General features: G+C 36.8%; 1 protein-coding gene and 2 pseudogenes across 1 annotated transcript; all 3 read left to right on the forward strand.

Annotated features, from left to right (window-relative positions):
• Positions 1-31,503: 31,503 nt before the first annotated feature.
• Positions 31,504-178,387, forward strand: LOC132356725 (cytochrome b-like; annotated as a pseudogene).
• An 8,112-nt stretch (positions 178,388-186,499) lies between these two features.
• Positions 186,500-188,898, forward strand: LOC132356663 (cytochrome c oxidase subunit 2-like; annotated as a pseudogene).
• Positions 187,434-188,898, forward strand: LOC132356662 (ATP synthase subunit a-like). The gene is given in 1 exon segment (XM_059909635.1): positions 187,434-188,898. A coding segment is annotated over 1 exon segment (681 nt). The 3' UTR covers positions 188,115-188,898.
• Positions 188,899-288,358: the final 99,460 nt, after the last annotated feature.

Below are 288,358 nucleotides of genomic sequence, written 5' to 3' on the forward strand. Positions count from 1 at the left end.
TTCCCCCTTTTCTTCCCTGCTGCACATGCCCAGTCTTCCAGAGCTCAAGTCCCACTGAATTATGTTCGGTTCCCCAGAGGAGGCGTGCTGTTTCTCTGCAGGTGCCTGTGCACTCACTCCTCCTTGCATGTCAGTGCCAAACCTCCCCCGCCTCAGGACCACTGCCAGTGGTCTCTTCTCTTCTGGCCCTGATGCTCCCAGTGTCCACATACACAGCACATACCCTGGGGTGTTTTCTGTTCATCTTACAAAATTCATCTCAAGTATTATTGAATATCCCAAATTTTCATAGAAACTCTTTGGCTTAAATAACAAACATGGAAGGTACAAGAAGGAAACTGACTTCAGGGAAATCTTAAGCCAGGAATCATCAAAGCCTTCTCTCTTCCTCGTTATTCTCTGCCATTGCAGATGGGCTTTTCACTGAGGACAGCTTAGAACTGATGATATCCTTCAGGTTTAGGAGCCCTAGGAGAACAGAGAACGTCAAAAACAAAAATGACAGTGGCATTATTGCAGGAATCCACTGCTATTGCCATCTTGGATCTAGCTTTAAGCAGAGAGGAAAACAGTCTGTATGTAATGAAACAGAGTTCATTTAAACTTATCAACACTTAGATTGAAGCATTATCTTTTTTGCAGGTCAGTAGTCTAGGAATCAAAGGATGGAGAAATGGTTAACTTTTTTTCAAAAAAACATTTAAAAAATTTTACTTATTTATTTATTTATGGCTGCGTTGGGTCTTCGTTGCTGCACGCGGGCTTTCTCTAGTTGCGGTGAGCGAGGGCTACTCTTTGTTGCGGTGTGCGGGCTTCTCATTGCAGTGGCTTCTCTTGTTGCGGAGCACGGGCTCTAGGTGCACGGGCTTCAGTAGTTGTGGCTTGCGGGCTCTAGAGCGCAGGCTCAGTAGTGGTGGCCCACGGGCTTAGTTGCTCCGCAGCATGTGGGACCTTCCTAGAACAGAGCACGAACCTGTGTCCCCTGCGTTGGCGGGCGGATTCTTAACCACTACGCCACCAGGGAAGCCCGAAATGGTAAACTCTTGTCCTAGAAAGGGAGCACATTCACAAAACACTTATACACAAGATATAAAGTGGGGTTGATTGGGAAAAACTTTACAAGCAGAGATGTAGCAAAGTGCACACACTTCCTTGAGATCCCTTTATTTCACAAAGATGTGTGCTCAGGCCAGGCTTGACCCTGCAGACCAGTGGCCAGTGGCCAGTGGCAAGAGGTTTTACTCCAAAGTTTTCTGTGCATAGAGCAAAGACTTTATGACCAGGTAGCAATGAAAGCTCCTTGTTCCAGGAGGTTAGACCTTGTTCAGTGAAGCAACCATGGCTCAGGGTCTGTGCTTCTGGAAGCTATCTTTGACCAGCTGTCTCTGCTAAGCTGCTGAAATGGGGCAGAAATGAGCCTTCAGAGTTATCCTGATCTCTCTGTCTCTCTTCAGTTTTCCACAGAGCTCAAGGTGAGTTTGAGTTCTTTCCACCCAAACTATTCTTAAAACAATAGACTTGAACATACTCAAAGCGGTATAAGCTTACCTAAAGTTGATCTAAAAGTTAAAAATTGTTGTTGCTTAAACTCTTACTTAAGATTGCAATAGAACTATTTCGTTTGATTATCTTCACAATTAATCAATCATTAATTCAAGCTGGACTCTTGGAAGTTTGCTTCCATTCGTGTATTTTCTGTCATTTTTGTATTTATTCTTTTATTGCATTTATATGTTTCAATACCTGAAATCCTATCATCACTTAACTTTATTTAGCAATGGCAGTTTCACACTTATTTCAACAATTGCAATCATGACACTCAAATGACCTTTCCTTGAGAGATTGTATATCAAATTCAGTATGCTCAACTGACAATATAGTTTCCATATTGTACACTACAGTATATCAGATTTAAGCTCTTGTTCTCAAAAAACGAAAAGGTTCTGTTTCCCTTGCAGCCATTTGCATCTAATTAACACAGTCTTTGTAAAAATCCATTGCTATGGTGATAGAAGTTCCATACTAAAAAAGAAACTTTTAAAATGCCAGCTCAGTATGTCACATATTTACAACTCTTTGATAATGTCGCCATCTTATCATTCTAATCTTGTTACCATCCCTAGATAGAAACAAGTATATCTTTTACTTTGAACTTTGCTGTAGTTGCCCTAAACAACAGATTTCATAATGAACTGCATTGATTACTTTTGATGTGACTTGTACCTGTGCACTTCAGTTTTAGCAAGGGCTCTGTCATGTCATGTTTGTACCTTTGACAAGCTGACCCAGTTCTCAAAATGCTTTCAGATCTATGGTTGAGTTATTAACCTAAATCCCTGTCTGGATGGGTTTGTGCATTAGACATCTTTCTCATAGGAGCAGGGAGCTGTGAAGGCTGGACATGATTCGTAACTCCCTACCCTTACTAGGAACTTAACTGAAGCATGGTTTGCATATGAGAACAAGACATCAATTGAACAATTCAGTTTTCTCTTAAGCTGTATTCAGGGAAGTTTAACTGTAAAGTTTACTCCAAACTATAACTTAGCACACATCAGTTTATCTTAGAAGCAAATTATTTACAAATTAAAATGCATCCAAGTTCTTTAACTATGTTTAAGTTGTAGAGGATCTGGGCATGTGTGCATTGCTACCAATTTTATCACTATGCTGTCATAAGGATCTTTAGCATACAGAACTACAATGAATGTGGTGGTTCAGGGATTAAAATCTCCTTAAATACTCATTCGCATGACAGACTGGAGCAATTAGTGTAGAGTAACAATGGTGCCTGGATAACAAGAGCGTCTCATATATTTCCACTCAGAGTCATCTTCCATTATAATCATCCTAATGAAAAAATCACAGTGGTTGAATGGAACTGCCATTGGTAAAGCATTAAAAAAATAAAAAGAGATGAACACTCAAAAACATCATTAAAGTCACATTAAGGAACTGATTGAAATTGACCAGAAAGGGAATAATCGTGGAACTGTCATTACTGCCCCTTTCTTAGAGCTTTCAGTCCAGGTGTTATGGAAATCTCATGTCAGTGGGTGCCTGTACTGTAATATCTTCACAGAGTATTGTGTGTGGAGAATGAAACGACAGACCTAATGATTCTAGAAGCTTTTATTCGTCAGCTAAGGTTCAGTCTTTACCATGGAATCTATTCTCCATGTAGCTTCCATCCATGTCTGGAAAGTTACATAAAGGAATTGAATAAAAAGCAAAGTATGCCATATTGGCTGTATCAACTTTTTTTTGCTTTTAATTTCACTTAGAACCTGGCTGTGTTTAGCATATTCACATTCCTGTTTTCAGTTGATTTCTCTTCCTGCTCCTTTTCATTTTCTCTTTTTGTCAAAAGAAGAAGTAAAAAAAAAATCCATGCCCAAAGTGAAGATAACAAGTCAGAAGGAGAGATTTTACAGAGATTGATCTCTAAAGAAACAGAGTATAAAATAGATGGAGTGGAATTGGTTTGTTGTGACGTCAGTGTGCCGTGCTAGCAGTTGGGGGAAGAATGTGTGTGTGGACTTGGGATGCCAGGGTTCAAGCCAGGACGGCTGATGATGCTGCAGTGAGAGAACGTGTTGATAGGTAGGCTCACTGGGCACCGCTTCCCCCTGGTCCTTGAATAACAGGCCCAGTATTGAGCTGCCACACTTGGCAGGTAACAAATCGAAATTAGCTCATTTGCAAGTGAAATAGTCTCACTGAATTAGCCGGCCTGAGATGTTCTTTCCAAGCGTATTACTATAGTATGTTGAAAACCTGCTATTGATTGTTAGAATGTGAAGAGGATATTTCTATTGGGATTCTAAGTTTGGGCAGAGGGAAAAGGGGGGATAAGTTATGCCATGTTAATAAGCCACAGCATATTTAACATAAATACAGTGGCTGCTCGTTTCATGTATTGTGATTGCTGAATGGAATATTTGAAATACTCAGCAATTCTGCCAAAAATGCTTTGAGTACATGCACAGGGGCCTTGGTGTATCATTTTTGATATTCACTTTCTCTTCTTTCATCAGGTTTTGGACAACCCTCAGGACATTTCTGTGTTCCTCAAACCCTTTATAAAACAGAGCAAAGTAAAGATTTTGATGGAAAGTTTCTTTTCTTACAAGCTCTGACTTCTTTGTACATTGGTACATGATTTCCTTTTGCACAGAACTCCAGTTCCACCTTCATTTGACACAATTGAGTGGTGTATAACCTTGGAATGAGCAAACAATGTCAGCATATATCAGACAAACAAGAGAATTCATGTTATAGAAAATTGGAAAATGCTTGCATATAAAATCAAGGATCTTAATGTGAATCCAGTGAGAGGTCTAGAAATCAAAATACTTTCCTGCCCTTCAAAGGGATATATGATTCCTATTTGATGCCCTGCTGTTTGGCTGCCTATTTATAACAATGTAGCTGAAATTACCAGATTATTACTATGTTGATGATCACTAATATGAAGCAGCCAGAGATTTTACAAGGTTTCTTTAAAATGTTTGGTATCAATCTTGTTATTTGTCAGCATGTCAGTTTCCTAGGGCTGTCATAACAAAGCATCACAAACTGAGAGGCTTAAAACGACAGAAATGTATCGTCTTACAGTTCTTGAGGCTAGATATCCACAGTCAAGGTGCTGGCAGGGCCCTGCTCCGTCTGAAGCCTCTAGGGGAGGATCTCTTCTTGCCTCTCCCAGTTTCTGGTGGCCCCAGGTGTCCCTTGGTTTGTAAGGTAACTTCAGTCTTTGCCTCTGTCTTCACATGATCATCTTCCTTCTGTGTTTCTGTCTCCTTCTTGTGTGTCTGTGTCCAAATTGCTCTCTTCTTATACCGACATTGTCATATTGACCTCATCCTAACATGATGGCATCTGTAACAACTCTATTTCCAAATAAGGTCCCTTTCACAGTTTCCAGGGTTAGAACTTCCACATATCTTTTTGGGGGACACACTTAAGAATAGTATTGATTTTAGGTAGGGACAGGCTCTAATTTTTGCATAGACAAGGCCATCTGTTAGCTTAGGTAATAAACAGGTAAACTGTGGGAAAAGTCTTCGTAAACATATTAAGGAGATAGTTCCATCCAGAAACTGAGAGCACCTACCATTCTGTATTGAAAATTTAATGGTGAGATCATATGGATTGGGCACAAGAAATATCCATAGACTGGAATCATTTGTCATTATATTAGAATTGCCTGCTTTATTTAAAACCAGATTCTTCAGTTTTCAACTACTTATTAACCTTTTATGTCTAATAAAATAATTTTGATAATCTTATTGATTTTAATTTTTCATAAGTTTTAAGCACTTTAAGTTTGTTAGCCTGAGCTCCAAAATATTGTCCCAACTGCATTTTTTCAAGTAAATTAAAAAGAAATGTGGGATGATCTTTCAATATTAAATATAAAAATTATTTTTCTAGTTGTAACAAATCTTTTGATTTTATGTTATATGGACTTTTGCATGGATATAACTAAAAGAATGTAGTAACAATATGGTATATTTTTATTCAGAGAACTAGAAAAATTTTAATTCTGAATTTCGTTTAGAAGAATTTTTCTCAATATTGCTAAAGAAAGAAAAGTTACAGCTTTACTATTTGCATGCAGCCATGTCTAAGAAATGTAATAGAGCTTCCTTAAGGATACACATAGGTAAGGGAATGGATTTAGCATCTATTATCAAATCTTGAGTATATTCTGTTTCCTATATTCTCCCTAATGGTGAGAATTATGAGTGTCTCTCATAAATGGTACTCACTTAAGAAGACTTTAATTTGTTAATAGGATATCTGTTTTATTAAAGTAACATTGAATAGGGTTTAAGAGCATGGGTTCTAAAGTCAGTCTACCTGTTTCTGCATATCACCTCCATCACTGACTAACTCTGTGAACTTGGCCTTATCAATTATCTTTTCTGGGCTTTAGTTCTATAAACTGGTAATAACAGTACTAATTTGTTACTAAGAGTTGATAAGAAAATTAAGTGATTTAATAGAGTCAAACACTTAGAATAATTCTTGGTATGTAGAAAGCAGTATGGTAATCTTAGCTATTATTCCTATTCCTGTTTATATTGTTGCTAATATTATTACGATGATATAATTACTAGAGGATAAAGCTACAGTGACGACAGCAGTCAGCCAAAAAGTCCAAGTCACTGCTTCAACCACTCTCTTCTCTTTACCGTCCCCATTTCCTCCACAATCCCCAGCACATAATTAAGTAAAGGATACAGTAAGAATATTCTGGAATGATGTCCTCTGACTGCATTGCTGACATACCTCACCCCACACAGAAATAAGGGTCCTCTTTTGGTTTCCCTCCAGTATTTTTCTGTAATCTATGCATTATTTTCTAAGCTACACTTTTCCACATTAAAAAATCAAAAATGTCTGCACAGAGACCTTACATGAATGTTCCTAACAGCCTTATTCCTAATACCCTCAAACTTGGAAAAACCCCAAATGCTTGTCAGCTGGTGAATGGATAAATAAATTGTGGCATACTATATAATGGAATACTACTCAGCGGTGAAAAAGGACCAGACTACTGATAAATGCTATACGATGGATGAATCTCAAGAGCATTATACTAAAATAAAGGAAACCAGACACAGAAGAGTGCATACTGTGTGATTCTATTTATTTGACGCCCTCTAGGTGGGAAAGCTGTAGGGACAGAAACAGGGTAGCGTCTGTGTGGGGCTGGGGAAGAGTGTGGTGGGGGAGATAGACCTTGAAAGGTCACGGGGAGATGTTGGTGGCGATGGAATTGATCTGGATTTTGATTATGATGATGGTTTTGAGATGGTATACATTTGACAAAACTCATCAAACTGTCCACTTTAAAAGAATGACTTTTACTCTGTGAAAATTATACCTGAAACTACATGCAGCCCAATGATCATAGCAACATTATTGACAATTGCCAAGATATGGAAGCAACCTAAGTGTCCATCAACAGATGAATGGATAAAGAAGATGTGGTGTAGAGAGAGAGTGGAATATTACGCAGCCATTAAAAAATATGAAATTTTGCCATTTGCAGCAACATGGATGAACTTGGAGGGCATTATGCTAAGTGAAATAAGTCAGAGAAAGGCAAATACTATATAATATCACTTATATGTGGAAGCTAAAAAATACAATGAACTAGTGAATATAACCAAAAAGAAGCAAACTCACAAACACAGAGAACAAATTAGTGGATCCCAGTGGGGTGGGGGAATATAAAGGTAAGGGCGTGGGAGGTCCAAACTATTGGGTGTAGTATAGGCTACAAGAGTGTATTGTACAGCATGGGAAATATAGCCAATATTTTGTAATAATGGTAAATGGAATGTAACCTTTAAAAATTGTATAAATTAATAAAAATAAAGACTCCCCCCCCCCCAGACAAAAAGGGAAAAGAAGTTCACATTTACTGAACACTTAGGATGAATTAGATACTTAGTTGGCCAGTCAGGTGGGGACTCGATTTATCCCTGAGTTGATGGAGAACACATGAAAGTAAGTTCATGGATAAAAATATAATATTGAAGGCTTTCATAGCTCCATATAACTTTGGGTTTTACTGGTTTTATAGTTCAAAACCTAAATACTTTACAAAATATATATAATAAGTTTAAAGCAACACTCTCAAGAGTTTGTGAGAATCACTAATGTCTCTGCAAATCTATTTAACTTACCATTGCAGTTTTGAATTTTCAGTTACCCGTTTTTCTTATTCTGCTACTACTAAATATTTCACTTTAAAATATAATAGTTTTTGTTAATTTAAAAGTCATTGTGTAGTACTTTGGGTGGGCAGAGTGTAGGTGTGTGTTTGTTTTTATAAAATAAATGTGTATTGTTCACTTTATATTGCTACAGATGTTTATTTCAAAACTCCCGAATTCCTCTTTAGCTTAACTTTCTAGAACATAAATCGCAATGAAACAGTATGTATTAAGAACCACGGACGATGGGCATTGTGCCTGAAGTCAGACATCACCTCAGACCCCTTCCTTGGCCCCGTCGAGGTTGTTTTGTGACGATGTGAAGGATATATGTCTGGTGGTTATGACTGCCACAATTTAAACACTTGCAAGTGATGGTTTTATACTGCATGTTTTCCAGACAAGAAAGCAAAATGAAATTTGACAGAATCTAAGAAAGCAGAAATCTTCACACAGTCTTGCAATTTTTCCCCATTTCCTTCTATGATAAATACATAAAAGATCTTTTTTTAAAAAAATATTTTTTGGGATGTTACTTTTAGAATACTTTGGTTTTTAGTCTCTCTTACTGTAAGTGTCTAAGTCAGGTACTTAATATTCTGTAAAACAATTATGTGCATTGAGGAAGTTGCTTACAAGGAAAACAAATGCGTTGAAACTGAACTAACAGAGAAATAGCAGGTTCAGCCAGGGGTTGGAAGTCCTTTATTCTTGTCGTATTTCTTTCACTGCTAATGTTTGGGTTTTTGGGTAAACTCTTCAAGTTATGTGTGTCCCTGTTTGTTCATTTGAAAAATTAAAGGATTGAGTTATATGACCTCTACTGGCCTTTCAAGCTCTAAAATGACTATATATTTGGTTTGGGATAAATATATATTTTGTACTTGAACCTGTCAGATAAATAGTAGATTATAGAGATTTTTTTTAATGATGGTTAAATATCATTATTTTTAAAATAATTTACAAAGGAAATGGCAATTTTGAAAGATAGTGATAGTCTGTAAGAATATATCATCTGTCCATACCTCCTCTATAATTTTTGGATATTGAGACAAGCATATTAAAGTGTTTGTTTATTTTCTTGTTTTAGGCTATCACCACTTTTGTCATTTAAATATTTAGCATTTTCCCTTTTGATTAAACTTGCCATGGTTTTCTTTACTTCTGCTTCTTTGTTCTTTATTTTTATTTCTTTCTTTTTGCCCATTCTTTCATCTTTTCTCTCTATATTTTATCCATTCCCTAAAGTCTTTTGCTATCTATGATTTGTGTTTCTAAACACTGAGATACCCTTAGGACATAAATTCTTTCATTTCTGTATTTTACATATTTTTAGACTATAGAAAGAATTTTGGGGCTTTAGCACTGGAGGGGACCCTGAGAAGTTAACTCATCTATTCTGATGTGCACCATTTGACCACGGTGTCATTGTCTTCTACATTTTGTAAAACTATTTCTGTGTGGCACAGCCTTGAGCCTGGCGCAATGTCTTCCTGAGGGAAATCGTGCTTTGGCATCAACTTGCCAATCCCTTCCCACATTAAATGAAATCTAATATTCTGTTATGCACACAGTGAGCTGTTAAAGTATATGAAGAGTCCGTGATATTACTTGCAAGTGAATCATGGTTTGATTTTTATAAGGACTTCTGTTGTTCTGCTACTAATATTCCCATACAGTTATTTCCCCACTATTTAACAAGGCAATAGAGATTTCTTGCGTAAGAAATGAACCAGAACATTAAGGCTGAGCCTTAAGGCCAGGTGTGGAATCTGCAGAATGATGGCCTCTCAATTCCATTAGCTCTCTTTTTGGTTACACAGCAACCTAGAGAAAAAAGAGGTTGGCAATCAGAGGAAACTCTCACTGTCCTAACCCTGGGCTGTAAAAGGATGTAAATGTTTCATATAATCATATTATCTTAGAAATGCAGCACATTTCATGTATTTACAGAGCATTTTCATACATCCATAAATAATAAAACAATGTAAAAGAAAAATACTAAAACCTAAATATTATCTTCAAAACAGAGATGTGCCATTTCTGATTACTAATAAAACCAGAATAAAACTGGAACTTAGATTCACATATTAATGCTTTAGCTACAATGTTATTATGTCTTTCATGCAATCGGAGATTGGCTTACTGCAAAGGATGGAAAGGAAGGGAGGCGTATGGGAATCGAAACACTTGTAAAAATCATGAGAACTGGACTCCAACTTTGATTTTTCCATCAAACTGCCATGTGAGAAACTGGGGACAAAATATTTGGTCCTTTTTTCTTTTCTGGGCTTCTGAGTACTCTTTTAGAGTAAGCATGTTAGGAGTCTTCTTTTTCTCAAATTTGATTATTCTGTCGATTCACAGAATAATCAAATTTGGGCAATTTTAATTTTTAGAGAATCTCACTATGAAATTTTTTGATCTAGTGACTTTGCCACATTAAAATTTGCCTAACATATTTTAACCAAGACGTAAACCTGGTTCTGAGCATTACTGTTTGGTCCATTGTTCTTTTCCAAATGATATTGATTCAGATATTAGAGTCTCAATGAAGCTCTCTTTTCAAAATTATGTTCAAAGGAGAATTTCTGCTATACTTTGTTTAGATTTGTAGGACATAGAACATGACCAAGAAGCCTTCACTTTCTATTTGTTTTTGTTTGTTTTTTGTGTTTTGTTTTTGCCCCCAAAGCATTCACTATTGAAATGAGACTTTCACAGATTTATTGAAAAGACAATCATGGCAATGAGATATTTTGAGACTTGAAAAAAATTAGAATAATAATAATAGTAATGTCCAGAGAAACAATAGTGAAGAAGATACAGAAATGTTTGGCACAAAGAAAACATTTCAGTGTTTCTCACCTAGTATGCCTGGCTTCCCAGCCTGTAATTGTCAGAGCTCAGTTAGAGATGAAGCTGCCGGCTCTGGGACTGCAGCCTGCCTCGCCGAATAATGTCCTTGATGGGTAGTGAGCGTCTAGGCTGAGAGCTACGAATGCGGAGGCCAGAGGCAGTGCCTCTGCCTTGTTACCACTTCAGTAGCCTGCTCGGCAGGAGTTAACATGTAGTTTGAACTGAGTCTTTCCCCCCTTGGCCACGACACCCAGTCTTCTCGTTCTGAATCCTTGCCTTTTTCGCTGTAAATTTCACTACATGAAAGGGGCGTGTCAAGTGATGCCCTTGACGGTCCGACCGCTCTGTTATATGATAAACCAATAGTGTGTGCTGCTTCGGGGCGACCTGTAATCACATATATGAAAATGTGCGTTTACCTAATGCCGCTGAGCACGATAGCTCTGAATAAGTCTTCTCTGGACTTAAATCAAATCCCATATTTCTCCCAGAAACACAAAAGGCCTTAAAACATACACACACATGCACATACAACATAACTGACTTTCTTAAAAAAGCCTAGCTTGGTAAGTGGTGCAAGAAAACATCCATTTCTGTTTTTGTTGTTTGCCTTTTCCTTTTTGTGATTTATCAACAAGATACGCCCACAATAATTCATAGCAAGATTTTCCCAATCATTAAAATATTTTTTATAACCATATTTGAAAGCATTTTTCAAATGTTCATTGTGGAAAGACTGCTGGTTTGTTACCTACGCTGGAATCTTTAAGTAAATTAATGGTATGTTTTATAATAGTATTAGTGATGGTAAAACTTGAAATCGCCTACCTAGCTAGCGTAGTGGTTTAAGCAATCAGGCTCTGAATTCATACTGCTTAATTTAAACTCTTTGTTTAGCAATATGCTCGTTACGCAATCCTGGGCATGTTATTAAACCCTGCTGTATTCATTTTCTCTATGTGTAAGTGGGAATAAGAAATGACCTAACTTCCGCGTCATATTGTTGCTGACCCTCCCTAGTCAGTCCCCGGTAAGGGTCCTTCTGCCCGGTGTCCTCTGAGCCAAGAGAAGGAGACGGAGTTTGGGAGTTTGGTTCGGAAGCAGAGGGAAGCTTAGTCCTGTGATCAGCGAACGGAGCCGGGCCGGCTCAGCTCTGGGGGGCGGGGCTGCTCCTCGGGTCCCGGCGGCCGCGAGGGGGCGGTGTTCGCGCAGGGCCGGCGCGGCTGCGCCGCTCGGGCTGCAGACCTCGGTGCCGGGCGCAGCGTTTGTGCGCACGGCCCGCCCTGCCGAGGCGGCTGCGTAGCGGCTTCGCGCCGGGAGCCCTGGCCTGAGGGGCCGGGTGCGAGGGCTCTGCCCGCGGCCCCCGTGAGCACGTGACGCTAGACGAAGCGCAGAAGCGAAAGGTTAGACGTTACCTCACCGCCCAGAGTCCATGTTTTCATTTCTCCGCAATTGTTAATAGGCTTTGCCGCTGACGGTGTAGCGCCGTGTAAGATGTTAGACAAATTGTGAGGGCTCAGGAGCTACTCACTGATGCTTTACCACGACAGTTTTGTGATTACGTAAGAGAGAGTCTCATAGAATGGCGTGCTCAGAGCTACTTGTTTTCGAACTCTCTCACTTCAGTGCTTTTGCTTTATGTTCCGTTCTTAGCAGAACTACCTTTCCTCATTCTCTGGGTGGCCTGGACGACGCTCATTTAACGACTCGAACCCCACATGCCGTGTTCTGAGCTTCCTTTGGGGCTGCCCGGCCAGGTGAACGTGACCTCGCTCTTCGCTGCCCGTCCTTCTTGGCGGGGATCGCGGCCGTGGCGCGCAGCGCCGTGTCTCGCTGGCGGACGCCCGCCCCTTGCGTTCCTCACTGGTTCACGGTAGAGCTCCTGGACCACCTCCTTCTCCGCCCAGAGAGCGCAGTGAGTGAGGACGCCATGGGGTGCCGCAGGGAGGATGGACGTTCGTGCCGTCTTTAGTAGCTCTGTAACTTCAGGCAGATCGCTTAATTTCTTTTAACTCCCGTATAAAAACGGGGTCTGCGTTGCGATGTTGTCCCACATCCAGAAACAGGATATTCACCAATTGCTTACTCATCTCTCGTACCCAGAATTACTCAGCAAAGTGGATTCTACTTGTGTTTTCTTTTAGTAACTAAATATTTAAAGAATCTCCATTAGATACTCAACAAACTAAATTCAGGCTGCAGATAATACAAACATGAATCTGATTGTTAGCCAGATTAAACAAATAGGCACTAACAGCTACTAGTAAAACAGCTAAGTAAACCAATATTGAGAGCATAAAAACAATCGGTTTTGGGGGGTACTATAACTGATGGACATTGTTATGTTTGTGGATGTATATGTGTCACACACACACACACACACACACACACATTCCCATTAGGTCAAAGCGGTGAATCCTCAGCCGTGCAGAGTTTAAGGGTTCCTTCCTCCCTTCTCCCCGAATCCCTTGTGGAGCCAGCGGAGCAGCTGCAGGGCACTTCGCAGTAAGAGAGCGCCGGCAAGGAGCGCCCAGGGGTCACAAGTCCCGCAGCAAAGTGCGTCCTGATGGACCCTCTCTGTGTACCGTGCCTCTGCTCCCCAGGGGTTTCCCCACAGATACTGTGCTGACTCGGTTTCGTCCTTTGAGCCTTTTCACATGGAGTGCAAAATGTCTGTGAAAAGCAGCCGGATGTTTAAAAGAAAAGAAAAACAATGGAGCAGAGTAAACATAAGCATTAACAGAAATTGAAAGCTGTGTAGAATTAGTAAGCAGTAGCCACTCCAAAAGCAGAAAGGAAAACCAGCTATTAGGAGAAAAAACAGAGAGATCCGGCAGGCAAAATACCTAAAATAGTCTTCATGTCATGGGACCTGAGTAAATCCTGCTTCCGTAAAATAAATCAATTGGTAGACAAATAGCTGATAAAGCGATAGGTAGACAGGCGCAGATACCGCGTACTACAGATTAACAATCAGTATTGAAGAATCCTGTATGACTTAGAAAATATCTCCACACATATTATCTCATTTTATATTAATGACAACGTGGTAAGCATGTCAATTTAGGCTTAATAAACCTATTTTATGGATGGAGAACTAACGTTCAGTTACGTGAAATGGCTTGCTTAGGAAGTGTCAGGCAAAGATTCTGTTTACATCTTTTTTTTTTTCTTTTTCCTGTTGGAGTAGAGTTGTTTTACAGTGTTCTGTCAGTTTCTGTTGTACAATGAAGTGAATCAGCTATATGTTGTTTACATCTTTTTTTTTTTTAAATATGCTCTCTTTACAACTTTTTTATTTTTTTTTTATCTTTGGCTGTGTTGGGTCTTCGTTTCTGTGCGAGGGCTTTCTCCAGTTGCAGCAAGCGGGGGCCACTCTTCATCGCGGTGCGCGGGCCTCTCACTATCGCGGCCTCTCTTGTTGCGGAGCACAGGCTCCAGACGCGCAGGCTCAGCAGTTGTGGCTCACGGGCCTAGTTGCTCCGCGGCATGTGGGATCTTCCCAGACCAGGGCTCGAACCCGTGTCCCCTGCATCAGCAGGCAGATTCTCAACCATGCGCCACCAGGGGAGCCCCTGTTTACATCTTCTTATTCCACAAAATATTCTTTCCAGAGAAACCTTTGAAAAACTTTACTTAACACTTAGAAACAGTATTAGCAGCCCTCAAAATTTATGGAATTACAGTAATTAACAAATTCTAATAGTTCAGCCAGAGACAGTTCCTAATCTGTGCTGTGAAAACCTAGTGAACAATTACGATACAATTGGGTAGTTGTGAACAATATACTGGGTCTTCATATACACCCATCTTTTCAGGGTTGCGCACAATGTATTTGGTTCACATGTGGTTGACCTTGCCAAGTAGAGCAAGCACCTCGATGAGCCGGTGAGTGCTGGCTGATACATTTTCGGATCAAAAGGATGTTGATCCTTTTTGTGGTCACTGCCAACTTCTACCACTGCTGATATGCAAAAATCATGAGTGGAAAATATTTCCTTCCACTTACCGTCATTGTCAGAATTTAAAGAAAAGAAACTTGTTTTGATACAAGCACTGATTGTATGTTAAATGTGTATTGCTTCACGAAATTTGGCAAAATCCTGTTTATTCCCTGCCTGGTTTGCAGTAAGAAGAGAAATTTAGGTGGATGTGTAGAAGGAATTGAGTGAAAATAAATATCTGTGTGCTTGGAGATTCAGGGGAAAACTGCTGAAAATGTGAAATTATGTTATTCCAAGTTCAGGAACAAGTCAGGTCATTAATAACAAACCCTATGTAAATACTGTTTGTTTTTTCTACTGTATTCAGTAGTAGGTGGAAGGTAGTTTGGAAATTAATTCCTAGACCTTAAATATATGTTTAAAAGGTTTTGAAGTATTTTCTTTCATTCCTATTTTATTTTAATACCTGAGAGTTTAATAAATGTTAAGCCCTGGTGCTTATGGTACAGAGTCCTAAGGCACCAGACTCAAATTTTCCTTTTTACCCCAAGGATGTGTGGTTTTCTCCCTCCCTTCTTTACTTCCTTCTTTCCCTCCTTCCTTCCTTCCTTCCTTCAGTTCTTCCATCCATCCTTCCTTCCATCCCTCCTCCTCCTCCTCTTCCTCCTTTTCTTCTCCTTTTTCTTCTTCTTTAATAATTTAAGATTCTTTCAGTTTCAGGAATAGGCAGCTTAAGGCTTGGGTATCATTATTGCCTTTTCCTAGATAACCTGTAAACCTTAAGCAAGTTATTTGTTCCATCTGGATCTCAATTACTTCAACTGTAAAATGGAGCTAATACCGATCTCTTTCTTAGGGTTATTTTGAGAGTCAGATGAGATCATAAGTGTATAAACATCCTGCACATTCCAAAGCAACGATTACTTTTTAAATAATATTAGAACAAAATATCTTATTTCAAAATAATGAACAAAATAGCATGCGCTAGGCTTGAGCCAACAAGATGCAGGTTACCAGTGGTTCTGACTTCTAGGTACAGATGTGCCCGTAATCTGGCACTGACTATTTTGAATTAACAGCTGGAGCTCTGGTATGTAAGGAAGCCCTGGATCAGACTCTAGTATTTTACAGCACCTCTCACAGTGTATGACAATTTGAATATAAGAAATGGAGATTTTAAAGTATTGTACTTCTGTTCAGGAGCAAGAGAGTTCTTAAAATTTAAGTTAACTTCATACATTTAAAATGAATGTCTTCTATAACCTTTATTTGTACTTTTGTCTTCCTAAAAATTTATTTTTTTAAATTTCTTGTAGGATTGTCTTTATTTTTGATCACTCTATCACCTTCTTTTACTTTCTTTTCCTCATACCTTATATCCAGGGATTCCTTAGAACATATCCAAATGTTTCTAAATCGATGTCTCATAGTGTAATCGTAAAAGGCTTCATTGCCAGTAAATCAGTAAAATCCGTAAATGTAGAGATTATACTGGTGGGAGCACGTGCCTTGAGTTGTTTTGCAGGTAATAATGGTGGATTAAGCTTGGCACACCTGGTTAGCCTTTGTGATGCTCCGCTGACACTTCTCCCTGGTTTCCGTCTTGGTTCAAGAACATACATGTCTACAAATGTGGAACATGCTATTTATATACCCCAAATAACTGGCCCATATTATGATAGAATTTGTGTCACCATCGTTAGTATGATCGTAAAATACATCACATACTATCTTCTTTAAACGTCTTTCCACTCTCACCCCCAAATACCTTAAAGCTACTCTTTGGGCTTCAAGCACCCTGATGAATTTTTCTTTTATCCCTCTAAATACCAGTTTAGTTTACTAGGAAATCTCCATTTTTATATTCGGTATCTTTGGGGACGGACAACGTTAGCCAGTTGGTAGAGAATGCTGTTTGGTATGCACTTGACATCCACAGTTTTTCGTGGATCCAGCGAACTGTTACTGCATCATGGGTTCTGTCGCCCGCCAGCTGCTCCTCCTGCTTGAAATACTCAGCAGTTGAGGAGGGAACGTGCACATGTAACCTCTGGTGGATTGCAGCTGTGATCTGGGAGCTCATTGTTCTCCGTTGTGAAGTTGCTTATGGCCCTCACACTATGCCTATTAATTAGAACATATGAGCACTTACTGGCGTTTTATGAGGAGTTTAACAATAGATATTGAATATTAAATGTGGGACTGCGAGGAAATGCTATAGTGCTAAAGTACTAAAAGGACAGACATGTGAAGCACATTTGTAGCTCTGATTTAAAAGAAACGGAAAAAAAAGACTTCTTAAAGCATTAGTAGGCAACATACATACAGAAAGTGGTGCAATTTTAAGAGGAGAAAGGAATAAAATTAATATCTATAATGGAATCAAAAATTGAGAACAGTAAACATTATTATTAGAAATATGTGACTCAGGTTTGTAATCCTAATGGATCAAGAATATAATATGAATTTATAATGTGATTGGCAATCTTGGCAAGGGCTTGACAAGAAGTCTCTCTGTACATTTTGTTACAATAAAATATAGCTCAAACTTTGAAGTTCATATGACTGTAGTGAGCAGTAGCTAAAAAAATAATGTACAATTAATACAGTGACTGCAGTAGGACTGGATCATGAATACATAGCTTATATATGGCAATTTATCCAAACCTTACAGAATTCTGTTGGGTAGAAGAAATTGGGTTTTGATAAACACCGAGTTCTTTAAACCCAGAGGTTTAATCTGAGTCTTAACAGTGGCTCAGCAGTCCATGAAATATTTACACTGTTTTTCTAAGTATATACATTATTTACTGAATAGTCTATAAAGTATTTACGTTGTTTTTCTAAATACAGTATACATTATTTACATTTCACTGTACTTTTTCCTGATTCAGGTAGAATAGAATGTTTGGAAATCACCGTAACTGAAGAGGCTCAACCGGAAATTAGAATATGGGTGTTTCAAAACACTCATTATCATTCTTTGCCTCTATTTCTTGTTACCAACCAAGCATTGGGTTTTCCACTTGCTTGTAGGTCCTGGACAAAATAATATTTGAATTAGACCATGTAAGAATAATGCCGTAAGCCAACCTAAATAAATAGACCGTATAGTTAATACAACTTTATAGAACATGTGGCGTGACTTCTCAGTTTTAATAAAATGTCTGTTCTCCCTTATCCAAACCAGGAATTACAGGCATAGCTTCACTTAAAAACCCTTTCAAATATTGAATACTAAACATTGATATTTTTAATTAAATAAAATTATCTCTACATAGTTTTTTGTTATTTAGTATTCCCAAGAATTACTAGGTACCCACAATAATTATATGGTGAAAGTTGTAATATAATAACATGCTTACATATAGACACATGTTCATAAACATACAAGTATGCAGCGCAATCAAAATATATACATGTATTTATATACAATTACTAATTTTAAGTATTCTACGAAATGGTATAATTTGAAAGCCCTCAGGATTACAGAGACTTTTCTGAATTCCTGCAACTAAGTCAGTATTTTTAAGGCTAAAATAATAGTTTGAAAGTGAAGTGAGAAAATGTGAGCTCAGCCGTTTTAGAATGTAACTCCACAGCCAGACTGCTCTAGGCCACACTGATGTTCTCCTTTAGAAATATAGGTTTAGGAATTTTTTTTTCTGTTTGAACGTATTTAAAAGAGTGAGATCGAATAGAATATGGATTGTTGAAATACACAGAATACATGTGGAATAATTTCACAATTAAAATGATTACATTTTAGTTTGCTTTAGGAGCTCAGGTACTTAAACATGTAGATTCTCAGGACTCACTGGAGAGAAAACACTGTGTAGACAATTCTGGTAGAGTTAATTTGGGGTGCAGCTCAGAATGTACGTGTTTTACTAACACCCCTTATAATTCTCATTCAAGTAGAGTTGGGGCCAGAAATGCCGGAAAACACATTTTTGACATTATGGATATTAAACCATAAGTTATTACTCATAACAATAATCTGTGATTCTGAAATCTATTGCCAACTGATATCAGCCAAACAAATTTTGAGCTCTAAAAGACCAGTAAGTACCAGGCATCTCAGGAATGGATCTGTTCCTCTGACAGTTGAATGGTGACTTCCAGGAACTAGAGGGAGGGAGGGAAGAATGAGCCAGGGAAGTTGTTAGTTAATGGATGTAGAGTTTTGTTTTGCAGGATGGAGAGGGTTCTAGAGATGGGTTGCACAGCAATGTGAATGTTCTTAACGTGTCTGAACTGTACAGTTACAAATGGTTAAGGTGGTAAAGTTACGTTACATGTATTTCACCATAATTAAAAAATTTTTTAAACTGTAGGGCATACACATCAGTACTGTGCAGTGTAGGTCAGTGTTTCTCAAAAATACTATAACAGATCTAGAAAATAAAATCAGACAAAGGAAAGGAAAGTATCAAAAAGAATGTAGAATTAAAATAACCTAAAATAAGGCAACACAAGATAAAATAAACAGTGGGACTACATCAGACTAAAATGCTTCTGCACAGGAAACCATCAACAGAATGGAAAGGCAATCTACTGAACAGGAGAAAATATTTTCAAGTCATATATCTGATAAGGCGTTAATATCAGAAACACATAAAAAACTCATATTATTCAATAGCAAAAAAAACAATACAATTAAAAAACGTGCAGAAAGATCTGAACAGACATTTTTTCAAAAAAGAAATGCAGATGGACAACAGGTACATGAAAAGATGTTCAGCATCACTCATTGTCAGGGAAATGCAAATCTAAACCATGAGAGAGATCAGCTCACGCCAGTTAGAATGGCTACCAACAAAAAGACAAGAGATAAGAAGGTTATTGAGGATGTGGCAAAAAGGGAAATTTTGTGCACTGTTGGTGGGGCCATAAGTTGTTGCAGCCACTATGTGGAAAAACTGTACAGAAGTTCTTCAAAAAATTAAAAATAGAACTACCATATGATCCAGGAATCCCACTTATAGATATTTATCTGAAGAAAACGAAAACACTTAACTGGAAAAGATACATGCACCCCCATGTTTATTGAAGAATTGTTTATAGTAGCCAAATATGGAAACAACCTTGTCCACTGATGGGTGAATGGATAAAGAAAATGTATATAAATAAAATGTGTATATATTACTCAGCCACAAAGAGAAGAAAATCTTGCCATTTGTGACAACATGGATGGACCTCGAGGGCATTATGCTAGGAGAATGATAAAGTCAGATAAAGAAAGACAAGTACCATATGATCTCACTTATGTATGAATCCTAAAACAAACCAAAACCAAAACCCAAGCTCCTAGATACAGAGGAAAGGTAGGTGGTTGCCAGAAGCAGAGAGTAGGGGTTGGGCAAAATGGGTGAAGAGAGTCAAAAGTACAAACTTAGATTATAAATAAACAAGTCATGGGGATGTAATGTTCAGCATGGTGGGAAAAAACCTAAAGTTTAAAAAAAAAAAAAGTGTTCCGATGGTAGGTTTGATCAACATTTTTAAAATCTTGAAGGTTGGAGTAAAATGATCATAAGCTTACCAACTATGTTAGAATTTATAATTTAGATAGTAAACAGTAAATCAGTGTAATTTTTGTGGAATGATTGGATCTGATAGAGTATTCAGACTTTATGTCCTGGGACTGACAGTGGGACCGGCCACACTGAAGTATATGGACAGAATGAGAAGGGATAACTGAAAAGCAGTTTATCATTATCATTATTATCATCATTATTGTTATCAAGAAAGAGGATAAAGGCAGTGAATATTAGGTTGATAACCAAAGATCTGTGCTGTTATCTTTCATGCGTAATCTGAGCAGACTACGAAAAGCTGAAGGGCACAGTGCCTGCCCTAAGCGTGAGGATTAATCAGAGAGAGAGAGGTGCCTGTCGAGCTGGATTTTCCAAACTGTTGTTCACCCACTGAACCAAACTTATTAGCTATTATTAGCCACCCATTATCAATTATTCATTTATGAAATTGGGCCTTCACGCCGCTTAGGTACTAGTATAAAAGTCTAAGACCACATATTTTCATGGACTGATCGCAGTTTTCTTTTGTAGGTAAAATAATCAGTCAAAGCTGAGGATGCAGTGCTTTTCATGATGTCTATTTGATGCCTTTGAACCAACCTTTGAACTTTTTTTTTTTTTTGCCTTAAGAACCTTTGACACAGCTTTCCGTCACCCTCAGTGCTGGCAAAAGTCATTTGCCTTGTGTCCTTTCTTTTTCTCATACCTGTATCTTCCCAGGTTTATTGCTGGTCTCTTTCATTTATAGAAACCCATTTTTTCCCATAAATGTATAGAAATTTAGAATGTATAATAATAGAATCCATTTCCCTTTCCTTTTCTATCTTGCCATCAGCTGCTGAAAGCTGGCATTAGGTGGATTTCAGGCTATTGATATTGCTAGTAAAATAGTATTAATACTTACTTAACATTTCCTATATCCTTAACAAGGACTTCACAAAGATCATCTCATTTAATCTTAACAACCTTACTAGGTAAGAAGTAATGTCTCTGTTTTAAGGAGGAAACTAAAATTTAGAAAGTAAAACACACTTGGTTAAGGTCACCCAGATGGTGTGTACTGGCGGCTGAGGTTTGAAATCAAGATGTCAATTCCAGTTCACATGCTCTTTAACATAATACTGCAGCTGGTGGCCAGATCTTTGAGGAATTCCTGTTCCCCCTGCCAACCTCCCTGCCTATCAGGCTGGATATGTGTTATGCTTTGATCACCACGGGGTACTCAGGCAAGTCTAAATTATAGCCATAGTACTGTTCTTCAGCTTCAGGAAGCCCAGTCACAAGGACTAGAACTCTGGAGTAATTTCGTCTCCTTAGTCCTAACAGATTCCCAAACTACAGTTCCAGTTTCTCTGCCTTTGATCCCTAAGCTGTATAATGAGATATGGTATCACCACCAGCACTTCTTATCCAGACCTAGCCTTCTGAAATGTCGTTTCAGATTGTTGCTACAATTTGAAGACATTTTTCCCTTGGTTTTCTAAGGTAACCTATGGAACCAAGACAGTTTTTGCCGTCTTCATTCTAAGTTATTTAATGAATTTCTGCTCGTCTTAATTTACTCATCCCAATAGAGATTTTAAAAAATCAAAATCGAGGATTTGAATCATTCATACCAGTGAACTTGCGAAGTTGAATGGAAATGGACAATATTAAAAGAAAATTATAAACTAGCAAATTTTACTCAAGAGAAATTTAAAAACTGGAATAAACTAATAATAAAAAACAAAACAATTAACCAAAATATCCACTCCTATGCGTATCCAGTTTTCATAACACAGTGAGCTATTTTTCCTTTGCATTTCCTTCAAGGGCTGGATGTTCATATCTGCATGTCAGGATTTCTCTCTCTTTTCTTAGTTATTTTATGTGTTGAACAACATCTTTAGTCCATGTTATTTGGTATTTATCTGTCTGTGGGTCAGGAAGCTGTAAAATTTTTATATTAGTCCAGTCCACTCACTATAGGGACATCAAATCGTTGGACATATTTTTTTAGTCTGAGGTTTCTGAATGTTTATGATATGCTAAATCTTGATTAGGGCTCTCCAATATTGTTTGCATTAAGTAAATTCATTTCATCGCAGATCTTCATGGTTTTGGAGTATTTATTGACAGCTGCCAAAGTAATATTTATATATTTATTTAAGAAATGCTGATGCAGACCTTTTCTATACATAAGAATTTCCCAAAATTTTGCACAGCAGCATTCCAGTAGAACTTACCACAGAAGAGTTCATTGTCAAGTGTGTGTATATAACATATCTTCCTATAGAGATTCACGATGTACACCAGTATACTGAAGGCTAGAGGATGTCTTCCAGTAAAGAGACCTGTTTAATTTTGCTTAATCATTTACTGCTTCTCTGGCCAAGGATTTCTCCATTTATTTTGAGTAACTCTTTTAAAATATTATGTGGGAAATACTGTTATCTTTAAAATGTACTCAACGCACATGAGACTGGCTTACTTTAACGTAGCTTCATCTATGGACGGATTTCCTTCTGCTCTTTTCCCAGTTTCATTAAAATATTATTTATTCAGAAATCTCAGATCATGTAACCATCCATGAGGAAATTACATGTAGTGAAAGTATGCATCACTTCTGTACTGCTAAGGGCCTATTTTAAGAGAGATTATTAACACACCATGCAACCAAGACATGGAATATTAAAAATGCTGGTTTCCAGGTACGTACATACATAGTACAAGATGGTTGTTGATATTTTTGATGCATTTTATTATGCCTTACCTTTTCAACAGGAATAATGAGTCTTGTTGGAAGATACTTCCTTTTTACAGATTTTAGTTACTTTCTTTTGAGAAGATATTCTAAAACTTAGGGTAATATTATATAAAGACTATGAGAAGCCTTAAAAGATTTTGTTCTCAGTCTGGCATAAGTTAACTCTTAAATTCTTCAGTATGAAATAATCTCTAAATCTGGCACAGTAATTGCTTTTAGTGCTTAGATAAAATGGTGACTGATGAAAGTGTTCCCCACAGATAAATAATGCTGGAGGTACTGGTTCTGTATGCCACCTGAGGGGCTTGGTCTGAACAGCTGTGTGGAGACAGAACTTCCAGTTAGGGAAAAGCTACGTATGAGTAACTACACATCACACGTGCCGTTTCACCAGCATGAGTGCAGAACACGGCGAGCTTTCCCAGGTTGCTTCCTTATGCAGCTTTCCTTTCAAATGCTATTTTCCTTGACCTTGATCATCATTGCGGATGTCTACCACAATGTCGACAATCTTCATATTTTATTAGTAGCAAAATGTTGCTTATTAAAGTAGCTAAATAAACTCTTATTATATTTAAACCAATTTGTATCAGTGCCAGATCCACCCCCTGGTCATAGAGTGAGAATACTTGGAGAGCTGCCCGGCTGTAAAGCAAACTTACGTGTATCATTGGTTCTCAGATGGACTGAAAATGTGCAGAATTTGCTTAGAACCAAGGGTTTGTCAAGAGAAATGGTGTCTTTGAGGAAAAGACTGCACAAATAGCCTCTTAGCAGCCAGAAGTATTACATACCCAGAGGAAACTGTAAGCTTTTTGTGCAGATGCTACATAAGCTTGCCAAGGAAACATATGCTGCCGCTGGAAGAATGTTTTCGCAGTTTGGCATCTGGATTGTGGAATTACCATTCAATAGGGAAAATGAGAAGCATATGAAGAGGAGGAATAAGATAGTGTCCGCACTGCAGGAAAGTCCAGGTTGTGCAAAGGTGAATCTCAAATGTCATTTTAATGGAGATGAAATTTAATTAATTTCTATGACTATGGCTTACAAGTTTTAAGTGGTTACAGATATTCTGCCCTGTGGAAAAGAAGGAAGTACATTAGAGGTATTCATGTTATTAATAAACTTTTTTTTACTTAGGGGATTTTTGAATCTGAGAGAGCAAAGACTGCAAGACAGAGGAATTTAGTACAGTAGAGGATTTTTTTCCCTATTGACCTTACTGCTTTCCTTTAATTATTTCTGTACTCCATCCTATTATTTTAATACAAAATAAACCTAATGAAAAAACTAATTTTTCACTTGTTTTTTGTATCCAGGTTAACTGATATGAAATGTGGCCTATCAGGTCACTGTACTGACAAACTCTGATACCCATTTTAAAATGGCATTCAAGTAAATGTGAATCAAAAGGAATTGATTTGGACTGATAACGCTGGGCAGCAAAATGACATGTAAAGACTCCATCAGGATTTGAATGTGAGATCAATAGACACATTCAAACTGGCAGCAAAGAAACAACACATAAAAAATTGCACTGTGGATTTAATTTAGTCACATTATATTGGTATAAGTGGGTCCATTTGAAAGAGAATGCTTAAGTTTATGCGCTTTCGTAAGAGGAATCTGCAGATACTCTAGAATTTATTCCTATTTTCACCTTTTGACTATTGTACTCTGGTGGGTAATTAATAGCACTTAGAATTTTCTGTCATAGTTGTATTAGCTAGTCAGTCATAGTTCAGTGTATCTGCTGGAAACAGCTGAAAAATTTTCACGTTGAGAAATCTTGGGATAATGCATGGAGAGGGTCAGACATTTATTTGCCCTTTGCCTGACCTCTACTTTAGAAATAGATCCCATGTTTTTTAATTATGACAGAGGTTGTCACTACAATAATGAGTTCTCCATCTGCATTTGGTTTCAAATTCAGGTAGATAATGGAGGTTAGAGAAGGTTAAATTTTTCTCTGGCTGTGTTTACATGTTGCCAAAACACTCATCTTTTCAGTGAATTTATGGGTAAAAAATCAGCTAGGTAATTTATTTGTTGTTGGGTAGCAGCCAGTTGACAAATTTTCCACCTCTCATCAGTTTAATACTGTGAAAAACAAAATTACATTAGGTGGATTATTTCAGTTTACTCTCTCCCTTTCTTTCCATTACTATTCTTCATCTGTCTTGTTCATATCTGCTTCTAAAAGCAGCTAATTAATTACAAAACACTCTGTAATTTTCATTTTGCCTTCACATATATCTTATCACGATGACTTTGTGTGGCAAGTCAGATCTTGGTGTCCCCATTTTTCAGATTAAAAATATTGACCCAGAGGGAAGGTAAATGACTTACACAAAATCATTTAACTAGAAGCAGAACATGGGTCATCTGATTTTTAGTCCAACACACACACACACACACACACTCTGCCTTACACACACTTTATCCTTTAAGTAATTTTATACAACTCTTTCCATAGTGGAAAATTCAATCAGATTATCAATTCACGTAAATGGTACTGAACACACATCTTGTTGATGCAGTCTTTTAAATTTAATTGACCAGTTTTTTAATTATATTAACCTAATATGCCTACTTGAAAAAGCCGTTGCTGTGTTAAGTGTGTGAAAATGCAGAATTTTTCCTGATAAAATATTTTTATAGAGTAGGTATTTTACAGTTCTGTGATGTTATTAGTTATGGGTGTTAGATGCTACAATTAAAGAGGCTCTAAATAGCTCTACATCTAGTCATTATTAAGGTTAAATGATTATTAATAGTTAATAATATTAAAACTTTGTTTAGTACTTACGTGAAGAGTAGGAATATAAGGATAGAAGGTTTAAAGAAAATGAGTTAAAAAAAAAAGGATAAACAAAATCTACAGAAAATAAACACATCTGATTTCACCAAGCTGACGATCTATTCTTCCCACAAAGTCTTTAACTACAAGAACGAGGCAGTTAAATAATTTTTCTGCTATAAGTCTCCCATCTGATTCACATTCTGGTTTACAGAAGTCACGTAGGTAACAGCACAAATTGGTGACTATTGCTCAGCTTTGACGTCTGCATCAGAAAGTAGATACCTGAGGGTTTTTTGTTATTATTATTGTTATCAGTTTTGTTATTTGAGACTCTCTTCATTCCCCAAACCAACCCCTAAGTAGTCAGTGTTTAGGTATTTTTCTAGGGGCAGGGTAGAAAACGCTTGTGTCTAAGGTCAGGGATCAGCCCACTAGTGAAACAAAGTCTCCAAGTTTCACTTTGTTTCTCTCTCAGTATTTCCACTTTGCAGCATACAGCAACCATGCAGTGTATCTCTGTTCTGTGCAGCGATGTTTGTGTCTTGCGCTCGAGGTTTCTTGACTTGTGTCGCCAGGAGCAAGTGTAAAGTTGTGCTCAGGGGTCTTTTACTCTGTTTTCCCTTTGTAGGCCTTCGCTGCACAAACACGTATTATTATATGTAAAGGATATATGTTGTGAGCAATACATGTTTCACGTATGTTGCCAAAGACTATTGCCGAAGAAGAATGTTTACTTAAAGCTCTGTAAAAATGTGAATGTGTGGTATATTACTGTTATCTGCCTAATAACTTTCTTAATCTCCTAGCTTCAAGGAAGAAGTTTGGTCATTTACAATAATACAACACATCTTTATTGTCAAAATTCAATTTTGGAAATCCATATACATAAAAAGCAACAAAATAGAAACTCCAATTTATCCCCAATACTCTTATTATTTTCTTATTACATTACAATTAAATTCCCTGAAGAAAGGACATGACTCTTCACCTTGTGACAGTGTACTTGCATCTTCTCATCTGAACTGTGTCACCTTCCTTTGTTGTAGGCATTTGAGATGTGAAGTTTGCTGGGAGATTTGCCTGGCAAAGGCAGGCAACTCATGGTCCCTCCCTATAGCTATCCTTGAAAACCATTTTTTAGAAAAACGTTAAATGCACTAACCTTGTTCTGATCTTGGACACATCGCTGAAAAGCCATTCTCAGGCAGGGATAATTGAAAGGTGTGAATTTTTATATAGATTTAGCTGTTAAAGTATTTTTCCAGAGGCGAAGCCAGAGGCTAAATCTGGGCTCCATGATCAGCTACCGGAACTGTGGGCTAGCTCCCCTGCCTCAGTACAGCAACCCAGTGATGAACGAAGGGCTCCTGACCTAGTTCTTGGTATAATTTATATGTCTTTTTCTCCCCTTCATTTTTGCCTATTTTGCACATGTTCCTGGTTATGAAAGTTGGGACTGCCTCTAAACTTCAGTTTTAAGCCAGGAATAAATAGAAAATGTTGTGGACTTGATCTTTTTCAGAATATTTCCTTTTATATATCAACCCTGCAGTTTTGGGTTACTGGTAATACACAACATGGCAAAATACTGTTCGTATAGAATTAAATTATACTCCTAACAGGTACTGTCAAGGGAACAAACATAGAATGGGACAACTGCATGTGCTTTTCTACTTTAAATGAAAATGTGTACTCAGCAGAAGGATCGCAAATATTCCAAGGCAATTTGTTTGTGGTTTGATTGACTGGAAATGCCAGTGGACTTTACCTAAGAAGGCTATTACAGCCAATGCCTATTGTGTTTCATGCACACGTGCAGGGGATGGAATGCCAAGGCAGGCTCCGGAGAGAGGAAGCCGCCGGTGCCTCGTGACTCTCAAAAGGGCAATGCCGTCGACGGAACCCACAAGAGGTGTTCCAGTCTTTGATGACGTTTTGGTTCAGGAACCATTAATAAAGTTTTACTGATCATAACAACATCCTCATCTGAAATTTGGCTCCTTGAAAGCTCAGTCTCATCATATAAGAGGTATTTTTTTCTGGGGTAGATAAAGCCACTGCATTTCCTCTTTAAAAAAATCAAAAACAAAAAACAAAACAAAACGCCATCTTCTTGCCCATATTCTTTCTTAATATCCTGTGTGCTTTGTCAAAGGGTACATTTTCAAGAATGAAAAACTGGCTTGTGTGTGCAGCAACTCTAATAGTTACACTATACTTTAAAAAATAAGGACATGTGTTTTAAATATTGTTTTGAATAATCGTTAGCTACATGGCATAGACAGATATATAATCATCACTTTAAAATTAAAGTCACAAGCTGCTAAATAACTTTTTTTAAAAAATTAATTAATTTATTTATTTATTTTTGGCTGTGTTGGGTCTTCGTTTCTGCGCGAGGGCTTTCTCTAGTTGCGGCGAGCAGGGGCCACTCTTCATCGCGGTGCGCGGGCCTCTCACTATCGCGGCCTCTCTTGTTGCGGAGCACAGGCTCCAGACGCGCAGGCTCAGTAGTTGTGGCTCACGGGCTTAGTTGCTCCGTGGCATGTGGGATCTTCCCAGACCAGGGCTCGAACCTGTGTCCCCTGCATTGGCAGGCAGATTCTCAACCACTGCGCCACCAGGGAAGCCCTAAATAACTTTTAAGTTGAAAAAATGTTCTCTAAGATTTTAGTAGTGCTACTGAAAACAAATCCATTGAAAAGGCGCTGAATTGCGAATTAGTAATAACCACATTTTCGTAATGAAACCTGTGTTTCTGTTGCTTGTACTGAAGGATAAATTTAGGGTTCAGGTTTGGCATAATTTGTGTTGAGTATTTCTTGATGGAAAATGGGCTCTTGGGTTGGCTAATGCTTTCACATTTTCAAAACATTTTAGGAGTTATGTAAAAAGAGTTCTCACAGAATAAACTCTAAACGTATTTTGAGAAGAAAGCAGAAGTTGTTGCTGCAAGTCCACATTTTACATTTGACTAATAAGATGCAAATACCTTTAAAACTGAGAAGGCATTGTATTTTAGTGCCATTTGTATTTTGATTTATTGAAAGAAATCAAGTTGTAAGAAGAATAAAAATGTTATTTTAGTAAAAATTCCCATGTTCCTCAATTGAGTAATATAATGGAAAACTGTATTAATTATACCTATTTCATACCATCCTCTTCCATCTCTATGCAAAGAACATAATACCTGATTTCTTTTCTTATTCTAAACCTTTGGGATTGGTTTTAATCCTAAATCTGTGAATAAGCAAAATAAGACTCCCAAAAGTAACCAGGGCAAGATTTAGTGGCTCCAGTCGAGAACCAGGGATCAGAACAGACTAGGTGATATAGCACAGCTGAGTAGAGGCTTTGCACAGTTGAAGGTGTAGTAAGAATCTCCTCCTTAACCAGGCACTGCTTTTTCTAAAAACTGGGGGCTGATACTTCATTGACCAGGTTTTTCTCATCGTCCTACAATTATTGATGTTCTAAAGTTGTTGGAAATTCTATGAAAACCCAAAGGTGTTTCACTATATTTCAGTCCAACATTGATTGGTGCTATCTTCAAGGAATATCTCCTCTGATGAGATTACTTATGGTTCTGTTAGCTCCCTAGGGCTTCTGTAAGAAAGTTTCACAAACGAGATGGCTTAAAACTGTAGAAATGTATTCTCTCCCATTTCCATGTGTCTCCCCTAGCTTCTAGTGGTTATCTTTGGAGTTCCTTGGCTTGTACCTGCCTTTCTACACCTGGACTTCTCCTCTCTATGTGTGTCTGAGACTTGACTTGGCCTTCTTATAAGGACACCTTCTTGTAAGGACACCGGGTGTTGAATTTAGGGCCCACCCTATCGTGTAACATCACCTTAACTAATTACGTATGCAAAGACAATTTCCACAATATGGAGAATCCAGGTAGACATGAATTTTGGGGGGACAATATTCAACCCAATACAATGGTCTGTATCCAATTACAAAACCATGTTGTCTTAAAGAGAAAAAGGTTCGTAAAAGAAAGAGATCACTGGTTATATATTTTTCCTTCCTTGGCTGGAACTTCCATCGTAAAGAGAGAAACCAACCAATCTAGGGATTTAGATTGGAGGTTTCTGCAGGGCTGATCACAGATTCTTCTGAACTCAATCTATGTCCGTGAGTTAACAGGTGCAGTGATTTTCAGTGGTCCACAAGAACTCTGAGGAATAATCCCTGACAGCACCACGATGGGCAGAATTACACCCTAGATTTTCTGTTTCAGAAGGATTTAGGCCAACAAGGTGATTGAAAGGAGCTTGAGTTGGATAAGAAGTGTTGGTGCTTCACTGGGACATGCGTAGTTTTCTCTTCTAACATATTATCTGTGGTCAGTAGAGGGAAGTATCATCACTGGGCAATATATGCTCGTTAACTGGTGATAAGTATCCAGTGGATATTTAGGATCCATCCTGATGGCCTCCTTACTGTGACAGCTAGATCACTTTTGCTCTGTGTTCAGAATATAAGGGTAATGAACTTTAAAAACAATAACAACAAAACTTACAAGCCGATCTATAACTGAAGAGTAACCAGGCATTGAGAATTGAGTCCAACAATGGAGGAGAAATGTTTTCTAAGTTGGAGGACCACCTGAATTTACTTGAAGTTCTGATGAGTATACTTTGTCCAGGTACATCTGCATTTCCAGAGATATAGGTTTGCGGGGGGCCGGGGGGCGGGGGGAGGTAGGAGAATCACTTGGATTCTCTTATATCAGCAAAGTAGCTGTTGATCAGGCATGTACTGACTGGTTTTTTGAAATACAGACTTGGACTAAAAAACAGACCAACAAATCATTAAATATTCACCTTATAAAATTATAAAATAAGGCACTCAATATAGAATACTACCTTTACTCATTAATTAGTTCTACCCAATTCTAATGTTTTGTCTCAGGAATAGAGTGTGTTCCAGGTTGATTCTTGGTTATTTATTTTAATTTGCCACCAGTCATTTTGTATCAAATCCTGACCCGAACTGATGGGACATTCGTTGTATTTTATGTTTCCACTTTAGTGGGAATATTCACACATTTCTCTGCAGAATCCTCATGAGGTTGATCACATGCTATTATCCCGGTCCACCGCTGGTGACTGACATAATAAATGGCACACGTTCTAAATTATTTTTAAATCTTTTAAATGCCCAATTCCAAGGATTTTGAAAATAAAAAGGATTGTGGACCAGTACCTCCGTTTCAGAGGCAAACATTGGAAGTGTATTAGTTTGCTAGGGCTTCTGTACCAAAATACCACATACTGGGTAATTTAAACAACAGAATTCAATTTTCTTACCATTCTGGAATCTAGAACTCTGAGATCAAGATATCGGCAGGCTTGGTTTCTTCTGAGTCCTCCTTCCTTTGCTTGCAGGTGGCTGCCTTCTGTTATCTCCCCTTTGTGTGTGTGTGTGTGTGTGTGTGTGTGTCCTAATCTCCTCTTCTTATAAGGGTACCAATCATACTGGAGTAGGGCCCACTTCAGGGATCCCATTTTAACGTAATCGTCTCTTTAAAGGCTGTGTCTCCAAATATGGTTCCACTTTAAGGTCCTGGGAGTTAGGACTTCAACGCACGGGCTTTGTGGGGCATGTGCCTTCATTTCCACTCGAATGTCTTTTGATTTGTCTATTAGGAGTATTTTCCATGTGCTCACCACGATGTAGGAAACTATAATGATATGTTTCAGAAATTGTTTTTTTTAAGGTACTTAAATAGCTCAGGCCAATATGAGAAAAAGAAAGAATACTCATTTTTATTCTGCTTTTATTTTGCCAATGCAGATATTGTACAGCAGGAGGAGATGGGAAAAAGTCAAGTATGGATTTTTCCAGACAGTTGCAGAAATAAGTTCTGATGTCACATCAGAGCTTTCCCCAGGTAGCTGAAGTCGTGCCCACAGACCTTGCCTGCCGTGGTCACCGTGACGGAGAGCCAGTCAACGCAATGGTGAGTAGTGCTTGGGGGGCCCGGTTGTTAAGAAACGACTGAAATGCACTGTACCATTTCTAACCGAACTTCTGCCTGTGTTGCCATTGGTGTTAGATCCACTGGTGAAATCTTGGCATTACCCCCATCTACCCTACGTCTGTCCTACCTCTTCCCTCAGTCAGCTTAGAGCATGAGTGGAGTCTGCCCGGGTTTCTTCTATTTACCACCCAGGCAGGATCTTGCTTCATGAAAGGAAAGCGTCATTCAAGTCTGCTCTTTATTCATTTCAGTTGGTTCTGGGTTAAACAGCAAGAAGACATTCCTCTAAGTTTTAAAAATGCAGGTGCCATGCTTTTTGACTTTTCTGGTGTTGATGCAGATTTTACTAAACAGCCATACTTTCATTTATTAACCTAAACAGCAAACGTATAACGAGTCTATTATGTGTGGGGCACTATTAAGCATTGGGGAGCTTGCTGTGAAGCACAGGACCTTTATATTGACAATATACCCCCTCTTACTGAGCCATATAATTGGGATCACTTTAGGAGAAATAGAGCTTTGCTGTCATAATTTGTCTTGGGAAAAATTAGGGGGGAGAAGCGGGTATTTAAGGCCCTTTCTCAATCATGATCGTTCTCTGTGACTTTTTTTGCTGTATATTTGGAGCCTAAGGGTTGAGGAGAGGAGTTTAGCTATTGTTGTTACTATTATTATTTACGAATTGCAGGCATTTTGTTGAATAATGATCCAAGCTGAATAGTGGGTAGAGTCAATAAAAAGAATCAAAATAATAATAACAAATGGCTTAAAATGGAATTACTTAGAGATTTAGTGAATGTTTGAGGAGTTGGGTGCTATGTTTGTGATGAGGGATGGCTTGATGATGGTCTTACACCATACACACAAACCATCACCAGAAGTGTATATTAGTTCTATTTATTTGCCAAAAGATATCAAACTTGTTGGGGAGTGGGATAGCCCTCCCGTAGCAGGTCCTGACAAAGCACAATTTCATCCAGCTTCTTGCAACTGAAGTATGCACTGTGTTGGGGGGATGGCATCTTACTCAGGCTGGTACCCTGGAGTCATCTGGGTTGTTTGGTGAAACCCAGACACTAACTCGGCTCTTAACCATCTACCCTCAAGGGAAGATTGTGGCTTTGCTGTGTTTCAGGATGTGATAGAGCAACACTTGTAAATTTATCTGAAAATAAATTATGTAAGTTTTATCTTTAATATAAAAAAATATGTACTTGGAACGGCATCCTGAGGAACTCTGCAAGATCACTCCTCAGTGAAACAGCCATAACTGGTGGAAATTATAAAAACAAAAACCATCTGAAGTGTCTGGAGATTGTCCTGAGGGCATCCAGCGAGTGCAGAAGCATTTTTTCAAGAAAATCTAATAAATCTCAATAAAAACAGTGCGATTCTGGCACTTGAGACACAACTTGTTGCCTTGCCCACCAACCCCCAGCTCAGACTGGTGGAAACTCCACTCTGGACACATGTGGCCAAGAAGATGGGACTCCCTCTCTCCCCAGTTCATAGTCAGCAGCTATAGTATACTCCCTCTAGGGGCACGTACCCAGTAGTATTTGCAAAGACCGCCAGATTTAATCAGACTGTGGAGTAATTTATACCACAAGGCATTGTTGAAAACAATAGAGTCAGTATTATTTATGGGCACCCCAGTTGAAGTAGGAGCTTGGCGTCAGGCTTAATATCTTGATACGAATAAAAGCTGAATCAGTGCTACTGTAGTACAGTTGGCTCTCCATATCCACGGTTTCCAAGTTTGCGGATACGCAGGGCCCTCTGTAAGGGACTTGAGCATCCAGGAATTTTGGTATCCACGGGGGTCCTGAAACCAATCTCCTGCAGATACAGAGGGAGGACTGTAATCTGTTCAATATTAAACAGGCTGAGGTACCTCTGTGACAGTTTTTAGAAATAAACAGTTGACTCAACACGAAAGACATAGGTTCTCTTACAACTTCATTTACAATTTAAAAAGAATTAGAAAACATAAAATGATGAGTGTTTCTTTTAGCATTTTGTGAATCTTTTTTGTTAACTTTCAGTTCATCATTGACATCTTTTGTTATCACTGAAATCTAACTGAAAATGTTCACTGTTGAGGGAATTTTGAAAATGAGAGCACATTAAGAAGACCATAGTGGGGAAAAAAAATTATTCTGTAAAAATAATTGAAATGACAGTAGTATTAGCATACTTTGTGGGATATAAATAAGAAGAGTGTAGCTACACCCATGAAAAAAGTGGCATTAAAGAGAACAGGGGAGTGATTATATTTCCTTAATCTCTAAATTAAGAAAAGCAAAAAAGATAGATCAACTGACTATATTTGGGAAAATAAATAGTATTACTTTAATCATAACAGTCTGTGGATTCCAGAGTCACTTATCATGTGTATATATTTCATGTTTTATACCTTGACCTTGGATAAATTGCCTAAGCTTTTTTATCATAATGTCATCTTTAATAAAATTGTAATAACTTTTACCTCACAGAATTGCACTGAAAATTTTCCTTTGAATGTAAGTCTTTCCAGTCTGTTTACAACTAATACCAAAATAACAGATTGATTGATTTAGTCATTGTAATAAAACACCTGTCAATTCAATAAAATGATAAAAATTGCTATGTTAGCTTGTCACTGTTGAAAGCTCATTGCTTTTACTTTCACCCTAACAAACTGTAATGCTAGATAGCACTTGGAGTGTGTATTTAGTGCATCCATACTCGACACTATATATGTGTATTAAGTTTCTGTGTCTTTAAATTCTTTGAGATTGAAACTAACTGGTGATTTTTGGTTTTATTCACATTTCAGTTTCTGTCTCAATTAATTCCTTACTAAAGACATTGAATATGTTTTCTTGCTTCGGAGACAGAAGTGTCACAGTAGAGGTGCCAGAGTCACCAAATCATGCAGGAATATCATTTTGGACTAGACATGAAAGAGAAGGAAATCTTAATCCTATTAAGATGAAGAATTTGGCGTTTAACTTAACCAGTATGCACAGCAAAAAATTAGTAGATTTATGAGAGTTAAATGTGTAAAACAAGAAGGCTGGACTCACAAAGAACAATTAAAATTTCAATATTGCTTATAATATAATACGCTTGGTAAAAATTATTATAGATCTCCTAAATCAGAATAAAATTGTGTAATTAATTTAATCCATAAGAAATGAACTTTAACTTTTCAATTATACCTATACAGACATGATCAGGTTTTACTGAGACTTTGTAAATACCGGTGATTTTAAATTACCTTGAAAAAAAATGATCACTAAATTCATGTATATTTGAAATAACTTTTGTAGGCCCTAATATTTGACATACATGTTTTCCCACCTATTTACATTACTAATGTCACTTGTCCCTACAAATGTATACTGCTTTTCAAAAAAATCTATTGTATGTGACTTGAATGAATCTATCTTACTGAAATATTTTATTCATTTAAATTTAAATAATACAAAACCAAGCTCATAGACACAGAGGACAGTTTGGTAGTTGCAAGAGGCAGGGGATGAAGAGATGGGAGAAATGGGTGAACTGTCTTTTTGTTTATTTTAAAAAAATGAACAAAAAGTTAAAAAAAAAAAACCCATAATACAGCACTAGCTTAAAAAATCAGAGTATAGAATGCCCCATTTGGATAATCTAGGATTATCTTGCTCTCTCAAGATATTTATTTAATTACATCACAAAGTCCTCTTTGCCACGTACATATTCCAGGAATTAGGACACGGCCGTCTTGGGGGGGCGGGCACCGTTCTGCCATCCATAAATTCCTGGCAGGTTTTCTCCTGTGTATTGGGTTTGATTCCCAAATGTTGCAAGCCTTTTGGCTTCTTTTTTCTCATGTCCTATTCATACTTTTACAAACTCCATTTTGGTTTTGTGCCCCCCTTTCCACGGACCTGTTCATCCTAAAATCCCTCATGACTTTCTTTTACTAGCTATAATTTACTAAACGTGTCAGTGGCCATCCTACTTGACCTCTTATTAATTTTTAGCACAGTCAGCTACTCCCATCTTTTAAAAAATTTCTTCCACTATTTCCATAACACTAAAGCTTTGACTAGGTAGACAGCTTTTCAGTTTCCATTGCTAGGTCTTCCTCCTCTCCCAATACCAAAATATCTGTTCTCCTCAGAACTTGTTCTTGGGCCCTTTTCAGTTGTTATCACATACATACTCCCTGAGGAAATATTCTCTGACCCCTATATTTAAATGTCATTCTAGAAGTTAGGTTGGTGGCATACCTCACTGTCATTTTCCTTTCTCTCACTGTAAGAACCCTTTTTAAAAATTTAAATGTTAACATCTTTCATGAATGGATGGCCTCTTTCCCAGCCACAAGGTGCGTGGATTCCTATTAGCATGAAACAAACATGACAATTCTGGTCCCCTTGGCACCGGTTGGCTTAGTTATGAACACATAACAATTCTGGGCAATGCAAGATGAAGGGAAGTTGGATTGAAAATGTCATGGTAAGATTTCTGCTTTAAGACAGGGCATATGGAAGGAGGCACCCCTTTTTCTATGTGAGGAAGAGATGGGTAGAGTAACAACAAACATCTCAAGAACTGCTTCCTTGTGGATGGCATGGTAGACAGATAAAAGAACTTTGATTGAGCCTCTGATTTACATGCTCATGCTGCCCTACTTCCAGATGTCACATATGTGAGATTATTTCCTTTCTTGTTTAAATTTGGTATGTGTACCCAGAAGGATTGTACCAGGACAAAAAATGGTCTTAGAATCCATGATTTTGTGTTAATATCATCAGATGCATAATATCTTCATAATAGAAGTTATGACTATATTGGCATGGTCATTTAGTGTATGTGTGTGTTTCTCAAACAAGAGGAGGATTTTTTTTAATCCATAGAGAAAATATTTCTTGGGAAGAAATAACCTTGAGCAGTGTATCTCAAAATATCTGTGATGGAGTACCAGTTGCTTTTTTTTTTTTTTCCAATTCTTTACATCCTATAATTTTGGTGATATAAGAAACCACATGCTTGGGTGTCACTGCAAGGTCAGATTGCTTTAAAAGTTTTTAAATGATTACTCTCCATTTCCGTCCATATTTTGTAGTAGACCAGTGATAATTTCTGGACTACACTCTAAGAAGAGCTGTTCTAGTGGGAGTTCCATGTTCAAAGCAATTATTGTATGCTCGGGATTTAAACTCTTTTAAAATTTCTTCTGTAGTTTTGGGGTTTTGTTTTGTTTTTGATTTGCCCAATAAATAAATCATTTTCTCTAGAAACATGAATTTTTGATGTGAACAAATTTACATGAGAAATACGAATATTTTATTTTTTAATCTCCTCGAAAGCTGATGCTGATATAAAGAAGTATTATTTTTTATGGTTCATATATACAGTTGTGTTTTATGATTATTTATTTTTTCAGAAACATTTTACTGGGAGAGAGGTGTACCTCATTTACTCTGATTCCCAGCGTGAAACGATGTCACAGTTCTTGGGAATAGCCCTGATTTATAGTTTATATCTCTAAAGAAGCCAGTTTAAAAATGTTTATGCTGTAAGTGCACTAAACGGTCCCCCGTGTATCTTTTACCTTGCTTTGATAGTGCAGGTTAAGTTTTGCAGTTGGTCTAAGGGTCAGTTCACCCTTAGACAACTTGAGACGTCTCAGTAAATGACCTTTGTTTTAGCTCAGCAGCTCCAGGTTGAGGAAAGCACTTGAACCTTGACTGTGTTAATGCGGGGCAGTTGATAAGGGAGTATTTGTGTATTGGTGTCTGAATGTTCTGTGTTGTCTGTCCCTCTATAGTCACATTCTAAATTTGTAAAATTAAGTTCATAAAATTCTTCCTGGTTCAGATGAGAACTAGCAACCCATATCCAAATTAGACTAAGTGCATAACTTTTCCAGCCAGATACGTAACAGGATGGATTTTAGGGGGCCAGTGGAGCTTTCTGAAGATCTGATATGACTCTTACCCATTCAGACTTTATCATCTGAATCTGTTCATTCCTGTGTGCCATCCTGTCTCCCAGAAGATATAGTGGTCTCCCTGCTGAAGCACTGACATTCCTCTGTATCTTTATTTGATTTACATAGATGATATTTCTTTCTGGTCCTTTTGAGGGGCTTTGCAATGCATACTTACTTATATTTATTCACATTTGAAAAATCATGTATTGTGCTAATGAGAAAGTCAGGAAGATAAGTTAACTATATTTCCCATGTGATTTCCATACAACTGAAGGCACAGAAAATATCAAGGAAGGATTCACTTGAAGAGCAGTTTCACGCAAGGTAGACTTCTGTCGGTAAAATAAAATATGACATTAACTATCTTGCTCATTCGGTCAGCTATTTACCAGCTTTATGTTGGGCAATGACTGCTGTGCAGTGTGGAGTAGAGAGGTCTGTAGGACACCCTAGAATTTGTTCACAGGTCTGGAGGATGAGGCATGATCTCAGATCCTTAGGATGCATGATATAGAAAGCATTTTTTAATTAAAAAATGAATTAAGATGATTTAACATTTTTTTTCTCAATACTGTAAATGTTTGTTTTAAGGTAAACTAAGCCAATTACTTTAAATTCTCAGAGTATATATAAAAAAATAGTTGACTGGGAATATGATTGCTCTTTTCATTGTTTCGTTTATGCCTGTTTTTGAATTTTTTTGGTAGGGCAAGTATAATTAAATACTGGAATGAGTTAATGAGTGGGAATTTATAATCCTGTCTTCGATCCCACCTGCCTTAAATGATAACACCACCACTCAACAATTACTGTTGAGTAATTTTCAGTAAAATTTTTCCTACTAATCCTCCAGGCCTGCCTTAAATCTTGCTTATTTCAATAAATTATTATGACCATGGATAATGTTTTTTCCTCACATAATCTTAATTTCCATGACATTTCTTTTTGTGACACACTTTATCAACTAACTTAAGCTGCTATTTAATACCATGGCTTTTTTTTTCTCTAATGAGTTTATGGATTCCTTGTATCAAGAGCCTATAGATTTTATATTTTCCTACATCCCGTGCTTGCCAGAAGATGGAACACATCGTAAATGCTCAAAGTGTAGTTTCTGAATGCACAGAAGTAAGATCCTCTTGGCCAACTTTGAGGAATATCATCAATATTTGAAAGCTACATGCTCTCTTGAGTGGCAGTGGTAGGAAATGAGAGCAACTGGAGGTTGATGAATCCACGTATGTCTATTTAGTTACATTCATGTATGATCAATTATTATGCATGCGTAGGCATTTGTTATTTTTAAGATCTCAGAATTCAAATCTTTCATTATTGGTAATATTCAAGAAGATATATGTATTTTTGATATATAAATAAGCACAATACTTTGAATTATTGTGGGCTCTCCTGCAAAAGCCTGGATATATCTTTAATCCAATAGGTCAAAAAACCAAAGCAACATGAAAACGGAAGAGTCCCTATTAAATGCAGTATGTTGGTACATTTCTATTGGCTAACATTCTTATCCCATATTATACAGACCCAAGTCAGTTTTAAGCAAAATATTGAAAGCGATTTGACTTGGAGGGTTTTTCCTCCGAGGTTAACTGTGCGGTACGGCATGGGGGTGAACTGTGTGCTGGGCTTTTATTCTGATTCTGTTGCAAAATATCCGTGGAAATTTGCCACAGTGCTGTTACTGGGTAGGAGCGAGTGATTTCACTGAAAACTGTATGCCCATTTCAATGCATGACGGGTTTAAGCTATAAAAATTGTAATCCGTGCTCTATCAATTAGTAGGCTTTTAGGAAATGAGATAACACAAATATGTACATTTTATGAATCCAATGCTTAAAAAATAAGTTCACCCCTGACCTGAATTTTACCAGAAACAATTTGGTTAACATGTTTTGCTTACACACTCTTTTGGTCATTAGAGCTTATCCTTTGCAGTTGTCTCGTGGTTTCAAGCACTGTGCTTCCCAGATGGGTTATGACCTTGCCCCTCAGAATGGGGGCCCTGTTATGATGGGAGCAGTGGGTGGTGTTTGCTCTGCCTCCCTCTTCAACTGCCGCTGGGAGCCTTCCATTTACTTCTAAAATGGCAAGCAGCGAATGCAGAGACTCTTGTGAAGATGGGGCTACAGCATCTAACATTGCCATGGCTTCTTTCTAACCCACTTAATTGGTGGTTTTACCACCCTTCCGCTTCATTTTACTTATCTCTTTGTCCTACTTAGAGAAATAAAGATAATTCCCTTGTTCCTGCACCCACTCTTTCACGTAGGATAGTTACTTCTTCTGGATGCACTGGAGAATGTATCAGCCACAGCAGAGTTTGAAGGAGTCTTACTTTTTAGTTAGAAGCATTTACATCACTCTTCTAAAAAAAAAATCCCTATGAAAATCTATCCTGTAGGAGATTCAAAGGTCCCTCCAAGTTTTCTTTCAGACTGATTGGTAAAACATACGTAGGCCAAATATTATCTCCTCCTTCTTCCACAGTTTTTGAAACGAGATCACCTACTGCTTTTTTATTGTAATTGAAGTATTTTTCGGATGTTTTATATGAAAGCAATGATTTTTTTTGTCACTCTACTCAAATGGAGCAATCTCTGGTAGAAAGTAAACTATATAAATAAATTCCAAAATCTATGCATTAAGATCATCATTATAATTCTGTGCTTAGGCAGCAGGAACACCCATAGTAATCATGTACATGTTAATTTGTTTTGGGACATATAGTACATATCACACTCCGCTCGATATATGGTAATATCTTTAATCAATTAATTCCTTTTTGTGTTTATGCTACATTCGAACATTCTGCCAAAATTGAAAACATAAGACTTTGTTTCTCCTTCCACCCCTTAACAGCTCAATCATATTGACAATTGATCCCAAATATTTATTGAATGGCTATCCTGTGTTAAGAGCTGTTTTAGGTGCAATAGGGGTTCGCCTAGATCCCCTTTCTCCAGGTACCGTGAGCATTGGCTGGCTGAGGCTCACTGCCCACCTTTTCTGGAGTATGTGCTTATTTAGCCTGGGAGGGTACGGACCTTGCTCTCTCCACCCCTCCTCAGCTGGGGGGGTCAGCCTATGAGGTACTGATAGGAGGAGGTTAAAAAAAAACCAGCCTGCACCCCCCCCTTGCCCTAGGTGTGTGGATGCGCTAGGGGTGAGCACGTCACACCTCAGGGGATGGTTTCTGCTCCTGCTCTGCCTGTAGTTCAGGCTAAAGCTGCGTGTCACCTGGGACCACACCTTGGCTCTGTGTCCTCACCCAGCCCCCCTTCCTCCCTGGCTCACAGGTTTTTCCTGGAGTGTCCCGTCAGTAACCCATGTGCCCCTGACTCTGCTCCTAGGTGCCCCACCTGAGGAAGACACTGGCACGCAGGAGCCGGACTGTGTCCCTAACAGTTAGGCGGAGTAGCTGTAATCTCGTTTTATAGATGAAGGTGACTGTATGTATAGTGAAGCCAAATCAGTGGGCAGAGACTGTGCTTGATTCTGGACTCTGCCACGTACTAGGTGTATGACCTCCACATGTAACTTAACTCCACATGCCTCAGTTTCCTCAGTTGTAGAACGGAGGTAAAAATCTTTACATATGTTAATTTATGTTAGTATTTTCTTGGAGTAGTACCTGGAACATAGGAAATGCTGTTTATTGCTTAACATTAGGATTATAATAATGAAGGTTCAGAGGAGTAAAACAAATTGCCTCCAATTATACAGATAGTAGCACGATTTTCTCCCAAATGATGGTATGCTTCCTTCCAGACTGTTCCCTTTTCATTCTCCACTATGTTTGTGAATTGAAGCTTCTGCAGATTTGCTCCTTTCTGTCTGTCTTGCTTATTCAAGTCTGCCTTCAGATCTCTTGAGTTAGTATCACACATGCCCCTGGAAGGAAACCCTTGCTAGTAAAGCTGTAGCTGAACTCCTGCTCGCTCCAGGCCTGACCTGATGGCAGCTGTAACAGATTTCATGAACTTACAAAGCTCAAGTTTCAAAGTGTCTTGCAAGAGCCCTTCCTGGGATGGCCATGGACTTTCCTCTATTCATAATTTTTTACTATGATTCTTAAAGAATCTACTCCCCAATTTTATAAGCTTCAGGAGTCACAAGACCTAGATGCACACCTGAGTACTACTAAAGAACATTTTAGAGGCCGGTTATTGTGATGTCTTCATTGACTCACTACTACTGACTACCTTCAACTTCTTGCAGGAAGGCCACCCAGTGTTTTGCCAGGTCTCCTCTGGTGGAGCTCTGCTGTCTTTGTTTGTCCTTCACTGATTTTTGAAAGCTCAAACCATTTAGTGGTGCCTTACTATGTAAGTGTCAGAGTGTGCTGGACATGAGGCGACACAAAAATGACAGTAAGTCATATGGGAGTGTATTGGAACACAAAGGACAGATGACAACGGTAAGATGTGTTCAATAATGAGGTTACTTTCAGGGAACAGTGAAAATGGGGGGAAGTGTGCTTAAAGGATCTTGGTGGGTACAGGAAAGGGTGTGCTGAAGTAGGGGGAGCGCTAGAAGGAAGCTTGAGTTAGTGGAAAAATGGAATATTTTGTTTAAAGGAGAGAGCAGGTATAAATCATGAAGAGAGAGGGGGAAAATAAGGTGCAGCATTCCCGGCCTCTTTCATTTCGGTGTTCCTGGGACACGGAGCTGGGGTCCCTGTGTCCTATTGCCCAGGTAACTCTGCAGCGGCTGGAGAAAATGAGCATGTGTTTGGTGTAAACACTGCCTGGTTCTGTCTGGGTGGGTGTGAAGGCCTGTAGAGGACGGGGGCCATGGGCTCCTGGCTGGAGAAAGGAGAGTAGGGCAGATGGGTCCCACCAACTGGAGTTCATAACACTCTTTTGTTCTGACATATAAACTTCCATCTCCTGTTCAGAGGTGCCTTTATTGTGAAAATAACTGAAGTGAGGACCAGAAATGCCTTGTCAAATTTTTAAGCTTTTTTTTCTTAACTTATTTATAGACTATATTAAATTCTATTTTGAATTACTTTGATATATTATAATATGAATTCCTTCAGTAAAGAACTATCTACCATTCTAATATTCTGTTAGAGGAGGTGAGTGCCTTCTTTTATTTTATCAGCGGCATAGGTAATGATAATCTGCCCAGCCTGGAACCTTTCACAAAGATAAAACCCACAATTAATTTTCCTTCTCAGCATTACTTTATAACACACTTAGCAAATAAGCGCTAAGTTGCTCTAATAATTTAACAAGCATCTGAGCTTACTCTAAAAGTAAAATATGATCATGTATGTGTACGTGTGTGTGTGTCTGTGTGGAGGGTGTGTGTGTACATGTGTATTATGTATACACAGTTCTCTGCAGTAAAGGTAACTTCTGAGACTTGCTTGCTGAACATCTTCACAAGAAGATGTGCATCATCGTCGTGGGTGGTACGGGAGACGTCATGTATGGACCTGAGGTGTGTGTTTCTCTTATTTGGAGAATAGAAACCTGTCTGACTCCCGGGGAAATGAGCAGCCCACACAGCCTTTTATCAGAGATTTGAACAGAATTAGTAGATTATGAAATGATCCCAAAAAACTGTTTAAAAAAAGTTTGAGTGCGTGTATATGTGAATATGATATGTGTGTATATACCTCTATCATTTACCTATCCACATCTACCTGTGTAAACACGTTACATAATAACTAGGAGTCAGTAATTTTTCTCTCTTCCAAACTGCATATATTCGTTTTATCTTTTCATGAAATGCACAAAATGAGAGGATACTGTCACTTTCTATTTAAAAAGATCATAATTTTTCTTTGTATTTTACTCTGTTCTCTGTTATTTTTGATATTTTACACCATATGCTGTTAGTAACGTCTGTCTTTCTCCGTGGCTTCACCAGTTGTAAAATTCTTACATTATAGGTTACAAGACACACGCAATAGGAGGATAAATTAATGGAATTAAATGCCGAACAGTAGGAAATGTGTAGTCACATATATATTTTCTTCTACCACTACACGTTACCCGTATTTATGCTTACCATTGTGCTTCATCTGAGAATGCACTGAAGACTTTTTTTCCTTCCACTGAGGAATTAGAGTGAATTACATGAAAGCAAAGAACTGCATTTTGACCTATGAGAAGACTTCAAGGAATGTGGAGAATTATGTCTTGGAGTTAGTTTAACAATACCCTTTTTTGGTACCTAATCATACTTCATTCTTTCATATGTACATCACTTCACTGTGTAGAAGTAAAAATAAATATATAAATAGAATACTCAGATTAAGGGTCATTGACCTTGAAAGGAGAAAGCTGAAGGAACGAAGCTGGGGAATTTATCATAAATTAAGCTTTGTTCCTCACATGGCTCCAGAAGGAAAGATACTGTGCTCATTTGAAGTAAAAAAGAAGTATCAGGCTGATTGTTTCCATTGTTATAGTATTTATGTCCTGGGTAATCTCAGGCAATGGAAGAGTTTACAAAACATAAGTGCAAGACAGAGTGATTAAATTCCCTCTTTATCCTTCTTTTGTTGTTCATGGGATAACAACTGTAACTTCCTCAATGTGACATAAGCTGAGTAGGGAACTTCTCCTATATATCTGTGCTACGACACTTCACTAATTTTGACAAGTCAGTTTTTTAAAGGACTTAAAAATATGTTTATAATAGACATCATATCTACTGAGTGAAACATCACCAAAACGAATGCTCTTTTAATATTATGCTTGGGATTACATTGTTTCCTTTGTATAAATCTGACATCCGAAAGAGGGAGTTGTATATCTGTTTTATTCCCCATAATAAAGGTGATTTCTGGAAATTGTTTGCTGAATATCTCTATAAGAAGATGTATATCACTTTTATGGATAATATGGGAGATGTCATGTATGGAGCTTAGGTACATCATTTTCTTATTTGGAAAATGTAAACCTGTTAGACTCCAGGAAAAAGAAAACAGACTTTCATCAGAGACTTAAATAGAATAGGTAGAAGATTATGAAATGATTCAAAAAACTATTTTTTAACAAAGGGTTGATTGTATCTGTACAAAGATAAACATTTAGGTCTTCTCAGCACAGAGAGTAACTCCATTCGCTCTAATTAAGACACCAGAGCCCAAGTACTGTTTGGTTAATGAACTCTTAAGACAAAAAAAAAAAAAAAAAAAAAAGATTTGTCTACAAGTACCTCACTTGTTTTGTGGCCCATGCATTTTTTTTTTAACCTCCGGGACAAATTAGTAATCGAATGTATAATATAATCATATTGTACAGCTGTAGAACCTAAGAGTTAATGTTTAAAAATATTACATTTCATCAGGTTTCTACATGTCAAATTATGCAATTAGTTTAATTCATATTAACAAACTTGTTTTGAGTTCATATCTAAGTATAAGCATCATTTCCACAGTGTCCCATAAATTTAACTTTCACACAACAGATACTGAGTTCCTAGTTTTGAAGAACTTACATTAATATAAATTAACATGTGCTTGTATGCATTTGTTAACACTGTAAATTATACCATTAAGATATAAAGCACCCATCAATTAAAATCTGTTCCTACCTCCATGAACTTATTTAATGGTAGCAAATCCATATATATGAACCAAGAGAATGTCACATGGTTTTTAAAAATTTACAATTTCTGACACCTATGTGGTACCAGGAATACTGGCTATAAATAATTAGTTTAAAACACTATGCTTTAGGGCTAAATTACTATAGATGTTTAAAATGTCAGTTATTAGAGGCGATAATAACTGCCACATAAATGTAACATTGTCAAGTGGGCCAATTGAGAAAAAACTGTTAATTTGCTTCTGGCAAATGTATCAATAACCTTCATTTTAAAAATGCCAGGAGACTTTTAGTGTGTTCTCCCTCCCTGCTCCCTTCTCTCTCGTCCCTCTTTCACGAACATTCACAGGCACACACGTGTGTGAGAACACTTGCTTGTGCACGTAGATGTATGCACACAACTGTACCCAGAACAAAGCTCGAGGAATGGCTTTCAACAAATACTGCTGGAGCAATATGAAGACATTTGTCCAGAGAAATGTTCCCTCAATGCAGCTGATAGGTCCAGATGTTGTTTTTTATTTACAGTTGCTCAGAGTTCACTGTTTTAAAGGACATGGAGATTAAATTATATATAAATTATAAATTATATATAAATTATATATTAAATTATATAAGAGGTACCTGATTCACAGAGTCAATAAATTTTGGCTTTTCCCTGTACGTCAAGCCTTATGTTCACCAATTTAAAATTCTAGTGCTTTAGATTGTATTTGTGATAACAAAATGTAATTTCTTCATTTAATAAAATATTAAATTTAGAGATATAGTATTAAAAAGTTCAGTACAGCTAGATATCATAGCAATAGAAAACTTCCCATCATTTTCCAAATATTCCTAATAATATGGCCTATTTGTTCTTACATAATAATTGTCGTTTGAGAAGAAAATTATCATATAATTTAATACATTATTTGATGAAACCAGATCCAGAAAAAACAAGTTAATGCATAACCTAATATTACAATAAAAGTGCCATGGCTAATGTTCTGTATTTTAAGAGAGTTTAACACTGTTATAAAATTTGGATGGAAGTGCCCATTTTAAATTAAGTTTTGTAACCAAGATTCACAAAGGACCTCATAAATAATTCTTAGTAGCAAAGGTGCTATTGACACATTTGGGAACAGGTGTTTTATTTGATTACACACATTAGTTAGGTCAAAAATATTTCAAGTTTCTTTAGTAGTTTTGAGAGTTCACAATGTGCTAGATGCTAAAAAACTAAATCTGACTTTGAAGGCTCTGATCTGGGATAACTCTATATCCCAGGTCGAAGGCTCTCCTGCTCCCTCAGGTTCTGTTTAGAGTCTGTCTGTTTCTCCTGACCTCATCCAATATCTGTCTGGGACATTCCTTGTCTTCTACAAGCTATAGCGGATGGTACTTTTTCCAACCTGTATGTTCTGTGTTATTAACCTAACATTGAAAAATTCAAGTGAATTTGATTGTCATAGTTAAACATTTTAGCAATGTGTAAAACATATGAAGTATTTGTGATATGGAATGGATGTTATTAAATAATTGTGTTAAAAAGTTATTTACTACTTTTAATGATGACACTGTATCATTAAGTATGACAGAATCTGGGCTTATTTTAAATCATGGTTTCTGACCGTAATAAAAATTTGATGTGTTCTTTTTCACTAGAGAATTTTAATTCAGCTTTCTATTTGTAGCTGGTTTTACTTTTAATGTGTCTTTCATCTACTTTCTACAATAATTTAAAATGCAGTTTTACTGGGCTCATGTCTCTGGAGGATGGTTGTCATCCGGCAGAAGAGCAGGGAACTAACATTTGTTGAAAGCCTATTATGTGCTAGGCATTTTGGTACACGATTTCATCATTAATGTCACTTTCAAAGACAAGTATCCCTATTACTCTTTACACATGAAAAAAATTGCGGCTCAACAATGTTGAGTAAATTAATCCATGTCATCAGTCATTCAAGAGATGAGGGTCATGGTTAGGGAAGGTAGGTGAATGATTTAAGAAAGTTACCAGTAAAAAATGCATACCTAATTCATGGAAAGTCACAATTTATTTATTTGGATGGCTTTGCTATTGTGATTCTAGAGCTAGAAAAAATGTAATTAAAAGCTTAGTTTCCTGAAAAATGCAGGATATGGTTTTTTTTAATAAATTGATTTATTTTTGGCTGCGTTGGGTCTCCGTTGATGCGCGTGGGCTTTCTCTAGTTGCAGCGAGCGGGGGCTACTCCTCGTTGTGGTGCGCGGGCTTCTCATTGCGGTGGCCTCTCTTGTTGCAGAGCACGGGCTCTAGGCACGCGGCCTTCAGTAGTTGTGGTGCGTGGGCTCAGTAGTTGTGGCTCGTGGGCTCTAGAGCGCAGGCTCAGTAGTTGTGGTGCATGGGCTTAGTTGTTCCACGGCATGTGGGATCTTCCCGGACCAGGGCTCGAACCCGTGTCCCCTGCATTGGCAGGAGGATTCTTAACCACTGCGCCACCAGGGAAGTCCCCAGGATATGTTTTTTTATAAAAACTTGAGAAAATGAAAAATATTTTACAGAAAAAAGACTTTATGCCATAGACCTTTATAGTGAGCAAATAGAAAAATCTACCTCTCTAAGTCTCAAATCCCTCATGTATAAAATAAGCAGTCAAGTAAGCTATCAGTTTAAAAATAATGTCTGCATAGTACTTACTATGTGCCTATCAGTGTTCTAAATCCAGTACAAACGATAACTCATGTAATCCTCAATAACTCCATTTTATGGATGACAAAACTGAAGTTAGGTCAGTAAGTTCACTAAAATCCCAGTATTCTGAACAACTGTTGAGATTTGGCTATGAAACTCTCACCACACAAACTCACCTCCATCTGGTTAGCACCAGAGCTAGGATTTGAACCCAAAAACTCAAGCCCAGGAGTCCAAGGCTTTAACAGGCACGTGGAGCTGCCACTCCTGGATCTGTGTGAACACCTGAGAGCATATGTCAGAGTTCCACACACTTAATTTCTTCTCTGATCCTCCTGCAAAGAGTATTCAGGCTATGAATTTTGTTCACAGTATTACTTTATTTCTCTACTGATAGGCTGTAACTCATCTAAATGCAGTCTTCCTGTTTAATTGCTCATATGTAAATATAATTAATAGTGTTCATATTTAAATTCAAAAATAAGTTTGTGGCTTTTATTCAAATACTCTCTGTGGTACACATTATTCAATAAGTACATAAAGTTTGAAGAAGATTCATAGAGCATTGATCCTAAATATATAAAGCAGAGTGTGATTTAAATTTTTCTATTGTAATAATACTGTATGATAAATTTTCTGAAAGCACTTATACCACAATATTGATTGTAGATACATCTGCCTTATGAGGTTTTGAGCAATTTTTATTGCTTTTCACATGTTCCTTTCTATCATACCGATTTTCAAAAATAAACATGCTATTTTTATAATGATATAAAAAGGTATAAAAATGCATTGTATTTGCAATTTTTCTTCATTGTTTTTACACTAGAATATTCCAGGAAAAGAATGAATGTTGAAGAATTCACACAAAGACATTGCTCAAAATACGGGTACACTGCTGCAAATCTTGTTATAAATAATTTCAGACGTAGTATTCATCCAAAGAACACTGTCTTTCATTACCGATTAAATATTTAGAGGGGAACATAATAATGTAACCGAAAAATACCTTGATCTGATACACTGAATTATTTTATATTTTGTATTTACTATTATCTACTGATTATTTTGCTTTCACTTATTTAAAGAAATATTAACTACTTCTTATAAATATTGAACTTTGTTTTCCTCCTAATGAACATATTTTGTCATATACTGTTCTTTTCTTACCTTCTCAAATCACAGTCTACACATATTTTAAACTTTTTGGAACCTTTTTGCAGTCTTTTTTTTAAAAGGCAAATACTTATTAACTATCATAACTCCTACCCCCCCACTCCTCCCCTAAACACTCCCCCAGAAGTTTTAACAGGTGGTTAAGAGCACAGAGTACATTGGAGTAAGAATTACAACTTAAAAAATGACTCTATTCTTAAATCATGTTATTTTGCACAGAATATGCAGTTGCATTAATTTTTTTCAATCAATTATGGACTTTATAAAGATAAAGAAAAAGAATAATTCAGCTTTGACTGGTCCATAAAGCTCAGTAGTTTATGACCTTACATCTCTGCATCATTTTCCAGAAAGTGCTCCTAGAACACTTCAGTGGTGTTTCACTATCCAACTTCCCATTCTCAAATGAGCCAAACATTTTCAGGTAATGGAGGCATCATCTCCTGGAAGGATAAAAACTAGTGTCTTAACATCATTTTTAAATGCAACTGTATCCTTTACTCTCAACTGCCATGAGTCTGATATGAAGGATCTTGCAGACCATTAAGTTCCATGCATTTTCTCTGAATCAGCACAAACCCTTAAAGCACAGGTGTTTCTGTAATTAGGATACATTGGGAAAATTCTCTGTGCTCAATGGCCCTCGGACTCACACTTCCACCTCATCAGTCACATGTCAGTCTAACTCCACCCTGTGCCCTGAATCTCTGGTGTCATTAAGAAGCTGAAAACTTCAGAGGGCAGATTTGCAGCTGTGATGTATAATATAGAACATTTCTTGAAAAATGTATGAGTATGAGATTTTTTTCTAATATTTCCTCTGTAGCGATCTGCCAGAACCATGACCATCTAGACATGTTTATTATACAGATTGTTTTTTAAAGAGGCTTTCATTGCTCTTTGTGATGTGATGTTCCCTTGTTATTTCATAAACACTCTATTGATATTCTTTCTGCAACAAAGTGCTCTAACCTCAGAAACACAGCTGCTGCTGCTTTCCAATGAAATCTGTGTTTTCAATCATAGAGAAGTCTTCACCTTGACATAACTGTAGTCTTTAGTACAGTATCTGACGTGCTAACCAAATTCCAGAAGCTTATATATATTTTAAGAGGACATTGATATCCTTTAGCAAATACTTGATGCTTGGACAATCAGACATTTTTGGAAAGTTATATTAGTGAAGAATGCGATAGTATTTTGAGTCACAGGACTCCATAATAAAATAAGAAATATATATGAAATATTCAGCATTCTTGGCTATTTTCTCTGAACTCCAATAGTATTTATAGCCTTTTTAGCTTTTGATGCTTGACTTATCTTGTTTAATATTTATTATTTCACACATACTTACAAACTTACTACTTGTATTCTCATCTCTTTGGGGGCACCAAATATGTCATTTACACTTCTTTTGTTTTGCAAATATTATAGTATATACTCAAATCTTCCTTCCTTCCTCCCTCCCTCCCTCCCTCCCTCCCTTCCTTCCTTCCTTCCTTCCCTCCCTCCCTCCCTCCCTCCCTTTCTCTTCTTTCTTTTTTTCCTTCTTTTCTTTCTCTCCTCTTTCATACATTTATTCATTAACTACTTCTTGACAACTCTAATGACCTGGGCACTTTGCACAGTTATTATACTAATAATATAGTTGTTGACAGAATTTTGGTACTTTTGTATTCATCATTGGCATTTGAGATTACAAGAGAGATCCAAACGCTTTGACAACCCCTGACAAGAGAAAAAAAGTGTACCTTGCAGAAAACTGGAATATAATAGTAGCTCACCACTGATAACTGCTATCAAAGACTTATCCATTCAAGTGAAAAATTCGTATTCAATGAGAATTAAAAATTTCAAGATTTATGCAATTAGCAATTATTTCCATGATAAATAGTAATACGCAAGGTTTATTTTTTGTTTGTTTCTTTATATTTGGCTTTTCATTTTTTTGCAAAGGAAACACAAAATCTAAGAGTAGCTTTGATAGTGAGAATCAGCAGTAAACAACACACAGAAAAATACAGATGCTACCTTTTAAGGCATATCCCAACCTGTTCTAATTCCCTTCCTGCAGCACACAGCGACATAATGTTCACCACAATTTTAAGAACTATCTCACTAGTTCTAAAGGGCAATCCTTAAGTGGTAAATGGAGCCATATTGCCATTGAATAGGAGCAAAATAAACAATTATTTCCAAGGAAAAGTAATATCTAGTGCTTTTTTTTGAAATACTGATTTTTTAGGTAAAAATATTGATGGAATTAGCAAAGAAATGTGACATTTCAGCATATGTAATGGAAATGCTAAAAGAAGTTTTTGGCACTGATTATGGCACATTGATTCATCAAGAAAGGGTCTTAAGGAGGACTACCTTTATAGGTACATTGCTTTATTACATTCAACCTTTGGATTGGAAAGTGCTAACACAGTGGTCTCTAGGTACTTAAATTCAATCAATATTGATTCATAGAAGAAAATCTTTTGCTGAATTTTACCATCAGTTTAAATAACAATATAATATAAAAACAGTTGAGAATGCTGGAGTGTTTATTTTGATTTATGATCTTGTAACTACTTTTTCTTGGGCTCTTACTATGAACCAAGTCTTATGCTAAGTACTTTACGTGCCTCACTGTGTTGAATCCTCTAAAGAAACCTGTGAGATGGAGTTTTTAATCCCAATTTTAAATATAACCAAACTGAAATTTAGAGCTGCTTATTGTACAATGCAATTTTTTATTGGCACACTTGTGAGAAATTATTGAATGGCCATAATATCAAGAATAGGTATATTTCTCCTAGGAATTCAGTATATTTTTTAGGAATTCAATAATGTATTTTATTTATTAGATTATTTGCATAGGAGGTTCAGTTTTCTTTTATATAGAGTTGCTAAAATAAATGAAGCCAGTGTTGTGGCTTATCTGGAAAACATATACATATTATTTCAGAATATATATTTAGTTTCATCTCAGTGTCCATTTCAGCAGTTTCCCAAACTTAGTTGTCTCCATTATTTTTAATTTAAGCTACCTTAAAGTATAGCACTTAATGTAAACAAATAAATATTATTAAATTTCATAAGTAATTGTATGAATAGATTGACCTCAGTGGGCTTTTCTGCTGTCTGAGATTATCTTTCATTTTAAATCATCAACTAAGTATTGCAGTTTAAATTAGCAACCTAAATGTCCATCAACAGAAGGATTGATAAAGAAGATGTGGTGCATATATACAATGGAATATTACTCAGCCATAAAAAGGAACAAAATAGTGCCATTTGCAGAGACATGGATAGACCTAGAGACCGTCATACAGAGTGAAGTAAGTCAGAAAGAGAAAAATAAATATCATATAATATTGCTTATATGTGGAAATCTAGAAAAATGGTACTGATGAACTTATTTGCAAAGCAGAAATAGAGACATAGATGTAGAGACCAAACTTATGGATACCAAAGGGGGACTGGGGTGGGATGAATTGGGTGATTGGGATTGATATGTATACACTACTATGTATGAAACAGATAACTAATGAGAACCTACTGTATAGCACAGGGAACTCTACTCAGTGCCCTGTGGTGACCTAAATGGGAAGGAAATCCAAAAAAGAGGGAATATATGTATACGTATAACTGATTCACTGTTCTGGACAACAGAAACTGACACAGTCGTGTAAAGCCACTGTACTCCAATGAAAATTTAAAATAAACAAACAAATAAATTAGCTTCATTTGATCTGGAGTGGGCTGAGCCAGTTTCTTCACTTCTTCAGAGGAGTTTGATCCCTCCCTGGATGGAGTGAGAGAAGCAAGTGTCTGGAAGACCTAGGAGTGTGGCAAACTATGACGTTTTGTGAACTAGCTACTTTTTATCTTGAATAGCTCCGAAGGTATTCACCAAAGACTTTACTTCTTATGCTGATAGAGTGCTTGCCATCAAAGATAAGACATGGTCTTTTTGCCCTCATGGCCCACATGAGATGAAAACCAGGCTTATGAAAAGTATGAGGTGGTGTACGTTTATCTTCGTCAACACCTTATTGCTACTCAACTTGAGGCGTTTTTAATTTTGACTCTGCTGCTTCTTAGTGTGACCGTGGCCAAGTTACGTAGCCCTCCTGTGCCTCAGACTTCTCATTGACCAGTGAGGATAATAGTAGCTAATCACAGAGTTACTGTGAGGATTAACGTGAGGTATCCCATAGAAAATACCTGGCAAGTAGAAAAGACTCACTACGTAGAAGTTGTTGTGCTTGTCATTAGTATTACTATGCTATAATTATTGAGTTTAGAGTCGTATTGTATTCTCAAAGGCATAGTGGTAAGTTTGCTCTCTTCTGGAGGGACATTAATTCTTCAGGAAGTGTGGGAGAGACACCAAGTATTCCTAATCAAGGTTCTCTGAGGGTACTATTTTGTTTTTAAATATGAGTTATCATAAAATGCGATTTATAAGAGTGTTTGTGAAAGTTATGGAATCCGATGTTCAGTAGGTACTGTTTGGCTGACTGCCTTGAATCTATTAGAATTCCACTAATTAATCCTTTCAACATGAAAATAAAATTGATGTAAAATGAGTATACATTTATTCAACAAATTATTTTTGAATTATTTGAATTCAAAATAATATATTATTAATAACACAAATCTGGGTTGATTGTTGATTTCCAGCTAAAGTTTTGCTGTCTCAATATATGGAGTTATTGGTTTGTTTTAGTGACATTTTTCTTTGAGTGTAGATTTGGGGTAAGATTCTAATATGGCTCACTTGGCCTGCAGCACCTTGTGTATTTGTCATTACTTTTTTTCCTTTTAGCTATAATCAACTATGTATACATCTGAGTTCATTTTTATTTCTTTATTTTTGCTTTTAAATACACAAAACTACACAAATTGTTGCAGTACTGAACGCTTCGTATAAATTGTGTTTTTATTTACAAAAGTAATTTGATATTTTAAATTCAGTTTTGAAAGAAATGAACTTCTTACTTAAAAGAATAATTTTACAAAATAATTTTACAATACAGATATTCTACCACTAATTTATTACTTCATAAGTTTGAATTTTCACACATCCAGTTTTTTAATGTTAAATATTTCTGAACTGTAAGGTCTGTTATTTGAAAGAGAACTAAGAAAAAGAGGGCTCCAAGAAACAATACTAACACTGCAGAAATTTCATATTTAACATAATTGTTTTAAAGGCAATATATAGCAAATGAATAATTTTCTTCATTCATGAAGAATTGATTTTTTTAAAAGAAAGTTGATCTAGAGAATTTTACCAGGAAGAAATAACATAACTTGCTTTTCTTGTTACTGGAAGTGTTACTTACGGAGTGAAATTAGTCATTTGCTATATAAAAGGTAAGCAGATCACACAACTTCTGTCATCTATATGTTCTGGTTGGGAAGTAAAGTTAGGCGTATTTAAAGGAACAAATTCAATAATACTTTATAAGAGAAACTTGCTAACTTTCCTAGAATACCAGAACTGATACAAGAGCTTTGATGTTCAAAAGACTATTAATAAGATCATGAGTTTAAAAAAACGTTATTATTATTATTATTTTTTTTTAAATGTTATTATTTATATGATACTATATATGCTTATTTTTTAAACTTAGCAGAGCAATTTTATTTATTGGTAAATGTCTAGTGAATATGTCCCACCATAACTTATTCATTATTGAACTGTTAGCAAGATGTTACAGGAGAAAATAAGGAAATAATTGTCAAGCTACAATGTATTGCTTAATCTCAAGTATAAACTATTATTTGTGTTTTTGCTTACTACTTCAGTGGGAAGTGGAAACTACTTGAAATTATGTGACATAGAAATCCTAAGAAGTCAATCCTCGTAGGAACATTACATTTGTAGTATCAGTAGGATTATTACTGTATTCAGCAATGACGTAAACAAAGTTGAGTAGATATCACTTATTATTACTGACTTTTAAAGTAAATTATTAAATTTACCTCAAGTCCATTGGCAGAGATATTATTTTACCAATATCATGGGTAGAAAGATTAAGTTTCAGGAAGATTGAGTAATTTGCCAAAGTAATAGAAATAAACACCTTTCAAAGCTGAGATTTGAACTCAGTTCATTCTGGCTTTGAAGTCTAGATATGTAATCAGTACAAACATTTCCTTTCATCGCTCTGCAAATCAGGTGTTTTAAAGGAAGCATTGCTATAGTATTAGTACACTGTAGAAGAAATGGAGAATATGGGAGTAGATTCATTAAATATAGCAAAGTCTCATAATATATTGGCTTGGTAATAAAATAAACCTTATTAAGGTGAATGAAATAATGGTTCATATAATATATTTTTGTTGTTTCTAAAGGGCAAATGGAAATTTCCTTAAATATTACAGAACCAAATTAGTATTGAGTGCCATTTTAAAAGTCAGTATTTTGTTTGTAAATTTAATGTTATACTAATCATGTCCTGCAGTTCAGTACATGTGGCTGATCACTGCCAGGTTCTTTTTAACGTATCTGTGAGTTTTTATAGCTTAAATTACCTGTTTTGAGTGAGCTCCAGGTGGGTCAAAATTAAAATTTTAATAAAAGTTATGTTCTTTATTTCAACTTTTATTTTGAATATGTTTTTAATCCATTCAGTATTCTTGAGGATAATAATAATTAGTACTACAATTAGGAAAAAATTGATTCACCACATAACTATGAAATTGTATTTCTAGGCATGTAGGTTTAGTGACATACCTTTGCACCTAAGATGCAATGACGATCTTCCAGGTTGAAGATTCGTATTTATAAACTAATATTTGACTGGCCTGGGGCAGCCATCTAACCTGACACCTGAAAACATGATAAGGCGATTGCTCCTTACTCTTCTCTCACTCCAGTAGGTACGAGGTCACCTGCGGGGACTTAGTTTGACGTTATTTTTAAAATTTCTAGAACAGTACCTGGCAATTGTTCGTTATACCATAAATACTTATTAATTAAAATGGATGTCTCCTATAAACACTAGCAATATGTAACAAATCCTGTAACAAACAAATGCTATAAACTTTAGAAAAACATAATATAGATAATTATATAAAAACAAACTACTAATAAATAAATTTAAAAAATATATTAAAAAAACAGAAAAAAACACAAACTACTTTAATTTTTTTTTTTTTTTAAACTTTGGGTTTATTTATTTATTTATGGCTGTGTTGGGTCTTTGTTTCTGTGTGAGGGCTTTCTCTAGTTGCGGCAAGTGGGGGCCACTCGTCATCGCGGTGCGCAGGCCTCTCATTATCGCGGCCTCTCTTGTTGCGGAGCACAGGCTCCAGACGCGCAGGCTCAGTAGTTGTGGCTCACGGGCCCAGTTGCTCCGTGGCATGTGGGATCTTCCCAGACCAGGGCTCGAACCCGTGTCCCCTGCACTGGCAGGCAGATTCTCAACCACTGCGCCACCAGGGAAGCCCCAAACTACTTTAAAGAAAAAAATATTTGAATTCACGGTCTATTGCTGTTTGGAACAATGCTGAGCTAAAGTACTGTGCTAGGAAGGCATAGGAGAACTTTCTTTTGTCACTCCTGGAAGGGCTCGTTATGTAACGGGCTCAGTCATTTGCTACCTACAGTCTTTCTATATGAGATACAGAGAGGTGCTGAACATGTGAACATTTCATAGTGCAAAAGCCCATTTGTCAGTTAGTTAATAATTCAGAATTTTTTTTTCCATTGAATTGAATTCTGTTTCGGCTCCTAGGACATTCCACAAAAGCCTATTGTGACAATGTAGCTGAAATGTTGTATTATGTACTGTGTTTTACATAGGCCAATGTTTGAGGTCAAGAAATGCTTGGTTCTAGTCTGGTACCAATCAAGCCAACAAGAGAAGAATCCCCTTAGTAGTTAATTATCATGAACAAAACAGGCATTTATCATTCACATGCGCGGGCAGAAGCGCAGCAGCTCTAACAAATACAGGCAGTTCACGCTCTACATGGATACTGCAAGAGCTCTAAAAACAACTGTGCAAAATAGAAACCACAGAAAGTGATCGTAGTCATGGGAAAATTTACATTCATTATTGACCTTTAAATGTTTTTGTCAAGGCTTTAAAAACTCCCTTTTTCTAGATTATAAATGCATTGGAAAATGAAAAAAAAATGTAAAATAAATATATAACTCACTAATTTATAGCATTAGAAGCATTGAGAACTAAAGTTTTTTTCTTTGTAGAAATCTTATCAAGAGTAATTTGAATAATACTTGCCTCTTTCTTCTTGTTACAGAACTCAAAATGTGAGTGTGAATCATTTCTACACTTGACAAATTGTCATACCCCTTTCTAAGTATGGATCAGCTCAGAACATTTTATCCTTTGCAGTTTTCAATGTTATGAAATATTTCTGAGAATTCCTTTAATGTGTAGGCTTTTGCCAGCGTCACTTCCTCTGGGACATCTTCATCCTTTCTGTTATACCACTTTTCTCATTTATGTTGATCTTTGCCTTGCTGTGTTCCTCTGGCTGCAAATCCAGTGTCCCTTGAATGGCAGTGGCGCCAATATTCCAGGGTCAGCAATTTCTTTTATAACTCCATTTAAGTCCAATTAGAATTTTACTTCCAGCATTATTACTTGTCATTTCTTTGCTGCACTCTCAGCTTTGTGGGTCAAATTCCCTCTTTCGATTATCCGTTTCTGGAAAATATATGTGGGAGACAAGGAGACAATACAGTTACAATCTTTGCTGTTTGTGCAATTGAATGACAAATGCAGGGTGACTAATTACAGACGTATTTGGAAAGATGTGATGTCACTCTTCATTTATCGTGGTGCATATCTGTTGTGTATATAGTGATCTGAGGACTGAAGAGCTAGCAGTGATGTTTGCACTTTATGCAATTCTAATAGTTCATATATCATGGTAACTGGAATTTGAACCATGTTGCTGGGGGCACTAGTTTTACCTAACTAGACCGTGACAACTGAAATCCATGCATATTGAAACTATTCAAAGCAAGGACTGTCTGTAATTATTGTGTGAATATATGGAAGCTACTGATTTTGTATGTCAGTTCTATATCCTGTTCCTTTATTGTTTGTTTAGTATAAGATTTCCTCCTAGGTAGCCTTGGGTTTCCCAGATAACTATTATATTATCTGCATATAGAGATGTTACTGATGTTAAGCATTTCAAAATGTTCTATTGTTCAACTATGCTGATTAAGTCCTTCAATAGATTATTAAACAGTGACAAAGAGTGGACATCTTGTGCTCATTTTTTCACCCTAGCAAGGATGCAAAGTTTTTTCCTCATTAAAAAAAGATGTTGGCATAGCATCTGCTAAGGAAGAATCCATCAGTTTAAGTATTATTATTGTTTTATTGGGAATGAGTGATGAATTTGTTAAGTACCATACCTTCAGTAACTAAGATGATCATATGGCTTCTGTCCTTAGATATTTTCACAATGTAAGTTATGATAAAGCCTATTATCATATCAAACTATCCTTGTATTCCAGGAAAAAAAGAGCATTTGGTTGTGATACATTATTTTTTTCACATGCTAATAAATTCTTTTTGCTAATATTTATTTCAAATTTTTATCTCAGTGTTTCTAAGAGGAAATATTCTATAGCTTACTTTCTGTGTATGTGTAGTATTATCAGATTTAGATGTCAATGTCATACTCATATCGTAAAATTTTTGGAAGATGTTTTTCTCTATGCTGTGCAAAGTTTAGTTAGCATTGGAATTATCTGTGCCTTAAAAAGTAGAATAATTCCCATTTGAAGGGAATTTCTGGGTCTAGGATAACTTTGCAAAGATTCTTTGACATTTTGGTCTATATTTTTTCGTCATTGGTTTGTTTAGACTTCCCATTACTCATAGGGTCATGTTTGGGGCATTATAATTTTTGAGACGGTTACACATGGCAATTATGGTTTCAGATTTATTTGCTTTGTAAAAAATAGGGTCATAAGCTTTGTCATATTTCATTTTCATTTTCTATACTTCAGTAGTTTTCTCCCTTACTGTTTTTCATATCTTATTGGGTTTATCTGTCTTTTTGGTGCTTCACTTTTACTCTTTTTTTTTTTTTTTCACCTTTTGGTACTATTCTAATATGAAAGCCTATCCAAGTTACCTTTTTTCCCCATTTTTTTTAATTGTGGTAAAATACAGATAACATAAAATTTTCTATCCTTACCATTTTTAGGTAGACAGTTCATTGGTATTAAGTACAGTCACATCGTTGTGCAACTGTCACCACCACTCATCTTCAGAACTCTTTTTATATTGCAAAGCTGAAACTCTATACCCATTAAACAATAACTCCCCATTCCCTCATGCTCCCAGCCCCTGACAAGGACCACTCTACTTTCTGTCTCTATGATTTTGACTAATCTAAGTACTTTATATAAGTGGAATCATACCGTATTTCTCTTTTGTGATTGGCTTGTTTCACTTAGCATAATGTCCTCTAGGTTCATCCAACGTTGTAGCATATGTCAGAATTTCCTTGCTTTTTAAAAGCTGAGTAATATCCAACTGCATGTATGTTACATTTTCCAAAAATTCTGCTCCGTTAGAAGCCCCATCCCCATTCCTATCATTTGTTGATGTGAGAAGATTACACGTGTTTTTGTGTGTCCAAAAACATAAACTAGGGACTTCCCTGGTGGTCCCTGGTGCGGGTAAGATTCTGCACTCCCAATGCAGGGGGCCTGGGTTCGATCCCTGGTCAGGGAACTAGATCCCGCACGCATGCCACAACTAAGAGTTCGCATGCCACAACTAAGAAGTTTGTATGCCGCAACTAAGAAGCCTGCATGCTGCAACTAAAAAATGTTCGTGTATGCGGCAACTAAAGATCCCATGTGCTACAACTAAGACCTGGTGCAGCCTAAATAAATAAATAAATAAATAAAACAAAAACATAAACTAATAAAATTTTTAGTGCATTATTCTCTTAAATCTTGTAGCAAACAAAAAGTGGAGTCACATACCATTGTTATAATAATACTAGCTTTTATAATTGCCCATGTATTTAGTTTTACTGAGATCTTTATTTTTTCATATGGCTTTGAGTTACTGTCTAAGGTCTTTTCATTTCAACCTGCCAGACTGACTTTAGTATTTATTGCAGGATAGGTCTAGTTGTAGCAAATGCTCTAAGCTTGTGTTTATCTGAAAATGTCTTAATTTCTTCCTCACTTTTGAAGGACTGTTTGGCCAGATATAGCATTCTTGGTTGGCATATTCTTTCTTTTTAGTACTTTGAATATTATCAGCCCACTGCCTTCTGACCTCTGAAATTTCTGAAGAGAAATCTGTCAGTAATTTTATTGAAGATCCCTTGTATGTGAGGAGTAGCTTCTGTCTTGCTACTTTCAGAATTCTCTTTGTCTTTGTCTTTTGACAGTTAATTATAATGTGTATCACTGTGGGTCTCAGAGTTCATCCTATGTGGAGTGTGTTGAGCTTCCTGGATGATTATATTTATTACTTTCATCAAATTTATGGAGTCTCTGGTCATTATTTCTCTACGTATTCTCTGTGCCCCTTTCTTTTTCTCGTGTCCTTCTGGAACTCCCGCAGTCCTATGTTGGTCTGCTTGATAGTGTTCTCCGTATCTTTTAGGTTCTGTTTGCTTTTCTTCAATATTATTTTCCTCTTCCTCAGTTTAGATAATTTCCATTGTCCTATCTTCAAGTTTATGGATTCTTTTTTCTATCTGCTTCCATCTGCCTTTGAATCCCTCTAGTGAAATTTCATTTCAGGTTTTGTAATTTTCAGCTCCAGAATTCTCTTTTTTAAAATTTTCTATCTCCTTATTGATATTTCAATAAATGACTCTTTCCATGTCTTCCTTTAGTTCTTCAAGTACCTTTAAGACATTGTTTTAAAGTCTTTGTTTAGTAGATCTGCCATCAGGTCTTTTTCAGAGACAGTTGTAGTTTATTTATTTTTTTCCTTTGAATGGGCTTTACTTTCCTGTTTCTCTGTATGCCTTGTGATTTTTTTTATTGAAAACTGGACGTTTGAATCTAATAGTGTGGTGACTCTGGGAAATCAGATTCTCCCCTTCCACAGAGTTTGTTGTTTCTTGTTTTTGTTCTTTTGATGGTTGTAGGTTGTCTCTGTGATGAGGATCAGACTGATGTGTAAACTTAAAGTCTTGTCAGATCTTTTCTGAGCCTCTGCTCCTTCCTCTTGGCATGTGCAATGACTTGCTAATTTTCCTGGTGTACATAGTTGCCTTTCAGTGTCCTAGTCTTCCATGTCTGGCTCCCAGAAGGAGAAAAACAGAATAACGAAGGAGGGAGGGAATGGTTCCGGTCTTTTCAATACCTTGGAGGTCACTTTGACCAGAGGAGGGGGGACTTGCAGCAATGGGGTGAAGTGCAATAACAACGGCCTTCTCTGATTAGAAGCAACACTCAGTGACCAGAGCACAGATCCCTAGTATTTGGAGGACAGGGTCCTTTTTGCCCACCCTGGCGCTGTAAGCTGTGTGTAAACTGCTCCAGGAACAGTACACAGCTGTCTGACTGAGGGGTGGAGGATGACGCAGATCTGTGCAAGAGCTGCAGCTGACCAGACTTCATAGTAATTTACTCTCGGAGGCTTCTCCTGGAAGTTACAGGCCTTCAGGAGACTCCAGAGTTCCAAACTAGTTGCTTCAGACAGATTCTGTCCGCACAATTGCTGGTAGGTGCTTCCTACTCTGCCATCTGCCCAGAATCCTCTATCCAAAGTTATCTGTTAAATACAATGCAAAATATCAACTAGTATGTGTGTTTAATCACATTCTTTGTATTATGAAACTTGGTAAAATGTCATGACGTTGAGAAATATTGTAGGTAGTTGACGCTTGGTTGTAAATGGGTTATTTGCACCTTTTTGAACAGTTATGTTATTATATAGTGTTAGGTTGGCATACTGTTGTCCTAGATAGTTCCAAATAAAATGTTGTGGGTGAGAATTGTTTTATTCCCTAATATCATTCTATGTTATCAACCAGGTGGGTTCTCCTGGGTTGTTTGGAGACTATTTTAAAAAGTAATTCTGTGTTGCTATTCATCCTGGGACCCTATAAAGAATTGTGTGTATTATAATTGCACAACATTGCAGATAAACACCTGCAGCTACTCAAAAGGAGGTGCCCCTGAGAATCCCCTGAAGTGAATTTCTTTAATGCTATATACCTCATATATTAAATTAACTCAACCCAAACACATCCTTTAAATTTGGCAAAAATAAGCTAAGTTTTCATTTTATGTAGATAAAGTATTCCTGCCAGTATAGAAAGTATACTTACTGCAATGTGGAACTAAGGTGGCTCAGTATGTATGTAAAATATAAAAAAGAGTCATAGTCAATTATATGATTTTGTAAAGACATGAAATGAGGTTAATAGAACTTGGAGAAAGTTGATGTTAAAAAAACAGCATTGTATGCTCTAAAATTCTGTGTAAAATATTTGAAAACACCATCAACTGCCAGTTTATTGGATAGGCAATGATTACACATAAGATGGTTTCTTCTCTTGGGGGAAAAACATTTTCAGTAATTTGCCTAGCTTTTCTTTACTCTTACTCTTTCCAGGTGTTATATATGTTAGGTGCTATGTAGGGTAATAAAATTACAATAGCATTCTACTATCTTGCAAAATAATTTTTGCACGTATTTTATATGCTTATCCAAATAATTATTTCATAGATGATGATAATGATGATGATTAATTTTACAAATGAGGGAACTGTTGCTTGGCTGGCTTGTTGACTGTCTCAAGGTCATCCTTAATATATAAACATCACCAACCTAATTACGTAAACACTACTTTCTGTCCTCAGTAAAATTACAAACTAGTACTTAGGGCATGAAGAGAAAATGTACAATTCTGAAGAACTAATGAGTCTATTAAAATTTAGTTTTGCCTGTGAGACAGAAGGCCAAACTTATGTGTCAGCAGTCTCTGCCACAATTCCTAAATGAATAGCAGCCATCAGCAACGTCGTCTTCGGGTGCAGATAACCACGCGGTGTGTTGGTGTTGTCAGGTATTGCCCGAGTCATGGTCTGACCTCCCTGTGGATGTGTAAATATGTAGAAGTGTGAAGACAAACATCTCTCCCTGTGGGACTGACACATTTTGCAGATAACCAAGGCAGTTGTGCCCGGTGCTGTTAGGGTTTTTCCCCCTGTGAAATTCTGTCACTTTGCTTCAGTCTCCTATGGCTTTTTCTTAAGCTCACGTATCTCTGCTGCAAGTCAGCATAGCTTGTCCAGCAGCTGTCACTTTGCAGCAATCAGTGCCCATGTTTTATTGCTTTAGGTTGTATTTCCTTGCAACCATTATCTCTCAATTCAACCTTCAGAAGAATCTTTTAGGTCTCTTGACAGAACATTATCTTGTTGAAATTAACTGAGGAATAGCAAAATAAAATCCAAACCTGTCCATCTCAGGGCAATGTATGATTATATGGCAAAAGTGAATTAAAAGAGTCAATGAATAGCATTGGTAGATAAAAGACATATGTTATAATACACAGGGTTCATTTTGTCAATCAATTCATGAGATCATACAGATTATGTAATATTTTTATCAAAATAATGTTCAATACCAATTTGGGGAGCAGTCATTAAAATTATGGCTGATTATGTTTAACTGATTTGTTTTATAAATAGCATAATGTAAATAATATGCCAGAATTATATGGTTTTTAAATTTCTTTTAATGTTTATTTTTATTTTTTAATTAAAAAAGGATAGGCCAGTCATTTCTTAGAGGTGTTGGTTCCTCAAGTTGGAACTGCCAGGTATCTGCACTGTTGGTGAGTTCACTTGATGGGCCCAACTGTCAGGGTTCCAAGATCAAAAATTCAGTTTCATCTGTGACCTCGGAGTTAGTAAAGTGCTTAGGCACAAACAAAAATCTGCACATATATCTGTATCTCTAGCTACATCCTCTCTACATCTCCATCTCTTTCTGTCTATATCATAACATCAAATTTAAATTTACAGCAGATGTCTAAATTTCATGGACCAAGGATGCCCACACCAACATATCAGGGTTCCTCCTACCCGGTAGCCGAGTGCCTGAATGGCCGAATCAGAAATCAGAAGACTATTTAGTAGGTATGGGGACAGTAATAGGAGTAACATAGGTTTCATAAACAATTGAGGCCATGAGAAGTGGAATAAATCATTCTGTCTGCTGAGTATGAAACCCCCTTCTGTTCTTCAGAGTATTCACACTTCCCTTATACAGTGCTATGTAAACACAGTAGGCAACAGACCCCACTTCCTAGATTCACAAAGAAATCCTGCTTTATAAACATTTTTTTTCTGCAGTCATTTTAATGTTAATGAATCGGCTATAGGTGTGGCTTTTTTTCACATAAATCAGCTATCAGATATGCCTCTCTAAGATGTGTATTCCATTCACATGTTTCTTAATTTCTTCCTGATTTCCTCTACTGCATGGCTTGATGTGTTCTAGTTCTGTATTCTAGGGTCTCTTTGTCTTTTCAGTTCCATGTTTCTAGTTAAGAAGTGTAAATTATACTAGATTAACCAGGCCGTATTTGGAATTCAGATGGCTTTAGAGATACCACGTTTATGTTTATCAGGGTTTTACATGTTAGCTCTGGAATGAAAAGAGAAATAACGTAGGGTAAATTTAATTACAGTATGTTAGAAAGCCGTATCCATGACATATTTTCACAGATAGGTGAGGTGTTGGACTATGTGATGAAAGGTTTACAAAAATGGAGATTTTCCCCCATACGCCCTTTTGTAATATGTCCTCGGAGCTCTTCCTACAGTAGATGAAAACTATTTCCCACGCTCTTGACTTGGGCTCACCGAGTGACTTTCTTTGGCCAATTGTGCAAATTCTGAACCTAGGCCTCCAAAAACCTTTCACAATTTTGCTCTCCCTTTTGACAACTTGCCCAGTCACCATGTAAAAACTTCTGGGCTAGTCTGTTGGATTATGAAAGATTTGCGGCCCAATTCTCATTTTTCTAGCTGACAACCAGCCAGACCCCAAAGCAGAGCTGCATAGCTGACAGGCTGCTGGGTAGATGCATGAATGAGCTCATCTGAGGATGAAAGAACTGTCCAGCTGATCCCAGCCAATATTGCTGATTCGCAGAACCATGAGCCAGATCAACAGTTGCTGTTTTAAGCCACCAAGGTTTGCATGGTTTGTTATTGTCATGGGTTGAATTGTGGCCCCTTAAACCAATACATATGTTGAAGTCCTAACTCCTAGTGACTCAGTATGTGACCTTATTTAGATACAGAGTCATTGCTGATATAATTTGTTGAGGTTGGATGAGGTCACGCTAGAGTAGGATGGGCCCCAATCCAATAATCCAGTATGACTTGTGTCCTTATAAAAAGAGAAAATGTGGACACTGACATGTACATAGGGACAACACCACGTGAAGATTAAGGCAAAGATGGGGGTGATGCTTCTACAAGCCGAGGAGTGCCAAATGTTGGCAGCACATCACCAGAAGCCAGGGGAGAGGCATGGAACATCTCTCTGGGAGTCCTCAGAAAGAATCAGACCTGCCAATACTTTCATCTTGAGCTTCTAGCTTTCAGAACTGAGGCATTTAACTTCTGTTGTTTAAGCCACTCAGCTACTGTTTTTTGTTTTGACATCCTTAGCAAACTAATAGTTATGTAGCCAAGGATAACTAATCCAAGCCATGTACTTGTCTCTTAGGAAACATAGGATAAGGCCTTTGTTCTCAAGGCGATTGCATATATTTTGACATCAGATTCTATTCAGAAAATTAAAAATATCTTGAGCTATTTTGTATTGCTGGTGACAGATGAATGATAAGGGCCATGCATTTGCCATTATTTAGAGGAGGGGAGGATTGACTGGATGTGTCATGCAGGTCTTCATGGGAGGAAGATGCTTGCATGCTGGTACCTTAAGGAATAAACAGATCAAGAAAAATGGACGGGGGTGGAAGCAATGGTAGAAATAGAGTCAGGAGCTCGAATGAAGGGATGTTGGTGGAAAAAAATGCAAAAGCCAAATCAGCTGAGTTTAGAAGTGGATCATTTTATGAATTTGTAAAAAATGAACATGCAGTGTGTAGGTAGACTAGAAAGGGTCAAGTTCCCATAAAGCCTAGTCACACCATTTGGACATAATTTATGAATACTCAACATTTATAAAACTTTTATGCATGGCAACTTCATACCAGAAATTTCAAGTTGTGGGTAAAATGCATGGGAGTGGTAGAGATTAGAGGAAGAAAGACCACTTGGAAGCTTCTCACCATATTCTTGCTGATGAAATCCTGAGCAAAATGTCAGTAACTTACGAAAAGGAAAGGCTGACATAAATATTCATTGAGGGAAATTGTCACAAGGCTTAATAAATACTAAATGTGTTTTAATCCTGGACATGTGGTTGAATTTTACCAACATTGATTTTTTTTTTTTTTTAAATGGGGCCATTTGGAGGGAGTTCTGGTTTTCTTGAAAGATTTTAAGTTTGGATTTTAATTATGCTGAAGTTAAAGTGTTTACAGAACATGTGAATGAAAATATTCAGCCTTTAGTAACATAGGCTAAAGAATGAAGTCATAATTGATTATGCATCTCTTATATCTTTAAATTTAACTATTTCTGTTTCCCCCAGGCAAAGTTTAGGTGGTTAAAGATAAAAATGCTACAGAAGAGTTCATATAGAAATTGGCCCTAGAATTTAGGTCGCCTCTGCTCCCATGTGCATGTCCAAGCAAGATGGTACCCTGAGCAGCCAGGCATCTTCTCCTGTGTTATAAACTAGTGGACCCACTAGCATTGTTCATGAGAATTCTAAATATCTTAAAATAAATAGGTATTTATTGTCATAACCTGGAGAATGATGGATATAGTTGCCAATCAGAAAAGCAGGTTTATCATAAATCAGCATTTACCTTTTGTAATGCAGAAACTAGTGGAAACAGCCATTTATTTTGCATGTCTCTCGAAGTTGGAAGTCACTTGTATTTTCTATTTTACCTTGATTTTATCTACTCTGAAGTATGCCTTCCTTTTTAAAAAAAATACCTTCTGCGGCTTTCCAATGTTAATTTGAATATAGGATAAGTAATACGATCCTAAAGAATTCTTCCAAATTTAATTTCAAAAATCAGATAGTATATTCATATCATACAGTAACAAACATTCTGGCAGAGTCTTAATTTTACATCATCAATGTAGTTCAAAAATGGTTTGGATTTTGCTGTACCTCCTTTCCTCAATAGTAATGAATGATGAACAAAAAGATACACAGCACAGCTGGAGAAACCAGTCATCTTGTTCAAATAAACTGACTTGAAAAAAATGCATGAATACTATATAAAACTATATTCTGAGAATTCCAACTGGTGTAATTCTCTCAGAAATAAAAGCTGAAGTGCTAAGAAAGTAGAGATTTCCAGAGAAAGAGGAGAGAGCAGAAAACAGTACTGCAGGTAAATATAGGGTCAGAAAGGAAAACATAAAATGATGTTTTAGAAACAAAATATGCTTCTAAATTTTATAGAAGGCAAATATGTAATTATTCATACTCTATAAATTTTAAGACAAAGAGGCTTATGTTATTAAAGTTTTCTAGATTCTAAATTCTCATACGTTAGAACTTAGAAGAATATAGGTACATGCATCAATGTTCTGTCAAAAATGAATTTGTAGGAAATATATATATATATACACACACACACACATATATATATATATACACACATACACACAATAAAATAAAGCCATATCAGATATACATGTGATAATGTTAATCTTTTAGGATTCTTTTTTTAATTGCAAAGCCCAAAAAGCAAACCTTTGAATTGAATCAGAAAATAAAGAACACATGTGTGTTTGTTATACATAATGGATGCTTTCTGTTTTTAACAGTTGATATATAAAGATAAGTTTTAAAATGCTCCAGAATATTATCAACCCATGTCATTTGTTATCAGTAGTGCTGAATTCTTTCTCATGATTCACACACACTGCGTGCTCTCAAAGAAAGGCATTTCACAGCGACCCATTTATCCTCTATTTTTGTGTATACCAGTCTCTAATGGAAGGCTAAATTTATGCTTAATAAGCTATGCATAAAGATTTTTAATTGTAACCATTACTATTCTGAATAAGGAGGAAATAAAAATTGAACTGTAGAAATCAAAACAACTATAGATTTTAGTTTAAATAGGATATATTCATCATAGTACCCTAAATAACACGAAAAATATTCTGATGGATATTCATGAACATGCTTTTAAAACAAGTGATTTTCTGTAGAATTTATGGGAGTTTATGGAAATACAATCAAATGTTTCATCTCTTTGTTGAAAGGCATGTGATCCTTACAGGTTTCTTTCACTGGCTTATAAAAACAAGAGTCTAAATGCAGCCTGTCTCTCATGATAAGTTAGGCAAGGATTGTGCCAATAGGGTACCAAAAAAAAAAAAAAAAAAGTAAGTTGATGAGCAAGCGAACCTTGTAACGTTCATATCAGGATCTAATTATGAGTATCTTTTACCTGTCATATTCTATCTCTGACATGTTTATTAGAAATTAAGAAATTATATCTGAATGCATAAAAATACAACAGAACTTGTGGGTGTTATGTTTTTATTGATATGAAATAAAGAAAATTATGGTAATTATGTCTTGGAAGGATTCCTGTGCCTATCCATAAGTTTAAATACCTAGGAAGTTTAATACTATAAGAGGGTCTGGAAAATAAGCAGTTCAATTTTAATTGAGTCAAGCCACTAATTATCAATCAGTTTTTTCTTTTTAATGAGTTTAATATCTGTTTCCACCTCCCCCCCCCCAAAAAAAACAGGTTTTACAAATGTAGATGCAGATCAAGGCAGCAAGAACCTGCTGTTTAATAGTCATGTTATTTTTACATGATTGTTTTGTATCAACATCTCATTGCCAAAGTCATGCTGAGCACTAGGGTCATTAAGCTTACAATTTACAAAATTAAAAAAAAAATCTGGAAAATAGCTTCAGTTTCCATGTGGCTTTGGCAAAAGAAACCTGGATAATTTGTGGTATTTTGTGCCAGTAACATTTTAGAGCTGGATTCACATCAAAACCATTAAACATCTTTCATAAAAATGAAGAAAAAACTGATCCTGTACCCTTTCTTTCTCTACTGTAGCTTTCAGAGCTTAATGTTCAGAGGTGCCAACTTGGATGTCAGACATTCAGTTGAATGTTCCTCTGTTACAGGAGTCTCCAACATGTGTTGAAATTTGGCTGTATTAGAAGTATGCCTACAGTTAAACATCTTGAGTCCTTTTCATACCGAGTTGCTGGCATTTAATTGTGATTGCTCAGTCACATGCCAGTCTCTAGCCATGACTATAGGAATTTTCATTTGTCAATATTTTGCGGTTTGATTTTGTACACATTTTTATTCATTAGCTTACTGGTTGTTTCATCCTTTTCTCTAAGCCTGTAAATGCCAGAAAGACATACGGATAGTTCTGTGGGAAACAATCACCTTTTCTCTTATGACTAGATATGTTTGTTTTAGAATAGAAACAAACCCTAGCTGCTGGTTTGTAACTCATAATTATTATTTGTCCTTAGGGGTAACTTGCTGTGAAACACTATCATTTTGCCGAGGTTCAAACTTTAAAGTGAATCTTCTCCTATCCAATTACTATTCTTTTGCAAAAGGAGCGTCCTCAAGATGATAGTAACGGTTAAATTACCATAACATTTAAAATTCCAATAAAAACATTTATTAATGGAATTTAAACAGTTCATTCAGGAAAAATAAGGTAATTTAACAATTCATTTTGCCTTAAGTAACATTATATTATGTCATCTAATTTTTTCATATGTATATGTCATCAGTTTTATTGTAAGTTCCCTGAGGACAATTATGAAATTTTAAAAAGTGTCAGATTCAACCTAGGAATCAGAAAAACTTGAGTTTAAATTATTACTTTTTTCCTATAGGAACTTTATAACTTGTTAAATAATTTACTATAATAAGTTACTCAAAAGTCTTTAAGCTTCTTTCATGCCTCTTATTCATTTTAAGGTATATAATTTAGTGATGTGAGTGATATAATAATTGGCAAAATGTACTTTGGGGGTCAGTAAGGGTTTGTTCCCTTCCTTGAGTTAATCAGAGATCTATAAGAAATAGTTTGAAAAGCACAATAGCTCACTATGTATTAAAAGATTATTTGAGGTGGGAGGAACCAAGATGGTGGAGTAGAAGGATGTGCTTTCACTCCCTTTTGCGAGAACACCAGAATCACAACTAGCTGCTGGACAGTCATTGACAGGAAGACACTGGAACTCACCAAAAAAGATACCCCACATCCAAAGACAAAGGAGAAGCCACAATGAGATGGTAGGAGGGGCACAATCACAGTAAAATCAAATCCCATAACTGCTGGGTGGGTGACTCACAGACTGGAGAACACTTATACCACAGAAGTCCACCCACTGGAGTGAAGGTTCTGAGCCCTACATCAGGCTTCCGAAGCTGGGGGTCCAGCAACGGGAGGAGGAATTCCTAGAGAATCAGACTTTGAAGGCTAGAGGGATTTGATTGCAGGACTTTGACAGGACTGGGGGAAACAGAGACTCCACTCTTAGAGGGCACACACAAAGTGGTGTGCACATCGGGACCCAGGGGAACGAGCAGTGACCCCAAGGGAGACTGAACCAGACCTACCTGCTAGTGTTGGAGGGTCTCCTGCAGAGTGGGGGGGGGCTGTGGCTCACCATGGGGACAAGGACACTGGCAGCAGAAGTTCTGGGAAGTACTCCTTGGCGTGTGCCCTCCCAGAGTCTGCCATTAGCCCCACCAAAGGGCCTGTAGGCTCCAGTGTTGGGTCGCCTCAGGCCAAACAACCAACAGGGAGGGAACCCAGCCCCACCCATCAACAGTCAAGTGGATTAAAGTTTTACAGAGCTCTGCCCACCAGAGCAACAGTCAGCTCTACCCACCACCAGTCCCTCCCATCAGGAAGCTTGCACAAGCCTCTTAGATAGCCTCATCCACCAGAGGGCAGACAGCAGAAGCAAGAAGAACTACAGTCCTGCAGCCTGTGGAACAAAAACCACATTCACAGAAAGACAAGATGAAAAGGCAGAGGGCTATGTACCAGATGAAGGAACAAGATTAAACCCCAGAAAAACAACTAAATGAAGTGGAGATAGGCAACCTTCCAGAAAAAGAATTCAGAATAATGATAGTGAAGATGATCCAGGACCTCGGAAAAAGAATAGAGGCAAAGATCGAGAAGATGCAAGAAATGTTTAACAAAGACCGAGAAGAATTAAAGAACAAACAAAGAGACATGAACAATACAATAACTGAAATGAAAACTACACTAGAAGGAATCAATAGGAGAATAACTGAGACAGAAGAACGGATAAGTGACCAGGAAGAGAGAATGGTGGAATTCACTGCTGTGGAACAGAATAAAGAAAAAAGAATGAAAAGAAATGAAGACAGCCTAAGAGACCTCTGGGACAACATAAAACACAACAACATTCGCATTATAGGGGTCCCAGAAGGAGAAGAGAGAGAGAAAGGACCAGAGGAAATTTTTGAAGAGATTATAGTCGAAAACGTCCCTAATATGGGAGAGGTAATAGCCACCCAAGTCGAGGAAGCACAGGGAGTGCCATACAGGATAAACCCAAGGAGAAACACGACGAGACACAGAGTAATCAAATTGGAAAAGATCAAAGACAAAGAAAAATTATTGAAAGCAGCAAGGGAAAAACGACAAATAACATACTAGGGAACTCCCATAAGGTTAACAGCTGATTTCTCAGCAGAAACTCTACAAGCCAGAAGGGAGTGACATGATATACTTAAAGTGATGAAAGGGAAGAACCTACATCCAAGGATATTCTACCCGGCAAGGATCTCATTCAGATTCAATGGAGAAATCAAAAGCTTTACAGACAAGCAAAAGCTAAGAGAATTCAGCACCACCAAACCAGCTCTACAACAAATGCTAAAGGAACTTCTCTAAGTGGGAAACAGAAGAGAAGAAAAGGATCTACAAAAACAAGCCCAAAACAATTAAGAAAATGGTCATAGGAATATACATATCGATAATTACCTTAAACGTGAATGGATTAAATGCTCCAACCAAAAGGCACAGGCTTGCTGAATGGATACAAAAACAAGACCCATATATATGCTGTCTACAAGAGACCCACTTCAAATCAAGGGACACATACAGACTGAAAGGGAAGGGATGGAAAAAGATATTCCTTGCAAATGGAAATCAAAAGAAAGCTGGAGTAGCTATACTCATATCAGATAAAATAGACTTTAAAATAAAAAATGTTACAAGAGACAAGGGAGGACGCTGCATAATGATCAAGGGATCAATCCAAGAAGAAGATCTAACAATTATAAATATATATGCACCCAACATAGGAGCACCTCAATACATAAGGCAACAGCTAACAGCTATAAAACAAGAAATCGACAGTAACACAATCATAGTGGGGGACTTTAACACCTCACTTACACCAATGGACAGATCATCCAAAATGAAAATAAATAAGGAAACAGAAGCTTTAAATGACACAATAGACCAGACAGATTTAATTGATATTTATAGGACATTCCATCCAAAAACAGCAGATTACACTTCCTTCCCAAGTGTGCACGGAACATTCTCCAGGATAGATCACATCTTGGATCACAAATCAAGCCTCAGTAAATTTAAGAAATTTGAAATCATATCAAGCATCTTTTCTGGTCACAACGCCATGAGATTAGAAATGACTTACAGGGAAAAAAAACGTAAAAAAACACAAACACATGGAGGCTAAACAATACTTACTGAACAACCAAGAGATCACTGAAGAAATCAAAGAGGAAATCAAAAGATACCTAGAGACAAATGGCAATGAAAACATGACAATCCAAAACCTATGGGATCAGCAAAAGCAGTTCTAAGAGGGAAGTTTATAGCTATAACAAGCCTACCTCAAGAAACAAGAAAAATCTCAAGTAAACAATCTAACCTTACACCTAAAGGAACTAGAGAAAGACTAACAAACAAAACCCAATGTTACCAGAAGGAAAGAAATCATAAAGATCAGAGCAGAAATAAATGAAATAGAAACAAAGAAAAAAAGAGCAAAGATCAGTAAAACTAAAAGCTGATTCTTTGAGAAGATAAACAAAATTGATAAACCAGTAGCCAGACTCATCAAGAAAAAAAGGGAGAGTACTCAAATCAATAAAATTAGAAATGAAAAAGTAGAAGTTACAACAGACACTGCAGAAATACAAAGCATCCTAAGAGACTACTACAAGCAACTCTATGCCAATAAAATGGACAACCTGGAAGAAATGGACAAATTCTTAGAAAGGTATAACCTTTCAAGACTGAACCAGGAAGAAACAGAAAATATGAACTGACCAATCACAAGTAATGAAACTGAAACTGTGATTAAAAATCTTCCAACAAACAAAAGTCCAGGACCAGATGGCTTCACAGGTGAATTCTATCAAACATTTAGAGAAGAGCTAACACCCATCCTTCTCAAACTCCTCCAAAAAATTGCAGAGGAAGGAACACTTCCAAACTCATTCTATGAGGCCACCATCACCCTGATACCAAAACCAGACAGAGATACTACAAGAAAAGAAAATTACAGACCAATATCAGTGATGAATATAGATGCAAAAATCCTCAACAAAATACTAGCAAACAGAATCCAACAAAACATTAAAAGGATCATACACCATGATCAAGTGGGATTTATCCCAGGGATGCAAGGATTCTTCAATATATGCAAATCAGTCAATGTGATACACCATATTAACAAATTGAAGAATAAAAACCATTTGATCATCTCAATAGATGCAGAAAAAGCTTTTGACAAAATTCACCACCCATTTATGATGAAAACTCTCCAGAAAGTGGGCATAGAGGGAACCTACCTCAACATAATAAAGGCCATATATGACAAACCCACAGCAAACATCATTCTTAATGGTGAAAAACTGAAAGCATTTCCTCTAAGATCAGGAATGTGACAAGGATGTCAACTCTCACCACTATTATTCAACATAGTTCTGGAAGTCCTAGCCACGGCAATCAGAGAAGAAAAAGAAATAAAAGGAATACAAATTGGAAAAGAAGAAGTAAAACTGTCACTGTTTGCAGATGACATGATACTATACATAGAGAATCTTAAAAATGCCACCAGAAAACTACTAGAGCAAATCAATGAATTTGGTAAAGTTGCAAGGTACAAAATTAATGCACAGAAATCTCTTGCATTCCTATACACTAATGATGAAAAATCTGAAAGAGAAATTATGGAAACACTCCCATTTACCATTGCAACAAAAAGAATAAAATACCTAGGAATAAACCTACCTAGGGAGACAAAAGACCTGTATGCAGAAAACTATAAGACACTGATGAAAGAAATTAAAGATGATACCAACAGATGGAAAGATATACCATGTTGGATTGGAAGAATCATTAATGTGAAAATGACTATACTACCCAAAGCAATCTACAGATTCAGTGCAATCCCTATCAAATTACTAATGGCATTTTTTACGGAACTAGAACAAATCATCTTAAAATTTGTATGGAGACACAAAAGACCCCGAATAGCCAAAGCAGTCTTGAGGGAAAAAAACGGAGCTGGAGGAATCAGACTCCCTGACTTCAGACTATACTACAAAGCTACAGTCATCAAGACAATATGATACTGGCACAAAAACAGAAACATAGATCAGTGGAACAAGTTAGAAAGCCCAGAGATAAACCCATGCACCTATGGTCAACTAATCTGTGACAAAGGAGACAAGGATATACAATGGAGAAAAGACAGTCTCTTCAATAAGTGGTGCTGGGAAAACTGGACAGCTACATGTAAAAGAATGAAATTAGAACACTCGCTAACACCATACACAAAAATAAACTCAAAATGGATTCGAGACCTAAATGTAAGACCAGACACTATAAAACTCTTAGAGGAAAACATAGGAAGAACACTCTTTGACCTAAATCACAGCAAGATCTTTTTTGATCCCCCTCCTAGAGTAATGGAAATAAAAACAAAAATAAACAAATGGGACCTAATGAAACTTCACAGCTTTTGCACAGCAAAGGAAACCATAAACAAGACAAAAAGACTACCCTCAGAATGGGAGAAAATATTTGCAAACGAATCAATGGACAAAGGATTAATCTCCAAAATATATAAACAGCTCATGCAGCTCAATATTAAAGAAACAAACAACCCAATCCAAAAATGGGCAGAAGACCTAAATAGACATTTCTCCAAAGAAGACATACAGATGGCCAAGAAGCACATGAAAAGCTGCTCAACATCACTAATTATTAGAGAAATGCAAATCAAAACTACAGTGAGGTATCACCTCACACCAGTTAGAATGGGCATCATCAGAAAATCTACAAACAACAAATGCTGGAGAGGGTGTGGAGAAAAGGGAACCTTCTTGCACTGTTGGTGGGAATGTAAATTGATACAACCACTATGGAGAACAGTATGGAGGTTCCTTAAGAAACTAAAAATAGAACTACCATAAGATCCAGCAATCCCACTACTGGGCATATACCCTGAGAAAACCATAATTCAAAAAGACACATGCGCCTCAATGTTCATTGCAGCACTATTTACAATAGCCAGGTCATGGAAGCAACCTAAATGCCCATCGACAGACGAATGGATAAAGAAGATGTGGCACATATATACAATGGAATATTAGCCATAAAAAGGAATGAAATTGAGTCATTTGTTGAGATGTGGATGGACCTAGAGGCTGTCATACAGAGTGAAGTAAGTCAGAAAGAGAAAAACAAATACTGTATATTAACGCATGTATGTGGAACCTAGAAAAATGGCACAGATGAACCGGTTTGCAGGGCAGAAGTTGAGACACAGATGTAGAGAACAAATGTATGGACACAAAGGGGGGAAAACCGCGGTGGGGTGGGGATGGTGGTGTGCTGAATTGGGCGATTGGGATTGACATGTATACACTGATGTGTATAAAATGGATGACTAATAAGAATCTGCAGTATAAGTAAACAAACAAAACAATTAATACTAAACTTTCTTTGGGTTATTTGTATGGAAATATGTTAATATAAATGTTTCACACATTACATGAAATTTCTAAAAATCTTATATGTTCTGGTATAATGTTATAAGTCATAATTCTAGTTATTACTTTAAATTGTATATCTCAGAAATAACTAAATTTCCTTGTCAATTACATTATTATGAACTTTCATCAAATCTCTAACCGTGGTCATTTTTAAGTGTTTTGTCATTTACAGACAGTTCTGGGTGTACTCTGATGCTTTTGCAAAGATGTTCCTATAAAAGGGTTTCATCTTCAAGGAATTCATGGAAAAGACTCTGACAAGTACAGGTTTCTGGTAACTGACTGTACTGCTGAACTGAATGAATAAGCATTTTCAGAACTCTAATGGAAAACTGATGAATTCATAAAAGTGCTAACAAAAGATAAAGATGAAAAAAAATTAATTACAGGGGACTGAGTGAACTGATGAGGATGATTATAATTTTTGTGACTTTTTGTTTGAATAAAAAAAAAAATCCCACAAGGACTCAGAGGCAAGGAGCTGTTACAGTGGAGGATTACTGGACTGAATGTCAATATTATGACATACTATGAGTGTGTTTCATGTTTGGTAATTGCAATCATTATTGCTTTTGTTGTGGTCATCCATGTACAATGCTTGGTGTCAGTTTATTTATCTCTTGTAAAAATAAAATACAGTGTATGTGTGAGAAAAAAATAAATAAATAAAAAAAATAAAATAAAATGGCCCCAAAAAGATAGTGCTGGGAAAAAAAAAAAAAGAACAGAGCAGACATATGTCTGGAGAATTACGGTTACTCTTTTCCTTTAAAGTGCTCCCAAGAACAGAAATACCAACAACCAGCTAGAGGAGAAAATATGGTGTTAACTAAAGCACTTAGTATTAAGTAAGTATAGCACAGGGAACTATATTCAGTATCTTGTAATAACTTATAATGGAAAAGAATCTGAAAAAGAATATATATATGTGTGTGTGTGTGTGTGTATAGATATATATATGTGTGTGTGTGTATAATTGAGTCACTTTGCTGTACACCTGAAACATTTGTAAATCAACTATACTTCAATTAAAAAATAACAATTAAAAAAAAAGATTATTTGAAACAATACTATTATATTTGAGGCAGTAAAATATTATTGACATACTCACTTTATTTAAATGCCACACAGGAAATTCTTGGTAGCTAAGAATAATCAGTACTGACAAAAATGACTGCTTAAATAGTTCAACTTAAAACAAGGACCAAAGTTTTATAGGAGATGATATACAAGTGGCTTGTATGTTTTTCTCTAGAAGTAAAACTAAAAAGTATAAAGAAAAACTTTAATCTTTATTAACAATTATTTGTTTACACTGAAATGCTAACGACAAAAATCATTCAAGTGGAGATGATTCACATAATTTCAAGATGAAATTAAGATAAAATTATTAATGGCATATTTTAATTCACGTTTTACTTTCAGTGTGATCATAAAGGTTGCCATTTTTGAAAAAAGATTTTGGAAGGTTTTATCAATTTTTCAAAGTTTAACTTAACTTTGATATGCATGTCATTGTTTTTTTATAGGCTTCATCTTTTTTTTTTCTGTCTTTAATTGTTAACTGGTCTCACTCTGCCAGATAGATATTCATTGTCAATGGCATTAAATGTAATCTATCAGTTCTTTAACATCTTCTTTGCCTTCAGGGTCCTAGATTAAAAAAAAAAAAATCAAATTCAAAATTTGTATTTTGTATTTGCAATATACTAATTATATTTTCCATTGCCATGACAGCATGGTAACTACATTAGTATCAAATGGTGTATGATTGGGGGGACCTACAAGATGGCAGAGGAGTAAGACGTGGAGATCACCTTCCTCCCCACAAATACATCAAAAATACATCTACATGTGGAACAACTCCTACAGAACACCCACTGAACTCTGGCAGAAGACCTCAGACTTCCCAAAGGCAAGAAACGCCCCATGTACCGGATAGGGCAAAAGAAAAAAGAAAAGACAGAGACAAAGAATACGGATGGGACCTGCCCCTCTGGGAGGGAGCTGTGAAGGAGGAAAGGTGTCCACACACTAGGAAGCTGCTTCGCGGACGGAGACTGCGGGTGGCGGAGGGGGCAAGCTTCAGAGCCACGGAGGAGAGCGCAGCCACAAGGGTGCGGAGGGCAAAGTGGAGAGATTCCTGCACAGAGGATCGGTGCCGACCAGCACTCACCAGCCCGAGAGGCTTGTCTGCTCCCCCACCTGGGCGGGCGGGGGCTGGGAGCTGAGGCTTGGGCTTCGGTCGGATCACAGGGAGAGGACAGGGGTTGGCTGCGTGAACACAGCCTGAAGGGGCTAGTGCGCCACGGCTAGCTGGGAGAGAGTCAGGGAAAAATTCTGGACCTGCTCAAGAGGCAAGAGACCATTGTTTTGGGGTGCACGAGGCGAGGGCATTCAGAGCGCCACTTAAACGAACTCCAGAGACGGGCGTGAGCCATGGCTATCAGCGCGGATCCCAGAGACGGGCATGAGACGCTAAGGCTGCTGGTGCCGCCACCAAGAAGCCTGTGTGTGAGCACAGGTCACTCTCCACACCGCCCCTCCCGGAGCCTGTGCAAGCCCGCCACTGCCAGGGTCCCGTGATCCAGGGACAACTTCCCCAGGAGAACGCACGGCGCGCCTCAGGCTGTTGCAATGTCATGCTGGCCTCTGCCACCCCAGGCTTGCTCCACATTTCAGTTATAACTTCTGTACCCCTCCCTCCCACTGGCCTGAATGAGCAAGAGCCCCCTAATCAGCCACAGCTTTATCCCCATCCTGTCTGGGCTGGAACAGATGCCTGATGGTGACCTACATGCAGAGGTGGGTCCAAATCCAAAGCTGAACCCCAAGAGCTGTGCGAACAGAGAAGAGAAAGGGAAATGTCTCCCAGCAGCATCGGGAGCAGCGGATTAAATCTCCACCATCAACTTGATGTACCTGTATCTGTGGAATAACTGAATAGACAATGAATCCTCCCCAAATTGAGGCAGTAGACTTTGGAAGCAACTGTAGACTTGGGGTTTGCTGTTTGCGACTGATTTGTTTCTGATTTTTATGTTTATCTTAGTTTAGTGTTTAGCATTTATCATTGGTGGATTTGTTTATTTGTTTGGTTGCTCTCTTCCTTTTTTATTATTATTATTATTTTAATATTGTTTTTTTAAATTTTAATTTATTATTATTATTTTTCCTTTCTTTTTTTTCTCCCTTTTCTTCTGAGTTGTGTGGCTGACACGGTCTTGGTGCTCCGGCCAGGTGTCAGGCCTGAGCCTCTGAGGTGGGAGAGCCAAGTTCAGGACATTGGACCACCAGAGACCTCCCAGCCCCACATAATATCAATTGGCAATTGCTCCCCCAGAGATCTCCATCTCAACGCTAAGGCCCAGCTCCACCCAACAGCCAACAAACTCCAGAGCTGGAGGCCCCATGCCAAACAACTAGCAAGACAGGAACACAACACCACCCATTAGCAGAGAGGCTGCCTAAAATCATACTAAGTTCGCAGACACCCAAAAACACACAACTAGATGCGACCCTGCCCACCAGAAAGACAAGACCCAGCCTCATCCACCAGGACACAGGCACCAGTCCCCTCCACCAGGGAGCCTACACAAGCCACTGAACCAAACTTACCCACTGGGGGCAGACCCCAAAAACAATGGGAACTACGAACCTGCAGCCTGTGAAAAGGAGACCCCAAACACAGTAAGTTAAGCAAAATGAGAAGACAGAGAAATATGCAGCAGACGAAGGAGCAAGGTAAAAACCCACCAGACCAAACAAATGAAGAGGAAATAGGCAGTCTACCTGAAAAAGAATTCAGAGTAACGATAGTAAAGATGATCCAAAATCTTGGAAATAGAATGGAGAAAGTACAAGAAACGTTTAACAAAGACCTAGAAGAACTAAAGAGCAAACAAATAATGATGAACAACACAATAAATGAAATTAAAAATTCTCTAGAAGGAATCAATAGCAGCCTAACTGAGGACGGACAAGTGACCTGGAAGATAAAATAGTGGAAATAACTACCACAGAGCAGAATAAAGAAAAAAGAATGAAAAGAATTGAGGACAGTCTCAGAGACCTCTGGAACAACATTAAATGCACCAACATTTGAATTATAGGGGTCCCAGAAGAAGAAGAGAAAAAGAAAGGTTCTGAGGAAATATTTGAAGAGATTATAGTTGAAAACTTCCCTAACATGGGAAAGGAAATAGTCAAGTCCAGGAATTGCAGAGAGTCCCATAAATAAAACTCTTAGAGGAAAACATAGGCAGAACACTCTGTGACATAAGTCACATCAAGATCCTTTTTGACCCATCTCCTAGAGAAATGGAAATAAAAACAAAAATAAACAAACGGGACCTCATGAAACTTAAAAGCTTTTGCACAGCAAAGGAAACCATAAACAAGACAAAAAGACAACTCTCAGAATAGGAGAAAATATTTGCAAATGAAGCAACTGACAAAGGATTAATCTCGAAAATATACAAGTAGCTCGTGTAGCTCAATGTCAAAAAAATAAACAACCCAATCCAAAAATGGGCAGAAGACCTAAATAGACATTTCTCCAAAGAAGATATACAGATTGCCAACAAACACATGAAAGAATGCTCAACATCACTAATCATTAGAGAAATTCAAATCAAAACTGCAATGAGGTATCACCTCACACCGGTCAGAATGGCCATCATCAAAAAATCTACAAACAATAAATGCTGGAGAGGGTGTGGAGAAAAGGGAACCCTCTTGCACTGTTGGTGGGAATGTAAATTGATACAGCCACTATGGAGAACAGTATGGAAGTTCCTTAAAAAAATAAAAATAGAACTACCATATGACCCAGCAATTCCACTACCGGGCAAATATCCTGAGAAAACCATACTTCAAAAAGAGTCATTCACCACAATGTTCATTGCAGCTCTATTTACAATAGCCTGGACATGGAAGCAACCTAAGTGTCCATAGACAGATGAATAGATAAAGAAGATGTGGCACATATATGCAGTGGAATATTACTCAGCCATAAAAAGAAATGAAATTGAGTTATTTGTAGTGAGGTGGATAGACCTAGAGTCTGTCATACAGAGTGAAGTAAGTCAGAAAGAGAAAAACGAATACCGTATGCTAACACATATATGTGGAACCTAAAAAAAAATTAAAATCGTTCTGATGAACCTAGGGGCAGGACAGGAATAAAGATGCAGACGTAGAGAATGGACTTGAGGACACGGGGAGGGGGAAGGGTAAGCTGGGATGAAGTGAGAGAGTGGCATGGGCATATATACACTACCAAATGTAAAATAGGTAGCTAGTGAGAAGCAGCTGCATAGCACAGGGAGATCAGCTTGGTGCTTTGTTACCACCTAGAGGGGTGGGATAAGGAGGGTGGGAGGGAGGTGCAAGAGGGAGGGGATATGGGGATATATGTATACATATTGCTGATTCACTTTGTTATACAGCAAAAACTAACACAACATTGTAAAGCGGTTATACTCCAATAAAGATGTTAAAAAAAAATGCTGTATGATTATATTAGTCAGGATTCTCCAGGGAAACAGAACCAATAGAATTTCTTTCTTTCTTTCTTTCTATCTATCTGTCTATCCACCTATCTATCTATCTATCCAACTATCTAACTCTCTGGGGAGATTTATTGTACGAATTGCCTCACACAGTAATGGACGCCGAGAAGTCACACAATCTGCTGTCTTGAAGACGGAGAACAGTAAAAGCCAGTGGTAATTCAGTCTGAGTCTAAAGGCCTGAGAACCAAGGGAGGCCAGTGGTTTTAAGTCTTGATATGAGTCTGAAGGGCAGGAAACCGGGAATGCTGATGTCAGAGGGCAGGGTACGATGGATGTCCTAGTTGAGAGAGAGCATATTCACCCTTCCTCTGCCTTTTTGTTCTATCCAGGCTCTCTACAGATGGGGTGATGTCCACTCACATTGGGGAGGGTCATTTGCCGTGCTCAGTCAGCAGTTTAAATGCTGATCTCCTCTGGAAACACCCTTGCAGACACACCCAGAGATAATGTTGTACCAGCTACCTGGGCAGCCTTCAAGTTGACACATGAAATTAGCCATCACAGTGATGTTTGAGTAGTGACTAATTTTACTAACATGAGTGGAAATGATCTGGTTAAGGTAATTTTTCTTAATTACATAAATTTTATAACTGGGGAGACTCAAATATTGTTTAACAAGGAACCTTCATACTATTCAGTTATAGCCAAGCCCTGAGTCATAACTACAGACGTGGAAGCACTGAGGAGTTTCAGCTTGATGTAACTGCTCTGGGGGTGCTGGAGAGCCGGCATTCGCGAAATAAGGTAAAAGTTCGGTCCTTGCCGACATGCACGTAATTTCACAATGGGGTGCACATCTGTGGACTGAAATCGTAAACCTTACCATGTGTTGAACACAACAACAATATATTTTGCTTATTAAATAACTTTCAGCTCATTTAAAATTTTATTTTTACTTAAAGAAAATAAATAGGTGGCACTCTGATCGGTCAACAATAAATGTTTTCACAAAACAAGGATGGACATTGCTCTCACGGGTCATACAGAATCAGGAATGGAGAGCCTCCATTCCAGTGCCAGTTTGATGTCAGTTACTGCCTCTGCCCTAATCTTTTTATGGTTTCCCATCTGCCTACCAAGATGTGCCCCATCCCTACCCACACCCCACTGCTGTCTAAACTCCTGTCCGGTTATTTCCTCTCTGTTTTATGACCCCCAGTTCATGGAGTTTTCTTGTTATTCCCCAATACACAGCCGTGCTCCTCCTGCAGGGATGGGATTCTAGCAGCTTCCTCTGCCTAAAATATTCTTCCCATACAATATGCAGATGTCTCACTCAGTCACCTTCAGTTTCTACTAAAATAACACCTCACTGCGTGCTTGCCTGACCACCTTATTTAATATTGCAAAAACTACCCTTTTCCTTAATCCTTGTTTTATTTTTCTCCACAGCGCATATAACTTTTAATATGCTTTATGTTATACATCTCCTTTTTTCAGTAGTCTGTTTTCTCCAACTATATTACAAGCCCTATTAAGGCAACAATTTCAACTCTTTGTCGACTAATGCATCCACAGCACCTAGAATGGTACCTGGCACTTAATAGGTGCTCAGCAAAGAAAAGTAGACAGACTGACTGAATGAATCAAATACCCATTGTCAGAATCACTTTAATTTTGAGTGTTTAAATTAATAGACATCATCAGGAGTTTACAGAAATGAGAAAAATTGTGAGTTTTTTCTTATGTATTTGAAGTAAAAGAGAACTATAGATTTCATCTTAAATGAAGAAAATGGTTATTGTTCTGCTCTTTCAGGAGATAGCACCAGAGATTTGGTAACTGATGGCTAAAGGATCGTATCACATCAGAAGGGTGTGTTGTGAGCATACAGAACAGAACATGATTAGAGAACACTTCCCCACATCAGACTTACTCCTCCATCTCCTTGTGATTTGCTGTTTCAGGTCCCGTTTCCCTCTCATGAACCAACCCAGGAAGCAGTGTTTATGTGCTCTGTGAATGTGCAGAGGTTTGTGTATATCAAATTAGTTGTTATTTGATTTAGAGGATGCTGTGGCTCAATACAGTGGCAGAGGCAGCCGGTAGCTGTTGTCTAGAGCACAGGGGAGCACAGGGACCATCAATACAGACTGAAGAAGCAGCATAGATCTATTGCTTCCTGAAAAAGACAAGAGTAGACATAGATGTCTGGTATTGGCCCTAGGTATTTCTCTTTTTCAGGAATGTTTATCCCTAGTAATAGACGTGGGTTGAATACACACACACACACACACACACATGCCCCTTTAGAATATTATGTGCGTATACATATTATACAGTATATAGGAAAATAAAATATGCATATAAAATAAATGAAAGTGAAAATACAAAATTATATGTGCTATAGAAGCATGGCCAAAGAGCAATGCCTTTGCCTACCCACTTAAACCTGATTACTGAATATTAGAAGAGACGAATGCCCATTATAATTAAGTGAATTAAAAAGCAATTTGCAAATGAGAGAAAACCTAAACAAGATATTTGCATAATTCTTTAAGGCTGATTGTACACAAAGTGGGCAGGAGAAATACTGGAAGGATACATTGAAATGTAATTTAAAGCGTGCAATTATAGCATAATTATCTGGGAAGCAGCAATAGCAGAGTGACAGCTTGTTTGAAAAATCTGAAGGGGGCACGTGGGGAAGACTGTTTGCCTCTGATCCAGGACACTCAGTTTATCTCCCTGGCTGTGCTGCTCATTAGCTGGGTTCCTCCTTTGATAGAGGATTTTAGTGTTACCTCTGTTGGTTTAGTAGCACAATCTATAAAATAAGAATAATTAAACCCATTGTCTATCTTAAAACTAAAGCAGCTCAAAGTATAATGTGCATATATTACTGCCCTGACTCTGGAATATCCTGGGTTTCAGTCCTTTCATTTATCACATGTGTGAGGTTAAACTGGATTGAAATCTATATCCTAAAAATGCTACAGATAACTCATAAGGTTTAGTGAGAACTGAGGAAGATAAAAATCTTACTTATACACTTAAATATTTAGAAAGTACTTGGCACATTCTAAGTATTCAAATATGTTAAGTATTTTTTGAGTCTGCTGTATTTGAGCATTTATAGTTACATTTTATAGTCTCTTACCTATTCTATTTCTTACACATGCATATACTGTATATGCTAATTTTATTGCATAGTAATGGACATATAACAATATTTTATCACTATTAACAATTTGATTTATAAAGATATTGATAGAGTAAATCCAGGTGAGAGGATCTGTGCTAGTTTTCCTTCATTTGCTTCCCCAGATCTCTTCTCCACCTTCGTTTGCTCTACTCTGTCCTCAGTTGGCCTCTGGGTGATTTGGTAATGGGAGAAATAGCAGACAATCAGAGGGTAGGAGCTTGTATTTATTCTACACTAGCTGAATATCTCTAAGACAGCACTGACTCTGGTTAGAGCCTCCTCAGGTTCTCATGTCTCACTGGGTTCTGGCAACACTAGTTCTTCCTTTTATCTCCTTATTCCTGGAGGTGCTAACGGCTTCATACAGTTGACAGTCATCTCTCGGAGCCACGCCTCAGCAACTCTTGTTCGATCCATTAATTCTTCCCAGAATTGTGTGTGCAGTCCCCTCGTTAATTTATCTTTATTTGACCCACATGGGGTCAATTCCGTTTCCTGGGGAACCCTGACGGACAATGCTCTGTTCTAGAACTCCCCTTCAAGGTCGCGTTCAGAGCTGGGTTGGGGAATACGTAGATGGCACTGACTCCTTGGTAGGCTTTATTACCATAATTATTCAAGTTATCCTCATCATGAGGTAGAAGAGAAGGATTTTAGAGATTAAATGCCTGTTGTCCTGGATTGTAATTGAGATTATAAATACTGTGAGTTAGACTAGCTGCCTCTGACTGCCCTGGAGAGTTTTTCACACAATAACAGCAACAACAACAAAATGGCCCTTAAATTCCCAACTAAAGCGCTAAGTGGAACAGAAGACTTCTATAGTGATCTTGAAAATAATTCTTATTGTTTCTTATATGTTCAGGACAGACATTACTGAAGATCAGGTCTAAGATATAATTTGGTGATTGCAACATCACACGGCCAACTAGATACAGGACTTCACAAGTCTTATGTTAAAGTTAAGCCACTGGTGGGGAGAAAATGTAGCCTTGAGATTTGTAATAGGAATATTTGTATATTACAGACAAGACAAAGAATCTCAAATAACCTAATATCCCTGAACCTTCCTTGCCAAACATAGCTACCTATTCTTTCCTGTCTGATGATTGCATTAAGATCTTCAGTAACCGCACAGGGGGCACGTACCACCCCCACTTCATGTACCAGATTTTCCCAGTCAAGGTTCATCAAGAGAATTAAACTTTACAGAAAGTTATTTTGGTAACTATTTTATAAGTTTCCCTAAGAATTGTACCTAGCTAGTGCCATTCTAGATGGATGGACAATTAGTTAAATCATTATGTACAACAAATTGCGTTGGTTATTGGAGCTTAGTTTTCTCATGGAGCCCCCAGATGTGAAGGACTGGCTTTTGATCCTAATGAGTGTTAATGATAGCCCAGAGGAGAAAGGCAAGGTCTTTTCTGGTGGGAAATAGTGTGCATGCCAAAGGAATTGCAAGGCCGTACTTCTTTGTATCAGCAAGAACTGGAAGAACTGAGGAGCATTTGTAGCAATGAATTCAAAGTGTAGTAAACAAAAAGTTGCAACATAAGGTTGGATTGAACCAAATTTACTGATATGGTGCATTCATTCTGGATTTTCAGTGTAATTTTTCAGCTAGAACTTAGATATCTAACATTTCTTTTGAGATTTCCTTGAAGCTTAGACTTCACAGTCTACTTTCAGTAAGATCCAGATGCTAGAATTCTTTTGGAATAATGTAGAGTAAGGAATAAAAAGTTTAAGGAAATTGTAATGTTGGGATAAATTTAATGTGCAACTTTTTCACCCTTCCTACAAGCTGCGATGTTTAAGAATAGCACTGAATGCTCTATTTATCATAGTATTCAATGTATCAATAGCCTTGAAAACTTTGATTTCAATGACTTAATAATCAAAGACCTGGTGGGTACAATTATTGCCATAGAGCACATGGATAGTGTAACAGTGAGAATGTTTTAACCCACGGGGACCTGTGGAGGTGGCAAACTGATCATGGCTTCTCTAGGAAAGAAATATATTAGCAGCCTACCATGGTACTCTCATCTACATAATTCTGTTTCATGGAAACCTACACCTGGTTCACGCTGGTGTAGTGGAATTTTTAGACTTCTATACATTTTATATACTTAAACCAGTTCTTAGACTTGAGTCCCCTTAGTGGGTCAGTTGGAGAAGAATCATACAAAGTGGACACAAGCATATACTGTGAACTTTGCTTTATGCCTTCACCAGAGGGAGCTATGCCTATTTTTAGACTTCTATACATTTTATATACTTTTGTATACTTAAACCAGTTCTTAGACTTGAGTCCCCTTAGCTGGGTCAGTTGGAGAAGAATCATACAAAGTGGACACAAGCATATACTGTGAACTTTGCTTTATGCCTTCACCAGAGGGAGCTAGGCCTATTTTTCGTGGTGACTCTGCACTTGGAAAAGATAATACTGAGATCTTTGAGAGACTATTAGATATTGCTACCGTGTTCCACTGGTCAGAATGGAGGTTTATGGAGGACAGGTGATAAATGAAAACCTAGCCTAAATTCCTCAGGGATCCCAGTATACCTCAAGCACAATTTATGGTTGTGTTTCTAGTTCTTGAATGTGTATTTGTAGTAGACACCCTTAGCAACTTGCAGAATATGCACTTTGGATTCTTTATGTGCTGAGTGAGGGCTGCTATGATAGCAAATGCTAAGTGGAATCCCATGGAATGGCCCCTCCCCCAACACACACACACACACACACACACACACAGCACCAAATAGTGAACCATAGCAATATTGCACCACTGGAAAAATTGCAAAGATCAGTCCATTACCAAATCTTGAAAGATGAAGAAATGGTGATCCCTTTTGCATTCCCATTCTGCCTGGTAGTTTGTCCAGTGTAAAAGGACATGAATGGGGTGATAATACCAAAAGTGGCTGCCATTTCAGATGTAATGGAAGAGAAAGAAAGCAACACAGCCTCTGGTGCCTGGTATGCAACTCTTAAGTAGGCAAATGTGTCTTTCTAAATTCTAGTTTGTAAGAACAAAAAGAAGCCGTTCACTGTAGCCTGGCAGGGAAATGGATATAGCTTCATTGCCTTGGCTCTGGACTATGTCAAGATCCCATGCTGATGGGAACTAGTGAGTAGGGCATATAAAGTACCCTAAATAGTTTATTAAAATGTCTGTGTGTAGAGAGTGGAGAAAAGTTCCATTAAAAATAACCAGGAGCCTGCCATATTGTTTCTAGAGAACTAACATTCTATGTCCTAATATGTTATCGGCTCTGAAGTTACAGGCAAAGGGTTGCACCTCACACTGCCCGCCACAATGAACAAGACCTTTTTGGTGGGTGTTTTGAGTGTGCCAAACTATCCCATCTGCTAGGTACTTGGAAGGCTCACAGTTCTGAGTAGAGTCCAGGGGAAGGGGAGAAATCTGCAGCAGACCTGGGGCCAATTACTCTGTTTTTTGACCCTGAAAATCCAATGGTAACTGAGGCCTGGTCATTTCTCCCTTACTTTCTCACTGAGCTGTTATGGTTATGGCCGGCGCTGGGAACATCCAAGACTATAGTGGGTGAAAGGAAGTCCCTACGTGTGATGGTTAATTTCATGTGTCAATTTGGCTGGACCATGGTGCCCAGATATTTGGTCACACATTATTCTAGCTGTTTCTATGAGGTGTCTTTGGATGAGATTTACATTTAAATTGGTGAACTTTAAAGTAGATTACCCTCCATAATGCGGGTGAGATTCATCCAATTAGTTGAAGGCCTGGATAGAACAAAAAGCTAACCTCCCACAAGCAAGAGGCGAATCTGCCAGCAGAAAGCCTTTGGACGTGAACTGCAACTTTATCCTGAGTTTCTAGCCTGCCAAAATACCCTGTTAGATTTTGGGCTCACCAGCCATCTGCAATCACATGGACTAACTCCTTAAAATAAATCATATATACATACATATACATATATAATTATATTAAAATATATAGAATTGTATTAAATATATATAATATACATTATATGCATTATATTAATATAATTAATTATATTAATCACATTATATACATTATATTAATATAATTATATGATATATTATACTAAATATGTGTGTGTATGTGTGTGTGTGTGTGTGTGTGTATATATATATATATATATATATATACCCTACTGGTTTTGTTTTCTGACCCAAATACACTCCTCTGTTGTTCCTGTTCTCATTGGGTTCAGTCACACCATTTCCTTCTCTTGTCCCTTAAGCTACATAGTCATAATAGCTTCCTGCTCTGTGTGGTCTGGATGTCTCACTATTCCTTACTTGTTCCTTTAACCTTGCCCCAATATGTAAGCTGTCCCTTCACTAGCATCTCTTTTGAACTATCTGGGACGAATTCATGTGCACATGGAGACTCTGACTTACAAATACCTCATTTTTCTATTATTATTTTTTTTTAAGTTTCAAAGTGTTCTGTGTTGGGTTCCTAACACAATGATGCTTTGGGTCTTTTATAAATTTTTGGTGTAAAGAGTCATATCTTAAAATTAATCTCTTTGCAGAGATATAAAAATTCCTTTGTGAGCCAATTAAAATTCCTCTAGGTAACATGTGCCAACCATTATGTTCACTATCATAAAACTTGTGCAGTAAGAGCTGAATTAAGTTAATTTGTTAATTTTCCATTTGCAAATTGGACAATTGATTTGGCAGTTTCAGGTAGATGAGTAATAAATTCAGCAGTTAAAATTCATAATGCCATTTTATAAATAATTAAAATGTTAAACTAAGCATGCTTAGGATATGAAATATGTGTATATATTTTGTTATAAACCTTTATTCTCCTCATTGAATAATAATTTTATTTAGAGAAAAAGAAACACATGACTTCAAATAGTGCTACTTGAAACTGTAAGATGACAAGAATACATAAAAACACACTGCAGAAGCATACCTTTTTAATTGCCGTATGTTTTAAAATAATTACAAGAACATAAAATACATCTGGGAACTTGTCTCAACTTGACATCTTGCTCCTCAGGGAAAAATGATAATTTAGAAAGCAGGAGCTTCTTATAAACTGAAAAGATTTACATGATTTATTAATGTCCGTTACTTCACGAGTAAAGAAAATAGATCTTTAGGATCTCTAATTGAATGGGGACTGATAGATTTCCAGGACAAAAACAATAATCTTTTTAAAGAATTATGATCATGATCAGCTTTTAGTGATAAAATTTGATGATTAACTCTACCTGTAACATACCAAGAGTATACTGGAGTCTGGAATGTCCTTTTATCTCTGCTAAATCTGTGTGCCTTCCAGGTCAATCTTCAAATATCAAAAACAAATGTAATTTTTCTCTGTATGTACGTACATATGTACGTACGAACTTGGCTTTATAACGCAAAGTAAGGATAGTCAATGTGGTTGTTTATCATTTAGCGTAAAACATTAATCCGGTGTGCAAAATGGCCCTATAATTTTTATTTCTATAGGCCAAAATTATCTCTCCTTGAAGAGGTAAGAATTATTGGACAAGATAAAAGGTATCTAATGGCAACATTGAGTACTCCTGGCTCTCAGCCTTAGAGTCCAGCAATATTAAATGCAAAAAGGAGAAAAAAAAAAAAAGGAGTATCTTACAAACAACTTTAAGAACTCTTGTTTCCATCTAGTTTCCCAAATAGAAAACCACAAGTATACTTTCGATGTGGATGATTCTGAGCCATTTTGTTCACAAACCCAGGTCCTGTGCATTCTGTCTCCATCTGTCTTTATTAATCTTCGTTCTCATCATCTCTGAGTCCAGGCACCATCATTTCTGATTTGAACCATTTCAATAATCTCATAACTGATACCTTTTGTCAAGTAAAGCTTCCATACAATCTACTTTCTGCTCTAGCAGAATATCTTTTCCAAAATTGTGAATAGTTCTGACTTTAAAAACTCTTTAATTCCCTCCTAGTATCCCTATGATTAAGAGTAAAATCTTCATAGACCCAAAATGCCCTATCCATTCAAACACTTTAACCTTTCCCGCACCAGTTACCCTTACTCTTCACCCTCAAGCACATGCACTTGTACCTCGCTTTAGAGTCTTTACACAAATTGTCCCCTTAATCTGGAGAACTCTAACTTATTTTTCAGTCTTAGCTTAAATGTCATTTCCTCTAGCAAGTTTCCCTGACCTTCAGCCTAGGATAAAATGTCTTGATATGCACTTATATAGCATCCTGAAAATTTTAAATGTCACTTTCTGGGTGCTTGTTTGATGTGAGTCTTCCTTCCTGCACTGTTCTGTGAGTACCAGGGCCCTTTGAGATTTCTCTGTTACTGCATCCCTTGCCTCAGTTCCTTGCATGACGTATAGTAGGTATTAAATTTCTTTTTTAATCAACAAAGATTTCACCAGTTCCTCTTAGAGCTGCATCACAGAACTCAGATATAATGAGTACTGAGCTTTTGATGAAAATTAATGTAAGAAATAAGCTTTTGAGGAATACCTTTTTACATCTGTGAAAGACTGATTTTGTATAAAATACCCAGTGAGGTTTTCCATGCCCTTCATATAAAATCTTCAAAATATTTAAAATATTGTATTATTTATTGTATGTCTAGGTTATTTTGCTCTCTTTGCTAGTCAGCTCAGATATGCTTATCATTCAGAAATAATGGCTCTTCTTAGTCAAGATTTTTTAGCACAAATGTATTTCTCCTTTTTCTTTCCCTCTACCCATTTAATTATTACTCACTTATTTTAATGGGCCTTTGAATTTGTGTCTTGTACTAGCCTCAGCTCCTTTTTGGAATTAAGCACAATATAAATAATAAATTAAGAACAGTTGAAAACCTATTTCAGTATAAAACAATTCCTCCAGCAATCGTCTCTCATATTTTATAGTCTTCTTTGGAAGTGATCCTTTAACCTAACAATTGAAATAAAAGAATTTCTCAGGTTTTTCAATGTTATCAAAATTTACAAAAAATAATGGATTCAGGTATGTCTGCTCACCCCTATAAGATTTCTGTAAAATGGTACATACTACAGAGTTACACACTAACAATTCAAGGCTTAAGGCAAAGCAAAATAAAGTTAGAGCCTGTGTAACCAGACAATGAACAGAGACGATAGCATTGCTAACGGTAATGCTGGTGCTCTTCAGATGACAGGTAAAGTTCTGATAAATAAATGACTTCAACGATCATTACATGATTTAACTTTAGAAATAATATGAAAGTAATTTGATGAAAGAGGGGATAAGGAAGGGTTGAAGATACTGATTCTGAAAAAAAAGGAAAATTTACAAAGATCAGGGAGAACTCTCCAGTAAATTTTTCCCAAGACAAATCACTGGGCTTCACTGAGACAAAGGGAAAATTCAGAGTGAAATGGCATTCTGTAGCACTCGGTCCCCATGCAGCTTGCTGAGTTTAGTACTCTTAGGATACATGGTGCTACTCTGCTGTACCAGTAACAAACGAGCAACTATGTGACAAAAATGTTAATGTTAAGGGGCTGGGAAAAATTGTGTTATTCAACCAACTCCCATGTTAAACAGATATCATTTCCTTATTTACCAAACTCTCATTTTCATGAGTTTGAAGCCTTTATTTTCATTACCAAGCCATGTTTTGAGACAGGCAGTACAGACTACGTTTGATCTTTAAAGGAAGTGATGAATATGAAAGTAGTTACAAGCAGTGCTTCTCAAACTATGACATTCATATGAATCACCTGGAGATCTTGTTAAAAAGCAAGTTCAGATTCAAATTCAGTTTATCTGGGAAGGACTTCAGATTATGCATCAAGATGATGAATATGCTATTAGTCCACAGAACAGAACTTGACTAGCAAGGGTCTAGAGCAGCCCTGCCCAATAGAAATGGGAGCCATGTATGTAATCTTAAACTTTTCAGTAGCCACATTAAAAATAAAAATAAGTAGGTAAAATTGGTTTTAGTAATATATATATATATATTTTTTAAACATCTTTATTGAAGTATAATTGCCTTACAATGGTGTGTTAGCTTCTGCTTTATAACAAAGTGAATCAGTTATACATATACAATATGTTCCCATTTCTCTTCCCTCTTGCATCTCCCTCCCTCCCACCCTCCCCATCCCACCCCTCTAGGTGGTCACAAAGCACCGAGCTGATCTCCCTGTGCTATGCGGCTGCTTCCCACTAGCTATCTATTTTACATTTGGTAGTGTATATATGTCCATGACACTCTCTTACCCTGTCACATCTCACCCCACCCCCTCCCCATATCCTGAAGTCCATTCTCTAGTAAGTCTGTGTCTTTATTCCCGTCTTGCCACTAGGTTCTTCATGGCATTTTTTTTTTTTCCTTAGATTCCGTATATATGTGTTAGCATACTGTATTTGTTTTTCTCTTTCTGACTTACTTCACTCTGTATGACAGACTCTAACTCCATCCACCTCATTACAAATACCTCCATTTCATTTCTTTTTACGGCTGAGTAATATTCCATTGTATATATGTGCCACATCTTCTTTATCCATTCATCTGTCGATGGACATTTAGGTTGCTTCCATGTCCTGGCTATTGTAAATAGAGCTGCAATGAACATTTTGGTACATTACTCTTTTTGACCTATGGTTTTCTCAGGGTATATGCCCAGTAGTGGGATTGCTGGGTCGTATGGTAGTTCTATTTGTAGTTTTTTAAGGAACCTCCATACTGTTCTCCATAGTGGCTGTATCAATTTACATTCCCACCAACAGTGCAAGAATGTTCCCTTTCCTCCACACCCTCTCCAGCATTTATTGTTTCTAGATTTTTTGATGATGGCCATTCTGACCGGTGTGAGATGATATCTCATTGTAGTTTTGATTTGCATTTCTCTAATGATTAATGATGTTGAGCATTCTTTCATGTGTCTGTAGGCCATCTGTATATCTTCTTTGGAGAAATGTCTAGGTCTTCTGCCCATTTTTGGATTGGGTTGTTCGTTTTTTTGTTATTGAGCTGCATGAGCTGCTTGTAAATCTTGGAGATTAATCCTTTGTCAGTTGCTTCATTTGCAAATATTTTCTCCCATTCTGATGGTTGTCTTTTGGTCTTGTTTATGGTTTCCTTTGCTGTGCAAAAGCTTTTAAGTTTCATTAGGTCCCATTTGTTTATTTGTGTTCTTATTTCCATTTCTCTGGGAGCTGGGTCAAAAAGAATCTTGCTGTGATGTATGTCATAGAGTGTTCTGCCTATGTTTTCCTCTAAGAGTTTGATAGTGTCTGGCCTTACGCTTAGGTCTTTAATCCATTTTGAGTTTATTTTTGTGCATGGTGTCAGGGAGTGTTCTAATTTCATACTTTTACATGTAGCTGTCCAATTTTCCCAGCACCACTTATTGAAGAGGCTGTCTTTTCTCCACTGTATATGCTTGCCTCCTTTATCACAGATAAGGTGACCATATGTGTGTGGGTTTATCTCTGGGCTTTCTATACTGTTCCATTGATCTATATTTCTGTTTTTGTGCCAGTACCAAACTGTCTTCATTACTGAAGCTTTGTAATATAGTCTGAAGTCAGGGAGCCTGATTCCCCCAGCTCCATTTTTCGTTCTCAAGATTGCTTTGGCTATTCGGGGTCTTTTGTGTTTCCATACAAATTGTGAAATTTTTTGTTCTAGTTCTGTGAAAAATGCCAGTGGTAGTTTGATAGGGATTATATTGAATCTGTAGATTGCTTTGGGTAGTAGAGTCATTTTCACAATGTTGATTCTTCCAATCCAGGAACATGGTATATCTCTCCATCTATTTGTATCATCTTTAATTTCTTTCATCAGTGTCTTATAATTTTCTGCATACAGGTCTTTTGTCTCCTTAGGTAGGTTTATTCCTAGATATTTTATTCTTTTTGTTGCAATGGTAAACGGGAGTGTTTTCTTAATTTCACTTTCAGATTTTTCATCATTAGTGTATAGAAATGCAAGAGATTTCTGTGCATTAATTTTGTATCCTGCTACTTTACCAAATTCATTGATTAGCTCTAGGAGTTTTCTGGTAGCATCTTTAGGATTCTCTATGTATAGTATCATGTCATCTGCAAATAGTGACAGCTTTACTTCTTCTTTTCCGATTTGGATTCCTTTTATTTCTTTGTCTTCTCTGATTGCTGTGGCTAACACTTCTAAAACTATGTTGAATAATAGTGGTGAGAGTGGGCAACCTTGTCTTGTTCCTGATCTTAGTGGAAATGGTTTCAGTTTTTCACCATTGAGGACAATGTTGGCTGTGGGTTTGTCATATATGGCCTTTATTATGTTGAGGAAAGTTCCGTCTATGCCTACTTTCTGCAGGACTTTTATCATAAATGGGTGTTGAATTTTGTCGAAAGCTTTCTCTGCATCTATTGAGATGATCATATGGTTTTTCTCCTTCAATTTGTTAATATGGTGTATCACATTGATTGATTTGCGTATATTGAAGAATCCTTGCATTCCTGGGATAAACCCCACTTGATCATGGTGTATGATCCTTTTAATGTGCTGTTGGATTCTGTTTGCTAGTATTTTGTTGAGGATTTTTGCATCTATGTTCATCAGTGATATTGGCCTGTAGTTTTCTTTCTTTGTGACATCTTTGTCTGGTTTTGGTATCAGGGTGATGGTGGCCTCGTAGAATGAGTTTGGGAGTGTTCCTCCCTCTGCAATATTTTGGAAGAGTTTGAGAAGGATAGGTGTTAGCTCTTCTCTAAATGTTTGATAGAATTCACCTGTGAAGCCATCTGGTCCTGGGCTTTTGTTTGTTGGAAGGTTTTTAATCACAGTTTCAATTTCAGTGCTTGTGATTGGTCTGTTCATATTTTCTATTTCTTCCTGGTTCAGTCTCGGCAGTTTGTGCATTTCTAAGAATCTGTCCATTTCTTCCAGGTTGTCCATTTTATTGGCATAGAGTTGCTTGTAGTAATCTCTCATGATCTTTTGTATTTCTGCAGTGTCAGTGGTTACTTCTCCTTTTTCATTTCTAATTCTATTGATTTGAGTCTTCTCCCTTTTTCTCTTGATGAGTCTGGCTAATGGTTTATCAATTTTGTTTATCTTCTCAAAGAACCAGCTTTTAGTTTTATTGATTTTTGCTATTGTTTCCTTCATTTCTTTTTCATTTATTTCTGACCTGATCTTTATGATTTCTTTCCTTCTGCTAGCTTTGGGGTTTTTTTGTTCTTCTTTCTCTAATTGCTTTAGGTGCAAGGTTAGGTTGTTTATTCGAGATGTTTCCTGTTTCTTGAGGTAGGCTTGTATTGCTATAAACTTCCCTCTTAGCACTGCTTTTGCTGCGTCCCATAGGTTTTGGGTCGTCGTATCTCCATTGTCATTTGTTTCTAGGTATTTTTTGATTTCCCCTTTGATTTCTTCAGTGATCACTTCGTTATTAAGTAGTGTATTGTGTAGCCTCCATGTGTTTGTATTTTTTACAGATCTTTTCCTGTAATTGATATCTAGTCTCATAGCGTTGTGGTCGGAAAAGATACTTGATACGATTTCAATTTTCTTAAATTTACCAAGGCTTGATTTGTGACCCAAGATATGATCTATCCTAGAGAATGTTCCATGAGCACTTGAGAAAAATGTGTATTCTGTTGTTTTTGGGTGGAATGTCCTATAAATATCAATTAAGTCCATCTTGTTTAATGTATCATTTAAAGCTTGTGTTTCCTTATTTATTTTCATTTTGGATGATCTGTCCATTGGTGAAAGTGGGGTGTTAAAGTCCCCTACTATGATTGTGTTGCTGTCGATTTCCCCTTTTATGGCTGTTAGTATTTGCCTTATGTATTGAGGTGCTCCTATGTTGGGTGCATAAATATTTACAATTGTTATACCTTCCTCTTGGATCGATCCCTTGATCATTATATAGTGTCCTTCTTTGTCTCTTATAATAGTCTTTATCTTAAAGTCTATTTTGTCTGATATGAGAATTGCTACTCCAGCTTTCTTTTGATTTCCATTTGCATGGAATATCTTTTTCCATCCCCTCACTTTCAGTCTGTATGTGTCTCTAGGTCTGAAGTGGGTCTCTTGTAGACAGCATATATATGGGTCTTGTTTTTGTATCCATTCAGCCAGCCTTTGTCTTTTGGTGGGAGCATTTAATCCATTTACATTCAATTTACATTTAATCCATTTACATTCAAGGTAATTATCGATATGTATGTTCCTATATCCATTTTCTTAAATGTTTTGGGTTTGTTATTGTAGGTGTTTTCCTTCTCTTGTGTTTCTTGCCTAGAGAAGTTCCTTTAGCATTTGTTGTAAAGCTGGTTTGGTGGTGCTGAACTCTCTCAGCTTTTGCTTGTCTGTATAGGTTTTAATTTCTCCATCACATCTGAATGAGATCCTTGCTGGGTAGAGTAATCTTGGTTGTAGGTTTTTCTCCTTCATCACTTTAAGTATATCCTGCCACTCCCTTCTGGCTTGCAGAGTTTCTGCTGAAAGATCAGATGTTAACCTTATGGAGATTCCCTTGTGTGTTATTTGCTGTTTTTCCCTTGCTGCCTTTAATATGTTTTCCTTATATTTAATTTTTGACAGTTTGATTAATATGTGTCTTGGCGTGTTTCTCCTTGGGTTTATCCTGTACGGGACTCTCTGTGCATCCAGGACTTGATTAACTATTTCCTTTCCCATATTAGGGAAGTTTTCAACTATAATCTCTTCAAATATTTTCTCAGTCCCTTTCTTTTTCTCTTCTTCTTCTGGGACTCCTATAATTCGAATGTTGGTGCGTTTAATGTTGTCCCAGAGGTCTCTGAGACTGTCCTCAGTTCTTTTCATTCTTTTTTCTTTATCCTGCTCTGCAGTAGTTATTTCCACCATTTTATCTTCCAGGTCACTTATCCTTTCTTCTGCCTCAGTTATTCTGCTATTGATCCCATCTAGAGTATTTTTAATTTCATTTATTGTGTTTTTCATCGTTGCTTGGTTCCTCTTTAGTTCTTCTACGTCCTTGTTAAATGTTTCTTGCATTTTGTCTATTCTATTTCCAAGATTTTGGATCATCCTTACTATCATTATTCTGAATTCTTTTTCAGATAGACTACCTATTTCCTCTTCATTTGTTAAGTCTAGTGTGTTTTGACCCTGCTCCTTCATCTGCTGTGTGTTTTTCTGTCGTCTCATTTTGCTTATCTTACTGTGTTTGGGGTCTCCTTATCACAGGTTGCAGGTTCGTAGTTCCCGTTGTTTTTGGTATCTGTCCCCAGTGGGTAAGGTTGGTTCAGTGGGTTGTGTAGGCTTCCTGGTGGAGGGAACTAGTGCCTGAGCTCTGGTGGATGAGGCTGGATCTTGTCTTTCTGGTGGGCACGTCCACGTCTGGTGGTGTATTTTGGGGTGTCTGTGGCCTTATTATGATTTTAGGCAGCCTCTCTGCTAATGGATGGGGCTGTGTTCCTGTCTTGCTAGTTGTTTGGCATAGGGTGTTCAGCACTGTAGCTTGCTGGTCATTGAGTGATGCTGGGTCTTGATGTTGAGATGGAGATCTCTGAGAGATTTTTGCCATTTGGTATTACGTGGAGCTGGGAGGTCTCTTGTGGACCAGTGTCCTGAAGTTGGCTCTCCCACCTCCGAGGTACGGCCCTGATGCCTGGCTGAAGCGCCAAGAGCCTTTCCTCCACACGGCTCAGAGTAAAAGGGAGAAAAAGTAGAAAGAAAGAAAGAAAGAAAGAAAGAAAGAAAGAAAGAAAGAAAGAAAGAAGCTATAATATAGTGAAGTAAAATAAAGCTATTATAAAGCAAAGCTATACAGACAAAATCTCCCCCAGAAGCATATACATATACACTCACAAAAAAAAAGGAAAAGGGGAAAAATTAATATATCCTGCTCCCAAAGTCCACCTCCTGAATTTGGGATGATTCGTTGTCTATTCAGGTGTTCCACAGATGCAGGTACATCAAGTTGTTTGTGGAGCTTTAATCCGCTTCTTCTGAGGCTGCTGGGAGAGATTTCCCCTCCTCTTCTCTGTTCGCACAGCTCCTGGGGATCAGCTTTGGATTTGGACCCGCCTCTGCGTGTAGGTCGCCTGAGGGCGTCTGTTCCCCGCCCAGACAGGACGGGGTTAAAGGAGCAGCTGCTTCGGGGGCTCTGGCTCACCCAGGCCGCGGGGAGGGAGCGGTACGGAGGAGGCGGGGCGAGCCTGCGGCATCAGAGGCCGGCGTGACGTTGCAGCAGCCTGAGGTGCGCAGTGCGTTCTCCCGGGGAAGTTGTCCCCGGATCACGGGAGCCTGGCCGTGGTGGGCTGCACAGGCTCCCGGGAGGGGCGGTGTGGAGAGTGACCTGTGCTCGCACACAGGCTTCTTGGAGGCGGCAGCAGCAGCCCCAGCGTCTCACGCCCGTCTCTGGGGTCCGCGCTGATGGCCGCGGCTCGTGCCCGTCTCTGGAGTTCGTTTAGGCGGCGCTCTGAATCCCCTCTCCTTGCGCGCCGCGAAACAAAGAGGCAAGAAAAAGTCTCTTGCCTCTTTGGCAGCTGCAGACTTTTTCCCGGTCTCCCTCCCAGCCAGCTGTGGTGCGCTAACCCCTTCAGGCTGTGTTCACGCCGTTAACCCCAGTCCTCTCCCTGCGATCCGACCGCAGCCCGAGCCTCTGCTCCCAGCCCCGCCCGCCCCGGCGGGGGAGCAGACAAGCCTCTCGGGCTGGTGAGCGCTGCTCGGCGCCGAGCCTCTGTGTGGGAATCTCTCTGTTTTTCCCTCTGCGCCCCTGTTGCTGTGGGATCCGCGCTGTTAGCCGCGGCTCGCGCCCGTCTCTGGAGTTCGTTTAGGCGGCGCTCTGAATCCCCTCTCCTCGCGCACCAGGAAACAGGGAAGAAAAAGTCTCTTGCCTCTTCAGCAGCTGCAGACTTTTTCCCGGACTCCCTCCCGGCTAGCTGTGGTGTGCCAACCCCTTCAGGCTGTGTTCACGCCGCCAACCCCAGTCCTCTCCCTGCGATCCGACCGCAGCCCGAGCCTCAGCTCCCAGCCCCGCCCGCCCCGGCGGCTGAGCAGACAAGCCTCTCGGGCTGGTGAGTGCTGGTCAGCGCAGAGCCTCCGTGTGGGAAGTGCGGGAATCTCTCCGCTTTGCCCTCCGCACCCCTGTGGCTGCGCTCTCCTCCGTGGCTCCGAAGCTTCCCCCCTCTGCCACCCGCAGTCTCTGCCCGCGAAGGGGCTCCTAGTGCGTGGAAATCTTTCCTCCTTCACAGCTCCCTCCCACTGGTGCAGGTGCCGTCCCTATTCTTTTGTCTCTGTTATTTCTTTTTTCTTTTTACCCTACCCAAGTACGGGGGGAGTTTCTTGCCTTTTGGGAGGTCTGACGTTTTCTGCCAGCGTTCAGTGGGTGTTCTGTAGGAGCAGTTCCACGTGTAGATGTATTTCTACTGTATCTGTGGGAAGGAAGGTGATCTCCGCGTCTTACTCTTCCGCCATCTTCTCTCCTCTCTCAGTAATATATTTTATTTAACCTAATATATCCAAAATAGTATGATTTCACCATGGAATCAATATAAAAATTTTAATGAGGTATTTTGCATTCTCTTTTCATACATCTCTGAATGTTGCATTTTCATCAGAAATACCTGATGTTATTTAGACTTCATAAAATTTACATTTGGAAGAGTAGATGCACATCTCCAGTTGTTCCAAACATACTTAAAACATTTCCAACTGACTTCGAGTATCAGATTTTAAAATTAAATTTAAATTAATTAAAATTAAAGAAAAGTAAAAATTTGGCATCTAAATTGTCACATTTCCACGCTAAGCTGCCACACATAGCTAGTGCCTACCACGGGGGGCAGCACAGATATATAGAATATTTTAACAGAACAGTTTATGGCAATTTTCAGAAAACAGCATGCAATTTCACCTTCAGTAAATATTGCTTGGAGTTTTAATATGTGCCAAATATTTTGCTGAGTGTTTTAGCTAGATAAAGTAAAGGGAAACAATTTAATTTTAAGGACATAAAATGCCTTATAAAATACAAGAGCAGGAATTCACCTGGGTGTCCATGGTTGGAACTTGGAAGTGTAAAGCCAAGAAGAAATACATTTGCATTTGCTCTGTATCCCTTTGGAAAGAGCACATTTCTTCTCATTCCCCGCAGGACAACATCTGTCTCTTCTCTTCATCCACATCCTGTGTGAAGGACGTTTACCCCCAAACTCCTCAGGTTACGTCCTGTGCTGGTTATTTACTTGCTATTCTTCAGTGCGAAGCCCACCCTCTTTCTCTTCTCTGTGATACTGGAGCTGGGGGCCTGTTACAGTCTGGGGCATGTTACAGTCATCAGACTCACCTGCTGGTGGCACTAGGTTTTGGTCTAGAATCTGGAGGGAGAGCAAAAGGCAGGCAGCTGGGATAAGAGGTTTATTATTGCCATATCCTATCACTTTCACTTTGATAACAGAAGATAACTACGGCTCTGTCTATCCCGGGAATGTGTTAGCATCCTCAGCACCAGGTATGCTCTGAATAGATGCTAGTACCAGCCAGATGCTCCCTTCTTCTTTTGAGAATCGGAGACGTGGTGCCCTCCTCAAAGGTCTGAGGCTCTTTGAGCTCTTGGATTCTGGTAACATTATCTCTTCACTTTGGTCTGTGGGTGGTGGCTTCAGGGTTAACTCAGTCCTACTGGTGGTGGTTCCTTCCTGGTTAGTAATATAAGAGCTAGCTCAGCTCCACAGGCGGTATGTTTTATTCAGTGGATAATATCTAAGTTACCTCAGGGTTTTGTTTTTTGCTCTTTTATTCTTTTAATATCTGAATAATCAATCTGGTCTATTAAATTTCCTCTTTTCAAAAAGCATTGCATGGTTTCTATTTTCCTGTCTCACACTGACTGATAACACTTGGTACAGAGAGAAACTCACTGCAATCCTTCAATTTCAATTCCAAATGGTCTATATTGTATCTGGGGGTGGGGGGGAAGGGAGTTCATCCTTGATCTAATCAACTACAGAAAAGGGAACAGTTTCATGTATTTAAAAAAAAAAGTGGCTGCTGGAATCCTCCTGCATGATGTTGTGGCTTGAGAGAAATTGTTCCCAGAGAAAAGAAATAGCGAGATGTGCAGATATCTCAAAATATTTCTACCTAAAAGATAATCATGAAGTTAAAGCTCAATATACATGGCTGTATTAATTTGATAGCCTTCGATTCACTTGACCATCCTTCCAATTAATTAAGTTTAGCAACTCTTACCTGTTGAAGTACTTTACTCCAGAAGTTATTCCACTTTTCCCATGCATCATCATCAATTAAAAAATCTCTACTGGATATTTTCTGAGAGCATAAAATCATGTTATTTTTATGTGAGTAAAATATTATTTAGTTCACTTCCCTCTTCAGCTAATATTCCTTTTCTTTTTGTCTTTTTCTTTTTTTAAAGTCTTTACTGAATTTGTTACAATATTGCTTCTGTTTTATGATTTGTTTTTTTTGGCCGCAAGGCATGTGGGATCTTAGCTCCTCGCCCAGGAATCGAACCCTCACCCCCTGCATTGGAAGGCGAAGTCTTAACCACTGGACCGCCAGGGAAGCCCCTCTTTTTGTCTTTACATAAATATTCCTCAAAGGAGTTTCCAGTATGCATGATTTCTTACCCCTTTCTTTACATTTGCTATGGAAATCACTACTTTTAGGAATTCATCCCCATATTTATGCAGAAATTGCTCACGTCAAAGTCTAACAATGATGAGTCTGTTGTTAAACCCACAGCCCAGTCTCATCTTGTCTATCAGCAGCATGTACCCTTGATCACAACTTCCTATTGAATTACTCTCTTAACTTGACATATAGGCCATCACATTCTTCTGCTTTTTCCTTTCCCTTTGGGTACCCTCTTTGTCTCCCTGACATCTAAATACTGGAGTGTCCCAGAATTTAGTCCTTGGACTGTTTTTCTCCCTGCAGTCACTCGGTAACTTCATCAATTCTCTTGGCTTTAGATAAGCTGACAAGTCCAAAGTCTGTACCTTGGCTCTGAACTCTTCCCTGATTTCCAGACTCATATATCTAACCAGTCTTTGACACCTCCACTTGAATGTCTAACAGGAATCTCAAACTTTAAAAGTTGGAGAAAAAAATCTTGTAGAAAAGTTCAAACAGGCTTAAAAAATATCTCTCCTCCTCAATCCCAAACATGCCCCTTCACCTCATTGCCTTCCCCGTTTTAAAATATGCCAACTTCTATTTCCAAATGCTTACCCTAAAACCTGTCATTCGACCTTCCCTCTTATTTGTCTTTCACACTTCACGTCTAAGTGAAAGGAATTCTTTTGGCTCTACCATCAAAATATATGCAGAAACGGATCACTTCTTTTCACCCCTTGTAGTTCTGTTGCCCTAGTTAAAAGCCAACATGATGACTCTAAAATAGCGTATTTTAGTAGCTTGCTTATCGATGTTTTGGGCTGATCCTTTGACCTTCACTTCCATTTTCAACACAGGAGACATATTGACTATTTTTTTAACACACAGTTGATACTCCTAACCCTGTGCTTTATAAAAATTAAATAATATTTATCATTATCATACTTCTATGAAGTAGATACAACTATCATCCCCAGTATACCCATGAGAAAGATGAGCCACAGTGAGGCTAAGCAAATCGACCAAAACCCCATAGTTGGTTAATGTCAGAGATAGTTCCCTAGGCTATTGGGTACCAGAATCCATTCTCTTAATTTCTGTGCCCTACTACAATTCGTACTTCAGCAAAAATCACATCATGTCACTCATCTACTCAAAACATTCAAATGAATTTGCACCTTTACTCAGATTACACGTCCAAGCTTTGAACATTGCTGAAAAGGCCTTGTGTAAGTTGGCCTCTGGTCACCTCTGATCTCACTTCCTGTCACTTCCTAACTCCAGTTACCTGACCTCCTTGAAGATCTTGGGACACATAAAACACACTTATGTTTCAGGGCCTTTGAACTTGCTACTCTCTCTGCCTGGATTCTTTCCCAAATGTCTGTATGGCCTGTCTACTCACTTCTATCAGATCTGTATTTGAGTATCATTTTCTCTGTGGGTCCTTATTTATCAGCATATCTAAAATCTCCTATCCTCAACTCTGTCCTGCTTCACTTGTTTATTTTTATTTTGGGCACTTTTCTAAAACATCATATGTTTTAGTTATTTATTTTATTCTTTGTCTTTCCCCACTCCCTACTCATCAGAATGCATGTTTCATGAAGGAGAGAGTTTGCTCAGTTTTGTTAATTGTTATGTTCCCAGAGCCTGGCAAATAATTGCTCAATTTGCTGAATAAATAAATGAACTTTTAAAAAGAAATTGGGATTTATTTAACTGGCAACTGTCATTTGAACATATCAAATCCAGGTCTGCATTTGGGTATGACTTCTATCATTATGTTTTATGCTTTGACTTCTGATTAATTTATTGAAGAGAGGACTTTGTAAGCACAAAAAGAGTTGTGCATTTGGACACAAAATACTGTTCAAAACAGTGGGGATGTAGGGAGGAAATAAGTGGGAGTGGAAGGGTTGGTTATATAGGCAGAGGCTAATATGCATATGGGCTAGTCTGGATTCCATACGAGATTGACTTAAATTGTCAAAACAGTACATGGATAGGGGGTTATTATTACTATTGTAGTTTATTATTTTCCTTAAATGATGAGATTCGGATAGGGGGACTATGTGTCTCCAGCAAGTATTTTAAAGCAAATATTTAAAGGCTTGGATGATCCAAACATGGTCACGTCTCTATTACTAAATCTCTGTGGCTCTATACTATTACTCTGTGTCACTATTACTCTACCATGTAAGTAGTGGGTGATAAATCAATATTTTTAAATTCAATAACCAACAAAAAGGGGGGAAAAACAAGAAAAAGAGGTAAGAAAACAGGGAAAGATAGAGGATGAGAAGAAAAGAGGACTCTATTTCTCTATTTGTGGAGTCCTGGAAAGAGACATCTTGGGGATTCGTGGGAGTTTATATGAACAAAAACAAGTAAACATAAATCTTTTTATTTTAATGATTAACTCAGTGGTTTTCCAGGTGAAAAAATTGCAGTGGAATTTGACTAAGTCCAAAATCCCCTATTTGTTTTCTAGTTCTAGAAAGTAATTTTGAGTACTTTTTACACAGGAAGTAAGTAGAACAAAAAATAATCTGAGCTATTCAGCTAAATGGAGTGCCCTTGCGATTAGGTCCCAGGCTTGTGCTGGCTTTCCTGGAGCAAGTTCTCTCATGTGTTCCCTTACATGAAGAAAAAGGAATTTTAACTCATTTAGTACTTACCATGACCCCAGAATATATGTTTTTATTTTGTTGAAGCTAAAAAATTAAATATAAACACATTTAGGAAAAAAAATTAAAACCATAATACACAGGAGTAATTACGACAGGAGAACACCATTATATTTCATTAACATATGGCAGTAGGTAATTAGTTAATAAGTGCATTTTCTGAATGTTGGCTAGTGTCCACATGTGGATGAAAATACATCAGACATCATAATATTTTTTTAAAAGTCACTTTGCTCCTCTGTCATTTCCTATTTAATAAGCCAATATAATTAAACTAGCTGAGATAAGTAAATTTGGTTGATGTTTTTGGAAGTTTACAGCAACAATTTAAAGGCCGGAATAACAGCACATTTATGGTTTCCTTTACAGATAACAGATGTGCAATCACGCCAGAGTTGTATATTTTTACTTTAAATAGTAGTAAATTTAATTCTTTCTCTTCCTTAAAACACAAAACAAAAATACAGTCCTATACCAAATTCTCTGGCAATTTCAAGAGTAATGTGCTGTATCTCCCATCAATGTGTGTTTGCTGTCACTGTGGAGGAACTCAGAATAAAACAAAGGTGTGTAAATAGCTAGACAGATGTATATTTGACACTTCTGAAAGCAAACAGGATTTGTTTGGCACACAGTTTCTATTTTCTCTAGGGATTTGAGAACAGTGGAAAAATTTAATTTTGTAGGCCAGAGTAAAAGTTTCTAAAATATGTTTTATACAATATATATAAGACAGTCATTGATTCACTGAAATAAGAAAACGGGATTCACAACCAAATTACCTATGAGGTGGTTGTCCATTTTCAGGCAGACTCTTAAGGCATCAAAGAATGTAAAAATACAACAATCTACTATAAACTAACTGAGGACATTCTTCATTCTGTTGGGATGACATTTTTGACAGTTGTTGGAGCTACAAGATCTATGAAAGTATTGTCCACAAGTTCAAGAGCATAAAAAAATTGTACAGCAAAGAAGCTGCAAGAGAAAAATGCAATTCTTAACTTCAAGTGAAATAAAAAAGCCACTTTCTTCTGAACCGTGCCTTTTTAACTAAATTTTTCGTGAAAACTATGCGTGCCTAAATGTAGTAAAACCTTATGGCATATCAAAAGATTCATCATTTAAAAGTGATACTTGAAAGTTTAGTTGTTAAAGAAAGTAAACAATATTTTGGTGGAGATTTTTGTAATATTTCCTAACTACTTATACAGCATCATTATCTAATATTTTTTAAAATTTATTTATTTAATTTTGGCTGCGTTGGGTCTTCATTGCTGCGCGCGGGCTTTCTCTAGTTGTGGCGAGTGGGGGCTACTCTTCGTTGTGGTGTGTGGACTTCTCATTGCGGTGGCTTCTCTTGTTGCGGAGCATGGGCGCTAGTTGCGTGGGCTCAGTAGCTGTGGCTCGCGGGCTCTAGAGCGCAGGCTCAGTAATTGTGGTGCACGGGCTTAGCTGCTCCGTGGCATGTGGGGTCTTTCCGGACCAGGGCTCGAACCCGCGTCCCCTGCATTGGCAGGTGGATTCTTAATCACTGCGCCAACCGGGGAGGCCCTCATTATCTAATGTTGCTAATAGATTCTATTCTCCAGACACAGCTATTTATCTAGAAACCTTAAGCAAAACACTTCCAACATTTCAAGAGTTGACAGATAACGGGCAAGGATCAGATGACAACATTTTCAAACTTTAAAATTCAGCTTTTAAAATGATATAATAAGTAATACCTAAAGGGGTGTCTCATATCTATCACATAGAGTTGGAAAACACTTTATGTCAGATTCAATAATTCGGACAGTTGGTTTTTCATAAGGTAGGTTTTGCTTTAATACTTGGTAGTACCTCTGTGGCTATATAGGATTTTCTTCCCATTCCCTATTCCAACTGATGAAAGAAAGAGAGGGGGTTTGGGGTTAGGGAGAGGGAAAGAGGCTTTTACTAAAAATATCACTTGGACTTGCTCTGAATAGTGGTCACAACTGGAAAGATGATTTTTTTATAGATAAAGAGTCTGTAAAACTTTTAAGTATTTCTTTAATGCAGAGTAAGTACCTGCACCATCCTGCAAGATGATTTTATTTTTGGTAGCTGATTGTGGGCATAATTAGGGTTTCACTATATTTCAGCCTAGTAATTACCCTCTCATATGTAATGTTGAGGAGCAATATCCACTCTCAAATTGTTGCAATTAAACACTTTTTTTTGGTATAATTTGTCATAAGAAACAAGTGTTTCAGTCACCAAATACCTATGGATTTTAAGTAAGATGTCATGGTAAGATGTGTATTTTAAAGAACAGTTTTGACTCATAAGCAGGAAAACAAACTTGAAAATAATTTTTAAATAATTTTAAAAAGGCAAACTTGAAAACCTTTAGGAAAAGACAATAATATTGTCCTAATTTTGTTTATCTACTACATTACGTATATCATTTTTCTGTAAGCAAAACAAAGAAGACGTTTTAGGAATTGAATATATTATAGAATAATGTTTTACATAATGCATAAAGTATCTATATGCTTTAAAAATAAACAAAAAAACCCACTTAGCACTTCTGTTGTTTCTCTATTATGCTTGATAACCAAATATGTATATCATTTGGTTGAGAGAATTGTGTATTGTTTTTGTGTGTGTCTAATATAGGGCAAATGCATCACTAATAATGACAATAAGCCAAGAGAATTTCACTTTCAAAAAGGCAAAACCATTGACTTCACACACAAACAAGTCCATATATCTATGTCTGTCTGTTTTAGTGTTTATCTCTTCTCCAGAAGGATAGGAATGTCTAGAGAAAATCTATTTTGGTAAACCAAAGAGTAAAAATATATAAACCTAAATAATTAAACACTTAAAGTTGAAAATAATGTGGCTTCAACAAGGAGAGATACTCAACTTACAATATTGTGAGATCTACCTCACTTAGTACAAAAGACATATTAGTAATTTTAGTAATGGATTGGAAACAAGCGCCTCTAAATGTACCCAATTTTTACAAAACAGATTATCACCTTAAAATGTATAATTTTGAAAATATCCCAGAATTAAAATATTCTTTAAAACAGCGGTCCCCAACCTTTTTGGCACCAGGGACCAGTTTTGTGAAAGACAAATTTTCCATGGACCAGGGGGCGGGGGATGGTTTCAGGATGATTCAAGCTCATCACATTTATTGTGCACTTTATTTCTATTATTATTACATTGTATATATAATGAAATAATTATACAACTCACCATAATGCAGAATCAGTGGGAGCCCTGAGCTTGTTTTCCTGCAACTAGATGGTCCCATCTGGGGGTGATGGGAGACAGGGACACCTGAAGTGTGTTGCTTATGTCCATTTTACTCCATAAGATGCAGCTTAATTGTCACTTGCCACTCACTGATAGGGTTTTGATATGAGTCTGCAAGCAATTGATTTATTATGGTCTCTGTGCAGTCAAACCCTCTGCTGTTGATAATCTGTATTTGCAGCCACTCCACCTCAGCTCCACCTGAGATCATCAGGCATTAGATTCTCATAAGGAGCGCGCAACCTAGATCCCTTGCATGCGCAGTTCACGGTAGGGTTCGCCCTCTTATGAGAATCTGATGCCTCCACTGATCTGACAGGTGGTGGAGCTCAGGCAGTAATGTGAATGATGGGGAGCGGCTGTAAACACAGATGAAGCTTCGCTTGCTCGCCCACCGCTCGCCTCCTGCTGCGTGGCCCAGTTCCTAACAGTCCATGGACCAGTACTGGTCCGTGGCCCAGGGGTTGGGGACCCCTGCTTTAGAAGACCCACTGTGATAATATGATTATGTTTAGACAGTAGTTGTTTTTCATTTTTAATAGTTTTGACCCCACCTCAGAGTGTCCCAAAGATTATTATGTTATTAAAAGGAGACTTACTTTAACCATTATGGATTTCATTTCAAGGTTAGTATCTCATAATTAAAAGTGAAACAACTTGCTGACTTCAGTATATTTTTTCTTTGGAACATTTTGTTCATTTTGTCCATCAAGTAAAAATTATTAATGGTAGGGCTCTAGAAATTGATTACAGGAAAACTGGAAAATACACAAATATGTGGAGATTAAAAAACATGTTCCTGAATAACCAGTGGGTCAAAGAAATCAAAAAAATATCTTGAGTCAAATGAAAATAGAAATACAACATACCAAAACTTATGAGATGCAGCAAAAGCATTTCTAATAAGTTTATGCTGATAAATACCTACATTAAGGAAAAAGAAAGATCTCAAATAAACAACCTAATATTACACCTCAAGGAACTAGAAAAAGAAGAACAAACTAAGTCTAAAATTAGTAAAAAGAAAACAATAATAAGGATCAGAGAAAAAAAATAAGAATGATCTTCCAAAAAAGGAGAAGAGGAAGGAACATATTTAAATTCATTTTATGAAGGTCAGGATTACCATGATACCAAAGCCAGACAAGGACACTAGAAAAAAAAAAAGTTACACGCCAATATCCCTGATGAGCATAGATGCAAAAATCCTCTACAAAATATTAACAAACCAACAATACATTAAAAGGATCATACACCATGATCAAGTGGGATTTATTCCAGGGATGCAAAAATGCTTCAACACCCACAAACCAATCAGCATGATACACCACATTAGCAAAATGAAGTATAAAAATCATATGATCATCTCATTAGATGCAGAAGAAGCATTTGACAAAATTCAACATCTTTTCATAATAAAAATTCTCAACAAGCTCGTTACAGAGGGAAGGTACCTCAACATAATAAAGGCCATATATGACAAGCCCTCAGCTAAAATCATACTCAGTGGTGAAATGCTGAAGCTTTTCCCTCTAAGGTGAGGAATGAAACAAGGGTGTCCACTTTCACCACTTCTATTAAACATAGTAGTGGAAGTCTTAGCCAGAGCAATTATGCAGGAAAAAGAAGTAAAAGACATCCAAATTGGAAAGGAAGAAGTAAAACTCTCTATTTTCAGATGGAATTATATTATATGTAGAAACTCTAAAGACTCCACCAAAAAACTCAGAACTAATAAACAAATTCAGTAGTGTTACAGGATACAAAATCAATATACAAAAATAAGTTGTGTTTCCATACACCAACAAACCATCAGAAAGAAAAATTAAGATAACAATTCCATTTATAATAGCATCAAAAACAATAAAGTATTTAGAAATAAATTTAACCAAAGAGATAAAAGATCTCTACACTAAAAACTATATGACCCTGATGAAAGAAATTGAAGAAGACACAAATAAATGGAAAGATATTCCATGTTCCTAGATCAGAAGAATAATATTGTTAAAATAGCCATACTATCCAAACCCATTTACAGATGCAATGAAATCCCTATCAAAATTCCAATGGTACTTTTTACAGAAATAAAACAATCTTAAAATGTGTCTGGAACCACAAAACACCCCAAATAGCCAAAACAATCTCAAGAAAGAAGAACAAAGATAGACGTATAAAACTTCCTGATTTCAAACTATATTACAAAGCTATAGTAAACAGGAAAGTTTGGTATTCACAAAACCAACCAACAAACAAAAAACCAAAAAAACAGACGTAGATGAATGGTACGGAATAAAGAGCCCAGAACTAAACCTACACAGACATGGTCAATTTTGGCAAAGGAGCCAAGAATATATAATGGGGAAAGGACAATATCTTCAATAAGTGATGTTGGGAAACCTGGACAACTACATGGAACACAATGAAACCGGACCTCTGTCTTTTACCCTCCACAAAAATCAACTGAAAATGGATTAAAGATTTGAATATAAGATCTGAAACCATAAAACTCCTAGAGGAAAACATAGGGAGTAAGCTCCTTGACATTAGTCCTGGCAATGATTTTTTGGAGTTGACTCCAAAATCAAAGGCAACAAAAGCAAATTAAATGAGTAGGACTAAATCAAACTAAAATGTATCTGCTTAGTAAAGGAAAACATCAACAAAATGAAAAGACAACCTCTGGAATGGGAGAAAATATTTACAAACCACATGTTCAATATGGGTTAATATCTAAAGTGTACAAGGAACTCACACAACTCCATAGCAAAATAAATAAATAAATATATCCAATTAAAAAATGGTCAAAGCACCTGAATAGACATTTTTCCAAAGAACATATACAAATGGCCAACAGGTACATGAGAAAGTACTCAACATCACACATCATCAGGAAAATACAAATCAAAACCACAATGAGATCATCTCATACCTGTTAGGATGACTATTACCAAAAAGACAGGAGAAAACAAATGCTGGCCAGGATGTAGAGAAAAGAGAACTCTTGTGTGCTGCTCTTGGATATGTAAACTGTTCCAGTCACTACGGAAAACAGTATATAGGTTTCTCAAAAAATTAAAAATAGAACTACCATATGATCCAGCAACCCCTCCTTCTGGATATATACCCACAAGTATGAAAAAACCTAAGTGTCTATCAAGAAACATTTTACATATATATGTAAAATATATATTATTACATATATAATTATATATATATAATTATATGTATACATAATTCAACCTTAAAAAAGGAAGGAAATCCTGCTGGAGGACGTTATACTAAGTGACATAAGCCAGACAGACAAATAATGCATGATATCACTTATATGTTGAATCTAAGAACAACAGAAAGTTGAACTCATACACATAGAGAGTAGAAAAGTGGTTGTAGATCTGGGGAATGGAGGTAGAAGGGTATGGGCTTTCAGTTATAGAATGGATGAATAAGGTTTGAGAATCTAATGTATAACATGGTGAATATAGTTGATAACACTGTATTGTATAATAAAATTGCTAAGAGAAGAGAGCTCAAATGTTCCCCCAAAAAAGAAAAAAAAAGGAAATATGGCAAATATATAAGGTGATGGATGTATTAATTAAGGAGACGGGTGAATCCTTTCACTATATATACGTATATCAAATCATCATGTTGTACACTTTAAATATCTTACAATTTTATTTGTCAATTATACCTCAGTAAAACTGAAAAAAAGGTATTTTGAAGCTATCTTTGTGGTCACTAAAAATATATATATATTGTCAGTACATGGATAATAGTAAAACTATTACCCAGTAAGAACCAGCATAAATTACTTCCTTTAAAATTAGAGTCAAGAAATCCACTGATACAGCTTAGGGATATTGCATATAGGATTTTGGCTGCTAAGAACTATTTTGATGTTTTTATTAAAATATGGTATAAAATGTACACAAATATATGCCATTCCCCCAAGCCATTATTTTATAAAAATGCATTTTATACTTAGACCTCATTTATAAACCTATGGGAGTTAATATGTACAAATAATGCAAAATGAGTAAATTGCTTCACTTCCTGAATGTTTTTATTCATAGAAACTGTTGTCTATATGAAATAGGTATTTTGTTTGTATCACAAGGTGATATCGGGCCTCATTTACACATGATATTTTGTGAAAAAATTCTGTTACCTTATAGCAAATTGTTTTGATAAATAAAAGTGAAACTTCAAGGGTCATAACAAGTCTAATCTCACACTGTGCAACCCTCAAAACTTAAATTTGTATAATTGTCTGTATGATTACATATAGACATTACATTACCCATTTTCTGCAAAAATGGGTCTAAATCTCCTTAACCCACATGCTTAATGTGATGATTTACTGAGTAAGGTTTTTGAAAATTCTTAGTACTGTTACATCCACATACATAAATTTCAATACCTAGTTCTTTATTTTATCCCTTTTTTTCTAGCCATGTAAATTGAAAGAGGAATGATAGCATATATGGGTAAGTCAAGGAAAAATTTAAATGCCTTTATTCTATTGCTGACTCTATTTTGACCTAAGAACATGAATTAATTAATCTGTTATCAAGGGAAAAGAGACTTTTAAAAAATTATGACATTGTACGTATCCAGTGGATCAAAAATAAATTAATGCCTAATCAACTTTTTCCTGATTTCTTGAAGACAGGGATTTAATAGGGTTCTGCAAACCAAGAATATACTTTCAATATCAAATTTATGTTGTCTTTACAGATATTTCAAAATTTACAGAGAAATAGAACATTTAGTGTTCTATTTTTTCATTCCATAATTGCTAAGGAGTATATGAAATCTGGCCTGTCACCGTGACTTTCTCTGCATGAGAGAAAAAGCCATACGTGCCACTGCAGAGGTACAGAGGTTGAGCGGTGTCTGCCTGCTCAGAGAAAGCAGTACTACCCTCTAAGTTGAATAATCACGGACAGCCTACTTTTCTATTTCCAGATATGGCATTTGAACTGAACCTTAGTGGATGTATTGCATAGACATGTGGAGGTGGGTTTTGAAGCACAGAAATTTAGATGTAAAAAGCAAAAACATAGGCAAAGGTAGATGCTAGCTTTGGACCAGCAAGTGGTACTGATGGTGAGCATAAAGTACATGGTGAGAAGCCCTGGAAAGTAAGGGTGGGAAGACTGGGTCAAAGAGGGAAAGGCCATGACTGCAATCTGAGAATTGTAGAAAATGGACAAGATGTGAGCTTATGAACGTATCATTAGTGTTAACGTTACAATATCTATATATCAGCACTGTGGGTGATGGTTCAGAGGAGAGAGAAGACTGGCCAGGAGAACCAGTTACGAGAGCATTGTTATTCAGACGGCCTAACTAGGCAAGTGGGTACAGTGAGACTGGGGAAGAACAGTTTGGAAGAGGGATTGCTTTTGAAGAACACTCATTAAAGTGAGAAGTCTAGATTTGAAGGGAAAGTGGTATGAGAGAAAACAAAGAATTTTCTGAGATTTTCAGCTTGTTTGGGTGAAATCCCATTAGTAGACAGAGGGCTTCCTAAGAGATCACAAAATGAGGTTAAGTTCTGTCAGTATTCATTGTGAGGAACCAGCGGCAGAACATTTCAGAATTGATGCCCTTGTGGCTACTGAAAATGTATGGTTAGTCTCTCTCGTGAGAGAGGGAGAGTTTAAGATGAAAAGCCAGGATTAATCTTCAGGGAGTAAATCTAGGACGTGGCTTAGGTGTAGAAGATTTAGAGCGGCCAGGAAGTACCTAACGTATAGAAGTTAAAGAAGTAATTATATTTAGGGAACCACAAGAGAAAGGGATTCCAGTGAAAGAATGTTTGCGACATGTAATAAAGTAAGAAGATGTCAGAAGGAGAAAAAAGCCATGTTTATGCTAAAAAGGGAGAGAAGAGGTTCAGGCAGAGGGCAGCAGTGCCTTAAAGAGAACAAGTTGAAAGAGGCATAGAAAAGCTACTGAGTTTACTGATTTGAAAGAGATCGGCTGGGGAGAGCAGCTCCAATATACTGGGAAGGGTGGAGACAAGCCTGGAAAGGATGAAGTGTTGGCAACCGAGAAAGATACTGGCAACACTGAGAGTTTCTATTCTGCTTACGATTTTGCACCCTTGCAAATTTTTTCTAAGGGAAAAGCCTCCATTTTTTGAGTTATGCTTTGTTACAATAATTAATATTCACTGACTAATTTACAAAGTTGGATATTTTACAAAACAGAAGAAGCAAAAAAAATTTTAACAGAATCCCTTCTGTCCTTTTTACCTGCTGCAACTTCTGCGATTGTTCTTCTGAAAACCTTTTTACTGAAGCAAATCACCCTTAATCAGCTTCGTGATACCCTATCACATGATTAACTCCAGGTGGCTTTCTCTGGATTAGAATGAATTTAGGGAAATCTCTTACTATCAGATACTTTGAACTGTAAATTCTGGATTGTAGTTTCTGGTGGCAGATTTTTACAGACAATTCAGAAATAAGCACATCTGCAGGAATTAAAAGAAGTCTTTTTTGCTTCTTCAGATAGGAAGAAATGCCTCATCTTTAAAATAAAATTTATGATGTGGGAGGTTGAGAAACATGGCATCAGCGAAGTATCACGTGGTTAGGCTACTGCACTGGGCTTTTGTAAATAGAGGAATAGTATCACCTGTCCCTGGATTCTTTGTGAGGAACCACACCTAGGAGCAGCACATTTAATAATGCTTGTTAGAACAGTGGTTATATCTAACTTCCTATTTCCAGAGATTTTTATTGTTTACTGCGTTGTTTCTCTCATATCTCTGTGGTTGAACCAAACAACTTCTCATGATCTGACTCTTTCTTATCTTTCGCACCTTTCCTCTCTTGCAATTTGCACTCTATCAAATCACATGTTCCATTTGTTTAGAAAACGTCTTCTGGCCTAGTCTGACATACTTCGATTAATCCCTCAAAACTCAGATCCAATAAAACTGTTATCATTAAGGTTGTCTCCTGAACCTGCCTCAGATACAATCAGTCGTTTCTGTATGCTGACTTTCTCTCTTGAGCAAATGTTTACCGTTTAGTGGTATTTTTTATATCTGTCTTCTCAAATAGACTGGAAGCATCTTGAGAAAAAGGCCCGTGATTTGTCATTTGTCTGTCTTCAATCCTAACCTGGCACCTGAAACAGAATAGGAGTTCAAGTATTTTGTTTTTCATTGATTAGAATCGAGTCAAATATTTGGCTCTAAAATAATATGAAAGGAAGTGTAATATGCTACTATCTTTTCTGTCTGTGAAAGCTTTCAATTTCCTCCTAATTGCTAATGTTCCATTAAAAAAATTGGTGCTATACCCTGGGGCTGGAAGACATGCTTATTTATTGTCAATGTATCAGAACAGCATTTAGCTTGTTGAAATAATTTGCATGCCTTTCCCATTTTAAAAGACATCACAGAAAGAAGATAATCTGCCGTAGTGGGTCAACTCTTTATGAATCTAATGATCCTGAAGTCAGAAGTTCCTTTTTTATGCTTGAATAAATGCCTTTTCATTTTAATGTGTATAGGTGATGGGAAGCATTTTTAAAGCAGTCAATAACATATATTGAGTACTTACTTTACACAAAGAATTATTCAAATTGAACTGAACTAAGAAACTTTTTTGGCTAGCTGTTTACTTAAAATGTGAATAAACAAAAAGTGAAAACAATAATTTGCAAACATATTTTGAAACCAATTAACAAAAATAAGCATCTTCATGATGCTTAAGCATTTTATTCTTGAAAATGCATTGTGTTAAATCCTGTGGAAATGGAAGGAATGAATGAAAGGGCTGATGGGAAAAAAATGAGATCTAGAACCAAAAATGACTAGATCCAAGAAAAACTACTGAAAGAAACAGAGTAGAAGTGAGGTGAGGGACAGAGATGATCACAGCAAGTTTGGTTAAGAATACACATAAAAATCTGACCTAGAGTGATTTACAAAGCCATGAGTTCTACAAGTTACAGGGAAAATCTGTGCTTTTAGAGACAAGGATACGTAACTAGTGTCGTGCTCTATGCTGTTTCTTCTTTCCTACTTTTACAACAATTATTATGGAAATAACCATTTATTGCTTACTTAGCGTGTGCCAAAAGGTATGTTATCACTTTACATGCATAATTATATTTAATATTCACAAAACTCTGACATGACTATAATCCCCACATTCTAGATAGGCAGTTTGAATCCTAGGTAAATAATTTGTCCAAGAACACAGAGCTGGTAAGTGGTAGAGGCAAGATTCATATTCAGACAGCCTGATTCCTGAAAGCATAGATTTAAGCAAATTTTGTATTATAATTTCAGATTAGTTATTTATTTATCCTTTTATTCAGGAAACGTTCACTAAATATCTATCTTTAGAGGGCATTAGAAAAAAGGGATAAAGAAATAGCTCTGTGAACAGCTCAGGAGTATTAGTCACTCAAATAAGATGTAACACCTACAAGTGCCAGTTGCTAAAGCAAGACCGAGCATCAAATCCAGAGAATGTGGGAAAGGGGGAGACACATGAGGAAACAAGATAGCATCAAGAAGTTCCCGAACTATCAAGGAATGCGTACAAGAGTCATTGTGCAAATACAATATTTAGACAGAATGTTTTGTCAACATAAGCCTTGGTATTATACGTTTTTTTAATCCTGCTCCAAATAAAACTTTTTATGTAAATAGTGCTTAACAGCACTTTCCAAGTTCTTTTTGATGTACTGAGTCCTCTCATTTACCTGTAAAGTTTGTGGTATGTCCCCCATTTTACAGAAGTGGAAATGTAAGTTTTAAGAGTTTAGGTGACATAGCTAGTAAATATCAAAGACAGAATTTGTTCTCAGTTCTTCCAGCATTAACTTTATTATTCTTCCAACTAAATCACTGCTTCTCTAACATTTCCTCTGAAGCTCTCCTTAAAGCAGGGGACACTGTATGTGTGTGTCCCTGGCAAGTCAAGGCGGAGAGCCTGAAGCAGCCCTGAAAACACAAAATTCCTTTGAAGTCTTCTGTTTTATATAAAACATGAAAAAGAATGATTCTGCTGTTTTTATATGCACACAAGTGGAAAAACTTTTAAAAGCGCACACATTGAAAACTTTTTCACCTTTAGTTAAATTTGATTCTCAAGGCAGTATCGCTGAATTTCCCCTCTGTCATGTAATGCCTTTTGACTGGCCACCAGTAACTCATATATGGGATAGAAAAATTGCAAAATTATACTATGATAGAAATTTTTAATTTACTGCTGGTGAATTATGCGGTTTACTACAATAATAGCTATTCTACTTTTTTTTTTATATATAGCAGTTTAGAGTTTTGGATCTTTGTATCTCATTTATTTGAAAGATTTAGGGCTGGTATTGGAGTGGGCTTGGTGTTGGGGTTCACTGTGAATTTATTTTCTTAAAAATATACGGGGGAGCAGTTTATTAGTCACTCCCAAATCTAAGCCATGAACGGGTCTCATTGGTTACAGATTGAGGACATTTCCAGTGAGAGGCCTCTGTGATTCTAGTGACTTCCCTATGATCAATGCCTTGTATTCAGCACAGTTTTACTTTCTAGCTGAGGCTGGGATGCACCAAGCCTTAAGTGGAACGATCCTTAAATAGCAAGAGGGATGGGAAGCCAACAGGAACATGCAACAGACCCAAGGGCAGAGAAACAGCCACAAGTAGGAAGTCGCAAATAATTCATGAAAGAAAACATTGGAATGGTAAATAGAGTACAGTACAAGAAAGGACTGCATGCAACAGGGAGCCTTTTTGAAGGATACCTAGGCATGATGTACAGCACTGTGATCCTCTAAACATCACAGAATGAGATGGCAAAGAGGGGAAAGACAGCTCAGCCTGGAAGCAGGACCGGCAGGAAGAGGTTCGGGGAGCAGATGAAACCAGCAGCGCTGGGCTCAACCAGGTGCTTGGGGAGCTGCTGCGTCCTCAGTGTGATTCAGATGGCCAGCGTTTCACCGCAGCACTGGAAGACTATTTCTAGCGTAGCTTTAGAGCAGGACAAAATTAACTTGCGAAGTACTGTGTTGCTATCATTTCTGGTTCTAGGAGAAAAAAAAAATTATCTGAATAATAACCTGATTGCAAATGTTTAGGGTAAGAAATGGACCATAATCACAGAGCTAGGAGGGACATAAAAATTCATGTAACACATGATACAGCTGAGTCACTGAAAGATCAAATGATCTGTCCAATAAAATACAGAATCGTAATGCTAGAACCAGGAAAAGAACGCAGCTTTTCTGGGTTCTTTGGGGCAAAGTTCCACGTGGAGAAAACATGAAAACTACTATAATATTTTAATTTAATATCAGATTGCATAGCATGTTCTATTTTTCAGCTTTTATCATTTTTAAGAATTATTTTTTGTTGTTGTTCAAAGTAATTTATGGTCTATGAGCACATAGAATACTGGATATACTATAGCCAGGAACATTGGCAGTGTTTTGTGAATTGCAGATTAAAGTTGGTAAGAAACCGAAATTGGTCATTGGAAATAAATACACAGGATTCCTTATTAGATTAATGAGGATGAAAATACTATTTTTCTGCAATTTAATAATTTAATTTACTACTTTCTGCAACCTTTCCATTTTGATTGCAATCCCACTTACCTATTCTGAACTCAAGCACTTAACTATATACCGCCACTAATCCCCTCAATTTTTTTGGTTGCCAATGATTAGAATAAACTCTAAACCACTAATCTATGAAAATTTATTTCCTGACATAAAACATCATTCTGCACATTTTAAGTAATCAGTTTGTTAGAGTTATTCCTTTCTTCCAAGCCATTTTCTTTAGCATCTTCACTTTTATGAACTTTTTTTCAAAATATGTAAGGCTTGACAACTGAAGATAAATTATCAAACTCAGAAATCTAGAAAGAAGAAAGTGAAGTATACATCATAGCACCATCAAAGAATGGTAAAGTTTAACATCTCAACATAGTTTATGCTTAACATATAACAAATACAGTAATATTATATATAATTTTTAAATTTTTTACTTAACATTCATAATTTTTTCTTTCATCATTACAAATTCTTAATGAGCATTGTAAATATGTGCCTTCATTGTCTTTGACAGTCATTTACTTGACATTTAGATATACTTAATTTTGTCTATTATAAACAGTGTTGTGATAAATATCTTTTGGCTTAAATATTTGCCATATGACATTTTCTGGAGATAGAGTTTCATACACCAAAAGCTTTAAAAAATGTAACCTCTACTTATTTGTGTGTTAGAGACAAACAATTCTTCCACCACTGCCAATCTCCGCTCACCCACACTTAATGCTCCTAAGAGCTGGGCCTAGGGTAGAATTCCTTATAGTTCAGGCATTTTCCCACCATAGTTGATGTAGATTCCAGAGGAGTCTGTGATAAAGCTTACCTTAGTCCTTAACTGTGCAGCTCCCCCATCCCTGTTATCTGCTAAATACACGAATTTGCACTGGACAATCAAAGCAAACCTATTCTGAGCCCAAATATTTGAATTTTTCTAGCTCCACGACCTCTACCTTCACCCCTCAGATGTTGTCAGTTAAGAACATGGAGTTGTTTCTTTCCAGCAAATCTGTTGTTTCAGATGGGTATCACTGTTGTATTTCTTTCTAAGACCAGTTTGAAAAATGGGTGTCTATTTGTGTATTGTTTAACTGTCTAGGAATATGACATAAATAAATTTTTAAAAATCCAAAACAAATTAAAAATTTTTTCTTTTGTATAGATCTCATTGGGTACCACAAAACTATTTTTACTTTGGGGGGGCTAGTTTTAAAAAAGGATACTACATTTTAGCTACTCAACATAGTAAATACAATATTTTATATAGGAAAATTTGCATAAAGAATCTAAAACCTGACTTGAGTCTTTCTGCTTCATCACCAAGTAAGATAAACAAGAATAAAATTTTTAAAATGACCCTAAATAAATGTTAGTATTTTTGCCCATTTTAATATTCCTAAGATAGTATATTAAAGTGCAGTTTTTATTAGGCATTTTTAATTACCATTTTCTGATTACTGTACACTTATATTAACATTTTCATACATGTAGAATGTATGAGCATATATATAGTGTGTGTGTGTATAGTAGAACATTTGTAAATAGAGAAAAGCATAAGAAACAAAAGCAAAATCACCCCAGAATAAGCAACTGATAATACTTATGCACGTATCCAATTTATTATTATGTTAAATATGTATACAGTTTTTAACTTTTCTTTAGTATGTATATATGTATATATATTTAGTCTTCTTTTAGAATAGTTTTGATAATACACTGCAACACTGTTTTGGCATCTGCTTTTTTCTACATTGTTGTTAAAAATATTTTCTATTGTTTAATTGTTCTGTCAAAACATCATATTTCATGGTTACATAATATTTATTCAAAAGGGTATACCATCTTTTTAATTAATTAATTTTTCTTGAGTATTTAGGTTAATTTTAGTAGTTTACCACTCCCAATATTATATCTAAGATCAACATTGATCTTAGATCTCGGGGGATATTTCTGGTTATTTTATTAAAATAAAAGCCTAGAAGTGGAATTTCTATATATATAAACATGTTTCTTTTCAGAACATCCTCCAAGAATGGCTATGCCAATATATACTGATTTCAGCAATACTTATGGTGTGTGTTCTGCACTTCACAAGGCTGAGTGTTAGTACTAAATGATGAACATATAAAGTGCCATTTTGGTATGGAAAAAATGGTTTCTTAACCAAGATTCAAAGTTCATTTTTGAGATTATTAGTGATATTAAATGTTTGCCTATTTTATTGAACATTTACATTTTTAATAGTAATTATTTGACTGTACCCTTTACACATTTATTTTTTTCCAATTGGTAAAAACTCTTTAAATCTCATGGTATATGCTCTCTCATATGTGTTACACACATTTTTCCTGTATTTTAGTTTGTTGTTTAACTTTTGCTTTCAAAATAAATTTAGTAATTTCCCTTTTTCTTTTCTTAAAGATAGGAATACTTAATTTTAAAACTATGTGGATTTACTTAGATTTTGGATCTCAGGTACATAGGATTTTACTAATCATAGAACTATTATTGATCGATGGAAGGATTGATTTCTTTTTATCTTTATTCTCCAATCTTATTTCTCTCCGTACTCATTATGCAACTACTCTATTGTATTTTATATTTATTATATATATATACATATATATCCTATTTCTTCTTCCATTTTTTTGTTGTATTCACTTTAATTTGCATGCATTGTTTAGATTGTAAATTTCAGTCTGTTCTGTATATTTTTCACTCAGGGGTTTTAAGATCTAGCCATTGTTGCTGTGGTTATGTCCAAACATTGCACTGTCCAGTATTCTATAATGCGAATCCGTCCACTCTGTCAGTGATGAACACCAAGACTGCATCTATCTCCTCAACACAATTGCAGTATGCATCCTATTGGACAGCACCGATTCTGGATCTGTATGAGACGGTGGTGTGTGTGTGTTTGTGTACCTAAGAGAGGAATTTCTAGGTCATATGGTACTTACATTTAATTGAACAAATTACTGCCAGACTGCTCTCCAGAATGGGTGGAGTCTATGCTGTCAGCAGCCGAGCATAATGATTTCTGTGTTACCTACTCTCTTTATACATCTGTCTTTATAAACTTTAATGGTCTATGCAGTAAAATATATCTTTGTTGTTTTAATTTTTATTATCCTGATCACTACTGAATTTGAATATCTTCCATTTGCTTTTTATTAGTCTTTCTTAAATTGCTCGTTAATATTCTTCACCAATTTTTATTAGACTGTCTATTTTTGCTGATTTGCAGTAATTCCTACATATTTATCCATTCATTAATTTATATAACATATGCTCATAGGTTGCTTATTTTGTGCAAGGCATTGTTCTAGGCTCTAGGGATACAGTTGTGACCAAGAAAACCAATCAATCAATAAAATCATATTCTCCTGAAAGTTCCCATCTTGATTAGAAATATAGATACATCTTCCTACCCCTATCTTGATTAGGAATGTAATAAGTAAGATCTGTAAATCAAAAAACATAATGCTGCAGAGTAATATTATGAATATTAAGGAGAAAAATCTAATAAGGGTAGAAGAGAATGTTGAAATTTCAGGTGGAGGGAGCAGTAGTGCCACTGAAATTTTGCATAAAAAGGCCAGAGAAGGCATCCCACTGAAAAAGATGACTTTTTAATGAAAACATGAAATATGTGTATTCTGATATTACTTGGTTTGGGTATAGTTAACATATTTTCCAATATGTCAAGCTGTTACAGTACATGATATCTTTGGTTACACAAAATTTCTTAATTTGGATGTTACATGTTATTCATTTTTTTGGCTTTTGGTTGGCGGTTGAAGGGTTTGGTTTAGAAAATGCTTACCTAGTCCAAGTCACAAATGTGTTCTCCATTTTTGTTGCTTACAAAGGTAACATGAATTCCAAGTGGGCCTTCTCACAAACTACTGCTTCCTCTTTCCACATCACTACCTCAGAACAAGAGGAGGTTCTAACGATATATAACCTCTATGGCTCCCATAACGTTACACTTCTTTTTCAAAAGTAGAGTTGTAGAAATCCATTCTTTGGCTTCTTATTATTTTCTTCCCAATGCATTCATTATACATGGTAGAAATTCCTGAATCATTGCAGTACATCACCATTTTGGCATTATCAGAAAATAATTAAGGGAGAGACAAGTCAACTTATATATCCTAGACAACTTTATGTGCCAAACCAGAGCTACGTGCTTGCAATGACTCTGTTTCATTTAAGCCTTCCAGCACCATTTTTTTTTTTTTAAGTTTTTATTTATTTATTTATTTATTTTTGGCTGTGTTGGGTCTTCGTTTCTGTGCGAGGGCTTTCTCTAGTTGTGGCAAGCGGGGGCCACTCTTCATCGCGGTGCGCGGGCCTCTCACTATCGCGGCCTCTCTTGTTGCGGAGCACAGGCTCTAGACGCGCAGGCTCAGTAATTGTGGCTCACGGGCCTAGTTGCTCCGTGGCATGTGGGATCTTCCCAGACCAGGGCTCAAACCCGTGTCCCCTGCATTGGCAGGCAGACTCTCAACCACTGCGCCACCAGGGAAGGCCCTCCAGCACCATTTTGATACAGATATTATTATTCCAATTTTACCGTTGGTTCTGACAGAAATTTTGAGCATGCCTAGTGTCATACAATCACTTTTGATATAGATTGATTCAAACTCAACTTCCTAACTCTAAAGTCTATCTTCTTTCCACTATCATAATCTTAAAGATAACACCTTATAGTTATTGAGTGATAAGTGCCCTAAACATTTGTGTATTCTTAAATTGAATCTTCAAAGCAAAATGTAGAATTGAGGAAATTAAGGCATAAAGGGGATAAGGAAGTTGCCAAAATGAAATACCTATATTCCGTTGAGGATTTCAAATATAGGCAGTCCCTTTTCAGGATTTATTGTCGTAATCTTTATAATCCCTCTCGCACTCTGGTGCTCCCTCTCCTCTCTATTCTTTTTGGAAATAAGATTTCTTGTTTTATATAGTAACTTCCTCTACTATTTCAATTTTCCAAGACTGTATGTATAATAACTTTTCTGAGGATTCTTGTTTGATCCCTGGAAACAGTATGTTATTTATTCCTTCTAAGAAGCATCCCCAGATCCACTTTGTTAAAACTCCCTTTTCCATTGGGTAGCCTTTCCAGAAATCATATCTTAATTGATAAATTTCTGTTGTATTTTTTTTTCTACAGTGTCACTCTAGTGTTTAAAACTTGGTGCTTTCTTTTTAACCCCTTTTATTCAGGTGAAGATCTTTCCACTTGTAGACCCTTGCTGGAATTGAAAGGCAGCCTTGTTCTACCTTTCTGAGAATTCCACTGTATTTGTTGGGAAGTGAAGAATGAGAGGAGTAAAGGACAGACATCTCCTAAACTAACTGGACACCATTCAAGTCCTCTCCCTAGTTAACTGCATAACGTTCATTTGAAATCCAGTATCAACAATTCCCTGAAGCCAGTTCTCAGGACTCCAGCTTCTTTGTCCCTTAGGAAAATGAGATTTTGGAGAAAGGAGGGAAGGAATGTATATCCTTCTCTCCCTCTGTCCCTGAACCTGAACCCTTTTCCCCTTTAGTAAAAAGGCGAGTGTCAACTACACAAATGTTCAAAGGGTGTAGTAATTGCCAATTGTTGCTTTCTTATATGCTTTCCCCTTGCTTAAGCTTTCTTTCTTTTGTTTTAAATTAACATTTTATTGGCGTATAGTTGATTTACAATGTTGTGTTAGTTTCTGCTGTACAGCAAAGTGAATTAGTTATACATATACATGTATCCACTCTTTTTTAGATTCTATTCCCATACAGGTCTTTCTTAAAAGAAAGGAAAACATGTCTCCATGCATCACCAAGTTGGCCTCACTTTTTAAACATTGTGCTTCCTCAAGCTGACTTGCATTTATTTTCCTAATCTTCATATATTGCCTGGATGATGAACATATGTGGATGGTAAACAGATTCACCTCTAACATTTGAAGGACAGGGCAAGAGGAGAAATGGTGGCCAACTTACTGTAGCTCTTCATAGTTAAAAGTTATAAATCATGCAACCAACAGTTAAATAATGTTTCCAACTTTGAACAATGCACATTCTTAATGACATGAAAAGTGAGGTTTGAAGGTAGAGCTCTCAGGCTTCCTCAGTATTCCTCGGTAGAACTTGGTTCCCTGGAGAGTTGTCCCTGACAAGTCGTTGGGCCTGACCTCCAGCGCTCATTCTCTCCATTCTTTCCCCACCCCATTTGCAGTTATAAGGTCAGTCCAGCCTGCATGTCTAAGCTTGGTTCAGCCTCCTTCTCCTTGGCCACTCTTCAGATATGCATACCAGCCACGCAGTCAACCTCAGGGAGATCAAACAGGAAAAGAGACATGTACAGGCCCAGAAAGCAGGCTTCAGGCCACTTGGTCAAGGAATTCTGGAGTCCAGGGAAACAGGAGAATAATCTAGAAAGGAGGAGGGAGGATGTTGTCTCAAACCCAAGGCTCTTTGTTCCATGGGGAAGTAGAGAGGATGGACAGTTCAGGGCCTGCTGAGGTGCAGGCCAATGGGCTGGCAGAGCTGGTTCGTTAGTAGGTAATTGTCAAGACTTGATCTTCTCAAAAGGAGAGGGAGAAGCAGGAGATGGTTGGCCCCAACTATATCTACTTCTCAAAACTTACAGTGTGAGATACTGGGCCTCCTTTTTCCTCAGTTGTAAGCTTAAGCTGTATTTTCAAGGAAAGCCAAGATAGTCTTAAAGAAATCCTGAAGTATAGATTTGTTTTTCCTTTTTAAGATGTCAAAAACTAGAAGTAATGGCCCATTTTGTCTTTCTTGTTGTTTTTTCTCTGTAGCTTTCTGTATTACATAATTATCTAGTAAAATTATACTAATGTAAATACATATTGAAAGCTAAGATATCTGATTCCTGGTTCCCCAAATTAGGTTTTTCATGTTCTCCTTCAGGAAATTGATTCAGTTGCTGTAACGTGAGCCTCCATTCACACAGTTATTTTGAAACTAGTGGCCCACTGACCACAAAAAGAAATAAAACCTACATACCACTTAGTTACTTTTAATACCTATCTTTCTGATTCTAATTCAACAATATTGGCCTCAAGCATTGTGGCATAACAAGAAATAAATATTTGGTCTTTGTCCCAGGCTCCTGGCACAGACCTCCTAAACCCTTGGAATCTCCATTGATAAGAGTGTCTTTTGTATACTAATGAAATGACTGGTGACTAGGGTCCCCTAGAAGCTTCAGGATGGGGACTGGTCACCAGAGACACCAGGGCATGATTAGAAGTTTGGAACATCTGCGGGAGGGAAGAGTGGCTGGAGATCAAGTTAATCATTAACGGCCAATGATTTAATCAATCATTCCTACCTAATGAAATCTCCCTAAAACCCACTAAACACTGGGGCTTTGGAGAGCTTCAAGTTGGTGAACAGAGTGAGGTGCTGGGAGGGTGGTGCACCTGGAGAGAGCATGGAAGCTCTACTCCCCTTCCTCCGTAGCCTGCCCTGTGCATTTCTTTTATTTGACTGTTCCTGATTTGTATCTTCTAATAAATTTGTAATAGTAAATAAAGTACTTTCCTGAGCTCTGCGAGTCATTCTAGCAAATTATCAAAACCCAAGGTGGGGTTTATGGGAGCCCTTTGAATTTGTAGCTGGAAGGCCAGAAGTACAGGTGATAACCTGGGGCTGGTGACTGGCATCTTAAGTGAGGGAAGTCTTACGGGACTGTTCCCTTAACTTGTGGGATCTGATGCTAACCCCAGGTAGACCGTGTCAGAATTGAATTGAGTTGTAGGATACCCAGCTGGTGGTGGAGAGTTGGAGAAGTCGTGTTGTAAAAGACACTACTCATCGGAAGTACTGTGAGTAAAACCAGTTCCTTAGCAGCGTTTCATTTTTGAAAATGAAAGAAAAAAAATGGTGCATACATACACTTGGTATTGATGGTAAAATTATCCTTATATATTTTGAATACCTGTTCTATAGCTACATTATAGGTCTTGCCATTTATTATCACTGAAAAATTAAAACTTAAATTTTCAATTAAATTTTAAAGACGCTTCATCTGTGTCAAAGCACATTGCCATTTTTTCAAAAGTGCCTGTATAAATTTTCTTCTTCCAGATTTTCCTTGGTATCAGTTAATTGGGTATTTTTTTTTTTTTTTTTACTCTGCATTTCTGCCTTCACCATGGCAGTCAGCACATAATTCAGTCTGTGGGCTGGCCTGTCTTGTCTGAATTACAATAAGATATACAACAGCCAGAAAAAGAAAGCTGAAAACCTTTTGTTCCTAAATCTCAGAAATATTGAATTCGTAATTTGGTGGTTTCCATAAGGAGTAATGGAATTTCAAGGCTTGCCTTTCTCTTCTGCTTCATTCACTGGCTTTTTGCCAGACAACCAGCTAAGAGTGTTCATGCAGAGAAATGGAATGCTGAGAAAGATGTATTATTATTTTGGTATTTCACATAAAAACAACTTTGATTTACTGAACTTTGAAAAAAAGAAATGTCAAAACTGACATATTTAAGACAGAAAGCTTTCTTCATTAAAATTACATTTTAGTTCTTAACCAAATGCAGCAAGCAACAGCAACAAGAAGGTAAACACGTTGCTTAAGGAATAATGTGTCATCTTTCAGAATGGAAAGTGTGTTAAGTGTTTCCCTGTAAAGTACTTCTATTGATTTATCAAATACACAGAAGGATCCTAAATCCATTAAAAAGAACTGGGATGTCAGTGCTAAGTAATAGTGAGAAAAGTATGAATAATAAAAATAAGTGCTGTTTAAGGGAGAACTATGCTCTCGTGGCTTGGTTGTTACTACCACCTCTAAGTAATACTGCAGCTATTTCACCATGCAGTTATGTAAATAAGCAAAAAAAAAAAAAAAAGCTTCACTTGCCTTTACTTTTTGCTTATCTGCCGCATCATCCACAATGGACTCATTTTAAAACTAACAAATCGGGAAACAATATTCCTTACATTTCTTGGCATAAGTAGCTTTTTTTAGAAGGCAGCTAAAATTAGGCCATTACCTGAGGCAAGGAAATTGTGTTTATTGGTGTTCATCTGGTATCTACATATTCAATCATATTATTTCATAAATATAATTAACCAAATATTAACTATCATTGTAATAGAAAAGACCAAATGAAAAATCCATTCCAAGTGATGACATGACTTAGCCTACAATTCTGATTTTTTTAAAAATGCCTTCTCATTAATGATAAATATTTGTTAGAATAGGTGAAATCTATCTATAGTGATTTTCAGGGTCAGTACATGAGAATGTTATTTGAGGTAGTAACTGAAACAAGACTTCTGCACTTAAAATATAAAATAAAATACATTTTTTATTCTTTTGTTCATTGTTGATCATTATTTAAATAAAATTAAAACAATTCAATTAAAGCAAAACATTTATGCTTGCCAAATGAAATATGATTTGTGACTAAGGATGAAAGATGTTTTGCAGGACTGGTTTGTGACGTGTCCATTTGTTTTTTACTGGTCTGGCATCTTTTTCCACCTTTTTCTGATAACAGCACCCTGATTTTTCTTCCTCACTCTCCAACCATGCCTATTCTGCATCTAGTTCAGGGCCATGTGACCCAGGCTTGTCCAATCAGTGCTTCACTTGCTGCAAACTACCGTGATTGGTAGAAAAAAGATTACACGATCCAATCAGAGTTTATTCCAATATTTTTGCTAAAACACAGAGATGAAGAAGTATAAGCTGGAAGCCACTAGGGACCACCATGAAGGGAGAGCCTTCCTGTGAATGAAACAAATGGAGATGAAAGTAAAACTGAAAGATCAAGAGGGGATAATTTGATTCTGACATTGTTTGAGCTTCTGGATCCAAGCATGCCTGAAATTAATGATACCCTCTGGACTTTCCCGTTACTTAAGACAATACATTCTCTCTCTTTTTTAAAACCTTTTTTTCTATAGTTTGTGACAAAAAGAATTGTAACTAATACCACTTACTCACATAATAGCCGTGGATAAATTTGAAAAATCTAATTCATTAACCTCTTAAGTGGTTTTCCCTGATGAAAACGTGTGCTAATGCCAGGCAACTGTGCAACGAATTACTACAGAGATCATTACTTTCAAGGAGTTAAGTGCATTTTTAAAAAGTAAACCAGATAATTAAAACACCGTATAAATTTGGCTGTACCTTTAATTTTTAGCATCATTATATAGTTATGTGATCTAGATATTTGAATATTAGCCATACTTAGAAGAACTTAGGTTACCTCTGAGAAGTTCAGTTTTCTTTTGCTTTCTGACATAGACTACACTGGCCATTGAAAACCGTACAAATGATTGCACTTAGAAAATAATTGAGAGTTGTTTCCTTTTACTTTATATGCCAACATTTAATACAAATTGATGTTCCCTAAGGAAGTGGCTACCTGGTAAGACTGTGTATGTGTGGGTGTCTCTCTTGATGTTTCTTTCATTGTACTTCGTTTTGGAATGTGACTGTGTTTTCTTCCACTCCTTGGAAGCTTTTCTCCAAATCTGTTTAATCCAAGAGGATGATTTTCACCATCCTACTAGTGGAAATCATATATTTTCTTGTTTGAAATAGCAATCAGTTAGCCAAATATATCCCTTGGCCTTTTAAATGGAGCTGATTTATCCAAGCAACAATGGCTAGAATCTTATAAGAGCCCAGTAATGGAAAATAGCTGTCTAGCTGCCTATTTCTAATGCTTATTCTCACTCACTCAAAACCCAATCTTTCATTGCAACCTGCAATTTTGCCTTTTTATTTTCTTTATTTTTCCTTTCTTTCCATCTCTTTCTTTTCTTTTTCTTTTTTCTTTCCTCTCTCTTTCTCTCTCTGTGTGTCTCTCTCTCTCTTTTTTTTTTTAGTTACCATTCCTCCCTGATCTCTAACTCTGCAGCACTCAGGTTCTAGATGTGTGGTCAGGAGGAATTTTCCCTGATAATCAAAGGATTATTAGTGCCTAACTCTGTACTTTTTTCGTTGTTTCTATTTAGCATTCTGGGAACTTTGCAGTGACACTCCTTGTTTGAGCTCTGTCCTCATGGGAACCACACAGTTTGGGCCAATAATCCTCTGTTGATTCTTATGTGAAATTAGACATCGTTGATACCCTTTCTCAGTAACTATAGTTAAAGCTGGGATTGTATAGGAAAAATGGTTCCATCTGCTATCATTTGTGTCCAAGCGGACTCTAAACTGTTTCAAGATTAGGGAAGGTAAGAAGTGTCCTGTTTCTCCAGAGATATATTTTCTTGGCTGGCAATCAGAATAAAGCTTTATCTCAATTTTTTTTTTTCTTCTTTTGCTGAGAGCTCAGAGTTTAAACTATTACACAGCTGCCAAGGAATGAGTGTTTACTAGCTTTCTCCATGTGAATGTGAAAAGAAAAGCCTATCATTTAAGGAACATGTGTATGGGGGCATTGCAAGATGTTAAGAAGTATGGAACTAAAGAATATTATTATTTATTCTTAGCTTGGAAAAGTAGTTCAGTCTAGACATTAGTGCCCACACAGTGAATAAACCTCATCTCTTTCTTCTCAAAACCATTGCCCAAGGCTCAACATACTGTCTCTACCGTGACAATCTTTAAACATTAAGTGAAGACAAATTCTTCTCATTTCTTAGTTTTCTATATCCTGGCATTCTTAGAATCTGAGCCTCAAATAAAATATTTCATTTCTACTAGTTGTTCTACTGAAATAATCTTCTTAAAAATAATGATTTATATACAACCGTGTTTTGATTTACATGCTTAACCTTCCTTAGTGTTCTCAGTATCTGAATGATTTATTGATTAATAGTTTAAATCTCTCTATACAAAGTAGGTAATTTCCCCATAAATATTCAGTTGTTTAGATAATCCTGTTTCCTGTCAAAGTGTTTCTGATGTTTTATAAAAGCACAGAATTCTTTTCTCCCCATTTTCTACTTGGGTAATTTAAAATGCAACATTTATTGAAAAATTGGCTCATGCAGGCTTCCCTGATCTAATTGATCAGGTCAGATACAAATGAAAAATATATTTACCTGAGCCTTTCATCATTAAGATTCATATGTTATCTTCACAAGCATTTGCGAAGAACTGCTCATATGCAATCACTCATATTCACTTTTGACCAAACCATCTGGCTGAAGTACATTTATTATCTAATATTCATATTTGGAGTCAGTTATTTTCATGCAGTATCTCTGCTCTCACTTCAATAATGCTTTGCTTCTCTCAATTTAAAGTACAAATAGCAGTGTAGCTAGAGATTTATAATCCCAAGAAATTTAAAAAAATTTTTGATGGGTTAGGTAGGTATACAAAACTACAAAACTAATGATGTTAATACTGAAATTTTAAAGTTACTAATTTTTGAAGATTTTTCTAATTTCTCTTACCCCTAAGAATTTGGGAGACCTTAATATAACTTCAATATTGATGTCCTAAAAAATATATACATTACTCATCCATGGTACTATTCAACTCAGCCTCCCTGCATTTGAATCCTGGTGCCGTGCTCTTCCCTGCATAAACTTGAGCTCTTTGTTTGCCCTGTATAAGTAGTAACTGAATCAATGATAAAATGTGGAAAGTCCTTCCCATGTCATAAATTTGTTTTCATGAATAAACAATGAAGTGAGTAAAAAAGTGCTTAGGATATTATCCTCCATGCTATAAGTATTCAATAACTTCAACTAATAGTTTCAACAGTTATAAGTTAGTAAGCGCTATTGTAGATGTGCCCCAAGTGCTGTGTTAGCACAGAGGATGACTCTGACGGCACATAGGTTGACTGTAGGCACAGAGAAGCTTCTCGTGAGACATGATGCTCGACTGAACATTAAAGGATTGGAGCTCCTTAGAGAAAAACAAATTGCACATTTTTGAGTATTCCCTTAGGGCCTGTGTGAAGAATTATGGATTCAAAAGATATTGATCATACTTGAGGTTTTCCATGTGTTGCTAAATTTCCCTCCTGCCAGTTTTAATCAATATGCTCTCACATATAGTAAATTAGAAAAATTAAGTTTTTTTAATGTGTAAAGAAATATTATCCTGTGTTGGTAGAAATGGACTTATTACAATTTGGGAGAAATTATTTTTATAATATACATCAAAAGCCATAAATATGTTAATACTTTTATTTGGTTTATTCTGCTTATGGGACTAAATCCTAAAATCAGAAAAATCAAAGTGGACAGGATGAATGCAGGATGAAGCTTCTTCAGTAAGTAAGAACACACAGAATCCGAGTTACAAACGGTGAGACTGCCCTAGATAAGAGCAAAGACACATTTTCCATTATATTTTAAAGTAAAGCAATAGACGGGTATAAATGCCAACAGGACGGTTGCTTTGGTAATAGGAATTTCTCTTCAGATTTAACCTAAGTTTAATGTAAAGGCTTAAAGAGAAATTATTAGGCAAGGATAGAGATCGTGTCTTCAGAAGGGAAAAGAGTTGTGCAATATTTATCTTAGTTGGGGGTGGAGAATGTATTAGACAAGTACAGAAGGGTGTTCTGACAGTGTGTAAAATCCATTTAAGATTCGTGGCCATATGTTTAGTGTGAGATCAGTCAAACCAGCTGTGCCATTTTCTTTAGCAAAATTGAGCTATTTGAGTACAGGAATGGAATGAGTGGATATTTAGCTTTACTAGAATTGCACTTTTGCCTACCCCAAAACAATGAGAGAAACTAGGACAAAAGAGTCTAGGGAGGTTGAAATACGGTGATTATAATATAGGAATGTGTGTCTAAGATGAATAAGGGAAGAAGCGAGGACATGACGGGGATGACAGAAAATGAAAAGGAGGTAGCACCACTGGATGGGAAGTTACTGTGAGGTTGAAGATGTGGAGTCGAATATGGGATTCAAACCCTGGCAAAACAGGAAATCTTGACGGGGATCAAGATTTCAGAAGGTTTGCCATTATTAGTGAGAGTGAGTCTGCTTGTATAGACTACAAGTACTTATTTACTTCTTACTATTTGTCAGACACTCTCCTAAGTCACTGAATACATCAGTAAATAAAAGTGCTTACACTATAAAGAAGGGAAATGTAGTTATTATAATAAATCTAGTACTAATACAAGTTAGTAAATTTTGTTATGTTAGAAAGCTATACATACTCTAAGAAAAATGAAACAGAGAGATTTCCACTTGCAACCAAGATGGAATAGTGGGGACCAGATTTATCCTCCCAACTTAAATGGCCAATATAAACAGACAGTAAATGAAAGCAATGGTTTGCAGGACACTGGACCTCAAAAAAAATGAAGGAAAGTAATCCCCAAGATAGGAGAAATGAAGAGATGAGAATTAAAATCGCCCCCATTTACTTCTTTGAGAGAGTTTCCAGGTCACATGCAAGGGGAAGAAACATGAATGGAGTCCACCAATTTCACTGAGTTGATGACACAGACCTGAGAGTTTGGAGAGAACAAAGTGGCTAGAGTGCAGAGGACGGAGTCTCAGAGAGGAAAGAGCTGCATGGAGCGAGACGTCCCAGGCTCTGTAGAGGATCCCCTCAAGTTTTCAGCTGAGTAGTGATCAGCACAGGCGTGTCAGGAAATGAGATGGAAGAAGGAAATCTCCAAAAGGTTAGAGTTAGCAGTGCCTCTGAGACTGCCTGGGAACAGTGCCTATTCCCGGAAGCCAGACTGGAAAACTCTCGAGCTTCATGGAGCATTGGGTAGAGTACACAGAAAGGTCTTGCCTCAGCAGTGGAGAATAATTAACTCTAGACTGAACACTGCTCAGTTCCTACCTAACAAATTTTAAAAGTAATATCTAAAGGATAAAACTATTTCCAGGTAAATTAACTGTGTCTCAGGAAAAAACTCAAGAATACTTATAGGAGTACAAAAATATCCAGCACCCAGCAAGGTAAATTCACAATGTTGGGCAACCAATAAACAATTTGCAGGCATGCAAAGAAGCAAGAAAATATGACCCAGAATGAGACTGATCAAAAAATTAGTGGGAACCAAACCAGAACTGACACAGATGTTTGAATTCTCAGATTGTGACAATAAAAGTTATTAAAATTATATTCTATACATTTTTTAAAAATTCAAAATTAAGAATAGACATTGAAATTATATAAAAGACTTAAAATCAAACTTCCAAAAATGAAAACTGGAATATATTTATTTCTCCTCTTTTTCTTCTCTTTCTCATTAATTATTGTATGATTTGGGACATGTGTTTCCTTTTTTGGCTTACTTTAACTTTGTTTTATGATATTGCTGGTTATTTTAAGGTATGTGGTTTGTTAGCTACACCCCATTGCATTATATCAATATTTCATATTGGTTATTGTAATAATTAGAGTACATTTCCTCAAATTCTTTCTTAGTCTGTTAGATTGAATAGATACAGTAACACTGTGCAAAATATGAGGCTTACAATAGGTTTATTCCTCTGCCTCCATGCTATTTATATATCCTCTATATATGTGCAGAAGTTACATAAATTATATAAATTATAAACCCACAATACAGTCTTGTAATTTTTGTTTTAAACAGTTATATGAATTTTAAAGATTGTATCTTAGGAATAAGTATATATGTTCTAAAACTCATCTATCTAGTATTTTTTCCCTACCGTTTGATGAACTTCCTTCAGTTTCTCTTATAGCTCAGTGGCTTTATCCACAAATTCTTTGTTTTCATTTGTCTGAAAATTTTACTTTGCCTTTCTTCTTAAATGATATTTTCCTTTAATGTAGAATTTAGTTAACTTTTTTTTTTTTTTTTTTCCTTTTTGCACTTTAACAGTTCTGTCCCTCTGTCATCTGGCCTCCATTCATCCTAAGGAGAAGTCAGCTGCCATTCTGAATGTAATATGTCATATTCCTCTGGATGTTTTTAAGATTTTCCGTTATTGTTGTTTTCCAACATTTTAACTATACTTTACCTAATTGTGCTTTTCTTTGTATTTATCATTCGTGGGTTTTGATGAGCTTCTTGAGTTTATAAATTTATGTCTTTCAAAAATTTAAGAAATTTTCAGCCATTATTTATTTAAATATTTTTCCACCCCATCTCTCACTCCTCTTCTTCTGGGCCTATAATTACACATATGCTAGAACTTTGAATATTACCCCACAGCTTATAGTGGCCTTGTTAATTTCCTTCCTATGTTTTTTTCTCTTTTCTTCATTTTGGATAATTTCTGTTTCTTATTTCGAGTTCACTGGCTGAATATTTTATAACAGATTTTCTATTATATATAATATGGAATTTCTAAGATTTTCTATCTGTTCATTCATAATAAGCATATTGAATTTACGTAGTTGATATAGTTAAAATAGCTGCTTTGTAATACTTAACCACTATGCTCAATCAGCATCCAGGCAATTTTGGTGTTGGTCTACATTGATTGTGTTTTAAGTGTTGATCATACCTTTGTGTTTCCTGTATCTACAATTTTGGATTCTGTCCTGGTTATTGTGTCACTGTGAATAATATTTTTTCAGAGATACAAGTTTGTTTTAATTACCTGAAGAATGATATTGGTTTGTTTGTTTTTGAGAAATTTTGCTTAATTCAGACTACAAAGACTGTCTCCTCTCTTGTGGGAAGCAACTGAAATATCTTTTCAGTTTTTTAATATTTGGCTCTGTTAGTTGGAGTATACCTTGAGTATGTGTAGTTCAGGGGTCATCCAGACATCTGAGCAAAATTTTGAATTCCCCTTCTGTGACTTTCTCCATTCTGAAACTTATCCTATCCCTTTCTAGCTGCTCTGGTAGCAACTAACCCTAGCTTCTGCTTCTTAAAACCAGGAAGACTGTGCTTTTCTATATAAATATTAGCTGCCTCTGCTAGAACTGGCTAGCTCATGCCTTCAGGCAAAAAGCTATAAAAATGGGAAAATCATCCAGTGCGTTTTCCTTTTTCCCGGGCATCTAATTTCTACCTGACTTTAATTGCTTTCAGAGGTCTACATGTAGTTTTATTGTGGTTGTTATTATTTCATTTTATTTTTCTGTTCAGAGTTCATGTGTTATAAGTGGGAAGGTCTGTCTGATATGAGTTATTCTATGAGTACTGAAAATAAGAACACAATTTTTGTACTTTGACATTTTTAATTCTAATGCTTAATATATAGATTTCTTAGGAATTTCTAAGTAAACAATTATTAATTTTCAATTCTTTCTTTAGTCTTTCAATTCTTTTTCTAGTTTTGTTTTATTTACTAGGCCCTTTAGAATAGGGGTTGACAAACTGTGACGCATAGGTCAAACGTGGCCTGCCATCTGTCTTTATAAACAAAGTTTTATTAGGACATATAAATACTGATTCATTTATGTATTGACTCTGTTTTGCACTACTAAAGGCCAAATTGAGTAGTGTGACAAAGACCCTATGCCCTACAATTGTTTACTATTTGGCCTTTTCTGGAAAAATTTGCTAACCTCTGTTTTAGTACCATGTGGAATACAGTTTGTATTAGTGGGCAACTATATCTAGATATCAGAGGTAAAACTTTAAAAAAAAAAAATCTCTTCTTATACGACTTTCCCTTAGTTCTCTGTATATACTTTAGACATACCCCTCTATTTCTTGTTTCCTAGGAGATAATATCAAAGAATGTGTGTTGAATTTGTTTCAACTGCACTTAAGAATCTGTTGAGAATATAATATGATATTTCTCCTTGTATTTGTTAATGTAATGTCACAAGACAGCTCCCATAGGATACATATTCTGAGATATAGATTTGCCATTCAGAGTATTTGTAAAGAAGTGTTCTTAGGATCAAAACTGTAGACAAGTAAAGAAAGCAGAGATTGGGCTGTGGGGCAATTTGAGCTGCAATACAGTGAAAACAAAGGTTTTAGACATCCCATAGGAAGATGTGGAGCTGTAATGACCTTATAGAATTTTCCTGAATTGAGGCAAAAGTGACATAGGCTTTAAGAGGCTTCTAAAAGGGGTTTTGAATAAGGTGACTGTCTACATCCAAAGGCAATTTCCGTAGAGGAAGACAGCTAAGATCTGTCAGCCATCAGTACTGCCAGCAGCTGGCTAAATGAGTGCTTTAGTTCGGTGGATAGATATATTTAGAGGACTCACTACAGTACACATTCTTATACTGACTGGTTTACAAATATTTAACCAACCTCACATAATGATATTAAAACTCTAAATGAATATGATATATTATTCTTTTTATACATAATTGGAATTATATTTTCTAATATTGTGGGTAGCATTATTGCCTCTATATTTATGAAAGTAATTAGTATATAATTTTCCTTTTTTGTTGTTGTTCACATTTTCATATCAAACATATATTTCCTCATAAAAAGAGTTGGAAAATGTGTTTTCTATTTTTGCTCTCCAAACGGGCTTGTATATAATAGCATTGGTTTTATTTCTTCCTTAGAAAAGTTTGAGAGGAATATACTTATGAAACTCTCTGGGTCTGGAGTTTTCATAATGGGAATATTTTTTTAAGTTCAATAAAAATAAACTAGTTTAAGTTAACATAACAAATTAGTTAATTTACATATGTGTAAGCATAAGCATACTAATTCCTGGAGACCCAAGACATCAGAGTAGGGACTTATGAGGATCAGTTGATCAAGGAACTTTAGTTCAGATCAGTCTCGTATTGGACCCAGTTGGCTCCCAAACTCATCCTGTGATTACTGGCCCAGTTCCAGAATGCACATTTGGAGTAGACACATGGGCAACTGGCAGAATCCCCACACTATTTTAATCACTTGTGCATTAAGGACTTATTATGATAGGAAAGGCCAATTAGAAATTAATACAGCTTCCTTTACCTACCAAAAAAAAAAAAAAAAATAGTAAATCAAAAGCCATGGCACATTCCTGGAGAGACTGCAGGGATGAGAAGCACCATGAAGAAACTGAAGGATGTGGGGTGGTGATTCTCAACATATTCCCATCTCAGTGATCTGTTTGGCCTGTGCGGAAAACAGGTAGACGTTGGAGAATGATAGTGGACTATTGTAAACTTTGTCAAGGGGTGTCTTCCACTGTAGCTGCAATTCCACATGTGGCTTTATTGCTTTAGCAAATTGACACATCCTCTGCTACCTGGCAGGCAGCTAGTCATTTGCCAGATCTTTTTTTTTTTTCTCTCTAGACCTTTAACTAAAGACTATCAGAGGCAGTTTGTTTTCAACTAACAAGGCCAGTAATACACCTTCATCAACCTGACATGGGGCTATATCACCTCTTCTGCCCTTTTTATCATAATTTAGTTCACAGGGACCTTGATTGACCTTCCCTTCCATAAGATGCCATGGTAGTCCATTACACGGATGATATTTTGCTGATTGGACCTGGAGGCGAGAAGTAGCAACTACTGTAGACGTGTCAGAGACAGGGAATAAAACCCAGAAGGATCTGGGACGCTCCACATCAGTGAAAAGTCTAGGGATCCAGTGGTGTGAGGGCATGTTGACATTTACCTTTTAAGGTGAAGAATAAGTTATTGCATCTGCCTCCCAAGAAAGAGGCACAGCCCTTTTGGATTTTGGAGGCAGCATATTCCTCATTTTTTTGTGCTACTCCGCTCCATTTACCCAGTGACCCCCAAAGCCGCTAACTTTGATTGAGTCCCAGAACAACAGAAGATGCGGCAACAGGTCCAAACTGCTGAATAAGATTCTCTGCCATGTGAGGCAGAAAATACAGCAGAACCAGTGGTACTTGAAGTGTCAGTGGCAGATAATGCTGTTTGCATCCTTAGCAGGTTCCTATAAGTGAATCACAGGGCACACAGTTAGGATTTTAGAGCAACACCCTACCATCCTCTACGATTATTATTCTCTTTTTGAGAAACAGCTCTTGGCCTGCTACTGGGCCTTGGTAGAGACTGAATGCTTAACCATAGGCCACCAAGTTATCATGAGATGTGAGCTGCCCATCATGAACAGGCTGTGGTCTGATACACCAACGCATAACGTTGGCACACACAGAAGAACTCCGTTATCAAATTGCAGTTTTTTGGGTTTTTTAAAATTTAACCCTATTATTATTATTATTTTTTAACATCTTTATTGGAGTATAATTGCTTTGCATTGTTGTGTTTGTTGCTGCTGTATAACAAAGTGAATCAGCTATACATATACATATATCCCCATATCTCCTCCCTCTTGCGTCTCCCTCCCACCCTCCCTATCCCACCCCTCTAGATGGTCACAAAGCACCGAGCTGATCTCCTTGTGCTATGCGGTTGCTTCCCACTAGCTATCTATTTTATATTTGGTAGTGTATATATGTCCATGCCACTCTCTCACTTCATCCCAGCTTACCCTTCCCCCTCCCCGTGTCCTCAAGTCCATTCTCTCTGTCTGGCAGTGGTTTTTATGACATTGGGTCTGAGCAGGTCCTAAAGGCATAAGTAAGTTACATGAGGAAGTGGCCGAAATGCCCATGTCCCCACCACGGTTGTGGCGTATTTTCATAATACAGTGGTGGAATAGTGTAGGCATAGAGTAGTCAAGAAGTGAAAATTAACCCGGTATGGTTTTGCCAAGTACATGCCATCTCTCATATGATGGCATGAGAGAGAATGATAATAGAGAAAAAGAGAAACAGACAGACACACATAGATAGAGAGACAAAGAGATAGAGATGGGGAGAGAGACAGGAGAGAGAAAGAGACAGAGAGAGATTGGAAGCAAAGTAATGATTAAAATAGTGGTTGGCAGAAGTATGGTTGAGAAAGATGTTTCTGTTTGGAATAAGAATGTCAATGAAGTGAGAGTCCAGGCATATTAAGTTCATTAACGATCTTGAAAATAACAGTGGTGGAGAGCGTGAGTCACTTGTCAAAGCCATGAGTGAATGACGGATAGTAACCAGGAGATCTGTTGATACGCACAAGAATAAGTTGTCATTGGTAAAGGCTGATGATCCTTGTTTCAATGTAGCTGGGTTTTTGAAGGAGGAAGATGAAGATGTGTTTTGGAAATGGAAGGAAGATATCAACCGTACTCAAGCCTTTGAGAGGACTGTGGCAATATGGGAAAACTTTTAATAATCCCTCTGTGATTTGGAAAGTTTAGGTAAACGTCTTCTGAGATTAGCATATGCATTGTGAATGAACTATTTGTATCTCTCCAAAATCAACACTCTCCGTATGGACTTATGTTAGTTATCAAGTTTCCATTTGATTCTTCAGCTTCTGTTCTTTTATGAAGTTCAAGTATCTTATCTTTCTCCACATTTCTTATTATACCACTCAAATTTTTAATTTTCCTGTGGCACAGTACCTTGTAAATCTCATTGCATGATAAAATTATTATATGATTTACTTTTCATATTTTATTCATTCATTTAATATTTATTGAATGCTTACTCTGTGACAAGGATTAAAGTAGTCAGCGGAGTAATAAATACACACCCCTTCCCCTTACCTATATTGGTGTTAATCCAAATTATTAGTTGCAAGCAACAGAAACTACTGTGGTTGGTCTAAACTGAAAACAATTTATTAAAATTGTGTGGAATCACAAGTTTTATTGATGCATGGGTGCTACAGAGCTTGAAACAGCGCCCACCTTCATGACAGACATCTACTACTATGAGACCATTAGTAGAAACTGCAGTTTGATCATCCATACTGGATCCCACTGGATGTTGTAGCAATCCATGCCGCTGCCGGAGATGACTCGCCGTTGTTCCTGTATTTTTACACACCGTGAGCGCATCTGAGTGGCGAAGCCTGTCGCCTAGCTGTCAGGGAGTCTGGGAATGTGAGCAGAGGAAACTGAAAGCTTCTTTAGTGGGAGGGGTCTCTTTCCCCAAGTAAAGGCATACATTTTATAAGAAAAGCTATGTAAATAACTAATGGTCACACAAATGCCAGATAATGTGTGACAGTGTTTATTCTTTCTTTTGACTAGGTTTTCTTCCCTTTCTGTTCTGACGATCTTAGCTTATTTTTTCCAACATGAACTCTTTTTTCAAAATAAATTATATTAATGGAGAATATTGAATTCATGGTTTTTAGCAGTGAAGTACGTACTATCCCATCATTTTTGCTGCATCCACTCACCACTTACATGTTGCTTAATTAATGTTTTATTTTAAAGTAACATATGTTTATTACTTATAAAGACATATAAGTAATATGTCTTTAAAATGGTTAAAGAAAACTGTGAATTGCTAGTATAAATAAAAAACTAACGTATTGTGCTGTAAAGTTAACTCTGAAAACAAAACAGTATCACATTTATTTCAACTAGCATTGCCCATGGAAAGCTCTTGTCCAGTGGCTGTCTCTGTCCCTTTTCATATTCCTTAGTAGAATATTAATTATTTATTCCCTGTTCATTTCTGCCCCCTCCCCAAATATTATTGTAAAAGGCATTGTTTTACTTCAAGATGTATCCTCAGAACCTATATTAATGCCTGACAAGTAGCAGGTCCTCTATCAATATTTGTTGATTAAGGTAATTCAAAAAATGGAAAATAATGTAAAAGGGAGGAACTTTCTCAGTGTGTAATTCACTTCTTTAGTGTTGGGGGTTTGGCACTATGTACTATTATTGTCTACACATATTTTGAGAAAAACATATTCAAATTGTAGGAAACACTGAAGTATTTGGCATAATATGTACTTACTTAGTACCTTGTGCTAAGTGAAATACAAATTTCCACAGAAATCTTGATATTTAGGTTAAGTTCATATTTCTTTAACATTACAAGAATATAAAATCTGTTCATCTACTCCTTAATTTCCTAATTATGAAATACCTAATTAATTATGGATTATTTATGTATGACAATATTATGCATCCATATGAATATCTTACAACTTCAACTTATCATTCCATTATTTCTTCTTATAAGAAGAATAAAAATTAGTGGGTGTTGAAACCATGAACCAGATAAATACAAATGCAAGGCAACATTTGGATAAGGGCTGAAATATGTTGCCTTTCCTAGGGCAAGCATTAAATAAATATTTGCCAAATAAAAATAAAAATATATTTTTCTAAAGGTAACAACTTTGAAAGGCAATGTTCATTGAATGTTTAGGTTTATGTTATTAAATTGCTGATCTTGACACCTTAAAGCATCATTTTACATGTTTTTTTGAAATGTATTATGCTAGATTAACACTTTGCCTCTAAGTACTACTTATACTTACTACATTAGAACAAGTGAATTTGTTAGGATATCAGGAACAATTAGGACACTGAGTGTAAATTGTGTTTATAAAAGTCATTATATTTGTTCAGATTTAGAATATATATTGATGAGGTTTAACTGAGCTGAAACATTTACGTTAGGAAACACTAAGGATAGTATTTGCTTTATGAATTTAGAGCAAGTTGTCTATATATATAGAATTCCAGGATCATTTTTTCAGGGTACTTTAAGGAAAAAAAAGACTACAAGTTGTGAATTTTTTCCCTCTGAATTGCTCTGCCATTCTCTTTAATCCTAGTGTATCTGAGACAATATAATAACTCCCACATAAAGAGTTGTTTGGATAACTTACTTGCGATGTGACAGGTCCCAATTAAATAACGGAAGGAAACCCTTGACAGCAGATGCCAGAGGGTATTCTTCATAATAAATGTCATGATTTCATAGAAGATGTATCATGGAGGCAAAGCACCTTTACATATCAGTGTGTTATAGTCCTTTAGTGAGATTGTCACCTGATTAAGTGACCTTGTCTACCTTCAGCAGATCTTTAAGTGAATTGCCTTTTTATCCTCAGATGTCTTTTCCTATTACCCTCTTATCCATTAGGCAGAATATTGAGATGGAAGTGGAGACGACTTGAAATTTGAGCTCAGCCACTTACTTATGGAATTACTTAGCCTCCCTTAGATTAGTATCCTAATCTGAGACTCGAAGGTAAAATTTGAACTTGTGAAATTATTTCGTTTCTCATAGTCTCAGTTTCCGAGATTAAAAAAAATAGTTTCTTTATTGACGTATAGCAGATTTATAACACAAGTAAAATCTACAAAACCCCCAAACAAATGAATGAATGTAACAAAACAGAAGCAGACTCACAGATACAGAGAACAAACTAGTGGTTACCAGTGGGGAGAGGGAAGTGGTGGGGGGAGAGATGGGGAAGGGGATTAAGAGGTACAAACTACTGGGAATAGAATAAATAAGATACAGGGATGGAATGTACAGCCCAGGGAATATAACTGACATTTTATAATAACTTTCAGTGGAGTATAATCTATAGGGATAACAAACATTATTGATAGGTTTGTTCTGAGGATTAAATGAGATACAGCTTGAAAAGCATCTCCTGTGTGCCTGGCACATTATAATTGACAAATCAGTATGGGCTACCAGCCTTTTATTTCTTAAGTCATAAGGAGAGACTGTTCTAGGTTAACCAACCAACTGACGTATCCAACCAGGATAACTATAAGTGATATGGTTATTTACAACCGTGCATGTGCATCAAAATTAATTAGAGAGCTTTCAAAAAATTCAGAGGTCTAGATGTCACATCAAATCAACAGAGTTCTTGAGAAAATAGTAGCCACCAAACAAACAATGAAAACTTGCCTGTTGGTTTAATGTAGAGTTTACAACAACTATTATTTTTTTATTATTTACTATGTGCTGAGCACTACATTTGAACTATCTCAATGTATCTTCCCCCAAATTAAGAGGAAGGTGCTGCAATTATTCCCATTTTTCACATAAGGAAACAGCATCTCAGAGAGGTTAAATGTCTTCCCCACATTCACACAGCTAGAAAGTAGTTGAGGCATGCTGGGCTCCAGAGCCTATAAGTTGTTCCATTCTCAGAAATATGAAGAATTTGTCATGAATATGGGCCCGAAGGAACAGAACTGCCTAGCTGGACATTAGGTTCCTATTTTTCCTCAGCGGGAACTCTGTTAGCTAATATCACCGTTTTCTCCCCATTCATTCCCAAAGCACACACAAGCTATAAAAACTGCAGCAGCTTTGTCACGTTGGAGCATGTAACGGTTCCTTCTCTTCCTTCTGTCTTGTTTTACTCATATTGTATTCCAGCCCTCCATCTTCTATTTGCATATCTGATTTTTTTCCTCTTCACATAATTAGCCCCTTCAGACTGTCAGTGAGTTTGGACAACTTGACTGAATTACTGACTTATTGTAGCCCCTATTTTCTGTCTTAAAGTCTCTTATTACCTCCATTCTTTATGGCTCAAAGACAGTAGGTCCGTAATTATTTGCAAAGTTATTACATCAAATTTCTAAATCCAATGAATTACTTTAAGTCTCATTTTACTTGGTTTTTCTGTGACACTGCTTGATGTTATTTTCTTTAAGCACTATCCTACACAGATTTCTTAAATACTTCTCCCTGCCACCTAAATCAATATCTGAGGTTTTCAGACATCTGCAAACGATAGCCTACTGAATGCATCCTAGACGGCCTCCTAGGTCACTTCATGTCCAGTTTCATTATTATTCAGCTTTACTCTTTATACTGTTCAACACATCGGCTGCCCATGCAGATGCTCAATTTACAAACCTTGAAGTCCTCCTCATCTCTCACATACTAAACCCACCTCTTACTCTGGTTCCGTTTATCACACTTTTAATACCACTCTTTCTGATCCTCTTATTTTCAACTTTACCGATAGTGACTGGTTCTTGACACAGTTGCTTAGTATGTATTTATTTGAAAAATGACTAAGTAAATGAATAAATAATATATTACTGAGAGAATACTATTGCCTCGAATTTGGGTTTAAAAAAAAAAGTGTTATTGTTGCAAAGGAAGGAAAGTTAAGTAGGGACAATAGAATTTCTTAAATTCTCAGTAGTGGAAGTACAATAAGAGGGTGGATGAAACCTGTTATCTATATTATCACGGACAAACATAGTTTTAAGGAACATGATAGTGAGTTTATTACTTAATGTATTGTTTCCAAATATTTGCCAAAATATTTACTTTTTCTGCCTGTGCATCTGCTGAGCTTCTTGTGTGGCTGTAAGGTTTATTTACTAATGTTTGCTGCCAGCTTCCACTTAATATTTATTGAATCAGATACTTCTCAGTGCCTGTGTTCCCCCTGGAAATATAATAGGTCATTAATGAATTTTTCCTTATTAAAGGTATAATTTAGTTCAATTCCACACAAATATATACCAGTAGTGACCTCCTCCTTTTTTTTTAATCTTCTCTCTTGCTTTCGCTCTCCCTCTCTCTTTCTCTCTTTCTCCCCGCACCCCTTCTTTCTCTCTATTTAATAACACATACATCATCTGATAGAAGAGAGTTTATTAAATATTTGATACTTGCTTGGAAATCCCTAACACAAATCTATTAATTTTTTAACATTCATTCTTCTAACACATGCTTGTGAATTCTTGATCATATAGAGAATTTTAAGAGTCTTTGAATATTACCTTTCTTCTTTCTTCAAATGATACAAATCAGTATTTTAGTCTCTTTTAAGCTCCAAGACAATTTCTCATTTGAGAGACTCAAGATATAGATATCTCTGAACAACTGGGGTAAAAAGAAGATCTGATATATTATTTTTACATTATTAGAAAACCTTGTAAAAATCTTCCAGTCTAACTTGGATTGTTAGACTTCTTGTCTGAATATGAGAAAATACATAAATAACTTCAAAAGGATCATGCTTTTATATTTCAGGCACTCTTTATCATTTAATATTACTTGCAAACTCTTTACTCTGAGCAAGTCACTGTGTTTATGGCTGGTACTCCATGTGGACCAATAAATGATATAATTCTTACCTACATGGAGCAAATTGTCTATTGGGGAAAGATGGGCATTGATTAGAGAATCATATGAGTAACTGCGGAATTAGAATTAAGGTGAATGCAGTGCAGGAGAGGTGCGCGGTTTTGCGAGAGCGTGATCATTCATGAAGCATTTATTGTGTGTCTTGCGTGTGTCAGGCTCATCTGAACCCTGTGGCTACAGAAATGAACCCCAGATTACCCTCCCTTCTCAGATAGGTCAGAAAAGGCCCTACTTGGGAAGGAGTAAGTGAGCTAAGATCTGAAAGAAGTGTCGGATATAACTAGGTGAAAGGGGTGGAGCTAGGAGAGAAAGTGTTATAAACAAAGATAATAATGCTTGAAATGGCACAGTGGAAGAAAGAAACCAAGTGCCTGGAGTGTAAAGGATAGTCAAAGTTGCAAATGGAAAAAATAGGTAAAGGGTAGACTATGCAGGGTCTTAAATAGCTCATTAAGGAGATCTGTCTCCATCCTGAAAGCATTGGGAAGCCAAGCCATTTTAAACATGATGAAAGTTGTTTTTCCTTTAACTTATGACTGCCTTACAACGTAGCAAACAGACTCGAGAAGGATACAAGTGGCAGTGAAGAAACCCTCCCACATAATACAGTACTTGGTCAAGTGAGAAATGACAGTGGTTTGGACAAGGATGTTGGTATTGGAGTTGAGTGAACTCAAGAGATTTTAATATATTTAGAAGATAATGACAGGATCTGGAATATACTGGATGTAGAGAAGAAAGAGATGGTGTCAAGAACAATTCTTAAGTTTCAGACTTGCCCTGCTAGATTAATGGGACTAAGCTTCACTAAGAGATGGAACAGCAGAAAAGGACTGAATTTGGTGCGTGAGGGCAAGGAATTCGAATGTTATTTTTTGAGCAAGTTAAGTCTGAGAGTTCTTTTGTGTATTTAATTCAAGTCGTTATATAGATAGTTGATTATCCAGGCTTGTGATTTGGAGCAGCTGTGTAAGCTAACGATCTAGGGAGCCAACCATGTACATGTGGCAATTGAAACCGTAGGAGTAAATTAATGCAAGTGATTATCTAATAAGGGGAGAAGATAGATGATGATGCCTAACTGCAAAAATCCCACATGCAATGGCTAAATAGAAGAAGACAAGATGCCAAAGCACTAGCCAAAGATAGAGGAGCAAAACAACAATAGTGTGAGCCATCTGAAACAAAGACATGGGAGCCATGATAACCAAGGGAACAGTGTTTAGAGGAAATGGGACTAGTTACGAGTGTTGAATGCTGTTGAATGATCAATAAGAAAAGAGGACTGAAGAATGTTGTTGGGTTTGGAATGGAAGTCTATGATTGAGCTAAGTCCTAAATAATGAAAAGAAGCTTTCAAGAGGAGGGGAGAGAGTGAACATGTCACAGAAGAAATACTATGTAATAAAATACAGGGATGAAAAATCTCATGGCGGCATGTTGGTGAGTTACATGTGTGTTTAAGTGAGTGAAGCTCAGAATTTGGTATTTGGCTGCAGAAAATGAAGGGGGGGGGGGGACAAGCAAGTGACAGACTATAAAAACATTGAAAGACATGCTAAATACTTTCATGTATATAAACCAGTGTGTGTGTGCGTGTGTGTGTGTATGTATGTATACATATAAATATATATATATACACGTATTCACTTATACATTCATTATGTACTAGCTTGTTCTAAACAGAAATTAAGTGATAGATCATACTTAGAGATAGATATTATTAAAATAACATTAAAACTTTGAGAAAACCAGGACAATAGCAAAAAATAAGTGCGTAAAGACACAAAGGAATAGTGATATCTGAACAACAAAAATGAAAATTCTTTCTAGGATGGCACACTTACTTGCCAGATGGTGACTAAAATGTTTGTTCAAGTATTCTGGCAATCAGTATTAAAATAGATACACATCAATGTATGTGATTGAAGAGCATTTATAGGCTGTAAACAAGCTTAGACTTTTATTTTAGTTGCAGCATTGTAATCAACCTTAGGGGGACGGTTGGTGTTACCCTGTCATAATCTCTGACTTTTCTTTCCTTTCACCCCTAATATTCCTTCCATCCAATAAATACTGTCACATCTACCTGCAAAATATATCATAAAAACTACCAACTTCTCTCCATATCCTCTGCCACTATTTTAGTTGACAGTACAAACTCTATAAGAGTTGTGGTAGACACAATTCTAAGATGGTTACCCAATATTCCCAACACTTTGCATATAAGCCCTAGATGATGATAATATTGTAATTGAAATAACAGTATAAGATATTTTGTAGCTTATAACATCCTTCCCTTGACACAACACTTATATATGATGGCTCATCTTTACTATGATTTAGGTTACATTATATAGCAAAGCTAAAAGAATTTTAAAGATATAATTAAAGACCCTGATCAGTTGATTATAATATAATCAAAAGAATGAAGATTACCCTGGGTGGGTCTGCCCTAATCAGATGATTCCTGTAAAAGGGTAACGAGGTAAGAAACAAGAAGCAGTAAAGAAGCTTTCCGGACTTCCCTGGTGGCACAGTGTTTAAAAATCCGCCTGCCAATGCAGGGGACACGGGTTCAAGCCCTGGTCTGGGAGGATCCCACATGCCGCGGAGCAGCTAAGCCCGTGTGCCACAACTACTGAGCCTGCGCTCTAGAGCCCTCGAGCCACAACTACTGAAGCCCGTGTGCCTAGAGCCCGTGCTCCACAACAAGAGAAGCCACCGCAGTGAGAAGCCCGCGCACCACAACAAAGAGTAGCCCCCACTTGCCACAACTAGAGAAAGCCCGTGCGTAGCAACGAAGATGCAGTGCAGCCGAAAATAAATTAATTAATTAAAAAAAAAAAAAAAGAAGCTCTCCTATTGGCCTTGAAGAAGCAAACTGCCATGCTGTGAAGAAGGCCATGTGGCAGAGATTGAAGGGCATCCTCTGGGGGCTGAGGGCCTCCATCAGTCCTACAACCATAAGGATTTCTGCCACCAACCAGTGAGCTTGGGAGGGGACTCAGGTCCCAAGTGACATCACATCCCTAGCTAACACCTTGACTACATTTTTATGACCATGAACAGAGAATACACTTAAGCTTTACCAGTGTCTTAACCCATGGATACTGTGATATAGTATATGTATATTGTTTTAGGCTTTCGAATCTGTGCCATTGTTTTACTCAGATTTTGGTAGTTGGAAGTGGAGGCAACTGTAACAAATATCTAAAACGTTGGTGCAGTTGTGGAACTGGACAGCAGGTAGAGACAGGAAAAGTCTTGAGGAGTGTGATACACAGAGTCTAAGTCACTTGAGAGAAGGCCTATATCATCTTCATCAGACCTGTAGCCATAATCTGGACCTTTAAGGGTGCTGCCAGTACAGGCTCAGAAGAAAGTGAGGAACATCTTCTGTTACTGGAAACCAGAAGAAGGGGGGTACTTGTTACATGGTGGCAGAAAGCTTAGAGAAATTGTGTCATGCAGTTATGTAGAAAGCAAAATTTGTAATACATCTGGATATATAGCTAAGGAGATTATCAAGTAAAACGTTAAAGGTACTGTTTCTTTTCTTTTTTTGCTATTTATAGTAAAATATGAGAGGAAAGAGACAAAGTCAAGGAAGAACTGTTAAACAAAAAGGAACCAGACTGGATAATTTTAAAACTTCTCTGCCTCTCCAAATGACAAAGATGCTAAACATCAGAGATGTCTGCACAAATTGTAATATAGAGGGAAAAAAAGAGCAAGTGTAGTATAGAGAAAAGCCTACAAACTTTTGTTAAAACGTCAGATTGATCAAAAGATCAGAGTAGTCAGTTGCAGAGAGGATCTTTTCAAGAGATTAAGGACATGGCTTGTACCTTCTTACTCAAACCAGAGGGCCTCTCGAAGCTTAAGGGCATTGTCCTTCAGCCATTTTAGCAGAAGCCTAAGATAGAATCAGGATTATCTCAAAAAAGACCTGTGAATATGACTTTTACCTAATGCAGTGAAACCCAGTAGAATATATTGATACACAAGACCCACAAGGATTTTGAGAAATTTTATTTCTGCAGAAACACTGCCAGTTTACACAAAAATAGATTGAGGGAGCACAAAATGAAAGAAGGTTTTTGGACCCACAAGAATTCTACTGGCAGGAAACAGGCTGTGAAAATTACTCACCTACAAACATGTTCTTCCTTTCATGAAAAAGAGAGGATGATTCAGAGTTCAGGACGATTGAGCCCAGCTGAGAGCCTAGAGGATTATACCCAAGCATTGAAACCTAATGGAGAGAAATACGACCCTTATCCACTGGATTTCAGAATTATTATGGATTAGTCACTCCTTCTTACTCTTTATTTACTCCCCTTTTGACGTGGAATATCTACAACTGCTATCCTAGGTCTTTCCCCTCGTTGCTGTTGGGAGTGTTAAGGGCATGTAAATTGACTTTTTAGTCTCATAGATGTACAGATAGAGAGGAGTCCTGCCCTAGGATCTGAACCTATACATTATACTTATGAGCCTCACCCACACCTGATTTAGATGATGAGATTTTGGACGTTGAGTTGGTAAGATTTAGGTGAGATTTGGGACATTGACCTAGCTGATGCTCTAACGGTGTACAAGGCTCGGAATCTTGGGAGGGAGTGAACATACTTTGCATGTGGGAGAGAAGTGAGTTGTTGGGTGCCATAGGGTGGATTTTAGTTGCATAATTCTCAGATGGCCCCCAGGTTTGAGCTTCCTAGTGTACATGCCTTGTATAATCTGCTCCTCTTGGGTATGGAAGGAACCTGTGAATATGATAAGAAATCATTCTCATGATTAGGTTTTGTCCTGTGGAAAAGGCAAAGGGATTGTGCAAATTCAATAAACGTCCTTGTCAGTTGATTTTGAGTCAATCAGAAGGTGGTTATTTTGGGTAGACCTGACCTAATCAGTTGGGCCCTTAAAAAAGGGTCGAAAAGAGACTCTCATGATGTCTTTGAAAAAGCAGACTGCTGTAACTTCTATAACTTCATGGAAATTAGTTCTGCTAATGAACATATGAAATTGGAAGAACACCCCAAGCCTCAGATGAAGTCCGCCTTTATTTCTGCCTTGTTGAAACGGAGCAGGACCCTATGGTCCTTACCACCCAGGCCCTCAGCCTGCCTTTTTGTCTGTGGAAGAACTTTAGCCAAAGAATAAGTTTAATCAGAGAAGTGAGAAAATGTAGAAACAAAGGAAAATAATCCAACAAGGTTAAATAATAATATTTAGCCATTAAGCATAGTCAAGGACCTTTAGTTCCTGTTTAAGGGCTATAGATGATATTCTGAGCCGTGTCCTGTGAGCTGTCTTATAGATACTAAAACCCCACCAGGTGGAAGAAGTTAACTACATGAGGGCCAGGCTGTAGCCATGACGTAAGCTGCCACAATTCCAAGAACTGGCCTCAAAGAAATGGGAACAAACCGACGCTGGAACTGAAGATGAACTGTACTTGAAACAATCAAGATGCTGCTGATTAAGACCACCGATGACCAATGTCAAGATGACGTCAGAGCTGACTGCTGTTTCTGCAGGTAGCCCCTCCCTCCGCCTATAAAAGCTCTTGCCCGCTGACTGTCAGTGGGGGGGAGTTAGCTTTTGCACAGGAGTCCGCCCTCCCCACCAAGGCTGCGGGCATCCAAAATAAAGCAAACTTTCCTTTCCACCAGCCTGGCCTCTGTATTGGCTTTGGAGCTGCGAGCAGCCGGACACCGCTTTCCGTTACATTGTGAGACTCCTCGCCGAGGATCCAGCTAAGGCACGTCCTGACTCAAGGAAACAGTGAGATCATGGTTTAATCTTCTTAATTTATGGTAATTTGTTCTATGGCAAGAAAATAACAAATAAATGGTGAATTATTATAATAACTTATTTACTGGTTTTCCCATGACCAGTATCTATTTTTATCCAATCTATTCCTTATAAGGCAACGCATTTATACTGTGAAAACAAAATGAATGTTACGTCACTTCCTGCTTAAAAATCTTCAGTGGCTTTACATTGAACTGCAAATAAATCTTATCCGTGAGAAAAACCGCAAAGGTCTAGCTTTCCAGCTTCTGCTGACCTGCCCAAATTTAGATACAACTACTATTCTCTTCCTTCAATGCTTCAAATGCAGGTAACTTACATTCAGTTATCTGATGACAGTGAACTCTTTTCCAAAGAAGGACTTTCACACAAGTATACCCTTTGTCAGGAATGCATTTCTTAATTATTTGTTGAGATATTTTTGTTAACCTTCTAATACCTTTTCTCTGCTAAGTGTTACCTTTTGGAGAGCCTTCCCTATCTCCTGTATGTAACTAGATATGCACCAACAATCAAAGTCAGAAACTTCTCCTGTATCTTGTTCATTTCCTTCGAATCACAATCTAACAATGTGTTGTTATTAGTTGTTTCATTTACTTGCATATTGTCTGTCCCTCTACTACATTGTAATCATATACCCTGTCCTTTTTATTGGTAACTATATAGTAAAAAAATGTATTTCAATTGAATGAAATCAATTTTTCAAAACAAAAATTACTGAAACCAGAGAGAAATTTTGTCTGTGAACCTTAATAGAATGGAGAGTGTGCTGCAATGGACCATGTCCTCAAAAATATTCTTAGAGTGACTATAAAGTCACATGTTTCTTGTAATGTCATTTAACATAGGTTTATGTTATCATGGCAAATTTCAGTTCTGTAAAAGTGATTCCCTCACACCCTGAGGTGATAATTAATATGATTCTATGTAATTGTCAAGCTTACTTATACTTAATCAAAGAGTGATTCCTGGTGAATCTCATTGAGCTGACAGAGTATATAGCCTTCATAAAATCTTTAATATTTTTCTTCTCATTTGAGATTTCGTAAGCATTGTGTGCCAGAGAAAAATAAAGTTCTTTTATATTGTTAGTTAAAGGTAGAACACCTGATTTACAAATTAATGATACTGTTGACATTTTTTTAAACATCTTTATTGGAGTATAATTGCTTTACAATGGTGTGATAGTTTCTGCTGTATAACAAAGTGAATCAGCTATACATATACTTATATCCCCATGTCTCTTCTCTCTTGCATCTCCCTCCCACCCTCCCTATCCCACCCCTCTGGGTGGTCACAAAGCACCGAGCTGATCTCCTTGTGCTATGCGGCTGCTTCCCACTAGCTATCTGGTTTACATTTGGTAGTGTATATATGTCCATGCCACTCTCTCACTTCGTCCCAGCTTACCCTTCCCCCCTCCCCATGTCCTCAAGTCCATTCTCTATGTCTGCGTTGACATTATTAAATTAAAATTTAAAAGAACTCATGCTTTATTCAATTTCTGTAAGTGGGTCACAAGGTATTTATAATCAAAGTTAAAATTGTCTTAAAAAAGTAAAGGTTAGTTTAATCTAAGAAATCAAAGGAAGAGGGTTTCAGTGCCACAACATTAAAGCAGTGCTCTGCAAATATTTCTGAATAAGTACTAATATTAGTAAAACTTTGACCACAGACTCCCAATACAACTATATTATTATAATTTAGAGATTAAATGTATCTATGGCTCTGCTTTTGAATTGAAGATGGTATGTATTTCATGAAGGATTAAAATCTTAAAATAATGTCATAAATATAAAATTTGACATTTAAATAAATGTTTAAATTAATTTAATTAATTTATTTACAAAACCCTTTCACTCTATTTTGTATTTGTGGTTTGGATACTTGGTTTTTAATGGGCATTTCTCATCATGATACCTCTGTCAACTTATATATGTCAAGGAATGTTATGGGCCTTGACCAAGTTCACCTCTAACAATAAAATATTTAAATCTACATTTCAAATAGACTTTTAGAAGTGTTTACCATATTGGCAGACTTCTGTTTCAGATCTAATTGTATTGTCATTATTTTTATTTTATAATATGGCAAGAAAAGAGATAATTTTAGGAAGAGAATAATTTTCATCTAACTGCACTCACGTCATTAATATTATATTTTCAATTTGCCTTTTTTTGGTAAGATTATTAAGTCATTTGACTACTTTGTTATGAGTAGTTTAGTAAACTAGAAAACACAGCCACTTCAACCTTGATAAATTAAAATATGCTAAAAAAAAATTACAGTCAGAGTGCCACTGTCATGTACTGTCCATGGCACATGGCCATCTGAAATAGGCCAAGTGTACATCTCTGTTTTGATTACTGTTTTAAACATCAATAGATATTTTTATTGTCATTCTCTTTTAGGTAAAATATCAATATAGATTAAGCTTCTAATACTTTGTGTTTCCTACAAGGGAATGAAATAGAGTGTGAGAATCTGCAGGGCGTTCCACACTGTGGGGCTGCTCCCCTTAAGTGGGGTGCCAGTAACATTCCCTAGATACCAGTCTCTCCTGTGCAAACTTTCAAGTCAAAATTCAAGAGATCCCTCCCACGTTCTTCACTGGGGCCCTACTCTCTGTGTTGTTAGCATAAGCTCTGGGTAATTATGATGGAATAGCTCTCTCAACCACAATTTGAGAAGTGTTGCTACAGTACCGTTGAGATAAGAAAAAAATGTCAATAAGAAGAATATTATCAGTTCTTATGCAGAGAATGGTTTGAAGGAGAGCACCATGGAAGCTTGAAACATCAATTAGGAGGTTATAATAACAGAATAGGATATGAGAAAGGATGAATCCCTGGACTAAGGAAGTTACTTTTGTGTGGCAAGAAGTATATCTGCAACATTTAGGAGGTAAAATAAACATGAACATAGGATTGATTAATTTTGAATGGGGAAAAAATGGTCAAGAATGTCTCCCAGGTTTCAAGCTTGAGTTGAGGCACACCACACTGTCAAAACTGGAGATGAGGGAACTTGCCTATGTTAGGGAAAAAGAATGAGATTACAAAAGAAGAACGTGCAAAAGAGAAAAAGATCAAAACTGTAATCTTAAATTGCTCCAGTATTCCATTGGATGGGATGGAGGAAGATAGTGGGTAAGAGTGTGAGAAATAATTTTCAGGGTTCTGTGCAAAAACCACTAAATTTTAGATTTTAAAACAGGAAACATTATATCTTGGATGCCCACTAATTAGACTAAGAAATAGTGTTGTTGAGAGTTACACATTTAGGAATGGGATGCCATTAATATGATGGGATTGAAAGCTAGATTACTTTTGGTTGAGGGAAAGGGAAGTTGTGTAACGGAGGAGTCAACTTGCTGAATATAACCTCACCCTTTCAAGAATATTGACCGGAAGAAAAGATAGGAAACGAGATTTTGCTAAAGGGAACGATGCAGGTTATGGAGTAGTGGAGAGCATAGAGCATGTGTGCAGACTGAGAGGGGAGCAGTGGAGTGGAGAAGAGGTGGTTGGAAATATAAATGTAGGACAGACATAAATTTGCTTAGGACTCCAAATTAGACCCGTTTCCTAGAGCTCTGAAGTTACTGCTTCTTCAGACTCTGAGAAATGACTGTAAGGAAGAAGGAGAATTGGTAGATAAGACTGGGCTGTTTGGACACTTAGGTTGCTTCCATATCTTTGCTGTTGTAAATAAAGCTGCTATGAACACTGGGGTGCAAATATCGTTTTGAATTAGTGTTTTTGTTTCCTTCAAATAAATATCCAGGAGTGGAATTGATAGATCATCAGCTAGTTCTATTGTTTTCTTATCTCCTGTTACTACTGACAAGTTATATAACCTTCAGGGATTACTCTTTTTTTTTTTTTTTTTTTTCTTATAAAGGGATTACTCTTTTATTGCCCATTGCTCTGCCCATTGCTTTTATTGCTTTGGTTCAAAGTCAGATTTAAACAATATCCGTAACAGTATGTAAAACAATAATAAACTTTTCCTTTCTTTTTCTTTTCCCTTTTCCTACATTTTCCTTCCTTCTTTCCATCTTTTTCTTTCTGAATGAAAAGTTGTGTGATAAAGATGTCCAATGCAATTGAACTAAATTTCAATCCCTGTGGAATAGCAAAGATGACAAGTGATAGTGAAATGTTTTTTTCTGAGGCCTTGCTAAACCAGGTGTTAGAAGATTCTTTTTTTAAATGTTAAGAAAAAAACTTATTTCTTTATCTTGCAAACTTTTGTACAGTATAATCTAGATAAATACTTTATATTTATAAATACTGAGGTATTTGAAAGAAAAAACATTTTCATGGGTTAGGCAGCTGGAGTCAAGAGCCATAGTTTTTTTTTTTAAATAAAAAAGCTAAAATTGTTATGGTGTTATAGCAGTATACAAGGTGATATTTTCAAAGATCAGGCTATTGACAGTTTTAGAAGCATCAGCCACAGACAGGATTTTCGACATTACTTCAAACTCGACATTTGATAAACTGTTAGGCACTGCTATGGTGAGGAAGTGCTGTCAGATGCCATGTGTTAAACATAAATAAACTGATTTTCATGGTGCCGTAGTGAAGTATGTCAGGCATAAAGGTGGAGAGATAATTGTGCACCAAAGTGGTTTAAGAGTCTTGCCCAACCAAGAGATTATAGGCTGCTGATGAGATCTTATCAGGTCACAGGTAATGTGAGCTGAACTTCACAGGAAACAAATACGTTACAGGCAAGTTAAACCGTTTTCAGCCACGTGATGTGGCAGTGATTTGTAACCCATTAGTAGACAATGCAAATTAGAGTCTTTAGTCAGGGTAAAAATAAGTCTTCTTCAGAAGATCTGTATTTCTTGTCTCAAGGAATAAAAATGACAATGATTCTCTGTTGTGTTAGAGTATTTCATTCATTTCTCTGAGAAATATTTTGTAGATGTATCAAATGACATATGTGCAATACAATATGTTCATATTTCAACACCTGTTCTAGAGGAAAAGAAATAGCAATTTAATGAGAATTTCATCAACAAAGTGAAATAATATAGGTGGTGTGCATATATGAGGACATCAATTGACTTGCAGTCATCAAACAACTGACATAAAATGATTCTTTGTCCATAAAGCTCTACGTTCAAAGATATTTTTCTCTAAAGATAAATTACTGATTCTGGGATACATTTTAGAATATTGCAATAAGCCACCATTGTAATTTGAGGAGGAAAAAAAATCTAAATAGATTGTCTTATTAAACTTAAAAATAAATAGGTAAAGGGAAGATAAATTCAATCTTATCATGATAGGTATATTTGAGTTCCATCTTAAATTGCAGAAAATCACCTTATCTAGTTTCTAGTATGTACATAAAATGAAAAAAATCTCCTGACAATTATTTAGTGCCATGAGGCTTTCTGTGTATATGAACTTGAATTCAGCTGCTCACAAATCACTAGTTAAACAAATAATCTAGTCTCTAAATCAAAACCACCTACAGATTTAATAAATGTGGATGATATAATGACTGTCATATTTTGAAACAGTATTTTGACAAACAAAGATCACAACTGCTAGTATTTCGAATGAGCGTGAACTGGCATTACTGGAAGTTCAGCTTCTAGTGAGCAGTGTGAGGGGCTGTAAATTCTGGAGAGGAGTAAAAGGCTGTCGTAAAGGGTCATCAAGAGAAGTCAACCTTTAGAAGTAAAAGATAAAAAATTTGCAAAAACTATCGAATATGATGTAGGTTTTCCAACATGTTTCTTTAGAAACACACACACATTATTTTCAAAATTGGATAATGGCGTACATGAGTCAAAGTCTTTAATATTAGAGTGTAAGATCAAAACAAATTCATAATAAACATGGTTCAGTTGGAAAATTTAAACATAAACAAAGCAATAAAGAGAAATTCAAGAATCATCAGTGAAAACAATAATGACAGCAAATAGCACTTAATTTCATAGACTGTGAATTTTATATGTGTGTTGAAGAGTTCACAGTTATTAATCTCGGTACAATATTCATCATGTTGTGATGAGTCACATTTTTTTCTTATTCTGATAAGAGAAATAGTACCATGCTTATTTTGTTTCAGTAAGGTACTGGTCTGAATTCAACATTAAGGCATACTTGATGGTGACGTTAGTATTGTTCTATGACAAGCTTTCATGCTTTTTTTTAGATAGTTGCTACTTATTTTGGAAGCAAAACTGAATCTTTAATGATTATAAGGAAAGCAAGCTAAAACAGTATTATCAACCTTTGTTTTCACTCTACACATTTTTATTGACTATCATATGCAGATTTGCTTATCACTATGGTGGTCTTTCTAGTGCTATAATATAAACTATTAGACTCATTTCTCTTTATCTAACTACCCCATGTATATTTCATTGACGGCATTTGTACAATTATACAAGAATAAATCCTTTGTTGTTTATAGGATATTAAGTTTGGGTTGGGGGAAAGTTATTTAATATAACATAACTAAAATTTTTAAAAGACCAATGAGTTAGAAGAATCCAAGATATATGCCACTGATTTCAATAGCCACAGAATGTAGACAGGTTAAGTATTGCCAGAGAGACTCTCTGGGAAGCAGACACTGAGTTGGAGTTAAGAGTACAGAAGGTTTGTTGGGAGGACTACCTGGTGCTCTCAAAGTGTCAGGTAAAAGCCGTAGGTTGTTCAGTTGAACCAGCGCTGTGCCCTTCAGGGGAGAGTGTCTTCTGTGTGGACCACATGCTCTGTGCTTGAATCACTTATAACTGTAGGCGTGGGGATTGCAAATTCGGTCACTGAGAGTGATAATAAGCGGGGCCACTCCTCCTTAACCCCATGTCCTCAAACCCATGCATTCTTCCTCTGACAAGACGATTCCATACAAAGTCTCTGATTCAATATGCATACCATTTCCTAGAGGATAGTGACTCATTCTCTCATGGCATTGCCTCTGAGCTTGCCTTCAATCAGGCCTTTCCCATGCTTTATCCAACTGGCAGCTTCTGGGTGGTGTGGTATGTGATAAGCATAGTAGATCCCAAGGTCATGGGCTAATACCCACAATCACATCAGGATAAAGCACATTCCTACTCACAGCCTGGTATAAGTTATTTTTTGAGAGGGGCCTAAGTAAAGCATCTTTGCATCTGCCTCATTAAATAATCTGTTTATGATTTCTCTCCTTTCCAAAAGGGATCTGAGCCCAGTCATGACATATAAAAAAAAAAAAAATTGGGATGCGAATTTAAAAATGACTTGGAAGGAAAGAAATAAGAAGTCATTTTGTTCACCATAAGGGCAAACATGTTGCTGTAATTGAGGATTAAATATGGCCCTGAGCTTCCTGACAGCCATATCAAAATTAGTGATGGCACACATTCCATAACTCTCCTCCAGAAAGAGGGCAAGCAGTCTCTCAAGGGTGATGGCATTTTATTACACCACTGCATTTTAAAATTTATTTCTTATACAGTACCATTTAAAGAGGATATCTATTAATAGAAGGAAGAATATTCTCTCCTGTAAATATTTAACAATAAAAATGGCTGTAGTAAGAAAATTTTCACAGCCTCTGTTAAAAACTAGAAACAGAGTTGTTCTAAAACTACTAAGGAAAATGAATTAATAATTTTAAAACTTCCCTAGAAATAAATCTCCAATCCAAGTGTTTTCACTGGAGAATTCTACCAAATGTTTACAGAAGAATTAACATGCACTCCACTTAATCTCTTACAGAAGATAGAAGAGGAGTGGAAGTTTCCTAATTAATGAATGAAGCTAGTATTCCACTAATATCAAAACTAGATAATGACTACAAATACAAACTAACAGAACACTATTCCTGATGAACATAGACTTAAAATTCCTTAAGCAAATATTAGCAAAAAGAATTCATAAACATAGAACTATAAAACTTTTAGGAATAAAGAAACATAGAAAATCTTTGGAATCTACGGTTAGGTAAACAGATCTTAGACTGGACACTAAAATCACAAACCATGAAAGGAAAAATTGATAAATTAGACTTCATCAAAGTTTAAAACTTTATTCTGTGAAAGATCCAATTAAAAGGATGAGAACAAAAGCTACAGAGTAGGGGAAAATATGTTTAAACCGTATATCTACTGAAGGACTAGTATCTAGAATGTATAAAGAACCATCAAAACTCAACAGTAAAATCAAGCAATTCAATTCAAAAAAGAGCAAAAGACATGAACAGACATTTACTGAACAGAATATACAGATGGCAAATAAGCACATGAAAAGATGTTCAATATCATTAGGCACTAGGAATATGCAAATTAAAACCACAACAAGGTTCCACGCCACAGATCAGAATGGCTAAACTAAAAAGAGTGACAACGCTAAGTGCCGACAAGGATGCGGAGAACGTGGTCCCTCATGTGTTGCTGGTGGGGATTCAACATTGTGCGTCCGCTCCGGAAAGACTTTGACAGCTCCTAAAAAACAAAATAAACATATAGCTACCGTATGACAAGTATACAGTCTTGAGAATTTATTCCAGAGAACCTAATACTTAAGATTATTAAAAAGCTTGTATACGAATGTTTATAGCAGCTTTATATATATCTTCAAAAGGAGGTAACAACATAGAGGTCTTCCACTAGTGATTGGTTAAACCGCGGTGCATCCGCACTGTGGGCATTACCCAGCAGCACACAGGAACCCCTGTGAACCTGCTGAGAACACTGCTCATTGGAAAATCCTAAAGGTTATATACTGTACAATCCCAGATATATAACAGTTTCAAAATGACAACATTATGGAGACGGAGAACAGATTAGTGGTTGCCGGGGTGAGGAGGAACGAGGGCAGGTGTGAAGAGGGGCTGTAAGAGGACAACAGGATATAAAAGGCTATAAAAGGCCTTGTGGTGATGGAAATGTTCTGTGCCTTGACTATGTCAATTCCAATATGTCATATGTGCTATTGTACCTTGGTTTTGCAAGATGATACCACTGAGCAAAATTAGATAAAGAATATTACATATTTCAACTGCATATGAATCTACGATTACCTCAAAATGATGAAGTTTCATTTAAAAATATTTTTCTCAATATATCCTTTAAATTCTCGTGTTATTAAACCCAAAATACTGCATTAAAATATCTTGCAATTTTCACACGTAATTTACTCTCTCTCTCTCTATATATATATTCATACATACATGAATATATATTCATTTAAAGATAAAGTTATTTGTTTTGTGTAATTATTGAATAATTTCACATTCAGGTCCAAAATGTACCAAAGCTTGTTATGTCTTGCTTTATTTTAAGAGATGACAGTAAAACTTAGCTTTATTTATTTATCAGAAGTTTTGGGGGTTTTTTTTGATTTGTTCTAATGTAAGACAATTATGTAATTGCTTCTTGTTACAATTTTTGCACTGTTGCCTGGGATATTAGGAAAATGGCAAACTACATGTAACTTTTTAATGGAAGGTACTCATCCATATAGATCAAGATTTTTATGAGATTTTTGAGCTTCTAAAGAAAACATAGTTCACAGTAATGACTTCCAAATAGAAAGCCTTCTTTGAAATATGTATATGAATAAAATGATTGGAAATGGTGAACCAGGTGGCCAAGATGAAGCTCTGCAAATAGCAGCAACTTTACCTGCAGGAAAAAGTAAGTTCAGATGTGCTCTTTATATAACCAGTTCTGTCACAATGCTAAATAAGACATCAAGATCAAAAGTCGTTACAGTTAGGGAGCTGAGGAATGTATATTTATAAAAGTCATCTCTACACAGGCATTTCTGGGATTGGATTGCTATTATTTTCATTTCATATAATGCAAATACAGTACGATTAATGTTTATTTAGGGATTTTTCTTGAAGTCTATTATTTGACTTTGCATTTCTGTGATGTGGCAGTATTATCAACTATCTTATTACAGCATATAAAATATGCTCATAGTCACATTGGAAAATTCATCTAATATGCTTTTAGAAATAATATATCATGCCCCAGCACAAAGTGGCCTCTTGTGATATTTTGTGCTCATCAGAAACCCTAAAACCTAGTCACCTGGAAGAATCCTAATCACTTCAGGTCACTAGGTGTTTGGTAATGGTTCATTCAGAATTGATACTCGGGTTATTGATTTTTTTATTGAGACCTTAAATTCTATGAGATTATACACAATCTGTAGCTTGTCTTTGTATTATCTGCTGCAAAGCACTTTTCTTCAGGCCATATGTGCCAGTGTAAATACTGGTTATCCCTTTTAAACTTCTCTATTCCTTCTTGGTATGTCTTACCCTCCAGATCTAAAAATGATTATTTCTCATTTACTCTTTTTATTGTTTTTAGATACAGAGATCTAGATAACTACAGTCATCTTGATTAAGATTAAACCAAGGCTAACCTTATCTTAGGCAGTCATTGTCTATATTTTATTGCTTGTTTCTCTTTTCATATCACCACACATCTTATTTACCTGAGTGTTGGTATCATTTATCTCTCTAAAATTTATTTGCATTTAACCATCATAGAAAGTCTCAGCTAGGACATTTTTTTGCTTCTCTATTCCATTTCTCCCCACACTACACAAATAGATGATTGGATTGGGTTTGGGCACATTTTCTTAGATCTGGAAATATATGTGATTTGTGACGTGGCTTATAAAAAATTCTGACCAGTCAAAATCTGAAATAGGAGCTGCAGAACTTCTGCAGTTGTGGCAACAGCTAGGCTGGGGGTATAGTTTAGATTTTGAGGCCGGGGTGGCCATTCTGAGTCATGTGCAAGATAAATGACTAAAAACAACCACCGGAAACCAACGCTGCAGGGTAGAGAGAAAAGTTAGCAGGGTGAGTAGGAGGAGAAGGGCTTCACTGGAGTGAAGAAAGGAAGCTACAAATGTGAGCGTGCCCTGGGGCTGGCAGTTCCTGGCCTTTTTCTCACCTTTGCTTATGCAGTTTTGCCTGGATTCTCATGAGGCTGGTATCCTACAAAATGCCCCTTTAAAACTGAATGATTTGAGAGGATTTCCTTTCCAGGAATCCCCAACAGCCTGATTATAATCAGTATGGAATCTAAATAAAATGTGTGTAGAATAGTAATATCTTTGGTAATTTTTAAAAGGCAACAATGCCAACTGAATTGGAACAAGGACACAGGTGCAAAGCTAGAGTAGCGACTACTTGCTTTAACCAGCAATTCCTACCTCTGCCGTTTCCCATATAGCCTCTCCTACGTGTCCAGACATTCCAGGGGCTTTTACCCTCCCTGAAACATTAGTGAAGGCTGAACCGGACAGAGCTGAGTGGTGCATCCTTCTGTGTAAAAAACAACAGGGAAAGAACGGTTACTTATGGTGATAGGAGAAAAGAAAAAAGAAGTTTCCTTAAACACAAAAAAGTATCTTTATGTCCGTAATTGTAGCGTATAATAAGGACAAGAGAGGAATGGAAAGTCCAAAAACATGGCAACAAGATGTGGGTATTTAGAAGACTGTCTGATACAAACAAAAGAGCCAAAAAATATTGCTATAACTATTACGTGAGTCTGAGTGGTATTAATATGGAAACTGTTATTTAATTTTCACTAACACTAAGTTATTGAGACATAGTGCCTAACTGTAAAATCTCTATTTCACAAGAGATAAAAAGGACCTGGAAAAAAAATTCCAGAGACAATATATTTAAATGGCTAATGACATGGTAACCAGGAATTGGACATATAGTATAAAAAGAGATATAGTTGGTACCTGGGGCTGGGGATGGTAGACGGGGGTATTTATTTCCTAGACTTACCCTTAAAGTACATGAAGAGTTATTATGGGATATTGCTGTTCTATATTTCTTTTGACAATATTACAGGAGGAAATGGGATTAAACCCATGTGATTGATGTTAGGTGTCAGAAAAACAGAAGAGACGAGGAAAGGTAGTTAGATCATTTCCATTATTGGCAATCGTGGGCTGAGTACATTCTCTGTAATTATTATACATATGACAACATTCAGTGACAGGAGTCTGCATAAATGAAATTTCAAGTCCCCTTTTGTGGCTCTATAACCTAATTGTCGTGAGGGTGTCTCCTTATCAAATGTGTCTACTAAATTAGGTCATGTAGAGTGAACTATCCTTCATGGTTCTAAACAGAAATTTCTGAATGAATCAAATATGTGGTGTCTCTTTTAAAGTCGGCCTATTTAGAGATGATAAATTGTATCTAAACCTGTTCCTGGATTAATCATTTCTAGTACCAACACTATCTCTTGTAGCCCTCCTGAAAAAAATAACTTTGGTTCAGATGTCAACACACATCATATCAAGAGGGTATGAAAAAGTGATTCACCTAAGGAGGTGGAGAATAGCATAGCAGGATTCCCCAGCTATTCTGAACACGGCTTCAGAGAGCCAGGAGACTGAATTTTGGGGAATTTTTTTCTGTGGGGCAGGGCTTTAGGGTATGAGATAGGGCTAGGATTCCCACTCCTGGGTAGGCAGGGGTATGCAGTGTTTGTTAGGAATGTCCCTCTCCAGGGTCCCCTGTAACTAGACCTGCCTTGTGCAATGCTGGGCTTGCACTTTTCTCAGAATACCCAGCCTGCTTATCCTTGCTCTTTCTTACGAGCGGTCATACAGTTCACTAAATATTTCCAAAGGTGTGCTTTCCACACTTAAAAGATCCTGTGAGAAACTACTGAGGAACCAACATTTTCATTTTTATTTAATTTTCAGTAATTTTTAAACTTGAATTTAAACAGCCAGATGTGGCTGGTGGCTATCTTACTGGAGATTGCAGCTCTAGGCTTCAGATGTTCCACCAATTCTGTGATGCCTGACAAGTGACTGCCTGCATGTTTGTAACCGCATCACAGAGGTGCTTTGCTACAGGAAGTCTGAGTAAAGTAACTTACATTTGATACTAGGTATTGTTGCCAGAAGAAATATTGTCAAAGCCTTCCAGAAGCCCGCTATTCATTGGATTCTGTGTCAGCTTTGGAAATACCTGAATCCAAAATGTCTTAGTGGGTTATTTTATGATGGTTGCATCCTAACTCATCATGAAAATATTGACTGAGATTTGTATGTTCAATTTCCTCTCAGATGCCTGGCTAATGAACCTTTTTTTTTTTTTTTTTTTGTCTGAAAATTGCCACTACTGGCTCTAGGAAATTGTAACGATGTTGATTCTTCACACTTTATTGACAAGCTGATATTGAAACTACTCATCTCAGATGTTTCTTGTAATGAATGTTGACTAGTCTCTTCCCATTGCTAGCTTATTTGAAAGAATTAGTGGCAAATTTACAGATATTGTACTTTGCTTATCATATTTAAAGAGAAGCAGATGGAGAAGAGGATAGTATTTGCATGTATCTTAATTACGGTGTAGGGAAATTGACTAGCTATAGTTGTTTATTGCTGGCAAGTAATGCATTATGAGAAATAAATAAAATCTTTCCATTATCTAATGTGCTCTTTTTGATTTATCTAATACTATATTTCTTTCCTTTTATGTTTCTTGTCACATGTAATTGAGTCATGATAGATTACATTTGACATTTTGCTTCTGCTTGCCATGTTTTGCTGCTTTGGGTATAGAATAAAAAGTAGCCACTAGTACTTTGTTGCATGAAACTGTGTAAAACACCATTCTACTGACAAGCTCATTAGTCACTGTGTGAGGGAAAAGCTATATTTCCATATTTGACATGCAAAAGTAAATCAACGCTTTCCTAAGTGCCAGCCATGTTCCAGCTGTAAAAAGTAAGATACTGAAATCCATGCTGGAGACATTAGAATGTTCGCAGATGTGTACATAGTCACACAGAAAGACACACACACACACCATTATACAAAAGCGCTAAGCTGGGAAAAAATGATCATTTGCTACTTAGTATCTAAAACTTGTTTGAACTGTGAAAGTATTGACACAATTTTTAGGATTGTTCTACTAATTTTGTTAACAAAACTCAGGAATCCTAGGTAAAAATATTTTATGTTGAAGTTTCCTAAATAATCAATGAAACAAACCCAATAAACCAGAAAAAAATGTCTGACGTATATTTAAGTTTAAAGAATCTTTACCTGTTCATTTGTATTGTAATCATCAGATGGCATGCGTGGTATTTCTAGGTACTGCTTGTTAAATTGAGGAAATGAGCCCTCTGTTTAGGTCTGAAAATCTTTCTATGAGGATTCTGTGAGTGGCATGGGGCTCTTTCAACGTCCTCCAGTATGGGAGGTAAGGCAAGAGAAGCAGGCTGCAGGAGCACATTATTTTCTCAGTTGAAACGGTTCATGCAAATAATTTGCTTCTTTCGTCTATTTCTGGAACATCCTTTAGAAATGTACCTCATGGAGCGAAATATCTTTTTCCCCAAATCAAGGCAAGAGCCAAACAAAACAAAACTATTTAAGGTTAAAGAACATAATAAGCTTGGTAACATGTCTGTCCCAGAATAATGACTCAATGAGATGTCGCAGTAGCCCAGACGGTAGACTGTAGAAATAAGGATGGACCCTGATGGTAGTAAAGAATTCAAGATTCATCTCCCTGTATGAGATTTTTGGAAAGGAGAGTATTTTGTTTATGTCTTATACATTCAAACAATTGCATGTTTTAGATATGTATATATATATAATTAAAATGTTTATATATTTTAGGTTCTAGAATTGTCTATTATCAAAATTATTACAATTTTCATCTTCTAAAGAGACTGTTCTGTCAGTAATAATTAAATGTATACATAATGCACATTACATAAGGTATTGATTGTTTTAAAAGAAGGTAGATTTATTCCTTTTCGTCTGTCCTCTCATATCACACAAATACAAATTTGTTCCTCAAAATGTCTCTGAAACGATAGGTTATATTTTTATGGATTTAAAATATATTTACAATCATTACAAGTACATTAAATTTGAAATTTTACTGCTGCATAAAGTAGCTGCCTGGTGTATATCTTCCAAGGAGTGTAGGAGTTGGAGACTTGTTTTATGCTCCCGAAAAATGAACAAGGTTTTTGAAATCAGATAAAAATTTGAACATTATATCCTTCTTTAATTTGGTATGTAAACTTTCTGAAGTAACCAAATCTCTCTGAAACTCAGTAGATTTGTTCTTCAAATGGGGCTAATTATGCCATCTCTCAAACGCTTTATGAAGATTAAATGACAACAAAATCCCTGACTTAAACTTGGTATGTTAATGCCAATTGCTTCATTCCCCCCCCCACAAATATTTCAGATATAAAAGAAAAAACTGAATTAATTGATAATCATGCTCAACCATGCTTTCTTTCATCTTTTATTTTTATATCTTATTTATCTCCTAATTCTTGTATTTCATCATTGCTGACTTAAATCATATGGAAACACTTTTAGGCTGATTAGAATATGAATGTACCCACAAAAGGACTCTATTGGTACAAACCAGGATAGACGAATAATACCGTCTTGGGGGATGAGAGTGGGTGATGGGCAGAAATAGAGACGAGAAGGTGGCCACACAAACTTCCATAAAGCAATGTGAGTTGCCAGCTACCAACTATATGTGCAAAAAGTAATAAATACTTAGGTATACAAGCATACCTTGTTTTATTGTGCTTTGCTTTACTGCACAGATACTGCATTTTTTACAAACTGAAGGTTTTTGGCAACCATGGGTTGAGCAAGTCTATTGGCGCCATTTTTCCAACAGCAGTTGCTCACTTTGTGTCTCTGTGTCACATTTTGGTAATTCTTACAATATTTCAAATTTTTTCATTATTATTATATTTGTTATGGTGATCTGTGTTCAGTGATCTTTAATGTTACTGCTGTGACTCACCGAAGTCTCAGATGATGGTTAGCATGTTTTAGAAACAAAGTATTTTTTAATTAAGACATGTACCTTGTTTTTTTTAAGACATAATCCTGTTGCACACTTAATAGACTACCATATAGTATAAACATAATTTTATATTCACTGGAAACCAAAAGAATTCATGTGGCTTGCCTTATTGTGTTATTCACTTTATTGTGGTGATCTGGAATTGAACCCACAATATATCCAAGTCATTCCTGTAAGTGACTGAATACCATATGCCATAAATGCGATTGCTGGCTCTTGATTCTGTAAATAGAGACTTGCCTTTTTCAATAAAGGTGTTGCATTGAATGGTTATTAACTTGAAAACATCTCCTATGTAGGTAGACAAATTATATGGCTGCATGGTGCATCTGACTTTATAAAAAATATAGTTATCATGATGATAATATTAAAAGAAAGTCATTCCATTTGAATTTCAGTGATAAATGTTAATGCTTAGTTTTGTGTTAATCTCTATTTCATAGATTATTTGTTTCGGTCTTATGAGATTAACTTTTGTTAATGTAGTGTAATGTCTCTGAGTCATCCAAACTCTTGGTATCATCTCTTCCTTAACGCCTTGGTTCCCATTTCACATAAACCCAACACCTTCTTAGAGATACCTGCCAGTACTCTTCTGGAGCTGCGAGTCCTTGTATTTTTCTAGGAGGCTCCGATAAAGTCTTGCTCTGAACCCAAACCCTAAGGATTCTTTTAATCATTATAGAATCCTATTATCATCAGTCCTTGATATTCACACTGCTTGTGATAATTCTGTCCCAAAACGTAAACATAATCCTTTCACCATGTAATTTAACAAAGAACCAATAATGAATGCAAAGCTATTGTATGTCACAGATATTTCCTAAATATTTGAGATTAATGGATGTTAATTATACCCTAAGAAAGAAAATAAATTTAAAACCTGATGGCAGTCATCACTGGTCCTAAGATCATTAGAATTTACCTATCATAGAGAATTTCTTACTGGCCATCTGTTTCCTTAAAATCCAGCCCACCACCATACACCCTCTCCTTTTAGAATTTTTTTTTTTCATTTATTCTCCTTCAACTCAGAGGCCCAATTTCCTTCTCTAAAAATTCCTATTACTTTATCGGCAAAGAAATTTAGTTCTCTCTTATGTCAGTTTCTCCATTCAGTCTAAGTTGGGAAGGTATGCTTTTTTAAACAAAAAAAAGTCAATAAAGTTGTGTTCTTAAACAAATATGTAAATTTTCCACGAAGATAAGTTATAAAAATCCCAAATACTCACAAATGGAAAGTTTCCTTCTTGCTATCTGATCATTTTTAAAAGTTATCTAATATGTGAAAATTTTTATACTGACAGAGGGTTTTCATAAACATCAATCCAAATCCATGTGATCCTCATGGTAACCAAATGAGTCAGGCAGTGCATACATCGTGAGCTCCTGTTTACAGAGGGAGAAACCGAGGATTCAGGAGGCTTAAGCAACTTTCCCCAAGCTACGCAATGCCAACTGGCTTCCTTCATTCCTCTCTAAGTCTTTTTTTTTTTTTTTTTAACATCTTTATTGGAGTATAATTGCTTTACAATGGTGTGTTAGTTTCTGCTTTATAACAAAGTGAATCAGCTATACATATACATATATGTTTATGTCATTCCTGTCCAAGTCTTTTTATATTGCATCACTTAAGCACAAAAACGTTCATTCTTCTGATGGAATCTGTTAGGATTAGAGTCTGAGCTGCTTTTGGTTATGCCCCTTTTTATCTCATTAGAGATAACAGAGTGAACACATAAAGGTCAAGTTAAGGGGTGGTTTCGGTTGGAAAACCACCAATCTTAAATCCAGATTAGCTCTTGCCTTTCTCAAGTTTGGGAAAGTGAAACAAAGCTTCCTCCATTTTCGGCAAAGTTAATGTCATGTTAACCATGGATGCCTAAGAAATATGTGAGGATTTATTGTGGCAGTGCATTTTTGAAAGTGTCTAGCAATACCTGACATATTGTTAACATTCAATGAATTACGTCTCTTCTTTTTGAGATCATGTGGATTTTGTCTTTTATTCTGTTAATATAATGTATTATACTGATTGCTTTTTGAGTGATCCACTATCCTTGAATTCTTTGGGTCAATCTCATTTTATCATGTATATAATACTTTTTATATATTGCTGGATATGGTTTGCTTATATTTTGGTGAAGATTTTTGTGTCTATCTTCACAGAGATATTCGTCCAGAGTTTTCTTGTGATGTGTTTGTCTGGTTTTGGAATCAGAGTAAAACTGGCCTCATAGAATGAGTTGAGAAGTATTCCCTCTCTGCTATATTTTAGTAGAATTTGTGAATAGTTGTATTAATTTTTCTTTAACCATTTGGTAGAATATACCAGTAAAGCTACATAGGCCTAGGCTTTTCTTTTTGGTAGCTTTTTTGATTATTAATAAAAAAATTAATTTTTAAAAGTCTATTCAGATTTTCTATTTCTTCTTGAGTCAGTTTCTGTAGCTTATGTTTTTCTGAGAATTTATTCGTTAGTGATCTAATATGTTCGAATACAATTGTTCATAGTATACTCATAATGATTTTTATTTCTGTGAGGTTCATAGTAGTGTCCCCTCTTTCAGTCTTGACTTTAGTAATTTGAGTCTTCTCCCTTTTTTTCTTGGTCAGTATAGCTAAAGCTTTGTCAATTTTGCAGGTCTTTTCAAAGAAAACTTTTTGTTGTTGTTGATTTCTCTATTATTTTTCCATTCTCTATTTCATCTCCTTCCTCCAGCCTTTTTATTCTTTCCCTCTGTTAACTTTAGGTTTAGTTTGTCCTTGGAAGCTTATGTTACTGATTTGAGACCTTTCTTCTTTTTTAATATAGATGTTTATAGCTATAACATTTCCTCTAATTACTACTTTAGCTACATTCCATAAGTTTGGTATGTTGTCTTTTTGTTTTCATTCATCTCAGAGTATTTTCTCTTTCTCTTCTCATTTCCCTTTTACTCCCACTAGGATGAGAACTCTTAATTATAATGAAATGGAATAGTAGTAGTAGTAGTAGTAGTAATTGTGGAAATAATATTGTCATTTATTAAGTGCCATATTTTGATTACTGTACTTTGTTCAAGATATAATGGATAAAAATATATAAGATAAACTTCAAATTCCATAGGCTAAATGTTCTATTATGTACCTAATCTCATTGCCTCCGAAGCCCCAACTTCTGCCCTTACAATATCAAATTCCTTTAACCTCTCAGTATTTGTTCCTTTGTGTGTGTCTTGTACACTGTGTGGAAAGCCTCCACTTAACAACCTATCCCCTGATTAATTTTTATTTTATTCTGTGTATCTTAATCACTACCTCCCAGAAGCAGTTCTTATATGGTTCCATGAAAAAAAAATATTTTTCTTATTTACTTAATTATTAATACTTTTATTTGTTATAATTTTATTGTGTATTAATTCATTATATATTTTATGTATCTACACACATACACATTTATAACTAATAATGTATCAAAACACATACACAACCCTGCACAATAAAATTTTTGTACATTTTCGTATATCTTATCATACTGACTTAATATTGACTCTTTCTTTCCCTAGATTTCATGTTTCCCTTTATCCCCAGTATAGTCCCTGGCCCTTAGAAGTCATTCAGTTAATGTCATGTATGAATGGATTAATGATAGAATAGCATCAATGAATGTTTAAATATTTCAACATTCTAGTAGATATGGATTAATTCTTTGATTCTTTGAAATGGAGGACTAGTATTAACTCTTCTTCAACTTCGCTGCCAGATAAAACTTTCCGAAGTAAAAATTCATGACCTCGTTATTTCTTTCCTACTCTCTGTGATTTTTATTCTTCACAATGATTTCTCTCAGGACTAGAAAGATTTAAACTGGGTATGAATAATCAATCTCATTTCCTTATTGGGACCAGTGTTTGGGTTTTAACATTGCTATAGGTTTGTGGAAGCGGAGAAGCGGGATTGAATTTTAAATCAGCTCACCTGTAAATTCAGTAGAACTTGCTGTTTCAGGGTCTTCCCTGTGTTATGCTCTTTCTTTGTCTCTTAAAAAACTTCTTACATTCAAACAAGCAAACATTACACTTGTTTTGTAATTGCAGATATTCTAAATAGTTTTATTTAGGTATGTTTAAAATTAGTTCTAAATGAATGGTGTGCTGTTTGTTTTTATAACGAAAATATATCATCCAGACTTTATCTGGCTTAGCCTTTTCCCTTCTTGAAAGTACTTTGTTATGAATGGATGCCTTTTGGATTAAGTTCAGGACTGAGCTCTTTTCAGAAAATTACCTCCATTTTGGCTGACATCCAGGGGTATTGTCATACTGTAATGACATTGTTGTACATGGGCTACTCATATTTTTTCATGATCAACAATTCTGGCATCAATTTAAATGTCTTCAACAACATCCTGTTACCCTTATCTTACAGAAAGAGCATTTTTAGAGTATCCAAAACTTACTGTGCTTCTTCCTGTGTTCTCCCACTGAAGATTTAATAGTCTTATATATAAACCATATTTTTTCTATTATCAACTCAAGGTAGTAGGTTTTTTTCCTATTTTGTTTTTCATGTTTACATAATTTGTTCTTTGTGGCTGTAGTTTTAATGGCAGACCTTATCTATCACTCTCCGCATATGTGCATGGTACTCGAAGCCTGAAGCCACAGTTGCCACTAGCAACCCCAGCCTCTTTTTAATACTTTCACTGAGGAACCCATAAAGCACTCAGTGCCTTGATACCAATCATGTCCCCTATATTACACGATTCCATAAAGGACCCCTTCTCTAGTAGTTTACTGAAAATAGTTAGAAGAAAGAGAATATCACAGAAGGTCAAAGGCTTCCCAAATTTTAATTTACATAAAGGTTACCTGAGTGATTTTCTGGAAAAGTAGACACTGGGGGTCTGTCCCCAGAGATTTTTTTTTCTGAAATTCTGAGATGAGGAACAGTCATTTACATTTAAGTAGCTCACCAGATATTTCTGATAATGAGACGTGAGTTATTCCACTGTCTTATTCCAGTGACTTAAATTGCATTACATTTGTTGGCTCTCTGGTCTTGCCAGGGATCTTTCTTCCTGAACTCTCTGGTATCTTGCTTTTAAATCTGTATATACTCACCCATATAATTTGTTTTACGTTTTATTCATGAGCCAGTGTCACAGAACTATTTCAAAATTAGCTTTAAACCTTCCTTTTGTCACTTTTCTCCTGTCTGCTTGACTAACTGATGTCAAAGTTTATAGAGCTAGATTTGCCTACAACTCTAATGGGAGGGAAAATGGTTATAAATTGCAACAACCAAGCCAGTCCCTGAAAAATGGCTATAAATTGCACCAGCCAGAGACAGTCCCTGAATATCATGTTGTGACTGCCATTCTTGAGCAACTCATTTCCATCACTGGAAGTTTAGCAGACATGTAGGATACAGCTTTGGTGCTTAAATCATTTTTTGCATGTAAAAATAAAGTCTGCTACGGACATAAGACTGTTCTGGGTTAAAGTTGATAGGAGTGCCTTTCATCCTCAAAGAAAGTCTGAATGTTGAAATTTTCCCTATCCTTGTTCAGGTAGATGGCTCTCTACACTTAGATACTTAGGAAAGGCTCCCATTAAGAAATCCCACTGTGTAGTCATGCTCTCCTTTCAGCTGAGAAAAAAAAAGGGGGAGTGGTCCTCCAACTTTCCTTCTTTGGTGGACGGATATGGATATAAACTAATTTTTATCTTGGAAAGCATAGAAGACTCTAAGAAAACAGAATGCAAAATAGAAGATAATAGCAAAGAAGGCAAGCTAGAGTCAAGCCAATAACAATGAAGCTGAGTGGAGTAGCGGTGAGAATATAAGCCAAAATGGTACAGGTCAGGCAGCCTGGTATCCTGAAAAATGAGGGGCACAGTGTGTGTACTAACACCTGGGGAGCAGGTTCAGGATTGCATGGAATGTGCCTTCATCCCCAGGAGTGAGGTATGAAAGTTTTTCCAAAAGGTCAGGCAATGATTTTTCATCTACAGAGCACCACCTTCTCTCTCTCTGTTATTCGCGTCTTTAACTCTACCATTCTCCTTTTACCATATTTCAAATCAGTTAAAGCTCCTTCAATCTGAGGTAAACCTCACTTTCTTGGTCCTTAACTCTGTGTTGGTAGCAGTTAAAAGTGGAAATTCTTTCTTAAAATCATTTAAGATAAAATGGCTAAAGATGGTAAAATTCTGAGGTCTATCAATTTCACTCCTGTCTCAATCCTGAATATAAGAATCCAATTAAAAATGAATTGTGGAAAAATTACTCAAGTGTAGATTAGAAAGAATAATTAATTTCTACTCACTATATGCTACTCAGAATACACCGTGTATTCACAATATAGGTGGTAATAAGCAGAAACTTTGTAAATTTAGTAACTATTCTGTAGTGTATAAAGAAAGATATATGAAAAAGACATTTACTTTAACCAAATGTATTAGCATGCAAACTCTACACTCTCTTTCATGGAATTTATTAATCAAACAATGTGATACACCATATTAACAAACTGAAGGAGAAAAACCATATGATCATCTCAAAAGATGCAGAAAAACCTTTTGACAAAATTCAACACCCATTTATGAAAACAAGTCTCCAGAAAGTGGGCAGAGAGGGAACTTACTTCAACATAATCAAGGCCATATACGACAGACCCACAGCAAACATCATTCTCAATGGTGAAAAACTGAAAGCATTTCCTCTGAGATCAGGAAAAACACAAGGATGTCCACTCTCACCACTATTATTCAACATAGTTTTGGAAGTCCTAGCCATGCAATCAGAGAAGAAAAAGAAATAAAAGGAATACAAATTGGAAAAGAAGAAGTAAAACTGTCACTGTTTGCAGGCGACATGATACTATACATAGAGAATCCTAAAGATGCTACCAGAAAACTACTAGAGCTAATCAATGAATTTGGTAAAGTTGCAGGTTACAAAATTAATGCACAGAAATCTCTTGCATTCCTATACACTAATGATGAAAAATCTGGAAGAGAAATTAAGAAAACACTCCCATTTACCATTGCAACAAGAAGAATAAAATACCTAGGAATAAACCTACCTAAGGAGACAAAAGACCTGTATGCAGAAAACTATAAGACACTGATGAAAGAAATTAAAGATGATACCAACAGATGGAGAGATATACCATGTTCTTGGATTAGAAGTATCAATATTGTGAAAATGACTATACTACCCAAAGCAATCCACAGATTCAATGCAATCCCTATCAAATTACCAATGGCGTTTTTTACGGAACTAGAACAAAAACTCTTAAAATTTGTATGGGGACACAAAAGACCCCGAATAGCCAAAGCAGTCTTGAGGGAAAAAAGTGGAGCTGGAGGAATCAGACTCCCTGACTTCAGACTATACTACAAAGCTACAGTAATCAAGACAATATGGTACTGGCACAAAAACAGAAACATAGATCAATGGAACAAGATAGAAAGCCCAGAGATAAACCCACGCACCTATGGTCAAGTAATCTATGACAAAGGTGGCAAGGATATACAATGGAGAAAAGACAGTCTCTTCAATAAGTGGTGCTGGGAAAACTGGGCAGCTACATGTAAAAGAATGAAATTAGAACACCCCCTAACACTATACACAAAAATAAACTCAAGATGGATTAGAGATCTAAATATAAGACCGGACACTATAAAACTCTTAGTGGAAAACATAGGAAGAACACTCTTTGACCTAAATCACAGCAAAATCTTTTTTGATCCACCTCCTAGAGTAATGGAAATAAAAACAAAAATAAAGAAATGGGACCTAATGAAACTTCACAGCTTTTGCACAGCAAAGAAAACCATAAACAAGACGAAAAGACAATGCTCAGAATGGGGGAAAATATTTGCAAACGAATCAACAGACAAAGGATTAATCTCCAAAATATATAAACAGCTCGTGCAGCTCAATATTAAAAAAAAAACAAACCACCCAATCCAAAAATGGGCAGAAGACCTAAATAGACATTTCTCCAAAGAAGACATACAGATGGCCAAGAAGCACGTGAAAAGCTGCTCAACATCACTAATTATTAGAGAAATGCAAATGAAAACTACAATGAGGTATCACCTCACACCAGTTAGAATGAGCATCATCAGAAAATCTACAAACAACAAATGCTGGAGAGGGTGTGGAGAAAAGGGAACCCTCTTGCACTGTTGGTGGGACTGTAAATTGATACAGCCACTATGGAGAACGGTATGGAGGTTCCTTAAAAAACTAAAAATAGAATTACCATATGATCCAGCAATCCCACTGCTGGGCATATACCCAGAGAAAACCATAATTCAAAAAGACACATGCACCCCAATGTTCATTGCAGCACTATTTACAATAGCCAGGTCATGGAAGCAACCTAAATGCCCATCGACAGACGAATGGATAAAGAAGTTGTGGTACATATATACAATGGGATATTACTCAGCCATAAAAAGGAACGAAATTGGGTGATTTGTAGAGATGTGGATGGATCTAGAGTCTGTCATACAGAGTGAAGTAAGTCAGAAGGAGAAAAACAAATATCGAATATTAACGCAGACATGTGGAACCTAGAAAAATGGTATAGATGAACCGGTTTGCAGGGCAGAAATTGAGACACAGATGTAGAGAACAAACGTATGGACACCAAGGGGGGAAAGCCGCGGGGTGGAGGTGGTGGTGGTGTGATGTATTGGGCGATTGGGATTGACATGTATACACTGATGTGTATGAGATTGATGACTAATGAGAACCTGCTGTATAAAAAAATAAATAAAATTCAAAAAAAACCCCTTAATTTAATGATTACCTATATAATTATTTTTTTAATCCCATCCCCTTCCCCCCAAATTCTTAGATACCTTAGAATCATGGTGGGGGGGTACGTGTGTGTATTTTGTTATGCTATTACTTTATTCCCAGCAACCGACTAGAAACTAACACATGAGTTCCTCAATGAATAGCTCTTAATTGAATGACTCACTGAATGAATAAAGAACATTTCTTATCTAATTTGTTATGGTATTTCCCATCTGAGTTAATGCATATGCTTGTACAGGACATTTCATTTAAAGCCATTAGTATTTCCACCTAGGACAATTTTAATCCTGCCACTTATCTTAAACTTCATCTTTTTAGGAAAAAATAAATAAACTTTATAAAGTTGAGACAAATTGAGTAAGTAAAGTTGAAGCTTGTAAAGATATAAAATGGCGAGCCTGACTGTTCTTTTACACAGGACTTTAAGTAGTATGACAAATCATGTTTAATTTCTTAGTGAATACGTTTAGCAAAGTAAGAAACAAATTTCATCTTGTAATCCAGAAGCTCAGTGTCCAAATGCTGCGGCTGCTAGAAATAAGAGGATCTAGGAGTGGAACAGAAACAAGATTTGAAATGTGTTGAGTCAGAAAGTAGTTTACAAAAAAATTTTCCAACTATTAGACATGGAAATTGTCAGCAGAGTTCATTCTCATTAAGTCCTAATAAAAATGGAGCTGATTCCAATCAGATAAGAAAAAACATAAAACTCAGGGAGAGGGTCTCCTACACTCGTCTCTGACAAACCGATTAATGAATATCAACTATTCAAACAGTAAGGAAGGTTAGACCCTATACAAGAAAACTTGAAATATCAGAAATCCTAACATAATTATGAAAAATTAAGGTTTTCTCTAATTTGAAAAATTCCAAACAATTATCTGAAACTTTTTCAGAATGTTTTAAAAATATAAATTAACAGAAAGAAAAATTAAATTTATACAAACAATGCAAGAGGAGAAAATGAATTTCTTTTTCTCCTTACCAAAAATATTTTATGATGTTGTCATATGAAAGACTGGTAGAAAATTATGCAACCAAAAATAAAAGGGAAAAAGTGTTATAGAGTTGCATCATTCAGTTAACTAATGAAAATATATACTATTTTTTGGGATATTCTGGTATTTTGGAATTTGTCAGTTTTGTAAAATTTTTAATCTGTTGTAATTTTTCCTCATTCTAAAGAAATAGAATTTCATTAGAAATTTCCACACCTACTTTTTCCATATGTAATTTGAGTTACTATTCTTAAAGATTGCCTCTAAATTTTGTGAGCTTCAGGTCCCAAAATACCTATAGACATCATTTTGAGGCGCAACCGTCATCACCAACCTCTTATCAGCAATCCCATACATCGGTACTACCCTAGTCGAATGGATCTGAGGCGGCTTCTCTGTAGATAAAGCAACATTAACACGCTTTTTCGCCTTCCACTTTATTCTCCCCTTCATTATTCTAGCACTAGCAATAGTCCACCTCATTTTCCTCCACGAAACAGGATCCAACAACCCCACAGGTATCCCATCCGACATAGACAAAATCCCATTCCACCCCTACTACACAGTTAAAGACATTCTAGGCGCCCTACTACTAATCTTAACCCTACTAATACTAACCCTATTCGCACCCGACCTGCTTGGAGACCCAGACAACTACACTCCAGCAAATCCACTCAGCACCCCAGCACACATTAAACCAGAATGATATTTCCTATTTGCATACGCAATCCTACGATCAATCCCCAACAAATTAGGCGGAGTCTTAGCCCTATTACTCTCAATCCTAATTCTAGCCTTAATCCCAATACTCCACACATCTAAACAACGAAGCATAATATTCCGACCCTTTAGCCAATTCCTATTTTGAGTCCTAGTTGCAGACTTACTAACCCTAACATGAATCGGCGGCCAACCCGTAGAACACCCCTATGTAATCGTAGGCCAATTCGCATCCATCCTCTATTTCCTCCTAATTCTGGTGTTAATACCAGCAACTAGTCTTATCGAGAACAAACTTATAAAATGAAGAGTCTTTGTAGTATAACTAAATACCCCGGTTTTGTAAACCGGAGAAGGAGACAAACCACACCTCCCTAAGACTCAAGGAAGAAGTATTATACTCCACCATCAGCACCCAAAGCTGAAATTCTACATAAACTATTCCCTGAAAAAGTATATTGTATAATAACCACAAGGCCACAGTGTCATGTCCGTATCGAAAAATAACTTGTCTTATCACATATTATTATGTGATCTGTACATGTATATACCTTCCTATAACTTAATTAATAGTCTTCTTCTATGAGTATGTATGCATATACATGCTATGTATAACTGTGCATTCAATTATTTTCACCACGAGCAGTTGAAGTCCGTATTAAATTTTATTAATTTTACATATTACATAATATTCATTGATAGTACAGTAGTACATGCTGTTATGCATTCCCCAGTCAATTCCACTCAAATGATTCTTATGGCCGCTCCATTAGATCACGAGCTTAACCACCATGCCGCGTGAAACCAGCAACCCGCTTGGCAGGGATCCCTCTTCTCGCACCGGGCCCATTAATCGTGGGGGTAGCTATTTAATGATCTTTATAAGACATCTGGTTCTTACTTCAGGACCATATTAACTTAAAATCGCCCACTCGTTCCCCTTAAATAAGACATCTCGATGGGTTAATTACTAATCAGCCCATGATCATAACATAACTGAGGTTTCATACATTTGGTATTTTTTTATTTTTTTTGGGGGGCTTGCACGGACTCAGCTATGACCCTAAAGGGTCTCGTCGCAGTCAGATAAATTGTAGCTGGGCCTGGATGTATTTGTTATTTGACTAGCACAACCAACATGTGCAATTAAATTAATGGTTACAGGACATAGTACTCCACTATTCCCCCCGGGCTCAAAAAACTGTATCTCTTAGAGGATCAAACCCCCCTCCTTCCATACAATACTAACCGTCTGCTTAGATATTCACCATCCCCCTAGACATCTTGCCCCCTAGATTTAAAAACCATTTTATTCATAAATCAATACTAAATCTGACACAAGCCCAATAATGAAAATACATGAACGCCATCCCTATCCAATACGTTAATGTAGCTTAAACAACTACAAAGCAAGACACTGAAAATGTCTAGATGGGTTCAACCAACCCCATTGACACTAAAGGTTTGGTCCCAGCCTTTCTATTAGTTCTTAACAAACTTACACATGCAAGCATCTACATCCCAGTGAGAATGCCCTCTAAATCACAAGGATTAAAAGGAGCAGGTATCAAGCACGCTAGTACTAGCAGCTCACAACGCCTCGCTTAGCCACACCCCCACGGGATACAGCAGTGATAAAAATTAAGCTATGAACGAAAGTTTGACTAAGTTATGTTAATAAGGGTTGGTAAACTTCGTGCCAGCCACCGCGGTCATACGATTAACCCAAATTAATAGAAACACGGCGTAAAGAGTGTTAAGGAATTACACAAAATAAAGTCAAACCTTGATTAAGCTGTAAAAAGCCATAATTAAAACTAAGCTAAACTACGAAAGTGACTTTAATATGATCCAATCACACGACAGCTAAGATCCAAACTGGGATTAGATACCCCACTATGCTTAGTCGTAAACTCCAATAGTCACTAAAACAAGACTATTCGCCAGAGTACTACTAGCAACAGCCTAAAACTCAAAGGACTTGGCGGTGCTTCATACCCCCCTAGAGGAGCCTGTTCTATAACCGATAAACCCCGATCAACCTCACCAACCCTTGCTACTTCAGTCTATATACCGCCATCTTCAGCAAACCCTAAAGGGAACGAAAGTAAGCATAACCATCCTACATAAAAACGTTAGGTCAAGGTGTAACCTATGGGTTGGGAAGAAATGGGCTACATTTTCTAAACTAAGAATAACCCCTACACTCACACGAAAGTTTTTATGAAACTTAAAAACCAAAGGAGGATTTAGTAGTAAATCAAGAGCAGAGTGCTTGATTGAATAAGGCCATGAAGCACGCACACACCGCCCGTCACCCTCCTCAAGTACCCTAGCTAAAGCCCCAGTTCGTTAACTCAAGTCAAGCAGTCTATACGAGAGGAGACAAGTCGTAACAAGGTAAGCATACCGGAAGGTGTGCTTGGACAAAACAAGATATAGCTTAAACAAAGCATCTAGTTTACACCTAGAAGATTCCACAGTCCGTGTATATCTTGAACCAACTCTAGCCCACACCCCCCTCCCCCTACTACCATAAATTAATCAAATAAAACATTCACCATACATCTAAAGTATAGGAGATAGAAATTTAAATATCGGTGGCGCTATAGAGATAGTACCGTAAGGGAAAGATGAAAGAATAAACCTAAAAGTAATAAAAAGCAAAGCTTACCCCTTGTACCTTTTGCATAATGACTTAACTAGTAATAACTTAGCAAAGAGACCTTAAGTTAAATTACCCGAAACCAGACGAGCTACTTATGAGCAGTACTTAGGACGAACTCATCTATGTGGCAAAATAGTGAGAAGACTTATAAGTAGAGGTGAAAAGCCTAACGAGCCTGGTGATAGCTGGTTGTCCATGAAAAGAATCTCAGTTCAACGTTAAATAGTACTAAAAGCCAGTGCCAAGCCTTGACGTATATTTAACCGTTAATCTAAAAAGGTACAGCTTTTTAGAGATGGGTACAACCTTGACTAGAGAGTAAAATTAAACATACACCATAGTTGGCCTAAAAGCAGCCATCAATTAAGAAAGCGTTCAAGCTCGACAATAAAACAATGTTTTAATTTCAATATTAAGCAAATCAACTCCTAGCCTGACTATTGGACTAATCTATATAAACATAGAAGCAATACTGTTAATATGAGTAACAAGAAATTTTTTCTCCTAGCACAAGCTTATATTAGTAACTGATAATATACTAATAATTAACAGCAAATAAATAAAACCCAACACTAAATTATTTATTAAGATACTGTTAACCCAACACAGGCGTGCATTAAGGAAAGATTAAAAAAAGTAAAAGGAACTCGGCAAACACAAACCCCGCCTGTTTACCAAAAACATCACCTCTAGCATAGCCAGTATTAGAGGCACTGCCTGCCCGGTGACTAACCGTTAAACGGCCGCGGTATCCTGACCGTGCAAAGGTAGCATAATCACTTGTTCTCTAATTAGGGACTTGTATGAATGGCCACACGAGGGTTTTACTGTCTCTTACTTTTAATCAGTGAAATTGACCTCCCCGTGAAGAGGCGGGGATAACAAAATAAGACGAGAAGACCCTATGGAGCTTCAATTAATCAACCCAAAAAACCATAACCTTAAACCACCAAGGGATAACAAAATTTTATATGGGCTGACAATTTCGGTTGGGGTGACCTCGGAGCACAAAAAACCCTCCGAGTGATTAAAACTTAGGCTCACTAGCCAAAGTATCATATCACTTATTGATCCAATCTTTTGATCAACGGAACAAGTTACCCTAGGGATAACAGCGCAATCCTATTCTAGAGTCCATATCGACAATAGGGTTTACGACCTCGATGTTGGATCAGGACATCCTAATGGTGCAGCTGCTATTAAGGGTTCGTTTGTTCAACGATTAAAGTCCTACGTGATCTGAGTTCAGACCGGAGTAATCCAGGTCGGTTTCTATCTATTACGCATTTCTCCCAGTACGAAAGGACAAGAGAAATAAGGCCAACTTCAAACAAGTGCCTTCAAATAACTAATGACCTAGTCTCAATTTAATAATTAAGCGCAAACAAACATGCCCAAGACCAGGGCCCTGTTGAGGTGGCAGAGTTCGGTAATTGCATAAAACTTAAACTTTTACACCCAGAGGTTCAATTCCTCTCCCCAACAAAATGTTTATAATTAATATTCTAATACTTATTCTTCCTATCCTCTTAGCCGTAGCATTCCTAACACTAGTAGAACGCAAAATCCTAGGCTACATACAATTCCGAAAAGGACCAAACATCGTAGGCCCACATGGCCTACTCCAACCATTCGCCGATGCAATTAAATTATTCACTAAAGAACCCCTACGACCAGCCACATCCTCCACCACCATATTCATTATTGCACCAGTACTAGCCCTAGCCCTAGCCCTCACTATATGAAGCCCTCTACCCATACCATACCCCCTCATCAACATAAACCTAGGAGTACTATTTATACTAGCAATATCCAGCCTAGCCGTCTACTCCATCCTATGATCCGGCTGAGCCTCCAACTCAAAATATGCACTAATCGGGGCCCTACGAGCAGTAGCACAAACAATTTCATATGAAGTAACACTAGCTATTATCCTCCTATCAGTACTCCTAATAAATGGCTCCTATACCCTATCAACACTAGCCACAACACAAGAACAACTATGATTACTATTTCCATCATGACCCTTAGCCATAATATGATTTATCTCCACTCTAGCAGAAACCAACCGAGCTCCTTTCGACCTAACAGAAGGAGAGTCAGAACTTGTATCAGGCTTCAACGTAGAATACGCAGCAGGCCCCTTCGCCCTATTTTTCCTAGCAGAATATGCCAACATCATCATAATAAATATACTTACAGCTATTCTATTTCTAGGAGCATTCCACAACCCCTATAACCCAGAACTATACACGACAAACCTCATTATCAAAACACTACTACTCACAATATCTTTCCTATGAATCCGAGCATCCTATCCCCGATTCCGATACGACCAACTAATACATCTACTCTGAAAAAACTTTCTCCCCCTAACACTAGCCCTTTGCATATGACATATCTCACTACCAATTATAACTGCAAGCATCCCCCCTCAAACATAAGAAATATGTCTGATAAAAGAGTTACTTTGATAGAGTAAATAATAGAGGCCTATAATCCTCTTATTTCTAGAATAATAGGAATCGAACCTACCCTTAAGAATTCAAAATTCTTCGTGCTACCATATTACACTACAATCTATAGTAAGGTCAGCTAAACAAGCTATCGGGCCCATACCCCGAAAATGTTGGTTTATATCCTTCCCATACTAATAAACCCATCCATCTTCATTATCCTCCTAACAACCCTCATCCTAGGCACAATACTAGTAATCACCAGCTCCCACTGACTACTAGCCTGAATTGGCTTCGAAATAAATATAATAGCCTTCATCCCTATCATAATAAAAACCCCTAGTCCCCGAGCCACAGAAGCCTCCACCAAATACCTCCTAACACAAGCTACCGCTTCCGCACTACTCATAATAGCAGTTATTATTAACTTAATATATTCCGGCCAATGAACCATCACAAAATTATTTAATCCAACAGCATCTACACTTATAACGGTAGCCCTAGCTATCAAACTAGGACTAGCCCCCTTCCACTTCTGAGTCCCAGAGGTAACACAAGGTATTCCCCTAACCACAGGCCTAATCCTACTAACATGACAAAAACTAGCACCCCTATCAATCCTATACCAAATTTCACCATCAATTAATCTATACCTAATATTAACCATATCCCTACTCTCCATCCTAATTGGAGGCTGAGGCGGACTAAACCAAACACAACTTCGAAAAATCATAGCCTACTCATCAATTGCCCACATAGGATGAATAGCAACCATTCTACCCTATAACCCAACCCTAATATTACTAAACCTATTAATCTATATCATAATAACCTTCACCATATTCATACTATTCATCCAAAACTCAACTACCACTACACTATCATTAGCTCAAACCTGAAATAAAACACCCATCATCACAACCCTTACTATATTAACCCTACTCTCAATAGGAGGACTCCCACCACTATCAGGGTTCATGCCCAAATGAATAATTATCCAAGAATTAACAAAAAATGACCTCCTTATTATACCAACATTCATAGCCATTACAGCACTACTCAACCTGTACTTCTACATACGCCTCACCTACTCCACAGCACTAACACTATTTCCCTCCACAAACAATATAAAAATAAAATGACAATTCTACCCCACAAAACGAGCCACTCTCCTACCAACAGCAATCGTAATTTCCACAATACTACTACCCCTCACACCAATACTCTCAATTCTATCATAGGAGTTTAGGTTAAACCCAGACCAAGGGCCTTCAAAGCCCTAAGCAAGTATAATTTACTTAACTCCTGCCCAATAAGGATTGCAAGACCATATCTTACATCAATTGAATGCAAATCAAACACTTTAATTAAGCTAAATCCTCACTAGATTGGAGGGATACATCTTCCCACGAACTTTTAGTTAACAGCTAAATACCCTAATCAACTGGCTTCAATCTACTTCTCCCGCCGCGAGGAAAAAAAGGCGGGAGAAGTCCCGGCAGGATTTGAAGCTGCTTCCTTGAATTTGCAATTCAAAATGATCATTCACTACAGGACTTGGTAAAAAGAGGACTCAACCTCTGTCTTTAGATTTACAGTCTAATGCCTACTCGGCCATTTTACCTATGTTCATAAACCGCTGACTATTCTCAACCAACCACAAAGACATTGGCACCCTATATTTACTATTTGGTGCATGAGCAGGAATAGTAGGCACTGGCCTAAGCTTATTAATCCGCGCTGAGTTAGGTCAGCCCGGCACACTAATCGGAGATGACCAAGTCTACAACGTGTTAGTAACAGCCCACGCCTTCGTAATAATCTTCTTCATAGTCATGCCTATTATAATTGGCGGATTCGGAAACTGACTAGTCCCCCTAATAATCGGAGCACCTGACATAGCTTTCCCTCGTATAAATAATATAAGCTTCTGACTACTCCCCCCTTCTTTCCTACTGCTAATAGCATCCTCAATAGTCGAAGCTGGTGCAGGTACAGGCTGAACTGTATATCCCCCTTTAGCCGGAAATCTAGCACATGCAGGAGCCTCAGTCGACCTTACCATCTTCTCCCTACATCTAGCCGGTGTATCCTCAATCCTCGGAGCCATCAATTTCATTACAACTATTATTAATATAAAACCACCCGCCATGACCCAATACCAAACACCCCTTTTCGTATGATCAGTCTTAGTCACAGCAGTGCTACTCCTACTATCGTTACCTGTTTTAGCAGCCGGAATCACCATGCTACTTACTGACCGAAACCTAAATACAACCTTCTTCGACCCTGCAGGTGGAGGAGACCCAATTCTGTACCAGCACTTATTCTGATTCTTTGGCCACCCCGAAGTGTATATTCTAATTCTTCCTGGGTTCGGAATAATTTCACACATTGTGACTTATTACTCAGGAAAAAAAGAACCTTTCGGCTACATGGGAATAGTCTGAGCTATGGTATCCATCGGGTTCTTAGGGTTTATCGTATGGGCCCACCATATGTTCACAGTAGGAATAGACGTTGATACACGAGCATATTTCACATCAGCCACTATAATTATTGCTATTCCCACAGGAGTAAAAGTCTTCAGTTGATTAGCAACACTACACGGGGGTAATATTAAATGATCTCCTGCCCTAATGTGAGCCCTAGGTTTCATCTTCCTTTTCACAGTAGGCGGTCTAACTGGCATCGTTCTAGCCAATTCATCTCTAGATATCGTCCTACACGACACTTACTACGTAGTTGCTCATTTCCACTATGTTTTATCAATAGGAGCAGTCTTCGCCATCATGGGAGGCTTTGTCCATTGATTTCCACTATTCTCAGGGTATACACTTAACACAACATGAACAAAAATCCACTTTATAATTATATTCGTAGGTGTAAATCTAACATTCTTTCCACAACACTTCTTAGGCCTATCCGGTATACCTCGACGATACTCCGACTACCCAGATGCCTATACAACATGAAATACCATCTCATCTATAGGCTCATTTATTTCACTAACAGCAGTCATACTAATAATCTTCATTATCTGAGAAGCATTCACATCCAAACGAGAAGTACTAGCAGTAGACCTTACCTCTACCAACCTTGAATGACTAAACGGATGTCCTCCACCATATCATACATTCGAAGAGCCAGCATTTGTCAACCCAAAATGATCAAGAAAGGAAGGAATCGAACCCTCTCCCATTGGTTTCAAGCCAACATCATAACCACTATGTCTTTCTTTATAAATGAGGTATTAGTAAAATCTTACATAACTTTGTCAAAGTTAAGTTACAAGTGAAAATCCTGTATATCTCCATGGCATATCCATTTCAACTAGGCTTCCAAGACGCAACATCACCCATTATAGAAGAACTCCTACACTTTCACGACCATACATTAATAATCGTATTCCTAATTAGCTCTTTAGTCCTCTACATTATTACCCTAATACTCACAACCAAACTAACACATACCAGCACAATAGATGCCCAAGAAGTAGAAACCGTCTGAACCATCCTCCCAGCCATCATCTTAATCTTAATCGCCTTACCCTCCCTACGGATCCTTTACATAATAGACGAGGTCAACAACCCTTCCCTCACTGTAAAAACAATAGGCCACCAATGATATTGAAGCTACGAGTATACTGACTATGAAGACCTAAGTTTTGACTCTTACATAATCCCAACGTCAGATCTAAAACCAGGAGAACTACGACTATTAGAGGTAGACAACCGAGTTGTCTTACCCATAGAAATAACAATTCGAATACTAGTCTCATCAGAAGATGTACTCCACTCATGAGCCGTACCCTCTCTAGGCCTAAAAACGGATGCAATCCCAGGACGCCTGAATCAAATAACCCTAATATCAACACGACCTGGCCTATTCTATGGACAATGCTCAGAAATCTGTGGCTCAAACCATAGTTTTATACCAATTGTCCTAGAATTAGTACCCCTAGAAATCTTCGAAAAATGATCTGCATCAATACTATAACATCATTAAGAAGCTAAACTAGCGTTAACCTTTTAAGTTAAAGATTGAGAGCTTATAACTCCCCTTAATGACATGCCACAATTAGATACATCAACATGACTCCTTACCATCCTATCTATATTCTTAGCCCTCTTTATATTATTCCAACTAAAAATCTCAAAGCACTCCTACTCCCCTAGCCCCAAATTACTATTCACCAAAACACAAAAACAACAAACCCCTTGAAATACCACATGAACGAAAATTTATTTGCCCCTTTTATAATCCCAATAATGCTAGGCATTCCTATCACCACTCTAATCATCATTCTCCCATCTGTCTTATTTCCTACACCAAATCGTCTAATCAACAATCGTACGATCTCCATTCAACAATGATTAACCAAGCTCACATCAAAACAACTAATAAACATACACAGTCCTAAAGGACAAACTTGATCTCTAATACTCATTTCACTGTTCCTATTTATTGCCTCCACTAATCTCCTTGGAATATTACCCCACTCATTTACACCCACCACACAACTTTCAATGAACATAGGAATGGCTATCCCCCTATGGGCTGGTACCGTTGCCACAGGCTTTCGCAACAAAACAAAAATATCCTTAGCCCACTTACTACCACAAGGTACACCCACCTTTCTTATTCCTATGCTAGTAATCATTGAAACCATCAGTCTATTTATCCAACCAGTGGCACTAGCCGTACGACTAACTGCCAATATCACAGCAGGTCACTTACTAATACACCTGATCGGAGAGACAACCCTTGTACTAATAAACACCAGCCTATTTACAGCCCTTATCACTTTCACCATCCTTGCTCTATTAACCATTCTTGAATTTGCTGTCGCCCTTATTCAAGCTTACGTATTTACTCTTTTAGTAAGCCTATACCTTCACGATAATACATAATGACCCACCAAACCCACTCATACCACATAGTAAACCCCAGCCCTTGACCTCTCACTGGAGCTCTATCAGCACTTCTCATAACATCAGGCCTAATTATATGATTCCATTTCAACTCAATAGTCCTACTAACTCTAGGCTTATCAACAAACATTCTAACAATGTATCAATGATGACGAGATATCATCCGAGAAAGCACCTTCCAAGGCCACCACACACCAACCGTCCAAAAAGGATTACGATACGGAATAATTCTATTCATTGTCTCAGAAGTCCTATTTTTCACAGGCTTCTTCTGAGCCTTTTACCATTCAAGCCTTGCCCCCACTCCAGAACTAGGCGGATGTTGACCACCGACAGGCATCCATCCTTTAAATCCCTTAGAAGTTCCCCTCCTCAACACCTCCGTACTACTAGCCTCTGGCGTATCTATTACCTGAGCTCACCATAGCCTAATAGAAGGGGACCGCAAACACATACTTCAAGCCCTCTTTATCACAATTGCACTAGGCCTCTACTTCACCCTATTACAAGCATCAGAGTACTACGAAGCCCCTTTCACAATCTCAGACGGAATTTACGGCTCTACCTTCTTTGTGGCCACAGGTTTTCACGGGTTACATGTAATTATTGGGTCTACTTTCCTTATTGTCTGCTTCCTACGTCAAGTAAAATTCCACTTCACATCAAACCACCACTTCGGCTTTGAAGCTGCCGCTTGATACTGACACTTTGTAGACGTCGTATGACTATTTCTCTACGTATCTATCTATTGATGAGGTTCCTAGTTCTTTTAGTATAACAAGTACAACTGACTTCCAATCAGTTAGTTTCGGTATGCCCCGAAAAAGAACAATAAACCTTCTACTAACATTATTAACAAACACGACACTGGCCCTGCTACTCGTATTTATCGCCTTCTGACTCCCCCAACTAAATGTATATGCAGAAAAAACGAGCCCATATGAATGCGGATTTGACCCCATAGGATCAGCCCGCCTACCCTTCTCCATAAAATTCTTTCTAGTAGCCATTACCTTCCTCCTCTTTGACCTAGAAATCGCCCTCCTACTTCCCCTTCCTTGAGCAATCCAATCAAACAACCTAAACACAACACTCACAATAGCCCTATTCTTAATCTCCCTACTAGCAGCAAGCTTAGCCTATGAATGAACCCAAGAAGGCCTAGAATGAGCCGAATATGGTATTTAGTTTAAGATAAAACAAGTGATTTCGACCCACTAGACTGTGATCAAGTTCACAATTACCAAGTGACCCTAATTCATATAAACGTTCTCATAGCCTTTAGTATGTCCCTTGTAGGCCTATTAATATATCGATCCCACCTAATATCCGCACTACTCTGTCTAGAAGGTATAATACTATCACTCTTCACCCTAGCAGCTCTCACAATCCTAAATTCACACTTCACCTTGGCTAACATGATACCTATCATCCTCCTAGTCTTCGCAGCTTGTGAAGCAGCTATCGGACTAGCCTTACTAGTTATAGTCTCCAACACATACGGTACTGACTACGTACAAAGCCTCAACCTCCTCCAATGCTAAAATTTATTATTCCTACAATCATACTAATACCCCTGACCTGGTTATCAAAAAATAACCTAATCTGAATTAACTCCACAGCCCACAGTCTCTTAATTAGCTTCTCAAGCCTACTCCTCCTTAATCAACTCAACGACAACAGCCTCAATTACTCACTAATTTTCTTCTCTGACCCCCTTTCCACCCCACTCCTAATACTAACAATATGACTCCTTCCTCTAATACTAATAGCAAGCCAATCCCATCTCACCAAAGAACCACCAGTCCGAAAGAAACTCTATATTACAATATTAATTACACTACAAGCCCTCCTAATCATAACATTCACTGCCACTGAACTAATCCTATTTTATATCATATTTGAAGCTACACTAATTCCCACTCTTATTATTATTACTCGCTGAGGCAACCAAACAGAACGACTCAATGCAGGACTATATTTTCTATTCTACACACTAATTGGATCCCTCCCACTATTAGTAGCACTGGTATACCTACAAAACACAACGGGATCCTTAAATTTTCTACTCCTACAACATTGAGCCGAACCACTATCCACTTCCTGATCCAACATCTTCATATGACTAGCCTGTATGATAGCATTCCTAGTAAAAATACCCCTCTACGGATTACACCTCTGACTACCCAAAGCACATGTAGAAGCCCCCATCGCAGGCTCTATAGTCCTTGCAGCTGTACTACTAAAGCTTGGAGGCTACGGCATGCTACGAATCACATCCATGCTTAATCCCCTAACAGAACATATAGCATACCCATTTCTTATGCTTTCCCTCTGAGGAATAATCATAACCAGCTCTATCTGTCTACGCCAAACAGACCTAAAATCACTCATTGCATACTCCTCAGTCAGCCATATAGCACTCGTCATTGCAGCCATCCTTATCCAAACCCCCTGAAGCTATATAGGAGCCACCGCTCTAATAATTGCCCACGGCCTCACATCCTCTATATTATTCTGTCTAGCAAACTCAAATTACGAGCGCACCCATAGCCGAACTATAATCCTAGCCCGAGGCCTACAAGTCTTTCTACCACTAATAGCCACCTGATGACTACTAGCAAGCTTAACAAACCTTGCTCTACCCCCAACCATCAACCTAATCGGAGAACTACTCGTAGTCATATCAATCTTCTCATGATCAAACCCTACCATTCTTCTAATAGGAATAAATATTGTAATTACCGCTCTCTATACCCTATACATATTAATCATAACACAACGTGGCAAACACACACACCACATCAACAATATTACCCCTTCCTTCACACGAGAACATGCCTTAATAGCCCTACACATTATCCCCCTCCTACTCCTATCACTAAACCCCAAAATCATCTTAGGCCCCCTTTACTGTAAGTATAGTTTAAAAAAGATATTAGTTTGTGACACTAACGATAGAAGACCAAAACTTCTTACTTACCGAAAAAGTACAGCAAGAACTGCTAACTCATGCTTCCACACCTAACAGCTGTGGCTTTTTCAAACTTTTATAGGATAGTAGTTATCCATTGGTCTTAGGAACCAAAAAATTGGTGCAACTCCAAATAAAAGTAATAAACCTATTTACCTCTTTTACCCTACTTACACTATTAATCCTATTCACCCCAATCATAATATCCAACACAGATCCCCATAAAAGCAACAAATACCAATCCTACGTAAAAAACACTGTCTTCTGCGCCTTCATCACCAGTTTAATCCCCGCAATAATATATCTTCACACAAACCAAGAAGCACTCATCTCAAATTGACACTGCTAGCAGGATTATAGACTGTCAATCTCAGGCATCTCAGGCTAGCAGGATTATAGACTGTCAATTGCACATACATGGAGATTAGTCACTAGCAGCTGAGCATGTAGAATTTTAGTAGTCCTGTCAGACTAATACAGTTGGAACCATATCATAAGAATAGTTGAAAAGTCAAAGAAAAAATTTTAGAGGACTGAATGTTTATATTCCCCCCAAATTTATATGTTGAAATTCTGACCCCAAAGGTGATAGAATTAGGAGGTGGGATCTTTGCAGGGTGATTAGGTCAGGAGAGTGGAGCTCTCATGAATGGGATTAATGACTTTATAAAAGAGACCCCAGAGTGTACCCTCACCCCTACTATGACGTGAGGTTTCAAAGAAAGCCATTTTGAGGAAGCTGGCCCTCCCCAAACGTCGAATCTGCTGGCACCTAATCTTGGGAGCGCCAGCCTTCTTTGTTGGTTGCTGTCCTGGTTTTCCTCCTATGTAGACGTGTGTGTAGGTTCAACCTCCTCTAAACAGACACTACATGTTGGAGTTTCTGGTGGCTCTGAACCAGACCCTCCTGGCATGACTGTATCTCTCTGCCCATTCTCACAGCTGTGATTACCACCCAAGCGTGAAGGACTCCAATATTCATGTCTCTCGGAAAGAACTTTTCACTGTGCTGCACTTGCCTGCTTGACATTTTTTACAAAGTCAAACTCAGCTCCTAATCTTTACTAATATCTACCCAAATATAGCTTGTTCATTTCTAAGAATGTAATTAGCTTCAATCCAGAAAATTAACCTGTGAAATCTTTGTAAGTCAGAAATTCAAGTGTCTCTTTTGGTGCCTCTCTCTCCTTTATAGTCTCATACCCAATCCATGAACAGGTTTTAGCCATACTTTTTCCTAAATATACCCTAATCCTGTCTATTTCTTTCCATATGTATTGTTACTTTTCAAGTCTAATCTTCAATCATCTCCATATTCACTACCCACCACCCTAACTTTTTTTTCTATGTTAGAGCCGGAGTGGGTATTTTGAAATATAAATCTAATTGAATTGCTTCTTTTTAACATTTTAAAGTTTTCCATTGCTCTTAGAATGAAAACCAAAATACTCAACCTATCCAGAAATGTCATGTAAAGTCTAATTTGTGCTTAAATCTGCAGTTAGCTCTTGTACCATACCCATCCCTAAATTGTGTGTTGAAGCCACACGACTTACATTCAGTGTCTCAGAATTACTTTGCTCCTGTCATGAGGCCTTACACATTGTTACTTCAGTCCAGAATGTTCTTCCTTCTTTGTTTAGTGAACTCCTACAGATGTGTCAGCTTTCAGCTCAAGCCTGATTTCATTAGTGACATCTTATTATATGATTATGATTTTATAGATAAAGATATAGGTACATAGATATATAATTATCTAGTTGTTTATATGCATACAGTTTTATATCTTTATAGGAATAGATCACATTTAAATATAGACATAGATTTATAGAAAAATAGAAATAGATTGATGGATACATGTATAGAGATATTGTTTTATACCTTTACAAGAATAGGTAGGACTAAAATTATGATCACCGTCCTTAAGAAATCACCCATTCCAAAAATACAAAGTATTGAAACAGAGAATGAGCAGAATCTTCACATCATTTTTAGAAAGATATAATAGCCTCTCCTCTGGCTGGGATGCTCAGCTCATGTGCCCTCCAGAGATTAAGTTGTCCAGTTATCACTGAGCAGGGGCCCAGGACCATTCAGTTGCTGAACTGTTTCAAGTAGATATTGTTTGGACATTGCATTTGATAGGGGATAATGCAATGCCTCTCATTTTTCTTTCTTTCTTTGTGGTGTCCTTAAAACTCGTGATACACTGTAATTGAAAGACCCCAAACTGGAAAAGTTGGAAGTTTTTTCTCAAGTTTTCAGACCTACTAAAACAATTCAGACTATAATAATATTTATATTAAAAAACAGTGTGATCCAGCGTTAACAACACCAGTACGCTTGGCAACACATTACCCACAAGCAGAATTTATTGGCTGAGACTATGGTTGTCTTTTCAGTCTTCAATGTAAATTGCAAAATTGCTTTCCAGAAAGGGTGTAGTAATGCACATTTATACCAGAAGTGACTAGTAGTGTTGCTTCCAATACCCTTGCCAACGTCACTTATTATTCTTACCAATTGAAATTTGACATTTGGATTATTATGAATGTTATTATCAATTTCTTTGATCAATACTAAGTTAAATATTTTTTGCACCTGCTTATAAGCTATTTGTGTTAGTTCTATTTGTGAACTCCCTATTTAGGCTTTTTATCTATTGTTTTCTGTTGCTTACACACCTGGGTTCATTTTGTTAGAGAGAATGTGTTTATGTAATTGTCAAAGAGTCACATCTGTGCGAACCCTAGTAAGGACACCACCTTGGCATGCACCTTGAAAGGAACACCTTAACCTGTCTCTTCCCTTTTTTTTCTGAACTCACATTTTGCCACTATCAACCTCAACCACTTTTCGCCAAGATACCAGCCTCATTTCCATTCCTCTTTCCGTTGATATTTATATAGGTGTGTTCTCACTGTCATTCGTATCACAACTTGCATAGCTCCTCCGTACAGATGTTTTTCCAAACCACCCAACTAAAAATAGCCACCCAGTCACGCCTTGTCACATCACTTCCATCACTTCCTTAGCCTCTAATTTTTAAATTTGTTTTTCAGCATATTATCTGTTTCCTGCATTAATTTGTAAACCCCAAAATTCATAGGGCTTTTCTATCCTGACTGTGTACCCAATCTCTAGAGCACATGTGCTTAACAATACTTGCTTTATAAATGCATTAATAAATGTTCACAAGTTTTAGACCATCAGTGAAAAAGCAGGGTTTTTTTTTTCCCCATATATTTAAAGTCTTTTTGGAATGCCTACTGACTACATGGGTCTAGGTTTATTCACTTAAAGTGAGCACATTTATGTTTATTTTTATTTCCTAAATTTTTATTGCTTTTCTGAATGTAATTTGTTTCATTTTGGGGGAAGGGGGTGAGTATTTAATATGAGGATAGGGCAAAACTAGCCATTTGATCTCGAGTAAATGGTTTAATCATCTTAACCCTCAGTTTCCTCTCAACTTAGGAGTTTAATAATAATCCCCACCTCATGTTTTGTGCATGTATGAGAATTAGATAATATACATAATGTTCTTCGTCTGTTGTTGACTTTCTTTTCTATACATTCTATCCCTTTTGAGTGGATGAGACATATTTTGGGTGCAGTAGGAGATCAGCAGAATTTACCAAGCTTCTAGCAATCCAAGTCAAATCCCGTAAGTCACTGCACCAAGAGAAGGACATCTGCTGTCTGCAAGTCCTCAATTTCTCTTCCGTAAAGCAACAGCCCCCCCCACCCATGAAATAGGGAAGCCTGTGTAGATTTACGTAAGATTAATTTATTTACACTGTTTCTTACCAACTTAAAGATGAACACAGTAATTCTGCAGCACCAGAGAATTTTCCAAGTTCTTTTTCACATTTACATTGCAGAGCTTCTGCTTATTTATGTTTTTCCTCACTGCACAAACCCCTCTTTAATTTCACCAGAGGGTTTAGCCATTCTTCTGGAAGGCACATATGGCATGCAAAACCTACACAAAAATCTCCATTATGGGGTAAAACTCAAAACACATCATCTATTAGTACTTGATAGCATTAGAAATATCAAGCCACTTCTATTTATTGCATATAAATAGAATCTAACATACCATGCACATCCTTGTATACATTTCTAAGACCTTCAGGCAACGTGAAATTTGATTTAATAGACTAAAAGGCAGAATAGGTCAGCAGAACTAGCCTGACCAATGAGAATACCAGTTTTGTTAAACTATTCAAGAAACAGCTAAGTAAAGTAATATTTCATGGAAGGGGGCAGTTATACACATAAGCAGCATGAACAAGATGTTAGCATGTTGTTTTCAAATTTTCTAAATTTGACAAATGCTTCTTATAGTGAGTTCATCATAAATCTATTCTTGTAAATTTAGCAGTTTATAAAGAGAATTTTTAATAAGCAAGAAATACCTTTAAGCTGTTGTTTATACTAATTGAGAAAATTGGCTGCAAGGCCACACATAAGACCTGTTTTTCATGTGATGCATGAAAAGATTTTACCTACATAGTTCATCTTTTTTTTTTGAATTTTTGAATTTTATTTTATTTATTTTTTATACAGTACATAGTTCATCTTTGAAAAATGAGTTTAGACATCTTTCTCTTCCCCCGCAATTAGCATATTTAAAAATACAGACAAAATCTATTCCGTGTATGACTAGTGCATTTCACAACCTAGCCATTCTGTTCCTTTGAACTTTGATTTACTGAATTAAGAATATATTTTTTTCTAAATATTTTTAGTTATTCATTTGATATCATGGAGAGTGGGTCAACTGATAGTCTTCCACGGGGTTTGATTGTTGAAGCCAATGTAAACCTGTTCTAAGAGGAAAACTAATGGATAATATAACATTTAATTCAGAAGATTCCCTGACACTATGACATATTGATTTTTTTGTTCTAAAGTGTATTTAAATGCAACCAGAATTAGAATTATGTTCATTTTGGACTTCCCTGGCGGTCCAGTGGTTAAGAATCCACCTGCCAATGTAGGGGACACGGGTTCGAGCCCTGGTCCGGGAAGATCCCACATGCCGCGGAGCACCTAAGCCCGTGTGCCACAACTACTGGGCCTGTGCTCTAGAGCCCTCGAGCCACAACTACTGACCCCACGTGCCACAACTACTGAGCCCGCACGCCTAGAGCCCGTGCTCCACAACAAGAGAAACCACCGCAATGAGAAGCCCACGCGCAGCAACGCAGAGGAGCCCCTGCTCGCCGCAAGTAGAGAAAGCCCGCGCGCAGCAACGAAGACCCAATGCAGCCAAAAATAAATTAATTAATTAAAAAAAAAGAATTATGTTCAGTTTGAAACGTGTACCTGATAAGCTTTGACAGAACTATATCAGTTTGCACCAACATTATTTTCTACATGAAAAAAAAGGGAAAATAAATATACTCCAAGATCGTTATTCTCTTTCTCCTATAACTTCATGCTATGAATGACTTCAATCTTACTCTGCTTCTCCGTATTTGCTCACTAGCAGTTAGGGATTCTTTGATCTTCAAGGCTGCTATTGTGTAATTGATCAAAGGTTTTGAACCTGAAGGTAGATAATAAGAGATTGGTTTCTGAAATATCAGTTCATCCACTCTAACTTTGACCAAATAAATTTCTGGGCAGATTATTAAGTTCATAAAAAAAAAAAAAAAACCTTTTTTCTCATTTAAATATGTTTTGAAAACAAAAACGCAGTTTAATTGCCAATTACAAATGACAGGCACATATACTTGGATTTCTTAAAATGCATTATTTAATGGACTTTTCTGGCAATATTCAAATAATTAATTATGTTTCTTTTATTATTAAAATTAATAACAATGCCAAAAATGTCATAGTAACTCTCATCTACTGGTCTGAAAATTAAATCGTGCTTGTTGAATTTTAAAGAGTTTGGGCGTTATGAATAATGCATAATATTTCTTGCCAGAACAGTTCTAACACAGGTCATTCCAAAACCTTGGAAATTCAATGTTAGCCTTCACTCTGTGCAAGCAGACAGTGTAGCTATGAAAAAAAAAAGTGAACTTGCAAAGCAAATGTCATTCTAACCTCAGAATACTCTTAGTGTGTTTGAAGATCCAGCAGTGTAACTGACCAGTGGTAGAAATGATACATTGCTCATGCCACTACCAAGGAAACATTAATTTCATTGCCTCAACCAAGCTGAACTAAGCTGTAGTGAAAGCTGTTACTGAAGCCACTATACTGAAGTCTTAAAAACCTCATTGTCCTGGAGTTCGGTCTAATGGTAGCATTAAGGACAGAAACAGAATTTCCTTATGTTTCCCCTAATTCCTTCTGTTTCTCATTCATTTCCTTACATATCATACTTCCAACTGCTCTCTTACTTTTTCAGTACAATTTTGAAGATGAATTCACTGTTGCTGAAGTGTGAAAACCTATCCATAAGCTTCAGCAGCATTTAGTACATTGGAGAAAGTCTCTCTGATTTTTCTATTTGTAGAGATATCAAAGTAACATGGAGTAAGTGCTACTATATTATGGGAAATACGTTAGTATAGAAACCACAAGAATTCTTCTCTAAAATAAAATTGAATTTTCTCAAAGTGTTATTGTTCCCAGTGAAGCTTCTCAAGATATTTTTTCTGTACATGTTCTAATAAACCAGTTTATTTTTAGAGTCACAGTGATCAAGATGAGAATAAACACCAAGTATGTTATGTTATCTTTAGAATGCAAAATGATAAAAGCTCATATTCCATTGAGGCTTTTAAAGCATAAATAAGTAGTAGAATGTAAGGTGGGGAGATTTTTGGCTCCATTTACTAGCAAAATTTTTGAATACACATTATTGAGCTCCTGTTTCCTCTGTGGTTCTCCCTCTGTTTTTTAAAGCAATTCATTCCATTATTTTCACTTTTCCATAACTTGTTTCTTTTCCCGTGATAATAGATTTTAGTAATTTTACATAGCATGTCTTTTACCATAAAGAATGTATCTATGCAAGGTTAGAAGTATTGTCACAGTCCTAATAAAAAACTGAGTTATTATCTTGAATGCCATTTGATCCATTTGCAGGCGTTCAGAACAATTTAGACTTCACTCATTTAGTCTTCTCATGCAGGGCTGACACCATATTATTATCCAACATAGAGATCTTTTACAAATCCAAAAATAAGTCCTGACTTGGTGTATAACTGACTTGCACCACATATTTTCAAAAACTGTACAGTAATTACACTCAGATGGCTGACACACACTACGTAGTAGCTCTCTGAAAATGAATACCAGTTTAATGGACATTTTATTTCTATGTTTTCAATTTTATTCTATTTCTTGCTATTAGTTCAGCATGGCTATAGTGCTAGAAAGAAAATCTCTTTCTCTTTCTCTTCTCTAAGTTTGGAAGGAAAATTAACCTTTCCAGTAGTGTATTTTCTAACTTTCTATAACTTCCCAACGTTAACAACAATTAATATAAATATTTATATTATAATGGTAACATTTTAATTTTGTTGTAATTTGCCTTTAGACAAAATGTGAACAGAATACAGAAGCCACAAAATACTGCTGAGGTAATAATACACATAAATATACGCCCTCCCCCCAATACACATACACTGGCATAATATTACATGCCATGCAGTAAGAAAAATAGTATCTGAAAATGTTAAATATAGGGCTGAGTTTTATTGTACAGGTGGCATTCCTGATTTTTTCCAAAAGACATTTAAAAGCCATTCTTTAAAGATAAATACATCTTAATTATAAATTATAATATTTTTATCATAACCATGTGAAAGACTATTTATTTAAGGTTTTTTATTCTTATAACATCCATATGTCATTTAGAAATCCATTGATTAAAAAATAAGCACATATTACTTTTAAAATGGGAAAATTAATAGACATTTTTAGACAAGACAATAAATGAATGGATTCATCCTTCACAGGTTATGTATATCAACTGACAAAACTCTTAGAGCGCCATTATTCTTGATATGTGAGGTTGGTGCAGATTTGAGGTAAAGCACCACTCCTTCATCCTTTCTATTCAGCGCTTCTCTCCTTGGGAGTTTGAGAGAAGAAAGGGTCCGTTCTGGTCTGTTGTCTTTCACGTTTCAGTCTTACTTGAGGGAATGGTGTGTGTATATCTCTAATTTGCCTGCACAACACACTCTTACGTTAAATGCCTTGGATCTCTGTGTTCCCACAATCTCAGGACCATACCCTTTGTTTGTTTGTTTGTTTGTTTCAATGTGTGATGCTCAGACTAATCTCACACATGGGGCTGCGCATTGAAAGGCGACTAAATTGTTCTGTTAAAGTCCTATTTCCCGAATATAAATTTTCATCCTTTTGGCCTATACTATCTGAGCATCCATTACTCATTCATTCACACAACAAACATTCTTTTTTTTTTTAAAGTTTTTTTATTGTGGTAAAAGCCATGTAATATAAAATATACTATTTTAACTGTATTTAACTGTACGAAAAGACAACCCTCAGAATTCGAGAAAATATTTTCCAACGAAGCAATTGACAAGGGATTAGTCTACAAAATATACAAATAGCTCATGCAGCTCAATATCAAAAAAACAAACAACCCAATCAAAAAAAATGGGCGGAAGACCTAAATAGACTTTTCTCCAAAGAAGACATACAGGTGGCCAAGAGACACATGAAAAGATGCTCAACATCACTACATTAGAGAAACGCAAATCAAAACTACAGTGAGGTACCACCTCACACTGGTCAGAATGGCCATCATCAAAAAATCTACAAACAAGAAATGCTGGAGAGGGTGTGGAGAAAAGGGAACCCTCTTGCACTGTTGGTGGGAATGTAAATTGATACAGCCACTATGGAGAACAGTATGGAGGTTCCTTACAAAACTAAAAATAGAATTACCATATGACCCAGCAGTCCCACTCCTGGGCATATAACTGGAGAAAACCATAATTCCAAAAGATATGTGCCCCAGTGTTCATTGCAACACTATTTACAATAGCCAGGACATGGAAGCAACCTAAATGCTCATCAACAGAGGAATGGATAAAGAAGATGTGGCACATATATACAGTGGAATATTACAACAAACATTCTTGAGCACAGTATGTGCCAGGCACGGAGGATACAAAGTCAAATAGAACATCGGACCTACCCTGGGAACTCACAGACTAGTGTGAAATAAAAATAATAAATCAGTGGTTGCATTTCTGTGTGATAGGTGTTAGGTCATTATACTTGTGGTAACTGAGAGAAGGGGCGTGTGGCTTCTTTTCCTTCTTGACATAGTTATTAAAGCTCCTTTGTAAAAATATCAAAGAACCCCTAGTACAGGTAACATATTAAACTCCTGTCAACTCATAACAGTTATTCTCAAGTTTGTTTAACAGGTCCTCTGGGGACACCATACAGAGGAGCGTTGATAGAGAACAGGAAGGTGAAAATGTTACGGGCCCTGGGTAAGGGGGCTGGGGGAGAATTGTCCAGGGAAAGGGTATATCAAAGATATCCTGAAAGATATCCTGAGCATAGGAAGACTGCAAAAGCATACTGGAAATATTTGGAAGTCCACTTGGTTACTTTGGCTCTTGCTCTCATGTAAAGCTTGCATGGGAGCGTTTACTACTGAAGAGCAAGGAGTACAAACCTTGCCTGTGCCCACAGCAGAAGCGCTGCTTACACACTGCAGTCAGATTTCTTGTCCGTGACCTTTCCTAGAAGTTATATCAGGGACTTTTTTAGATCAGCGTGCAGCTAGTGGCTCATCAGTCTGTGGGGTGGGCTAAGGTGATATTAAAGCAGGTAGGTCACCTGCCATGTTCTATCAAAAGAAAGGAGCCCATTGCATCATCAATATTTCTCATGCAATAAAGCAATTCTTGTAGCTGGTACCACTAGAGAGTCTAAAGCATCTAAAGAACCTGGATGCAGAAGCTGGGAGAAGTCTTTAAATATCTAGGCCTAGTGATATTAACAAAGAAAAGGGTTGATGCAAACATTGCATTGAGAATTCTCTTCAGTCCATAGTTGGAAGCACGTAAATTACACGGCCTTCTGATGTGTGAATGGTAAATTCAGAGTGGACACATTTCGTGACGTGCGACAACTGTAACTTTCAAGGCCATAAAGGAACCCTATGAACAGAATCTTGACAATTTTCTAGCACAGAGAAAGGACACATAAACAGCCACCAATAAAAGAAAACTGAAACTCTTTATTTAATAAGTAAATATACAACAGCCCTTCTGGTTTACCTTTAAAAGATAGACTTGGTTGGTTAATCAGGCCAAATATATTTTCTGAATGCGGCTAAAATGAGCTTTGGCAAAGCTCCAAAGAGACTTCATTTTCTATGGAAGTGGTGCCCAAAAAAGAAAGCTTTAGAAGCTAATTAAAGAACCAAAAGGAGAGTCCTTCACATCGTCCACTCTGCAGATTCTCAGAAATTCTAATCCTTCAAGCAGGCCATGACCAGCATGGTCTCAGGCCATGAACAGCTTTAAACACCAGAACAAAAAATGGACACAGAAGCACAATGGACCGGAAGTGTGTACCAAGGAGGAATTAGTGGTCGGTGTTTTTGGCAAAGACCTTCATCTACAAGTGTGCATTCCTTTCCTTGAGACTCATGTTTTTTCAATAGTTTTTAAATCTAAATTTAAATGGTGCAGAAAACAACCATGTAAAAGAAATGCACGGAAACTAATCCTAGTGTCTAAAGCTATTGCCAGCTTTTTGTTTGTTTGATTGGTTGGCTGAACATTGATCTGATATATTTGACATTTGATTTTACTCAAAAATTCATTTGCATGTGAATTTTGAATGGTAGCCATAATGATAATCAAGTCTGCTATTTATTGCTTGCCAAGCACGCACACAGCACTGTACAAAACATGTGATTACATTTCATTCTTCACAACATCCTACAAAGTGTTATTATCCTCATTTAACATTAGAGAAAACTGAGGTTATAGGAAGTTTTAAAATATACTAGTTAGACTGCTGGCAAGGACAGAATCGCAAACAAGTCTGTCAAATTCTGAAGTCTAGACTCTTCAGACTGTATCATCCTGTCTTTGTGGCAGAGAATGTGCTTAATGTTTTTATGCATGCAGTTGCCTTGAGTACTTGATAAACTCTGTGAAGTAGACACTAATATGTCCATGAAACAGAGGTAAATAGAAGTTTTGCAAAATGCCACAACACACCCTGCTACTTAACAGCACAAATTGTATTGGAAGTCAAGTTGGTGTTATTCCAAAGTCCATACTCAATTTAATACCCTGTGTATCTCTCAAAAATAAATATTAAACTGAGATAAGCTATTCTTGTGAGTTTTTCAGACATGACAAACTTGAATTGAAGAATAATACATTATCTGGTTAGGTGTTCCTTTTCCTTTTTTTTTTTTTTACCTCTGGAAGACTTATCTGTGTCTATTTCTGAAGAGACAGAACAAGTATTTTATTCTGCCCATATTCCCCATCCCTGGTTTACTTGAACTTTGCATTTGGAAGTCTTCTCTCTATGTAACAGCCGTATCATGTCACAATCCTGTCCCTCCAGTTAGGGCACAGTGACTGATACTTCTGTAGACACCAGTCAGCCTCTTTCTCTAGCCGCTTCTGTTATCACCCAATGGGCCCTTGAATAAAGTGGCCGTGGGAGCAGTGATCCACGTCACGCATGAGCTCAGCAACATGGACTTCCACTCACCGAGGCTGACCTGACTAAGGCTGCTGGCTGCTGAGTGACAAATCTGCGGCAGAAGTCAACATTGAGTCCTTGATACGGCACCATTCCTTGTGGGTGATTAGTCAGCTTGCTGGTGGCAGGTTGATTACATTGGACCACTTCCGTTATGGGAGGGGCAGTGTGTTTGTTCTCTTTGAAATAAACACTTACTCTGGATATAGATTTGACTACCCTGTGCACAGTGCTTCTGCCAAACTAGCATCCATGGATTTAGAGAATGCCTTCTCCGTCACTGTGGTATTCACACAGCACTGACCCTGCTCAGGGAATTCACTTCACAGCAGATGAAGTGCAGCACTGGGCCGTGCTTATGGGATTTACTGGTCTTACCAGGTTCCTGGCCATCTTGAAGCAACTCCTTTGACGGAACAGTGGAATAGCCCTGTAAAGACCCAGCTATAGTGCCAGCTAGGTGGCAGTACCTTGCCGGCCTGGGCAAGGTTCTCCAGAAGACTGTGCACGTTCTAAATTAGCATCTAATAGTTGGTACTCTCCCTCTCATAACCAGGATTCATGGGGCTGCGAATCAAGGAGTGGAAATGGGAGTGACACCACTTACTATGACTCTCTAGAGGTCATAGTTCCAACAAGAGGAATGGGTTCACCAGGAAAAAGGCAGAATATTTACAGGTGGATGGTAGCAGCTGTGCTTGCTAGTGAGGGGGGAAATATGTTTGTTTTGTTGATCCTTGAAATACAAAGACTCTTTTCATAGGCAAATTAAGAAACTGAAGGCCAATATACCACCCGATACGCATCGTTTGCTTTGAATTTTCAACAAGAGATAATGAATTTGTATTAGTCGGAGTTCTCCAGAAAAATTGAAATAGAATGTACTCATATATATGTGTGTGTGTGTGTGTATACACACATATACACCTACTATAACATCTGTATAACATATATAACAGTTATATAATATATATAAAACACATGTACAATAAAAAGATATATAACATCTATATTTTTTATACACACACACACACAGAGACAGAGAGACAGAGACAGAGATTAAAGAATTGGCTCACGTGATTATGTGGGCTGGCAAGTCTGAAATTTGCAGGGCAGGCTAACAGGCTAAAATTCCAGAAGGAGTGTTACAGTCTTGAGTCTGAAGGCAGTCTGGAGGCAGAGTTCTTTCCTCTTTGGGAAACTTCAGTCTTTGTTCTTTGGACTTTCAACTAACTGGATGAGACCTCCCCATATTATGGAAAATAATGTGCTTTACTCAAATTCTGTTGATTTAAATGTTAATCACAGCAACTTCTAGACTGGCATTTGACCAAAGAACTGGACACCAAAGCCCAACCAAGTTGACACATATTAACCATCACAGCACAATGTATTTTATATCCCTTTAAAAGATGTGAACACTGAGACTCAAATCAGTCAAACAGCTGTTCCAAAATCATATGATTTATAAATGAATCAGGATTCAAATCGCTTTCTGTCTGATTAAAATCCTATAATTCCACCCCAAATGGGCTATGGTTTCTTTATGTTGACTGCTCTTATATAAATATCTTAAATGATAAATTTGTCAACATTTTAATAACTATGGAACACTTAACTCTGCTTTGTGCCATCACAGTATCAGGATCCTTACCTCCCTAGCAGACACCATTCATGTCTCCCTGATGAAGGCTGATATTAATATCAAATGTCATAATGTATAGATGGATAATGAACGCGAACATACTTGATAAAGGGTTAATATCCAAAATATATAATGAGCTTCTACAACTCAAAAGCAAAAAATAACCGGGTTAAAAAATGGACAAATGAACTGAATAGATATTTCTCCAAAGAAGAAATTGTTGGGAATGTAAATTACTTCAACCACTGTGGAAAACAGTTGGGTGGTTCCTCAAGAAATTAAAAATAGAACTACCATATGATTCAGGATTCCTACTTTTGGGCACATATCTAAAAGAATTCCTATCACGATCGCAGAGAGATATCTGTACTCCCATGTTTATTGTTTGTTGTAGCATTATTCACAATAGCCAAAGTATGAAAAAAAAAAACTTTCTTTGTCAATGGATGAATGGATGAAGAAAATGTCATGTGTGTCTGTGTATATATACACATAAAATGAATGCATCATATATGTACAGCTATCTGGATGTCATTCATACCTCAATAAAGTGGTTTACAAACAAACAAACAAAAATAGCTGTGGGTTGGGAGGTAGAGAGTGGATAAGTGAATGAGCTGTATGGACCATAGTAGACTCAAGGAAGTTGGAAAATAAAAAGTGGTAGTGCTTTGGTTTAACATTTTTGAAAGGAAAATGTTTCTTTTATTCCCTGTGTCATTTTTTTTTTCTATTTCAGCAGCACAAGATATTATACATGAAAATATTAAGAATTAGATGTTCAGATACGTTTAGTTATTTTTTAGAATCGTGCTACCACTTCAGAAAATATTTATATGTACACATATATCTTTCAAAACTTTTAAACTAGCTTATGGTTTTTCACAGTATCATACTTTTAGTATATTTATAACCTAGCTATTTTCTTAAAGGCAATTTTTATTTTTCATGTAAATGTAAACTTTGTTTTGTTTGTTTATCTTCACACTTTGATATGTTGTCTGAGTTCCATGTGCTCTAAGACAACATTTATATATATATTGGATTGCACCCTTGGCTTTACTTTTGACTTATAAATTATTCACCAAAATTTCTTTTCTAGGTTGGTCTTTGAAGGTGCTATCCTGTGAATAAGTAAGTTGAAATTCTGTGGTAGAAGGAATGATTTTCTTTCTCAGGCATTTGATATAGAAAACTTTAAAGGTGCGGTTTTATCCTTTCAGAATGTGCTCTGACCCCATGATATGTGGCATAGAATTATGAAGGCACAAATGTTATGCTAACATCTCTCCTTAAAAGTTGCTCTACTTTGTTTTACTTTTTCACATTATATAGAATAAAAAATCAGTAGTCTTTCAGATAAAATTAAAGTTTTGTAATCAAAAGAACAAATAGTTATTAGTTTTCAAATATCCTATATACATATTTTTAGTCAACTTTCTTTTGAGTACAATTAATAAAAAATCAATCAATGCATATGTATGTGTGTGTGCACATGTGCAAAAAAGAATCACTATAAAGTTTAAGAAGTAGGAGTATCACTAGCAAGCTAGATTTTCACATTGAATCTTTCTATTTTATTAATTTCTTCTTGTGATTATTTGTGGACTACCCATTATAGCTTCTGTGGCCCTAGGTTTCGTTTTTAAAATTGAGATATGCTCACATTGCCTGAGTACCACTAAAAAGTGCTTTAGACAGTATTTATTGAGTATGTAGTAGCTTATGAAAATACCTTTATGTTAAATATAGGCAACATTAAAATATGAGTTATTAATGGGATAGAGATAGTACATAGTTCTTTCAAATTTACCTTTCTTCAGATAAATAGCAAGCTAGTTTAAATTCCTTATTTTAACAGGTTCGTGGGTTTCAGTGTACTTAATTACGTGGCAACAAATCATAATCATAACAAAAATCATAATAAAAATCACCTCTAAGCTTGTGTATATATACATTGTAAAATAGACTAGATTGGTTAACGGACTGTTTGCAGCAATGCTTTTGAGGATATGAATGAAATAATGTAGCTTTTGTTAAAGGGGTCAAACCTTGACATCCATTAGGCACAAATTATTGATAACTAGCAGGAGTGAATGAGTTATCAGAGGTGTACATCAGGAGATTATAGTGGTCAGCCAATCTTAAAATAAGTAGCACCCTTGAGATCCTGATTCCCCAGCACACAGGCATGACTATCTGTTAGTGTGACTTGACAGAACACAAAGATTCCAGAAGGAGTCACAAAGGACTTGAGTTTAACTTGAAGAAGTATGGACACCAAGGGAACTATTTCAGGAACCTGCAGGGTGTATGCTAAGTTTGTCTTTTGCCTCAGGTAGTCACCAATTATGTATGCTATAAATGCAAGCTCATCTCTCTGCTAGGGGATGAGGTTAAAGGGCTCCAGGAGCATCTCTCTATGCACTGAGGTTTTTAAAAGGCTAAAAACCGAAACGGTATCAAGAAAGACTAAGAGAAATCATGCAAGAATAAAACCAGAAAGAAAAAAATGCCAAGAAATAGATAGTACCAATAAAAATAGTATGTGACAGAATGAAAAATTCACGAAAGAAAATAGGAAAAGAAAGTATGCATCTCTATTTACAAGCCATAAATAGTGAAATGTGAATATTATTATTATTATTAGAATTCCATGTTTCATATGCTAAGAAGGATACTGGTGAAGACAAATGCACAGGATCTTTTTTGCTAACTAATATGTTCACCCATTCGTTCATTCAACCACTCATTTATTCTATTAATTCAAGTATCACCAAGTTTTATTGGTACATCCTTGCTGAGGAACATGGAGCTTGATTTGTAGATATGACAAGATAAATGGCATGCTTTTTAATTGTAGAGAATACCTGAAACGTGAGAGAGACAGCCAAGACTCACTGAACTGCAGACTTTTAACACTTTCTCCTGATCCGAAGCATTTCTCTAGTGATTTTTATGATCCTGTGCAGCAAAATGCTGGAAGTCAGATACATTAAGTGCTTTACTCTCTTATTTTTAGTCTAAGTAATGATTTTGGAAGAGAAATAGGCTAGAGGAATTGAATATTTGTGGGGTTAAAAATGTTTGTACCATGAATTTTACTTAAAGAAAATTACTCTTGATAAAAAAAAGAAGAAAAGAAAAAGAAAGAAGCTTACTCTTGATAAGAAAAAAAAGAGAGAGAGAGAGAGAAAACGAGGTGGGCAGAAGAATCAAATGATAAACCATCATTTTAAGAAAAATTGGAAAGGAGGAAGAAATATATGAAAATACATTTCTGAAATTAGATATTATAGATGAAATCAGGTATACCAAATGGAATAGAAGAGATTCTGGTTTTATACAATGATTTTTAGAAAAGTGTAATAGGAATAGTGCTAATAATAATACTTGTGAACTTATGAATAGTTTGTACATGTACACATGTGATATTAATTTAAATAAGAAATGTAATGCATTCTAATATAACAAAGTGAAAATAATTTTATAGGTATAGGTCTGAAGATTAGTATAGAGCAATGGGGGGAAATAATTTGTTTAAAAGAATCTCATAGGGAAAAATATCCAAGGAGGTAGCAATTTATATGTAGGGATTATTGAACAAGGGATTAAAATCAAGTAGCTATTAGTTGCTTTAGTCAAAGTAAACAAGTAATTTTGTTATGGAAACAAAATCTTAGAGACCATTCAATTAAAAAAAATAGTTTTCTAACTTTGATTATAAAATGTGTGAATGTTACATTTGAAACACTTGTCTCCAGGCGCCTACAAAATGTCTCACCCCAATGAATGTTAGCATACAATAACTCATATAATTATATTTCTATGTGTATTGATGAAGCAATGCATAGAATTTAATTTGAATCACAAATAAAGTTGGTGATTTGGACATAATGAGTAACTTGAGTTTCTGAGAGATCTCAGTACTGTTGGCCTTTTTTCACATATTGAATATTATACATAACAATATATGTTCCAAGAAGTATCATATTTGTTGGGAAATGATGGTTGAAAATATATGAGTAGTCTCTGGCATCATGGAGTTGCAAACCAAGGAACTTCTAGGATAATCTCTATGATATGGAAAGAGTGAATTGTTATGTGAGCGCACGGCAACTACAGCTTCCTAGGCAAACGGGAATCATAGAAGGTGTGGGGCGTGCTGGCTGTGGTCCAGCCGAGGGGTGGAACTGGGGCTGGAGCCTAGCTGGTGCTCCCTGGCTAACCCACTCGCCTTAGAAGAGGCAGTATCAGCTCAGAAGACGGGGTAGCTCTTGTCATTTCCTGCCCAAAGGGTGTGTTCTTCTGTTTTAAATCATACAAAAGCACTATGAATGCTAGATTTGGCCCCAAAATTATATATCTAAAATTTTTCTTTACCTACATCCGTAACTCTCCATTTTATAAAAATAAAAAAGATTGGCTTGCTTAAAGAAATTGTTAAAAATTTTCATGAGTATAAAAAATTGTATAAAGATGGCAAAGTCCCAAGTGTGCTACACCTATTGAAAAACGCTAAGGCACTAAACACAAAAAGTACATTCTCAAATATGCAATACTAAGCAGAAAAGGGAAACAAATGATATTTCGTGGTGTAGGAATAATATTTTTATGTTAACAGATGATAAAAAAGTAGAAATTCTCAACATCTCAATTTCTCCTTTTTTATAGTAGTAGGCTTTGGAAACTACAGACTAACAGATTTCATGTTGATTCCAAGGAAAACCATAGAAATATGTGTAGCATTGGGCTAGAGAGTGGGACTCTGTAGTTAGATACATGTGGATTTGATCTCTGGCTTCATGATTTAATAAAGTGTCTTTGTGAAAATTATCTATGTTTGTTAACCTTTGTTTACCTCGTATGCAAGATGGGTAAAATAATCGTTTCTACCTAATGAGGTTGTTCAGAAGACAAAAAGAACTACTACCAGGATATTGCTTAAAATATAATTAGCACTCAAAATATGACTTTGTTAATAATAATATTAACACATAAAATATTTACAAATGTATCGGGGAAAAAGGGAATCAGATATTCCTAACAGTTAGTATGAGGTCACTAAAAATAAGTCATTTTAAATTGAACTTATTTTCTATCTTTGATAGGGTTGCTAAATTGATAGATTAAAATGAGGCCATACACATGGTACATCTTGGTTTCACAAAGACATTCGACAGGGCCTTGTATAGCACAGAAATTTAGGGAAAATAAAAGTGTGTTATTTATGTGGAAGTTAAGAGTATTTGTAGATGACAAAACAAAGTACTGTAAAGTTACTTTGATGACCAAAGTTAGCACAGAATAATTTTTTTTCTGTGCTGTGTTGAAAAGTACTTTCATCGTGTTCTAGGTAGTATTTTAAATGACCAACTTGAACTTAGAAAGAAATGCCATGCTAATCAAAACATTAAATGATTAAAGGTTAGAAACTATGGCTAATGCAACAGGAAAGAAATGAGATTTTAATGTAACTCAGAAATGAAAATAGAGCAAAACAAAATACAACTTGTTGTAGCTGTAAGTATGAATTACTGTATTTAGATGAAAAAAAGAAACCGATTATACCAAAGTCCCTTTAAGAATGGCAATTTATACGGACAGAAAGTACTCTGGAGTTTTTGGTTTACTACACATTCAGTATGATTTAACAGTATGATGTGATTCTAAAATAACTTGTGTAATCAGAGATAACATGAACGAAATCATAACATTTTACAATATTTTTTTATGTAAGACTATCCCAGTAACCCTCTTTGTTAACTGATAAAGCAAGTGGAACACTTGGTACAATGTCTGACATAGAGTAGGCACTTGATAAACATTAATTTCCTTCAATTAGTTTGTAGTTTGACAATGTAAAATGTCAAATGTTTGACAATGTAAAATGATCTCTAACTGTGATTCTTAAGGGAAGATGATTCAGTATTTCCCAGGGCATTTCAGCATTTTTGGAAGGGTGGGGAAATTGGAAAGGAGATTAGATCTGCCATGTTTGTATAATTATCAGGAGAAGATATGGATTAAAAATGTAAAGAATTGTGTTTTTAAGGAGCAGTACTGGGATCCTTTGCTAGCATTTGGAGGGGAGCACATTTTAATAATACACATGCATTTTTAACATGCCCTACTGTTAATGTATAATATGGTGCCATAAAAATAGGGAGTATCACGTACTTGAACATGTCCAGCTTCAAGGCTGGTTGGCCGGTTGTTGTGGTTTTCATGATAGAAATGATGTAATTAGTGGGCATGAGGTTGTCAAATTGTCACAAATGGCCTCCAATGGCCTTCCCATTTCAAACATATCTGGAGAAAAAAACCTTGCTAAAACAAATAGGTATTTGGAAGCCCTTTGTGTGTGATTTGTGAGTACAATAATAATTATACATAACCCCATACTCTACAAAAAATAAAAGGACTAATAGATGAGGATTATTGCACTCTGTATTCAAATAAGGAATCTAAAGCACCATGAGAATGCTACCTACTGTAGCTAATACACCCAGAAGTGAGGAAGCTGAGATAATAGATCACTATGACTCAAAGCCTCTGAGATTTCCAGAGATCAGACAGATTTTCCCACCAACGTATCTATCATCGTTGTTAGCAGAACATAAGCTTTTTATTATAGTGCTTATAATTGATGCACCATTAGCCATGGACATCATTAAAAGCACTTATTTTTGTTCTCTCAACAGCAGAATCCCAAAGGGTGCTGGAGAGTTCCCTTCATCCTCCCCTGCCTCTTAGGGACCTTAGGGTCATATTTGCAGTGCCTTTCTAGAAACTGAAAAAAACACATTTCATATTCTAAGTAAATTACCTGTTGTAGAACTTAATGTTTTTTATATTTAAATACTTCCCAAGGCAAAATAATTTCATGCTGTAAAGCCATTTAAAAGCTTAATTATAAGGATAGTTATGCTTTATTTTCCTGAAATTTCTTTTATTAAAATATATATATAATACTTCTTGCTAAGTGAGAATTACCAGTTATAAATATTCAAATTGGTCACAACTGAATAATGAAAATTAGAAAAAATTTACATAAGTAGAAAATGAGGCAGGAGTTGTAAATATATTAATTTACTATTGTCCTTATAGTGTTGTAAACAAAACATCATTGAAAAAATTAGAAAGACAGTGACTCTTGTTTCCTTCCACATGTGATATTAAGCCAGCATGAATTGTGCTCCTGCCAAAACAAACAGGAATGTGAGGTGAAAGTTGTATAATAAAAAATAAAATGATATTGGACCGCCTCAATAACTGTTGATTTTTATTGTCTTTTCTTTTCTTTCATGATTTTTTTTCTTTTTGATCTAACTTCCAGGAGGTATCCTCAACTTTATTTTCTAACTCTTAAAAAAAAATATGATATGAATTATATAATATAAACATTAAATATAATAAGTATGATTAACAATATAAAATATATAATATAATAGCTGGGCTCAAACAAAAGGAATTAAATAGGTGGTGAGATAAACTACAAACTCCCTCTTTCATAATGCCAGGTCCCTAAAAGAGCTGCTTCTTAGGAAAAGAATTACTAACAGTAAATTTATCTACTGACTTACAGGGGTTACAAGTAAGCTCATTTCTCTACCTGGGGCTCTCAGTTGAGAAAAGAAAATGTTATTTGTGAGAAAGAAAAACCCCAAGACTTTATATCACACGGATATGGAGTCCAGTTTATAATATCCAAGTGAGGCATGAGTCTTCAAGTTCACAAATTAATGTAAATTTTTTCCCCAAAATAGAAAAAGAGCTATATGGGGAAGGAAAAATACACTTGCTGTGTGGGACTATGTCTACAGCTCAGTAAGCAAAGTTATCCTAAGAAAAGAGGCACTGAGATATTAAGTAGAATGCATTTCAAAGTAATAAAGATGTCAACATATAAGAAAAAAAACAAGAAACAATAGAATAAGAATATTTTCTGAATTTCAGAAGGGGAGAATAAAAGAATGAAAGAATGAAAGAATAAAGAAAAGAATAAAAGAATTTAATTTTGATATTCAAAATAATGTGGTTGATAATTTTCCAGGATAGATAAAATTTTGAACCCTCTGAATAGATAAACTCAACAAGCTAAAGACTATGAAATTATATCTTCAAAATACTGAGAAAGTATAACTGAGATCCTAGAATACTATACCCAGCTAAATCATCATTCAAGAGGGAGACTGGAAAATAATACCGTGTATGTGAAGGTCGAGGGACAAAGACTGAGGATGTACATTTTATTGAAGCCCATTTGAAGGAAACAAACAACAATTATATACTCTCAGTGTTTGCTTTTGTTTTTCCCATAATATATCTTGAGTAACAAGGAAACTGGAAACCTGAATTCAAAAGGAAACATTGAGATTTAAGAAGCAATTTTGAGCAAATGCTGGTATGCATGTTGATTAAGCTAAATAAACATTGACTGAGAATTAATGACTAATATAATGTCTAAATTGGAGAAGAGGATAAAAATACAGTAAAACTAGAACATTGGGTAGTAAAATCATAAACCATAAATCATACAGAAATATATAGTTATAGTAATACCTAATTTTTTGTACACTTCTTAAGGAGGGCAATTTTTAAAAATTAAACTTAAAATTTGTTAACTTGATGTATGTTTTACAATTTAAAATTAACTTAAAATATCTACAAGAAATTAAACTTAGCAGAAGAAGAAATACAATTTTAAAATATATGCTAGAAAAAAAAGACAGAATAAAAGCAAGGGCAATATGAAAATTAAGAAAACACAAAACTGCATCAGTAATCATAAGAGATACAAATTGGTTTACTTATTTTGAAAGACTGAGATTTTAGTAGTATAAAATTAAAAACAAAATCTACTTATATATTCTTTTTTTTTTTAAACGTATTTATTGGAGTATAATTGCTTTACAATGGTGTGTTAGTTTCTGCTGTATAACAAAGTGAATCAGCTATACGTATACATATATTCCCATTTCTCTGCCTTCTTGCGTCTCCCTCCCACCCTCCCTACCCCACCCCTCTAGGTGGTCACAAAGCACCAAGCTGATCTCCCTGTGCTATGCGGCTGCTTCCCACTAGCTAGCTATTTTACATTTGGTAGTCTATATATGTCCATGCCACTCTCTCACTTCGTCCCAGCTTACACTTCCCCCTCCCCGTGTCCTCAAGTCCATTCTCTACGTCAGCATCTTTATTCCTGTCCTGCCTCTAGGTTCTTCAGAACCTTTTTTTTTTTTTTTTTTAGATTCCATATATATGTGTTAGCATACGGTGTTTGTTTTTCTCTTTCTGACTTACTTCACTCTGTATGACAGACTCTAGGTCCATCCACATCACTACAAATAACTCAGTTTCGTTTCTTTTTATGGCTGAGTAATATTCCATTGTATATATGTGCCACATCTTTATCCATTCATCTGTTGATGGACACTTAGGTTGCCTCCATGTCCTGGCTATTGTAAATAGTGCTGCAGTGAACATTGTGGTACATGACTCTTTTTGAATTATGGTTTTCTCAGGGTATATGCCCAGTAGTGGGATTACTGGGTCATATGGTAGTTATATTTTTAGTTAAGGAACCTCCATACTGTTCTCCATAGTGGCTGCATCAATTTACATTCCCACCAACAGTGCAAGAGGGTTCCCTTTTCTTTTATAGCAAATATACATTTATCGTTGTAACTCAGAAAAGCTGAACTTAAAAGGATAGAAAAATTAGTCCGTTAAAACACTATTCTAAGTAAAAATAATATATTAATATCAGAGAAGAGAAAATTTAATGCAAAACATATTATTATAGAGTTATATTCTCCAATTATAAAAGCAAACATTGGCAGAATTTTTTAAATGGACAGATCCCTCCAGTGGGATAGTTTAACACAAATAGATCAAATAGAACAAGCATAATTTAAAATTTGAAAATACAGCAAATAAGCTTTATTTGGTAAACATATATAAATCCCTATAGCTCAAAAGAGACAATAAGCCTTCATTCTAAGTATCCATGAGAAGTGAAATCGAATTGGTCCTGTATACGTCACAAAGCCAAACCTGAAAAAATGCGAATGAATCAATACCTTACTGACCAGATATTGAGCCCAAACAAGTATAATTAGTACTCAATAACAAAAGCAAGCTTCATTTAAAAATGCAAACCTTAGAAACTTAAAAATACAGTTGACCTTTATTATTCCTAGAGTCCATGTTTGCAAATTAGCCTGCCTGCTGAAATGTATTTGCAACCACCAAATCAATACTTGCCATGCTGCCTACCTGGTGTGTGTGTTCCTATCTGAGATCAAGCAAGGTTAACGCCGCTTTCCTGTTTTAGCTCTTAAATTGGCAAGAAGTGTCCTTTTCATGGTCTATTTAGTGCCACATTTTTTTGCTTTTTTTTTTTGTTGTTGGTGGTGGTCTCACTGATTAAAATGCTCCCCAAGCATGGTTCTCACGTGCTATCTAACATTCCTATGCACAAGACAGCTGTGATGTGCCTTATAGAGGAAATATGTGTGTTAGGTAAGCTTCTTTCAGGCATGATTAAGAGTGGTGTTAGCCACGAGTTCGACATTAATGAGTTAATATATACACATATGTATGTATGTAATATGTGTGTGTGTGTCTATATGTGAATAATAAGGTGTCTTTAAATAAAACACACGTAAAACAAGGTTATGATGATCAGGTCATAAAAATGTGAACAGAGGCTCATAGGAATCCAATTTTGTATTTCCCCTAAGGGCAATAATTTAGTATTTCCTAATTCAGTGTTCATAGCAAAGTTATAGAACATAACTTTTGCAAATAAAGAGAATCAACTGTACGTTTTCAAATAATTAGAAACCCAAAGAAATACTTTTATTTGGAATCATAGAATATTTTAGACTGTTTGGAAACAATGAAAACATCGAGAGCCATGCTTTTATTTCTATACACAGTCATATTTTTCCTGAAGTAATTTAGTCTTGTAACTCAGTGGACTTAATTGTTTTCCTAAAATAAAAGTATGTCCTCGCTATTACACAGTTCATAAAATCATTAATTTGGTTAATGTCTTCCCAACACCAGAAATTTAGGATGTAAATTTATTTTTGCATTACTTTCGTCACAATTCCTCTTGAATTTTCCTGGTAGTTGTCATATTAGACAGTTTCCGATTAAGCACTAAAAATAGATTATATTAAAAGCTAAGTAAGAGTGATAACAGTGAAAATTTAGTAGATCTGTTTCCCATTGATAGTCAGAAGCGGTCACTCTAGTCATCACAAGAACTCCCTTCCTTGCCGATTGAGTCAGAGGCATGAGGAGTCTAAAGTGGCCAGGCAGCAGCCTTAACTTCCACTTCAATGGAATTATTGTTACGTCTCCTGGTAGAAGCATTCCTTCCTTTGGACCTAAGACCTTAAGGCCAGCAAAGCATAATAAGGTCATGGGAACAGGGAGTAAAAATTTTACTAGTGGGTCACTAGGGGTAATAGTGAGTAGCGTCACTCCCATTTCAATGTCTGGATTCCTAGACCCATGAATCCTGGCTATGGGAACAAGAGCATCATATGTGGGAGGCTGATTCCAAGCCTACGCAGCCTTCTGTAAAATCTTGCCCCGGTCCTGCACGGTGTTGCCACCCAGCTGGCACTGTCACCGAGTCTTCAAAAGGCCGTTCCAACCTTCTGTCAAGTCAGCTGCTTCAGGATTCTGGGGAACATGGTAAGACCAGTGAATTCCATTAGCACGGGCCCACTGATACACTTCTTTTGCTGTGAGGCGAGCTCCTTGATCAGAAGCAATGCTGTGTGAGATGGCATGATGGTTAGAAAGGCAGTCTGTAAGTTCACAGGTGGTAGTTGTGGCAGAAGCGTTGCCTTCAGGGAAGGCAAATTTGTAATTCAATGATGTCTATTCCATTAAGAACAAAACACTGCCTCTTCCACAATGGAAGTGGTCCAGAGTAGTCAGCTTACTCCCAGAGAGCTGGCTGATCACCCTGGGGAATGGTGCCGTATTAAGGACTCCCTGTTCTTCCCACTGGGAAGATTTCTCGTCACCACAGTCCTTCAGGGTTGTGGTAGAAAGGATCTGTAGTGCTGAAGCTGCACTTTCAGGTGGCACCTGTCTATTACTCAGAACCATGTGTAAATCAAAGCTAAATCATCTCTTCGTGTGTCAGCTGATTATAGTGAACTCCCCATGAGGTCATAGGTACAGACTGGGAGAGAGAAGGAAGTGGGGCAGGTAGGACAGTGAAATTGTATTGCTGGTCTTGCCAGCTGAAAGTAAACTGCTTCTGGGGGTCTTTACTAATAGGTATTGAGAAAAAATATATTTGCCAGATCAGTAGCTTCATATCAGGTACCAGAGAACGTTTGAATTTTCTCAAGCAATGGAACCACATTTGATGCAGCTGCCACAACTGGGGTCACCATCTGGTTAAGATTATGATAATCCCATGTCATTCTCCAAGATCCATCTGGTTTCTGAGTAGTCCCAATAAGAAAGTTAAATGGTGATGTGGTGGCAATCACCACACCTGCATCCTTCAAGGCCTTGATGGTGGCACTAATTTCTGCAATCCCTTCAGGAATGCACTGTTTCTTTTTGTTTACTATTTCCTAGGTGGTGACAGTTCTAATAAATTCCACTTGGACTTTCCTTCCCACCATAATAGCCCCCGTTCTACAAGTCAGGGAATTAATGTAGGATTCTGTCAGGTGCAGAGTATATTCATTCTAATTATGCATTTCAGACCTGGGAAAATAACCACAGGATGGGTTCATGGAGCAGCTGATTCCACTGTGAGATGGACTTGAGCTAAACCTGCATCCATCACTTGACCTCCATAAGCCCCTGCTCTGATGGAGCACAGTGTGGTCTGAGTCTCTTGGAATCAGTATCCATTCAGAGCCAGTGTCCGGCAGTCCCCACGTGGTCTGGTTACTTCTTTTTCCTCAGTGCACAGTTACTCTGGTAAAAGGTTATGGGTCCCTTTGGGGAAGGCTGATAGATTAACAGTGTACATTTTGGGCAGTGTGCAGGAGTCTTCTCCTAAAGATACCCGGCCTTCCCTTCATTCGAGGGGTCTGGGTCTATAAACCGGCTCAATTCTGGATACTGATTGAGGGACTGTGGCCCACTGCTTTTATGATTCAAATTAGACTTTTTTGTTCACGTGATTTCGAACTTTTTTTCTAAATTCTTTTTAGAGTTTAGTAGGCTTCTTATCATTTCACCTCTAGGAACACTATAATCAACTAGCCAATGCCATAGGTCTGCGTGAGTCAGACCATTCTGATGGCTGCTTTGACTCTGCTGTCCATTATGGTAACCACGCCCACCTTGCCTTTGGCTGTTGTGTGCTGCCACTTGACTCCTGCCACCCCAGGTTCCAATTTCTCCTGTTGCATTTAGGTTTCCCAATTCAGTGACTGCAGTTCCCACTCTAAGGTCTGAATTACAGAGAAGAGCAATCACAGCACTCTTCAAGGATACTGGGGTGCCCATCACAAATTCATTTCTCACAATACTGGTGAGAGGTATGTCTTCTGCATCTCCCTGATGTATATGAGTGTATCTTAAGTGACAAATACACGCTAAAATTTTCTAAAATCCCTAAGCCTTTGAATCTCTTCCTCTACATTAAACCAAGGCAGGTCCAACATTTCCAGCACATTCACTGTGGGCCACTTATTGGTCCATGTTTCAGCCAACCAAACTGTTAGAGCCCTCTGTAACTCCCCAAGCTATGATATGAAATGCAGAATCTCTGCTTAGCAAGACCATATCAGAAACTGCAGCATGATCCAACTTTACGTCCCTTGGACCATTAACCTATACCCTAAGTATCCATTTCCACATATATTCCTCAGATTTCTGTCTGTATAAATTAGAAAAATCAAATAATTTTTTGGAGTGTAGTGTACTCCCGCCCCTAGTGGGTCATCCCTGGTACCTCCCCTTCAGGGGCTTGCTAGAATGTGAGTCTAGTTATAGGTCTACAAGCAAAGAGAGGTAGTGAGGATGGGTCCTGAAGGCAGCCAGCCTTGTCCTGCATGACAGCTGCCTCAGGGGAGGCTTTCTTCATCTCCTCAGGCAATGCAAGGCAGTCCTCTCAGACGGGTAGAGAGGCTTCTAGAGAGGATGAGGAAGGCACTTCTTCCAGGGCTGCAGAGGCTGCTTGCACTGGGTGTGGGGAGGCCTCTTTCACCGGCAAATAGGACTCATTAGAATCTAGGGTCTCCATATCCCCAGCTTCACCACATCCCTATTCCAACTTACAGGATCCTGCTCTTTCCCAATCAGTGCCCTCACTTTAACAGCCATCATCCTACAAGGCTGGGAGTTCAACCTGCATTGTAATTCAGCCAGGATAAAATTCTGAATTTGATTTTCAGCAGTCTCAGCCCTGAGGCTACAGGAGATCAAGGTCTCCTGCAGCACAAACACAGAAGCTTTCAGCACTTGCGCTGGGAATTTGAATCCCTGAGCTCATCCTTCTCTGTTACCATTTTGTCCAGCAACAGTAGTAGCAACCAGACAACCTGATGATATTCATTACATTTCCAAAAATGTTCCGAAGTATATAGACAGTCACCCAGCTCCAATGGGCAGGCGTAGTATTGTTGGTACAGAGCATTAACATACACCTTATTAACAGGGAGGTTATAACTGTAAATAAAGTCTGTCTATCTATCTATCTATCTATATATCTATGTATATAAGTAGTTGATTAGGGGTATGCCATGGGGGTGTTGTTCATATCTCTACTGCAGGGTCAAGTACTATCAGTGCTCTCTTTACAATTGGAAATAGAGTCATTAGCATCTTTAAGTGTAATCAGATTAGAGAGCCAACTCAGAAAACTCACCCCTAAAATTCTGTTTCTCCAGAACTATTTGTGGTACCAAAATTTATCTGTATTAGTCTGGGTTTTCCAGAGAACAGAACCAGAAAGAAAGAGAGACAGAGAGAGAGAGACAGACAGAGAGAGAGAGAGAGATGTACTGTAAAGAATTGGCACATGCAACCATGGAGTCTGATAAGTCTAAGATCTGTAGTTAGTTAGCCAGCAGGAGACCCAGGAGAGACTATTGTATAGTTCCACTGAGTCCAAAGGTCTGAGAACCAGGAAAGCCTGTGATGTAAGTTCCAGGCAGAGTCTAAGTCAGAAGACAGGAGAAGACCAATGCCCCAACTTGAAGACAGTCAGATGGATGTTAGCATCCAACTTGAATAAGACAGTCTTTCTTATTCAGCCTTTTATTCTATTCAGGCCTAAAACAGATTTGATGAAGCCCACCTACACTGGGGAGGACAACATGCTTTGCTCAGTCTACTGATAAAATGTTAATCTCATACAGAAAACCTCACACAGACACATCCAGAAATAGTGTTTAGCCAAACATGTGGCATCCTGTGGTCCAGTCATGTTGACACATAAAATTAACCTTCATGACATGCAGTAATCAAATTATCAAAAGCCAAAGCCAAAGAGAAATTTTCAAAAGCAGCAAGAGTACAGTGATTCATAACTTACATCTTTAGAATCCAGGGAGGCCAGAGTCAGAGGCATATCATAACCAATGTATGAAAGAAATTAAAAGTCATCCAAGAATTCTATACCTGGCAAAACTACCACATTCCTGAATGAAGAAGAACCGAGAGAATTCATTGCAAGCAGAGCTGCTCCACAAGAAGCTCTGAAGGGAGTACTACTAGAGAAGGACACTGGCTGGTAACTCAGATCTTCGTGGAAAAAAAGGAGCACTAATTAAAACAACTACATAAACTAAATAGGTAAATATAAGACACTATAAATGATTTGGTAAATCTCTTTTTAACTCATGTGATTTAAAAGACAAATTCATAAAGCAACACTTATATATCTGTATTGGTGGGCATATAATATATAAAGATATAATTTGTGTGGGAAAAAAAAACAACATACAAAAAACCGCAATGGAGAGGGAATAGAACCAAGATACATAGAAACAAATTTTCTTGTATACTATTGAAATTAAGTTGGTATTAACTGAAGTATTGATAGATTGCTATAAGTTAAGATGTTAATTTTGATCTCCAGGGCAACCACAGGTAATATTTATTTTCCTTCTTTCATGAGTTATTCCTTTCATATACAATAATAATAAAAGAAAGCACACACACACACACACACACACACACACAGAATGTAAAAATGTGCCAAATAAGCTTTATATATATATATATATTTGCTGTATACTATTTTTATATGTGTTAATCTAAAATTAGTTGTAGAGTAACTGAAGAACTTAAAGAGTCCAGGATTGCATAAGCATACAGGTACTACTGAAATATTCGGATTTTCATGCAAAAATGACTGAATTACACTTTTATGTTACATATCTAAAATTAATTTATCTCACTTTAAGTACTTTAAGTGAATTTTCTCATGCCTCATTATTTTACTGATTTTAGTAAAAATCCATTATGGTTGAATATAGGAGGGTGATTATAATTTTAGTAAAATAAATCGTGGGATGTAGTAGAGGTTTCTCTATATGAAGACACATGGAACATTGTCCTTTCCTCTGAATGTTTACATAGTTGTATGCATAACATTGTCCTCTGAAATTTCATTGTGACTATATATTGAGGAAAATAGCATACAATATACACAAACAATCCTAATCCCCAATCCTACTACTATCTGTGGTCATAAAAAAACAGTCTATTCAGTAAGCCTAGTTAGGTGTGTGGGATTGTGCGTATAACCTTGAGGTCTTCATACTCACTTATTTTCCTTGCTCTTCTCAGCATCTGAAACAGAAGATAACAAAATAAGCTCAGTAGTCAATAATTATTCATTTAATAAATTAAGGTGATCAAAATGTGTATTTAACATTTCATAAATGTACTCAATTTTATTTTCAATATTTTGAAATTATATTCTCTTAAAATATTTTAAATATCATTTTCTTAAAATAGTACATAAACTTTTTTTTAGTGAATACTTAGCCAAAAGCTATAAAGGACAAGTACGGTCATCTGTCTTACATTTTTAAGGTTGATTTTATTTCTTTATTTGTTCATTTTCATTTTTAGTGAATTGAGCATGGGAAAGAAAGAGCATACTCCTAAATCTCCTGAGATATATTTTGAATATATTCTGGAAGGACCATGGTATCTTTTTATTAATAGAAAATATTCAATCTTCAAATCTATTCGGTATGCTTTTCAAGAAATAGAAAAAAAAATACAAATGATTAAATGTGAGCCAAAATAGAATAAACATTAAAAATTGTTTGTCTTAATCTGACATTAATTAAAATTTTGTGTCCACAAATCTGTTATATTACATATTGTTGTAATTTTGTTAGTCATTTTAACAATTTTCCTTGTATGCTGTATTTTTTTCTAACATTTTTTTTGTTTGTGTAGTATTAATTTTAGTCAAAATTAAACTTTAAGTTTTCATTATCTTTTTGATAGAGAATTCATAATACAAGTTTTGAAATACAGACAGGACTGATGCAAATACATTGGCTCGTCACAGTAAACTTAGATGAATGTTAAGCAGCTCGTCCATACATACATGAGGGAGATTTAGCACAATGCTGAAAGGCAAGGTCTTTGACAATTTGCAGTCGCCTGGTTGATACCAGTCATATGCCACAAATCAAGATCCAAAAAGGAAAATGGATGTTAAGGGATCAACTCAGGGATTATTAGTCTTCTGAATCATTTTTTGGGAGCTTGGAGGGATTTAGTTAGTAAAAAGCAATCAACTCTCTCTGAGGCACATCATGGAATGACTTTTTTTGGAGTACCTCCTTTTTTAAATTATTTTTTTCTGTGATTACAGTTTATTTAAATGAGTTCTGTCTTCCTACAATGCTGATAAAAGATTGCTCATGTACTTCGACAGAGCATTAAAAAAAAATCCACCTATGTATTTAGTTAAATAAGATCTATCACGTACCTACAGAGAGAAGGAGAAAGAAGCCTGGATTCGTGAGTAACACACATTTTTCAGTGCACACAGTATCATCATAATTAGCAATAAGAAAATTGCAGTTTAAGAGAATGATTTGTGATTATAGTTTGTAGCATTTGTATTAGAATTTAATGAATAAAATTTTTATAGGGTATTGTAAAAGTGAAGACATTTATAACCAAGAAGTTACACGAGAAGATGTACGGAAGTAGGATATTTTAAAGGATGTGTAAGAACAAAGTGCAGATTATTCTGACTATAACATAGGGCAGAAGTAGATTGGAGTGAGGAACAGAGAGCTTTGACTGTCTGCCTAAGGAAACTCACAGGAGATGCAGACTTCCTGAAATAGACAGGAAAATATCCCAGGGACACTCGTAAATTGAATGTTTAAAAAAATAACTTAGCATAAAAAATATGCTAAGTAAGTAGCATAAGTTTTTAAATAGGTACGTTTTAGGTGATGACCATCAATGTCCTAGAGAATATAGGAAACAAGACCGGGGCCAACACTTTCCTATGGAATAAGGGGAAAGATGCTAGGAAGGTGGTGGTGATAATGTTTAGGTGAGGAAATTAAATGAGCATTTCAAGGACAGTGTTTGAGGATCACACACATAGTAAGTGGAAGACCAGAAGCTCATCCCATATGTCTCTGGTTCCAGCAATAAGGCTCCTTTCCTTGGTGATAGAGAAAAGGAACTTGTGGGTGACCCAGCCTGAGTGGGTTCTGAATGTGAAAGTGATTATTTTCTATGTTGAACCAATAATACACATTTTATAATACATCTAAAAAATTTTATGTAACTATTTGAAGTGGATCACCGAGGTTAAGACTATGTAGTTACTGGACAAATAGATTTGTAATGTATTTTTCATGTGTCTTTTGAGAGAAAAAAATATTTCTGAAGATGGTAGTAACGCCCCCCATGTTTTTTTCTTTGTTGTTATTCATAACAATATTATAATTATCTCTTTATACTTCACCCCTTCTTCCTTTCCATAATGATATTAGTGACCCAATCGATATTAATACTACATTCAATTCATTAGTATTCAGCTTCATATTTCAGTAATTATTGTAAAAAGTAATTTCTAGAAATTTGCCAGCTACTCGATAATCATGATTAAGCCACTTTTCAAAACTTATTTTCAGGGACTTCCCTGGTGGTCCAGTGGTTAAGACTCCGTGCTTCCACCGCAGGGGGCACGATTTCTAGCCCTGGTCAGGGAACTAAGATCTCGCATGCTGCACGGCCAAAAAAAAAAAATTGTTTTCAGTGTTAAAATAAATGTAGTATTCATAATGCCTCATTAAAAACGACTCCTAGAAAAGTGGTTTTTATGCTATAGTTGGAAGCAGCATCACCTGGAAGGAATGCTAGGTGTGCCCTCTAGGGTTTTTTGATTCAGTCTTCCCTGGTTAGGGCTCAAGAATTTGCATTTCTAACAAGTTTTCAAGTTAATGCTAATGTTGAAGATCCACATTGAAGATTACTGTCTTAAAGGACCACTGTTCATATATTTGGAGTCAGTACATTCAAAAACCAATTTAAGACCTTATCCTTTTTAACCTGGGGTCCATTTTCAGCTTCTCGACTGGGACTCAGTAAACATAGTTGGTGCTTACACAAGGTCTTTCAGCTGTTAACAGAACCACTCTAATGTATTTGGATGGCTTTGTGACATCTAACAATTTGATTGAACTGTTTGAGTAGACCTTTGGGTTAAGTGGACAGCCTGCTTAACAGATCAAGGGCACAACCTTTTCTGGTGAGAGCCTCCTTTCCAGCAAGATTCAAATACAACCAGCAGCCAAAATTCTCATTTCTTTGTAAAACTTCACTAGCCAATCTTTATTGCAGGGATAAGCTTTTAGTTCCAAATTGCAATTTTCAAGCTGTCAAAGGAGAAGTAAACTTTACTGGCATTTGGGGATTGTAGTAAAATAGACTGTGCTGTTTGCTGCTTGTTTGCTGCATTAACAACACCCTGGTTTTTGTGTTTGTAAAATGGTGGTATAAATAACTAGCCCAAGGGGGAAAAAAAAGTCAAAACACATTTCACATCTACTAAAGGTCAGGATATATGAGAGCCACTGGGGATACATGATATGATCAGGATCTTCTCAGAGTTTATCACTTAAGCCAATAGTGTTACCTCTTTAATTTATATTCAAGATTACCATCTATGCTGATAGCACAGCTTGGACATAATAGTTTTCATTCTCTTTTGGGAATACATATCAAAATTCCAGAAACCTTAAAATCTGATGGATTTACAAGCTCAAAACCTCAAATGTTTAATCCTACAAGACTCTGTCATTCTTTGTTTTCATTGATATCATATTAGAAGGTAAGCAGAAAGAAAAAAAAAATAAAACATTTTTTAGTGCTGCAACTATTTAATATAGTCCCTATACGGGTTTTATCTGACTTGAAGATGGAGTAAATAGCTTCATTTAAGCTTAAAGAAGGCATTTAGCTTGGTTTCATAAATTTGGAGTTCAGAACAACAGGTTCAGTTAGAGGTCTGTAAGTCTTCCATGACGAATGACCATTGCATGTATGAATAAACTAAGACACAACACTGCAGCGAGCCTGTCTGATGTTTTACTACACCATCACTCCCCTGATTGTTTGTTAGTTTTAGGACAGTAAGGTCAACTAGGTGAATAGTAGAGTTGTCCTGATATTGGCTGTGTCTCAAGATCTGGTTTTCCTTGGATGAGCTCTCCTTTCAAAAGGCTTCCTCAAGCTTTCTGGATGCTTGCTCAAGAACAAAAGAGTTGCTGCTTTCCTGGATCCGGGGATCATGAAGAATAACAGCTGGAAACTTTCCTGCGCAATGTTTACACAAGCCTAGAGGTAGCAGTGCAAGAGGCTTAGGAGGGACCCTGCAGAGTCATGGCACCCCTGCCAGGCCTTCTGCCGCATAATTAGGAGTGAAGAACCCTCCCACCCCTGCACCGCCAACATGTGTGCCCTCCCACTATCCTTCTAGAATCCTCTCTGTGTAATTTTTTCCAGTTTATCTCAAGCACAACAGGTATCCCACACTCTCAGGTCACCCCTCATGACCTGGCAACCACAGAAAGAGAGCAGTGACCAATTAAAAATTTTAAAAGGTAATAAAACTAATAGGTTTTAGGAGAAAGATGGGAAGGTCACTTTTGGACCTGTTATTAAGGATCAGAGTGGAGATTTACAGGAAGCAGTTGTGTACATGTGATTGGAATGTGAGAGAGAAGTCCCAGGTGGAAATAAGAATTTGGAAATTGACAAGATATAGATGGTATTTTATGCCGTGGGATAGGATGAAGGCACTAAGTGGGTGAGAGTAGAAGGAGAAGGGAAGAGCAAAGTTTGAGCCCAGGACACTTCAATATTAAGAAATCAGGAAGAAGAGAAGGAACCAGCAAGAGAACTTGAGAGGGAGGCTAGAAGGCTAGGATACAGGTGTCTCTGTATCTGCACTTGACTGTTAACAGTCTATTCTCAACAGAATCACAGGGATCCTTGTAAAAGGTAGCCCCGATCCAGGTCCTTCTGTGCTCCCACACAAATAATTCTAGCCATGTGGAACCCTTTCTTTAATCCTCTTTCCTTGACTAATTTTGTAGAAATATCACATTTCGTAAACACATGTTGACTCCTTCTTCAATTCAATATGGTAGATCCACTATGTTCCCTATCGACAACTCTCTGATGTCTAGTGTAACAACTGTCAAAAAAATAAATAAGATTTGTGGGTCTGATCTTGCTCGGAGCAAACCTTTACTGGTTTCTCTGGCTCTCTGCTTTATTTTCATGATATTCAAAAGAAATATCCTTTCTTTCTAATTTATGCAAGATTGCAAAGGCGTTTTATTTAACATTTTGTAAATTTCATCTTCTTCCCCTTTTAGAAAACCAAAACTCTATCGATGCTTTAAAATGCAATGTAAAACATTTCCTAACCCATATACCTGTGTAGTGTCACCTGGGTGCATAAACTGAAAAGGCATTAAGCTGTAAACTTGTGACTAGTTTACTATTAGGTATGTATGGTATACTTCAACAGTTAACTATTCTTAATATTAATCAAAAAGTCCCATTAATAATGAATGTTTCAAGTGACTAATTGTTTATTATTTATTTAAAAGGTGCTAATTTCCTGATAGCAGTGTTGCAAAGCTGAAATAGTTTGTCAGGCTTACATCATAGCTGAAAGCCTCTTCTGTTATTTAAAAAGGGAGGTAGCTATTAATGCTTCTCTTAAAGACAGCTTAGTCTTAAATTATGGCATATATTAGTACCATTCTCCATTTACAATTTAACATCAAACCTAAAATTACGTAAATAATAGTTCTGATAGAGCATTTAAACTACAGTAGACAGTAGGCATGTATGTATATATTTATGCATATAAAACAGCAAGTTACTTGCTACTTTGACATTAGAAATATTGTTAGGCAGACATCAGTTAAAAATGAAACAAAATAAAACTCATTTGCTAGTTGCCTTCACATGGGTTGCAACATGCTGAAAATGTACTGACTTCATTCTGTGTACATTCTTTGTCTATGCTTTTTATTTCCAATTTTCTTACTCCTCTTGACCTAGTTGACAAATACCTTCTTTTCACTTCAGAATAAGCTATTAGCTGATTTAAAAAAAATAACTTTTCTGTATTACAGGGTTAGGCAAAATTTTATGCAAGATTAATTATAGTTATTATCATCAAATATCGCATCTAACAAGTCCCAGAGCTGGCTCTCTGAATTTCCTGAGAAGAGGGTTTCAGCTTTTTATTGTGATTCATCATGTATTCCATTTCTTTTTAAAAATATGATACCATCCTTATTGTTTTACTGTGTCTGGGTTTGGTAGGGTGGAGAATTTATTTTTGAAGTTAAAAGTTGTAATGATAGAAATCGAGAATGTTTTCTACCTAAAACAAACGTCTCCAAAGGTAACTACGATATAACTGTGTATATGCGACATAGTGTTCTGTCCCAAACGAGCAACGTGAAGGCACTTCTCTACAGGAGGCATTTTTCTAGGCAGAGCCTTGCATGTCAGTGCAAATCAGGTCAAGTTCCCACCCCAGTAGCAATTAACCTGCAGGAACCTCGCAGGCACAAGGACGTTGCAGACCAGTCCTGCGTATGTGTTTGTGTGCACTGCCTTTCTGTACATTACCTCAAGTGGAGGGAAAACTGTTTCCTCTTCCACACCTCTGTAAGTCCGTGAATCAGCTGGGTTCTAGTAGCAATGATGAAAACATTTTTTTTTTTTTTCTTCAGAGTGAATGTAAGTCTTTTTAAAAAATATTTTCTTGAGGTAATTGTAAGTAATATCCTGGAAGATTCATTATAAGTCTACTTTCCACACATACTGTTCTGTCATTTTTTCTTTAGAATTTTTCTTAGACAACACTGTAAATATTCATATGTCATAAATACATAGCAGTACAGTACAAAGACTGTAGTTACAGGGTTTTCTATGTTTGTAGAAGGAGAGATTATTATTAGAGGATGGGTCATGGGAAAAATGAGGGTAAAACAAACAAACAAAAGTCCCCTATTGGATGTTTGTTGGGTCATTCATCGCCTTAGCACAAGGACACAGGACACACAAATGTGCTTAGTGCATCTGGATAAGTCAAAACATGTTTATTAATTTTCTATTGCTGCTGTAACATATTACCCCAAACTTAGTGACTTAGCACAGCTTTATCATCTTACATTTCGGGAGGTCAGCAATGCAAAGTGGGTTTCACTGGGCTAAAATCAAGATGTCAGCTGGGCTGCGTTCCATCTGGAGGCTCTAGAGAAGAATTTATTTCCTTGCCTTTTCCAGATTCTAGAGGCTGGCCTCATTCCTTGCCTTGTGGATCCTTTCCATCTTCAAAGGAAGCAGTGGCCAGTCATCTCTTTCTCACACCACAGTACTCTTAATCTCACTCTTCCTCCTCCATCTTCCACATGTAAAGGGACCTTATGATTACATTAGGTCCACTCAGATGACCCAGAGTAATTTCCACCTCTTAAGGTCAACTTATCCACAAATTTATTCCATCTGCAAACTTAACCCCCCCTTGCCACGTAAAAGAACGTATTCACAGGTTGCTGGAATTAGGACATGGACATCTTTCGGGAGCCATTATTCTACCTATTCTATCATTTCAGTAAAATTAGTGTCCTCTAAAGTAGTCCTATCTATATATTAATTTCTGTGGTACCCATTTTAAATTTAATAGTGTCAAGATTTTGGCTTAGACTGAGCCAGACTGTGTGTGGATACATGTTTCATCGTCTTATCCTCCAGAACCAAAAATTCTCTTTGTGCTTTGGGAAAACAAAACTCCTCTAAGTAAACACTGGAAACTCACCAACAGACAACAAATGCTTGGGAGACTCTTCAATGTTCTAGTTACATTTTCTGAGAAGCCATCAGGAGTCTCATGTCAATGAGCTTGGATATTAATCCCCTTTCTCCAGCTCGTGTTTCATCACGCATTCCCATTGAAATCACCATTATTAAATGTCAGTTTGATCAAGCTATGTCTCATCCTAGTGGTTACCCTAGAATTTGCATAGATAACACAACTTTCAAACTTTCTGCCACACCCCTAAATTCCAGTCTACTGTGCTATCTGAATTTCTTGAACATGTCATGTTTTTTGAAGTTTTCTTTGATTTTGCAATTTTTAGGCCTGTTTCAGAGCTTATTGTTTTCCTATGAAGCACACTGGTGGTGCTTAATAAAAGAATAAAATTTTGAAAGAACCACTTTACTCATTTATTTTTATAAAAGAGGAAGTCAAATCTTTATGACTTTTACAAGTGTATTTAAACCCACTTTAATAATCAATAAAAACATGAAAATATGAGCATCTTGGATGATATTGGTCATTAACATGGTCAGAGAGCAAATCTTTGAAAAAAAGGTAACCCAAAATGTGCCTGCTACATGCTTCTTCCAGAATAAATATGATTTTCACTAGATTTTTACATTTACAGGTATGTAAATATACTATATACTACTGTATTTCACACTAAAATTCTTATTAAAGGCTATAGACCCCTAAAAAATGTTTTCAAATGAAAACCCTTCTTGGTTGTATTTCCCCTCTTTATCCTATAATGGCAGTGGTCAATCACCATTCTGAGATAGCATTGTTCAGATTGCTACTTAATAGAGAGCACTGAAATACATGATTGCAGAAATTATTCTTTACATAATTTCACTGGGTCTTTTTTCTGAACAGTCTTTTGATTTAGAACTTTTACTCTTACAATGATTCTGTGTATTTGCCTCAAATTATATTAAAAAAGTAGTCACATCAGACCATTTGGAGGGCTTAAATTATATATATATATATATATATATATATATATAGTCTCTTCTAACTTATGCTTTAAGTTTGACTTTTATGAACAACAGAACTTAACAATTTACTTGTTTTGCCATAAAAGAAAAAAAAAAGGCAACTGGAAAACAAACTTACCCAAACATTGGCTGAAATCATTATATCCTCTGAATCATTACTAAGCACCAATGGAATGGTGAAAGAGTCACAATTTGTTTATTGGGTTAAATGTTTGGCTTCATTTAATATATTTAATATTGACACTCTTGGTATTAGTGTCAATTTGGGGGCTATGTAGCTTAATTTTTATGTTTCTTATTAAGGGATCTCCTACGAATTGTATATTTGGGACCAAATCTTTTTACTGACTAACAGAAGGATACCAAGGCATGATTAGTGATACATACCTTCTCCAGAGATTTTCTCTAGATCACAGCTCCTTTGGCCAGTTGTGTTTGATTTCCTGCCCAAAGTTGGATTGTGAAATTAGCATTTTGAAAACAAACTTGTCTTTCTCAGGTAGGGTACTAACAAAATTGCCGGATGTGAGGTAGCCTTATTGATATCTGTCCACACCAAGTGCTATATTGGGACTGTTTATTTCCTTCCTTCGGCTCTGAGTGAGAGTTGAGGTTACAGAAGAAATGCACACTCATGATCACCATGTAAAAAAGGAATTTTCCCCCAGAAGCTGTTAAGAATCTGTTTTTCAGTTTATATGTGTCATCATGAGAATTACAATGTAAACCGTTTGCTTTCCTGGCTGCAGGACTCAAGGGATAGACATGTCAGAAATCAATATAGAACAGAGAGTTATTGTCATCAATAATCCCCGTGGAGAAATATCTTTAAGAGCCACACCAACCTGGCTCCCTCTTTGTGCAGAGCGTCCCCTGTGTGCCTGTGACTTTTCCTTCTAGGATTTTATTACTGCTTTCGTCTTTCTCACAATATTACTCACAAATCATTATTCCTCTAACCTGAAACTCTTCTCCTTTATACAATTTACACCAGTAGAGTGGTTTTATAATCATTTTTATTTTTATTTTTTTTAAAATTTTTATTTATTTGTTTTTATTTATTTATGGCTGTGTCGGGTCTTCGTTTCTGTGCGAGGGCTTTCTCTAGTTGTGGCAAGCGGGGGCCACTCTTCATCGCGGTGCGCGGGCCTCTCACTGTCGCGGCCTCTCTTGTTGCGGAGCACAGGCTCCAGACGCGCAGGCTCGGTAGCCGTGGCTCACGGGCCTAGTCGCTCCGCGGCATGTGGGATCTTCCCAGACCAGGGCTCGAACCCATGTCCCCTGCATTGGCAGGCAGATTCTCAACCACTGCGCCACCAGGGAAGCCCTATTTTTAGTTTCTTAAGGAACCTCCATACTGTTCTCCATAGTGGCTGTATCAGTTTACATTTCCACCAACAGTGCAAGAGGGTTCCCTTTTCTCCACACCCTGTCCAGCATTTATTGTTTGTAGATTTTTGATGATGGCCATTCTGACTGGTGATACCTCATTGTAGTCTTGATTTGCACTTCTCTAATGATTAGTGATGTTGAGCATCCTTTCATGTGTTTGTTGGCAATCTGTATATGTTCTTTGGAGAAATGTCTATTTAGGTCTTCTGCCCATTTTTGGATTGGGTTGTTTGTTTTTTTGACATTGAGCTGCATGAGCTGCTTGTAAATTTTGGAGATTAATCCTTTGTCAGTTGCTTCATTTGCAAATATTTTCTCCCATTCTGAGGGTTGTTTTTTTGTCTAGTTTAGTTTTCCTTTGCTGTGCAAAACATTTTAAGTTTCATTAGGTCCCATTTGTTTTTTAGAATTAATTTCCATTTCTCTAGGAGGTGGGTCAAAAAGTATCTTGCTGTGATTTATGTCATAGAGAGTTCTGCCTATGTTTTCCTCTAAGAGTTTTAGAGTGTCTGCCCTTACATTTAGGTCGTTAATCCATTTTGAGTTTATTTTTGTGCATGGTGTTAGGGAGTGTTCTAATTTCATTCTTTTACATGTACCTGTCCAGTTTTCCCAGCACCACTTATCGAAGAGGCTGTCTTTTCACCATTGTATATTCTTGCCTCCTTTATCAAAGATAAGGTGACCGTAAGTGCATGGGTTTATCTCTGGACTTTCTGTCCTGTTCCATTGATCTATGTTTCTGTTTTTGTGCCAGTACCATAGTGTCTTGATTACTGTAGCTTTGTAGTATGGTCTGAAGTCTGGGAGCCTGATTCCTCCAGCTCCATTTTTCTTTCTCAAGATTGCTTTGGCTATTCGGGGTCTTTTGTGTTTCCATATAAATTGTGAAATTTTTTGTTCTAGTTCTGTGAAAAACGCCATTGGTAGTTTGATAGAGATTGCATTGAATTTCTAGATTGCTTTGGGTAGTATAGTCATTTTCACAATATTGGTTAGTCCAATCCAAAAACATGGTATATCTCTCCATCTGTTTGTATCATCTTTAATTTCTTTCATCAGTGTCATACTTTTCTGCATACAGGTCTTTTGTCTCCTTAGGTAGGTTTATTCTTAGGTATTTTATTCTTTTTGTTGCAGTGGTATATGGAAGTGTTTCCTTAATTTCTCTTTCAGATCTTTCATCATTAGTGTATAGGAATGCAAGGGATTTCTGTGCATTAATTTTGTATTCTGCTACTTTACCAAATTTATTGATTAGCTCTAGTAATTTTCTGGTAGCATCTTTAGGATTCTCTATGTAGAGTATCATGTCATCTGCAAACAGTGACAGCTTTACTTCTTCTTTTCCAATTTGTATTCCTTTTATTTCTTTTTCTTCTCTGATTGCTGTGGCTTAAACTACCAAAACTATGTTGAATAATAGTGATGAGAGTGGGCAACCTTGTCTTGTTCCTGATCTTAGTGGAAATGGTTTCAGTTTTTCACCATTGAGAATGATTTTGGCTGTGGGTTTGTCACATATGGCCTTTATTATGTTGAGGTAAGTTCCCTCTATGCCTACTTTCTGCAGGGTTTTTATCATAAATGGGTGTTGAATTTTGTCAAAAGCTTTTTCTGCATCTATTGAGATTGTCATATGGTTTTTATCCTTCAATTTGTCAATATGGTGTATCATATTGATTGATTTGCGTAAATTGAAGAATCCTTGCATTCCTGGGATAAACTGCACTTGATCATGGTGTATGAACCTTTTAATGTGCTGTTGGATTCTGTTTGCAAGTATTTTGTGGACGATTTTTGCATCTATGTTCATCAGTGATATTGGCCTGTAGTTTTCTTTCTTTGTGACATCTTTGTCTGGTTTTGGTATCAGGGTGATGGTGGCCTCGTAGAATGAGTTTGGGAGTGTTCCTCCCTCTGCAATATTTTGGAAGAGTTTGAGAAGGATAGGTGTTAGCTCTTCTTTAAATGTTTGATAGAATTCGCCTGTGAAGCCATCTGGTCCTGGGCTTTTGTTTGTTTGTTGGAAGATTTTATTTATTTTTTTAATTTTTGGTTGCGTTGAGTCTTTGTTTCTGTGTAAGGGCTTTCTCTAGTTGCGGCAAGTGGGGGCCACTCTTCATCGTGGTGCGCGGGCCTCTCGCTATCGCGGCCTCTCTTGTTGCGGAGCACAGGCTCCAGACGCGCAGGCTCAGTAATTGTGGCTCACAGGCCTAGTTGCTCTGCAGCATGTGGGATCTTCCCAGACCAGGGCTTGAACCCATGTCCCCTGCGTTGGCAGGCAGATTCTCAACCACTGCGCCACCAGAGAAGCCCTGTTGGAAGATTTTGAATCACAGTTTCAATTTCAGTGCTTGTGATTGGTCTGTTTATATTTTCTATTTCTTCCTATTTCAGTCTCAGAAGGTTGTGCTTTTCTAAGAATTTGTCCATTTCTTCCAGGTTGTCCATTTTATTGGCATATAGTTGCTTGTAGTAATCTCTCATAATCCTTTGTATTTCTGCAGTGTCAGTTGTTACTTCTCCTTTTTCATTTCTAATTCTATTGATTTGAGTCTTCTCCCTTTTTTTCTCAATGAGTCTGGCTAATGGTTTATCAATTTTGTTTATTTTCTTAAAGAACCAGCTTTAAGTTTTATTGATCTTTGCTATCGTTTCCTTCATTCCTGTTTCATTTATTTTGGATCTGATCTTTATGATTTCTTTCTGTTTGCTAACTTTGCAGTTTTTTGTTCTTCTTTCTCTAATTGCTTTAGGTGTAAGGTTAGGTTGTTTTTGTGAGGTCTTTCTTGTTTCTTGAGGTAGGATTGTATTGCTGTAAACTTCCCTCTTAGAACTGCTTTTGCTGCAACCCATAGGTTTTGGGTCATCGTGTTTTCATTGTCATTTGTTTCCAGGTATTTTTTGATTTCCTCTTTGATTTCTGCAGGGATCTCTTGGTTATTTAGTACTGTATTGTTTAACCTCCATGTGTTTATATTTTTTACAGTTTTTTTTCCTGTAATTGATATCTAGTCTCATAGTGCTGTGGTCGGAAAAGATATTTGATACGATTTCAATTTTCTTAAATTTACCAAGGCTTGATTTGTGACCCAAGATATGATCTATCCTGGATAATGTTTCATGAGCACTTGAGAAGAAAGTGTTGTCTGTTGTTTTTGGAAGGAATGACCTATAATTATCAATTAAATCCATCTTGTTTAATGTGTCATTTAACGCTTGTGTTTCCTTATTTATTTTCAGTTTGGTTGATCTGTCCATTGGTGAAAGTTGGGTGTTAAAGTCCCCTACTATGATTGTGTTACTGTCAATTTCCCCTTCTATGGCTGTTAGCATTTGCCTTATGTATTGAGGTGTTCCTATGTTGGGTGCATAAATATTTACAACTGTTATATCTTCTTCGTGGCTTGATCCCTTGATCATTACTTAGTGTCCTTCTTTGTGTCTTCTAGTAGTCTTTATTTTAAAGTCTATTTTGTCTGATATGAGAATTGCTACTCCAGCTTTCTTTTGATTTCTGTTTGCATGGAATATCTTTTTCCATCCCCTCACTTTCAGTCTGTATGTGTCCCTAGGCCTGAAGTGGGTCTCTTGTAGACAACATATATATGGGTCTTGTTTTTGTATCCATTCAGCCAGTCTGTGTCTTTTGGTTGGAGCATTTAATCCATTTACATTTACGGTAATTATTGATATGTATGTTCCTATTACCATATTCTTAATTGTTTTGGGTTTGTTTTTGTAGTTCTTTTCCTTCTCTTGTGTTTCCTGCCTAGAGAATTTCCTTTAGCATTTGTTGTAAAGCCGGTTTGGTGGTGTTGAATTCTCTTAGCTTTTGCTTGTCCGTAAAGGTTTTAATTTCTCTGTCGAATCTGAATGAGATCCTTGCTGGGTAGAGTAATCTTGGTTGTAGGTTTTTCCCTTTCATCACTTTAAATATATCCTACTACTCCCTTCTGGCTTGCAGAGTTTCTGCTGAAAGATCAGCTGTTAACCTTATGGGGATTCCCTTGTATGTTATTGGTTTCTTTTCCCTTGCTGCTTTTAGTATTTTTTCTTTGTATTTAATTTTTGATAGTTTGATTAATATGTGTCTCAGCATGTTCCTCCTTGGATTTATCCTGTATGGGACTTTCTCTGCTTCTTAGACTTGATTGACTATTTCCTTTCCCATGTTAGGGAAGTTTTCAACTCTAATCTCTTCAAATATTTTATAAGTCACTTTCTTTTCCTCTTCTTCTTCTGGGACCCCTATAATTCAAATGTTGGTGCATTTCATGTTGTCCCAGAGGTCTCTGAGACTGTCCTCAATTCTTTTCATTCTTTTTTCTTTACTCTGCTCTGCAGTAGTTATTTCCACTATTTTATCTTCCAGGTCTCTTGTCCGTTCTTCTGCCTCAGTTATTCTGCTATTGATTACTTCTAGAGAATTTTTAATTTCATTTATTGTGTTGTTCATCATTGTTTGTTTGCTCTTTAGTTCTTCTAGATGCTTGTTAAACTTTTCTTGTATTTTCTCCATTCTATTTCCAAGATTTTGGAGTATCTTTACTATCATTATTCTGAATTCTTTTTCAGGTAGACTGCCTATTTCCTCTTCATTTGTTTGTTCTGTTGGGTTTTTACCCTGCTCCTTCATCTGCTGCATATTTCTCTGTCTTCTCATTTTGCTTAACTTACCTTGTTTGTGGTCTCCTTTTCACAGGCTGCAGGTTTGTAGTTCCTGTTGTTTTTGGTGTCTGCCCCCTGTGGGTAAGGTTGGTTCAGTGGTTTGTGTAGGCTTCCTGGTGGAGGGGACTGGTGCCTGTGTTCTGGTGGATGACGCTGGGTCTTGTCTTTCTGGTGGGCAGGACTGCGTCTGGTGGTGTGTTTTGGGCTCTATGTGAAGTTAGTATGATTTTAGGCAGCCTCTCTGCTAATGGGTGGAGTTGTTTTCCCATCTTGCTAGTTGTTTGGCGTGGGGTGTCCAGCACTGCAGCCTGCTGGTCCTTGAGGGGAGCTGGGTCTTAGCGTTGAGACAGAGATTTCTGGGAGAGCTTTCGTCGATTGGTTTTACGTGGGGATGGGAGGTCTCTGGTGGTCCAATGTCCTGAACTCAGCTCTCCCACCTCAGAGGCTCAGGCCTGACAGCCGGCTGGAGCACCAAGATCCTGTCAGCCACATGGCTCAGACAAAAAAGGAGAACAAAAAAAGAAAGAAAAAAATAAAATAAAGTTATTAAAATAAAAAACTAAAAAATATTATTTAAAAAAAGTAATAGAAAAAGAGAAGAGAGCAACTAAACCAATAAACAAATCCACAAATGATAACAAGCACTAAAAACTAAACTATGATAAACATAAAAATTAGAAGCTTGTCAGTCGCATACAGCAAACCCCAAGTCTACAGTTGCTCCCAAAGTCCCCCTCCTCAATTTGGGATGATCCGTTGTCTATCAGGTATTCCACAGATGCAGGTACATCAGGTTGACTGTGGAGATTTAATCCGCTGCTCCTGAGGCTGCTGGGAGAGATTTCCCTTTCTCTTCTTTGTTCACATAGCTCCCAGGGTTCATCTTTGGATTTGGACCCACCTCTGCGTGTAGGTCGCCTGAGGGCGTCTGGTCTTCGCTCACACAGACCGGGGTTAAAGGAGCAGCTGCTTCGGGGGCTCTGGCTCACTCAGGACAGTGGGAGGGAGCGGTACAGAGGAGGCGGGGCGAGCCTGCGGCAGCAGAGGCGTCATGACGTTGCACCAGCCCGAGGCGCGCCGTGCGTTCTCCCGGGGAAGTTGTCCCCGGATCACGGGACCCTGGCAGTGGCGGGCTGCACCGGCTCCCGGGAGGGCGGTGTGGAGAGTGACCTGTGCTCGCACACAGGCTTCTTGGTGGCGGCAGCAGCAGCCTTAGCCTCTCATGCCCGTCTCTGGGGTCCGCGCTGTTCGCCGCGGCTCGCACCCGTCTCTGGAGCTCGTTTAGGCAGCGCTCTGAATCCCCTCTCCTTGCGCGCCACGAAACAAAGAGGTAAGAAAAAGTCTCTTGCCTGTTCGGCAGCTGCAGACCTTTTCCCGGACTCCCTCCCGGCCAGCTGTGGCACACTAGCCCCTTCAGGCTGTGTTCACGCTGCCAACCCCAGTCCTCTCCCTGCGATCCGACCGAAGCCCGAGCCTCAGCTCCCAGCCCCACCCGGCCCGGCGGGGGAGCAGACGAGCCTCTCGGGCTGGTGAGTGCTGGTCGGCACCGAGCCTCTGTGCGGGAATCTCTCCGCTTTGCCCTCCGCACCCCTGTGGCTGCGCTCTCCTCCGTGGCTCCGAAGCTTCCCCCCTCTGCTACCCGCAGTCTCCACCCACGAAGGTGCTCCTAGTGTGTGGACACCTTTCCTCTTTCACGGCTCCCTCCCCCTGGTGCAGGTCCCGTCCATATTCGTCTCTGTTTTTTCTTTTTTCTTTTACCCTACCCAGGTACATGGGGAGTTTCTTGCCTTTTGGGAGGTCTGAGGTCTTCTGCCAGAGTTCAGTGGGTGTTTTGAAGGTGTTGTTCCACATGTAGATGTATTTTTGATGTATTTGTGGGGAGGAAGGTGATCTCTGCGTCTAACTCCTCTGCCATCTTGAAGATCCTCTCTAACCTTTTTAAATGGTAGATTTCATAAGAGCAGGGTATTATCTTAAAGTGTTGTTTTTCCAGGTCTATTAATTAAATTTTTATAATTAAACCTTTTAAATAACTAGATTATAATTTTTAAAATTAGGTAAATACTGTAAAATGTCCATCCTTCCTAGAAGGCTCATTCTCAGTTCTCTCTCTTTAGTTATTTTTATTCTCACCAAGTAGCACAGCTTCCTTCCACAGGTTCATGAAGGGACTTTTAAAATTTTATTTATTTATTTTATTTATGGCTGTGTTGGGTCTTCGTTTCTGTGCCAGGGCTTTCTCCAGCTGTGGAAAGCGGGGGCCACTCTTCATCGCGGTGCGCGGGCCTCTCACTATCGCAGCCTCTCTCGTTGCGGAGCACAGGCTCCAGACGCGCAGGCTCAGTAATTGTGGCTCACGGGCCCAGTTGCTCCGCGGCATGTGGGATCTTCCCAGACCAGGGCTCGAACCCGTGTCCCCTGCATTGGCAGGCAGATTCTCAACCACTGCGCCACCAGGGAAGCCCGATGAAGGGACTTTTAAATCTCCTCTTGGATACATGTTTCCTACTCTGCAGGAATGATCCCTGTGTGTCCTTGATTGCAGAGAACACCTGGCTCTGTTTTGTATTCATTTGTTTTACACTAAATATGTTTTGTTCTTCCAACCTCATCATTTCCAGAGGGAAGCAAAAAGTTCAGTTCGGGAAATCCTATGGCATGTGTCATTATGTCAGTCTAAAGATTATGCTGCAAACAAGCAAACACACTAACAAGAAGACTTAGTACGCAACAGGACATTGAAATTCTCCTTCACAGCACAGCAGCCAGTGATACAAATTGAGTTTCACCCCATGGAACTGAAAAGTAGCTACTCGCAGAAAGTTGAATTTCAGCATTAAAAGATAGGGGTTGTCATGGAAGTTACAATAGGGGACCCTCTTAGCACTTTGCTCTTGTATCATGAGGCTTTGAGACTTCATTCATCTGGATTCTGTTTCAAATACTTTAAGAAGTCACATAATTATATGCAGCTAAATATACATCTGAGATTTATTGAAAGTACAAGAGAAGATGATAGTTAGTTCTCTAGGAAACATTAAGCTCTCCGAAGAAATCTTTGTAATTAGAGATGGATCTGATAATATGATGATTTTTTAATTTCATTGACAGGGTATATTACTCTAGTTTCTTTGCTCTGTCACAGACTTGGTTAGTTTATTTCTCTAGTGCTGAATATGAAAATATATCCTGAAAGAAATATTTTCTCTTTGGAAGAATAGCTATTAATTCAAATCAAAACATCTGGATAAATGTAGAATAGCAAAAATACAAGATAAACAAAAAATGTGAAAAGGGAAGATTAGCCTAAGACAATAGTGGAAGCCATTGGAGGAGGGATTTTAATAAATACCTTGCACAAGCAAAATGTTGAAAAATGATTTCTGATCTCTTACCCTTTGTTGACAGAAAATAAACAGACTATAGAGAACCAATTAATTTCTTTTTATGTTTTCCCTAATAAGACAGACCTGCTTGGAAAATAGAGCATGATGATTGGGAGAGCATGTGAAAATTCTTGTTACCTTTAAATGAATTCTCACTGTACACATGCCAGATTCTGGTTTAGCAATCTAAAAACAGATTAGCCCTATAATGTCCATTAAAGGTAAAATTCCAATATAATGAAAACAGGGCATGTCTAAAACAGAGGTACTCATATTTCCTTGGTCCATGGTGCCCTCTTAATGTTTTAGTAATTTTTCAAAGCATCCCTAAGCCAAAATAAATGCTTAACAATTCTCATTACTAGGTACTTAAGTACAAAAACTTAGCAGTAGTTGTTTGTGGGTATCCAAAGATGTCATCATTTCCCTCAACAATTAAAAATAATGCATAGTTTTCCTTGAATACAGTGTAGCACACCAGGGTCCCAGTATGAGAATCATTCAAGTAATTTTGTTCATGAATCTTTATTTAAAATGTGTTTGAAAATAAATTAGATTTTAAAATTCGTTATATCAACTTTATAATTATATTTGTAGAGTAGTTCTTAAAAGTCAGTTTTATTTACTTCTCAGCAGCAGGGCCAAAAGATAGAGGTAATTTTCACCTCCCTTCACTTCTTTCAGGTATTACCATTCATTTAAATGTACGTTATCTAGTAATTCATGCACGCCTCAAATAATAATATTCCATTCCCACAGAGCATGAGTTTTCTTAAACACTTTTCCTGGATTCATAGAGTTCAAATGGACTTTCCACAATTTGAGCTTTATCAAAGAAGGGGCTCATTGAAGGATCCATAGAATTAAACAAAAATTTTGCTTTACTGCAGAAGAACACTTAAATGTCTATGACACAGGCAGTGGGAAATCAACTGCACATAGCCTTAGTTGGTGCCTTAGTTGGAATTGCTAAGCACGTAATCTAACAACATATACTTTACCTTTAACCTCAGCACAACTTCACCACCAATATTTCATTCGTTTTAAAAATTCGGATGTAGCTGAGATCTATGCCAATGTCAACATCATAAACTGCAGCCTGTGGAGGTAGATTGTACAGTAACTAATGTCATCACTGCCAAAGTAGTATTAATGTTTGTGTCCTTACATCCTGCATGTATTTACCACGATATTCAAATGTGAAAATGCTGGAGAGGATTGTGGATAAATACAGATATGCTCACATAGTGCCAAGGATATTGTTGACAGTTACTGAACTTTCATTGTTTAAAATAAGACATGAGTGAAATGTTGGTAGAGATACTGAGATAAATTAGACAACTAGACAAATATATATATATATAGATAAATAGATTGTGGTAGAGCATATTATACTTTTCATAGCAAAATATATGAAGAAATGTATAGGTAATGACATATGAGAGTGATTTGTCAAATCCTAACCCTGCCTGTTACTAGCTAGGTGATTTTGAGCAACTTAACCTACCTGCTTCAATATATCCTTCTGTGTAAAGTGGAGCTGGTAATATACTTAACTTTTAAGATTATTACAAAGATTAAATCAGTAAATACACATAAATAATGTAACTTAGTGCCTGGCAGCTAGTAAGTGATACAGAAGAATTAGTTATCACCATCATTATTTTAACTGTTTTTAAAAAATTATTTAAAAATGTAAATTATCATGTACAGATACCAAAAATGTATAATAGAAGAAGTGCACTTAACCCTAATTTTAGAAAATAAATCAAATAATAGGTGTAATCATTTATATTTAGTGTATATAAAATTTTAAAGATGTCCCATATTTTATTTTGCATCTTGACAGTTTGAGTAAGATTTGTGTACCATTGAATGATGTTTGACTACAGTGATGGTTTTGCCCTAAAGAGGCAAATGTTCAGTGACAGACCTTAGCATTTAATTCATTCAAAATCTGTTGTAAATTTAGTTCATTCGAAATCTATTGTAAATTAGACTTAAATCCCATTCCCAAAAATGTGTACCTCCTTCTCAAAATAACAACTGTAAGAGATGATGGAAGATTAGCAGAATATGAATAAATGTTTTAACTAATTATATAAGCAACAAAATTTCATAAACCCAATAATCAAAAAATAAATTTTCTAGAATTAGTGATATTTACTGACCTTTCTGAGCATCTACTTTGTGTCAGAAATTCTTTTAAGTTATGTGTATCAACTTAGTCTTCAGAAAAACCACCTAAGTACTGTCATTGCACCAATTACAGGTAAGGAAACAGATATTTAGATTTAGTGGTAGGTCTGAGATTTGTATCAGGACTGTCCAGAGTTTGTTTTTTTTTTTCCCCTTAATCACAGTACTATAATACGAAGGTGAACAACAAGAAGCCTCTCTCTTTCCTGCAGTATATATGATATTTTGAACCTGACTTTGTCCTAGTAATGGCTAAGAATTTGCACTGAAAAGTTTGCTTTCTTTTCATTTATGTTTTTAAAAATAAATGTAGAAAAAACATGGTTATCTTTTCTGTATTCTAACAAAGGTAATTGAATGTGTGAATTTTAGAATATTCTTCACTTTGTTCTGTTTTTGATATGTATTACAATAATTTTGAAGAGTATAAAAAGTTTTAAACACAGTTTATTTAGAAACAATTGGCTTACAACATACTGCGCATATTTCAGGTCACAAATTTGATGTTTTGGCAAATGTATATATCCTTGAAACCATCACACCAATCAGGATAATGAAAATATGCATCACTTCCTCCCCAACTCTCCTGTTCTTATACAAACATTAATATGCTTTCTCTGACTAAAAATTAGATGGCATTTTCTAGACTTTATGGCTAAGATTGTGGTCTGTCTTAGTATATTGTTCCATGTGAGCTTGAGAAGAATGTGTGTTCTGCTTCTGTTGGATGAAATCTGTAGACTTTGATTATATCCGGTTGATGGATGAGTTTTTGAAATCGATTATGTCCTTACTGATTTTCTGCTGGCTGGATCTTTTCATTTCTGATAGGGCATTGTTGAAGTTTCCAACACTGATAGTGAATTCATCTGTTTCTCCTTGCAGTTGTGTTAGTTTTGCTTCATGAAGTTTGATGCTCTGTTGTTAAGCACATACGTGTTAAGCATTGCTTTGTCTTTTGGAGAATTGAATCCTTTATCATGATATAATTTCCTTCTTTATCCCTGATAACTTTCCTTTCTTTGAAGTCTGTGCTGCCTGAAATTAACATGGCCACTCTTACTTTCTTTTGATTAGTGTTGAGATGGGTTTTTTTTCTCCTTCCACTTACTGTTAATCTATATGTGTCTTTATATTTAAGAAGGGTTTCTTGTAGACATCATACAGTTGGGTCATGGTTTTTTATCCATTCTGACAATCTGTCTTTTAATTGGAGCATTTAGACCATTGATGTTCAAAGGGATTATTTATGTAGTTGGTCTAATATCTACCATATACACCATTGCTTTCTATATGTCGCCCTTGTTCTTTGTTCTCATCTTTGTCTTCCTCTCTTTCTGTCTTTCATGCTTTCAGTTGAGCATTTTATAGGATTAAATTTTCCATCCTTTCTTAGCATATTGATTATACTTCTTTCTTAAACTTAGCTTAGGGTTGCCCTAGAGTTTGCAGTATACAGTTGACTCTTGAACAACACAGATTTGAACTGCATGGGTCCACTTATATGCGGATTTTTTTCAGTGAATACTCACTACAGTACTACACCATCCATGGTTGTTTGAATTCACCAGCGAGAAGCCCTGAATATAGAGAGCCAATTGTAAAGTTATGTGGGGATTTTTGAGTACATGGAGAGTTGGTGCACCTAACTCCCAAGTTGTTTAAAGATCAACTGTGTATTTGAAACTAATCCAAGTCGACTTTCAAATAACACTATACCACTTCTCAGGTTGTGTATCTTACAATAACAAAATAATCCTGATTCCTCCCTCCTAGTCAATATATCATTGCTGTCATTCATTTCACTTCAGTATAAGTATAGATGGTCATATATGCATATACATAAGATATATGCATATATACATATGTATAAATACGTATACATATACAAATACATGGTTAGCATTATTATTTTGAACAAATTGATGTCTGTTAAATCAATTAAGAATAAGAAAACTAAAAGTTCTTACTTTACTTTTGCTTATCCCTTCTTTGAGGCTCTTCCTTTCTTTATGTAGGCCTGAGATTCTGACTTGTATCATTTTCCTTATCACTTAACTTTTAACACTTCTTGCAAAGAAATTTAACTGGCAACAAATTCCCTCAATTTTCATGTATATAACAGTCTTTATTTCTCCTTAACTTTTAAAAGATAGTTTTGCAGAGTATAGAATTCTAGTAGGGTTTCTTTTTTTTTTTCTTCTTCTTCTTAATACTTTAAATATTTCACTCCACTCTCTTCTTGCTTACATGGTTTCTGAGGAGAAGTCAGATTTAATTCTTATCTTTGTTCCTCTGTAGATAAGGTATTTTTTCTCCTCTGGCTTCTTTCAGGATTTATTCTTTATCTTTGATTTTGTGCAATTTGAAAATCACATGGCTAGGTGTGGTTTTCCTTGGCATTTATCCTGCTTGGTGTTTGCTGAGCTTCCTGGATCTTTGGTTTGGTGTCTGATATTAATTTGGGGGAAATTTTCAGTCATTTTTTTCAAATATTTCTTCCATTACTTTTTCTCTTTCTTCTCCTTCTGATATTCTCATTACTTGTATGTTACACCTTTTATAGTTGTCCCAGAGTATTGGATAGTCTGTTTTGGGTTTTTTTGTTTTTTTGTTTGTTTATTTGTTTTTTTAGTCTTTGTTCCCATGCTTTTCAGTTTTCCAAGTTTCTTTTTTTTTTTTTTTTTTTTCATTTCTGCAGGTTCTTATTAGGCATCAATTTTATACACATCAGTGTATACATGTCAATCCCAATCGCCCAATTCATCACACCACCATCCCCACCTCACCGCAGTTTTCCCCCCTTGGTGTCCATATGTCCATTCTCTACATCTGTGTCTCAACTTCTGCCCTGCAAACTGGCTCATCTGTACCATTTTTCTAGGTTCCACATACATGCATTAATATACGATATTTGTTTTTCTCTTTCTGACTTACTTCACTCTGTATGACAGTCTCTAGATCCATCCACGTCTCAACAAATGACTCAATTTCGTTCCTTTTTATGGCTGAGTAATATTCCATTGTATATATGTACCACAACTTCTTTATCCATTCGTCTGTTGATGGGCATTTAGGTTGTTTCCATGACCTGGCTATTGTAAATAGTGCTGCAATGAACATTCGGGTGCATGTGTCTTTTTGAATTACGGTTTTCTCTGGGTATATGCCCAGTAGTGGGATTGCTGGGTCATGTGGTAATTCTATTTTTAGTTTTTTAAAGAACCTCCATATTGTTCTCCATAGTGGCTGTATCAATTTACATTCCCACCAACAGTGCAAGAGGGTTCCCTTTTCTCCACACCCTCTCCAGCATTTGTTGTTTGTAGATTTTCTGATGATGCCCATTCTAACAGGAGTGAGGTGATACCTCATTGTAGTTTTGATTTGCATTTCTCTAATAATTAGTGATGTTGAGCATCTTTTCATGTGCTTCGTGGCCGTCTGTATGTCTTCTTTGGAGAAATGTCTATTTAGGTCTTCTGCCCAGTTTTGGATTGGGGTGTTTGTTTCTTTGATATTGAGCTGAATGAGCTGTTTATATATTTTGGAGATTAATCCTTTGTCCGTTGATTCATTTGCAAATATTTTCTCCCATTCTGAGGGTTGTCTTTTCGTCTTGTTTATGGTTTCCTTTGCTGTGCAAAAGCTTTGAAGTTTCATTAGGTCCCACTTGTTTATTTTTGTTTTTATTTCCATTACTCTAGGAGGTGGATCCAAAAAGATCTTGCTGTGATTTATGTCAAAGAGTGTTCTTCCTATGTTTTCCTCTAAGAGTTTTATAGTGTCCAGTCTTATATTTAGGTTTCTAATCCATTTTGAGTTTATTTTTGTGTATGGTGTTAGGGAGTATTCTAATTTCATTCTTTTACATGTAGCTGTCCAGTTTTCCCAGCACCACTTATTGAAGAGACTGTCTTTTCTCCATTGTATATCTTTGCCTCCTTTGTCATAGATTAGTTGACCATAGGTGCGTGGGTTAATGTCTGGGCTTTCTATCTTGTTCCATTGATCTATGTTTCTGTTTTTGTGCCAGTACCATATTGTCTTGATTACTGTAGCTTTGTAGTATAGTCTGAAGTCAGGGAGTCTGATTCCTCCAGCTCCATTTTTTTGCCTCAAGACAGCTTTGGCTATTCGGGGTCTTTTGTGTCTCCATACAAATTTTAAGATGATTTGTTCTAGCTCCGTAAAAAATGCCATTGGTAATTTGATAGGGATTGCATTGAATCTGTAGATTGCTTTGGGTAGTATACTCATTTTCACAATGTTGATTCTTCCAATCCAAGAACATGGTATATCTCTCCATCTGTTGGTATCATCTTTAATTTCTTTCATCAGTGTCTTATAGTTTTCTGCATACAGGTCTTTTGTCTCCCTAGGTAGGTTTATTCCTAGGTATTTTATTCTTTTTGTTGCAATGGTAAATGGGAGTGTTTCCATAATTTCTCTTTCAGATTTTTCATCATTAGTGTATAGGAATGCAAGAGATTTCTGTGCATTAATTTTGTATCCTGCAACTTTACCATATTCATTAATTAGCTCTAGCAATTTTCTGGTGGCAGTTTTAGGATTCTCTATGTATAGTATCATGTCATCCGCAAACAGTGACAGTTTTACTTCTTCCTTTCCAATTTGTATTCCTTTTATTTCTTTTTCTTCTCTGATTGCCGTGGCTAGGACTTCCAGAACTATGTTGAATAATAGTGGTGAGAGTGGACATCCTTGTCTCGTTCCTGATCTTAGAGGAAATGCTTTCAGTTTTTCACCATTGAGAATGATGTTTGCTGTGGGTTTGTCATATATGGCCTTTATTATGTTGAGGTAGGTTCCCTCTATGCCCACTTTCTGGAGAGTTTTTATCAGAAATGGGTGTTGAATTTTGTCAAAAGCTTTTTCTGCATCTATTGAGATGATCATATGGTTTTTATTCTTCAGTTTGTTAATATGGTGTATCACATTGATTGATTTGCGTATATTGAAGAATCCTTGCATCCCTGGGATAAATCCCACTTGATCGTGGTGTATGATCCTTTTAATGTGTTGTTGGATTCTGTTTGCTAGTATTTTGTTGAGGATTTTTGCATCTATATTCATCAGTGATATTGGTCTGTAATTTTCTTTTTTTGTAGTGTCTTTGTCTGGTTTTGGTATCAGGGTGATGGTGGCCTCATAGAATGAGTTTGGGAGTGTTCCTTCCTCTGCAATTTTTTGGAAGAGTTTGAGAAGGATGGGTGTTAGCTCTTCTCTAAATGTTTGATAGAATTCACCTGTGAAGCCATCTGGTCCTGGACTTTTGTTTGTTGGAAGATTTTTAATCACAGTTTCAATTTCATTACTTGTGATTGGTCTGTTCATATTTTCTGTTTCTTCCTGGTTCAGTCTTGGAAGGTTATACCTTTCTAAGAATTTGTCCATTTCTTCCAGGTTGTCCATTTTATTGGCATAAAGTTGCTTGTAGTAGTCTCTTAGGATGCTTTGTATTTCTGCGGTGTCTGTTGTAACTTCTCCTTTTTCATTTCTAATTTTATTGATTTGAGTCCTCTCCCTCTTTTTCTTGATGAGTATGGCTAATGGCTTATCAATTTTGTTTATCTTCTCAAAGAACCAACTTTTAGTTTTATTGATCTTTGCTATTGTTTTCTTTGTTTCTATTTCATTTATTTCTGCTCTGATCTTTATCATTTCTTTCCTTCTGCTAACTTTGGGTTTTGTTTGTTCTTCTTTCTCTAGTTTCTTTAGGTGTAGGGTTAGATTGTTTACTTGAGATTTTTCTTGTTTCTTTAGGTAGGCTTGTATAGCTATAAACTTCCCTCTTAGAACCGCTTTTGCTGCATCCCATAGGTTTTGGGTCGTTGTGTTTTCATTGTCATTTATCTCTAGGTATTTTTTTATTTCCTCTTTGATTTCTTCAGTGATCTCTTGGTTATTTAGTAACGTATTGTTTAGCCTCCATGTGTTTCTCTTTTTTACGTTTTTTTCCCTGTAATTCATTTCTAATCTCATAGCATTGTGGTCAGAAAAGATGCTTGATATGATTTCAATTTTCTTAAATTTACTGAGGCTTGATTTGTGACCCAAGATGTGATCTATCCTGGAGAATGTTCCGTGCGCACTTGAGAAGAACGTGTAATCTGCTGTTTTTGGATGGAATGTCCTATATATATCAATTAAATCTATCTGGTCTATTGTGTCATTTAAAGCTTCTGTTTCCTTATTTATTTTCATTTTGGATGATCTGTCCATTGGTGTAAGTGGAGTGTTAAAGTCCCCCACTATTATTGTGTTACTGTCGATTTCCTCTTTTAGAGCTGTTAGCAGTTGCCTTATGTATTGAGGTGCTCCTATGTTGGGTGCATATATGTTTATAATTGTTATATCTTCTTCTTGGATTGATCCCTTGATCATTACGTAATGTCTTTCCTTGTCTCTTGTAACATTCTTTATTTTAAAGTCTATTTTATCTGATATGAGTATTGCTACTCCAGCTTTCTTTTGATTTCCATTTGCATGGAATATCTTTTTCCATCCCCTCACTTTCAGTCTGTATGTGTCCCTAGGTCTAAAGTGGGTCTCTTGTAGACAGCATATATATGGGTCTTGTTTTTGTATCCATTCAGCCAGTCTGTGTCTTTTGGTTGGGGCATTTAATCCATTCACGTTTAAGGTAATTATCGATATGTATGTTCCTATGACCATTTTCTTAAATGTTTTGGGTTTGTTTTTGTAGGTCCTTTTCTTCTCTTGTGTTTCCCACTTAGAGAAGTTCCTTTAGCATTTGTTGTAGAGCTGGTTTGGTGGTGCTGAATCCTCTTAGTTTTTGCTTGTCTGTAAATCTTTTGGTTTCTCCATCAAATCTAAATGAGATCCTTGCCAGGTAGAGTAATCTTGGTTGTAGGTTCTTCCCTTTCATCACTTTAAGTATATCATGCCACTCCCTTCTGGCTTGCAGAGTTTCTGCTGAGAAATCAGCTGTTAACCTTATGGGAGTTCCCTTGTATGTTATTTGTCGTTTTTCCCTTGCTGCTTTCAATAATTTTTCTTTGTCTTTAATTTTTGCCACTTTGATTACTATGTGTCTCGGCGTGTTTCTCCTTGGGTTTATCCTGTATGGGACTCTCTGCGCTTCCTGGACTTGGGTGGCTATTTCCCATGTTAGGGAAGTTTTCATCTATATTGTCTTCAAATATTTTTCCGGGTCCTTTCTCTCTCTCTTCTCCTTCTGGGACCCCTATAATGCGAATGTTGTTGCGTTTAATGTTGTCCCAGAGGTCTCTTAGGCTGTCTTCATTTCTTTTCATTCTTTTTTCTTTAGTCTGTTCCGCAGCAGTGAATTCCACCATTCTGTCTTCCAGGTCACTTATCCGTTCTTCTGCCTCAGTTATTCTGCTATTGCTTCCTTCTAGTGTAGTTTTCATTTCAGTTATTGTATTGGTCATCTCTGTTTGTTTGTTCTTTAATTCTTCTAGGTCTTTGTTAATCGTTTCTTGCATCTTCTCAATCTTTGCCTCCATTCTTATTCCGAGGTCCTGGATCATCTTCACTATCATTATTCTGAATTCTTTTTCTGGAAGGTTGCCTATCTCCACTTCATTTAGTTGTTTTTCTGGGGTTTTTTCTTGTTCCTTCATCTGGTACATAGCCCTCTGCCTTTTCATCTTCTCTATCTTTCTGTAACTGTGGTTTTTCGTCCACAGGCTGCAGGATTGTAGTTTTTCTTGCTTCTGCTGTCTGCCCTCTGGTGGTTGAGGCTATCTAAGAGGCTTGATGGTAGGCTCTGGTCCCAAGTTTCTATTAATATATCCTCAAGCTCAGAGATTCTTTCCTCATCTGTGTCCATCTACTAGTAAGCCCTCAAAGACGGTCTTATTTCTTTTGCAGTGTTTTTGATTTTTAGCATTTGTTTTTGATTCTTTCTTAAGATTTCCAGCTCTCTGCTTACATTGCCCATATATTCTTCCATGTTGTCTACTCTATCCAATAGAGCCCATACCATATTAATGACAGTTGTTTTAAATTCTCAGTCTGATCATTGCAACATGTTTCTGATGCTTGCTCTCTCTCTTCATATTGTTTTGTTTGTTTTGCCTTTTAGTATGCCTTGTAATGTTTTCTTGATAGCTGGACATGATTTACTGGATAAAGGGAACAGCTGTAAATAGGCCTTTAGTAATATGGTGGTGAGGGGTGGGAGGAGGGGAAGCATTCTTATAGTCCTGTGATTAGGTCCCAATCATTTACTGAGACTATGTCTCTGGACTGTGAACTTCACAAGAGCATCTAAGTTTTTTCTACCTCCTTAATTGTGACAGGATGCTCCAGGGTGGGCTGGAGTTGCTTATTTCCCTTCTCCCATGTGGAAGGCTGAAACTGACTTGAGTTGGATATCTCCCTTTCTTCAGGTCACTTAGGCTCTGATAATACCCCAGCAGGTTAGGCTCTGGTTAAACAGTTTGTCCTCAGGGCACGTCTTGTTAAGAAAAGAGTGCTCTGGTGTACTTCAAAATGACTCCTTTCCCCCTTCCCCTGCCAGAAGCATGAGGGGATTTTTTTTTTTTCCTCTGACATTTACTGTGGAAACTTGGTTGAACTCCTGGAGATAAAATTCACCATATTGTGGGCCCTACCATGAATGCATTCCACTTGAACTTTTAACTCTTATATTTGTTCATACTGAGCCTCCAGCAATTTGCCATTTACAGTTCAGATTTTTCTAGCCTGGCCCTAGTTGCTGTGGTGGTTTCCACTCATGAGTCTCTGTTCTGGTAAGCCTTGACACCCTACATCTGCTTGTCTCTCCAGCCATGGGGGCATTGGTTTGTCCTGTGTCCTCCCGTCTCTCATCAATCCAAGAAGAGTTGATTTTTCAGTCTGTTCAGCTTTTTACCTGTTGTTAGGACAGAATGACAACTTCCAAGCTCCTTACACGTGGAACTAGAAGTCAAAAGTCACTTTCTCTGAATTTATATAAATGAAATCGTACATTATGTGTTCTTGGTTGGATTCTTTCACTGCAGCATAGCTATTTTGATATTCATTCATGTTGTTGGTATATGATTCATTTGTTTTATTTCTGAATAGTATCCCATTGTATAGATACATGACTTTTGTTTATGAATTCTCCTGTTTGGCATTTGCTGTTTCCAGGTTATGAATATTCACAGAAAGCACTTTGTATACATGTCCTTTCATTTATTTGGGGAAAATACCTGAAATGTTAATGACTGCATCTCATGGGAAGTGTATTTTTAACCTTTTTATAAACTACCAAACTGTTTTCCAAAGTACTTTTACCATTTTACATATGTCCGAATTCTATGAAAGTTCCAATTCTTCCATATCCTCCCCAATAGTTATTATTACTAATCTGTTTAATTTTATTAATTTAAATAAGTGTGTAGTGATTCCTCATTTTTTTAAATTAGTATTTCTCTTATGAGTAATGATGTTGAACATCATTTTATGCACTTATCTGTCATATGTATATATTCTTTGTGGAAGGGTTTTTTCAAATCTTTTGTCCATTTATTTTTTCAATTCATTGGTCCAAATTTTTATTGGGTTGCTTCTTTTCAGTTTTGAGAAGTCATTTACAGATTATGTCTTCAATTCTTTTATTAGACACCACTTTTAGAACTGCTTTTGCTGCATCCCATAGGTTTTGGATCGTCATGTTTTCATTGTCATTTGTCTCTAGGTATTTCTTGATTTCTTCAGTGATCTCTTGGTTGTTTAGTAACGTATTGTTTAGCCTCCATGTGTTTGTGTTTTTTATGTTTTTTTCCCTGTAATTGATTTCTAATCTCATAGCATTGTGGTCAGAAAAGATGCTTGATATGATTTCAATTTTCTTAAATACTGAGGCTTGATTCGTGACCTAAGACATGATCTATCCTGGAGAATTTTCCATGCGCACTTCAGAAGAAAGTGTAATCTGCTGTTTTTGGATGGAATGTCCTATAAATATCAATTAAATCTATCTGGTCTGTTGTGTCATTTAAAGCTTGTGTTTCCTTATTAATTTTCTGTTTGGATGATCTGTCCATTGGTGTAGTGAGGTGTTAAAGCCCCCCACTATGATTGTGTTACTGTTGATTTCCTCTTTTAGAGCTGTTAGCAGTTGCCTTATGTATTGAGGTGCTCCTATGTTGGGTGCATATATGTTTATAATTGTTATATCTTCTTCTTGGATTGATCCCTTGATCATTACGTAATGTCTTTCCTTGTCTCTTGTAACATTCTTTATTTTAAAGTCTATTTTATCTGATATGAGTATTGCTACTCCAGCTTTCTTTTGATTTCCATTTGCATGGAATATCTTTTTCCATCCCCTCACTTTCAGTCTGTATGTGTCCCTAGGTCTAAAGTGGGTCTCTTGTAGACAGCATATATATGGGTCTTGTTTTTGTATCCATTCAGCAAGCCTGTGTCTTTTGGTTGGGGCATTTAATCCATTCACGTTTAAGGTAATTATCGATATGTATGTTCCTATGACCATTTTCTTAAATGTTTTGGGTTTGTTTTTGTAGGTCCTTTTCTTCTTTTGTGTTTCCCACTTAGAGAAGTTCCTTTAGCATTTGTTGTAGAGCTGGTTTGGTGGTGCTGAATTTTCTTAGCTTTTGCTTGTCTGTAAAGCTTTTGATTTCTGAATGAGATCCTTGCCGGGTAGAGTAATCTTGGTTGTAGGTTCTTCCCTTTCATCATTTTAAGTATATCATGCCACTCCCTCTGGCTTGTAGACTTTCTGCTGAGAAATCAGCTGTTAACCTTATGGGAGTTCCCTTGTACGTTATTTGTCATTTTTCCCTTGCTGCTTTCAGTAATTTTTCTTTGTCTTTGATTTTTGCGAATTTGATGTGTCTCGGCGTGTTTCTCCTTGGGTTTATCCTGTATGGGACTCTCTCTGCTTCCTGGACTTGGGTGGTTATTTCCTTTCCCGTGTTAGGGAAGTTTTCATCTATATTGTCTTCAAATATTTTTTCGGGTCCTTTCTCTCTCTCTTCTCTTTCTGGGACCCCTGTAATGCTAATGTTGTTGCTTTTAATGTTGTCCCAGCGGTCTCTTAGGCTGTCTTCATTTCTTTTCATTCTTTTTTCTTTACTGTGTTCCGCAGCAGTGAATTCCACCATTCTGTCTTCCAGGTCACTTATCTGTTCTTCTGCCTCAGTTATTCTCCTATTGATTCCTTCTAGTGTAGTTTTCATTTCAGTTATTGTATTGTTCATCTCTGTTTGTTTATTCTTTAATTCTTCTAGATCTTTGTTAAACATTTCTTGCAACTTCTCGGTCTTTGACTGCATTCTTTTTCCGAGGTCCTGGATCATCTTCACTATCATTATTCTGAATTCTTTTTCTGGAAGATTGCCTATCTCCATTTCATTTAGTTGTTTTTCTGGGGTTTTATCTTGTTCCTTCATTTGGTACATAGCTCTCTGCGTGTTCATGTTGTCTATCTTTTTGTGAATGTGGTTTTTGTTCCACAGGCTGCAGGATTTTAGTTCTTCTTGCTTCTGCTGTCTCCCCTCTGGTGGATGAGGCTATCTAAGAGGCTTGTGCAAGTTTCTTGATGGGAGGGACTGGTGGTGGGTAGAGCTGACTGTTGCTCTGTGACAGAGCTCATTAAAACTTTAATCCGCTTGTGCTGATGGGTGGGGCTGGGTTCCCTCCCTCTTCGTTGTTTGGCTTGAGGTGACCCATCACTGGAGCCTACCTGTGCTCTTTGGTGGGGCTAATTGCAGACTCTGGGAGGACCCACGCCAAGGAGTACTTCCCAGAACTTCTGCTGCCAGTGTCCTCGTCCCTTGGTGAGCCACAGCTGTCCCCTGCCTCTGCAGGAGACCCTCCAACACTAGCAGGTAGTTCTGGTTCAGTCTCCTTTGGGGTCACTGCTCCTTCCCCTGGGTTCTGACGCGCACAGTACTTTGTGTGTGCCCTCCAAGAGTGGAGTCTCTGTTTTCCCCAGTCCTGCTGAAGTCCTGCAAGCAAATCCCATTAGCCTTGATAATCTGATTCTCTAGGAATTCCTGCTCCCTTTGCCAGACCCCCAGGTTGGGAAGCCTGACATGTGACTCAGTACCTTCACTCCAGTGGGTGGACTTCTGTGGTATAAGTGTTTTCCAGTTTGTGAGTCACCCACCAGCAGTTATGGGATTTGATTTTATTGTGATAGCGCCCCTCCTACCGTCTCATTGCAGCGTCTCCTTTGTCTTTGCATGTGGGGTATCTTTTTTGGTGAGTTCCAGTGTCTTCCTGTCGATGATTGTTCAGCAGTTAGTTGTGATCCCGGTGTTCTCAAAAGAGGGAGTGAGAGCACGTCCTTCTACTCTGCCATATTGAACCAATCCTCCAGAATTCACCTTTGAAACCATCTACCACTGGAATTTTCTTTGTGAAGAGGTTTCTAACTATAGATTCAATACCTTTAATAGACAGAGGGCTATTCGGGTTATCTGTTCTTTTAAGTGGAATTTGGTGTATTTGTCTTTTCAGTGAATTTGTTTATATCTTTGAAGTTGTCAAATTTAAATGAGTAAGTTATCTGTACTACTATTTTATCATCCTTTTTAATATCTGTATTGTTGTGCTTTGTGTCTCATTTCTGATATTGGTGATTTCTGACTATTCTAATTTTTCCCTATCAGTGTAGAGTTTTATTCATTTTATTGATTTTTCTTAAAAGCATGTAAATTGAGATCATTGATTGTGCACCTTTCTTTCTATTCTTTCTATTATAGATGGTTAGTACCATAATTTTTTTCAGTACTGCTTTAGTTGCATCCCACATATTCCAACATTTTGGTTTTCATTTTCATTAAATTCTGACTTTCTAATTTCCCTGTTTACTTCTTTTCCTATTTATATCTATTTAGTTTCCATGCATTTGGGAGTTTTCCAGATCTCTTTCTGTTAATTGATTTTCAATTTAATCCCATGAGGTCAAAGAACATACTTTGCATGACGAATCAATGTAAATATATAGAAATTTATTTTGTCACCCACAGTATGGTTTCTCTTGGTAATAGCTCTGTGTGCACTTGTAAAGAACCTGTAATCTACTCTTGTTAATTTGAGTGTTCTACAAGTGTTAATTAGGTCAAATTAAGTAGTGCTGTTCGAGTCTGTCCTAACGGTGATGATCTTCTATTTGCTCCACCAATTTTATAGAAAGTTAAATTAAAATCTCCAACTGTAATTGTGAATTTATCTTTTCCCCCTTCCAATTTTAGCAGATTTTGCTTCCTGTGTTTTGATGCTCTCTTATTAGGTGCATAGATGTTTAGCACAGTCATGTCCTCTTGAAGAATTGACCAGTTTATCATTATAGAATGAGATTCTATATTCCTGTTAATATTCTTGGTCCTGAAATGTATATGTCTGTATTGATAAATCAGTATTATTGCAATAAGAGACAAAGCAGAATATTCCTCCACTTCTATAGCAACCATTTTTTTTTTTTTTTTTGTATTCTTCTCTTTCTCACAAACAAAGTTTGGAGGCATTAGGACATTGGAAAAAAAGATTAATTGCAACCCTCACAGATGTAATAAGAAATTGTATGAGACTTTTTGCCATGTATGAGGCTGAGACATGGAATTAGACCTTGTGATGACTAGAGGGCTGAAATGAAAGTCACTGCAACACTGGAATTAGTTATAATACAAAAATGTGGATGCAGTAAAATATTCAACAACAACAACAAAATCCTCTCTTTCTGCATGTTTCATTAATTAAAAAAAAGAAATTAAATACTTGCTGCTCACATATTCCATATTCAGGTGCATATATGTATTTATTAAAAATTAACCTTATATTTTCCAAAGATTCTTTTTTAAAAAAGTCTTTTGCTTTACAATGATAGAGTCAATGCAAGTAAGGACATCTATTTTTCTTATTTCCTTGAAATCTGAAAACTATTTGATTCTGTGTTTAATGACACTACCTGCCTAATGCTAGCTTTAATATGAGGAAGAACCCTGGTCTGGGGATCAGAATACTTTCTTTGTAATTTTGGTTACACTGTTAACTAGACCCCTACTGTGTGATTGTGAAAGGTCACTCAACCCCTCCAGGTATGATTTTTCTATAGATAAAATTAAGTTATGAGCTAGGTGATTTTTAGGGTCTCTTCTCATTTAAGCTTTTTATAATTATCTGGTTGTTTGACCCAAAGCATCATTTTTTTTTTTTTTTTTTTTTTTTTACTTAATGGTGTGTCTCTAAAAATTGAGGAACATACTAAATGCAAGGTAGAATTGAAATGTTTGATTTATTTATGACTCTAGAAGGAAAAATATACTACCATGTAAAAGACATTCTCTTCATATAAAAAGCTAAGTTTAATCAATGCTTGACAATATACTTCAGTGTCTATAACTGGATTGTTGACTGAATATAACTAATTTTTCTCTATTCTATCTATACTCCAGGATGAAGGGAAGTAAGTGTAGGTATAATATTGATGGGTATTGTAAAATTTTTTGTCTGGAAAATTCTCCCTCAGATGTTTCACTGTATCAATATCTGAAGAAGGAAGACTTGGAATGCTTAACCATGGAAACCTCACGTGTAAATGTCTAAATCACTAGTCCACAAAAATGTGCAATGTGTGTGTCCTATTTACATTTATAACAAATTTGTATGTTAGCATATAAACTTAGGACATGATGCTCTTACTAATATTCTTAAAGTAAAATAGCAACATGGTTTGTTTGTTTGGGGGGAAAGTTTTTTTTTTTCTTTTATTATAGTGGTTTAAAAAAGCATATCATTAAATTTACCATCTTAATCATTTTTAAGTATACAATTCAGTGGTGTTAAGTATATTCACATGGTTGTGCAACAGATTTATTGAACTTCAACATGGTTCTTTTATCAACAAATAGATAACTAATTGTACGCTTTTTTTAAAAAAGCAAAACTTTCCAGACAGATTACATATATAGTCCCCGTATAATATTTCATATTAGAACACGTAAATACATTTCAAAATCAACTTTGTAGAGCTTAGCTCATGTGTCTGTGTAGTTTCATTCTATCTATTTCAGGCAGATAGAGAAAATGTTATTAGGGCAGATACTACAGCCACATGTGCTGAAGTGGGTGGAGGTCACAGCCAAAGGTGTGGAAGGAGCAGGTCTGCTTCAGAAACATTGTAGGTAGAAAGGGTTGGCCAAGGACTCTTTAGAAATGTAGTAAATAGAAGGAGGAGCAAGATATGTGTGTGTGTGTGTTATGTATATATATATATTTTTGTTGTTGTTGTTGTTGTTTTGTTTTTCTTTGTGTTGAATGAAAGATTTTTTTCTCTGGTAGTCAAATTAACGCGTTCATTCCTACCTACAAATGAAACATTCTGACCTTAGGGAGCATCATCTATTTCCTACTTGATGCTGCAAAAGTAAAAGTGAATTAAGAGTCAGGTGACCTGCTAGTGAATAATAAGTTTACCACTATCTCTGTGATTCTTGATAATTCACTTAATCATAATTTGCTTCAGTTTCTTTAATGGAAAAAAAAAATTAGTTCCTTATAAGAGATTTGTAGTTATATTAAACGAATTGAAGCATAAGTACTATATACTAATATACACCTTGTTTCCTCTTGCTTTCTGTCTTCTTACCTGTCTCTGAGCATTCAGTATCTGTCTGTGATCTATACCCTTACATTTGACTGAATCTTACTGGGAATATGTGCTCACTCCGAATAAGTGTGATGAAGTCAGGAGGAAGAAGAAGAACCCAGATCTCATGGGAAATGACACATTCCGCCTTAGGGTTAGTGTCATTCTCTGTGACACCGTCCATCTTTGTGTTGGGCTAAAAATTCACAATACTGGGATACTGACATTTTATCTTATTTAAAATGCATAGAGACATTCAGAAAGTTTCAGTTCTGAAAATTTATTCCTATACAGGTCCTTTCCTAAAACACTAAATCTTTTGCCAAGTGCATGACACTTCAACCAAGAAAAAAATTCTCTACATAAAAGTCTTTTCTTTTGAGATTGATTTTGAAATTCATAACGAGTGAACATTCATAGTTCAGTTTTGAAATAATATTTTATAGTTATAAATGACACAACTCTTTTCCCCTAGGACTTCAAAACCTGTTTTTAAGAGTTGCCCGTGAATCTTTGGAAAAATTTTGTCTTGTAAGAAGCAAATATTATATTTATTTTCTCCCTGTGTAGAAGCAAAGGTTAAAGAGGGTTGTCTGAGGGCATTTCATAGACGATAGAAATTGGGAATAAAATTCTTGACTTCTGATGTACTGTTCCAATGTACTATGCCATCTTTACAAATGACCCACAAGCTTAATACCACTAAAAAATATTTCAAGACTTTATGAAACTTTAGATTCATTGTCTTATTAATTGTTCTTTAGACAAATTTCCCTGCTGTTTATAAAGCTTTTGGGAACACATTTTTAAAATCATTTCAGAAATACAAATAAACATTATACCTTCTTTCAGGGGATTCTTGAATAGAGTAATGAATTTGCCCTGAGGACACAAAACTTGATTTCTTATGTTAGCTTAATGATTTTCTATTTTTGTTGAAGTTGTTAGTTTCACATTTTTTTTTACACTCACTCGAAGTAGATAAAAAAGGTTAACTATATTTTTTATCTCTTAGTAATGAAATGTAATCATGTTTATAATGTGCTAAATTTAAAAAATGCCTATTGAGCATTTTCCCATCAACTTGCAGAATACTAATTACTGAATAAACTTTGTTATTTATTACTGCTTAATTCTGAATTTACTCTTTAAAACTAATTTTGTTTTATTTTGAAAACTTTTGAAGAAATGATTAGATACCTATGGATAAAATTGTTTTATATTAATTTCCAGTTATATATATGAAGTATATTTTTATGTTTGTTTCATTGCTTACTATCATATAAATTGTCCCTTTCAAATAATTTGTTATGCTATATATGAACTTTGTTCAGTGAACAAATAACCGCTTGAAATAGGAATTTTAACAGAATATCGTAGATTTGCCGTGAGACAGTCAGTAATATATTAGATCTCAATGACCACTTAAGATATTTTATTTAATGGTTATAAATGCTAAAGGTATTAAAACATGCAGTCATTTTCATTTTTTAAGTACATCGTATTTCTATCATGCGTTTCTGTGTTACTTCGGTGCACCAATTAAGAAGATACTACAGATCTTTTCATATCAAAGTTCAAAGGGCATCAAAATGCAGTCAGTTGCAGCTTTGAATTAATTATTGCTATTTTTGTAATGCATAAAAAACCTGTGTCAAATTCTGTAACCTTGATCTTAGAATCAGTGCCATATCATCTTGCATTAAAGTACCAGATGTTGTCAATTTGCAGTTTACACATTTAAATAATATACTAATCTAAAATAAGCCTTCATTAGAATTATAAAGAAAATGTGATTTCTTAGCTTACCACCACTGAATGATAAAAAGGGACAAGAGACGGACAAGTTATCACAAATGTTATTATAGCATTTTTAAAATAAATTGGTTATTAACATATTCCTAGATTTCATGGCTAAAATATTTGAGGACCATCATTTACATTTATACTAATTTTCCTATAAGAGAGCTCCCCAAATACGGAAATGACGAAAATGAAGCTTCTTATAAGAAAAATAAAATATTTCCCAAGTTGTCAAACTAAAAGCAAAGGGACAACACCTTACATACTCAGTAACATCCTAACAGCATTTTAATGTCTGCCCAAGTGCTTTCTTCCTGTGATGGATCTCTCTGTGTTCACTAAGACCAAAATGAAGAGCAAACCGGTAAGCAACCTACATTTGCAATCAAAAAGTAGAAGTAAGGTACCTTGGGGAAAGAATTGGGTTTATTGAACTTAAAAAATGCCATTCTGAGCCAGGATGTGTCACTTTCAAATTTCAGCATGGATTTTAATTATTAATGTTGGTAACCTTTATTTTCATGTTAATTTCAGGCTGAGTCATTTTTGAAAATAAAATATAGGAAGTCCACCATGTCTGTTTCCATGCCAGTCTTTCCCAACAATGCACACGCAATTATGGTTCTCCCAAGCCCAACACACACACACACACACACACACACAGAGTCATGTGTATATACCTATACCTATACTTCTCCCTATACCTTTGTCTATATCTATATCATCTGTATCTATATCTGTCTGTGTATATAAATTTCTATGCCAACACACAGACTACTGTTTGGCTATTCAAATCTCAAAAGGAGTGGAGCTTATTTGACACATTTTGTTGACCTGCTATCTTTTCCTGTGTCAAAGCAACACAAGGCTCAGTGGTGTGAGGCCAAGTGGTTTGCAGAAGAAATTTGGTATTCTTTAGTTCACGGGAATTATATTGTACAAATTTCTGTTATTGGATTGGTTTTCTGCGGAGGGCTGGGGCCCTGTGGTTGTCATAAACTTCTTGGGCTGTGGCATCTAACCAGAAGGAGACCTGCTTTGGAAACAGCTTCTTTTATTTGGCTGCACTGCAGAAGTGTGTCAGCTTGCCAACCATTCCTCTGCAGATGGCCCAGGCACCCTACACTGGCCTGAAAGGTATTTAGTGTCCAGACCTTGAAAGCGTGGTGAGTGAGAGATCTGGAGTAGCTGCGTGCCATTGCTAACAAAGAGTAAAGTTTCCAATGATAGCAGAAGGATTTCAGTGACCTTCTTAGCATTGTTTCCTATTTTGTTGTGAGGACACTGTACAGTGTAAAGTCCTGTTAGGATGGATGCGATGGTCTGACAATGTTCTATTTCCCCAAGAATTTAGGGCCATAAAGTTTAAGTGAGTGACAAACCTACTCAGTTTTATTAAACAGTAATTTCACAAAATGTACCCCCTGCCTTTCTTTTGAAGAGACCCAGGATTCAAGCCCTATTCTTTTTTTATTTTCATTCTAAAATGGTCCTAGGTGTGAAATTCTAAAATGCCATCCACTTTTTAGTGTCTGGATTTGCTAATCTGTAGAAGGAAGTAACTAATATGCTGCTAGGTTGTCTGCAGAGTTTCTTCCTAAATATTTGGAGCCCTAAATGATTGCTTTGGGGAGATTCAGGAATGTCAGGGTTATTACCATCTAGAAAAGAAAAAAAATGCTGACTGGCTATGATACTGAATAACTGGATTGCCGGAAAGCTGGTGTTACTTTACTTGTAACAACTGGAAAAAAGAGTTCCTCTGTCTGAGAAAAATAGTTGTGCAGGTTATGGAATAAAGAGGTATCTTTTCAAACTTTAATTATGAAATTTGGAATTCAAATTAATTATTTTTTAATGTATGGCAATTTCAATCCTTTTCTTCCGTAACTCTCTAAAAATATTCTGGCTTTACTGTGTTATTGCTCTAACTTTGTTTTTACCTATTTGTTTAGAAATCTGGTTTGCTTATTAATTTGTAAAAAAAAAACCAAAAAACAAAAAACTATTGCTCTGAATTAAATGGAAATCTGTTCATTCAAGAGGTATAGAATAACATGTACACAGCTACTGGAAAATACATTTAAGAGTAAGTATTACTGTACATAAAAAGCCTTTTTTCTAAAATAAGAAAAATGAGGCTAAATCCAAAGACTAAAAACAATCAAGATATGCTGAGCATTTTCTTTGAATATGATCCTAAAAGAACGCTCTTAATATGAGTACAGAAAAGTATACACAAATTAAATCTGTGACAAATCTCAAACTAAGCTTACTAATTAAAGTAGACCTGATCTCATAAAAATATTTTCAAAAGTTTGGATCAAAAAAGAGAAAATGGGAAGGATAAAGTAATAATGAAAAAGTACAGAGCTGGCCAAGATGTGAAGCTGAAATTTACAGTAATTTTCTTTGTTTATTTGGTTATTACTGTTCTGTCTCTATTTAAGCTGCCTCCTTCTCACATTTTTAGAATGAAGATTCATTTCTAATGAATCTACATCTACTGCTAGATTCAAATCCAACTGTTAAGGCTCAGTGCTTCTGAGACTTCATATTTTTATTGATACCTAATTAATTCACATTTATCAGCACTAACACAGCTTTGCAATGCAGTTGTTTTATTGCTTGCTTGAATGAGAGAAAGAAAGAGCGATGGTTCAGAGCATATAGGCCTTGGAGTCCTTCCCCTCTAGACTACTACCAAAATATATTCATATCCTGTTGACCTGGTATTTAAAATTCCACTTCTTTCCCTTTTAATTAACTCTTAGTGTTTATTAAGCATATAATATGTGTAAGTACTTTTCCACAGCACAGATTAGCACATTTTGCAGGAAATAAATTCCTTCCTCCATTAGAAGAGCTAGAGCTGACAGTGCTATTTTTGGTGGGAAGAGAGAAGAACTAGGCTTGAGGAGTTAACTCTTATTTGTCATATATTATGCTGGTGTCCTGGGTGACTGACACATACCATGGTATTGTATAATCATGTACAAATAAAAAGTGATCAATTGTATTGGTCAAATTAGATACGGATTTTTCCATCCAAAGAACATTACATACTTGAGGCTTAAGTAGCATCTCCTCATGCACCAAAACACACACAGAGGCACACCACAAAAAATGGTGAGTAACGTTTTTCTTTGCCTTGAGTACATCGATAATTCATAAGATTTACAGGCTTCATTAAACTCTTTTAGCACTTTAGGAAAGTACTTGTACTCTTTTGGATGGTGATAAAAGAAATTTGCATAGGTGAAACAAACAAGCAAACAAACAAAAAAACCCAAGGTATTAATACAACCTAAGTGCAATCTCATCCCCTTCTCTGCTTTGTATTGCTTCAGTGAATCTATGTCCAGCTGACATACCATATAGTTTATTTCTGCTTTTTTGTTTGTTTGTTTTTGTCTCTCTTTTCAAAGTAGAATGTGAGCTCCAAGAAGGCAGGGGATTCTTTCTGTTTTGTTCATTACAATATCTCCAGTGCCTATGACAGTTACTAGCACAGAATAGAGGCTTAATACAAACTTATTGGGTGTATGAATAAACAAATGCTTCCTGTACAGTTTTTACTTGTATTTGGATACTGTAGGTAATGCCATGAACTACTATCAATTAATGATATATGGTAGTTAGTGCCATCAGAATTTAATTGGGTAAAACCATCAGCTGTTGTTTGTGATATAAAGATATGTAAACAGAAGTCCCTTTCACAAGGAACTATCACAGCTTATCAAGATAACACAATTATATGACAGGAAATGACTTTGGTGAAATATGGATTGTAAAGAACAAATGAGAAAATAGAATTCAGAAGGGATGGGCAGGCTTGTAAGATCTAGAACACCAATTCTAATTCCTACTAACTTGTTTCTTTTTCTTTTTTGAGATTTTATTTTTATTATTTTTTGTCTTCAAATGAATATTGCTTGTTTGTTTATAGGACTTTACATTACCCATGGGAGGATATTCAACACAGAAGCAAATCCCATATGTTTCTTCTACTGATTCATTCTTGCAAGAAATGATGCTGTGAGAACATCATTTCTAGCTCAGTCAACCTTCTTTCACGCTCCCTCTTGCTTTGTGAACCATAGCTTCCTGTCCCAATCCCCTGCTACTTTTGCACCAAGTAATAGTGGATTTGTGTATGATTCCTATATTGTTTTTTGGAAACAGTCTGCATGTACAAATTGCTAGAAAATCTCCATTTCCTTTTGGGGAATTTTCTTCTAACTTGGAATCCTTTCATTGTATTTAGCTGCTGGTGGATGAAGCAATAGATAAAATTAAGAGGTGATCACAGCATTATCAAGATGTAATTAAAAATAGGACACATGCGATCCCAGCTTTGGGGTCTGATGGTGAGGCATTGTGGTGTGTTGGGTACACTAAAACTGGGATAACCTAATAGAATTGGAGTTACACTGGGCATCAGGTCTCAGTAAGCTAATAGACAATTCCATCTTGTCAGCATTGTTCTTTGTTTCCATTTGTTAATATCTTACAAGGGTTAGGAGTAGCTGGGTGCTATTACGCATTTTCTTTGTTCTTAGAAATGTTTAAAATGTATATAATGTGGAAAAGTGCTGAGTTTCAAGTTTTAGTTTAAATACTACCCAATTTTTTTTCCTCCTTACTAACTAAATCAACTCATTCAAACAATTTTCAAGCAACTACAGCAGGCCAGGCACTAATTAGGTACTAAATTCTATCTAGATGGCATGAAATAGAGAAAATAAAATAAAATATAGTATATGTGCTCATATGAAAATGACACAGGATGATGCTAGCAGAATTCCTGTGGTACTACTCTAGATTTGGAGATCGTGTAAGAAAAAGCCCTTTTGGGGGTAGGAGGGGGGCATATATGGCAAGACCTGGATTACAAGGATGAGCCAGACTTCTGATGCCTTCTAGACAGAGTATCCTAAGGAAGGAATGCGCTCATACACATTGGACAATGGAAGGAAGGCAGATACGGTTATAGAATGGTGAAGATGGTGGTCAGAAGTGAGAGCAGAAGATTGTTTGGAGGGAGAGGCAAGGTCTGGGTTGTATAGAGCCTTGTGGTCTCTTTTTTTTTAAGTTCAAGCCTGGAGAATTTTACAGTCCCTTCTTGCTATAAGTCTAAGACAGCATGACCACAGTCGAAATCCTTAGGATTTATCTAGTCTTAATGTGCTCTATTTTAGTTAAGGGAATTGTTCTAAATAATTTTCTCTGATAGCAAGATCCATAGTGACCCCAAATCAGAAAGAGACTTTAAATTTCTGACATATGGGTGCTCATGAGATCACAGAATCAACCACCAAAAACAAAAACAAAAACCCTCCTCCTAGAGAATTAAGTAAACTATCACAAACTCAGGTAGGTTCCACTGGTCTTGTCTGATAATACTCCAAAAGATATTTTGCAATGAGGAGAGAAGCTTAGGGGAGAGATAGGTGATAGATAGATAGATAGATAGTAGATACACAGGTGGATGTATTTGATACATTAGTTGAGTTCTTTGAGCTGGGAATTGAGACATAAGATATATACAAGACTGGTCTCTCTCTTGGCTGTATTACCTTGGATATTCTAGGAAGGCCAAAACTATTGGAGGGCTTAGAGAATTTTATGCTCGTTAGGCCAATGTACCTGATCTCTAAAATAATGGGTGAGATAGATATATCAGTCTTAATTGAATATATTGCCTAGTTGAATTAAAAGAAAAAAAAGACTCTTCTATATAATAGAATGCAGTCATTTCCCTACAACTGAATCAGAGGTTTCATAACCTGGATGTGTAACTTTTCAATTCTGTAACTTTTCAATTCTTTCTTAAAATGTTAATTTCTCGTTTTGTACATTGTCCTGACTGAAAGTTTTTCACTGTGCTCCTAACACGTCAGTTGGTTTCTGAAAATTCTCCTAAAATTCTCAATTTTCTGATAGTAATCTACATCCAATCTACCATTTTGAAAACAAACAAAATGTTAAATAAAATAAATCTGAAAAGTTTCAGGACACTTCAGCTCAACAAGGTAAAAGAACAATAGGAGTAGGTAAAGAAAGATGGATGACAAATGAAGTCTGCCATATTGATCCAGATAGTTCACTTTCGACTCAACGCCGAATTTTAGATGGGAATAAAATTAAATGATCCCTGTAAAAAATACTAGGATGGCAACGAGCGTATAGTAAGGTATACAAAACTGATATTTATTGGGTTTTCAGCATTCATACCTTTATCATGCCTTGAGTGTAACATGTATAAACATTGTAATGTGAACTTCACTTAATAAATTATGTAAAAGGAGATTACAAAATATTTATGCTTAACCATTTCCACACTGTTCACTGTTATCTAGAACACATTGTTACAAGAATCTAAAGTCCTATTTCAAGTATTTTGGGGTTTTTTTGAGATATAGATATCATTCTGTATAAATTTATATATATACATATATTTTTTTTAATTTATATTTTAAGTTCATATTAAGCCTTTCCTGTTTTTGTTTACAAATGTATGTTACTTTAGGTGTAAATTTACATATAAATAGAAACAAAAATAAAACTACTCTGAAAGAGACATCTCCAGCTATAATTTAATGTTTATCTCCTTGTATTGTATTTAAGCCTAGACAAATTGAAATGGACAATTATTTCTTAATAGGATGTTATAAAACCTCTTAAAAGGATTCATGACAAAAGCTTAGCTAATTCATTTGTATTTGACCAAATGAAACATACTTGGAATATATTTCTGCTCTGTTCTTTTTAAATTATGAGTTTCAACCTTGTAGTATAAAGTGTATTTTAAGATATATATTATATTTTGTGATATACATATGGTGATTTTAGCTGTCCTTTAAACACAACATCTAGAAAAAAAGAATAATTTATGTGGGAGAGGAACTTCAAGGTGGCAGAAGAGTAAGACGCGGAGATCACCTTCCTCCCCACAAATACATCAGAAATACATCTACATGTGGAACAACTCCTACAGAACACCTACTGAACGCTGGCAGAAGACCTCAGACCTCCCAAAAGGCAAGAAACTCCCCACATACCTGGGGAGGGCACAAGAAAAAAGAAACAACAGAGACAAAAGAATAGGGATGTGACCCGCGCCAGTGGGAGGGAGCCGTGAAGGAGGAAAGGTGTCCACACACTAGGAGCCCCTTCGCGGGCGGAGACTGCGGGTGGCGGAGGGGGGAGCTTCAGAGCCACGGAGGAGAGCGCAGCCACAGGGGTGCGGAGGGCAAAGCGGAGAGATTCCCGCACGGAGGCTCGGCGCCGACCAGCACTCACCAGCCCGACAGGCTTGTCTGCTCAGCCGCCGGGGCGGGCGGGGCTGGGAGCTGAGGCTCGGGCTTCAGAGGTCAGATCCCAGGGAGAGGACTGGGGTTGGCGGCGTGAACACAGCCTGAAGGGGCTAGTGTGCCACAGCTGGCCGGAGGGAGTCCAGGAAAAGGTCTGCAGCTGCCGAAGAGGCAAGAGACGTTTTCTCGCCTCTTTGTTTCCCAGTGCACGAGGAGAGGGGATTCAGAGCGCTGCCTAAATGAGCTCCAGAGACGGGCGCGAGCCTCGGGCTGCTGCAACGTCACGATGCCTCTGCCGCCGCAGGCTCGCCCCGCCTCCTCCGTACCGCTCCCTCCCCCCGACCTGAGTGAGCCAGAGCCCCCGAAGCAGCTGCTCCTTTAACCCCGTCCTGTGTGAGCGAAGAACAGACGCCCTCAGGCGACCTACCCGCAGAGGCGGGGCCACATCCAAAGCTGAACCCCTGGAGCTGTGCGAACAAAGAAGAGAAAGGGAAATCTCTCCCAGCAGCCTCAGGAGCAGCGGATTAAATCTCCACAAACAACTTGATGTACCTGCATCTGTGGAATACCTGATAGACAACGAATCATCCCAAATTGAGGAGGGGGAATTTGGGAGCAACGATATATATATTGTTTTCCCTTTTTCTCTTTTTGTGAGTGTGTATATGTATGCTTTTGTGTGTGATTTTGTCTGTATAGCTTTGCTTTTAATATTTGTCCTAGGGTTCTGTCTGTCTGGGTTTTTTTGTTTTTGTTTTCTTTATTACTTTTTAAAAATTTGTTCTTAATAATTATTTTTTATTTTGAATAACTTTTTATTTTATTTTATTTTATCTTCTTTCTTTCTTTCTATTTTTTCTCCCTTTTATTCTGAGCCATGTGGATGAAAGGCTCTTGGTGCTCCAGCCAGGCATCAGGGCTGTGCCTCTGAGGTGGGAGAGCCAAGTTCAGGACACTGGTCCACAAGAGACCTCCCAGCTCCACATAATATCAAACAGCGAAAATCTCCCAGAGACCTTCATCTCAACACCAAGACCCAGCTTCACTCAACGACCAGCAAGCTGCAATGCTGGACACCCTATGCCAAGCAACTAGCAAGACAGGAACACAACCCCATGCATTAGCAGAGAGGCTGCCTAAGATCATAATAAGGCCACAGACACCACAAAACACACCACCAGACGTGGACCTGCCCACTAGAAAGACAAGATCCAGCCTCAACCACCAGAACACAGGCACTAGTCCCCTCCACCAGGAAGCCTACACAGCCCGCTGAACCAAACTTAGCCACTGGGGGCAGACAACAAAAACAACGGGAACTACGAACCTGCAGCCTGCGAAAAAGAGACCCCAAACGCAGTAAGTTAAGCAAAATGAGAAGAAAGAGAAACACACAGCAGATGAAGGAGCAAGGTAAAAACCCACCAGACCTAACAAATGAAGAGGAAATAGGCAGTCTACCTGAAAAAGAATTCAGAGTAATGATAGTAAAGATGATCCAAAATCTTGGCAATAGAATGGGGAAAATACAAGAAACTTTTAACAAGGACCTAGAAGATCTAAAGAGCTAACAAACAGTGATGAACAACACAATAAATGAAATTAAAAATTCTCTAGAAGGGATCAATAGCAGAATAACTGAGGCAGGAGAACGGATAAGTGACCTGGAAGATAAAATAGTGGAAATAACTACTGCAGAGCAGAATAAAGAAAAAAGAATGAAAAGAATTGAGGACAGTCTCAGAGACCTCTGGGACAACATTAAACGCACCAACATTCGAATTATAGGGGTCCCAGAAGAAAAAGAGGAAAAGAAAGGGACTGAGAAAATATTTGAAGAGATTATAGTTGAAAACTTCCCTAATATGGGAAATGAAATAGTTAATCAAGTCCAGGAAGCACAGAGAGTCACATACAGGATAAATCCAAGGAGAAACACACCAAGACACATATTAATCAAATTATCAAAAATTAAATACAAAGAAAAAATTTTAAAAGCAACAAGGGAAAAACAACAAAAAACATACAAGGGAATCCCCATAAGGTTAACAGCTGATCTTTCAGCAGAAACTCTGCAAGCCAGAAGGGTTTGGCAGGACATATTTAAAGTGATGAAGGAGAAAAACCTACCACCAAGATTACTCTACCCAGCAAGGATCTCACTGAGATTTGATGGAGAAATTAAAACCTTTACAGACAATGAAAAGCTAAGAGAATTGACCACCACCAAACCAGCTTTACAACAAATGCTAAAGGAACTTCTCTGGGCAGGAAACACAAGAAAAGGAAAAGTCCTACAATAACAAACCCAAAACAATTAAGAAAATGGTAATAGGAACATACATATTGATAATTACCTTAAATGTAAATGGATTAAATGCTCCAACCAAAAGACACAGACTGGCTGAATGGATACAAAAACAAGACCCATATATATATGCTGTCTGCAAGAGACTCACTTCAGACCTAGGGACACATACAGACTGAAAGTGAGGGGATGGAAAAAGATATTCCATGCAAATGGAAATCAAAACAAAGCTGGAGTAGCAATTCTCATATCAGACAAAATAGACTTTAAAATAAAGACTATTACAAGAGACAAAGAAGGACACTACATAATGATGAAGGGATCAATCCAAGAAGAAGATATAACAATTGTAAACATTTATGCACCCAATATAGGAGCACCTCAATACATAAGGCAAATACTAACAGCCATAAAAGGGGAAATCGACAGTAACACAATCATAGGAGGGGACTTGAACACCCCACTTTCACCAGTGGACAGATCATCCAAAATGAAAATAAATAAGGAAACACAAGCTTTAAATGATACATTTAACAAGATGAACTTAATTGATATTTATAGGACATTCCATCCAAAAACAACAGAATACACATTATTCTCAAGTGCTCATGGAACATTCTCCAGGATAGATCATATCTTGGGTCACAAATCCAGCCTTGGTAAATTTAAGAAAATTGAAATGGTATCAAGTATCTTTTCCAACCACAACGCTATGAGACTAGATATCAATTACAGGAAAAAACCTGTAAGAAGTACAAACACATGGAGGCTAAACAATACACTACTTAATAACCAACAGATCACTGAAGAAATCAAAGAGGAAATCAAAAATTACCTAAAAAAAATGACAATGAAAACACGATGACCCGAAACCTATGGGATGGAGCAAACGCAATTCTAAGAGGGAAGCTAATAGCAATACAATCCTACCTTAAAAAAGAAGAAACATCTCAAATAAACAACCTAACCTTACACCTAAAGCAATTAGAGAAAGAAGAACAAAAAAACCCCAACGTTAGCAGAAGGAAAGAAATCATAAAGATAAGGTCCGAAATAAATGAAAAAGAAATAAAGGAAATGATAGCAAAGATCAATAAATCTAAAAGCTGGTTCTTTGTGGAGATAAACAAAATTGATAAACCATTAGCCAGACTCATCAAGAAAAAAAGGGAGAAGACTCGAATCAATAGAATTTGAAATGAAAAAGGGGAAGTAACAACTGACACTGCAGAAATACAAAGAATCATGAGAGATTACTAGAAGGAACTATATGCAAATAAAATGGACAACCTGCAAGAAATGGACAAATTCTTAGAAATGCACAACCTTCTGAGACTGAACCCGGAAGAAATAGAAAATGTGAACAGACCAATCACAAGCACTGAAATTGAAAGTGTGATTAAAAATCTTCCAACAAACAAAAGCCCAGGACCAGATGGCTTCACAGGCGAATTCTATCAAACATTTAGAGAAGAGCTAACACCTATCCTTCTCAAACTCTTCCAAAATATAGCAGAGGGAGGATCACTCCCAAACTCATTCTATGAGGCCACCATCACCCTGATACCAAAACCAGACAAGATGTCACAAAGAAAGAAAACTACAGGCCAATATCACTGATGAACATAGATGCAAAATTCCTCAACAAAATGCTTGCAATCAGAATCCAACAGCACATTTAAAGGATCATACACCATGATCAAGTGGGGTTTATCCCAGGAATGCAAGGATTCTTCAATATATGCAAATCAATCAATGTGATACACCATATTAACTAACTGAAGGAGAAAAACCATATGATCATCTCAATAGATGCAGAGAAAGCTTTCATCAAAATTCAACACCCATTTATGATAAAAACCCTCCAGAAAGTAGGCATAGAGGGAACTTTCCTCAACATAATAAAGGCCATATATGACAAACCCACAGCCAACATCGTCCTCAATGGTGAAAAACTGAAACCATTTCCACTAAGATCAGGAACAAGACAAGGTTGCCCACTCTCACCACTATTATTCAACATAGTTTTGGAAGTTTTAGCCACAGCAATCAGAGAAGAAAAAGAAATATAAGGAATCGAAATTGGAAAAGAAGAAGTAAAGATGTCACTGTTTGCAGATGACATGATACTATACATAGAGAATCCTAAAGATGCTACCAGAACACTACTAGAGCTAATCGATGAATTTGGTAAAGTAGCAGGATACAAAATTAATGCACAGAAATTTCTAGAATTACTATACACTAATGATGAAAAATCTGAAAGTGAAATTAAGAAAACACTCCCATTTACCACTGCAACAAAAAGAATAAAATATCTAGGAATAAACCTACCTAAGGAGACAAAAGACCTGTATGCAGAAAATTATAAGACACTGATGAAAGAAATTAAAGATGACACAAATAGATGGAGAGATATACCATGTTCTTGGATTGGAAGAATCAACATTGTGAAAGTGACTCTACTACCCAAAGCAATCTATAGATTCAATGCAATCCCCATCAAACTACCACTGGCATTTTTCACAGAACTAGAACAAAAAATTTCACAATTTGTATGGAAACACAAAAGATCCCGAATAGCCAAAGCAATCTTGAGAATGAAAAACGGAGCTGGAGGAATCAGGCTCCCTGACTTCAGACTATACTACAAAGCTACAGTAATCAATACAGTATGGTACTGGCACAGAAACAGAAATATAGATCAGTGGAACAGGATAGAAAGCCCAGGATAAACCCACGCCCATATAGTCACCTTATCTTTGAAAAAGGAGGCAAGAATATACAGTGGAGAAAAGACAGTCTCTTCAATAAGTGGTGCTGGGAAAGCTGGACAGGTACATGTAAAAGTATGAAATTAGAACACTCCCTAACACCATACACAAAAATAAACTCTAAACGGATTAAAGACCTAAATATAAGGCCAGACACTATCAAACTCTTAGAGGAAAACATAGGCAGAACACTCTATGATATAAATCATAGCAAGATCCTTTTTGATCCACCTCCTAGAGAAATGGAAATAAAAACAAAAATAAACGGGACCTAATGAAACTTAAAAGCTTTTTCACAGCAAAGGAAACCATAAACACGATGAAAAGACAACCCTCAGAATGGAAGAAAATATTTGCAAATGAAGCAACTGACAAAGGATTAATCTCCAAAATTTACAAGCAGCTCATGCAGCTCCATGTCAAAAAAAACAAACAACCCAATCCAAAAATGGGCAGAAGACCTAAGTAGACATTTCTCCAAAGAAGATATACAGATTGCCAACAAACACATGAAAGAATGCTCAACATCATTAATCATTAGAGAATTGCAAATCAAAACTACAATGAGATATCATCTCACACCAGTCAGAATGGCCATCATCAAAAAATCTAGAAACAGGGCTTCCCTGGTGGCGCAGTGGTTGAGAATCCGCCTGCCAATGCAGGGGACACGGGTTCAAGCCCTGGTCTGGGAGGATCCCACATGCCATGGAGCAACTGGGCCCGTGAGCTACAACTACTGAGCCTGCACGTCTGGAGACTGTGCTCCGCAACAAGAGAGGCCGCAATAGTGAGAGGCCCGCGCACCGCAATGAAGAGTGGCCCCCACTTGCCGCAACTAGAGAAAGCCCTCGCACAGAAACGAAGACCCAACACAGCCATAAATAAATAAATTATAAAAAAAAATCTAGAAACAATAAATGCTGGAGAGGGTGTGGAGAAAAGGGAACCCTCTTGCACTGTTGGTGAGAATGTAAATTGATACAGCCACTATGGAGAATAGTATGGAGGTTACTTTAAAAACTAAAAATAGAACTGCCATATGACCCAGCAATCCCACTACTGGGCCTATACCCTTTGAAAACCATAATTCAAAATGAGTCATGTACCAAAATATTCATTGCAGCTCTATTTACAATAGCCAGGACATGGAAACAACCTAAGTGTCCATCAACAGATGAATGGACAAAGAAGATGTGGTACATATATACAATGGAATATTACTCAGCCATAAAAAGAAACGAAATTGAGTTATTTGTAGTGAGGTGGATGGACCTAGAGTCTGTCATACAGAGTGAAGCAAGTCAGAAAGAGAAAAACAAATACTGTTAGCTAACACATATATATGGAATCTAAGGGGAAAAAAAAATGGTCATGAAGAACCTAGGGGCAAGTTGGGAATAAAGACACAGACCTACTAGAGAGTGGACTTGAGGATATGGGGAGGGGGAAGGGTAAGCTGGGACGAAGTGAGAGAGTGGCATGGACATACATACACTACCAAACGTAAAATAGATAGCTAGTGGGAAGCAGCCACATAGCACAGGGAGACCAGCTCCGTGCTTTGTGACCACCTAGAGGGGTGGGATGGGGAGGGTGGGAGGGAGGGAGACGCAAGAAGGAAGAGATAGGGGAACATATGTATATGTATAACTGATGCACTTTGTTATAAAGCAGAAACTAACACACCATTGTAAAGCAATTATACTCCAATAAAGATGTTTAAAAAAATAATTTATGTGGATTTTTGTTCTTCTGTTAATAAAAAGTCTTATATGCCAGTATAGGTATATTTAATTTTTTATAATTATTCTCTTGTATAAGTGAAGACATTTTCACTATAGGAGACAAATATATTTCAAACTGAAAAGCATACAAGCCTAGGCCTCTTTTTTGCCGTATTGGTATAATAATTTAACAGAAACTGGGAAAAGAAAAGAAAACTAGTAGGAGAGATGAGAATAAGGATCCCTGAGATATTCCTGCATGCTTTTACACCGAGATTCCTTCTGCACCAATAAATAGTAACTAAGATTCCACTTTTGTTATGTCATATCCTTCTGCCTATGTTAGATGTGTTCCAGCCCCAATTAACAATGCTTCAGTTTCTACCTCTAGGTATAGTTGAAAAGAAAAACATTTGGTTGCCAGAATGAACTGGGTGTAGTTTCTGACGTTTGAACCTTTGACTCGTGTGATTTGGTCTAAATCATGTATTCCTTTTCAGCCTACTTTCCTTATGAGTAAATTTATAGGTGATAAGATTGCCACATAGATGAGAAACTGAAGGACTGTCTGGCACATGTCCATGTGCAATCAAACTTGCATTCTTTTTGGTCCTTTTTCTTCCTTCTCTACTTAGTTATTCCCAAGGCTATTTTCTACCCTTGGAGCCCAACACTGGAATAACAATGCACCCACACATTAATGTTTTCCTTCTCATGCCTGATCATATTCTCATATTCCCAGTTTTGAAATGTAGCACCACCATCCAGCCAGCCTAAGTAAGGACTAAGAGTCCTCCTTGATGCGATTTGACTCCACCCACAGCTCTCCATTTTTCATGAGGTCACTACATTCTGTCAATTCGACATTTTGAATATCTTTCAAATCTCTCTTACCATCTAGACCACCCCCAGACAGGTTTAGAATCTCAGTATTTTTTTGTCTTACTTCAACATATTTGGCCTCCATGCACTCTACTGGACCATCTCACTTTGAATTGCTCTTCTGTCAGCAAAGTTATTTTTTAAAGTACAATGTTGACTATCAAGTTAAAATTATCAGTTTCCCTCATGCTACATTTAAAAATCCAAGCTACTTAGCATGATATGAAAAGCCCTTTTTTTCCATTAAGCATAACATCATATCCATATTACCTCATACTATTTATTCATTTTTAAATGATTAAAAGCAGTTCCCCAGTGTCACAATAATCTCTCCCATATCTGCTACCTTTAGGGACATGATGCTCTATTTCACCTGAGATGCAACTCCTTGACGTGCTGCAACCCTGCCAACTGCTCCTTCTGGCTCAGTTGCTTCAGTCCCATGAGATTTATTTCAGGTAACAGTCATCCCAGGACTTGACTGAGTCCCTCCCCTTCCCTTCAGCCATCTACCTCTGGATGAGATGCCATTTGCATGTGTGTATCATTGCAATGATAGACTTTGCTGTACTTGTTTGTAAACCAGCCTATTTTCATATCAATATACTTTTTGATAATAAGTATGTTGAATTCATTTTTGTATTATTAGAGCCTGTAAGATTTTAAAAATAGTGATTCTCAGTAGGTCTCAAGTTCTTAGTTTGGGATGAGTGGTGATATGCTGTTACTGATGTTGGCAGTTTTATACACATGCCACCATTTACACTAAGACTCTGAATAGTGTTTGGTTAGATGGCAGGAAATTAAAGATGCATGTTTGCTATAGAAATAACACTGCAGTTGTCACCCTACTTTTGTTGAATGATAGTAGAATTGGCCAATCCTGCTCTAACTTGCAAATAACCTTTGTGCTATATCACTCCTGAGAATGTGCTCAAAAAAAGGTTTGGGGCATCCCTTATAAGACATGGTAGTTAAGCTAGACATGAAGAAAACCTCCAGTTAGTATGATGTGTCAAACACAGGAGCCAACTGTAAAGTAGGATCACATTTTGTGAGTTGGAGGAGATCTTAGCGATTATCCACTTCAATACCCATGTTTTGTGGATTAGAACCTTGAAGTTCAGAGAAGACAAGGTCTCTGTTTTAGGAGACATAGAGTTTCAGCCACAGCCTACACAAAGACACAGTCTTTGGCTCCTTGTCGTTGCTGCTTTCCTGTTGATAGTTTCCATATACAGGGATAAGAAATAATATTAGAACAAAAGTTTTTTATAGAAAAAAATCTGAACTGGTAGCTATTTTTCAATGAATAGAAGATGAAATGTTAGAAAATTTTCGAAACTCCCCTAAATATTACCATGGCCACTTCTATTCTTACAGAACATCTGAAGAGGAAGTAGACAGAGAATACCTGTATTAAAAGAGGAAGTTATGTAGAAAAATTGGAAACAGGATTTTTTCTTCTAAGAAAGATTGTAGCAATATTTCTTCTTCTCCTCTATGTTCTAAGTAAAAGCAAGGACTGATTACTATTCAAAGAGAGGTAAATCTGCAGATAATGTTTATTTTAGCTTAAACACTCTTTGAGAACATCAAAGACATATTTAACCCCCCTAGAATTTATCTAACTATAAATTAGAGCAAAAAAAAAAATAGTTGAGATCGTGTCTTCTCACGCTTTTATGGGGAAAAGTTTTACTGGTTGTTTTTATTATTATCTTAATTGAATGATTCTCGAGGATTCCTTCATATCCCAATAAAGGAAATAATCACTGAAATTAATCTATTTTTAGTCTAGAAAAATATATCAAATGGAAGAAAACCCATAGGTATTGCTATTTGGAGAGTTTATAGATTCAGTCAGTTTGTTACTTCTAGCACAATGATAACAAAATAACATTAATTTCTTGAACTCACTCTCTTCATATACCTCTCCTTGTGTCAGGTATAGAGGAGAAAAAAGACCTTAATAAAGACCTCATGAATGTTTCTTTTCAGTATTGTGTCTTCTCATAATTACAAATCTTAAATATTTATCTCATATTTATTCGTGTGCACACAGAATATTGTAAAGCTAATAACATTTAATATTTGAAAAGATAAATCATGTAAAATTTATTTTATTCAGTTTACATTAATTATGACATGTTCTTAATGCATTAATTATGTGTAAACCTATTTTGGCCTGTTGGGCTAAAGCACAAAGTAATATATTTATTCTCAGAAGAATAAAGTGAAGAATTATCAAACTACATAGGTAGAAATTGCAAAAATACGTTTGTGCCACAAGAATACTAATCTGACCTTTCTGTTGAATAAAGACTAGCAGAAGATGGATGAAAGAAAGAGAAAAAGACAGAGACAGAGAGACCCGAAAAATAAATTAAAATGTCTTTATTTTTAGGCAATTTGTGTTAAAAGTTATTGGAGTTACTAAAAATAGTAGTAAGCAGGTAGTTGAAAATGGGTATGTGGAGATAGAACCACTAGTTGGGTGTTAGGAATACAGAGTTAAGAGCCACATAGCCATCTGCAGGAGAGAAATAGAGAAATTATGAGGAAGAAAATAATCATAGCAGTTTAATATTTGGAGGGAGAAAAGAACAAGAATAAAATGTTAAGACATTATAATGGAAGGGAAAAGTGAAGGAAGAAATGCCACCAAAGGAGATGAGAGCAGAGCAATCAGGGACTAAAAAGAGTCCGAGGACAGTAAAATAATATGAAGGTCAAAGGAGAGTTAATCAGTCTTCATATCTTGTTAAAGGATGTGCATATTCAATAAAAGTTTCCAGATTATTTTTTTTACATACATGTGTTACTTTGATCTCTTTAAATTATTTACAATTCCAAAAGGTACTGGAGGACTATAAGCAAATTTGAGATTATAACTGTTTACCAGGATTGTTTTCAAGTCATGTAAAGTTGCAAATACTAGAAACAAAATCAAACTAGTTTATATTGTAAGTACTAAAATCCAAATCAACTTGTCAAATCATATCACATTTAAATCAATGGTGGGTGCCCTTAGGTCAACAAGGTTTCTGTAATGTTCACATAATCTCCTTTTAACAACTCCAGCATAAAGACATCTTCTTGCTTTTAACATTCACATATGAAATCTACTGTAACAACTACCGCAAACATTGTAACTCTAAAGAAGATATTTATTTTAGCTTACAATTTGTAGGGCATACATTTTGGCAAGGATTGCCTGGGCAAATCTTCTATTCCAACGGGTTTTAACAGAGGTTATTTGATAGCATTCAGCAGACTGCTCACCTAGTCTGGATAATCCAGGATGGCTTCTGCTCTTTGTGGGGATGGGTAGAAGGCTTGGCTTAGGTGGAGCGCTGTCAGCTGGGGTGCTTACATGTGGACAAGCTATGTATTTGGGGTTTCCTCACAGAAAGGTGGCCTTAGGGTATTTAACTTTCTTATATTTTCACTCACAGCTTCTGAAGGGAAATGAATAAGCTGTTAGTCCTCTTAAAACCTAGGCCTGAAATTGGCCAAGCATCACCTCTGCCATTTTCTATTGGTCAAGCAAGTCATTAAGGCTAGAATTGAATAAAAGAAAAATTAAATTCTACTTCTCAGTGGGGGAGTGGCAAAGTATTTGCAACTTCTTTAATCTACTATACTTGGAAGACATCCTGATTGACTCTGTTTCTGCTTCTGTTATAGCCTCACATATATAGGAAACAGATGATTCACCAACAGATCTAAAAGAAAGGGGAAGGGAAAAAATGCCATGTAGAAAAAATAATAATTAATAAGCATCCTCTAAAAATAGACAGCCTCAGATCACTATCTAACAATCAATCCTCTCCCTAAAGAAATTAGTAAATACATAGTAAGTTATTTGTTTATGGACTTTCTGAAAATCTTAATATAGTAACTTCTTTTGCTTTTCTACTTCTACATATAATATGGTCTAAAATTGAACAAAAAAAATGAAATAAGGATTTTCACATCTACTTTAACTGAAAAGACCAATGTGATTAATTTTAGGTATGCATTTGTCTGTTGTTTTGAGAAAGAAACAAAATGTTCACTGACTTTTTGCAGTAATGCTTTTAAATTAAAGGCAATAGCGACATATTTGATTAGAAGTTCGTGGATATACATGACTGACCAACCAATGAAAACTATTTCATAAGGACTAAGAATTAATGAGAAAGAAATGGAAATACAATAGTTATGAAGAAAGTGGCACTGTGGATTTGACATTTATAATGGATTAGGTGTTAATTTTTCCTCTTCTATATGTTGCTCTAATAAGATTTGTCAGACTACTGTACAATCTATCTTTCTGCACATTTCTCTTACAAATGATGGATCACTGCATATTATAAGCCAAATTTTCAAATAAAATGAAGAAGAGACTTGCTCCCAGCAATAGATGCATATGAAATAATGGCATTTGTATGATTATAACCATGACACCTATGCCCTACTTTTCCTTTTTTCAAAAATATTTATATAATCATGGATAGATTACCAGTTAAATTATATTAGATTTTTTTTTTCTGGTAGTTCATGTGTAAAGCAGATACTGTTTCTGCTTCTTTCTCTAATTTTCTCACTTTCTCTTTTCTCTGCTTTTCTGCGTCTTTATCACTCACTGACATGCCTCTCTCTTCCTCTCCCTCCCCTCATTCTTTCTTTCTGCCTCACCTATGTCTTTGTGCCCCTTTCCTTCTCTCTTTCTGTATCACCCTCTCTGACTCTATTTCTCTGTTTCTCCCATTTATGTTGACAAAAGAGAGCCTAACACATTTTATAAATAGAAGATACTCAGTCGATTCAATAGATTTTTATTGTCAATGTCCATGTAGAATACAGTCCAAGAAGGACAAGCTTCGGTGGGTCTGCAATTTATGAAGCTAAAGTCAAGTGAACCAGAGATACTGCAGGCTTTAACTTTCAGTACTTCAAGACCAATATATCTTTGGGAAGAGGTATCAATCCCCTATTATCTCATTCTTTCTTTACCTCCCCAAATAAACATGCAATCCTGACTACGTATTACAAAACATCACAATCTCTCTACTCACGAAATAACCCTTGTCTACTACTTTGTAACAAACATATGGGCAAAAAGGTCAATTTTTCAACTAGTGTAAACACATTAAGTCTAAGTTTCTATAAAAACTACTTGGACTTTAAATATTAACTCAAACTTGCTTTTTAGATCTGGACCTGGAACCCCAAAAGAACTATTTGTGCTTTGCTGTGGAAATTCACCAGGAAAAGTCCTAAATTATAAAAACAAATATAAAAAATTTAATGTTACCGGCTATGTATCTAAGATGTTAACACAGTGCACTTTAAATAATATATGTATATAAAATATTATCCATTTTCTTATCACATACATAATATTTAAGGACACATATGAATAATATAAGATGCATTTGTATGGATTCACATAAATTAAAATGAAAAAGAAGTTTTATATCAACCTTTAAATTTAGTCCTACTATAAACTGAAATTATGGTTCTATTTTACAAAATTAAAATCAGTTCTCATGATTTATAAAGTTTATCATTGATAAACATGGCTACACATTAAATGACTCACTTAGAATAATCATTTCTTTAAAAAAGCTCATACTCACCAAATATATAACATTTAAAGAACTAAAGAAATAAAGAACATTTACAGAACACAGAACAGAAAAGTTTTGAGGTGCATTACCCTGAGATAAAATAAAATGGGCAATGCATAGGTGATGACGTCAAGAAGGACAAAGGAGTATAGGACTAAGTAAAGTTTTTCCAACATATTTATTTGCTATTTGTGGATTTTGCAAAAGGAAAAAAAAAATTTCTTCACAGTGTTCATGTGGAAAACACACCTAAAGTTTAAAAGAAAGTTATCTATTCTTGGTCCTAAAACCAAAAATTGCATTGAGGTATTTTCAAAAAACACCATTAACTTTTTAAGGAGATTAAGTTCATGGTGCTACTTATTACACGATCCCTGATATAGACATCAATAAAATCAGCATTTAGAAGACACAATTCACACAGCACATAGATTTTGTACATTCACAATTTGTGGCGCTCTCTTTGTCTGACTCTAAGTGTAGCGATAGTGAATTTAGAGTATTTTCTTTACATTTGGAAAGACAAAACTTTATCTTTTTCCCAGGAAAATGCACAAACGTCAACCTCAAGATATTTTGCAAACACGTTTATGATGTTTTGGTTCCCTGAAGCCCAGTTTGAACACTCACGATTAAGAGCAGTGGGTACCCAATGAGTTTGATTACGAAAATCTACTGGGAGCATTTTTTAAAATACAGATTCATTGTCTGTCATCCGAGAAATACAAAATCAGAATTGGGGAGGTTGGGGGTGAAGAGGGAGGCTGATAATTTCTATTTTTAGAAAGTGCCCAGGTAAATATCATGGTCAGTGAGAATCTGGAACTACTAAGGAAGAAAGAGACGGCATTCTCTATGCTATCTTCCATATATAAAATAGATTAGACCTAGACCAAAAGATTAAAAACTAGAAAACAAAAGGTAACGCATGGAATCATTAATAAAGAAAATAGTAGATCACTTTTATTTGTTTGTCTCTTAATATGTGCTGCATAATATGTCAATAATTTCTCAACTAGACGTATAGGACAGGTACTATTATTGCCATCATCCCCCAACGTTTACATATGGGAGAACGACAGTTTAAAGGCACTTGCTCAAGATCTCAGGGCAAGTAAGGCACAGAGTGTGATTCAACCCCAGGTAGTCTGACTCTAGAGCCTCCATGCTTAACCACTGAGCTTGACAATGATATCCATAAAAGATTTCATTACAATTTGGAAGTAAATTACATTTTTGTGGTGGACCACACTTCTTTGGAATGAGGATCATTATTGGAGCAAGGGTGCCCTTGCTATACTAAGGTGAACCTGCATGTATTAGGTGATGGCAAGATTACTGGTAAAGCCAATTACATCGAAAAGTAAGTTTGAAGGTATTTTGGGGGGGAAACAGACAGCTGGTTATCTTTGGATCTGTATGTGCATTTATTAGCCTGATTTCCAGAATCCTTCCAAACAAAGCCTGTGATATGCCCAGTTCTTTGCAAAAGCTCACTTAGCGTGTAAGACTTCTTTTATTAGAAAATGAAAACTATGATTATATTTTATCAACAGTCAACTATGCTGTCAGGTTTTTTTTTAATCTTGATTCTCTACCAGATAAAGAAACTTACATCTACATTTATAGTGTTCTTAAGGTCACTAGACAGAAGAAGATCAGCAGAAAATGAAGTGACAAAGATATCTTTACGTATGTTTTTACAAAGGTCACTTAAAACAGAAATTTGTCAATTAATTTTCTTCAGGTACTCCATTTCTATTTCTTCCTGAAAAATAGTTAATATAGAATTTACATCCCCAATCATAGTGGGTAATATTGTCACACGGCAGCTTTTTGGAACCAGCAAACTACTCTGATTGTCAGGGTAATGGAGAAGGTCTATACATAAATTATTCAAAGGCTTGTATAATCAGTACAGCATTCAATTTAAACCCCAGAATGTGCAAATTAGGCAATTATTCATAAAAAATTATTAACATTTTAATTTTTCAGAGCTCAATGTGACATTTTGCATAGCTTCGCTTAAATATAGCATGGAACACTGTAATTAGAGCCATAGTTCCAGTTCCATACTTAAGCATTATATATTTGGATGAATATTTATAAGTCTATAAGTAATATTATGGAAATAAAAAATAGTAATAAAGTTATTGATGATTCTGCAAATGTGAACATGTGTCTGATTAGTTGAACTTATCAGTTATAATCAAAGAGATTCTTGACACCTGAACTTAATCACCTGTGAGGTTGTCCATTACGGGCTCAATTTTTTTCCCGTGGAGGGTAGCGTCCACAACAAGATATTATCCTACCTGCCACACACACTATAGACATACATCCTTGTATACAGTATATGCAGACATTCAGTTCTAAAAAGAATAACTTTATTCACTTTAAAACATCAATATATACTATTTTTCAGTAGTTTAGCAGAGAAATAATGAGGGGCTGAATTAGGTCAGTAATAGTGAAAATGGTGAGGTGGAGTTGTATTCGGGTGCTAGAAATAATTGATCGACTGATTTTTCTGCGAGAAGGATATATTAAGCATAGTAGCAGATTGTCTGCCTTATTGAACTAGGTAGAGTATAATACAACTGAACAACTTAGGGAATTTAAGAAATGAGTGATTTGGGTTGTAAAAGTGTGATTCTTGCAGGAGATCAATGAACTTGATTTTGGACAAAGTATGTTCAAGGTATCTATGGGAATTTCCTGTAGACACTATTCCCTGCAGGCTGTTGGCACTGCCTTTGGGGTGCTATTGCATTAGTAGGCACAGGCATCCAGTAATTTTAGCAGAGTGCTTGTGTGGCGGTGGATGGGATAGCGCATATAGAAAGTAGCACAATAAGAAAACAAGTCATTACGGAAATCCTCACAGAGACTCAGTGAATAAGGGTGAACACAGAAGAGCCTGTGTTGTAGAAGAAAGGCAGTTTTTGAAGCAGGGAGAGAACCAGGAACAGGTATTATTATAAGGGAAGAATGTGTGTATTAGTTTTTTGTTTTTTTTCTGTAACAAATTACCACAAACTTGGTGGCTCCAAGCAACACAAATTTATTACCTTACAATTCCATAGGTTAGAATTCCAAAATATGTCTCAAGGGCTAAATCAAAGTGTCAGCAGGGCTGTGTTCCTTCCCAGAAGCTCTGGGGGAAGATCTGTGCCCTTGCCTCTTCCAGCTTCTAGAAGCCACCTTCATTCCTTGGCTTGTGCCTCCCTTCCAGCCCGGCAATGTTTCATCTCTCTAACCATTCTCTTCTAGTCTCATCTCCCTTGGTCCACAATTTGGAAAGATTCCTGACTTTTGAAGACCCGTGTGATTAGATTGGGTCTGCCCAGATAATCCAGGATGATCTCCTTATCTCAAGGTTTTTAACTTAACCACTTCTGCAAAGAACCTTTTTGCCACAAAAGCACATTCACAGGCTCTGGGTATTAGGATGTCTTTGGGAGGATGCTATTCTGTCTACTACAAGCTTCAAGAAGTGGGTTCGGATGTGCAAGTTTAAGAGAGAGAGGTATTATGGGCAAGAGTAACAAATGTTGTGGAGAAGTCAAATATTGGAACTTTTCTGCTATTTTCCTATGTTTCACAGATGCCATATTAATCCATTCTCCATCTCTTCCAACTATGAAGACAATTTAGTTAAGTACAGGGTTCAGGATATGTGAGTGAAGACAGGGGGCCATGAGCATAGGAAGAGATAAAAACTAGAAGAGGGGCTTCCCTGGTGGCGCAGTGGTTGAGAATCTGCCTGCCAATGCAGAGGACACGGGTTCAAGCCCTGGTCTGGGAAGATCCCACATGCCGCGGAGCGACTAAGCCCGTGAGCCACAATTACTGAGCCTGCGCGTCTGGAGCCTGTGCTCCGCAACAAGAGAGACCGCGATAATGAGAGGCCCGTGCACCGCGATGAAGAGTGGCCCCCACTTGCTGCAACTAGAGAAAGCCCTCGCACAGAAACGAAGACCCAACACAGCCATAAATAAATAAATTAAAAATTAAAAATTAAAAAAAAAAAGAAAAAAACTAGAAGAGGATTCCCCCAAAATAGACGCTGCCAAGGTTTTTAAGGATATCTTTAAACACCAATCATAACAAAACAAAACAAATGTTTAAAAAGTTTAAAAATTAAGCGATGTTTTAAATTCATTCTGAAGTTCTAGAATCTGACCAGCTACTGGTCAGGCTGCCCTTAAATATCTGTGGGAACTCAGCTCAGTTGCTGTTTCAGCAGTAGAGCTTTGCCTGGGGAAACGGGCACAGCCTTCATTGATGAAATGGGCTAAACATTCTTGAGGATTGGTGTTCCCAAATCCCAACAAGTTGCTCATAATGCAAACTCTAATACTGAACGACATATGCACAGACACAATTTGATGGAAAGAGAATAATTATTCTTTCAAGAATTGACATGATAAATAGGTAAAGTTAAATGTTGAGTAACCAAACCCTGAAAATAATCTTCTTCAATCATGCTTTGAAAACTGTACATTATATTAACCATTCATTATTCTTTCACAGTTTATTTTTATTTCTTTTAATAAATACTACTGGGAGGAAAAACATATGAGATCCTTTAAGCTTAAAGTAAGTACATTTCTTTCTTAAACCCAGTTCTGACTAAAGAGACCATGAAAAATACACTAAAAAAGATGGAAAATGCCACAATTTTGGAAATAAAGTTCAACTTTGACAATTTCCTGATTTTTCCTGGAATCATAAGATCGAGGAAGATGGTTAACTTCTGAGACAAACGAGCTCAGAAATGAATCTCTGATCACCTATGATTGTGCTGTTTGATCTTAGCTAAGATAGTTACTACATTTTAGTCTCTATTATTCATATATAAATGGCTATAATATCAGTTTTGAAATAGTGATAAGAAATTAGAGAAAATACATGAAAGCACGCATGACCATGTCTGCTGGAGAGTAGGCATTCAGAGACAGGAAGCAGTAATAGCAAGTACTTACCTCCCAGAGTCTGCAAGGTACCCTTGGGCTTATACTTAATTACTGGTTGATGAAATATGTTCATTTTTATGTATATTATTGCTTATTCACCTAAACATTGAAACAAAATGAAAAGGCAAGCTATGGGAGAAATGGGAGAAAATATCATCAAACCACATATCTGATAAGGAGTTAATATCCAAACTATATAAGGAACTCATAAAATTCAATAGCCAAAACCAAACCAAACCAAAACAAACAAACAAAAAAACAGATGATCCAGTTGAAAAATGGGCAAAGGACCTGAACAGACATTTCTCCAAGGAAGACATACAAATGGACCACTGGTACATAAAAAGGTGCTCCACATCATTCATCGTCAGGGGAGTTCAAATCAAATCCATGATGAGCTACCACGTGACACCTGTTAGAATGGCTGTTACAGAAAAGATGAGATGAGATAACAAGTCTGGAGAGCATACGGAGAAGAGGAAACCCTTGCGCACTGTTGGTGGGAATGTGAACTGGTACCGCTATTATAGAAAACAGTATGGAGATTACTCAAAAAATTGAAAATAGAACTACCATATGATCCATCGATACTACTACTGGATATATAACTGAAGGAAATGGAAATCACTGTCTCGAAGAGATAGCTGCATTTTTATGTTCATTGCAGCATTATTTACAATAGCCAAGATACGGAAACAACCTAAGTGTCTGTCAATGGATGAATGGATGAAGAAAATGTGGCATAAATATACAATGGAATAATATTCAGTCATTAAAAAAAACAAAAGAAGGAAATCCTGCCATTTGTGACAGCATGGGTAGACCTTGAGGGCATTATGCTACGTGAGCTGAGTTAGACAAGAGAAAATCAAATGCTGTATTATCTCCCTTATATGTGTAATCTAAAAAGCTGGACTCATAGAAACAGAGATTAGAATGGTGGCTGCCAGGGTTGGGGGCTTGAGTGTGGGGGGAATAGGGGAACGTGGTCAAGGGGTAAAACCTTCCAGCTCTAGGATGAGTAAGTTCTAGGGATATGGTGTCTAGCATGGTGGCTCTGTTAAAAACAGCGTCAACTGTGTATTTGGAAGTCACTAAAAGAGGAGATTTTAAAAGTTCTCACCACAAACACAAAAAAAGAAATTGAATTTCTTCTGTATGAGGTGGGAAACTTGAATCAAGGTGGGAGTAAAATAAAACCCTTTTAGTTTATAAATCTCATATATTAATTAACACTTTTTCTCTGGGACACCTACCATATATAAGCATACAGCATGTTTCAGTTGTACCTGTATACTCCCAGGAAAATGTTTAAAACAATCTTTTATCTCAAATTAAGACATTGAATGGGTTAACTTCTTGAAAGAATTTACATTGTAAGTGTTGATGATATCATTAATTTTCATGTAATATAAAAAGATAATTATATTTCATTTACTTCTGGAGATTTATCTTGTCAGTGGAGAAGATTTCCACGCTGAAATGTGAAATTAAAATAATTAAAACAGCCCATAAAACCTAACGATTTTTAAAAGGTCTATTTTTAAAAGTATCTCATTTAATCTAAAATTTTCTTTTAAAAGTCATTGCCATCATATCTAATTTGAATTGTCTGTTAACATCTAACAGTGGGCAGGGCCTGCTTCAGAAAAGCAAAAAATGTAAGTAAAACAAAATTACATTTCAAATGCAACTAAAATATGCAGTATCCATAAATGACTACACGTTTTTTAATTTGTTGATGTATAAATAAATATGCCCTCTACTGCAATTCTCTCCTACCCAGAAGGTTCATATTACAATCTGAAAACAGCTTAACACATACAAGATGTGATGCCAAAGAAATGCTGAATGTTTTATAATTGAGAAGACAGATTTAAATATAATCTCTTTTTTTTAACATCTTTATTGGAGTATATTTGCTTTACAATGGTGTGTTAGTTTCTGCTTTAAAGCAAAGTGAATCAGCTATACATATACATATATCCCCGTTTGAGCAGCATAGTGTAGAAGTAATGGCTGGGCTTGGAATGGAAAGCAATGAAGAGCAGTCATCAGCAGATCCTCACTTCTGCGAGACCTAGAGAAAGGTAGTTTGTCTCAATTTCCTCATCAGTAAAATTGATACCACAAAAACACCTAACATTTCTGTGAGCTAATTTTGTGAAAGTAATTTTTAGATATTGTCATTGTACAAATGCAAGATATCATCTAATTTCTGATTATTCCTTTATTGTTATGTTCAAGGGAGAAGGAAAGGAACATTGCATGAATTTTTTTTTAGAACAATGCAACCAGACAGTCCTGATGTTCATCTATGATGTGCCACTTACTACACAAGAGACCTTGAGTAAGTCTTGTAAATTCTTAGAATCTTACTTGTTTCTCGTAGGATGAGTGTAATCCTATGTGCTTCAAAAGGTTTTGTGAGAAGTTAATGAAATACTTTTACATAAGTTAGGAAATATAACGCCTTATATGGTATAGGCACCTCACAAATCTTAGTTTCAGTCCCTCACTCTATCCAGTTTATGAAAGTAATGAAGAAGATGGGAATGGTGCCCGAGGGAAGATTCTTATTTCCTTTTGTTTTTTTCCAGAAGTAATCCAATGTGAAGTACAGGGAGAAAAGAGAAGTTATGTTGTTTAATAAAGGCAGTTTTAACTATTTTAATGATTTGAATTAATGGCTGTTCATGTACACAATTCCTTTGGAATAATGTGCCACCCAATAGAAAACCCCTTTCAAAGTCAAATACAACTCAAACACAGAAATATACACACAGTATCAGTATGCAACCAGTTAAATATAGACTTCATAATAATCCACAGTAACATCATGTCTTCTAAATAAATAACTTTGCTAAATTCTCTCTGACCAGCTTAAGAGTCTCTTGTTCTTTGTTAAGGAGAAGACTATCAAGTTCTCTTCGTTTATTTATTATTTACTTGGATTCCATATATATGTGTTAGCATACGGTATTTGCTTTTCTCTTTCTGACTTACTTCACTCTGTATGACAGACTCAAGGTCCATCCACCTCACTGCAAATAACTCAATTTCGTTTCTTTTTATTCCATTGTATACATGTGCCACATCTTCTTTATCCATTCATCTGTTGATGGACACTTAGGTTGCTTCCATGATGAGGACACGGGGAGGGGGAAGGGTAAGCTGGGACGAAGTGAGAGAGTGGCATGGACATATATACACTACCAAATGTAAAATAGATAGCTAGTGGGAAGCAACCACATAGCACAGGGAGATCAACTTGGCGCTTTGTGACCACCTAGAGGGGTGGGATAGGGAGGGTGGGAGGGAGACGCAAGAGGGCGGAGGTATGGGGATATATGTATATGTATGGCTGATTCACTTTGTTATAAAGCAGAAACTAACAAAAAAAGACTTCTCTTTATTTTAATATAATGAGTGCTGCTAATCCCAGCCTACTTCTAACTACCCAGCCAGATCATGAGACGCTTTCTTGTCAATAAACAGGTTAAAAATGCTTAATATAGAACGGTAAATAACACACTTAAGTTTACTTTAAAAAATTCTGTATTCATAGTGAAACATGGCCCAGATATGAGTGTATAAAAAAAGAACTCCTAACGGACCATTTATAAAATTTCATGAAGCAAGTTTGATGAAATAACTCAATATTTCATATTAATCACAAGTTAACTTGTGACAGAAAACCATCTGAAAGCCTGCTCAATCAGTGCACTTGGGTGCCCTAAGAATAGCTTGTCTTCTCTGAAGGTGTGAATAAACTAGGTCAGTTGGGAGGGGTCACTTACAGAGACACTTGAGGACACCACTGAGTTAGGTTTGCTGTCAGGCAGTGACATCTGTGGCTCTCTCTGAAAGCACTAGGAGA

The sequence above is a fragment of the Balaenoptera ricei genome, chromosome 21, assembly GCF_028023285.1.
Source record: "Balaenoptera ricei isolate mBalRic1 chromosome 21, mBalRic1.hap2, whole genome shotgun sequence".
Taxonomy (NCBI): Eukaryota; Metazoa; Chordata; class Mammalia; order Artiodactyla; family Balaenopteridae; genus Balaenoptera; species Balaenoptera ricei.